Source organism: Diplotaxodon limnothrissa, linkage group LG23 (genome assembly GCF_057381915.1).
Source record: "Diplotaxodon limnothrissa isolate DT_005_m linkage group LG23, D_limnothrissa_male_GT1.1, whole genome shotgun sequence".
In the NCBI taxonomy this organism is placed as follows: domain Eukaryota; kingdom Metazoa; phylum Chordata; class Actinopteri; order Cichliformes; family Cichlidae; genus Diplotaxodon; species Diplotaxodon limnothrissa.
Genome location: NC_140617.1, coordinates 33,890,467 through 34,130,142, shown reverse-complemented (window position 1 = coordinate 34,130,142; position 239,676 = coordinate 33,890,467). Strand labels below are relative to the sequence as shown.

General features: G+C 42.0%; 7 protein-coding genes and 1 pseudogene across 10 annotated transcripts; 4 read left to right on the top strand and 4 right to left on the bottom strand.

Annotated features, from left to right (window-relative positions):
• Positions 1-43,371: 43,371 nt before the first annotated feature.
• LOC146608575 (uncharacterized) lies at positions 43,372-44,868 on the bottom strand. The gene is made up of 2 exons (XM_085347947.1): positions 44,532-44,868; positions 43,372-43,648 (listed from the first exon to the last, which is right to left on the bottom strand). The coding sequence occupies exons 1-2, from the start codon at positions 44,789-44,791 to the stop codon at positions 43,372-43,374; spliced, it is 537 nt and encodes a 178-aa protein (XP_085204073.1). The 5' UTR covers positions 44,792-44,868.
• Positions 44,869-77,114: 32,246 nt separating this feature from the next.
• LOC146608574 (zinc finger MYM-type protein 1-like) lies at positions 77,115-104,308 on the top strand (annotated as a pseudogene).
• Positions 104,309-127,697: 23,389 nt separating this feature from the next.
• On the bottom strand, positions 127,698-143,280 carry ptger2a (prostaglandin E receptor 2a (subtype EP2)). 2 transcript variants are annotated; one of them, XM_085347908.1, is made up of 3 exons: positions 143,106-143,280; positions 137,119-137,965; positions 127,698-128,418 (listed from the first exon to the last, which is right to left on the bottom strand). In XM_085347908.1, exons 2-3 carry the CDS (start codon positions 137,962-137,964, stop codon positions 128,143-128,145), a joined length of 1,122 nt encoding a protein of 373 aa, XP_085204034.1. In that variant the 5' UTR covers position 137,965; positions 143,106-143,280; the 3' UTR covers positions 127,698-128,142. The 2 variants fall into 2 exon arrangements, with proteins under 2 accessions (XP_085204034.1, XP_085204035.1); XM_085347909.1 differs by having other exon boundaries at positions 143,202-143,280.
• A 6,678-nt stretch (positions 143,281-149,958) lies between these two features.
• On the top strand, positions 149,959-207,486 carry nid2a (nidogen 2a (osteonidogen)). Of its 2 annotated transcripts, XM_085348740.1 has the most exons (34): positions 149,959-150,222; positions 151,729-151,914; positions 152,115-152,231; positions 164,910-165,011; positions 165,398-165,537; positions 165,978-166,110; positions 169,303-169,608; positions 169,955-170,066; positions 172,656-172,695; positions 173,030-173,139; positions 173,236-173,369; positions 174,272-174,383; positions 174,707-174,907; positions 174,988-175,218; positions 183,652-183,792; positions 185,203-185,331; positions 186,855-186,980; positions 187,379-187,512; positions 187,605-187,710; positions 188,078-188,211; positions 188,367-188,472; positions 188,565-188,698; positions 189,010-189,115; positions 197,322-197,455; positions 197,767-197,872; positions 198,840-198,969; positions 199,074-199,174; positions 199,280-199,452; positions 200,183-200,312; positions 200,428-200,599; positions 203,434-203,591; positions 203,828-203,951; positions 204,060-204,172; positions 205,965-207,486. In XM_085348740.1, the coding sequence occupies exons 1-34, from the start codon at positions 150,019-150,021 to the stop codon at positions 205,973-205,975; spliced, it is 4,596 nt and encodes a 1,531-aa protein (XP_085204866.1). In that variant the 5' UTR covers positions 149,959-150,018; the 3' UTR covers positions 205,976-207,486. The 2 variants fall into 2 exon arrangements, with proteins under 2 accessions (XP_085204866.1, XP_085204867.1); XM_085348741.1 differs by lacking the exon at positions 185,203-185,331.
• A 370-nt stretch (positions 207,487-207,856) lies between these two features.
• rtraf (RNA transcription, translation and transport factor) lies at positions 207,857-211,011 on the bottom strand. The gene is made up of 8 exons (XM_085347985.1): positions 210,870-211,011; positions 210,267-210,391; positions 210,037-210,136; positions 209,236-209,316; positions 208,982-209,070; positions 208,544-208,612; positions 208,360-208,408; positions 207,857-208,209 (listed from the first exon to the last, which is right to left on the bottom strand). The coding sequence occupies exons 1-8, from the start codon at positions 210,928-210,930 to the stop codon at positions 208,055-208,057; spliced, it is 729 nt and encodes a 242-aa protein (XP_085204111.1). The 5' UTR covers positions 210,931-211,011; the 3' UTR covers positions 207,857-208,054.
• A 2,246-nt stretch (positions 211,012-213,257) lies between these two features.
• sap18 (Sin3A associated protein 18) lies at positions 213,258-217,075 on the bottom strand. Its single transcript, XM_085348238.1, has 4 exons — positions 216,932-217,075; positions 214,233-214,342; positions 213,548-213,670; positions 213,258-213,440 (listed from the first exon to the last, which is right to left on the bottom strand). The coding sequence occupies exons 1-4, from the start codon at positions 217,001-217,003 to the stop codon at positions 213,284-213,286; spliced, it is 462 nt and encodes a 153-aa protein (XP_085204364.1). The 5' UTR covers positions 217,004-217,075; the 3' UTR covers positions 213,258-213,283.
• A 4,884-nt stretch (positions 217,076-221,959) lies between these two features.
• LOC146608569 (gap junction beta-2 protein-like) lies at positions 221,960-224,834 on the top strand. Its single transcript, XM_085348955.1, has 5 exons — positions 221,960-222,130; positions 223,779-223,931; positions 224,170-224,318; positions 224,395-224,601; positions 224,747-224,834. The coding sequence occupies exons 1-5, from the start codon at positions 221,960-221,962 to the stop codon at positions 224,832-224,834; spliced, it is 768 nt and encodes a 255-aa protein (XP_085205081.1).
• A 5,813-nt stretch (positions 224,835-230,647) lies between these two features.
• LOC146608568 (gap junction alpha-3 protein-like) lies at positions 230,648-236,461 on the top strand. 2 transcript variants are annotated; one of them, XM_085348178.1, is made up of 4 exons: positions 230,648-230,716; positions 230,968-231,518; positions 235,648-235,921; positions 236,000-236,461. In XM_085348178.1, exons 1-4 carry the CDS (start codon positions 230,648-230,650, stop codon positions 236,459-236,461), a joined length of 1,356 nt encoding a protein of 451 aa, XP_085204304.1. The 2 variants fall into 2 exon arrangements, with proteins under 2 accessions (XP_085204304.1, XP_085204303.1); XM_085348177.1 differs by having other exon boundaries at positions 235,648-236,461.
• Positions 236,462-239,676: the final 3,215 nt, after the last annotated feature.

Here is a 239,676-nt window from a genome sequence, read left to right as displayed (position 1 = left end):
AAGTTGAGATGAGTGTGGTTGACTGCGGCGAATGGATCGATCTCTGTGGCGTTCAACCGGGCAATGCCATCCCCTTCCAGCCAATCATTGCCTTTCCTAGTGTCTTGCTTCTCCACCCCCAGGATTCGACCCAGCACTTCAGAGGTGGTCTATCCTTCAAGCTCGGGTCCTCTACCAGAGGCCTGGGAGCTTGAGGGTCCTGCGTAGCATCTTAGCTGTTCCTAGGAGTGCGCTCTTCTGCACAAAGATCTCAGATGTTGTTCCTGGGATCTGCTGGAGCCCCTGGAGCTCTTCTCCAAGCCCTTGGTATTTCTCGAGCTTCTCGTGTTCCTTCTTCCTTCTTCATATATCCAATCAGGAATAATGACTGAATAATTAAGTCCAGCTTGATTTTAATCACTTGAAAATAAATCGCTATAAATTATTGGCTTTTTATACTGGCTTTTATAATAATAAAAGCCAGTATAGCATGTTTATAGTATGTCTCAGGTAATGGGCTTCACATGTGGTTTCGTTACTGCTTTTCCAATACAGAGGTCATGCCAGGTCGGAGCATTGCTCCGACCTGGCATGGAAACAATCAATACAGATATTGCTCCATAGGTCAAGTTCGACTCTCCCTTTGAGTGTTTGTGGAATGTTGAAATGTGGGCGCTTGTCTTTTTTAGTGGTACTGTGAGGGAAAATATGATGTATGATAAGTCAAAGGAGCTTGCAAAGAAAAGCGTCTGGACTTCTTTGAGTTGCTTGAAGACGTTTCACCTCTCATCCGAGAAGCTTCTTCAGTTCTAAGGTCAAATGGTGGGGACTCTCCACCATTTGACCTTGGGGAATATGGGGATGGAGGTGGACCCCTGCCTGGTGGCTTGGATCTCCGACTACCTCACCGACAGACCACAGTACGTCAGGCTGAAGGACATCACGTCTGACACTGTGGTCAGCAGCACAGGAGCACCACAAGGAACTGTGCTGTCCCCTCTTCTCTTCACCCTGTACACCTCTGACTTCTGCTACAACTCTGAATTATGCCATATTCAGAAGTTTGCAGATGACACGGCCATCATGGGGTGTATCTGGGATGATCAGGAAGAGGAGTACAGAAGTCTGGTGAGGAACTTTGTCGCATGGAGTCACACAAACCACCTGCAACTCAACACCTCAAAGACTAAGGAACTGGTTGTGGACTTCGGGAGGTCTAGAGCAGGTCCACTGCCGGTTCAGATAGAGGGGGAGGAGGTGGAGGTGGTCAACAAGTACAAGTACCTCGGGCTGTGGGTGGACAATAAACTGGACTGGTCATGCAACACAGAGCACCTGTATAAAAAAGCCCAAAGCCGACTGTACTTCCTCAGGAGGCTGAGGTCTTTTAACATCTGCAGGAAGCTCCTGAGGATGTTTTACCAGTCGGTGGTTGCTGGAGTACTTTTCTATGCTGTGGTGTGCTGGGGGAGCAGCACAGCAAAGAAGGACTCATCCAGGCTGGAGAAACTGATCAGGAGGGCTAGCTCTGTGGTCGGCATGAAGCTGGACACTCTGGTGACAGTGGCAGAGAAAAGGACATTAAAGAAACTGATGGACATTATGAACAATGCTGGGCATCCTCTGCACACGGCCATAAACAATCAGAAGAGTCTGTTCAGTGACAGGTTGCTTCTCCCCAAGACAAGAACTAACAGACTTAAAAACTCCTTTGTCCCACACGCCATCAGACTGTTTAACTCCTCTCTGGAGGGGAGAGGGAGGGGAAACAGGAGGACAAAGGAGGGGGGAACAACTAAGCTGTAGTGCCTCTTCACCTCACTGTACAATACCTTGTGCAATACTTTTGTAAATAGTCAACAGTGCAATAGACTCAATACTTGAAATGTGCAATTCACTTGTATTTTTATTTTTTATTCCTATTTATTCTATTTATCCCCTTTGTATATTTTATTTATATTTGTCTCTGTATTTATATATATGTGTGTGTGTGTGTGTATATATATATATATATATATATATATATATATATATATATAAATAACAATTCTGTAACTGTAACTTCGGTCGTTGCTGTGCTTTTTGGAAGTCGAATTTCCCAGAGGAACCCACCCGAGGGATTAATAAAGTTCTATCTTATCTTATCTTATCTTATCTTATCTTATATGCAATGCATATCGTGCAAATGATAGAGAAAACAAATTTGTGATGGTTTCCAGTGTTCTGTGGTTTTAGATTTTTTTCTATGTTTTTCCTATTGTCACAGAATGCAATCCAGGAAAATGCTTGTTCAAAAGTGAGTTAATTCTTTCATTTCCTTTGAGGTTTTTTTTCCATCCTTGCATATGGATCCAGTTCCACATATTTGTATGAGTGATCGTATGCTTGTTCAACTTTGGCATGATAAACAAATGAACACAGCCGAATTGTTAGTTGAAAAGATAATATTGGTATTGGCCAAGATATTTAAAATCAGTACAATTTGGATTTGTTGTTATTTTATTCAGCCTTCAGTTTCACAGTTCACAAATGTACTAGAAAGACATCAGACTGATTCTTAGCACTTTTCTACTCTCCCGGAGCGCTCAAAGTGCTTTGTACAACATGCCACATTCACCCATTGACACAAGCACTTTCTTCTATGCGCGGTGCTTCCTAGCTAACATTCACACTCCTTTGGGAAGGTTACTGAGTTAGTAAGACAGCTATGCTAAGGATACTTGGGATGCAGACTGGGGGAGCCAGGCATCTACTAACCTTCGGCTCAGTAGATGACCTACTCTACCTCCTGAGCTACAGCCGCCCATTCAACAAGTACAAAAAAGAAATTAAAGATCAATCAGTGAGAGAAAAAAGTTATTTAGATTTGACCTTCTTTGGCCTTCAGCATTGCCTTAATTCTTCATGGCATCGATTCAACAGATTCAACATCAGATTTTGGTCCATACTGACACAAAAGCATCACGTAGTTAATGATTTGTTGGCTACACATCTATGATGCAAATCTCTTGTTCCATCACATCCCAAAGACGCTCTATTTGATTATGATCTGGTGATTGTGGAGGTCATTTGAGCACATTAACCTGCTGGAGGCAGCCATCAGAATATGTGTACACTGCGGTGATAAAGGGATGGACATGGTTAGCAACAATATTTAGCTAGGCTGTGGTGTTTAAACGAGGCTCACCAAATATTTTCTCTTTTTTGGACAATTCCCTGTAAAAACCTTGAGATGTTTTTGCAGGAAAATCCCAGGAGATCTGTCGTTTCTGAAATACCGAGAGCAGCCCATTTGACACCAACAACTATGCCATGTTCACTTAAATCACTTTTCTTCCCCATGCGGATGTTGTATTTAAAGCATCAGCAGGTCATTTTATCTAAAGGTGCCTGTTCTTTTCTAAGAACACTAAAAAAATAAATGAACTGTTAATCATTCAAGATTATGATTTCTTGGAAAATGACCAAAAAGAAAGACTTTTAAAATAAAAACAAAACAACATCTCACAGTGAAAAACGTCGACCTACTAGATCTACTAGATCTCCTCCCCTTTTTTCCTTTTTAGCTCTTCCAAATCATTAGTTGTGCGCTTATACTTAAGATTCATACTTTGTGAATATGTAGAGGCCGCACACTGAAGAAACAAAGAAAGAAAGAAACAACAGACACACACATGCCTGAAAAATGTTAGTTTTAGAACATTTAAAATAAAATCCTCTGCCTCTTTCATATTTAATCAGGAGGGACATGTACGAGAGTTTTAAATGTTAGAGGACGGTTTCATTTTGTAGAGCACTCAGTGATGACCAGGTTTGAAACCAATCTGAAGTCTGTATCACTTCCCTGAATTACATTTGAGCTTTGCATGGCACAGTGACTCAGCATAATCACTCAAAAAGGAAATGGCCGTGCATATTTCAGGTATATAACTAGATTATGGTCTAATCACACAGCCCCGTGTCACACGCGAGTGATGACATTAGTGTCCCCAGACTGTGTGTATCATTACATTTGTGGAAATTAAAAACACACACACACACAGACCACATTTCTATGTTGCCTGCGTGTTTGTTTGTTCTCTTGGTAGTACTTAAAAGAAGTCATGTTTTTTTTATGCTCACATCACCATACAGTACTTTGAGTAAAAGCAGGCCATAGTTGTAAAGGAAAAAATGGCTAATTTCATGTGCTGTTGCTTCAAAGTATTTTTCTGGTTTGCATAACATCGACCACAGCCTGTGGTTCCAGCTATTTGCGCGAAAAGGAAGAATCTGGCTTGTTGTGCAGGACATGCTATGTGTAGTCTATGGCATAGTGACAGACAGATGTAAGCATGTAAAAAGCCAAGGAAAAAATCCAATGATAGAGACGGAGAAATACAGAAGAAGAGAGAGGAGGATGCTTTTTATAAGCTTAATCTTGTCTGTTGGAAATAGGATGTGTTATCTGTGATTGTATATTTTCCTGTGTGTGTGTGAGTAAAGTTTATCTGGCTGGGAATATATACTCCCAAGTTTGTGTGTATCTAAATCTCAACCATAATTGCACAAAAAAACTCCTATGGGAGGTCAGATAATCTGTGTTCTCACAGACACAGATCCCATTGCCAAAACCACACTGCATACAAGATGACGCGCATCACCCCTCCCCAAGCTCAGTCGTGATAATCAGTAAATCTTTATTACTGCAACGTTATCACTGGATGACATTAAAGCCTTTATCACAAATAAGGGACTGAACTGGAACCAAAGACAGCTTCTTTCTGTGGCATGCGGTTTTACAGAAAGGCAAACACAGACACAACTTGTACCACATTAAAACATACTGTTCTGTACTGCCTGTCTTTTATTCTTTTAAATACACGACAGCCTCCTGCAGCTTGCTGTACTCTTTCCTGTGTGAAAAACTGTAATATATTATTACTTATGCAGTTAAATAAATATCTACTGTATTACCAAAAATGATTATTTTTTAAATATTTTGATGAAATAGTAAAAAAGTAATTGTTTTCTGTCAGACTTAGGATACATGTATTTGTTTAAGAAATACAATTGTCCCCTTATTGCTGGCAGAGGCAGGAATTTCTCTGTTCTACATAATCTGCTATTCAATTAGGACACAGATTTCAGGTTGCATTAAAACACATTATTTCCATCATGTGTTCAGATATGAATGCTTATTTATTTTTACCACGCAAATCTATAATAAACTAAGAAAAATGAACAGCACGTGACACAATTATTGTGTGTCCTTGCCCCAGGGTTGTTGTTGCAGTCTCCACTGTGTGCAGTGCTGCATGGGAATGCTCCAGTCACTCAGAGCTAAACGCATGGCTGTACAGTCATCCAACTGACACCACAAAGTGAAAAATGGCTTAATTTAAAAAATTACTCTTAGATATGGATTAAAACTATAACAAATAAAAAATGTAAACATATCATATAATTTTTTCTTTCAAAAATCAGTCCATTGGGAAGTGTAGCATTTAGTTTATTGAAAATAAGTAGCAGGTAAAGCTTGGTAGGGTCAGGGAGCTGTCTCAGTGCAGAAAGTCCTCAGGCTGAGACAGAAAGGAGGAAAAAAAACGTAGTCTTGGGCAGGTAAATGCATTAGGAGATGAGGTGTGGTCATTTATTTAGTTTACTTTATTTGGTATAATTGGCTAGTTAGCCTTACACAATTACTTTTTTTCAACTGGTGGCTTATTTTAAATTTCTATTTTCAGTATTTTCAGTCTCATTTGAGTTTTCCACCTCGTCAGACAGTCACGGTCAAAAGGACAGCAAAGCCTAGAAAAACTATTTACAAGACTTCTTAAATGTGCTCTCTGCCTTATTTATAGCCATATTTCACAGATGTATTGGTTAAGCAAATAAACCTGTTTAAATAGACCACAAAACCACATGCCATAATGTTATATTTTATTTGAAATTTCACTCAGTCAACCAACCAAAATGTTGTTGGATGAAAAAGCACAAGATAAAATAATTTACAATTAATTATTTTTTCCTGGTTCTCATTATGTGTTTGCTAGCATCACCAGGCATCAGTTAGCCTATCAAAAATCTACTAATTTATTCATGAATATGCCAACATGTTTTACTAAAGAGGTGAGTTTGACTCATGTGTACTGATGACATACATTCTTGTTTTGTTTTTAAAGAAAAACAGCTTACCTTTTAAAAATGCACTTCAAATTTCTATGCTGCTATATATCTATGGCATGATTAGTGTGCATTGCTTACTTGTGGCCACAATTGCAAGTTTTATCTTTGCTATGAAGAAAACTGGTCCTGGGATCAAGGGAGATGACTCCAATCAAGGACTCAGAGGTCCAAGTACTCATACACATCCATTAAATGGAGTCAAACTACAGTTTTCAACTGGAACCAGGGCAAGCAGAGCTTTATATACGGTCTGGTTATTGTCCACAAAGACGCATCCAAGGGAGGTGAAAGACATTTTTATGTTGGCATACCATACCCCAAAGCTTTAAGAAAATGTGTCTCCTTCCTGGTTCATTGTTCATGTTGCAACCCCCTAAAGTCATCCTCATGACCCATTTAACACGTGCTAATCTCACGTATTATCATATTTAATACAGTGATGGTTTGTCTTACAGTCAGGTCAGACTGAAAGATGTTACAAGGCAACTTTTCTTTGGCATACACTTATTTTTCCTCTGTTCTGTTTTGGATTTGTTTCCAATAAATACAGGAATATCTTCCAGATCCTGGGTCCTCAGGGGCGAAGGAACGAGCCGGGGTGTATTTTTGTTACAGCTGCTTAGCAGAACTGTTTTCTTGGGTTTAAATTGTCCTATAATTCCCCTGCTTCAGGGTGCGGCTATTGAATGGCTGTGATTTAAATTTGTATTTTCATTCTGTAATCTATCTTTTTGTGCAGACCTATAAAATTGACTGTTGAGAACGATTTTATTACACACCATAAACTGAAATTCCAAATAATGTGACTTAGTATGTTTATCATGAGTTTTCCAAGGAAATTCTTTTTTCTCTCTTGGGGAATTACAAAGGTATGCATCAGTGTTGAATGTGTTTTTTTCTATTTTAAACTCCATTGAACATTACTAAGATTTGTTGCAATGTCACTGGTGACGCATGTTACCCTGGAAAACACCTACCACCATTTCCAATCTTTAAGCCAAGGCATAAAAAGACTGACACAATGGCGTGGTAACCCTGTTGAGTCAATTTTAGTAAATTCGGACTAATGACATAATGAGTTGAGTTATTTATTTTGCCTATTACACTGACGCAGTCATGACTGTTGAATAAAGGTGTGAGTTCTCTTTCTGTCTCTGCAGACTAACTCTGTAGACAACTCAGAGAAGCTTTGTTGAGAATATAATTTAATAGTGCATGTTAAGCACTATTTTTATTCTTTTGAAGTAAAATTCTATTTTTGTCCTATAAAAGAGCAGACTTTCCCACCACTAAGCTCCTTGGCTTAGCTCTCATAATAAAACAGATCATTCATCTTAACAAATAATTTAGATCTGAAAATATTTACACAGTCATTTTATATTTGAAATAAATTACTTGTACTTCCTGACCTTGGTTTCTGTGATTTGTCCAAAATGCCCAGAAACCTGACAACATCAACTATGCAACAATTTTCTAAAACTGGTTAGTCGGTTCAGCAGCATTTTAAATTATCTTTAGCAAGCAAAGAAAAAAGGTGGTGAAGAGAGCATAATTAGTATACTGCTAGGAATCTGGATTTGAGCAAGTGGTGTCTCATTGAGGACAAGCAAGGCAGACAGTGCTTGTTTGCAATTTTTACATTGCTGCCAACTCCAGTTGGCTGTTGTTGCTGAAAGCTACACTCATTTCATTCTCATAGGAAAGTGTAGTGGTGTCTGTAGTGGTTTTTTATGGATGTGTCTGTCTCCCATGAACAGTGACTTGAGCTGGGTAAGCTGAGAGGCCAGCAGCTTTCTTCGGGCGGTTAGTGCATGCACATTGTGGATTGACATCTAGTCACTGACTCTAAATTGATGTGAGACCAGCATGCAAGGCAAGCTGCTGCTGGCTTTGCTTTAACTGCTGTGAGATCAGTTACGATCTGCTCTTTCTGTGGAACCACCACATGCAAGCTTAGCAAGTAAACAGGCTTTAGGGATTTATCACAGTAACAGAGGAGTTTCCTCTTGCTAACCACCTTATAGAGTCAGTAGAAGAAGAAGTCAGAGGATAAAAAAAAAGTTGTTAACTCCTTTAATACATGATCAATGAAAGCACTGACAATGATAGAGAGGGGACAGCAACTCTGACTTTTTCTATAAAGGTTGACCAAATACAAGCTCAGAAGAACTTTCAGATTAGCATCTGAGATTAGCATGAGAGCTCACTAGAATACCTGAATGTATTAACTTTAACCATCTGCTCTGGCAACACTCCACTTTCATTTTTCAATAATATTTTGAATCTCCCCTGTAGATTTTGACAGTTAACCGTGCCACACACTACTCACGTCTTTTTATTCAACTGATTTTGTCACAGTCTGAGCTGGCAGACCGTGTAGAGTGTAGAATGGACCCAAAAGCAGACACTTGCAGAAAAAAGTAATATTAAACAAAAGGTGAACCATTTATTAAAGGCACAAAGCAAAATGCAAAATGAGAATTGACTAAATAAAATAAACTGAGCAGACTAAACCTCAAACTACCACACAGGAAAGATGGAAACGTGAGACCTGACGAGGAATCTAGAACATGGAGAGCTATAGGACACAAGGTAACTGACATAACATAAGCACACCAGAGTGATTACGGAGAGTGGAAACACATGGGGGAAAAGCTGGAACCAATAAATGTAGTCATATGGGGAAGTAAAACTGAAGACACTGGACACAGGACTGTCAAAGTAAAACAGGAAACATAAAAACGCAGACCAACTCACACAGCTTGACACGGGAGCTGGGAGAAGGGACACTCAGGGAAACTAGACGGACTAGGGAGACAATGGGAGAAGACACAAAGAAGGGAACACGGAAACAGTTACGGGAGACGAGACACACAGACATGAACAGGACACGAGAGACACAAACACAGATGACATGACAGACACATACCAGCAACACAGATGAGAGACCAAGACACAAGGAGAACCTTAAATTCAATTCAATTCATCCATCCATTCGCTTATCAGGGTTGGGGGGGGTGTCACTGGAGACTATCCCAGCTGTCATAGGGCGAGAGGCGGGGTACACCCTGGACAGGTCGCCAGTTTGTCGCAGGGCTAACACACAGAGACAGAAAGCCATTAGCAATTGTGTGAATGCCCCGAAAAGCGCTATATAAATGCAATTCATTATTTTTATTATTATTATTATTCACTCCCGCATTCACACTTACGGGCAGTTTGGATTAATCAGTTAACCTATCCCCACAAACGGCATGTCTTTGGACGGTGGGAGGAAGCCGGAGTACGTAGAGGGAACCCACATGGGGAGAACATGCAAACCCCACACAGAAAGACCCCAGCCTGATGGTGGAATTGAACTCAGGACCTTCTTGCTGTGTGGCAATAGAGCTAACCACCAGCTGCCCCAATCAATTCAATTCAATTTTATTTATATAGCGCCAAGTCACAACAATAGTCGCCTCAAGGAGCTTTATATTGTAAGGTAGATCCTACAATAATACATACAGAGAAAAACCCAACAATCATATGACCCCCTATGAGCAGCACTTTGGCAACAGTGGGAAGGAAAAACTCGCTTTTAACAGGAAGAAACCTCCGGCAGAACCAGGCTCAGGGAGGGGCGGCCATCTGCTGTGACCGGTTGGGGTGAGAGAAGGAAGACAGGATAAAGACATGAAACAGGATAAAGACATGGTGTTCATGTGTTTTTCAAATCAAAATCATAATCATATGGGTGGTCCTGCCCTGTAGCCACTCCATCCCAGTCTCATAACAGAATATGAAATAGTCGGAAAAAGGCTTTCTGTTTGTTTGGGAGGATCAATTTCTAACTTATCTATTTTGACAGAAAGTTTTTTTGATATCAGAGAAAGTTGGAAGGTGTTACCATGGTAGCCAAGAAAACAAAATGCATTTTAACCCAAACCACGATCTTCTATTATTATTCTTACCTAACCCAGGAACTTGCCTAAGCCTAGTTGTCAGTGCCTAATTGTTCACGAAGGGACATATTTTTTATTAATAAAGAAGAAATAAGAGCTGCAATAAAGAAGCTCACGTTCTCTGTCTCACCTGACACTGGTCGCACAGCCGTCCAGTGACTCCCGGCTTGCAGTGACACACTCCTGTCCTGTCATCGCATGAAGAGGTGCCACATTTGTCACACTCGCACTCTGGAAAGAAAAAAAGAAAAAAAAAAAAGGAAAAGAAAAACAGTGGGAAGGAAAAACAGGAAGAAACCTCCGGCAGAACCAGGCTCAGAGAGGGGCGGGGCCATCTGCTTTGATCGGTTGGGGTGAGAGAAGAAAGACAGGATAAAGACATGAAACAGCATAAAGACATGGTGTTCATGTCTTTATCAAATCATAATCATAATCATAATACATAACAATCATAAAAAACACAAGAAACTCAAGAAGCTTGGTCAAATACCCAGAACATGACAGATTTTTTTGTTTTTAATTTATTGTAATTGACCCCCCCCCCACTTTTTTTTCTTTTACATAGTTTCAAAACTCTACACCAATACCTCATAATGACAAAGTAAAAATGTTTAAATTAAATAAAAAACAACAACAACAAAAATATAATATATACATAAGTATCAACAGCCTTTGCTCAGTATTTTGCTGAAGCACTTTTCAGTGTGAGTATTTTGCAACAAGCTTGACACACTTATTTTTGGGCACTTTCCCAAGTAATGATATTTTATGGTTCTTTTACAATTCTTCAGCCAGGAATGAGTGTGGAAAGGTGAAAACCTCCATGTAGACTGCAGCAAGCTGGTAGCATATTTGAAGACGATGATGTAAGTTTGTAGCATTAGCTTAGATAAATGTGTCCATTAACCCTGCCGTCGATAGAAATCTAGAATGATGCTATTGATGTTATTAATTATTGTTATCTGCAATTACTTTTACGCTTGTATGTGTGTGTGCAATAGAGAGAATGTGAAGATAGATTTGGCTGCTACATTATGACCATGGATACGCTCATGCAAGAGTTTTTTCTAATGAAGATTATGTGCATGGAAATGGCCTAATTAGTGGTTTACTTTGTGGTTAATGCCATACCATCAAAAACAAGCTGGACAGAGACCACTAGAGCAGCTGATGCCTGGGACGTGCATGGAAAACAGAGTGTGTCGATCTATGTAAAATAGAGAAAGTAATGTGATTGGTGGTAATTAAGATGTTTGTTTAATTGAATTTTATATATGGTGGGGTGGTATTGTAACCAACTTTAAGGTATAAAGGTGAATTACAGCGCAATAATTACTTGGGCTCGTAATAAGACCCTGGCCAGAATCAGAAGACACCAAATTCGTATGGAGCCAAAGTATTGAGCAGCAATAATGACCTGGACACAATGTTAACTTTTGAGTAGCCACTCTTGTATTGTTACAAAGTATAACAGGTATTTGTCCAATTTGTACAGATAAAGTATAAAATAAAATAAATAGTGTGCACACTCAACAAAATAAAAGTACTCGTTGGGGCCCTTTAAGAATTTAGAGTTAAGCTGGCGATAGCCAACTTCAAAGGTCCTTGTGAATGTAACTGGAATGTATGAGTGTGTGGTGTGTATCTTCTTTGGGGTAGATCGTCCTCAAAGTGGTTGGCTCGCCATCTATCCCAACCAGAATATCGTCCTGGTCCTTGGACTTTTCCGTCCTCTCCAAAAAACCTGACCTATAATCCAGGTCATAAAATGTACATTCTAATCAGTCTGTTTCAGATGCATTGTTTAAGGTTAAAATACAAAATCAAAATATTGCATCACCTCATATTCATTGCATCAACATCTTAAATCTTATCAAATCTCACAGTTCTGTTGTACAACATTCAATTTTCAAGCATATCAAATATGAGAACTAAACATCTAAGTTGCTCAAATATTTCTCTATTCATGTAAACATTAATTAAACAATACTTATGGTAAGTAACCATTGACACTCAAAATACAATACACCATAACAAATTCAGAACTATGTGCAAATAAGCAACAAAATATACATATGAGTTCAGTTCAGAGGCATTAAAGCAGTGTGCTTAATTTCTCCACGCTATAGGCCTATTCGTGAGAGAGAAATGCACTAAAAATTACCCTCTAGATTACTTTAAACTCACAGTGAACTGACAAAATTTAGCTTTAGAGCAGCTAAGAACATGTTGCTCACCGTTGCTCTGTTTCACAAAAGCCCAACACACACTGGCGTTGGAATTGCAGCAGCTCTCCGGATGAAAGGTGAGTGGTTAGCCTGTGAGACACCGAGCTAGCATTAGCATGATCGCGACGGTAAGTCTCTACAAGTTTTTTCCATCAGAATAACACTCGTCTTACCGACGTTGCCTCTCTCCTTCATCCAGCCACTCGACTCCGGACTTCCAGCAGGTAAGTAGGCTGGTTTTCCTTCCTCTCAATCCTGAGTTTTCCTCTCTTTTGTCCGTGGATTTCTCGGTTTGAGTAGCAGATGCCTCCACTCCTCTTGCTGAGATAAGAAAAACCCGGGACACCATGCACCTCCACCTCACTTCCTGGCTGACAGGGTCAATGCGGCCTGGGTAGGCTCTGATTGGTTGCTGAGCTAGGTGCCCTCACGTGGGGTGAACTGAGAGGTGCATTCAATGGTCATAGGAAATACGACGCTTGTTGATGTGGACAGTTAATATAAAGAGAATAAGTATGATATTTTTCATCTGGGCTACACCCTCCCCTCCTGAACTCATGCACGTCCCTGTGCATGGTAGACAGTTAAATGATGATTATTTGACGGGTCAAGGAAGAGGGCGAAGCAGGCTCTTCACCATCACTGATGACATCGGCCCAAGCTGAAGACAGTCCTTGCAAGAATGATTTTGCTGCAGTGATCAGAGGATTGCCTAGCTCCGTATAGTCAAGCCGTCGTGGCGGACGACGGTTTCTCTCAGATCTCCTTACAGAATCATTTGTATCCATGTTTTCCCTTGTATCCACTGGGACTATCTCCTCCACTCTCTCCTCAGAATTCGCACCTCTGGTGCCAGCCTCCTGAAATGGAAGTTGCCTTTCTTGGACGTCTGGGTCATCAACAGGTGAGTCAGTTTCAGTTAAGGTTATTTCATCCACTTGTTCGGTCGGTGTGACTCCATTGGTAGATAAGTACTCAGTATCATCTGTAGTACTGTTAGGCATATCAGGTATGTTGCCAAAATCAGATTGGCTGTCAAAAACAGGTGGGTTGTCAATATCAGGAACATTTACAGGACTCTCACTCACTGTGTGGACAGGGGAACTCAACCAAACAGGAATGAGCAAATCATCTTCTTCGTCTGAGGAGTTCTCTTCCTCTAGCGCTGGATTTGCACGGGTTCTTGGCCTGCGTGACACTGGCTTCTGTACATGCTCACTGCTTTCCTCCACAGGTAGGTAGCCACATGGTAGCAACAGATCCCGGTGTAGTGTTCTTAGGGGACCATCTTTGTTTTCAGGCTTAACTGTATATACTGGGAGGTTGCCTGCCCTTCTCACCACTACATGCACAGTGTGTTCCCACTTGTCTGAAATCTTATGTTTGCCCCGGATACGGACATTCCTGACCAATACCCGATCTCCAGCTTCCAAGTCTGATGCAGTTACATGTCTGTCAAACCTCATTTTGTTCTTGTGAGCCATCTTTGCAGCCTTGTCCATAGCTAACTTGTAGCTTTCTTTGAGACGTGACTTGAGTTTTTGCACATATTCAGAGTGAGATGAGTGTTGTTCCTCTTGCACTGGCAGGTTGAATGCAAGGTCAACTGGCAACCGAGGTTGGCGTCCGAACATCAGTTCGTACGGGGAGAAACCAGTCACTTCATTCCTGGTGCAGTTATAAGCGTGGACCAGGGGTCTTACATGGTCACGCCAACAGGACTTATCTTGATCACGGAGAGTTCCCAACATATCAAGCAAGGTACGATTAAATCGTTCCACAGGATTGCCCCTAGGATGGTATGGGGTTGTCCTCACCTTGTGGATACCAGCCACCTGACAGAGCTCCTTGATTGTGCGGGACTCGAAATCTGGACCCTGGTCACTATGCAATTTTTCTGGGATGCCATAGTGTACCATAAAGTTCTCCCACAGACACCTTGCCACTGTGCGGGCCTTTTGATTAGGTGTTGGGATAGCAACTGCAAATTTAGTGAAGTGGTCCGTGATCACCAATATATCTTTGGTTCCACTCCTGTCAGCTTCCAGGGACAAGAAGTCCATGCACAAGAGTTCAAGAGGTCGTGTCGTATTAATGTTGACCAAGGGGGCCGCTCTTTCAGGCCGTGCCTTCCTCCGCACGCACCTGCCACACGTCTTCACTTTCCTTTCCACGTCCAAAGCCATCCTTGGCCAATAAAATCTTGACCTTACAAGGTCCAGTGTACGGTCGACTCCCATGTGACCCATATGGTCATGCAGGCTGGTGAGAACTGTGTTGCGAAGCTCAGCTGGAAGTACAAGCTGGTAGGTTTTCTGGGACCTCTCTTGGCGTCGCCGGTACAAGACATTGTTGCGGAGCTCAAGACGGTTAAGCTCTCGGAGGAGCAGTGGAAGCTCAGGGAACTGTGTGCGCACGGTTGGAGGTGGTGTGTCCCCATATTCGATCTGAGAAATAACATGCTTTATACACTGATCGGCTCTTTGCTCGTCTGCCAGCTCTGCCTCAGTTAGATGGGGAATGGTTGGCAGACCTCCAAACTGTTCCTCTTGCCCATAGCTATCAGGTACAGCACTAGGAGACACAGCAAGCACCTCCACCAAGGCAACACAATCTGCATCTGCCTCTCTTTCATTGTCAGGACTGACGCTGTAGGTGAACTGCCTCTCACAGATTGCTTTCACCACAGACTGATTTACAGCATTGATGTTGTCTGGATCACAAAGGTGATCTTGAGTGAACTGTTGTATGCGTTCAATCTCTTTTTGTGATTTCAGGTCGTCCGCTAGCCCTCCGTGTGGTCTGCGTGATAATCCATCCGCATCTCCATTCTGCTTCCCTGGACGATAGAGGAGTTTGAAAGAGAATGTGGACAGTGCTGCTAGCCACCTATAGCTAGTTGCGTCAAGTTTTGCTGAAGTCAGAATGTAAGTCAGCGGATTACTATCCGTTACAACAGTGAAGTGGTTGCCGTAGAGATAGTCGCTGAACTTTTCTGTAACTGACCACTTGAGCGCCAGAAACTCCAACTTGTGCGCTGGATAGCGATTTTCGCTCCGTGACAGCCCTCTACTTGCATAGCCTATGACTCTAAGTTGTCCCTCTTGCTCCTGATACAATACAGCACCAAGCCCGGTGGTACTGGCGTCGGTGTGCAGTATATAGGGTTTCTGGGGGTCAGCGAAGGCAAGTACAGGGGCAGTGGTGAGACTTTGGATGACTGACTCGAAGGCTTCCTGGCAAGCTGGCGTCCAGCGACCTCCGAAAGGGTCTTTTGGGTCATGGTACTGATGTGCACTTTGTCTTGCGTTTACTTTTGATTTCTTGTGGCTAGGTGGGTACCCCGAAGTTAAGTTGTGGAGAGGTTTCACAATGCTGGAATACCCCTTAACGAACCTTCTATAATACCCAGCAAAACCAAGGAACGACTTTAACTCTCGCAGGGTCTGTGGGACAGGCCATGTTTTAAGGGCCGAAATCTTCTCAGGGTCAGTCCGAACTCCATTTCTGGAGACCACATGTCCCAGATAACGGACTGAAGTCTGGAAGAAGACACATTTCTCTGGTGACAGCTTTAACCCAAACTCTTTTAGACGAGTGAGCACTTTCATGAGTCTTTCTTCGTGTTCCTCAAGGGTTCGGGAGAATACTATCACGTCATCAAGAAAGACCAATGCATCCTTCAAATGCATATCCCCCATGCACCGCTCCATTAACCGCTGGAACGTGCTGGGGGCGTTCGTTACACCCTGAGGCATTCTGTTGAACTCCCAGAAGCCGAGAGGGCACACAAAGGCCGTCTTCGGTTTGTCTGCTTCTTCGACCTCGATCTGGTAGTACCCTGATTTTAGATCAAGAACAGAGAACCACTGTGAACCATTGAGGGCTGAGAATGTGTCCTCTAGCTTCGGAAGGCTGTACGCATCTTTTATAGTCTGAAGGTTTAGACGCCTATAATCGATGCACAACCGGACTTGGCCGTTCTTTTTCCGGACTACCACTATGGGTGACGCAAATGGGGACTCTGACTCTCTAATAACTCCTGCATCAAGGAGTTCCTGAATGTGCTTCCGGACAGCCTCAATGTCCCGTGGGTGGATTGGCCGGGCACGTAGTTTGAAAGGCGTGCCATCCGAAAGTTTTATATGATGTCGCACCTGGTCCGTCCGGCCAAAATCCAGGTCGTGCTGTGCAAACACCTCAGGCATGCCGCTGAGCTGCTGAGTGATGCGCTGTTTCCATTCCAATGGAACTGGGGAGTCACCAAAATTGAAGGTTATGGTGGGCTCTTGGAAAGACGGAGTGTCTGGAGTTCTCTGGGATAGTTCTGACTGTTTGGTCTTGTTGTGTTCCTTTAATAGGATGGTCTGATAAGCACTAACCTCTGCAATAGTACACTTGGCAGGGATGACAATGTCGTGGTCAGACTCGTTGCTTATAACAACTGGCAACTTGTGGGGCCGCCGCTGGGGAAAGTCCACCAGACCGGCTTTAAGTAGCAGGCCACCGGGCAAGGGGGACGATGATGGGTACTCAATTACAACTGATTTTTCATCCTGAAGGCCCTCGCCAAGGGCGACTCCCTCCACCACTACAGTTGAACCAGCTGGAATGACTTGAGGCATCTTGCCAAGTAGCTTCACTACCCCCTGATGGGTGTCACTTGTCTGCTTCCGTCTCAACTCAATGATTTTGAAGACTACTTTGTAGCCATGTGGGAGGGGTTGACGATTGGCTAAGTCAGTCTCTGAGTAGATGTCGAACAGTACATCTAGGGTGTTTGTGCCTATGAGCATGAGGGATTGTGAAGTGTCAGGGACGATTAAAGCAAGTGTGTTTACATCTACTGGAACACCTATAAAGTCCTTTGGAAAAGTTATGGTCATTTCTATATAGCCAAAGTAAGGCACTAGCTGGCCATTAGCACCTTCCACTTCTAAGAGGTCATGTAGTGGCTTGATCTTTTGCTCTGAAAGGTGCTGCTGGTAAAATGACTCAGGAACAGTGGTAACTTGGGAGCCTGAGTCAAGAAGACAGTTGACTTCTTCACCTCTCACAGTCACTTGAGCTGTACTTCTGGTACCAATCAACTGTTTAGGGAGTTGGAAAGATTGGTTCTGCTCTGAATGGTTTAAGCCAGAACATGTTTGTGCTTTGACAGTCTTTGCTGGGGTACTTACTTTGTTAACCTCAGCTGTGATTTTGTCACCATTGTTTACGTCTGAGGGACATTGTTGACTCTCCTCAGCTCCTGTTTGTCCCACAACAGGAACTGTTAGATGTTTAAAGGTGAATCTGTACAATCTCGCGCTTCCCACTGGCATTGTTTCTCCTCCAACTGCTTCTTTTTTTCTGCTACTAGGTTGGGGTTAGCGGGGTCAACACAGCATGGAGCGATATGTCCATCTTCACCGCAGTTGAAACAATACCAGGGCTTGGGTCTGCCCCTTTGCCTCTTTGAAGTCTGTCTTTGCATACGTCCATCTACACCATGTGGCTTTGACATCTTACTCTGCGGCTTCCCTGCAGGGTCCTTGCTGTTTGCAAACTTTGTTTTTTTCTGTGACATGAATGTAGTTAGTTGACTTTGCAGACTCGCCACCTGCTTTCGCAGATCCTCAATAGCAGCAATGCTACTCCCATGTTTCTCCTCTGGTTCACAAACATGTGCACCCTGGAACTGTAACTGAGTTCTCTGCTTTGTGGTGCCAATGTGTTTTCTCATACGGTTAGTTTTTGCTTGCTGTCGATCTTCCTCAGAGCGAATCATTAACAACAGGTCTGAGAATTGGGGTGGGCTGCTCTTCTTTTGCTCAAGTTGCAGGGCGCTGAGTAGGTCGTTGTCCCAACATCCCCTGCAGAACTGTTTAAGTAGATGTTTGTCCACTTCTTCACATGCGACTCCCCCCCTCTTCGTGGCTCTGTTTAATGCTAGCTGTAGCCGGTGAAGGTAAGTGGATGACTTCTCACCTGGATCTTGAAGGGTGTTCAGGAATTGAGCGAAAAGTTCCTCACCATCTTCTACAGTGCCAAAGGCTGAATCTAGAAGCTGCAAATAAGTCACAGGTGGTGACTCAGGCCGCAAACTCTTAACTATATCAGCTGCTGGTGGGAGCAGGCTCTCATGGATCTTTCTGGATATTTGCAGGGGGGACATGCTGGGATCATTTTGGAGCAGTTCAATTTGTGTGCGCCATGTGTCATAATCAGTTTCATTGTTAGGTCTGGGAACCTTACCGGAGAAGGAACGGAGTCTCACCTGGGACTGGATGTGTGGGACAAGATCTTGCCTTCGTACGATATGCTCTACCACAACCTTCTGAATGTCAGGTGGGTTCAAGTCACTTACTGAGAGGGACGCTGCTCTCCTTCCATTAGTGAGGGGAACATCATCAGTGGCACCAGTATCACTTGGTGTAACATCTGAATGTGAGGTGTGACACTGTCGCTCTTTAGAAGCGGGTGGAGATACAACAGTGGTCTCGACATACGTGGGAGAAGGTTCTTCAGTGGTAGGTCGCATGGCTTCAACATCCTCCCCAATCTGACACATCATCTCCTTCAGCACCTCACCGTAGTCTTTGCCACTCAGCTTGGCTAGTTCCTTGAGTTCCGCCAAGTAGGTTTTTGTAACATTACTCCCAACCGTGGTAGTGTACATGCTACTGAGTGTTTTAATTTCATAGACAACGCTGGGATCAGCTTGTGCTGTGTATGTGTATGGTAAACGAGGTTCTAAACCTTCTAAGGCTGAACTGCTAGAGTATTCTACGATCAGGTTTTGGTAGAAGTTGGACAGTGAATCATCAACAAAAAGGACTCTTGTGATTTTACCATACTGTTTCAGAAAGTCAATGACCTGTTCATCTTTCTCAGATACCTGTGTTATCCCAGCGACAACAACCGCATTAGGTATTTTGACACCAGACTTTTGTATGAAATCCATGCTGGTCATTGCCTCAATATTGATGCTCAAATCAATTGGCTCCTGGCTGGCTCGCCACTTCTGTAACCAACTTTAAGGTATAAAGGTGAATTACAGCGCAATAATTACTTGGGCTCGTAATAAGACCCTGGCCAGAATCAGAAGACACCAAATTCGTATGGAGCCAAAGTATTGAGCAGCAATAATGACCTGGACACAATGTTAACTTTTGAGTAGCCACTCTTGTATTGTTACAAAGTATAACAGGTATTTGTCCAATTTGTACAGATAAAGTATAAAATAAAATAAATAGTGTGCACACTCAACAAAATAAAAGTACTCGTTGGGGCCCTTTAAGAATTTAGAGTTAAGCTGGCGATAGCCAACTTCAAAGGTCCTTGTGAATGTAACTGGAATGTATGAGTGTGTGGTGTGTATCTTCTTTGGGGTAGATCGTCCTCAAAGTGGTTGGCTCGCCATCTATCCCAACCAGAATATCGTCCTGGTCCTTGGACTTTTCCGTCCTCTCCAAAAAACCTGACCTATAATCCAGGTCATAAAATGTACATTCTAATCAGTCTGTTTCAGATGCATTGTTTAAGGTTAAAATACAAAATCAAAATATTGCATCACCTCATATTCATTGCATCAACATCTTAAATCTTATCAAATCTCACAGTTCTGTTGTACAACATTCAATTTTCAAGCATATCAAATATGAGAACTAAACATCTAAGTTGCTCAAATATTTCTCTATTCATGTAAACATTAATTAAACAATACTTATGGTAAGTAACCATTGACACTCAAAATACAATACACCATAACAAATTCAGAACTATGTGCAAATAAGCAACAAAATATACATATGAGTTCAGTTCAGAGGCATTAAAGCAGTGTGCTTAATTTCTCCACGCTATAGGCCTATTCGTGAGAGAGAAATGCACTAAAAATTACCCTCTAGATTACTTTAAACTCACAGTGAACTGACAAAATTTAGCTTTAGAGCAGCTAAGAACATGTTGCTCACCGTTGCTCTGTTTCACAAAAGCCCAACACACACTGGCGTTGGAATTGCAGCAGCTCTCCGGATGAAAGGTGAGTGGTTAGCCTGTGAGACACCGAGCTAGCATTAGCATGATCGCGACGGTAAGTCTCTACAAGTTTTTTCCATCAGAATAACACTCGTCTTACCGACGTTGCCTCTCTCCTTCATCCAGCCACTCGACTCCGGACTTCCAGCAGGTAAGTAGGCTGGTTTTCCTTCCTCTCAATCCTGAGTTTTCCTCTCTTTTGTCCGTGGATTTCTCGGTTTGAGTAGCAGATGCCTCCACTCCTCTTGCTGAGATAAGAAAAACCCGGGACACCATGCACCTCCACCTCACTTCCTGGCTGACAGGGTCAATGCGGCCTGGGTAGGCTCTGATTGGTTGCTGAGCTAGGTGCCCTCACGTGGGGTGAACTGAGAGGTGCATTCAATGGTCATAGGAAATACGACGCTTGTTGATGTGGACAGTTAATATAAAGAGAATAAGTATGATATTTTTCATCTGGGCTACAGTATGGTGGCGCAGTGGTCAGCACTATCACTTCACAGTTAGAAGGGTTCAAATTTAGCCTGATGCCTTTCTGTGTGGAATTGGCATGTTCTCCCTGTGTCTGTGTGGGTTCTATCTGAGTACTCCAGCTTTTGTCTAAAGAAAGGCTATGTGATTCTAAATTGGCCATAGGTGTACTTCACCATAACAGGCTCCAGCTTCCCCACAACCTTTAATTGAATGGATGATTCTTTTGAGAGGAACAAAGCTTGTGGATGAGCAGAACATGACACCAATTCTTTAAAAAAGCAGCCTCTCAATAAAATAACCATATTCACCTAAATAGCTCCCAATCACATAGAGATAACACATACAATTTTATGCCTACCAGTGTATCGAAACTTGTGACAACACTGTACAAAAACAGTGGTCTTCACAAAAAGCCACAGCTTCAGCTGAACAGTAAAAGCATGGTAAGTACGTATCGATTTTTTCATAAGCCCTGAGAGTAAATTACTGTCTTTAGATGGCATTAGAGAAAATGCTGACAGACCAGAAGACTGAATGACTTCAAGTAAGAATGATAGAGGCTCCTGTTGTGGTATTTCTCGTAAGTCACATTCTTGGAGTTTGCATATTAAATGTTCAGTATAATATCTGATAGTCAAAGCCAGCTGTATGTATTTATACTAGCTCTCACTGTAGTACTGTCATACCTGTCATATCTATTCCTGCTTAATTTGTGTAGCAATTAATGACTAACTTCTACAGTATTATTCATTCTGTTGGTGTAACCTATAAGTGCTTTATTAGAAGCACACTTTCTGCTGTTTATAGTATTCACTCACGGGGTCTAAAGTGACATGCTAGTTTAATGTGACTATTAGCCTAGCTTAGCTCCTAATTGCACCAGCAGCATGGCAGCAACAACTGTCTCACCAACGCTTTTCAGCTAAGTTGTCACCAGTGTTGGTCAAGTTACTTGAAAAAAGTAATTAGTAATTAATTACTTCTCCAAAAAAGTAATCCAGTTACTTTACTGATTACTTATTTTCAAAAGTAATTAGTTACCTAGTTACTTGGTTAGTTAGTTACTTTTAAAAAACATGATACACAACCTGAATGGGTAATAAAGGAATAGACATTTCAGCCCAGTTCTATTGCATAATCCATCATATAAAATTGAATCAAATGAAAAAGTCTCTTAATCTTTTAACTTTATGCACATTGCATCAAGCAAAAATTAAATTATATAGAACAGTCTTTGACTTGAAGAAATTCTTTAACATTTATACATATTTTCTGCATATTCCAGCATATAAAATAAAATAATGTTTTGTGTTTACATTCACTCTTTCAAATAGATGCAAGTAAAACAAAACAAATAAAATCAAAGATTCAGCGGCACTAAGTCCTGTCGCTCTTAAATCTATCTTCACCTGTGTAGCAGGAGTGGAGCAGGTGGATGTTTGCCTGGTGCCGCAGCGGTCATGTCAGTGTCTGGGTTTCTCTGTGAATTTCACATTCCCTGTGGCAGCCTGCTCGGTACTTGCTTTAATGGAGTCAGCCTTAAATAAATGGCTCATCCTTATTTAAATCAAAGTTTTGTTTTGAGTGTCTGCACTTGGGTCCTCCTGCTCACTCCACACAGTCATCTTCAGCCCGACTGTGACAGAAGTCTCAGCTCCACACCATTGAAAATAACCAGCTAGCCAGGCCCCTGCAGTCCGTGCGGGCATTGCTTAATGTCATTTAGATTAACAACAATAGCTTACACAGCAATGGGGAATATGTTTAACTACAGTAAGGTGCGCTTCTGAAATAGTTGTGAATTCACCATATATTTTATAATACATCATCTCAATGTTCAGTCCATGCTCTTATTTTGTAAGTTTTAAAAATTAACTATATAAAAATAAACTAAGTTGAAAGAAACATGATCTATAAATATGCTTTCTGTGATTTAAAAAAAAAAGCATTTCTACTGAAGTAAAAGTGTTCCTGTAGCACCACCAGGTTTAATTTAAGTTTTAGTGATTTTTTGTTGTTGTTAATAATGACAGTTTTTACCATGGCAGTCATTGACCAAGAAGGTTTGATGTGAGATATTTATCCTTTACTTCATACTCACATACTCATGCTTATTTTGACCACTAGTATTTGTTAAAAGATTAAAAACAAAGAGTACCAGACCTTACTAGATTAAATGTTTTAGTTTTTTTTTAAAATCCATCAATAATTACCAAGGAAGTGATTACCTGAGAAGGTATGAAATAAATTAAGAAAAACACAAATTCACAGATTCTAAATTTCAATATTAAATTGTTTTGATGACCTGTTGTGATTGACACCATTCATAATCTGATTGTGCCTGCCCCTCTAGTCTCATGAATATGATACTGTGTGTGTGTGTGTGTGTGTGTGTGTGTGTGTGTGAAAGAGAGAGAGAGAGATATCTAAGAGCTTTTATTGAGTGTGTCACACGATTCTGGGAAGAGAAACACAGTAACTGGCCTTAGAGGAGAAGAGGAGGAAATCTGGTGTTTTTGTGTGAGCGTCTGGTGAGAAATAGAGAGAAAAACAAAGAAATAGAGACAATACGACAGACGGTAACTCAACTTTGCATAAGTCCTCTCTCACCTTTCCAGAACTTGATGCATTTTTATTCCTGTAATGTTACAAATACAGTGTGGGTGGTCATTTTTCACATTTTGTAGTACATTAGTTTAACAGTTGTTATTTTGAGTTGTGATAGCATCTCTGTAACATGGTTAAAGAGTTCTGGGGCCGAAACAAAATTGTAATGTGCACTGCAGTTTTTCAAAGCAGACCTTTTCGGGAGGTTTCCTTTCAGGAATTCAGCTGCAGATAATCACTCATGTGGTGCTTCATGCTTCATGTTTTCAAAACGAAATACAGGTTTAAGACTTTAATTTCAAACAGCTGACAGAAAATGTCAATAGATACAATTGTGATTTATATCATAATGATATTTGTCTTAATGGTTAAATGGATAAAATAACCACTTATTGGCCAAAATGTCCATTTGTCACGGTTTGCGGGGCAAGCCGTGTGGATTTGTAGTAGGACCAAAAGGACGGCAGTTCTGGTGCAGGTGGGTGTTTATTTATGATAGTGGGTCAATACAAACAGCAAGGGTGGCAAAACATGAAACTAGAAACCTAAACTGGGTAAACTAATAAGACAAACCAGAAACGAAGATGCAGGGAGGTCCGGGGAAATACATACGGGGAGACCGAGGGGAAACAACACAGACGAACCAGCGATTACTGAGACAGAAAATACAACTTAAATACACTCAGAACACAGGGAGATTACACACAGGTGGGAGACACAGCTGGGAGTGATTAACATGACGAGACCAGGGAGGCAAACTGAAAACACTCACATAAGACGCAGACCTTCACAATAAAACAGGAACACACGGGGGGGAACAGGGTAACACCAATTAGAGAACAGAACCAAAATCGCAAAGAGAAAACACAAAACGCTGGGTCAAAAGGACCCAGGATCATGACACCATTTGTGGTGTTAATGATTCGCTTCTTTGACCAAATGATTTTAAATATTATAAATCTAATATTCCACCACACTTTTTGTATTGGCATTGATATATAATGATGAATGGGGAATTCAAAGATGAATATAATGTTGGTATTAATGATTCAATAAGGGTAAATACTTGTGGACGCAGATTTCCGTACAAAGTAGAGGAAGCTTCTTTTTCATACGGGATCACCTCAGCAGATGGAGCCCATGTTTGAGTTGGCAGACTTTTAGGCTTGATGCCCTTTCTTATGCAACCCTGTGTTGATGGCAAAGAGGGGATTACAAGTACAGAAACACAATCTCGAAACATCTATCAGCTGATGCAGTCATAAAAAATGACCTGCCCTCAGGAAAATAAGACTTGAAATGGTTCTGTTTCATCTGGTTTTCACATGTCTCGGTTATATCAGAGGGCTCAATAATGCTGGCTGCCATCCCTATTTATTACTGGATAGCCTGCTGACTGGGCAGCATGATTGTGCAGTCATCTCACAGCAAGAAGTTCCCTTAAATCCAGTCTGGTGCCCATCTGTGTGGAGTTTACGTTCTCCGGGTACTCGGAGTCAAACTCATCCAATGTTCAGTTTTAGACAAGGGGTAGATGATCTATGGCAGACCTTCCCAAAGTGTGGGGCCCGCCCCCTGGGGGGTGGGGGGGTGGGGTGGGTGGGGGGGGGGGGGGACGCAGAGCCATGGCAGGGGGGGCGCGGGATGAAAAGGGGGAAAAAAATCCCAAAACGCTTGGACACTGCTAGCACGGCCGCCTACAGAAACGCAAAGCAGGAGATGAAGCATGGCTGAATATGTTTCCAAACCAACTTCATTCTAAGCCAAAGACTAGAAAATATAGTGAAGCATGTCTTCCCTTTGGCTTCACCTGCACAAGTGCCGAGGTAGGTCTCCCCTGCAGGATTGGTTTTCCCTTCGTCAGAAGCAGCGCTGGGCTGTTTAAATCATGGACAAACACTATCCCACATTCTTGATTTTTAGTTCACAAACACTTCTTGTAATGACTAACTACTCCTGACATTTTGGAAATATACATACTATACTATACTTTATACAGTAAAGTTACAGTGGGATACAAATAATATCAGGCTGATCCTGCCACGATTTGTCCCCCCTGTTCAAATCCCGGACAAACAGTATCCCACAGCTGTTTATGTTTTTAAACCTATTTTGCACAGAGAGGCATTTTTTGAAAAATGTATTGATAGCAATGTTGACTATTATTACACAGGAAAAAAACAACTACATGTAAAATAATCACATCGTGATGCCTCTGTCTTTGTAAATGGAGGGACAGTAACTGCATGTGTATATGTAAGTGTGTAAAACCTGCAGATAGTCAGATTAACAGTAACAGTATTTCGTCTCTATCTGCCATTCTGCAATTCATCTCATGTAAACAATAACGTGGTGCACAGCGTGACGTGAAAAAAGGCACATAAATTTGACGTTGCGTGACGAACTCTGTATTCCTCGTCCACACGTAAAAGAGTTAGTAGTATTTTCTTACTACCTGTAATTTATTGCAGATTACTTGTATTTGCTTAATTGTTTACTAAATGTTTGAGGTGTGAAATAAACCGCAATGGAGCAAAATATGGGTGTGTGTGGTTGGAGGATGTGTTTGTGCGTGTGCGTGCATGTGCGTGCTTGTAAAACAAAGGGGGGCCCAGCAAAAAAAGTTTGGGAACCACTGATCTATGGTAACAATGTGCCAAATACTGTCAGGAAATACAAAATTGCATGAATTGGTTAAGAGGTAAAATATCATCCGTGCTCCAACACAAAGAAATGCTCTGCTTTCTCCAGCACTTGGCAGCCACACAATACACCTTTTAGCACCCACTGGATTAGCTGACAAAAGTTCTATTATGTGTGTGCGCGTGTGTGCGCGTGTGTGCGCGTGTGTGTGTGTTTGAGTTCAGAACAGGGAAGCAAAAGAAGTGTTTGTCAGTGGCACAGAGAAGAAAGTCTGGCTGGCAGCTACTCTCTAAAGCTTTTCACAAAGATTTTCAGAAGGAACACCCTAATACAGAATATTTGATACACCCCCCCCCCATTCTTTGTCTCGACCAGAGAAGAAAAACATCGCCATCCATGAGCAGTATTTTTTTGTTGTTGCCTGTCAGCAAGTACTCAGACATGCCTAGAATTGGTAACACATCCCAAGTTCAACTCCAGGGGAATCTGGGAGCTGTTTTATTTGATTAGGAGATCCAATCTGATGGAATTTTGAGACAATTAATAGTTGAGAGTTACATCAGGTTTAAATTTATCCATGCTTATCCAACCTTAGATTGCAGAGGCTTGGAACCAGTCCCAGCTGTCATAGGCTGTGAGTCAAGGTACACATTTGTTACCAGTCCATCACAGGGCCGACACATACAGACAAATTAAAGTGGGCCAGTATAACAGTGGGAAGAGGACAGTTCAATAAAATGTCTTAGTGTTTGTTAATTACTGAGTGCAGGTTTGAAATATTTGTTAATGGGAGAACAGATGTAGTCTAAGGAGCTTGGTAGGAAAAGCATCTGGACTTCTTTAAGTTGCTTGAAGACGTTTCACCGAGAAGCTTCTTCAGAACAAAGGTCAAATGGTGGAGTCCCAGATTTAAGCCCTATGGGAGTGTCCCCCAAGAGGGACATGGGCCCCCTATTGATCCTCTACCTAATCACACAAGCCAAGGTGTGAAAATGGGTGTAGGTCACAATCAGCCAAGGTAGAGGATCAATAGGGGGTCCACGTCACTCTTAACTTAAAGAGGTCCAGATGCTTTTCTTTCCAAGCTCCTTATTATACAAGGTGTGAAATATTGACTGTATCTGTCCTTGGGCAGTGGAGCTGAATATTAGAGAACATAGACGTAGAGGGTGGTCAGCATTATCTGTGATTGATAACAGTTTGTTTAGTGACCTTCACAACTGATAGAAAATCTCTGACATTTTGCTTTCCACATCGAAGGATCTCATTTTCCAAAGGAAATAGAGCACACTCATCCTTTCTGTATATAGTCTCTGTGCTGGTCTTCCACTTACGCCTGTTGATGATGTGGACAATCAGGTACTTCTCCTCCATCACATCAACATCCTGTTCCAGGATAAACATGGGTCACGCAGCTTTCCTCTTCCTTCTCAAGTTAAGCACTATCGCTCTGATATTATTCACATTCAGGAGTTGGTGAGTCCTTCCAGAACACCCCGCAACATCATCATTAGTGCTCTGTACTCTTCCTGTTGCCCATCATTAATACATCAAAGCACAGCAGAATCATTAGGGTATTAGTGTAGGTAATGACTGAAAGTAAGATTTACACGATGAACAGAAGTGGAGACAGCACAGTCACCTGCAAAGCTCCTCTACTGCACATGACCGTTTATAATCAGTAAAACTTGTGCATGCAACAGGTGATGCAGCTACTGTATTGAGTAGCTAGCTCAATCTACATAGTCTACATATCTCAGTCTATACGTTAACCAAGTGCTGTGTATCCTGTTTGCTAGGGTAGAAAAAGTAATTACAATGAATTGAAAGCCCCAAGATTCCAGCTGTTAGCTCCATGTTAGCCATAATTCTTGACATTTTTATGAGCTGCCTTAAATATTATAGACACCTGAAATAAAAGTAGTCATATAAATAGTATTTATATAAAAAACAAAACAATTATACTAATTATAATAATAATACAAGTAGTTACAAATTTGTTGTTTAAATTCATATGCACATGTATTAGCTTCTTGCTGTGGGAAGCTAACCTTGCGGGATATTGTTGCTGTGAGGCAACACTGCTAACCACCATGCAACTGTTCTGCGAGATAGGTGATATTCCCCAATAAAATACAGCTATCTGTCCTCACTTCGCTCTCAGTGTCACTACAAAGGCTCTGTAGTACTGGTGAGTATTCCAGCTATATTTTCTTTAGCTGTTTAAATCATGGGCAGCACGGTGGCACGGTGGTTAGCACTGTTGCCACACAGCAAGAAGGTCCTGAGTTCAATTCCACCATCAGGCCAGGGTCTTTCTGTGTGGAGTTTGCATGTTCTCCCCGTGTCTGCGTGGGTTCCCTCCGGGTACTCCGGCTTCCTCCCACCGTCCAAAGACATGCAGTTTGTGGGGATAGGTTAATTGGATAATCCAAATTGCCACTAGGTGTGAATCTGTGAGTGAATGTGAATGGTTGTCTGTCCTTGTGTGTTAGCCTTGCGACAGACTGGCGACCTGTCCAGGGTGTACCCCGCCTCTCGCCCTATGACAGCTGGGATTGGCTCCAGCACCCCCCATGACCCTGAAAAGGATAAGCGGTAGCGAATGGATGGATGTTTAAATCATATTTTGGGGTTTTAAATGATGATGATGATGTTTTCTCTCCCTTTCCATCAATGAAAATATAGCAAAAAAAACCCAAAAACTTCTTCCCAAAAATTATACAAATATAGCCAACAATATTTTTAAAGGCTGATTTTTTCAGTCCTTTAAACAAATCAAGATTTGAAGTGATGTCTGTAAAATGATCCTAGGAGACATCAGCAGTCAAAGGCTGACTCTACGCAGACTTCCTGGATCTTTTGCAGAACTTACAAACAAAGCCAATCAAAGACAGCGCGGCCTGAACGTCAAGCATCGATTAATGGCAATGCTTTTTGGAAATTACTCAACTTCTCTTCAGTGGGACAACAGTTCAACCCCAAAGTGTGCTGAGGTCACTTGCACTTCAGCTACTGAAGCAATGACTTGAGAGTTTCGCTGTTGATATACTGACTCTCCTACTCTCTGAGACATTCAGCTCATCCAGCCTAATTACATTTTGGCCCTGTATCTTACAGGTTTCTCAGTTTTGATTTGACGCAGAGCTGAGACACAGTTGTGACATTGCACTTATTTCACACCCAAGGATCCACTGGCGAGACCACCGTATCACACCTGTATTCAGAGTTTAAAGTTTTTCCCATGTCACTCAGTTAGCCAATTCCAAATCCTTTTAGGCCACTTACAAAGCCCTGGGACTGTCTACCTTTGACTAATTCTGGGATCTTTACTCCCTTCATAAACCAAGTTGTCATCACATTGGCATGTCAGTGCACTGAGGGAGACCCACAGCGTGAGTACATGCATGTTGTCTTTACTTATGCATGTCCATGTCATGTCCTTGTGTTACAGAAATCACTGTGGGGTCACCGTCCCAAACAGCATAGTGATTTAAGAATGTGTGGGAGAGGGATGCTGTCCAAGATCTGTTAAGTGAACTTTTACTGCTCCCACGTATACAGGGAGGCTGCTTTTTTTTTGCTTCCTTTGTGCCTTTATTTTGCAGCATAATTTCGGTCAGTCCTTAAACAGTGTCTTGTGGAGACCAACAAAAAATAATTTGCTTGCTCAAAAAATATGTATTAGATAACCAAAGCTAACATTGTGATGACTAAATGTAAGTTTATATTCAACCAGTATATTTATAGACTACTATCATCCTGTCCAGGGTTTAGCCTGCCTTTCACCCTGTGCAACCCCTGCAAGCTCCAATAAGTGATTAAGAGAACTTATGTATGTTTATATAGCCTGCTGTGAAAGAACACTGTTATTCTAAACCTGAACACTATTTTTGTTGAGCATGGAGCATAGAGTGAGATGTAGCACAGTGAAATTCATAAGCATTTTTGTTTTCAGCATTCTGGTGAATTTTTATGCACTATTTTTCTATTTTTTCTGTAGCGATTTATGGTGGTAATGTCTTTGTTTATGTGAAAGAATACACATTAATAAGCTATTGTGTCCTGCCGAAAATCTGCTCCTGTGTTTCTGTACTATGTCCTGCAGCTGAACCAAGATGTAAGGTGGTGTTAGCAATGTTGTTATACTGTTATTCCTAAATTTTAATGTCCTCTGATATTTCAGTACTATTCCAGATATTTATTATTACTTCTCAACTGCTAAGTGGATTATATTCAATTTAATTCAATTTTATTTATAAGCACCAAATCACAACAACAGTCGCCTCAAGGTGCTTTATTTTGCAAGAGTCATATGACCCCGTATGAGCAAGCACTTTGGCGACAGTGGGAAGGAAAAACTTCCTTTTAGCAGGAAGAAACCTCTGGCAGAACCAGGCTCAGGGAGGGGCGGGGCCATCTGCCAGCTGGGGATTCAATAACAGCTCTTTTTAATTAAAGCAACACTTTGATGGCCACTGTTTGGTTAGACTCAGTCAGCAGGAACATTGGAAGCCTAGTTAAGGTTATGGAAACTTTGTAGTTTTGCTTAAATGTTAAATAGAGTCTTAGTTTCTGTAGAGTATTATAGTATTATAGTGGTGAACAGTGTTTGCTGAAAACACTGTATGAGAAACATTTCAGCCTAAACCTTTACTGATGAGTGACTTACTTTTATGAGTCTCTCAGGCCCTTTGTTTTATCTGACATCTCCGTTATTGTTCCTAAGGGACCACTTCATTAAAGTGCTGGTTTACTCGAAATCAAATCAGCCCTTTAATGAAAGTTTATACATCAAGTTTGAAGAAGCAGGAAAGGTAAGAGGAGCCCTGTAAATCATTGTAATAAAGTCTAAAAATGGAGAAGTAACCTTTTTATCTTCTCCAAACATTTACATTCGTTTTGTTTCAGAGACGTCTAATTTGGCGTGGCTCCCTGTTAGACAGGAGGTCTGACCTGAGGCCTTGCTCTGATGGTCTGAATGTCCATATTGTAAGTCCTTTGATAGTGAGCTTCCACTGAAGAGAATGATAAATAGCACTGAAAACCCTCGTATTATCCCAAGAACTGAAGGTCAAAGACACTATCGCAATCATTTTGGTGTCTTTGTTCTCTTGGTTACATTGCTCCAGTTTATTTCTCCGTGGCTGATGTTACTCCCTCAGCTGCAATAACAGTATATGAACCATGACAGATTAAAATCTCTACTGCTTGAAGCTCTCCAAATTCAGCGAGGATTAAAAAGCCTGTGTTTTTATTGGAAACTCATTGGAAAGCAAGGGAGGAGGAAACCCAAATGAAGAAGAGCAGAGGTCAGCATTCCTGCTCATCCTCAGAGACTCTGGAAAGAATCCCATCATGAAACAGAAGAAAACAAGGGGCATGCTGTTCAAAAGAAGACTTTCAAACCACTTGGATGAGTAAAATGACTGCTCAGAGTCATCCAAGATGGATCCAAGATAAACATCCAAGATAAACATCCAAGATAAACCCCTAAACTTGTTAGCTGAACTGTTTTAGCACAACAGTTTTTTAGCATTTAGAGCAGTGAAGTTGTGATGCATTAGTTGTCTGTTGTTCTGTAGTTTAATCTCTAAACTGATTATATGCTGTCAGAGACACAGCCGTCACTCCTAAACTCAGTTTAGTTTCACTGACTGTAAATGGTGGTGTGGCTAAATTACAGTTTAGAATTGGCCTCTGTTCCAGATGACATAGTGTCCTGAATGTTGCACTCCCCGCACAATGAAATTGGTTATGACACAGGCATGAAAAACATAATATTACCATCCAGGCTTCTGGCCAGTGTATCCGTTTTATAATTACAAAGTGGCCAAATACATCCATTTTTCTTTGCTTGTTATCAGCTGACAGGTCATTTTATACCTTAATTTGTGTTGGTCCATAAGCACAAGCTTGTGATTAGCAATTAGTAATGAATGCGGATCCAAATGCGGACTTAAAACATGACTATCAAATTAACACAGGATGTAACACAGCAAAAGAACACTAAAACCAGAAGTGAAGGTTTAACAAGATACAAAGAACGTTACTGAAAGTAAGATAAAATGTAAATAATAACTGCAAGCAGCTATAGAGCCATTCTCATCAGATAAATACAAATAAAAACATAAAAAAGAAAAACTAAACTCAAGACTCAACCGAGTCCAACAACACCAAACGCTGCGTCAAGACCCATCAGGGATCAACTGTAAGTGCCATTGTTGCAGTCTCGAAGTGTTTAAGTGGGAGACCATATAAACTTACAGAGCTGAGAGCTGAGGCACATAGTGCCCATCACCTCCAAACAGTCGTGGGAGACGGCTGCCCCTCCCTTAGTCTGGTTCTGGTTAAAAGAGTTTTTCCTTCCCACTGTCACCAAAGTGCTGGCTATTAGAGGGTCGCATGGTTGTTGGGGTTTCTCTGTATTATTATATCTTTACCATACAATATGAAGCACCTTGAGATGAATGTTGTGATGATTTGAACCTAAAAATTGCAATTGAAATTGTAAAAAGTTGCCACGTTTTCTCCTGAAATTGCCTCCTACTTCACTCTGTAATAATTGCTTCTCGTGCCTCCAGCCTTTCTATGTACCACCTGTGTTCAGTAACCCAGTGTCCTGATTATATACACCGCCCATTCTTCACCTTCCAGTTACCACTTTATCTTTGGGCAGCTTTCCAGGCATTTCCTTTTGTTCACATTTAAAGTCTTTTGTCCTCATTCATGCCTTTTTCCCAACAGATTATCAGAATTGTTCACTGTGTTGATCGTTTACTTGATGTGCATCATCACGTGTCCTGAGTTTGGGTCCCCTCTTCCATCCTCTTTTATAGCTGCCATTGTTGCTAATAATAATGCTGCTTGATTTCCTTCTTCGTTTCTGATTGACAGGAGTCAAAATTGCTCCTAAGGCTACAGGCCTTTGTCGCTTTTACAAAATCTTCCATTGGCAGCTTTTGGCATGCGCAAAAATATCTGCAGAAAAAAACAAAAAGCTGAAATGAAGCCCTAGCCTCAGGGACACTGGGATTCAGTAATCTGTTTGCAATAAAATTGTGTTTCTTAAAAAAAAAAGTAAACCTCTGGTTTTCATGAACACAAAATCTGCAAGAAAGACCAAAAAACCCCAACATCCACAGTGTGTCTCTTTATTATGACTCTAACATGAAAATCCAGATGTGTCATGGTCCTGGGTCGGTGACCCAGCGCTTTTAGTTATCATTTTCTAGTTTATGATGATGATGATGATTATTATTGTTTGAGTTCTGTGTGTTATATTTTCGATCTGCCTCTGAGTCTGCATCTGAATCTGTCTGTTTAGTTCAATGTCTTGTCTGGTTCCATGTATCTGAGTTTCCTGTTTTATTGTGAAGGTCCGCGTCGTATGTGAGTGTGATCAGTTTACGTTTCCCCTGTCCCGTCAGCCCAGATTCCTCCCAGCTGTGTTGCCCTCCTGTCTCTCATCCCCTGATTACTGGTGTGTGTATTTAAGCCCTGTGTGTTCTCCTGCCTGTTGCTGGTTCGTCTGTGTAACTCTGTGTCAGTCTGTGTTCCTCCGTGTTCCTCCGTGTTCCTCCGTGTTCCTCCGTGTTCCTCCGTGTTCCTCCGTGTCAGTCTGTGTCAGTCTGTGTCAGTCTGTGTCAGTCTGTGTAACTCTGTGTAACTCTGTGTCAGTCTGTTACCCTGTGTTCCACGGAGTCCTGTTCCTCGTCTGCGTCTCTCTGCTATTCATCATCCGTTGTCATATGCTCCCAGGTCTGTTATTTTAGTTCTCCCAGTTTAGGTGTCTTTAGTTGTTTGTTATGCCCCACTGTTTGTTTGCCACTACACCTCTGTAAATAAAACCACCGGTATCTCATCCACTGCCTGCATCTTGGGTCCTCCTTCTAAATCCACACGGCTTGCCTCGGCAGCCGTGACAGTACGAACCGGCCAACATGGACCCAGCAGCATTCGCACCTACCCAGGAGTTTCGGGAGGAGGTAACCGACACGGTCGCAAGGTTGGTAAACCTGTGGCTCGAGCAGGAGGAAGAAGAGTTCCACCGCGCTGTAGAAGCCAGGCTACAGCAGCTACTCTCTGCGCACTCCTGGCTGCTAGACTCGCTTCACCCGCTGGCACGGGACTTCCTCCTTCATGAGCTGCACCTTCGCCCTCCAGCCGCTACCGCTTCCCAACCCAGCCTGGCGGTGAAGATTTTGCCCGGCCTGGCGGTGAAGATTTTGCCCGGCCTGGCGGTGAAGATTTTGCCCGGCCCGCCGGAGGTTTTGCCCGGCCCGCCGGAGGTTTTGCCCGGCCCGCCGGAGGTTTTGCCCGGCCCGCCGGAGGTTTCGCCCGGGAGGAAGCGACGATCGCGCCGTCGGCGCGTCGCCCCACAGCCGGAGAGTAGGACTTCGGAACTGCCGGCTGTGGTGAGTGGAAAAGACACTCCGTCTGTTTCGCCAGCTCGAATGACTGTTTATTCCGGGGCTGTGTTTGTTGAGCCAGCTGCCCAGCAGGTAGCTCAGTTAGCCGCCCGGCCGGAAGCTCGGTTAGCCGCCCGGCCGGAAGCCCAGTCGCCACCTCCGCCACATTCAGCCTCACAATCCATAGCTCAATTACAGTCACAGCCAGACTTATTACAAACCCTGTTACAATCCATGGCCCAGTCAGTAGCCCGGTTAGCAGAAGAATCATTAGCTTTATCCTCAGTTCAGCCTCCTGTTCAGCAGTCACCAGCCCTGCATCCTGTGTCAGTTGCTCCACCACCTGTTCAGCCATCACCTTCACCTACTCCTCCTGTACAGCAAGCCATGTCAGTCCAACCCATAACGGACAGTTCAACAACTCCGTACTCTAAGCAGAGAGACAAACCCAAGAACAATGTCAACATTCCTCAAAGGCTGGCCAGTTCTGAGACTGAGATGCACTCCAGGGCCTCCCCAGAGGCTGGGTTTCAGCCCCCATCAGACTCTGGACCCCTGGAGTTTAAGAAGCCAGCTGAGGACTGCACAGAGCTGTCGCTGTCTGAGCAGGGTCAATGCTCTGCGCAGCTGCAGGCCGCTATGTGTTTGCCAGAGGCCCGTGTGCCTGCTGGTCCTGTTCTGTCCCTGCCAGAGGCCCGTGTGCCTGCTGGTCCTGTTGCGTTCCTGCCAGAGGCCCGTGTGCCTGCTGGTCCTGTTGCGTTCCTGCCAGAGGTCTCCGCACCTGCTGGTTCTGTTGCGTTCCTGCCAGAAGTCTCCGCACCTGCTGGTTCTGTTCTGTGTGTGCCAGGGGCTCCAGTGCCCACTGGTTCTGAGACTGTTTTTGCTGGGGGGCCCGAGGAGCCCGTCCAGCCATCTGCCTCGTCAGCTGGGGGGCCCGAGGAGCCCGTCCAGCCTCCTTTCTCGTCAGCTGGGGGGCCCGAGGAGCCCATCCAGCCACCAGCTGCTCCACCAGCAGCCTCATCCACGCTTGCAGCAGCAGTTTCATCCATGCCGCCATCTGCTGCAGCGCCTCCGTCTGCATCCTCCACGCCGTTGCCTGGCCCGGCCTCTGCTGCATCCTCCACGCCGTCGCCTGGTCCAGCGCATGCTTCGGCTTCATCCGCTTCACCTGGTCCAGCCACTGCTTCATCCTCGCCTGGTCCAGCCTCCGTGTCTTCATCCTCGCCTGGTCCAGCCTCCGCATCACCTGCAGTGGCCTCCTCTTCAGCTTCCTCATCAGCTGCTTTGCCTGGTCCAGCTTCAGCTTCCTCATCAGCTGCTTTGCCTGGTCCAGCTTCAGCATCCTCATCAGCTGCTTTGCCTGGTCCAGCTTCAGCATCCTCATCAGCTGCTTTGTCTGGTCCAGCCTCTGTGTCTTCATCCTCGTCTGGTCCAGCCTCTGTGTCTTCATCCTCGTCTGGTCCAGCCTCCTCATCAGCAGCGTCGCCTGGCCCGGCTTCAGCCTCCGCATCAGCGTCCGCCTCGTCTGGTCCAGCCTCCGCATCAGCGTCCGCCTCGTCTGGTCCAGCCTCCGCATCAGCGTCCGCCTCGTCTGGTCCAGCCTCCGCTTCAGCTTCCGCCTCGTCTGGTCCAGCCTCCGCTTCACCTGGGGCTGCAGGGGCCACGCAGCCTTCAGGTCCCCTACTACCACCTCCACATCGTCGGTCATCTGCCTGGCCGCCTGTTGGGCATCTCCGCCACCGTGGACGCCCTCCTGAACGCCGCCTCCGGACTTGTTTCCACGTCGCTGTTGCCGTCCGCACGGTCGGCCCCCAGAACTGTTTCCACGCCGCTGTTGCCGTCCGCACGGTCGGCCCCCAGAACTGTTTCCACGCCACTGCCTACTGCGTGGCCGGCATCGGGACCGGCCCCGCTGCCGTTCGCATGGTCGGCCTCCTGAACTTGACCATCTGGGCCTTTTTGGACTCTGTCCCTCCGTCCTGGGCCCCCTCCGCCCACCCTGGTCGGGTGTGTTTTTCTTTTTTGGTTTTGGTCCGTTTTTGTGTTTCTGCTGGGCTGTCTGGAGCCAGCCCTTGAGGGGGGGGTACTGTCATGGTCCTGGGTCGGTGACCCAGCGCTTTTAGTTATCATTTTCTAGTTTATGATGATGATGATGATGATGATGATGATGATGATGATGATGATGATGATTATTATTGTTTGAGTTCTGTGTGTTATATTTTCGATCTGCCTCTGAGTCTGCATCTGAATCTGTCTGTTTAGTTCAATGTCTTGTCTGGTTCCATGTATCTGAGTTTCCTGTTTTATTGTGAAGGTCCGCGTCGTATGTGAGTGTGATCAGTGTGATCCATTTACGTTTCCCCTGTCCCGTCAGCCCAGATTCCTCCCAGCTGTGTTGCCCTCCTGTCTCTCATCCCCTGATTACTGGTGTGTGTATTTAAGCCCTGTGTGTTCTCCTGCCTGTTGCCGGTTCGTCTGTGTTCCTCCGTGTCAGTCTGTGTAACTCTGTGTCAGTCTGTTACCCTGTGTTCCACGGAGTCCTGTTCCTCGTCTGCGTCTCTCTGCTATTCATCATCCGTTGTCATATGCTCCCAGGTCTGTTATTTTAGTTCTCCCAGTTTAGGTGTCTTTAGTTGTTTGTTATGCCCCACTGTTTGTTTGCCACTACACCTCTGTAAATAAAACCACCGGTATCTCATCCACTGCCTGCATCTTGGGTCCTCCTTCTAAATCCACACGGCTCGCCTCGGCAGCCGTGACAAGATGTGTTAGAGCTTGGATGTTTTTGTTGGCGGATGAAATGCCAGCGATTTCACAGGAATACCAAAGCCAGCACAAAACAAAGCATCAACCTCAAAAAAGAGAAGCCCCCCCCCCCCCCCCTTCACCGTTACCCAATCATTAGAGATTTTAGCGAGGTTTCCGTAAAACTGGATCATCAACATGAAACCCAAGCAGGAAACCTTTTAAGTGGTTGAATTTGATTTATTGATGAATGTTGTTTATAGTACATGCCATTTTCTATAATCGAAATGCTGCATTAGTATAACACATCTGCTCCCATTAAGAGGTTTTTGCTGGATCAATATGGAGGCAAGTCCTACATATTCTGACAAAAACTGCACTTTCATATATTATTAGAATGCATTTAGGTGGAAAGGGGGGGGATTGATAGTGTCCTCTGTGTGTGCCCTAGACCCTGCAGCTTTTCTTAGTATATCCCAGCTATATATACATATAGCTGCAGTACAGAAAACATCCTCCTCTTTGTCCCTCTCTCTGTTTCCACATGCACAGCCTGGTAAACATCCTCCTCTTTTCTTGTTCTTCAGGAATGTCCTAAGGGGCTTATGTTCATGATTAGACAGTGTGTGTGTGTGTGTGTGTGTGTGTGTGTGTCTGTGCCTGTCATCCTTAATAAGCCCGGGCTACTCTCTCTTGTTAAATTCGTGTGTGTGGCAACTTTAATGATGTCAGAGCTCTCATCTCTCGTTTGTGTCTACATTCCAATTCAACCTCACACGCTTAGATGGTTTGATGGAAGTTTGTTGTGTTTCAGCATGTACTGCGTTGGCAATGGCAACCCGACAAAATCCTGTATTCCCACTGGATTAGTTAATCTATTGGTTGATTACATAAAAGTAACTGACAATATTTTTCCAATACATATAGCTCAGTGGATTATAGTCAAAGATGAATTCCTCCTGTTTTACAGCTGTAGGTCCACTAAGTTAAGTAAAATTAGAGAAGAATTTCAAAATGACCTGAAATCTTATGGTTACTGTGTTTTTATTTACCAATTTCTGTGCATGTTTTTCACATTTTTCCACATTTCATTTCCAAAAATGTTCAAAAAAGGTTTTAAAGTTTCTGAGATGGAGAACTGATTTATTTATTTAAGCAATAAAATTCAGTTTTGATGTACACTATTTGCTTCGCTGATGAGACTGCAAACGGGAGCCGGTGAAAATATTGCATGTGTGATGAGCAGTTGGAAAAATGTACTTTTCAAGCTCTTCACATTCATACAATACATGAAACAAACCTGAATATTAATTTTTTTTCTTAGATTTTCAATTTTTGAGGTTTTACTGCTGTGATTTGGTGCCAATTATTATTTTTTCTCTTTGACTTTGATGTAAAAAAGTTACGTACTAGAGTAGCCTATGTTCCAAACCAAATAGTTTGTACCACTTACCACCACCTTTAAAAGCACAAGTGTTGCATATTTACTTAATTAAGCACACTGAACGCGATGGACGTGAATAGAGCGTCAGGTTTACATGTAAAGTCAATGGAAAGGCGCGATGACACGCGATTGCAGGTCCGGCGAAAATTCGGAAGCAGATTTGCGTCGCGAAAACACCAAAACGTGTGAAACGTGCATCAGTGTAGCGCGTCTGGCGCGTCTGGCACGCGAATAAAACCACACGCGTCAGTTTTTGTGTTGCATTTTGTGCATACGCGCATTTCGCGTCTACTGTTCGAGTTAGAAAAATCTGAACTCCAACGTCAAATCGCGCCGCGACAACCCATCAGGAGCCTGGTGACGTGGCTGTGACCTAGGTCAAAGGGGCAGGTCCAGCCAAAGCCCTTCATACTTCAATGTAGGGGAAGGCTAATCAATGCCGTAGCAAACAACCCGGAGCTGTACGACACCAGCTGCTTTCTGTACCGAGACAGGAATAAAAAGGACCGAGCTAGGAGGAAGATATCTGAAGAGATCGGGCAACCTGGTAAGTTCATTCATTTCTCTTTTGAAAGTTTTTACTGACCCGGGGAAGCCGCACAAAAGCTAGCAAGCCACCGCTATTTTCCCACTGACGTACAAATACCGTTCTGCTTTTATCCATGTTGTCATTTAGTAATATATTTTATTGTTTATTAATAAACAGCACACAGTGGTCCTGCTCATCCGTCACTGCTTCACTTTTTCGCTGATTTTTTTATTGCACCGTACAGCATTGCATTCTGCAGCCTGATTGACAAATCTGCTCCGTGTCGTGTCTCCTGCGCTTGCCAAATTTATCATGTTTGGTTTTGATAACCATCATGTCCAATAGAAAAAAAAGCACAAAAATACCCATAACTATGACCCTCATTCGGAAATAGACACCTGCACCGTGAGGGAAAAAGGCGCACGAAAGTGGCGGGCAGATGAAGACAAAACGCGGCATAATAATACTTTTACGTTTTTGCAATCTACAAAGGTTTGCACTGTGAGAATCAATTGTGAGAACTGTGACCAATGTTCATGTGTGTGGGGAAAACAGTGTATAAAGTGCGTGACCAGGGGCTAGTTATTCTGAGAACCCCTGCTGCAATAAATGAGGGACCTCTGTCTACTCTATGATTATTATATTCAACCTGTTAACATTTAATACTGTATTGATAGAACCAACTGATTCTGCAGCAGAGCATCCCCTGTAGGGCTGGGCGATATATCGAGTTTTTTTTAAAAATATCGATATATTTTCATACGAGACATAAGATGTGACAATATCGTTTATATCGATATAGTCTATGTTACGTTATAATTATACTCGTGGAGCCGCAGGTTTGCCTCTCTTTCGTCCACTTTTGTCTCTACGCAACGTTACTCGGCCTCGCCTCTCCTTCACTGAACACAACTCCGCCTCCCCCATAGCTTCACCTGCAGGCAATGACAAGATGAAAGCGGAAAATCTCCGTTAGCGAGTTACCGTGTGTGGGGCTGGACGGCGTCAACGTGTTAGCGAGCTAACCGCGCTAACGACATGCAGCCCGGAGGGGCTGCACGGCCTAAAATCCTTTCATTTTCTCAAAACTCGACAGTGCGCCTTATGTATGAATTCTGGTTGTGCTTACTGACCGCGAACCGATTTTATGTGGTACACAGCGCTCAGCAATCTGTCAAAAAATGTTTTAATATGACTTTCATTTCATTCATTTCATGTATTTATTCATTTTCAGGCACAACAAATACCTATATTGAACATAAAATACACAAAACAAAAAACAAAAATTGCCTGAAAAAGGAGTGGGACGAAGAAAACTTATTAAATCCCACCCCTATACTCACTCATCAACAAAAAAAACAATAAACTTCCCGCAGCTACGCCCATCATTGCATACAGACCCATCAACAGCTCCGGGCACATACAAGCATCTAAGCGGCAGCTCGCAACCAACAATTAGAGCCTTCATAACTGAATACAGAATATATAAATTATAAATTGCATTACCACAGGTAACAGGTAGTAATAACTACAAGTAACAAACACACATACATATACATACATATATATCTACACACACAAGTACATATATGTACATACATACGCACACTTTATTTATTTATTTATTTTTTGGAATCCATACCAGCAATGGTAAGAGGACAGACATTACAGAGCACACTAAAACCCATCATTGAGTATACTGTGACCAGACCAACTGTTTGTAGAGAAATTTAAATCTATGAATATTTTTGCATTGTTTCAATTGTAAACTCAGACTGTTCCAGATTTTCACACCACATACAGACACACAAAAGCCTTTACGGGTTGTTCGAGTTCTGGGTAATTTGAATTCTCCAAAGCCTCTCACATTATAAACCTTTTCTCGAATTTCAAATCTAGTTTGTAAATTTGCCGGTAAAAGTTTAGTAAAAGCTTTATACAAAATTATGGATGTATTGTAATTAACCAGATCCTGGAATTTAAGTAACTTTGCCTGAAGAAAGAATTTGTGAGTATGATCTAGATAACCAGCCTTGTGAATAATACGCAGTGCTCGTTTCTGTACTGTGACTAATGGATTAGTTGTATTTTTATATGTATTTCCCCACACTTCCACACAATATGTAAGATATGGAAGAACCAGGGTACAGTACAGAGTACGAAGTGCATCTTTATCAAGGAATTGTTTCACTTTGTTCAAAACTGCGAGGCTTCTAGAAATTTTGGTTTTTATGTGTCTGACGTGGGGTTTCCATGAAATTTTGTTATCAATTATAACTCCCAAAAATTTGTTTTCACTCACATTATCAATTGGTACACCTTCAATGATAATTGGTAATTCTATATTATATTTTAAATTACCAAAAAACATTGCTTTAGTTTTATTTATATTTAATGATAATTTATTTATGTCCATCCATTTTTTTATTAATTTTAGCTCCCTGTTTACGGTCATTACAAGATCAGTATAATCATCGCTACTGAAAAATATGTTGGTGTCATCTGCGAACAGTATGAGTTTAAGTACTTGAGAAACATCAAAAATATCATTTATGTATACATTGAAAAGTTTTGGTCCCAACACTGACCCTTGGGGAACACCACATGTAATACCAAGTTTCTCTGAATGGTAATGCCCTATGCTAACATATTGTTCCCGACCCGTTAGGTAACTTTTTAACCAGTTACCAGCTTTCCCTCGAATACCATATCTTTCCAATTTATCCAGTAAAATTTGCTAAGCTACGGAGCTGCACCGCTTGATGGATTGTCTTGGAGGATTACGGCTACCGGGGAGGAGCCTCGCGGAGTGATACGTACTGTGCTTCAACGTAATATTACCGTACTGTGTGTGTATAAGGACCACAAATGGCTGTATGTCTACTATTTAGGCTGAACTGGAATGACTGGCTGTTCATTTTGCAATTTCAATAAAGTTTAAAAAAAAAAAAAAAAAGGACCACAAATGGCACCTGTTCAGAGACGTGGTGCAGCAGTGAAATCTGTCTCTTTGTTATTATGCTCAGCGTCTATTAGTTTACATTTTGACTGCACAATTGTGAGCTTTTTGTTATGCACAAAAACAACATTGTTTTCTTTTATTTATGGACCATGATTATTTAATAAATGCTGATAATTTATTTTTGAGTAATTTCTTCATGTACATCTACGCTGTATGTAAATAAAAGTGCCCGTGTGACATCTGGGACACAGTGTAACTAGAACTCTCTTTTTGTTCTTAACTTATGGCTTTAAAAAAAAAAAAAATCGAGATATATATCTTATATCGCCATCCAGCTAAAAAATATCGAGATATGAATTTTGGGTCATATCGCCCAGCCCTAATCCCCTGTTGCTTCTCCTGGCTCCCCAGTCCCTGAGCTCCTGCTGCTGCACTACAGGTATGTAATTGTAGCATCAGATGTACAGCAAGCACTGATAGCTTTTTACTCGGTGGGATTCCGTCGTGATCACCTTTACTAAATGTCTACAACCAATCTGATTATATCCTGTTTGGTTTTTTTCGATGTTGAAATTAAAATCTAGTAGCAGTCTTCTCATTTCTTTGTGTTTTGTGCTGTTTTACAGGCCCACAGAGGAGGACAGCTCCGAGGCAGATGAGGGACGGGTCCCAGGACGGTCCATCCGCGGTGGAGCTGGCCATCCTGGAGTCCCTGAAGAGGCCACACCAGTCTCCAATGGAGCATTTCCTCCTCAGCCTTGTTCCTGCTCTGGAGAGCAGCTGGGTCCTTTTTATTCCTGTCTCTCTGTAAATACTTATATTTTATATATTTATGTTTAATGTTTTTCTGTTTGAGAATTTTAATATTATTTCAAATAAATTTTTATAATGACTAATGTCTCTGTTCTACTACACAGCAAATGTTGGCACACGACTTGACACATGTAGAATTTATTTCATATTATACTAATGACAAATATACTAATACAGTGGGATGCAAAAGTTTGGGCAACATTGTTAATAGCCATCATTTTCCTGTATAAATCGTTGTTACAATAAAAAAAGTCAGTTAAATATATCATACAGGAGACATACACAGTGATATTTGAGAAGTGAAAAGAAGTTCACTGGATTTACAGAAAGTGTGCAATAATTGTTTAAACAAAATCAAGCAGGTGCATAAATTTGGGCACCACAAAGAAGAAATGAAATAAATATTTAGTGTATATCAATGTGTGTGTCTCCTATATGATATATGGGGTTCCTTTGGGCGTGCTTCCCATCCAGAGCTCCACAGCACAGAGGGAAGTTCCAGCGCTCCTGGAATCCCTCTGTGATGGACCGCCAGTCTCCAGGTGAAGGCACAGCCATGAAATCGTCCACTAGACAGTCCCAGATGACCGTCGCTACCTGGGGGATGATCTGGCTCACCATGGACTCACCAACTCGAAAACTGAACGCGATGGTCCTGAAGGAGTCCCCGGTGGCAAGGAACCTGGACAAAATTGTTCAAAATTAGTATTATGTGTACTGCAGTTACAAAATACATTATTCAAATTACAAAATACTTTTGTAATGCCTGATTTAAATCACAAAACTTAAATCTTCCATAAAACATTTTGTAATTATAAGGATAATTACAAAATGTATATTAGATAATATCTAAAACAGTTGTGTTTTGTTTTAACTTTAACATATCATAATTTGATTGGTAGCAACTTTTACCACTACAGTGTGCCAATCACTCATAATTCCTAAACATGTCAATCAGGTAGGAATGAAGTAAGACATTAATAGAAATAAAGGTTGTATGTTGACAAGTAGCCCTTTCCTTGCTTAAATCATTAATATTTTTGAAAAATTAATCTGTGATAAGACATAGCTTATCAAGATAGAACCATGTAACTAAAGATGATCCAAACTGTTCAGTTTTATCTGTTTTAAGAAAGGCTGGTGACCCCTGTTATAGAGTCTGACAGCTGCAGGGATTATATACAAATATTCAACTATCCCAGAATTAAACCAGGTCTAAATAAAAAGGAGTGAGTATCACTACAAAGGTTAACTCAGTGGTCCTAATGCTACAGTTTGATATCAGCAAACACCGAGCGCATACATTGATGTGACACCACAGCCATGCTATCAATGCAAACACTGATAACAGCATAAATCGAATTAAATCGGGACTTGATGAGAGCTTCTGAGTATCACTAGAAATATTATAAAGAGTCGTCTCCGTACCACAGTTTGCTATCAGTAAACACCGAGAGCATTCACTGTTAGCATAGCACATCCATGTTAGCAGTGTATAGATGGATGGTTTAGCATATTAGCACAGGTATCAATAAAGGACTACCATATTAAATACTTTTACTAACCTCAGGCAGACGGACAGGCGCTCTGCAGGTGGGATTGAGCCCCTGTAATTGGTGTCTAGGCGGGCGATGCTGGGACCGACGAGGGAAAGCAGGTCCTCAAACTGGCTGACGGTGATATTGCTGAAATCGACCGTCATCCAGGCGCAGCTCCTGGAGCAAATGGTGAAACTCACCAAACTGCTCACGCCTCTGGAGCACCTGATGGACCCAGGTACGGCGAGGACGTCTTTTACGCCGCTGCTCTGCTCTCCACAGTACATAGAGAAGGGAGACTCTCTCTTCAAGCGCTAGCTCGACAGCTGCCATCTTGCAAAGATACCGGTCTGGCACAACTTCCTCCCACATTCCTCCCACATTTCCGGTTCACGCGCGATGGATTTTTCTTGGACACACGTTGAATGTGCACGCGTCAAATTAGGGGCGTTTGGGGCGTTTTGTTCGCGTCCATCGCGTTCGGTGTGAACACACCGTTAGTATTGTTATGTAGCCACCGATTGTTCACAATAGATGTGATGGAGATAACTGCATATAGATCAAAAAAGTGAAACCTCCGTGAAAATAATTAGTTTGGCCTTTGTCAACCTTTTCTTATCCCTGAGGACAAAGTTTGACTTTTGCAGTGAGGTAAAACACATGTGTGGTCAAAGTTCAAATCTAGCCCATGTTGTGACCAGCATGCATCAGGAGCCTGATGCCTAAAATCTGTGAGGAACTATGACCAAACTGTGTGCATGCACAAAGGCAGATGTATATGTCGCGCTTATGCGTGGTCATGTTTTGCAATGTAAACCTCTTGGATATGCACAAGTCTAATTTCAACTCCCATCTCTATACATTTATTTTATGTGGACACTCCTTTATTTTATTATTGTCATACAACATTACAGTCTGAATCTGGTCAGTTAAGAAAGGAGAAAGTGGTACATTGACAGAGGCATCAGTATGTAGCTATTTACTGGCAGATCTACTGGCTCTTACCCTCACCTATGGCCATGAGCTTTGGGTCTTGACTCAACAAATTACGGAGCCCCGCAGGGGACATGGGAGAAAAAAAAATTAGGGAGAAAAAAAAAAAATTAAGACGGACTTTTGCGAGATCTCGCAAAACAAACTCGGGATCTCGCAAAACTTTTGCGAGATCTCGCAAAACAAACTCGGGATCTCGCAAAACAAACTTTCTCGCGAAAGTTGAATTCCAACAATGGCGGCAGCTACTTAGTTGTAATATTACTCTTTCTGGGTCACAAAATACACTTTTAAGATATTTTGAGGCGTGAATGTAGTTGTGTAAACGTCAGATATCTGCTCGGTTTACAAGACATCACATATTTGCAAAAGTGCTCCGACGTTTTTGGAGATCTGACACCCACTAGCTCGAAGCTAACGGGAGGCCTACTACAGCCGGGAGGAACACCGCTTTCCCGGCACATCGTGCCTCGACCTCCCGGTCGGCTTCGAGCTGGCGGCCACTAGCTCGAAGCTAACGGGAGGTCGAGACCTACTACAGCCGGGAGGAACACCGCTTTCCCGGCACATCGTGCCTCGACCTCCCGGTCGGCTTCGAGCTGGCGGCTTCCGAAGAATGCGGCTAAAACTTTTGCGAGATCTCGCAATACTTTTGCGAGATCCCGAGTTTGTTTTGCGAGATCTCGCAAAAGTTGGTCTTAATTTTTTTTTTCTCCCTAATTTTTTTTTTCTCCCATGTCCCCTGCGGGGCTCCGTAACAAATGAGACACATTCTTTTGGATGCAAGAGATGAAAATGAGCTTCCTCTGAAGGCTGTCTGGGCTCACCCTGACAGACAAGGTGAAAATCTTGACCTTTTAGGGGCTACTCCTCCACATTAAGAGGAGCCAACTGAGGTTTGAACATGCACCCACATGTCTGTGTTTTAACTTCTGGTGCAGACATATCCCCCTCCCCCGGTCAATAGTACACTGTAAAACCTAATAAGTTCACAGAACTCAAAAATTGTTGTGTAACAGATTCCACAACAATTTTTTAGTGATGTTTTTAAAAGTTTTAAGTTTAACTAAAATAAAAATTGCAGTTGCCTTAAATTACCTCAATGTTAACTCATAAATGTTGATATTCCTCAACTTATAATTAGGGAGTAATAAACTCAAAATGTTCAATATTTTTCAACTTAATTAAGGTGGGAAATACACTCAAAATATTTTACATATTGCAACTCATACGATGTGGGAAATAAACTCAAACTTTTTCATATGAGAAATAACACTTAAAATCTTCAATATTTATAAAATACTGTGGGAAATACACTTACAAATAATTCTAAACTGTTTGCCCAGTAAATTATAATCAGCTAAAAGTGTTAGAAAACATGAAAGTAACAACACTAACAATTTAACAACTTTTTATTAAACACAATGTGCTTTTAAAAAGGCACAAACAACAGAGCTCACTCATAAAAAAGTGCTTCATAAATAAAACAAGAGAAAAAGACTCCAAGGGTCTCCATCTCAATTCTAAAATTCAATAACATTTTCAGTATTAACAGCAATTGCAGCTATTAGAACATTGAGGCATTTAACACTTACTGTACCTTGACAGCTGCAGCTCACTTTCTTTTTTAAAAATACATAAAAAAACAGTACTGGTTTCCACTGCTGTACTTATAGGGAACAAACATCAAGGCAGTGCATTTATGTATTAGGCAACAGAACATTAAACATGAATAGTGAATGAACTGAACAGTCATTCATCTTAAATGTGAGGTAGAAGAGGCAAATGGTAAAAAATGGTTAAAAAAAACGGTATAAATAAAACTGTAACGGTGGACCCAAGAAATACCAGCCGGAGCGACTTTGACAATGCAGAACTTTTTATTAAACTCGGGGTTGTACGTGGACACATATGCTCCCGCGCTCTCTTTCTCTGCTGTCACCTCCGTCTCCGTCTGTCACTGCCAACATATAAAGAGACACAATCACTGTCAGATCCCAGCACACCTGTTCACCCCGCCCCTGCGCCGCCCCGGGAGCTCACTGCGTCACTCCTCCTCTGCAGCTGGCCAAGGACCACACCCACGCCACAAAAACAAAACAAAACAAGAAAAACCTTTAATACTTAGCTTAAAGAGTTGTCTATTCCAAGTGATTCACTTGAACAAATTCTTCTGCATCAGTAAGTGACCTAACAGTGGTTTGTTGTATTCAAGGCACATCACAACCTTCTGGATACATGTGAATAAAAGCTCGAGTCTGCGTATTGTAGGTCTAGTGCACAGAACTACCCAAAAAGCAGGAGAAATGAGGCATCCAGATTTGTACTGGTTTATACAACTGTACATAACTGGGAACAAACATCAGGTAGTGCATTAAGGTATTAGGCAACACAACGTTAAACATGAATAGTCCACAAAAGGAGCTGTCATTCACTTTAAATTTGAAGTAGAAAAGCCAAATGATTAGGAAAAAAACAAACAAAAAAAAGCTTCCTCAATACTCAGCTCAACAAGTAGTCCATTCTGAGTGATTCACTCATTGAACAAATCATTCTTCAGCGTCAGTAGACGCCCTTTCAGTGGTTTGTTGTCCTCAAGGCACATCACAACCTTCTGGATAAATGTGAATGTAAGCTCAAGTTTCTTTGGGTATTGTAGGTCTAGTGCATAGATGTACCCAAAGAGCAGGAGAAATGACTCAGCCAGATTTGTGGGACCATTCACAAGTATTTCATCCTCAACGACAATGCAGACGCTTTCAGGACTGAAGAGGGCCGAATCAGTAGTGTCATCCGTGACAACTGTCAGCAGAGCCACAGGAGTGTTAGTGAGGTCTGGACCATCTGCTGACTGCAAAACAAAAATAATACAAGAATGAGTTCAGCCCCACAAGGACACAAATCATGCTATTGATTAGAGGTGTGAATCTTCATAAGTCGCACGTTTCTTTTAAGATTATAATGTCAACGATTTAATTTGATATGGCGATACATCATGATGCATTACAATAATCTTAATTTGGGTTTGGTTTCAAAACATATGTTTAAATAAATGTTTTCAATAATAAATATATGCCAAGATATTTGTTTTTGTTATTTACCAAATATTTGTCTGACCACAACATGGCACCTCCAGAAAAATAGAACACTTGAATTTTAAAAGGGAGATAGTTTTTATCTGTGAATTTGTTTTTGTTTAATAATCTTTTAACTATTTCCATGTTTTCTCGTTTATGCGTAACAATCTTCTTGCAATCTTATTCAACAATAGTTGATATATGGGAGAAAACAAGTCAGATGAGGACTGTGTTGAACCTCCTTCCTGATATACACCCTGGTTCTCCTTGAGTTCTGAGCGATGTCATATGTTCGACTGAACAGCTAGGCAAAGGGGTTGATGCTGAGGCCAGTACACTTACATCACAAGTCCTGAATAACGTGGCGGCATCTTCACACAGGTACACAGGAAGTGCACGAAGGACGAGGGCCCGTCTTGTATTTACATCATGCTGTTCCTAGATGAACATACAATATCTATTAGAATAGTATTTACACAAATGCAGAGTAAAAACAAAGTGCTGGATAGCCATGTTCTGATTGTCATTGTTATAGATCAGGGGTGTCCAAACTTTTTGTAACGGGCTAAACTTGTCAATCTAGAAGGGTAACCTTACCCTACCCTAGCCATAGATGGTAAATTCAGTATTTTGGATTTTTTTTTTGGATATTTTGATAGGATAGATTTTGTCAAGATGTCCTTCTCCTAAAATGACAACCTTGTATCCATGGCATAATCACCAAGTTCGACCAGTGTGTAATGTTAGGCTGAATCAGGCGATGCATTTTTCCGCAAGCCTTGACTTGTAGAGCTCGCTGGAATACCCCTCTAAACTGTTAAAAGGATTTCGAGATTATCTCACAACCACACATTTGAGACTACGAAAAAATACAAACATGTGTCTAATTACCATCATGATAACACACTCATGTTGTTTATTATTGTTCGCTTCATGCTAGCACACACACACACATAGCTCAACAGCGTAAACTACTGACTGTGTAACACGGACACTTATTGAAATAAGTATACTCACAATACGCACGTGCATTACCGGCAAATACGTCAACCGGTAGAAACGGACAGTAGAAAGTTCAAACGCAAGGAGCTAGAACTGCCACTGCCAACTTCCCGGGCAAGAATACAATGCATTATGGGAAATGTTGTCCCCCACGGAAAACCGCCAAAACGTTACACCGTTCTAATTTGAAATAACATTACGTATTTGTCGCATTCAAAAACTTCTAAAATTACAATTACTTGGATTCGAATTTATTTATAACAAACATTCACTGTGCACAAAGTACGAATATATTTCCGGAAAAAAATAAAAAAGAATGTTTATCGAAATTAAATTTAAACAAAACAAAAACACGTTAGACTTACCAAATTTAGGGCAGTTGATGAAAAAAAAAAAGGTGGTGGTCGTGGTGGGTTGAAGTTGGGGACTCTTAATCCACATGGGCTGGCCAAATCTTCCCCGCATCAAGGTAAATTCAAGATGGCTGACTCAGCTTTCCTGAGGGAGCGACAAGACTCCACCCACCAGAACGTCACTAATATATGCTTCTTAAACTTTTTGAGCGTTCCAAACAAATTAGCTAAAAAATATTGAGCCCTATTCAATTAAAGTTGCATAAAAGCCAACAGAGCTCAATACTTTATAGTTTGCTCAACTACAAAATGACATTTGAGTGTTATGAGCTTATTAGTTATGAGCTAGAACAACTGTTAGGGATCTAGTGTATCTGTGAAATCAGCACATTTTTAACACACATTCTTCCAATAAAATATAAGTTAATATCTGGGGAATGACTGTGCATGTTTTTTTTGACCATTTCAGAAAAAAAAAAACCTCAGGAAAAAAAGCCACATGATACCACCCCACAGGCCCATAAACGCTCCTTGTTCTCTTGCATTCCAGAAGTATTTTTATCCTTCAAACTGAACGATTACAATGTACGCATATCCAGCAATCACAAACTCGGTAGGACTTTAAAACTCATAACTTGATGTGTGGCTTGGTTAGCTAACGTGCAAGAAACACGTGATATGATGCATTTATAAATAAGGAATGATGAACTGAAGTGGGAATAAAGCAATTTTGTCTTTCCCAAAAAACTGCAAAAAGACCTGTTGGCCGGTGAAATGGCGCATTTGTGTGCAATCGATTGAGGATGCTGGTGCCTGATTGGTAATGTAGGTGTGCCTTTGCATACCAGAGCTGATGAAGTGGTCAGAGTAAACTGGTGCACATAAATCACTCAAGTGTTGCTGCTGCATGCAGAGCTCAAAGACACACAGTGTGACCTGATGCCCTATAAGAAGGATGTTTTGTTCTTGGTGTTCTTTTGTTCAGTTATGTTCCCCCAGGTGTTTCCACCCTTCGGTGTATTTGACTCCTCTGTCTCCCTCTGTTCATTGTCAGGTCGTCTGTTTAGTTCATCTCATGTTCCTGGATTTCATGTCATCTCAAGTCTAGGTTTTCTCAGGTTCATGAACATGTTTTAGGTTTGTATGTAGAGTTTTCCCTGTCTAGCTTTAGCTTTCCCAGTTTAGATTATAATTTAGTTTTCACCATTGCCATGTTGTTTCTACGTTTTTCTAACAGCCAGAATAAAAGGCTCACTTTTTGTTCAACTTCAGTTTTGTCCCTTATTTTTCCTGCTTCTGGTCTGCTCCTCAAACACACCAGCCATCCCAGATGTGACAAGTTGTCCTTTTGAAAGACAGACCATGATTTCTGGAATTTCAGGAACAATTAAAAAGTAAAACAGTTTCAGTTGGTGTCAAAAAGTTCCGTGTTTTGGATTCAGTTTGGTTAATGTGAATTAGACTGATCTTCTCTTGCACCTCTGGATAAAGTCACAAGGAGTCAAATAATCTATCCAGTGGTCGCATTTCGCGATTTGTGTACACAATTTCACAAACCTCAGTTTAAGCTTTTTCTGAATTTTCTTCCCCAGAAGACTCAGGACTATACATCAGTGCTTAGCTCTGAAGGTCTCACCTGAGGGTTGAATTCATAGTGCCCATGCCAACAAAAAGCACACTGGTTTGAGCTTGGAATGTGGATTGTCTGTCATAGTCAGAGACCGAGCTCTCACCTGAAAGAATGCTTCACATGGAGTGTGAAAAAGATTACAACAGAAGTTTGTTTGCTCTCTACACCCATTTTGTCTTCTTAGCATGCGTGTGTCTGTAAACTTGGCCTTCAGTCATCACATGCCCTTCAGTCATTTTGCACACTTGACAGCCAGATTCAAGTTCTGCAGCTTTTCTGTCCTACAGTGGCTTGCAAAAGTATTCGGCCCCCTTGAACTTTTCCACATTTTGTCACATTACAGCCACAAACATAAATCAATGTTATTGGAACTCCATATGAAAGACCAATACAAAGTGATGTACACATGAGAAGTGGAACGAAAATCATGTTTTATTTCAGTCTGTTTTATAGAATAGAATAGAATAGAATTCAACTTTATTGTCATTGCACATGCACAGGTACAGGGCAACGAAATGCAGTTTGCATCCATCCAGAATACAGGACAACAAGAAAACAGAGGAAATGTGTTTGCTGCATCAATAACAAGAAAAAAACTGAAAATAAAAAAGTACATCATTTTTATGGCTGCAATCACCAGTTACTTGGTGGGTGGAAGCATCAAAGGATGACGTCTGTTTTTAAGAGTGGCAAATCGGTCAATCACTCTGTTGTGTCTCAGATGCTGAAGCGTGTCTTTTTCAGTAGACATGACTGCAAGACTGTGAAGTCTTTTCTGACCCATTGTTTGACGCAGCCAGGAGTGCAGCCAACACAGTGCAGCCAACACAGTGCACTAAAGGATCTTTCGCACGAGCAGCTGCTGACAGGCACTGTTAGGGCAACTTGGATGGTTGCCTTCAGAGAGGGAAACATGTCTGAATCAAGGAGGTTGTACACAGACAACATATTTTTGGGTGGACATCCAGCCTGTATTTTCTGGGTCAGAAAGTTTCTAGCCACCAGAACCTCCTCTTTTTTCAGGTCAAGTCTGTAGTGCTTTGCAAGTTCATTCAAGTGAGGTTCACTCAAGAAGTTCTCAGATTTAGGACTCCATGCCTGGATGCCTTTTAGCAGCCCTGCATCTACACTGCAAAATCTTTGATCAAGCTCGCCAACCATCCGATCCACACAAGGGAAAAGTAACTCTCTTTTCAATGTGTCTGAGTTGTTCAATTCAGTGCGTGAACCCACAGTTGCCTCCAGGACAAAATCCTCCATTTTCCTCTGTTTGTGCCTTGTCTTGGCACCTGGTTCAGAGATACTGTGGGTGTTGCACAGGGCCTTGGTTTTCTCATACAGCTCTGTAGCAAATGCATCTGAGTGTTTGCCCTTAAGTGTGTCACACACAGCTTGTTTGCAGATAAAAGCTTCTGCCAGGTCTAAAGTCTCTTTCTGCAGGAATTGGTGGAGTCCTTCGGTTACAGACAGAATCAACTGAAACATCAGTAGTGCATAGACTGCTGAGAACTTGTAGAGCTTTGCTCTGAGACCAACAGCTATGGGTGCAGATGGGCACTCCAAAATGGCAGGCAATGTCTCAAGAACTGCACTGATTGATCACAACTGACATGCCCAGCGAGTGTTTGAAAGTTGCACAAGCTCAGTTTTTGTCAATCCAAGCTTTGCCTGAGTCTCCATGAACTTATGATGATTGACTAGGGAGGTGCTGAAGAAAGAATACACACACTCCAACAAGCTGAAAAGTTCCACAGCCTCTGGGACAGCCTTGCAAGTATTGCACAAAAGCAGGTTGAGTTGATGAGCATAACAATGCACATAGCTAGCCTCAGGATGGAGCCTTCTAAAATGTGCTTGTACACCTCCAGTGGAGCCACTCATAACGGCTGCACCATCATATGTTTGTGCTACACACTTAAGCTCTGCAAGACCATTGTTTTGGATCTGCTGCTGAATCTCATTTGCAATGGACTGGGCATCAAATGATTTTATCTCTGCTAGTGCAAGGAAACGCTCCTTAACTGCCCCTCTGACACGTACCTGACACAAACAGCTAACTGTTCTGCCTTTTCATCCCTTGCCTCATCTGCCATGATGGCATAGACTTTAGACTTTGTCATTTCAGATACAATGACACTACTAACTTCCTGGGCACAACAGTCAATCATGTCATTCTGGGATGTTGGCAAGATATAGGCAAGGCAAGGCAAGGCAAGTTTATTTGTATAGCACAATTCAACAACAAGGTGATTCAAAGTGCTTTACAGAGACATTAGAAACAAGAACAAATAAAAAGCATGATTTAAAATTTATTAAAACAAGCAAATAAACTAACTAACTAATTAACAAACAAACAAACAAACAAACAACAGTATATAAAATCAAAACAGATAAAATCAGAACAGTAGATAAAATCAGTAGTTAAATGTAAGTTTTGAAATTTAAGCTTAAAGTGTGGATTTGGTGCTTTATTCAAATGCAGCTGAGAACAGGTGAGTCTTCAACCTGGATTTAAATAAACTGAGTGTTTCAGCTGATCTGAGGCTTTCTGGGAGTTTGTTCCAGATATAAGGAGCATAAAAGCTGAATGCAGCTTCTCCGTGTCTGGTTCTGACTCTGGGAACTGATAAAAGTCCGGATCCAGATGACCTGAGGGATCTGGATGGTTCATACTGGGTCAGGAGGTCATTGATGTATTTTGGTCCTAAACCATTCAGAGCTTACTGTGCATTTGATGGGGGGATTATGTTTTTGAAGAAAAGGATCAAACTGCTTCAAAAGCTCTATGCATGCAAGAAAATTCCCTCTGTTTGGGCTGTCTTCACCTTCATCATGGCCATGATAAGGGAGTCCCTGTCTCCCTAACATAGAGGTGACTGCAACAATTCGTCTGAGATACTCTCTTCTTTCGACTATCTCACTCACATTTGCAGTTGCTATCATCTGTGCAACGTTTCCCTGTTTGCTACTTCCCTGCTAGCCGATCCATGTAACAACACTGTCCTTATGTGCTTGAGCCATCTCATGCTTGCCAAAGATGACTAAAGCTTTCTTCCAGTTCCTGCAACCGCTACTGACCAAACTATCATGTTTGATGTTTTTGCCAAACACTCTACATGGGAAGCAGAAAGCTGCATTCTGGTTGACTGAATATTCTAACCAGTTGTGCTTTTCAAACCAGCTGTGGTTAAATGCTCACTTCTGTGTACCAAAAGTATCATGTGGACAGCTCTTCAGCTTTACCTGTCTGGGCCCTGTGTCTTTGTCACCTAAATCAAACCCTGTAGTAGAATGAGTTGCTGCAGCTGCTTCATCATTTTCCCTCTCTTGGCCTGTTTGCTCTCCTCTCTCTGTAATAACTTGATCTTCCTCTGCTTCTCAATCCATTTGCTGCATCTCCTCTGTCTCTCCTTGCTCTCTCTGACTTGAACTTGCCTGTTGACCTTTTTCTCCCTCAGCCTCTCATTCTGCCTCACCCTTCAAGATACATTAAAACATTAAATTTATATTACTGAAATGTAATGTAAATTGCTAATATCATGACTTCTGCTCACATGCCACAGTAATTTGTTGCTCCCAAAAATAGATCCCTCAAAAATATGTGTTGCACCGTGACTGAAATGTTTCATATTTCATATCCATATTGAGTTCCATAAAATTCTAATCAGACTATCTGCATCACAAATGACTCCATCCTGTGAAATCTTTGACTCACCTCTCCAGTAGAGGTCTCTCCCCTCTCACTCTCTGTGCTCCTCTGCCCTGACTCCTACAGGTTAATGGGGATGGAGGAGTGATTATTATTATTTCCACTGATGATAACCTGAATGAGCTCAGCTCGATTTTTCAGAACTAAAACGAGTGACAGAAATTAACATTATGCTAACAATTTAACTTAGTGCACTAGCCAGGTTTTTATTTATCAAAATGGGAAGCACCTGGTTCATTATTTACATGGGACTCTCTGCTGTTAGCTGGAGCTAACTAATTGTTACTACCAGCCAGTGATGAAGACTTACTTTCTTGAAAAACCTGCGTATATCCATGTTTTCTTGCTGTTTGCAGCATGTACGCTAGTGTGTCCGCAGCGGAGTGTAAAGTAGCAGTGAAAACGAGGACTGGATTTTCAGTAATGTGGATGTCCCCTGTGAACAACTGGAACGGATTGGATAACGAAGCACTGACGCTACCTTAACAGTGTAAAGTGAAAGGGACCAACCGAGTTATGATCATATTTATGTGAAAGCGACAGGTTTATATTATTATTTATTTAAACTCATATTCCTGCATCTTTATATTGAATTTGTCTGCAAGTTCTGTAAAAAAAAAAAAAAAAAAACAGAAAAAAAAACAAAACACCAAATTATTTAGGGGGGCTTAAGAATAGTTTAGGGAGGCTTCAGCACCCCTAAAATAGGCCTAACGACGCCACTGCTCTGATATAAGTCACAGTGGGGAAAACTGTCTGTTGTAATACAATTCACCCTAAATGTTTTTATGGGTGTTTATCTGTTCTACCAGGACTGGCCCAATTGCAGGCCTGAAGGGTTTTAGATGTGTCCTTGACAGTGTTGGGTAAGTTACTTTAAATTAGTAAGTTACATTACTAGTTACTTCTATCAAAAGTAACTCAGTTACTTCTCGTTACTTTCAAAGTAACTAGTTACTAGGGAAAGTAACTATGGTTTTACTCAGAATTCTCTTGTTAATGTGTGCTTCCATAACTTTGCCAGTCTTCTAGCTTGCTTACTTGCCACAAGTGCACTGTGCCACCTACCAATAGAAAGGAAAAAATAATGTGCATATTTCCATGAGAGAAATCCCACGCCTGGACTGTCGTTGACCGCTGCCATGATTCTAGCCTACGTCACAGCGTCATGTGCGCTTTTTACATCCAACACAAAAACTGCAGTCGTGGTGCTTTCGATTGTACTCAGAACTCGGAAATTCTGCCTTCCGAATAGGAAGATGTAGGTAACACCAGACTGCAGATGAGCTGCATACAGGGCTGGACTGGGACAAAAAAATTGTCATTTTGACTAGAGACCGCCCCAACATTATGGGAAAAATCATGAAGCCTTTGAATGAAAATAAACACTGTTGTGACAGTGATGTACACTGTTCTGATGGTATAAATGCATCAATCTATCAATCGTTTGTTGTAAGATTCAGATAATTATTTTTAAAAAGCTAGATATTTTAAATGAGAATAAGAAAGAAAAGTATTCCTTAATGCCCCCCTTTCCCTGTTAATGCCCTACCTGCCCCCCTGGCAACACTTTGCTAGACCCGCCCCTGCACAGTTACCAGCTGTCAGCTACACCGAAAAGGATCCTGGTGTTATTTGTCTCTCAGAAACAGTTTATAACTTCCCTTCAGCTCATTCATGTCACCTAAAAGGTGAACCTGTTTGTCCATCACCTGTTCAGCTCTGATGATTCAGTAAGGACATCTCCTGGTTTCATCTTCATATTTCCCTCTCACCACATATCCAAACCGACATCATGACCAGCAGCATTTACAGCTGTGGCTCCAGCAAACATCAGCTGATACTAGAAAGTAATATTAAATAAATTCTAACAACAGCTGACCAAGCTTAAACTTGCTGCTGTTGTTTACCGCGACCTCCGCTGGTTTCTTCTTTCTGGCGCAAAGTGGGCGATAAACAAGCAAGAGAGAAAAGCCGATCAGCTGATCATTGATCAGTTTCATGATTGAAGTAGAAACGGGAGAGGGAGGGGGAGAGAATGAGAGAAGAAGAGGCAGCTGTGCAGCAAAGACACAGAATAACTCCAGCTTTGTGTCTTTTTCATTGTAGCTGAAGTCCGGGACAAACTGTTCCTTTTCACCTCAATACGAAACGTGTAATATTTTCTCTGAATACCAGACGATTCCGTTTTTTAGGGGACGGTTGGCAACTCTAATAATTAACCTTTTGAATAAAATAAAGTTCAACATCAACATCATAGCATCCACCCAACTGTATAGAAACTCCGTCATGCTAGCTAGTACCCAGTACAAAAAATTCAGCATAAGGAAAATAAACTCCACCTAAACTTGGTTTATATCTGACCCAGATAGACTGCAGGTCATAACTTCTTACCTGAAGTTCAGTTCACCTGACACTCGGACCGGCGGCCGCTTCGGGTCTCTCCTCCTGCCTCCCCTTTCCCTCATCCATCTGCTGGCCTCCACCACTTGCTAATGTTACTGAATCTGTGGAAGCTCCGTGATAGCCACCACACGAAGTAACGAATAACGACCCTATCTAAACCCCAGTAACAATTAACACGTTCCTGATTTTGGCATAATAACTAGTTACCGTGCTCATTACCACAATAATAACGTAGTTACTGTAACGCGTTACTTAATAACGCGTTAGTCCCAACACTGGTCCTTGATCTAACACAGCTGATTTAAATGATCAACCCAGGTTGATCTCTAAAACCTGCAGGACCTGGCACTTGAGGCCTGGAGTTCCCCACACCTGTGCTAGACCAATGCAATGATTTACAATTAAAGCCTATAATTTGGTGAACAGTTTGGGGATGTTCACCGTACTGTTCCAACATTACTCCGCACCAGTGAGCAAAGCAAGGTCCAAAAACATGGATAGTGAGTTTGGTGTGGAAGAACTTGACTCATTCAACTTCAGTGTCTGACCTCACAAATGTGCTTCTGGAATGGTCAAAAGTTCTCACAAACACTTCTAAATCATGTGGAAAGTCTTCCCACATAGCTGAGGCCAACATCATATTAAACCCCTTGGATTAAGAATGGGATTGCCACTCAAGTGTGAAAGCAGATGAGTGAATACGTTTGGCAATATAGTTTAGATGTATCCTACTAACATTGTAGTCTACATCTACTTATTTCTATTTTATTTATCTCTCTTTATTTGCCTGTCTTTGTGAATAGATTCAACTGATAGATCAGTGTCCATTTAACCATTAAAATCTCCACATAACTCACGTGCACATATTTACATAACCTGACAAATTCTAATTTAATTGTCTAAGGTGACTGGACCCTTTCAGGGTTAATTAACTTTCTTGTCACGGAGTCGCAGGAAACCATGAATAGAGTGCGTTCAGTTCTATAGAAATGATCTCCCAGGAGCCGTATGACAAAGGGCACTTCAGTGTATGTCCAACAGCAAAATTAAACAAATTGCAGAATCAATAAAAATGTTTCATCTAAAATAAGATTTCCAAAGATTTCTACTCTGACTGAAGTGGATTTAGGTTGCATGAATCTTTTAAAGCACCTTACCATTGATATGTAAAATAAAAGGCGTGATCTGGGCATAAAGTGAACACTGCACATTAATGGTAAATGGCCTGTATTTGTATAGCGCTTTTACTAGTCCCTATGGACCCCAAAGCGCTTTACACATCCAGTCATTCACCCACTCACACACACATTCACACACTGGTGATGGCAAGCTACATTGTAGCCACAGCCACCCTGGGGCGCACTGACAGAGGCGAATGGTTCAGTAGGTTAGTTTTACAAAATATTCAACTATATGACGGTAAATCAAAGTCAAAATGCAATATTATTTAAATATTAAAATCATCATCTTATTTTATATGAATATCTCGACTTTTATTTGTGATTATTTATAAAGTTTTTAAGTCATGTTTAGCTTTTTTGTATTTAATATTGTTTAACAAGGGATGGACAACAATAAGATACTCCTCGTTGCAATTCCTTAATGATTATTTTCTTGATTTCTGATCAGTTTTCTGTGTGGACGTAGTGTAAAAACACAGTCATGCTTTCATTATTATTTGTGTAACTGAGGTCGTTGATGTTTGACATCATTGTTTTGCATCTGATAGAAAAATACGCTGGAACTGACAAGCTTGTAGATATATGATTCAGATGGATTGGACAACATGGCACTAAATACGTATCTTAGATTAAACCTCATTATATCACTTCCTGTCCATGCTGTGATACTGTGCCGGGAAATAGCTGCAGACGTATCTTTGCAAACTCCGACAGCAGCTGGTGGTTCAAAGGCTGCCACCAGTAAAATGTTTTTATAATTTGCTGACACAGAAACATGGAAGCAATAGCAGCTTGCAGTTCTGAGCTGATTGTAAAGTCTCATTACGTGATTGTTTTCTGGTGGTGTGAAACAGAGCGTGGGAATAACAAGCTGGGCTGTACGGATGTTCTGCTATCAGGGAGATCATCTGTGATGAAAATGCTCTTTGGTTGCTTTTGCACTGAAATAGTAACTAAATCTGTATCATTTATAAGTCCTCTGAAATCATCATAAGATAAGACAATTACAGAATTATTTTATTGTCTTTTTGATATTTACTAGGGTTGATCCCTGACTTCATGTTTATTACTATTGTATATATGTATACATATAAAAACACCCAGCACGCCCCTGCGGGCGGTTTATCCTTCAAGCTCGGGTCCTCCACCAGAGGCCTGGGAGCTTGAGGGTCCTGCGCAGTATCTTAGCTGTTCCCAGGACTGCGCTCTTCTGGACAGAGATCTCCGATGTTGTTCCCAGGATCTGCTGGAGCCACTCGCCTAGCTTGGGAGTCACCGCACCTAGTGCTCCGATTACCACGGGGACCACCGTTACCTTCACCCTCCACATCCTCTCGAGCTCTTCTCTGAGCCCTTGGTATTTCTCCAGCTTCTCGTGTTCCTTCTTCCTGATATTGCTGTCATTCGGAACCGCTACATCGATCACTACGGCCGTCTTCTTCTGTTTGTCTACCACCACTATGTCCGGTTGGTTAGCCACCACCATTTTGTCCGTCTGTATCTGGAAGTCCCACAGGATCTTAGCTCGGTCATTCTCCACCACCCTTGGGGGCATCTCCCATTTTGACCTCGTGACTTCCAGGTTATACTCGGCACAGATGTTCCTGTACACTATGCCGGCCACTTGGTTATGGCGTTCCATGTATGCCTTGCCTGCTAGCATCTTGCACCCTGCTGTTATGTGCTGGATTGTCTCTGGGGCATCTTTACACAGCCTGCACCGGGGGTCTTGCCTGGTGTGATAGACCCCAGCCTCTATGGATCTTGTACTCAGAGCTTGTTCTTGTGCTGCCATGATTAGTGCCTCTGTGCTGTCTTTCAGTCCAGCTTTGTCCAGCCACTGGTAGGATTTCTGGATATCAGCCACCTCCTCTATCTGCCGGTGGTACATACCGTGCAGGGGCCTGTCCTTCCATGATGGTTCCTCGTCTCCCTCCTCTTTCTTGGGTTTCTGCTGCCTGAGGTATTCACTGAGCACTCGGTCAGTTGGGGCCATCTTCCCAATGTATTCTTGGATGTTCGTTGTCTCATCCTGGACTGTGGTGCTGACACTCACCAGTCCCCGGCCCCCTTCCTTCCGCTTAGCGTACAGCCTCAGGGTGCTGGACTTGGGGTGAAACCCTCCATGCATGGTAAGGAGCTTTCTTGTCTTTATGTCAGTGGCTTCTATCTCCTCCTTTGGCCAGCCTATTACCCCAGCAGGGTACCTGATCGCGGGCAGGGCGTACGTGTTGATGGCCCGGATCTTGTTCTTACCATTCAGCTGACTCCTCAGGACTTGCCTGACCCTCTGCAGGTACTTGGTGGTTGCAGCTTTTCTAGCGGCCTCTTCATGGTTCCCATTCGCCTGTGGGATCCCCAAGTACTTGTAACTGTCCTCTATGTCTGCAATGTTGCCTTCTGGTAGTTCAATCCCCTCAGTTCTGACTACCTTCCCTCTCTTTGTTACCATCCGACTACACTTCTCCAGTCCGAACGACATTCCAATGTCATTGCTGTATAGCCTGGTAGTGTGGATCAGTGAATCGATGTCTCGTTCACTCTTGGCATACAGCTTGATGTCATCCATGTACAGGAGGTGGCTGACAACTGCTCCGTTCCGTAGTCGGTATCCGTAGCCAGTCTTGTTAATGATCTCACTGAGGGGGTTCAGGCCTATGCAGAACAGCAGTGGGGACAGAGCATCTCCTTGGTAGATCCCGCACTTGATGGTGATTTGTGCTATGGGCTTGGAGTTGGCCTCTAGTGTTGTACGCCACATCCCCATTGAGTTCCTGATGAAGGCTCTTAGGGTCCCATTGATCTTGTACAATTCTAGGCATTCCAGTATCCAGCTGTGGGGCATTGAGTCATAGGCCTTCTTGTAATCAATCCAGGCAGTGCACAGGTTGGTCAGTCTGGTCTTGCAGTCTCGGCTGATTGTTCTGTCTACCAGTAGCTGGTGTTTTGCGCCTCTGTTTTTCTTGCCAATTCCTTTCTGTGTCCCGCTCATGTATTGACCCATGTGCCTGTTCATCTTAGCCGATATGATGCCTGACAGGAGCTTCCATGTAGTACTGAGGCAGGTTATTGGTCGGTAGTTGGAGGGGACCGGTCCCTTCTTGGGGTCCTTGGGGATCAGGACCGTCCGGCCTTCAGTTAGCCATTCCGGGTGTCTCTCGTTAACTAGCAGCTGGTTCATTTGTGCTGCCAGACGCTCGTGGAGTGCAGTCAGCTTCTTCAGCCAGTAGGCGTGAACCATGTCGGGCTCTGGTGCTGTCCAACTCTTCATACTGGAGACCCTTTCTTGGATATCTGCCACTGTGATGGTTACTGGACCCTGTTCAGGGAGGTCGCTGTGGTCTGCCCTCAGATCCTCTAGCCACTGAGCATTGCCGTTATGGGTTGCGTCCTTCTCCCATATGCTCTTCCAGTATTGCTCCGTCTCCAGCCTTGGTGGTGCTGTTCTCTTATTGTTCCCTTGCCACTGAGAGTACACCTTTGCTGGTTCTGTGGAGAACAGCTGGTTTATTCTCCTGCCTTCTATCTCTCTGGTGTACCTCCTCAAGCGGCTGGCCAAGGCTGTGAGTCTTTGCTTGGCAGTTTCCAAGGCCTCAGGTATGGACAGCTTGCTGTATTTCTTAGGCACCTTATTTGTCGCACCTTTCTGCAACTCCGTTAGTTGGCTAACCTCCCTCCGTGCTACTTTGATCTTGCCCTCTAGCCTCCTTCTCCATGGAGGGTACTGCCCCTTGTCGCTGTTCAACTTGTAGCCAAGCATCTCACTGATCACTGCTGCCGTAGTGTAGATCAGCTTGTTAGTGTTGGTAATCGTGGTTGTAGGTATTGCCCGTAGTGCTGCATTAACATCATCTAGCAGACCTTCTGAGGGTACTTCACGTAATCTTGGTAACCGGCTACGGGGGATCCAGGTTTCAAGCTTGGCCATGATCCTATTTTTCAGGTCAGTTCCTCTCGCACTCAACGATCCTTCTCCTATCGTACTTGGGGCTATGTACCCAATCTCGGGTGGGGGTGATGATATCGCCCCCCTGACCTGGCGTCCTGACTCCTCCTTGCCGTAGCATTTGTGTTGTACCTCGTCAATCTCTAGCTGTGAGAGCAGTCCCTTCTTTCGAATGTTGGAACACTGAGCTACTAGTTGTTTCGCCGTCATTGTGGATGTTGGGTATCGAAGAATCCATAGGTCCCTCATCCTATTCATGTAGCCCCTTCCGCCAGGGTTACTTGCATAGTAGCATTCCAACAACGCCCTGTTTTCGTCTCTTGCCCACCGATGCCTTCTTGTTCCAGTAGCCCACTTTTCGTCAGGGTGCCCTGGTTCCTCAACACCTGACGCGGACCTTGTTGATCCGGGCGACGTCCGAGCCGGCATGCCTTCATATTTATCTGTCTCGCTCATGTCTGCGGTAGGCTTGCTTAGCATAGGGGGTCTAGCCTTAGGACCCTTACAGACGCCCCAGGCAGGAATCGAACTTGCGATCCTCTGTTCCAAATGCGTGTAGTCTAACCACTACGCTATCCAGCTGTATATATATATACATATTAGGGGTGCAACGATACACAAAATTCACAGTTCGGTTCGGTTCGATACTTTGGTGTCACGGTTCGATATTTTTTCAATACAAAAAAAATGTTCATGCCCTTTTAATTTGTCATTTATTAAAATTATAAATATATATTTTAACTCAAAAGTACAGTTTTTAAATTTAACCCTAACCCTTGTGCGTGTTTTTTATTTTGACAGCGAATGCGCACCTGCGGACCACTTATGTGCAGCCCTGGTTATTTAGCTCGTCATATTGCAGCCACAGAAATTATTTTGTCCATGAAACCATAAAGCTGCACTTTCTTTTTGCCTTATAGTCTGATTTGTCATAACTTCTCCGTTTTGTGGTAAGCTTTTCTTTGGCTGTCACTTCTTCACCATGACCTGTCTTATTTGGCTCAGCAGAACTAAAATATATATCTGTCTGTGAAGGTTCTCAGTCATCCAGGTCATCGTAGTCAAATATAAATCCTGCTGCTTTTACACACGCACTCACATAAGCTCAGCGATTCTCTGCGCGATCAACCTCTCACATGTTTAAGCTTGCTGCGGGAGATTTCACTTGTCATGTTTGCATAGTAAGCTAACAATTAATAAGACGATGTCAGAGGAATTGGTGCACAAATTATCATCACTCACAGATCAGTGCTGTCGCTCTCTATACACCGTTCGCACGATTGCAAAGTGAAAGCAAAAAAACAAGCGCAAATTCAAACGCGATTTCAATATGTCACATATTGACAGTGCCTCACCGATGCCAATGACATAATTACCCAGCTACATTTCTGAAAGAATGCAAAAGCATTGACATATATTTTTCCTTCCTACAATAGCCTGACGGGCAGGGCAGAGATAGATTTTGGTAGCCCGACTGAAAAAATCGCTAGCCCCGGGACGTCGGGCTAGCGATATTGCGAGCCCTGTATCTGATTGAGGAATCACTCATCTTTGGAAAAGAGAGTTTATTACAGAGAAATGTCTCTTTCCAAAATAAAAGCTATACTATCCGCTTCTTCTGGGCTATATTCTCAGCAGCATATTAAACATATAAGGAGAATCATGTGCTAACAGCTGTCTAAATGACTCGGCTAAAGTTAGTAGCATGCTTGCTTGTTTTTTGTCTGCTTCCACTTGTCTTTGCACTAGGATGATGTCGGCGTAAATGTGCAGTCATATTCATTGTGTTCCCACTAGTGCTTTCAGGTTAATCTCGTTGAAATGACCTTAAAGCCACAACACGGCAAATCTCCGTTAACGACCTACCCCTGATCGCCCCGTGCATGGGGCTAGACGGCCAACACGTTAACGAGCTAACTGCGCTAACACACTAGTTCCCACCCATGTAATTGAGCATTGCATGGCACATCCAACATACTGTTTTACTTTAGTCCATGACTCGCTTACCTTCAGGGTCATACGTCACATGAAAACCAAAATAATTCCAAACGCCAGATCTGAATGAGGGTGGGGGAGGTCCATGTTGCAAGGAGAGCTTAACTTCTGTCTCGCTAGCTTGCCCTGCGCTCTTCCTTCTGACGATGCTGTCTGTGTTGAGCGCTCAGTGAATCTGCATTCGACTACTCCGCCTAGGCTGCACTGTCGAGCCTAGGCGGAGTAGTCGAACGCAGATTCACTGAGCGCTCAACACAGACAGCATCGTCAGAAGGAAAGTTGATAAAATAAATTACAAATTTTGTATTGTTCGATACATATGCGTACCGAACCGAAAGCACTGTATCGAACGGTTCAATATCGATATGAATATCGTTGCACCCCTAATATATATATAGCGGTTCCGAATGACAGCAATATCAGGAAGAAGGAACACGAGAAGCTGGAGAAATACCAAGGGCTCAGAGAAGAGCTCGAGAGGATGTGGAGGGTGAAGGTAACGGTGGTCCCCGTGGTAATCGGAGCACTAGGTGCGGTGACTCCCAAGCTAGGCGAGTGGCTCCAGCAGATCCTGGGAACAACATCGGAGATCTCTGTCCAGAAGAGCGCAGTCCTGGGAACAGCTAAGATACTGCGCAGGACCCTCAAGCTCCCAGGCCTCTGGAAGAGGACCCGAGCTTGAAGGATAAACCGCCCGCAGGGGCGTGCTGGGTGTTATATATATATATATATATATATATATATATATATATATATATATATATATATATATATATATATATACACATACAGTGGGGCAAAAAAGTATTTAGTCAGCCACCGATTGTGCAAGTTCCCCCACCTAAAATGATGACAGAGGTCAGTAATTTGCACCAGAGGTACACTTCAACTGTGAGAGACAGAATGTGAAAAAAAAATCCATGAATCCACATGGTAGGATTTGTAAAGAATTTATTCGTAAATCAGGGTGGAAAATAAGTATTTGGTCAATAACAAAAATACAACTCAATACTTTGTAACATAACCTTTGTTGGCAATAACAGAGGTCAAACGTTTACTATAGGTCTTTACCAGGTTTGCACACACAGTAGCTGGTATTTTGGCCCATTCCTCCATGCAGATCTTCTCGAGAGCAGTGATGTTTTGGGGATGTCGCCGAGAAACACGGACTTTCAACTCCCGCCACAGATTTTCTATGGGGTTGAGGTCTGGAGACTGGCTAGGCCACTCCAGGACTTTCAAATGCTTCTTACAGAGCCACTCCTTTGTTGCCCGGGCGGTGTGTTTTGGATCATTGTCATGTTGGAAGACCCAGCCTCGTTTCATCTTCAAAGTTCTCACTGATGGAAGGAGGTTTTGGCTCAAAATCTCACGATACATGGCCCCATTCATTCTGTCCTTAACACGGATCAGTCGTCCTGTCCCCTTGGCAGAAAAACAGCCCCATAGCATGATGTTTCCACCCCCATGCTTCACAGTAGGTATGGTGTTCTTGGGATGCAACTCAGTATTCTTCTTCCTCCAAACACGACGAGTTGAGTTTATACCAAAAAGTTCTACTTTGGTTTCATCTGACCACATGACATTCTCCCAATCCTCTGCTGTATCATCCATGTGCTCTCTGGCAAACTTCAGACGGGCCTGGACATGCACTGGCTTCAGCAGCGGAACACGTCTGGCACTGCGGGATTTGATTCCCTGCCGTTGTAGTGTGTTACTGATGGTGACCTTTGTTACTTTGGTCCCAGCTCTCTGCAGGTCATTCACCAGGTCCCCCCGTGTGGTTCTGGGATCTTTGCTCACCGTTCTCATGATCATTTTGACCCCACGGGATGAGATCTTGCGTGGAGCCCCAGATCGAGGGAGATTATCAGTGGTCTTGTATGTCTTCCATTTTCTGATGATTGCTCCCACAGTTGATTTTTTCACACCAAGCTGCTTGCCTATTGTAGATTCACTCTTCCCAGTCTGGTGCAGGTCTACAATACTTTTCCTGGTGTCCTTCGAAAGCTCTTTGGTCTTGGCCATGGCGGAGTTTGGAGTCTGACTGTTTGAGGCTGTGGACAGGTGTCTTTTATACAGATGATGAGTTCAAACAGGTGCCATTCATACAGGTAACGAGTGGGGGACAGAAAAGCTTCTTACAGAAGACGTTACAGGTCTGTGAGAGCCAGAGATTTTCCTTGTTTGAGGTGACCAAATACTTATTTTCCACCCTAATTTACGAATAAATTCTTTACAAATCCTACCATGTGGATTCATGGATTTTTTTTTCACATTCTGTCTCTCACAGTTGAAGTGTACCTCTGGTGCAAATTACTGACCTCTGTCATCATTTTAAGTGGGGGAACTTGCACAATCGGTGGCTGACTAAATACTTTTTTGCCCCACTGTAAATTAGTTAATTTATGCAAATTGTCATGGTCCTGGGTCATTTAACCCAGAGTTTTCTTGTATTTTGATGTGATTTTGTGTTTATGGTTTAGATTGAAGTTCATTTGGTTAGTCTTGAGGTTATTGTATATTTCCCTGTTATAGCTCCTTGTTTATTAGATTCCCCTTGTGTCTTTGTCCCCTGTGACCCTCTTGGTGTGTGTCCTTGTGTCTTGTTTCCCTTTTCTTATCCCATGTTCCCCACCTAGTCTTTCATCCCATGTCTCCCCTGTCGGTCATGTTCGTCCATGTTTCCTCAGCCTGTCATGTCTCCCTCGCTCTCTCTATGTCTCGACCCCCTTAACTGTTTCCTCACCTTCCCCTTGTTATTGCGTTATCGCCTTCTGTTTTCTCTCTAGTCCATCTCGTTTCCCCAAGCGTTCCTTCCTTCCAGTTTCCGTGTCATATTGTGTGAATTGTGTGAGTCTGTGTCAACTTCAGCTGTGTTCCCTCATTTGCCCTCGTGTGTATTTATGTCTGCGTCTCCCTCTGTCCTGCGTCGCAGTCTCCCCCATGGCTGTGTGTTTCTCCGTTTGTTTAGTTTCCTGTAATTCCCCAGTTTTTCTTTGCAGTATTTTCCATTCAGCAATAAAAGCTGTGTTTTTTTAGTTAAAGTCTCGCCTATGAGTCTGCATTTGGATGCTATCCTGCATGCTTTACACAGACATTTCATGACACAAATAGGGCCTAACACTTATAAAGCTACTTACTGTACTATTGTACAATAGTATACAACGTGACTACACAATACAATGTAAAGAAACACAAGGATCAGGGATGAGTGTGTACAAGCAAACTTTTCTGACTCTTTTTTTTTGGCTTCAAACTGAAATTAAGAAAGCAAAATTTTTCTCTTTCTTTCTATGGAAACCTCAGTTTTATCCCAACAAAATCTCATATTCAAATCAAATAACTGAAGCAAATCTGACTTATTTTTAATTACTTTCCCCCAAGAAACTGGAAAAACACCACAAGCTGTACTTGTTACAATAAAATATTTTTTTGCCATGTAATGTGATTATTTATGTGATGGAATAACAAATCTGCAGTATTGCTCATATAATTACCCTTGAAGATGCTGATGTATTAACCAACCAACGTATCTGTAACTGAAAGATAATTCATTTCTGAGCTAAAATATCAGTTTGCTGTGGAAATCTTCTTCCCGTTGCTGTCGTGTCACTAGAGCCCTCATTCCTCAGTGATTTAGACTGGAAGGGAGACGTGACTTGCAATCAGTAAAATCCACTGAACCTCAGCGTGGCCACAAAAACACGAACAAAGAAATTGTAGCAGCATCCAGGCACCATCAGGATGGCAAGTATCACTGTCTGTGTGCATGATCCTAGTTGAGCTTGTTTACCAGGATCACTTAGACCGCAGTCTCTTATAACAGGTCCTGACAAGGCTCACTCTTGGCATGAGTGCTAACACAATTCCACACATAAGATTACACCCACACCCTAAGACTGTGTATCGAGTGTCCGACACTCTATGTGCCTCACAGAAAGTCATAAGGAAAGAGTGATAAAATAGCTTATTTCGCAGTTTCATCTTTTTCGTAGAAGGATGCTGGCTCGGCTCCAGATGTTAGCTCATCTGTTTCACACAGGCCAGGTGCAGAGACACTTACCAGAGGGAAGTTGGCATTTTGCAGCAAACTCATGAGTCAGGATCACCTGTAGCAGATAACTTGAGGTTGTAACAGTTCAGGTCATAGCGCTACCTTAACTCAACCTAGTTTTCATGCATACAGAGAAAATATTCCACCTCCCACATGAATGAAATCTTACAGATAAGAGGACTCATAAAATAAGTTGAGTTAAAACATTCAGTTGGGTTTTAGTGGCAGCTAATTTAAAATTGAGCGCCGTAAACAGTAAAGAAGTTGCTTCCGTACTTCAGCTTTTACTGGAGTATTTTTTGACACAGGTATCTTTACATCTACTTAAGTAAACAAAGTCTGTAGTTTGCCACCTCTGGGTGCTTTGAGGTTAGCCTGGGTTCTTCTGTGAGTGTCCTCAATGTTACACAATGGGTTTTGAAGTATTCAATTGGATATCCATCGGGGCCTGGGGCTTTATTGTTTTTTAACGATTTAACAGCAAGATATTTCTTTCTCTAGCATGATCAGAAGTGCTAATCTTTGGTGGAGTTAATTTACGTATTATGGTCACTGTCATGGTCAGTTGTATATAATGCTTGATAATAGTTTTGAAATTCTGAATTTCTTTCATTTGGGTTTTCTAAATATCTGCCATCATCTGTTTTAATACTGTAAATGTATCTTTCAGTATCTTCCTTTTTGATTTGCCACAATAGTAGTTTGGCAACCTTACAACCAAATTCATCATAATGATATCTAGTTCTGACATATCATCACATAAAATTAATTTTTGTTTTATGGTACTAAGTAATTCTGCTTGTTTTGTTCTCGAATGATCTATTTCCAAAGGCCTTATATCTTTTTCTAATTGAAAACGCTGCTCCCTTTTGTGTTTGTTTTTATATGAGACACATGAAATATGTGACCTCTCATATAAGCTTTAAGCGCTTCCCATATATTTGAATGTGAGGAGGTATTTAAGTTTGATACATGTCTATTTTAATATTCATAAAAGTAATACATTCGGGGCTTTTAACAAATATCCTTTAAATTTCCACCTAGTAGGAAAATTCAGATTGGTAGAGCTCCAAATCAATTTTTTATAGGATTAGGATCTGAAATTGTAGCAGCTTAATTACTAGCTAGTTTTAATTTGTGAGAGGAGTGTCTGTGAAGCCAAAAACATGCCTATTCTCGAGTAAGTAAGTAATGAACAGTTGAATAAAATTAAATTCCCCAACCCCCAGGCCACGAGAGTTGAGGCTTGGGTGTGAAATTTACGTTTTTCAGGGTTTTTATCGTTATTTTTTTAAAATCATTTTTAATGTTAACTCCGTTTCCCTATGTCTTTTCCTGTGTGTTATGAATAAATCTTCTTTTTTCTGTGGTACTGGTACTGGTTTGATTTTGTTGTATTTATCCGTGACACCTTAAAGGCCGGTCCGTGAAAATATTGTCAGACATAAACCGGTCTGTGGCACAAAAAAGGTTTTGGGGACAGAGGCCTAATTCTCTCATGCCTTGAGTTAGAGCTATTAGAGATTTGAATAGCGTACTAGTTTCTGAGAAAAACAATCCATTGATGGGTTTGAAACTAGGTTGTAATCGCTACCCAAAACACATTGAACTTTAACTGCTGACAGCTTTATAATTAAATTATTTAAAAAATGTGGGTTGTCTTAATTTGGGCCATAGATATCAATACTAATTGTTCATTGTTCAAGCAAATACACACCTCTAGCTTAGGATGAGAATGACGAATAGAAAACATGATCAACCCAGTCTCTGCGCAGTTTTAAATGTTCTATATCAGTGAGGTGGGTCTCTTGGATAAACGCAATATGTTAGCACTTTCTTCTTTTTAATGGGTGAGTTAAACCCTCTAACATTTACCAAAATGCAGTTTAACTGTCCTGTCCTTTTTATTTTATGTCTTATAAATCAATCTTTCCCTGGTTAGGAAAACAGATTAAAATCTAAATAAACCTCCAATCTGTTGCCAAATGTTTACAATTTCCAATACTTACAGAATCAAACATGGTATAGAGAGAGCATCCCAAAAGTCCCTCAAAATGAATAAAAGGGAAAAAAGAAAAAAAAAAACCTATAATCCCCTCAAAACAAAACCCAGGGTAGGTAAGACTCCGTGTCTAGACTTACTTGGCAGCCTCAGCGGACTAAAATTAAAAAGTACCATTATAGCTTCATAAAAGAACAACAAAACAATGTTTAGAAATTTATGGCAGTCTCAATAGTTACCTTTGGGATTTATTTTCATCTATAAGGCTAATATTAGTGATGTGAGGATCGATCCTGAAATATCGATTCCTCCGATACCAATCATTTATGTTCTAGAATCGATTCTCACATTAAAATATCGATATTTTAGTAATTTAGAGTAAATTTGTAGTTTATCATTAACAGGAACACAGTGGAAAGAAACTATAACATTCAGATTGTCTACATTCAAAGGAACTACTTCCTCTTCCGCCTTTCATAGTCATGTGCGAAATACGGCTGTATAAATGTCTCGCAGCCCCTTGGCGTGCGCACTCACAACAATGGCTGAGCGTAATTGTGCGGACTTATTTTATCTCCACAAACAGCTGAGACGTGGTTTGCGATACATGTGGCAAAAAAGTGCTCCAAGAGTGAGGTGTTGTGTGGCCATACTAAGAAGACATTCAAGAGTGCTGTTGGGGGGGGGGGGGGAATACATTTTACAGGGTTTATTTATCAGATAAAATACGTTAAATGTCACCGTTATTATTGGCTGGCCCGGAAACAGCGGGGGTGTCCAAATTCAGAGGCTGCTTCCACCTGAGGACCCGGCCTTCGCGGTCTAAAGAAAGCCGGGTAGTATGTCACAGGCTCCCTCGGTGGAGTGAAACTCTGTTGTCTGCTCCTTGCTATCTAAAATATAACCGGGTGCTGACGTAAACTCTTCTGTTTAATAGAGTTTTCTGTTTGACGTTTATTCAGCTGTGTGAAAACCCCGGAGGAACCCTCCCGAGGGATTAATAAAGTTAAATTTAATTGAATCTAATCTAATAACTTTAATCTCAGCCAAACCGAACAAATAAAACACTGAAAAATGGTAAATGGCCTGCATTTGTATAGCACTTTTCTAGTCCCTAAGGACCCCAAAGCGCTTCACACTACATTCAGTCATTCACCCAGTCACACACGCAGGCGATGGCAAGCTACATTGTAGCCACAGCTGCCCTGGGGCGCACTGACAGAGGCGAGGCTGCCGAACACTGGCGCCACCGGGCCCTCTGACCACCACCAGTAGGCAAACATGGGGTTAGTATCTTGCCCAAGGATATTTGGCATGCAGCCAGGATGCAGCCTGGGATCGAACCACCAACCTTCTGATTAGTGGCTGACCTGCTCTGTCACCTGAGCTACAGCCACCCCACAAAAAGCCAAACAATAACATTTTGAAGTTATCAAAGTGACTTATATATCATGTTTAACCCGAGTAGCAAAAGACCGCGGGGGTTTGAAAACGATGTGTCGATCGGCTCAGATATTTGAAGTTTACACAGCTACATTCTCTCCTGAAAATATGTTAAAAGTTTTTTGCGACCCAGAAAGAGAAATAAGAGTAATATTAAAACTAAGTATCTGCCGCCATTGTTGGAAACTGGAATTGGCTGGGCCCGCTATGAATTCTGCAATATGGTTTTTCAATTTTATTGTGCGGGTGGAAAATCGTGAGAAATTCGGGAGAATGGTGGCTCCGGGAGATTTTCGGGAGGGGCACTGAAATTTGGTATTCTCCCGGAAAAATCAGGAGGGTTGGCATGTATGGTTGTGGCAACATCACTAACCTTGTCAAACACCTCAGAGTAAATCATGTCACAGAATATGAGGCGCGTATGTTGAGACGAACTGAAGAGGAGGAGAGGGACAGGTGCTGTTAGGGCGAGACAGACGTCTCTCACGGAGTCCTTTAGTGCTGCAGGCAGGCAAGGTGTTCAAATAGCGCACAACTTCAGGTTTTTTATTTCTATATGATGAACTCTGCATTATTAAGTGATAAGAACAAGTAATTTGATGTCCTGTAATCATTATGATGCTATAATTTGAGATACAATAAATAAAATAATTTTTTGTACAAAGTATCGATATCGGATCAGTATCGTCGATACCACCCTGAATATTACTTGGTATCGGATCGGAAAGAAAATCAGTGGTATCGCACATCACTAGCTAATATCTCATGTGCAGTATAAGACAAAACACACATATTTGTGTTTTGTCTTATACTGCACACAGTGTATTGTAGAATAGTTTTGGAGTCACTCAGAGAACCATTCTTCTCTCTGCAATGTGGTCAAGGCCATGAATCAGGTGTTAGGAGATGGCATGCACTCTTCCCCCTTCTTTAATTCTACCCAGTCGTTAAGTGATGACGTAACGAATCCTACTTCCAGGCATAAAGTAGTCTGCATTTAATATGGCTTTTGTGTTGTTAACATGTTTAATGTTATGTATTTTCTTCTATTTAATCTCAAAAAGCTCCTAAAGCCCAGCCCATGCAGCAGTATATGAATGACTAACCTCGTATTGTGGATGGATTATCTCAGTTGTTCTCCTGGCTGAAGTTTGGTCCTTTTACAACATCCTGCCATGCGATTACATTTTTTCCTGACCACCAGAACACTAACGTTAACTTTTATTGAGTGGAAAAAAAGTTAGCTTGTTTATATTATGCTAACATAGCTGTGTCGCTAGCGGTCACGTAGCACATCATTATATACCAGCTAGCCAAACTTCAGTAACCCTACAAACGTCACTGCTGTTTAGTTTTCTGTCTTCATTTATGTTGGAAGTGATAACAGAGCTGTACGTTTTAATTTGTTTCCAAAACCCCGCAGTCAGGACATGCTATATTGTATTTAGATAGAAGCTAGCGAGCTAACCACCTGCTAACTTCTAACTCCATTAAATGTCATAAATTTTGTTTTCATGGATGCCTGGATGTTAAACTCAATTGTTACACCTGGTAGAGCAGAACGCTGATCATTTTATTAAAGATGAAAGACTTTAGACAGTTTTTCAACTCTCAGTAATGCCATAGTGATCGTTTGATATATGGACCTGCAGCGGAGTTTAGGCCCAGACACGGCTAGTGACGTCAGACTTAACGACCGGACAGGCCTGACCGGAGGGCAAGAGATGGTTGCCATTGTAATGGGAGTGTTGCTGGCAAAATGTTCGACTTCCTCTTCAACACTGGACAGGAGAGTTTCCACCTCAGATGGTGTAAGAGATATTTTAAATTCCCCTCTGTGCCGGATCTGCAGTTTGGCGGGGGGTAGCAGCTGATGTACTCGATGTTCTTCTCCCACAACTTTTTCTTCATCCTAACGATCATCCTACGCTGCACCTCCATGCTGTATTCTGGGTAAAAGGAGACTCGATTAGTGTCTGGGTATACAGTCCCTTTGTCTCTGGCCAAGCAGACTACTTTGTACTTCTCCCTGTAGTTCAGAAACTTCACGAGGATACGGCTGACCTGATCTGCTTCTATTCGCAAGCTGTGTGCGCTCTCTATGGTGACTAGAGATGGCACGATACCACTTTTTTATGTCCGATACCGATATCATAAATTTGGATATCTGCCGATACTGATATGAATCCGATATAGTGTGTTTTTTAATCAATAAAACGTTTTTTTAATATCTTGCTGCATTTTGTATAAGTTTATACTCAAGTTTAAATACATAACAACACTAAAGCTATTCTGTTATACCTGTATGTAAAAAATACACTGCGCCCAAAATATTTCATAGTTCAGCAACACTGATCAATCTAATAAACTTAAACCTACTCCATCCTCCCTATGCTGGTATTTTAAAGAGTACTTAGCAGAAATATTAAGCAACCTAACTAATAGGGTTGCAAACTCCCAGCAAAAAAAAAATAGGGAACCACCCCCCACCCTCCACCTCATGATGCTTAATCAATGTAATCACATTTAATTTGATGCAGGGGGGGAAATGCACAGAAATACATTATTTTTCAAGAATAATTAAATAGATTCAACGCGTTTCTTCAACAGAATTGCAGAATTCACAGATGGTACTTTCCCAAAGGAAAAAGTACTATAGCTTACTAGGGTATATTAGACTTAACAGTTACTATATACAGTAATGGACTTCTATATATTTTACATCAGATTAAAACTTTGGGTGTAAGAGTCAGATAATTTTTTATTAAAAGCTAAACATTTTAAATGAGAATAAGAAAGAAAAGTATGTCTTTGTGCCCCCTTTTCCCTGTTCATGCCCTATCGGCCCCCCTGGCTAAACTTTGCTAGATCCGCCCCTGCACAGTTACCAGCCGTCAGCTACATAGAAAAAGATCCTGGTCTAGAAAGTGATATTAAATAAATTCTAACAACAGCTTATCAAGCTTAAACGTGCTGCTGTTGTTCAGCCGCTGGTTTCCTCTTTCTGGCGAGAAGTGGGCCAAAAACAAAGAAGAGAGACGGACTCGCGATAGAAAAGCCGATCAGCTGATCATTGAGCAGTTTCACGATTGAAGAGAGAGAGAGGCAGAAACGAGTAGTTTCCTGCTAAAATTGGGCAGTCTTAGGTGCAAAGCAACGGTCCATGATTATCTAAAAGTAGATGAAGCGTATATGACAGAGATGTAGCCACTGTGACCTCACATATTGGTTTAAAACAAACCTGGGGAATGGAATTATCTTTATATCATAAGTTTGCGCATGAAAGAAAAACAACTGGAGCAAATAATTTCATTTCACGGCCGTAATTAAATTCCTTGCGTGTAAATTCAACAACCAGCACATGCAGAACACGCACATCACTTTCAACCCCCCGGTCTTTCGCTACTCAGGTTAAACAGGTCTCTTACATCAGCGGTCTCCAACCTTTTTTGCGCCACGGACCGGTTTATGCCTGACAATATTTTCACGGACCGGCCTTTAAGGTGTGGTGGATAAATACAACAAAATAAAACTAGTACCAGTACCGAAAAAAAGAAGATTTATTCATAACACACGTGAAAAGACCCAGGAAAACCGAGTTAACGATAAAAACGATAACAAAATAACGCTGAAAACCGATAAAAACCCTGAAAACCATACATTTCACACCTGAGCCTCAACTCTCGCGGCCTGATACCAAACGACTCACGGACCGGTACCGGTCCGAGGCCCGGGGGTTGGGGACCGCTGTCTTACATAACTTTGAAATGTTAATATTTGGTTGATTTCACTGTTTTATTTGTTCCTGAGTAAATCGGTTTGGCTGAGATATATTTCAATTCAGGAGGAAACATTTTCACCAGGAACAAAAACAGCATGTTAATACAGGAGATTCTGAAGGCTGCTTCAAAACGATCAAATTATATTTTAAATATTTGTTCAGTTCTCTTCCAAACCCCAGCACATGTCTATTGTAATTTTTGAGTGGCCACTAAAATGAAAATAGAAGTGTTCTAACATCTAACATATAGCAAGATGCTATACACGGGCCAAACTTCAGTCAGGAGAACAACTGATTATTACTCATCCACAATACGAGGTTAGTTATTAATATACTGCAACAACATGGGAATAAAGCAGCTGCGAAAGAATTCAACATTAATGAATCAATGTTACGGAAGTGGAGGAAGCGCAGTTTTTGGCTTTCCCCATACTTCAAAAGTGCTTCATCTCTTTGCTATGCCTGTCGCCCGCCATAATTTGCAGATGATAATGGTTTTAGGGGGTGGCTGTAGCTCAGGTGGCAGAGCAGGTCAGCCACTAATCAGAAGGTCGGTGGTTCGATCCCAGGCTGCCTCCTGGCTGCATGCCAAATATCCTTGGGCAAGATACTAATGTTTGCCTACTGGTGGTGGTCAGAGGGCCCGGTGGCGCCAGTGTTCGGCAGCCTCGCCTCTGTCAGTGCGCCCCAGGGCAGCTGTGGCTACAATGTAGCTTGCCATCACCAGTGTGTGAATGGGTGAATGACTGAATGTAGTGTAAAGCGCTTTGGGGTCCTTAAGGACTAGAAAAGTGCTATACAAATGCAGGCCATTTACCATTTAGCCGCCACTATGCTTTCGACCAAAACAGGCGCAGCTTGATGACATCATCAACATGTGCTATCGGATCGGATAAAGCGGTATAGTCAAAATCTCTATCGTTGGCCAAATTTCTATCGTATATCGTTTATATCGCCCACCCCTATTTGGAGTGAACATAAGAACAACATTTTGACATTTTGTGCGTGATGCTTTGACAAGGCATATAAAAAAAAGTAGAGGAAAATCGCATATATATCAAAACTGTTGCTGAAGTACTTCTCCTTACAGCTATGCAAAACCTCTCCCAAAGGGGGCATCTTGAGACAGATACATCACTGTTAGGGAGTTTTTATTGTTTTATTTGCTTATGCTTCAAAAGTTATGTTACACATATTTCACCAGACACAGTTTTCTGTAGAAACAGGAAGCTGACCCTGTGACACTGACAAGAGACCAGCACAGAAATACATATCTGCAGAAGTTGACTTGCATTATATTATTCTTAGAAATTGACCTGCAACACACATACTCTGTGACACACACACAGCTTGCATGCAGACAGACATCAGGCCATGCGTGACAGGAAATGTGATTATATTTGCATATTGACGATGTAACCTATAAAAATAAACGAATACTGCAGTTCGGTGTGATTTGCTCTGAGCTTTTCACCCGTGCAGCACGTTAACCTACACAAGTGTCTCATTGTTGTTTATTCACCTGACTGTTTGTTAACTGTAAATCTCTGACAATCACAAAACAAAAGAAACTTTTTAGAGATAATGGAACTTATTTCTAAGCATAATCCACTGATTGCATAAAAAAAACTAAAGCTGCAGAAAATGCAAAATATACCAGTAACACCATTCAGAATGAAGTAATGGAATGTCTGTCAGAGATGGTACGTGAAGACATTATCAGAGAAGTGAAGGAGAGTGAGTACTTCTCTGTGATTGTAGATGAAACAAAAGACCTAAAGGAAACAGATCAACTGTCATTAGTACTAAGGTATTACTACAATGGGGCTGTTCAAGAGAGTTTTTTAGAGTTCCAGAGACCAAGTCAGCTAGATGCGGCAGGGCTCACCCAAAACATCATACAGTGTCTGGAAAGGCATGGCCTTGAATATCGATCCAATCTTGTAGGCCAAGGATATGATGGGGCGTCAATAATGGCAGGGAAATGCAGGGGTGTTGCAGCCAGGATCAAAACAGAGGCAAAACATGCATTTTATGTACATTGCAATGCACATTGCCTTAACCTTGTTATCCCTGAAGCTGACTGCTTTTTTTTATTGTTGCAGAAATTGTATGTCTATATGTCAGGTTCATATGTTCACCAAAAATGGATCACAGTTCAAAAAGACATTTATCCAGATGCTCCAAGAGAGCTTCAGAGACTCAGTGATACCAGGTGGGCATGTCGTTATAGTGCATGCAAAACTGTAATGGACAGATTACCAGCTATATTAAGAGTACTGCATGAGATACATTTAGAGAACAGTGGTGACAGATCAGTGGAGGCACGGGGTCTGTTGGCACAAATTGACCTCACATTTATTGGCAATTTATCCACATTTAGAAAAATTCTAGGGGAAATTAAGTTGCTTTCTGATGTACTTCAGTCTCCATCTCTTGATCTAGCAAAGGCTGTAGACCTAATCCATGCACTTCAAGACACCTTGGACCAATATAGAAGTGAATCCTGTTTTGATGAGCTGTGGCAAGACGCAATGGATATTGCAGAACAGTGTACTGTTGCCTCTGAGACAGTTAGAGAAGGTGCAGAGAGAGAGCCTTAGGCTTAAGGGTTATTTTGTAGATTCTTCAATCGGGCAACACAGGTGTAAGTTTAAGAGGAAAGTATTTTACCCCATTCTTGACCATGTACATGCAGAGATGGAGAAGCGCTTCAACAGGACCAATTGTGATATTATGAGGGGTATACAGGCACTAAACCCCAAGAATAAGAGCTTTTTGTCAGAGGAAATAGTTTTAAGCTTGGCTGGTCTGTATGACTGTGTAATTGAAGACCTCAAACATGAGCTGTATCAAGCTAGAAAGGTTGTTCAAAGGAGAGCAGGGTGTGGGAATGAACTCTCCAGTGTTTTGGAGTTTACTACCTTCCTAGAGCCTTACAAAGAGGTGTTTCAACAGCTTTTTCGTTTATGTCGAATAGCTTTAGCCTTACCTGTCAGCAGTGCTACTTGTGAACGTAGCTTTTCAGTGCTAAAGCTTATAAAAAAATCATCTACGAACAACTATGACTGATGAGAGGCATAGCAATATTGGAGTTTTGAGTATTGAGAGGAAAAGGGCGAGATCATTAAGCCTGGATGACTTTGCCACCCGTCACCGTAACAGGCGGATCCACCTATTCTAAGTCATTGATAATATTCTCTTTTCAAAACATAAATATTTTGCAACTACAAGTGCTGCTGTTTACAAATGTTTTTGTATTTCTTGTCTTCTTAACATGTAACAGTCTTATTAAAAGTTCAAGAGGTTTATTCGTGTACAATTTATACTTAAAACATTATCAAAAGAAGGCATAGAAAGTATTTACTTGCTTTCAGGTTTAATTCAAATGTTAGTCTTTTCATTTGTTTTTCCTGTTTCACATTTAAACACCAGCTTGTGTGAAGATTATGTTCTTTTTTTGAGAAGTTTTGCATTGCATTGGCTAATTTGTATTTAGTATTAGTATTTATTTATTTATTGTCATTGTCAAGAACAATGAAATTGCGTTTGGGGCTTCCATACAACCCAAAAAAAAGAAGAAAATAATAAATACCCCTTAAAACCCAAGTGTACATATTTAACCCAGTGTGACTCCAATGCAATAAGACAATCCTTAGCAATAATGTTCGTAGAAATTCAGACAAAGACCTGAGAAACATGACAAAATACAACAATGCAACCCATTCAATATTATTGTACTGTGAGATATGATATCAGATATGATAGTTATCTATTTAAGAAAGGGGGGGGGGGGGGCAGGAGGGGGAAGAGAATAAAGATATGATGCACCAATGCAGACCAGTTCATTGCTATTAAGAAGTTGGATATGGTTATTGTCCGTGAGAGGGGGGCAGAGAGTTCAGGAGCCTCACAGCCTGTGGATACAGGCTGTTGGCCAGTCTGGATGTTCTGGCCTGTATAGACCTGTACCTTCTCCCTGAGGGCAGCAGATGGAAAAGGTGGCGCGCAGGGTGATGTTGGTCCCGCAGGATACTGTGCACCCTCCTCAGACAGCGAGTGGGGAAGATATTACTGATCTCTGGCAGACTTGTTCCAATAATTCTGCCAGCTTCTTTCACCACCCGCTGGAGTGCTTGCTGATCGGCCTTGGTGCAGCTGGGGAACCACACTAGAAATCCATACGTCAGAACGCTGCTGATGGCACAGTTGTAGAAGTTCAACATCAGAGATCTGGGAATGTGTGCGCTCCGCAGTCTCCTCAGGTAGTAGAGGCGCTGTTGGGCCTTCCGTACAACTGAGGTGATATGGTTGCCCCAGGACAGGTCCTCGGTCACAGTTACCCCCAAGAATTTAAAACTGCTCACCCTCTCCACCGCCTCACTGCCAATGAAGAGAGGCAGATGGTTGTTATGACCCCTCTTCCGGAAATCTACAATGATCTCCTTGGTCTTTTTGGTGTTTAAGACCAAGTTATTGTCGTGGCACCATGACTCTAGTTGTTGCACCTCTGTCCTATAGTTTGTCTCATCATTGTTGGATATAAGTCCGAGCACTGTAGTGTCATCTGCAAACTTAACAATGAGATTGGACGCGCAGGAGGAAATACAGTCATGGGTGAAGAGAGTGTATAGCAGAGGGCTCAGAACACACCCCTGAGGGGCACCGGTGTTGACCACAAGGGTGGAAGAGGTGTTCTTACCCACTCTGACACTCTGTCTACGGTTAGTGAGGAAGTCCACAATCCAGTTGCACAGAGAGGAGTTAAGTCCCAGTTGGTGGAGTTTGGGACGGAGTTTGTATGGCCGGATGGTATTAAAAGCCGAGCTGTAGTCTACAAAGAGGAGCCGTGCATAGGTGTTCCTGTGTTCCAAGTGCTTCAGTAATGTGTGCAGCACTGTGGCGATCGCATCCTCGGTTGACCGGTTCTCCCTGTATGCAAACTGGTGCGAGTCCAGGGATGGTGGAAAAGCAGCTCTGATGTGTTTAATGACCAGTCTCTCCAGGCATTTGGCGGGAATGGGGGTGAGTGCCACAGGTCTGAAATCGTTCAGACATGTGACATTTGACTGTTTTGGGATGGGAACGATGGTTGCTGCTTTGAAACAGGATGGTACCAGTGAACAGGACAACGAGGTGTTATATATAGAGGTGAAGACGTCCGCCAGGTCGGCAGCACAGTCTTTTAGCACCCGGCCCAGCACTCCATCCGGCCCGGCCGCCTTCCTGGTGTTAATGCTCCGGAACACACGCCTCAGCTCATGAGTGCTCAGGACCGGAGCAGGGTCGGTTGAGGGGAGAGGGGACAGGACAGGGTCGGTGTTCTCCCTGTCAAAACGGGCATAAAAGAGATTTAGATCCTCAGCCAGAGTAGAACTGTCGGCTGAGGGTGATGGTGTTCTTCTTTTGTAGTCCGTGATAGCCCTGATGCCCTCCCAGACCTGCCTTGGGTTTGTGTTGTTCTCAAACCTGGCCTCGATACGCCTCCTGTGCTGCTGCTTGGCAGTCTTGATGCCTCTTCTCAGGTTGGCCCTGGCAGCACTGTATGCCTCCTGGTCCCCGGATTTGAAAGCGTTGTTCCTTGTTCGAATAAGTTGTTGAACTCCGTGTGTCATCCAGGGTGGATTATTAGGGAACACACGGAATCGTTTCCAAGTTGTTACATTGTCCACACAGAAACAGATGTAGTCCAAGACAGTGGAGGTGTAACTGTCCAATGCGACACGATTGTCAGTGTCCTGCACCTTGAATACATCCCAGTCTGTGCAGTGGAAACAGTCCTGAAGCATCGGAATAGCATCCTGCGGCCATGTTCTCACGGTTTTGGTTGTAATCCCAGTGCTCTTGATCTTTTGTGTGTATATTGGGTGTAGCAGAAGGGAGAGATGGTCTGACAGACCCAGGTGGGGATAAGCCTGGGCTCTGTACGCATTCGCCATGTTGGTGTACACCTGGTCCAACGTTCTATCTCCTCTGGTAGCACACTTCACATTACGGTGGAAATTGTGAAGTACAGATTTCAGGTCCGCGTGGTTAAAATCCCCAGCCGCAATAAAGACACTGTCCGGGTGTGCTACCAGGCTGTTATTGATGCTGCTGCTCAATTGTGCTAACGCTAGCTTAGCATTAGCATCTGGTGGAATGTAAACAGCGCAGATGTAAACGGCAGAAAATTCCCGAGGGAGATAGAATGGACGGCACTTTAACACCAACAGTTCTACCTCTGTACTGCACAGTTTTTCCGTTACCGTGACGTTCGTGCACCAAAGGTTGTTAATATAGATGCACAGCCCCCCGCCAGTCTTCTTACCCGAGTCCGCAGACCTGTCGGCTCGATAGGCGGTGCGGCCTGCTAGATCGATAGCCGCATCGGGAATGGCGCTGTCCAGCCAGGTTTCAGTGAAAATCATGCACGAACAGTTATTAAAAGTCCGTCGAGTGGCGATCTGCAGTCGTATTTCATCCAGTTTGTAACGGATTGAACGGGCGTTGGAGAGGAATATGATCGGGAGTGGTGGTTTAAACGGACTAGTCTTTAGCCGTGCCCACAGGCCTCCCCGCTTGCCTCTCTTCTGCCTCCGCTCGCAACGTCTCCTCCTGCGGCTTGCTGTTGCGGGTAGCCCCGGGGGTTGCTTAACGATCTCCGGGGGGATGAGATACTCGGATGTTAGTTGAAGATCTCCACGGCTTAGTTGTAGTAGATCATCTCTGTTGTATTGAAGTAACCCCAGACTGTGTGAAATAATACACAGTACCACCAAAAGTGCAAAAGTGTAGGAGCTCCGGGCCGCTGCGTCTGTGCGCGCCGCCATCTTGCCAATTGTATGTTAAAAATGTTTGTATTTTAATGTTCAAAAATGTTGAGTGAAAATCTTATTCTAATAAAAGTTAAAAGCGCATTCAGTTATTAGGTATATAGAGTTATTGAATTATGGTTAACGGTTGGTAGAATTTTTTTTTAACGTTATCTGCCAATTACATCTGCCACCCTTCTCCAAATCTGTGCCCCTACCTGAACCCCCCCAACAAAAATTTTCTAGACACACCACTGCACACCAGCCTTGTGCTTTGCGCTGGAAGAGAGATATTAAAGATATTTAATTGTGTTGTGGTTTGCTGAAAATTTTAAATAGTTACAAGTTTAAATGTGAATAGTTGGTTTTTGTATTATATGATTTATTTATTACATTTTATGTGGAGTGAATAAATAAAAGTATATTTACGGTGGCCCCTAGAGACAAAGCACGTACAAACTTCAAAACACATACGAACTCTGAAGCATGTACAAACCCCGAAGCACGTACAAACTCCAAAGCACGTACAAACTCCGAAGCACGTACAAAACACAACAGAAGTGCTCCTGGATGCTAGGGGCAGTGTTGAGCTTTTGTTACCTAGTGGCTACACAAGCCAGGAAGTACCAACGACCGGATTTGTTGTGTCGTAGTAACAGGTAAATGAACTTTTTTTTAAATTATTTGAATATATATGAGTGCTTGTGTATAAATACACAAACAATACACATATGCTTTCAATTGTGTAATTTAAGTGATCCAGGTAGCTCTGTTTGGGAAGTTCAGTTAACGCTAGAAATGTGTTTTGGAGTTTGTACATGCTTTGGAGTTTGTATGTGTTTTGGAATTTATACGTGCTTTTTGGAGTTTGTACGTGCTTTGTCTCTAGGGGACACCTTATATATTTATATATAAACATATATAAATAAAACCACGTTTTTTTTGTGCATAATTTTATATTGTTGTTAATAATAAATCAATTAAAGCAACAAAACAACCTGAAGAGCCGGTTGGGAGCCAAAAGAGCCCGCTCTTTTTAGTGAGCCGAGCCGGTTCTCTAAAAAGAGCGGAAATTCCATCACTAATTGGAAGCTCCCAAATTGTGGAACGCATTGCCATTACAATTTAGGCCTCCTCAATCAATATTTTTAAAATGTTAATTTTATTTTCATTTTATTGTCTTTTTGATATTGTGTTCTTTATTGTTTACCCTTATTGTATTTTTATTTTTAGTATTTATGTTTTTTCTTATTTCATGCTCAGCACTTCGGTCAGCGTTATTTCCCCTGTGCCAGTTTTCATCTGAGGAGTTTCTCTGCCAAGGTGACCAAAGTAAAGACGTTGTCCTTGGAGCTCCTCTGTCAGTTGTAGTCTGAACCGCTTTCCCCTTTTTACTTCCTGAGAACTTCCAGTGTTGTCATCCAACATGCTATGTATTGCTTTATTCTAGTGTAGGCTCACATTTCCACTTTCTCTATAATCTTCCAATCCTCACACCTTGGCCTCTGTGCGGCTTTGTAATGGTGCACAGCAGCGAACAGGGTTCGTACGGGTGCTTGAAATCCTTGAAAATCCTTGAAAATGCTTGACTTATAATGTTGTCTTTTCAAGGTTTGAAAAGTGCTTGAATTTCAGATGTGGTGCTTAAAACTGCTTGAATGTGTAACTGTATTTCATTCACCACAAATAACTATCTGATTGAATAGTTTTCTTATCAGAAATAAAATGAGTCGCAAAATGTAAAAGCAAAATTTCCCCGCCTGTGCTGCCTTGCGCTGCTGTCTGTTTCAATGTGTGACCCTGCCCCTCCCTCGGACAGTCAGGGATGAGTGCGCTAACATCAGTGTTGCCAACTTAGCGACTTTGTCGCTATATTTAGCGAGTTTTTAGACCCCCTTAGCGACTTTTTTTCTATGATTTGTTAAACATGCTTGTGGTTTTTACAGTCAAAAATATCACTTTCTAGTCAGAATTTAAAATTTGTCTGAATTTAGATAAATTGTGCTTATACAGTATGTCAAAATGAGAAAATAACAGATTGGCAAGTGTTACATTCCCCTGAGGGGTCAAGGCGGGGGGGGGGGGGGGGGGGGAGTAACAAATGTGACCAGGTTAGAAAAAGGAGTCAAGGAGGCAAAAGGGTTAAATTAAAGAGTTGTATTAAAGTTTCAATTTATACTAACTAAAAGAGACGGACAAGCCGCTATCACCATTTAAGAAAACAAACAAAACTCAGGCGTTGGTCAATAAAGCACAAAGTAAGTCAAAAAGAGTGCAGCTCACAAGCTGCAAACACAGACTAGCTCACTAGCTGAAAACCACAAAAAACACAGCTCACTAGCTGTAACCACACTAATGGCACTCTGGCCCAGAGCTCACCTTTCCCTGGGCTTAAATCTCCTTAACTACTGACGAGAGTCAGCTGCACAAAAGGGAAAGGTGGCACCTCAGGCAGAAGAGGTAGTGGGACACGCCCACACAGACACCTTCAGGAGGAGGCCCTGCTAGGGCCGTAACAGCAAGATAAACAGTTTTTAAAGGTGAAATATAGAGGCCAAATCAAAAGTAGTCAAAAATTATACCCTGGACCCCAGAGGGTTAGAGGCTAAAAGCAAAGTTGTCCCCAAGTATTGTTTATATTTGTGTGTATTACTGCAGCTTTTTTGAGTATTAACTTGGTGCCTTTGGGTGAAATAATGGTAATATGAGGGACAGATCCATATGGTCACAAAAAATAGCCACTTGTTTCTGTGCTACCGAAGTTCCCCAGCTTTCATTCAAAATCTGTTTATCGTCAGCACCGACACATTAAACTACTTAAACATTATAAATGTCTTCAAGCTCACACTGAGGCCTGTGGGGCACTATCAGCCACTGAGAGAGTAGACACATTTATATGTGTATGTGTATATGAATATTTCATAGTTTAAGGCTGCCTGTTTATTTAAGGGAGATGAACAAAATACATTGGAATTGTACATAATAATATCACAAATGATAAATTCAATAGATTTTAAGTAGATGCTTGTGCATTCTTAATGTCTTATATGTTGAATTTAACTATGTGATCTGTTCAAAGCCTCTCCCAATCAGTGCTGTTCTCCTGTCTGAGTGTACATGATGTTATTAGCACAAACACTTTAAAGGTGATCATTTAGGACTTCAGCAATAATACAGACAGCAATGTAGCAATAAAACAGTTTTATTGGGAATTAATTTAAAAAACCAAAAAATGACAGACAAACATGTCTCCTATTTTTTTGTCACACGGGAAAGAAGCATCAATATCTATGGAAGCCCGTTTCCGCCACTAAAAAAAAAAAAAAAGCTAGTATCCATAACTCGAAATTTCGAGTTAGCTCTGCCAATCAAAAATATACGTGAATGAGGTCGCTTTCTTGTTACCCGGAAGCATATGGCGCAGGACCGCGCACTCAAAAACGGATCCCAACAAATTAAAGTATGTTTGCTGATAGTAACACCATGTGATTCAGCTAATAACACAGGGATTTCATCATTTGTGAAGCCAGGCTGAAAACACTCAGCAATCTGTGCATTCACGACTGGATGTAATACCAGTAGCTTAGCTGTAGCATTTGTAGCTGAGGGCTTCAGCTTCCGGGTAACATGGAAATGACGTCATTCACGTAGATTACTGATTGGCAGCGCTAACTCGAAATTTCGAGTTGCTTTTCTCAAAATTTTGAGTTAATATGTCGAAATTTCGAGATAATAACTCGAAATTTCGAGAAAATAACTCGAAATTTTGAGTTATGGATCCTTTTTTTTTTTTTTTAGTGGCGGAAACGGGCTTCCATAAATATCTGATGAGAAGACTTACTTATTTCTTTTTTGTTTTTTCCCAACAAGAGAAGAATATCTCTAACAAGTTGATCTGTTCACATTTTCACATCTTAATTTTTAAGTGAAATGTGCATTTTGAGTTTATACACGATGTATATAAGGCGACCGTTTCCTTTTGCAGTATTTTTGTGTGGTGCGTTTTTCTATGTCTTAACAAAAGGGGAACAAAGGTGTTTAAGTTCACCTAGGATGATTTATTTAAATTTTCACATGGTCATACTGAGGTGATGCGAATTGAAACATGCATTCTTTTTTTTTGGCGGGGGGGGGGGGTGCTGGAAAAGCTTGAAAAGGGACCTTGAAAGTGCTTGAATTTGACCCTGAGAAAGGCGTATGAACCCTGAGCTAAAAGATCTCTGTTATAAAAAAGTGAGAAAACAGAAAACAAGGAGCATGAGTCCAGAGTAGTTCATAAACACAAGAAAAACAGTGCAACACAAACACTGGACATCAGGGAAACAGGTCAAAAACCAAAAAACACTGGAGACCTAGAAACAGTCCAAGAAACCAAAAGTCCAAGAATACAGAAATGATCCAAACAAAACCAGAGCGGATCTCAACACGAGTCCACGAAAAAGTTCAGGAGGTCGACCATGTAGACGGCAATGGTCATGATGGGGAAACAGTTCTGGGGGCCGACTGTGCAATGGCGGCGCAGACAAAACAAATCAGGTGGCCGGCCATGCGGGTGGCAGTGGCGGCAACTGAGCAGGTCCGGAGGTCGGCCGCGATGCCAGTGGCGGCAACGAACTCTTTCCGGAGGCCGTCCCCGAAGGCCATGATGCCAACTTAGAGGCCCGGAAAACGGCCAGCAGAGGCGCGGCGAAACGGGTCGAGCTGGCTCTGACGGCGGTGTGGCAACCGCAGGACCAGACGAGGCAGGACCAGACGAAGGCAGAGCTGGGCCAGACGAAGGCGGAGCTGGGCCGCACGAAGGCGGCGTCACGGAGGCTGGGCCAGACGAAAGCGGCGTCACGGAGGCTGGGCCAGGCGTGGATGAAGGCGCAGAGGCTGGACCAGGCGTGGATGAAGGCACAGAGGCTGGACCTGATGGCAGCGGGACGGCTGCGGAACCTGACGGCGGCGATGCTGCAGGCGATGATGTGAATGCTGCAGGCGATGATGCTGCAGGCGATGATGCTGCAGGCGATGATGTAGAAGTCACAGGGGATGATTCAGCAGGTGACGGCTGAACAGACTTCCCCGGATCGTCAGCAGATGTGAGGATGTGCTGGCTGGGTCCTCCAGGACCCTCAGCTAACGAGGCGTGGTGCTGGGTGGGCTCCTCGGACCCTCCAGCAGACGTGGCATGAGGCTGGACGGGCTCCTCGGACCCTCCAGCAGACGTGGCATGAGGCTGGACGAGCTCCTCGGACCCTCCAGCTGACAAAACTTGAGGCTGGCTGGGTTCTCCCCTATGGGTGACTGAACTTGAGGTGAAAGTGGTGGTGGTGGAGTTGGTGACTGGGGTACAGGCGGCTGCTGAGCAGGAAACACTGGAAACTGTGCTACAGGTGGCTGCTGGGCAGGGGACACTGGAACCTGAGCTGGGAACTGCCATAAAGGTTGTAGTGATGGTGGTTGTGATGGTGACTGAGCTAATCCTCCTGAGCCTTCTGAACACGAGAAAAACTGCTGGAAGGGCTCACCTGAGCCTCCAGCTGACACAGGAACGGGTGCCGGCACCAGCTGAACACCAACCCCTCCCACCCGAGGAACTGAAACGGGTGGAGGGGAACGCTGGGCCCGAGCTACCCTAGGAGCAGAAACAGGAGGAGAGAGAAGCTCAGGAAGGGTCTCAAAATGCCCAATATTGCCAACTGGGTCTGGGCATACAGCCTTAGCAGAGTGGGCAACCTCAGAAACATTCAACTGGGACACAGAACAGTCCCTGGTAAGAGCCACAGTCTTAATAGATTTTAGAGAGGTGCAACTTGACTCCTTAAATGTCCTTGGGGAACAGACAGCCTCTTCCTTCAGAGAGCCTAAGTTACAGCCTGTAATTTCTGTCCCTACCAACTGCCTGTGCCCCTGCTGAAAAGTACATAGCTAAAGGCTGGCTTAGAAACATTAACCCCCTCCCTTTCAGCTGACTTGAAAACAGAACTTGTAGCCTCCGGAAATTTCACAGCGGTTCGAACATTTCTCCCCCTAGATTTGAGTAGAGTAGTCAAATCCACACAGTCTGCTTCGCTGTGACACTACTTAAAAGTATTTCATCTTACTCTCAAGCTAAAATTTTAAGGTAAATATGTGGTGATTCATTTGTGTTTGGATGAGAAGTCTTAACATCAGTGTTGTTTTTAAGGCAGTATTTGGATCATTTTCTCTAACTTATTATCTTTATGTTTGTCAGATGTGATTAACTGATGGAGGAATTTGTGGAGCAGGCTAACACCAGCAGCCAAATGCTGACAGTGGCAGAGGTACAGTGGGGCAAAAAAGTATTTAGTCAGCCACCGATTGTGCAAGTTCCCCCACCTAAAATGATGACAGAGGTCAGTAATTTGCACCAGAGGTACACTTCAACTGTGAAAGACAGAATGTGAAAAAAAAAATCCATGAATCCACATGGTAGGATTTGTAAAGAATTTATTCGTAAATCAGGGTGGAAAATAAGTATTTGGTCAATAACAAAAATACAACTCAATACTTTGTAACATAACCTTTGTTGGCAATAACAGAGGTCAAACGTTTACTATAGGTCTTTACCAGGTTTGCACACACAGTAGCTGGTATTTTGGCCCATTCTTCCATGCAGATCTTCTCGAGAGCAGTGATGTTTTGGGGCTGTCGCCGAGCAACACGGACTTTCAACTCCCGCCACAGATTTTCTATGGGGTTGAGGTCTGGAGACCGGCTAGGCCACTCCAGGACTTTCAAATGCTTCTTACGGAGCCACTCCTTTGTTGCCCGGGCGGTGTGTTTTGGATCATTGTCATGTTGGAAGACCCAGCCTCGTTTCATCTTCAAAGTTCTCACTGATGGAAGGAGGTTTTGGCTCAAAATCTCACGATACATGGCCCCATTCATTCTGTCCTTAACACGGATCAGTCGTCCTGTCCCCTTGGCAGAAAAACAGCCCCATAGCATGATGTTTCCACCCCCATGCTTCACAGTAGGTATGGTGTTCTTGGGATGCAACTCAGTATTCTTCTTCCTCCAAACACGACGAGTTGAGTTTATACCAAAAAGTTCTACTTTGGTTTCATCTGACCACATGACATTCTCCCAATCCTCTGCTGTATCATCCATGTGCTCTCTGGCAAACTTCAGACGGGCCTGGACATGCACTGGCTTCAGCAGCGGAACACGTCTGGCACTGCGGGATTTGATTCCCTGCCGTTGTAGTGTGTTACTGATGGTGACCTTTGTTACTTTGGTCCCAGCTCTCTGCAGGTCATTCACCAGGTCCCCCCGTGTGGTTCTGGGATCTTTGCTCACCGTTCTCATGATCATTTTGACCCCACGGGATGAGATCTTGCGTGGAGCCCCAGATCGAGGGAGATTATCAGTGGTCTTGTATGTCTTCCATTTTCTGATGATTGCTCCCACAGTTGATTTTTTCACACCAAGCTGCTTGCCTATTGTAGATTCACTCTTCCCAGTCTGGTGCAGGTCTACAATACTTTTCCTGGTGTCCTTCGAAAGCTCTTTGGTCTTGGCCATGGCGGAGTTTGGAGTCTGACTGTTTGAGGCTGTGGACAGGTGTCTTTTATACAGATGATGAGTTCAAACAGGTGCCATTCATACAGGTAACGAGTGGGGGACAGAAAAGCTTCTTACAGAAGACGTTACAGGTCTGTGAGAGCCAGAGATTTTCCTTGTTTGAGGTGACCAAATACTTATTTTCCACCCTGATTTACGAATAAATTCTTTAAAAATCCTACCATGTGAATTCATGGATTTTTTTTTCACATTCTGTCTCTCACAGTTGAAGTGTACCTCTGGTGCAAATTACTGACCTCTGTCACCATTTTAAGTGGGGGAACTTGCACAGTCGGTGGCTGACTAAATACTTTTTTGCCCCACTGTAAGTCACTTTAACCTGACACATGCTGAATAGAAACCTATAGGAGAATCCTGTAAAGATGCCCTAACCCTGAAGTGCCAATCAACAGGCCAGAACATGTGAGCCAAACTCTGCTGCACAGAAGCGATTTATCACAGAGCAAAAGGGCCAGGGGAACGGTTAATTTAGCATATTTGGCATTACAGGTACAACCAGGATATATTTTTACTTAACTTTCACTAAAATTGAGTTTCCCTGCTCACTCCAATTATAGAATGGGATGGGCAAAACGAAGCAATTAATATTAAAAATTATTGTTGTGTTAATGAGCATGCTGACAAGGGGGGAACATACTGCTGATAGATAAACTTGATGCCTAGTGTGACACCTAATTGATATTAAGGGAGGCTTTCTTTTTTCTGAACATCATCAAAACATCTTCTGACTACACACTTTTTTTCCTGACGCACCTGACAGGAGGAGTTCATGAAAGAAGCACACGACAACTCTTCTGACATTTCCCATTTCCACTTTCTTCATGACAACTCAAATATCAAATATCAATATCAAATCAAATATGGTTGTAGATTGTTGTTACTCTGTCCATCTCTTCTTTCTCTTTAGATACAGACCTGCAACTAGGGCTGGGCGATATGACCCAAAATTCATATCTCGATATTTTTTAGCTGGATGGCGATATAAGATATATATCTCGATTTTTTTTTTTAAAGCCATAAGTTAAGAACAAAAAGAGAGTTCTAAGTCACACTGTGTCCCAGATGTCACACGGGCACTTTTATTTACATACAGCATAGATGTACATGAAGAAATTACTCAAAAATAAATTATCAGCATTTATTAAATAATCATGGTCCATAAATAAAAGAAAATGTTGTTTTTGTGCATAACAAAAAGCTCACAATTGTGCAGTCAAAATGTAAACTAATAGACGCTGAGCATAATAACAAAGAGACAGATTTCACAGCTGCACCACGTCTCTGAACAGGTGCCATTTGTGGTCCTTATACACACACAGTACGTATCACTCCGCGAGGCTCCTCCCCGGTAGCCGTAATCCTCCGACATCACGCCGTGCAGCTCCGTAGCTTAGCAAAGTCATATTAAAACATTTTTTGACAGATTGCTGAGCGCTGTGTACCACATAAAATCGGTTCGCGGTCAGTAAGCACAACCAGAATTCATACATAAGGCGCACTGTCGAGTTTTGAGAAAATGAAAGGATTTTAGGCCGTGCAGCCCCTCCGGGCTGCATGTCGTTAGCGCGGTTAGCTCGTTAGCGTGGTTAGCTCGCTAACACGTTGACGCCGTCCAGCCCCACGCACGGGGCCATCCGCGGTAACTCGCTAACGGAGATTTTCCGCTTTCATCTTGTCATTGCCTGCAGGTGAAGCTATGGGGGAGGCGGAGTTGTGTTCAGTGAAGGAGAGGCGAGGCAGAGTAACGTTGCGTAGAGACAAAAGTGGACGAAAGAGAGGCAAACCTGCGGCTCCACAAGTATAATTATAACGTAACATAGACTATATCGATATAAACGATATTGCCACATCTTATATCTCGTATGAAAATATATCGATATTTTTAAAAAACTCGATATATCGCCCAGCCCTACCTGCAACCCCAAAAAGACCTCACAATCAGAACACGGTAGATGTTATGGAAGGGCAGCTGGACCTTCCCAGGCAAGATGACAGAAAACTATTCCTCTGTGAGCTGTGTGGGAAAATATTCAATCGATTATGACATTTGAAGCATCATCATCGTACCCACACTGGGGAAAAGCCCTACTCCTGTCATGAGTGTAACAAGCGTTTAAGTCACTCATCAGCTTTGAAGCATCATCATCGTACCCACACTGGAGAGAAATGTTAGATCTGCCACAAATGCAGGACGCGTTTCAGCAACTCCTCCACTTTAAGACATCAGAATTCCTGTCCTGCCCTCTAACCTTTGTTAAAATATTTCATTTAACTTAATCCAAGCATATTAAAATGTTGTTATTCAGATGTTATTTTTAAATATAAGCCAATGACAGAGAGATTTTGAAGCACTTACAGAGGTGGGAACTGTACTTAAGTAGAATTTTCAGGTATCTATACTTCACTCGAGCATTTCTTGACAACTTCTACTTTTACTCCCTACATTTTTAAACAAATATCTACTTTCTACTTTAATGTACTCCCAGACAGCTTTGCCAAAGTGGCTGAAGAAGGGCAGGAGACAGATGCTGTCCAGTGTAGCAGGTGATTTATTTACATCTGCCGCGACCGGTTGGGGTGAGAGAAGGAAAACAGGATAAAGACATGCTGTGGATGAGAGACAGAGATTAATAACAAGTATGATTCCATGCACTGAGGTGTATTAACACAGATTCAGACAGAAAAAGCAGGGTTAAGAAGACTTTATTCATAAACACAAGAAAAAACTACTCATGGGAATCGTATGTAGCGTGTGAAACTTGAATGAGGGTCTCTGAAACTGAGGGAGAGAGAGGTTAGACTGGAAGAGATGTATCAAATGGTTTCCTATGGCTTACGTGACTAGCAGGTGTAGAGTCCCTGGGGGGAGGCACTGTTGGCTGGGTGAGTGTCCAGACGGGAAGAGAGTGTTTCTTCATGAGTAAAATAACTGCGAAGGTGGAGTATGATGGATCTGTGAAGCTGCTAGAACACAAGGAGAAGAATATAAGTTTACAAGTATATGATAAATCCCAAGAAGCAAAGATGGCCTAACACTAGCGTAGGTTAGCAGACGAATTAGCCAAGAATAGTTTTGTGTGCTGGTCTTAAATATTACTGATTGAATATCCCAGATCACAATCATGTGAGTATGACAGGTGTGTTGATGGGTGTGCCCAGAGGTGGACTCAGCGAAACGGTGGAAAAATGTAGCCATTCACCAGGACCATGAGAGTTTTGTATTATTATTATTATTATAATCATACTATACCTTTGGAAAGAATCATGCTCGTCCACCATCACCTCAGGACTAGGATCGTACATGACGGGCATCCTCTTGGACATCTTGTCCCACACCTCTCTTATGGCAGCAAGTTTGTCTTCTCCAGCTCCAGCTTGTTGTGTTTGTCTTGTGGCGCGATCACCAAAGCATATTACGTTCGAGTACACGTAAAATATTTTGAGGGACACCGTGGCCCGGAAAATAGACCTGCTGCTCTCTGTGTCTCACAGACTGGTGGTAGCCTCTCTTCGAGACCTGTAAACGATGGCCAAGATCAGCAGGCCCAAGTGGGTGAGTAGGCTCACCCATGCCTCTCGTCCTTTGCTTAGACAATGCTTGGTCTATTTACTCTGGAGGACACTGTAAAAACTGACAGTCTGTTACAGGTTACTGAGTCAAATGTTCAGGATACGCTGAACTTTTCCGTTCATAAGAACTGCAGTTTTTGATGCCATTACTGTAGCTTTCTTGGACCTAACATCCAAGGAGAAAGTGATTAAACGTGTGCCAAGTCCAAAAAATTGCAAAGTAGGAACTTGTTATTGTTCCATTTAGTGATGTTATTCGTATAGGGTGGGAGCTGGAGGGTATCACAACCTCTGAAATCACTTCAGTCCTGTTGTTCAGTCCTAGAGGCCACGCGGAATACAAGAGTAATGCATTTTTATGGTATTTAAGCAACTCTTACATAACACATATTTGTGTATAATAAACCGACACAAATGCGTCTGTACTTTTGTCCTGGCTAAAGTCAGCGCTAGAGACATAAGGAGCATTTGACATTTTCATCCAGCTGGAATAAACTCTCAGACAGAACAGTGGAGAGCTGACTAAGTGTGGCTCTCAGTGAAGCAGAGCAGGTGAGAGGAGGTAGCATTGCAAAAACATTAGAGTGAATCTCAATATGTTCAGACCTGCAGCACAGGAAGAGCAGACGGGGGAGGAGCTTGTAGAACAGCTCTGGGACAGTGTTGTGTAATAGGTAATACGAGACAATAATGAAGTCGTCAGCTGTTTTTTTTTTTCCACCTCAAAAGGTGGAAACCAAAGGTTTGCTTTAGTGTTTTTATAAATCTCACATAAATCAGCAGTCTGGGTTTTTTTAAGCATTATTATTGTTTTTTGTGCATATATGTTCCCCATTTCTTATATTCAATATTCAGATATTCACTCTTTCATTATTTTCTTGAAGATTATGATAATAATAATAATGTCTGATCTAAAAGTATAAGGATTACAATGTTGGATAGACTGTTTACCTGTATTATTTAACTGACCGTGTAATATATGCAAAATAGAGCACAACTCCTTGATTAGCCACTTGTGTCACGGTTCTGGGTCGGTTCGACCCAGCATTCTGAGTTTATTTATTTTTGCATTATGGAGTATTTTGGGGTTCTCTGGTGTTTTGATTACTTACGATAGATTTTATTACTGTGGTTCTGGTTTGGGGTTTTGTTCGCAGGGTTTGTGTTCTCATATTTTGTGTGGGTTTAGTTCTGTGTCTGGTCTGCGTCTTTGTGTAGTGTTCTTATTTCCTGTTTTATTCTGAAGGTCTGCGTCTCATGTGAGTGTGTTCAGTTTTACCTCTTGTCTCGTCTTGTTGATTACTCCCAGCTGTGTCCCCCACCTGTGTGTCATCTCCCTGTGTTTCTCTGTGTGTATTTAAGTCTCGTCTTCTGTCTTTGTAGTTGCTGGTCCGTCTGTGTATCCACCCTGCTTCATCTGTGTGTTTCCCCTGCTGTCAACCGCCATCTGTTTCTGCTCACTCTCATTCATGTTCATGTTCATGTTCAGGTTTGTGTTCTGTAGTCAGTTTGTTCTCAGTATAGTTTAGTCTTTGTTCCGTTCGCCATTTGTCCATTTTTATTTTTGTGTTTAATAAACCACCCTCACACCTTTACAAGTGCCTGCGTTTGGATCCTCCTTTAATTCCCACAGGGCTCGTGTCACTTGCCGTGACAACTTCAGGCTGGCCCGAAAAGTGATTTGTTGCATCTGGACCGTTAGGACCATAATACCTAATGTATAATTTGCGCTACATAGAGTTATTTGTGAGTTTTTTAGACTCGTACATCATCAGTGTGAATTTGTTCCCCCGATGAAACCTAAATAACTTGCACAATATATTTTTAACCATTTAAAAAAACATTCCAGATGTCATTCCAGAAATCATAAATCAAAATAATAATTATTTTGATTATTTTAATTATTGTTTTCACGAATTTTTAATGGTTCATAAACTCTCCATTAAAAAAAAGGAATTTTATGGTAATTTTATATTCAAGGACTTAAGGGGTTAAAGTGACACACTATGATAAAAGATACACATAAATCTTGGGCTCTGTAGCTAATTTCGCCTTTCATAACATTCACGAGGGTGATTTTTTTTTTTTAAGTAAAGACATAAATTTGTGGGTTTAGCTGCTCTGACTAAAAGCTGTTGCTGAACACTGACTGCTAGGCTTAACCTTCATTGCTATTTTAGTAAAATGGGCCTTTTAACTGTGTCAGTGAATTTTGGACCATTTTAAATGGAATTATCTGTATCATAACTTCCAAGTTCAAGTGGTTTGTGCTTGACTTTGGTAATTACTCAGCACTAACCAGCATGCATGTGTGTAGTGCGATGCAAGTGTAAAATCTATGGTAGTGTCTCACTAACTCATCCCTCTCAAAAAACACTCTGGTTGCAGCGGGTTTCATTGTGGCCCTTTAAAAATCAACGTTTCCCTTAAAGGTAACTGCATTCCTCTTTTTGAGTCCGGTCTAAGTTACATGTTAGAATAGAATAGAATAGAATAGAATTCAACTTTATTGTCATTGCACATGCACAGGTACAGGGCAACGAAATGCAGTTTGCATCCATCCAGAAGTGCTTTAGTGATATAGATATATTACAATATATATTAGCAATAATATAGATATGTGAGTATATTACAGAAATGGGGCTATTATGGTGTGTTATAATGTACACGGTATGAAGTATGTTGTGAATATTCTATAACTATAAGTATGTACAAGCTGTAGTGAGTACAAGCTATGTACAGGCAATGAACAGGATATAAATATGAAAAACTATACAGAATATGAAATAAATAACTTTACAGAATCTGAGATATACAGTTATACAGAAATGGGAACTATGCAAGTTGTAAACAGTTGTAGGATTAAAAATTATCAAATGTACAGAATGATTATTTACACAGAGCTATAGTGCAGTTAAGATAAGTGAGATATAATTCCTACAGAGGCTATATAAAGTGCTAGTGGTTGTGAGTGGTGGTTCAGTCCATGTTATTATTGTGTGTTTGAGGGTACAGTTGTCCATTGTGGGTGTGTGTATGTTCAGTCCATGTGTTAACGTGGGTCAGATGTCAGGAGGCAGAGTTCAGGAGTCTGACGGCTGTGGGGAAGAAGCTGTTCCGGTACCTGGTGGTCTTAGTCCGGAGGCTCCTGTAGCGCCTCCCAGAGGGCAGGAGGGTGAAGAGTCCATGTGATGGGTGACTGGGGTCTTTGATGATTTTCCCAGCCCTTTTCAGACACCGCTTCCTGTAGATGTCTTTTATGGCAGGAAGTGGTGCTCCGGCGATGCGCTGGGCAGTTTTCACGACCCTCTGCAACGCCTTCCGGTCCGAGGCAGAGCAGTTCCCGCACCAGACTGTTATACAGTTGGTCAGGATGCTCTCGATGGTGCAACGATAGAAGTTCACCAGGATGTCTGAGGACAGGTGGTTCTTCCTCAGAGTCCTCAAGAAGAAGAGGCGCTGGTGAGCCTTCTTGACCAGCTTGGAGCAGTTGGTCGTCCAGGTGAGATCCTCGGAGATGTGGACTCCCAGGAACTTGAAGCTGCTCACACGCTCCACAGCCGTCCCCTTAATGTGGATGGGTGGATGTGGGTCAGCATTCCTCCTGTAGTCCACGATGAGCTCCTTGGTCTTCTCGGTGTTAAGCAGCAGGTTGTTTCTGTCGCACCACTCAGCCAGACGATCCACCTCCTCCCTGTAGGCGGCCTCATCGTTGTCACTGATGAGGCCAATCACCGTGGTGTCATCTGCAAACTTAATGATGGTGTTGGAACCATCAGTAGGTCTGCAGTCGTGGGTGAAGAGGGAGTAGAGGAAAGGCTCATCACACAGCCTTGTGGTACACCGGTGTTCATTGTGATGGTAGATGAGCAGTGGTTATCCAGCCGGACATGTTGGGGGCGGTTGGTCAGGAAGTCCAGTAACCATTTGCAGATGAGGGAACTGATGCCCAGGTCTGTCAGTTTCCTGATGAGTTGTGAGGGGTGGATTGTATTGAACGCTGAACTGAAGTCTATAAACAGCATTCTGGCGTAGGTGTTGTTGTTGTCCAGGTGTGAGAGGACAGAGTGCAGTGCGATGGAGACTGCATCCTCTGTGCTCCTGTTCTGGCGGTATGCGAATTGGTGGGGGTCCAGGGTGGGGGGAGACAGGATTTGAAGTGTGCTAGGACCAGCTGCTCTAAGCACTTAGTGATGATGGGGGTGAGTGCTACTGGGCGGTAGTCATTGAGGCAAGATGGGTTGGAGTATTTGGGTATCGGGACGATGGAGGTGGATTTGAAGCAGGCCGGTACCACAGCGTGGGCCAAGGACAGATTGAATATGTCTGTGAGCACTCCTGCAAGCTCCCCAGAACATGCTCTGAGAACACGCCCGGGGATGCCATCAGGACCTGCAGCCTTGTGGAAATTGATCCTGCTCAGCACCGCTCCTACATCGGTGGGGGAGAGAGTCAGAGGTTGGTGGTCTGGCGTCACGTCTGCTTCGGTTGTGGTTGTGGGGTTCCCTCGCTCAAAACGAGCATAAAAGTTGTTGAGCTCGTTGAGGAAGGAGACATCAGAGGATGCGGGGGAGGGTTTGGTGGTCCTGTAGTCTGTAATGGTCTGGAGTCCTTGCCACATGCGTCGGGGGTTGGAGTTGGAGAAGTGTTCTTCTACCTTCTTTTTGTAATGGTGTTTGGCTTTTTTGATGCCCTTCTTTAGATTAGCCCTGGCTGTGCTGTAGGCGTGTGCATCTCCTGACCTAAAGGCGGTGTTGCGGGCCTTCAGGAGGAGATGAACATCCCGGTTCATCCAAGGCTTCTGGTTGGGGTACATGGTGATCCATTTCTGGGTGGTGACACTGTCTGTGGTTTCGGAGATGTAATCCAGTACAGATGAGGCGTACTGGTCCAGGTCTGTGTGGGTGAACATATTCCAGTCTGTGTTTTTAAATCTGTCCTGGAGCACTGCGTCTGTCCCCTCTGGCCACACTTTAATTGTCCTCAAAGCAGGTTTCACACGTTGGATGAGTGGTGAATACCTAGGTGTGAGGAACAGGGAGAGATGGTCCGATTGTCCAATGTGGGGGAGGGATGTGGCTTTGTAGGCTCCAGCCAGGTTGGAATACACATGTCTAAAGTCTTGTCTCCTCTGGTGTGGCAGGAGACATGTTGGTGGAATCTGGGGAGGACTGTCTTTAAGTTGGTGTGGTTGAAGTCGCCAGCAACAATAAAAGCAGCCTCGGGGTGTTTATTCTGGTGTTTGTTAATGGCTGCAGAAAGTTCTTTCATGGCCAACCTAGCATTAGCGTCGGGGGGTATATACACGGCAGTGAGTATGATCGAAGTGAGTTCTCTGGGGAGGTAATAAGGTCTGCATTTGACCATTAAAAACTCCGCATTAGGGGAGCAGTGACTCTCAGTAGTAGTGGAGTTCATGCACCAAGCATTGTTAATATAAATGCACAAACCTCCACCTCTGGTCTTGCCGGAGTCATCTGCTAGCCTGTCGGCTCGGTGTGTGTGGCGTCCTGCTAACTCGATAGCATTGTCCGGGCAGCTGTTGTTCAACCATGTTTTGGTGAAAAACATGACATTTGAGTCCATAATCCGTCTGTTGTTAGTGATGGAGAGCCGTATCTCATCCATTTTGTTTGCCAGAGAACGGACATTGGTGAGGAATGTTGTGCTATTTACAGTTAAAACGAGTACTTAGAAACTTTGTTACTCATCTCCTTCTGTGCAGAACAACTACTTCTCCCCAGGACATAACTGGTCTAGACTGCTGACTTCTCACCCTCTCAACTTTTTAAACACAACACACAAACACACCTCTGACCTAGTCCACTGTGGACACTTGCTGTTGTCTTTGGCATCAACTCTAGACTCACAACACCATGTGTCTGTATCATTAAAGTGCAGAAACACTTTTTGTACTTTGTACTCTGTAACCAGATGTGCCCTGGATGTGCCCTCTCCGGATAAACACAAAATACGGCTACAAACTACAAATTCTTTTGTAGATACTATTAGTCGTTTTTTCCCATCTATGCCTGTAAATTATTAGCATAGTAAATGTATTTAGTGGAAAGTTTGTCCCCAGTTGTTATGAAGAGCAAAAATAGCCCCACTGACCAAAACGTATTTTGTTAATTTCTCCCTTAAAGTTGAACATTTTAACAGACTCAAGTGACCATTAGAGGAAATGCAGTTTTAATATTATTTACTTTTAGAGTTGGCTGTTAAGATTAAAAAATATATATATTATTGGTTGTTTAAAACATACTTTTTGCATGTGGTTCTCAAAAGACTAAGATCAGAATTACACGAGTATCAGCCCACCTCTCACTCAACCATAACTCAATGCTGATGCATGTTTCACTTTCTGTTGCCTGGAAAATGACATAATTAACCTTTTTTAGATTTCAAGAATACATGAATCCTGTTCCCCCTCTCAACAACCTGTTCAATTATGCACCTCATTGCTCAACTCTGCCCTTATTATGACGGGCAAATCCCCCTTGAGCGTGAAAGATCTCACTGAACTAAGATAACGCTTAAAATCTGAGCACAGCCACATTTAGGGCACCCAGTGAAATGTGTTTTAATTATCTGATCGCATATTTCAGGATCAGCATGGGCCTTTGGGGGTTGATGACACAGTTAAAGATGGTCAGTCTGAATGAAATAAAAGTTGTTATTTGAGAGAAATCACTGCCTTTTACTGTTTTTGTAATGATTCCTAGTGATTTTTTTTGAATAATTGAAAACCAGATTAAAGGAGAGCATTACTTCACATTGTTAGTTATTTACTCTTATTCTTCCGTGCAGCTGAACATAAACACGCTCATGCAGCATGAATAAAGTGTAACCCTAACCTATTTCTGTCTGTTTCACATGCACAATGATTGTGATTTTGTATTAGCCCCGAGGACAGTTATTTTTGTCTGAGTGACTTCAGCATTATTATTCAATGTTTCCTTTTCACCTTTATCCCTGTTTGTTGAAATATTCCTATCGCTCCAGCTTTTGGAACAGCCAGCCACACAACATCCAACACTCTGAGAATCTGACTAACACAGATGGTGAATCACTTTCTTTAGAAGGAAAGTTTTTTCCCACATATGTTTTGATGCACACTTGTGACTGTTTGGGAAAGCCTGTGTTTTGCTAAAATTACACTGCGTGTCTAGAGATTATTTTTCAGTGCTGTGTAATTTTGGATATTTCTGTGTTGTGAAATCCTTCCAATCTCCTGGATTTCTCCACGCTCTGTGACCAGAGGTGAAATCCCTCAGTATCTAACCAATTCTTTTTCACTGCCTCAAAATGACCACTAATCTTTCTTTGTTCACCAGTGTTTCTACAAGTGTGTCAGTGAGATTTGGACTGATGTGACAGTAAGCAAAGAGGAAAGCCTTAGTGGTTTGCAGAGGAAGTGGCTTCATGATTAAGATGGGTGAGAGGAAAAGAGGAAGAGATCTATCTTAGGAAAAAGTCTATGACTGTGATTATGATATAAATTCCAAGTAATGAGTTTGTCAGTGATTAAGCTGTATAGAACTTAAGTGGGTAGAGTGGAGGTTTCATGAATCACATGATGCACTGAGTGTTTCTTCACTTACCTTTTTTACTCGCCATTTGTTTACACACCACTCTACATTTAATCTTTAGTTGTTATTAATCTCTGGCTCCTTTCCACAGCTTGTCTTTGTCCTGTCTTCAATTTGTCCCGATTCATGATTGAGGTGTGAGACAAACGACTCCAAGTGTGTCAAAACAATGATTTTATTAAACACGTGTGGAAAGATGCACAGCTTTATATTGTCAACACTGATCTTTCGTCAAAACATACTTTCAGCATGGTTTTATTATGTCAGGGTTAACGCCCCTTCTCACGTCAGACAAAACATCACATATATAGGTTATAATTAACGACAGTTCAACAAGTTTCCGTGTTCAACAGCATTTTTCCCTATATGGTTGTCTGGCCCCTCCAGATGTTTCCTGTAGACCCCAGATCACTAGTTGCTAAGCAGAGACAAAGCAAGATGTCTTTCACCTTTACCCTAGAAATTATACTTAATGTCTATGTAAGCATGTTAGGCCTTCATTCACAGCATACAAGTCATTTCATCAATATATCAATTCAGACATAGCGCTGAACGATGCTTTTAACCTTCATTAGACTGTATGCTCAACTCTATCATAGGTACAAATGCAATGTGTGTAATAACATGATTGAAACTGTATGTTTAATAAATGGAATAAATGTTTAATCAAACGGCACTGCTCAAAGCTAAATAAAAAGATGTAAAAGAACTAACATGATATAAAATGATATAATCCCCACAAATTCAAATTTGAAATCAACATTTGGGAGACATGGATGACCCATCCTCCAAATCAAAGAGGAGATGGAGCATCTGTGCTTATCGAATTGACAGCTTACACGTCTTTAAAGTCAACATCAATTCTCAAATGTATATATAGGATTTCGAACAATGTATGCTCCCTTCAAGATCTCTTTTTCAGTTAAGGCATTTATGGAGTGTTACTGAAATGACCACATTAAGAGTCTATGATCTCAAATCTGAAATCATTCAGATCAAGACTGGACAAAGTGTATGAGCACCCCTAAGGATGAGTTATGGTTCATAAATGTCTGTGAAGGTTCTCAGTCATCCAGGTCATCGTAGTCAAAGGAGCTTGCAAAGAAAAGCGTCTGGACTTCTTTAAGTTGCTTGAAGACGTTTCACCTCTCATCCGAGAAGCTTCTTCAGTTCTAAGGTCAAATGGTGGAGAGTCCCAGATATAAACCTAGTGGGAGTTTCCCCCCACAGAGGGACAAAAGGACCCCCTGATGATCCTCTAATCGCCTGAGCCAAGGTGTGAAACTGGGTGTGGGTCCCAATCAGCCAGAGTTTCGGGTGAGTTCATTGTGTAATCTGGCCCCACCTTATCATGCGAATTCCTGAGGTCAGATGGCCCAGGATGTGAGTGGGCGTTAAGGCGTCTGGGGAGGGATCTCAAAACTGGATTATAGATGGCAGAGAGTTGGTGTCGTAAACCCCCGCCTCTGTTCAAGGATGGTCGCTCACAGTGGACATAGATGGCTTCTTTCACTCCTCTTTCAAACCATCTGTCCTCTCTGTCCAAAATGTGAACATTGGCATCCTCGAAAGAGTGTCCTTTATCCTTAAGATGCAGATGGACTGCTGAGTCTTGTCCTGTGGAGGTGGCTCTTCTGTGTTGTGCCATGCGCTTGTGAAGTGGCTGTTTGGTCTCTCCAATGAAGAGGTCTGAGCATTCCTCGCTGCACTGTACAGCATACACCACATTGTTAAGTTTGTGTTTTGGCGTTTTGTCTTTCGGGTTTTGTCTGAGCGTGTTGCTGGGTCTGAAATGCACCCACTAGGTTTATATCTGGGACTCTCCACCATTTGACCTTAGAACTGAAGAAGCTTCTCGGATAAGAGGTGAAACGTCTTCAAGCAACTTAAAGAAGTCCAGACGCTTTTCTTTGCATGCTCCTTTGACTATGGTTCATAAAAACTGTACATGTAACGGAGGGAAGGTGATTCTATTTCCACAGTGTTTTTTCTAAAGGAAGGAAACCTTCCTCCAAACGGACAGAGCAGTGGAGCCGCCAAGGGAAAGCACACGCTTAAAAAACTGTATAATTAAAATATAATTTATTATATTTAAATAGTTAAAAATGTAAAATGAATTAAAACAACCCTGGCCAAGGGGTAGCACAATAAAAATCAATAAAACACAACATTAAAAGTCCAGTGGCATCCGCCACGGTATAAAAGTCACAAAGAGCTAAGAAATCCAGCGAAGTGGTGTAAAAGGGAAACCCAGCGGAGTCCTCGCCTTCCTCCCCGCATTCCGCGTCCCGGTACGCTGAAGAAAGGGAGGGAGCGGCAGTCACTATTCTTTTCAGGCAGTTTTCATTCGTAAAAAGGGGATAAGTCGAAGACTTACCCCGGGTGGGCAGAGCTCTCAACTCCGCCCGCCGCTTCTTTAAAACTGCAAATCGGCACCAGCTGTCTCGACGCCTCTGCTCTCCCGCAGTGCACAAGCTGGGCTCTTGTTACTACTGCCGTCCGACTGTTCGCTCCGCGTCCCTAGTCGCTGGTGCTGTATCCTCTTCCCCTAGAACGCCAAGCTCCAGTCTTATGTGTCACTGAGCACTCTGTAAATTACCCTCTTTTTCCTCTCAGGTGTGTCCAATTAGTAAAAACGGGGGAAAGGGCGGAGTCTCTCCAGGACAATTTGACGGTATAACCAAAACATGCAATCTAAATAAAACACTGCACAAAATATGACCAATACATGCAATATAAAAAATAAATAAGTACACTTCACATTAAAATACAGCACAGCAAAACAACATCCGTCCTTCCCTGGATGACATACATACAGTGACCTCATTACAAACCACTATTATAATACAAGAGAAAATAAAGGAACTTCTAAAAGGTCCTCTTCAGAGTTAGTTGCAAATGTGAGTACTGAGCAGGAAAACTAAAAAGGATGCTGGAGTTTGGAAGACCGAGCCAAAGGACAAACATCCTAATGTCAAATAGTCTGAACTACTGTCTGTTTGGAAGTGTTCTTTTTCCTCCCAAACAGACGTGTGAATGAGATGAAAAGCAAGATTTCTAAATGGTTTGGGAAAGCCAGTCATAGATTCCATTGCATGTTGTAGCAAGACCATCAAAGTTACAGCAGTGAGCCAACAACCAGACCTGTCAGTATGTTTCATACAGTTAGTTTCTGTTCAGCCAATTTCCCCCCCCTCCCCCAAAAAAGTGGGAGGTGTGTCAAAATTAGTACATCTAAAAAGCCGGTTGTGTCTCTCTTACAAACCTGTTGCCTGAGCTCCCCCATGTTTACATTTGTTTTTTTTCTCCACTACATGATAGTGCAGATAATTTCCCCTTATCTCTTACATGTTAAATGTTATATAATCCTTAAAAACGTTTGTCTGGATCTGCACAGCAGATTAGATGCAACCAGCCATTGGGTATCTGGAATGAATATATTACAATTTTGAACAAAACTGTAATATATTCAATTAGTGGTGGTCTGTGTTACGGTGATCAGTGGACAAATGGAGCATACTATCTTCACTATATCAAGACCTGAAATCACAGATGATTACCAGAGGGCAAAACAGATGAAATCGTCTGATTTAGTGTAATTTCATCTTATCTTTTCATGTATGTGAATTAAACAGGAAGTTAAAATTTTTTTAACTAATACTAGGGGTCCAGTTAGATAAGATAAGATAAGATAAGATAAGATAAGATAGAACTTTATTAATCCCTCGGGTGGGTTCCTCTGGGAAATTCGACTTCCAAAAAAAGCACAGCAATGACCGAAGTTACAGTTACAGAATTGTTATATATATACACACACACACACACACACACACACACACACACACACACACACACACACACACACATATATATATATAAATACAGAGACAAATATAAATAAAATATACAAAGGGGATAAATAGAATAAATAGGAATAAAAAATAAAAATACAAGTGAATTGCACATTTCAAGTATTGAGTCTATTGCACTGTTGACTATTTACAAAAAGTATTGCACAAGGTATTGTACAGTGAGGTGAAGAGGCACTACAGCTTAGTTGTTCCCCCCTCCTTTGTCCTCCTGTTTCCCCTCCCTCTTCCCTCCAGAGAGGAGTTAAACAGTTTGATGGCGTGTGGGACAAAGGAGTTTTTAAGTCTGTTAGTTCTTGTCTTGGGGAGAAGCAACCTGTCACTGAACAGACTCTTCTGATTGTTTATGGCCGTGTGCAGAGGATGCCCAGCATTGTTCATAATGTCCAGCAGTTTCTTTAATGTCCTTTTCTCTGCCACTGTCACCAGAGTGTCCAGCTTCATGCCGACCACAGAGCTAGCCTTCCTGATCAGTTTCTCCAGCCTGGATGAGTCCCTCTTTGCTGTGCTGCTCCCCCAGCACACCACAGCATAGAAAAGTACTCCAGCAACCACTGACTGGTAAAACATCCTCAGGAGCTTCCTGCAGTTGGCCCCAGTTCCCTATACACTCCCAGTTCAATTCAGTTATTTTATATAGCGCCAAATCACAACAACAGTTGCCCCAAGGTACTTTTCGGTGTAAGGTAAAGACCCAACAATAACACAGAGAAAACAGAGAAAGCCTCAGAAATTAGATGTGAGCATAGCTGGACTGGCCATCGGCCCACCGGGCAACTGCGGAGCTTACACAGATTCAGTAACATTAGCAAGTGGTGGAGGCCAGCAGATGCAACACGCTGGCAGGTGGATGACGGAAAGGCAGGAAGAGCAGAGACCCGAGGCGGTGAACTGAACTTCAGGTAAGAAGTTATGGTAAATGGTAAATGGCCTGTATTTATATAGCGCTTTACTAGTCCCTAAGGACCCCAAAGCGCTTTACATATCCAGTCATCCACCCATTCACACACTGGTGATGGTAAGCTACATTGTAGCCACAGCCACCCTGGGGCGCACTGACAGAGGCGAAGCTGCCAGACACTGGCGCCACCGGGCCAGGCAATGGGTGAAGTGTCTTGCCCAAGGACACAACGACCGAGACTGTCCAAGCCGGGGCTCGAACCGGCAACCTTCCGATTACAAGGCGAACTCCCAACTCTTGAGCCACGATCACCTGGGTCACGTTATGACCTGCAGTCTATCTGGGTCAGATATAAACCAAGTTTAGGTGGAGTTTATTTTCGTTATGCTGACTTTTTACAGTCAGTTACAATAACTCGTACTGCGTACTAGCTAGCATGATGGAGTTTCTATACAGCTGGGCGGGTGCTATGATGTTACTGATGTTGAACTTGTTTTATCTTATTTTATTCATAAGGTTAGTTAGCAGAGTTTCCAACCGTCCCGTAAAAAACGGAATCGTCTGGTATTCAGAGAAAATATTGTGCGTTTCGTATTGAGCTGAAAAGGAACAGTTTGTCCCGTACTTCAGCTACAATGAAAAAGATACAAAGCTGGAGTTATTCTGTCTTTACGCTGTCAGCTGCCTCTTCTTCTCTCATTCTCTCCCCCTCCCTCTCCTGTTTCTACTTCAATCATGAACCTGATCAATGATCAGCTGATCGGCTTTTCTCTCTTGTTTGTTTATCGCCCACTTTGCGCCAGAAAGAAGAAACCAGCGGAGGTCGCGTTAAACAACAGCAGCACGTTCAAGCTCGATCAGCTGTTGTTAGAATTTATTTAATATTCATTTCTAGTATCAGCTGATGTTTGCTGGAGCCACAGCTGTAAAAGCTGCTGGTCATGATGTCGGTTTGGTTATCTGGTGAGAGGGAAACATGAAGATGAAACCAGGAGATGTCCTTACTGAATCATCAGAGCTGAACAGGTGATGGAGAAACAGGTTTACCTTTTAGGTGACATGAATGAGTTGAAGGGAAGTTATGAACTGTTTCTGAGAAATAACACCAGGATCCTTTTCTGACAGTAGCTGACAGCTGGTAACTGTGCAGGGGCGAGTCTAGCAAAGTTTTGCCAGGGGGCCAGGTCGCGCATTAACAGGGAGAGGGGGGCACAAAGAAATACTTTCTTATTCTCATTTAAAATGTCTCGCTTTTAAAAAATAATTATCTGAATCTTACAACAAACGTTTTCATCTGATGTAAAATGTATAGAAATCCATTATTGTACATAGTAATTTTTTTTAGGGTCCCATCATAATTTCTTCAGAAGTAGCTAAGTACTGTATATGATGCCAGTATTTTCCCACATTTTCTAGATACTGTACCAGTACTGTGTGTAAAATGCCATCAAAAAGTCAATTAAGATTTATTCTTTCTCACCTGTCTTTCTGTCTCCTTTCACTTTTTAAAGGTTGCCATGTTAGAAAAAATATTTTGCCCTGCCATGCTGTTTATTGATGTGGCAAACGAATAGTTTATGAAAATATATCTAAATCTGTCATCAGTAATCAGTAATGATCAGGTCTCACCTCTAGTCTTCTCTGTCTTAATTTCAGGGTTTCACCATGTGTTGTAGATAGTTCAGGAGGTTAACTCGACCAAGCAGTTTACTTTTGGGTACTGTTTAGAATACCAGAATAGGGAGGATGGTGTAGGTTTAAGTTTATTAGACTGATACATATATACCAACAAGACAGTGTACATCACTGTGACAACAGTGTTTGTTTTCATTCAAAGGCTTTATGCTTTTTCCTATAATACCTGGTGGGCCGGTCACCAGTCAAAATGCCCGGGCCGATTTTTTGTCCCAGTCCAGCCCTGGATGTGAGCCAGGTGGGAAGGAAACCCCTTTTAACAGGAAGACACCTCTGACAGAACCAGACTCAGGGAGTGGGAGCCTTATGAAGCGCCTTGAGGCGACTTTTGTTGTGATTTGGCGCTATATAAATAAAATCGAATTGACTTGAATCTGCTGCGACTCATGAGGTGAGGGGAGGAAGACAGGACAAAGACATCGTATAGATGAGAGCAAGATATAAATAACAACCATGATAAAATGTCCAGTTTTAATAGAGAAATAAACAAAATGTTATTTCTCATGTTACTAGTTCTTAGTCTCATGTCTTGGTTCCCTCTTGTGTTGTGGTAACCTTGGTTTGGTCTCTTTGTGTCCTTCAGTCTGTCATGTTTGTTGCTTGTTTACCTTTTGTGTATATCAGGGCCCTATTTCAGGAAGCCGGTTTAGAAAACTCAGAGTGAAAAACGATACTCAGGGTTGAGTAACCCCGAACTGTCCAACTCGGAATATTCGGTTTCAGAAAGGCTGATAACAATTAGTTCAATCAACGTGGAGTTGCTTTCACCCCAAGTTAAGCGCGCGCACGAGGATACATAAAGCCCTGATTAGTGGAGCACAGATTAAGGGAGTCACCATGGAGACGGAGGGAAAGAAGGCGCGGTCAATGTATTTTACAGCGCTTGAGGCCGAAATTCTGATGGCAGTATAGGGCTTTGGAGCGTGATGTCACGGGGGTGGGCGATAACATGCAAATTTTGCGGAAAAAAAGTAACACAGCCTCAGCTGCAAAAGAAAGGGAGCATGCATGGCAAAACATAGCCGACAGAGTCAATGCGTGAGTGTTAATTTAAACATTGATCTAGGGATTTCCACCCATTTAACACGTTATTTTATTATATTTTATTTTATTTTTTATTTCATACATTTTATTTTGTGATGTGATTTGAGCGCAGGTGCAACCCAACAGGCCCCAAATGTTCCTGGCAGCAAGTAAAAATGAAATATAAAAATATAGTCCAAACAGGTAAGGTGTAATTGTATTATGAGCCATAGTGCTTGGTCTGTTTGTCCGATGTAAATCGATTGCAGTTAGAGGCTACATTAATTTCCCCTCTGTAAGCACTTATTGAAATTATCTGAGCACATTACAAGTACATATTTGCTTACTCTGTATGCTCAAATGTGACCCGTTATAGCCAACAGAAAAAAAGCGGAGGCCTGAAAAACAGGTGGGGGTCCTCCACCACCACCACTCACAGAGGCTGAGCAGTTGGCTTCCACATTTGTGATAATGTTGGCAGCATCACATATGATCTTCACAGTGCAGAGAACACAAATTAGCATCCATTACTATAATGAAATAATTTGTTAGTTTGAAATGCTACAGGGAACTATGTACCTGTACATTAATGCTGTGGAAAGACTTCCTGTTCACATAGTCTCCTTCATTTACTGAAGGAGCAATAATTGGAATGTGAGTGCCATCTATACAGCCAATCACGCCTGGGAACCGTGAGAATAAATGTAAAATTTAAGTAGTAGTCCAAGTATCACCACATCATGAATTAAGTTTTGTTCATCCTGATACCTGCAATTTTGTGGCATCCCTCTTTGATAAATCTTGTGGGTCTATGACCGGGGAACACCACAAACGAGTACAGGAGACGTTTCAGTGCAACTGTAACATTCCTGACTGCTCGACAGACGGTAGCCTTGGAAACGTGCTCAGCGTCACCAATATTATACAGAAAGCTCCCGTTTGCAAAAAACCGAAGTGCAATACAAATAATATGTACAGAACTGAGAGGATGTCCGCGATGTGTCACATGAGCAATATTAGGCCTGAGGATGTTATTCAAATAAATTATAGATTGTGCTGAAAAACGGTAACGTTCACACAGGAAATCATCAGGAAATGATAAAATGTCCGAACGTGCTGTAATCACTCTCTCCCGGCGGAGAGCTCTGCGGAGAATTTGGGCTTCAACATCTACTGGCTCTTCAAGGAAGGGACACGCCATATCTGACACTTCCTACAGTCAGGTTTCCGACAAAGAGGCGGAGAAAGTTAGGGTTAGTTGAAGTAAACCTGCTAGGGGGCAGGTTAGCTTCACGGAGTGTGTTGTCATAGTAACTCGCTCAGAATTAATCTAAACTCGCTTTGTGAAACCGAAAACCCAGAGTTTTCGTTAACTCAGGGTATACTTACTCAGATTTTGCTCTAAACCGGCTTCCTGAAATAGGGCCCAGGTTTGTGTGTCTCTACCTCAGTGTACATGCTTCCTGTTTTAATTTTGTGGTCTCTCGCCTCATGTGTGTTATGTTATGTTCAGTTCTGCTTCCCTTGCCTCATTACTTAGATTCAGTTCTGCTATGTGTTTTTTCCCCAGGTGTTTCCACTTCTCCTAATCGCCGTCTATACAGTTTCTGTCTCCCCTTGCTGATTGTCAAAATGTCTCCCAGCTTCAGTAGTCCTGTCTCCTAGTGTTGGATCCCAGTTTAGGTTTCTGTTAGTGAGAATTTTCAGTTTGCGTCTGTATGTTGTCTTACCTTTATTTTTTACTATAACTGCCTAAATAAATGGCTCGCTTTTTGTTTACTTCAGTTTGTCTCCATGTGTCTGCATTTGGGTCCTATGTTGTGCATTTTCAGCCTCATAGCTTATTTTAGATTTCACTAAAACTGAATAACAGATTCATTTTATGTAAAACAGTTTAAATTGAGGTCTAAAGCTGTGCATTTTTAGGTGTGTGGCCAGTTTAAGTGACAGATGGGTGAGTTTATGCATTCATGGTCCCTGCTGCTTATGCTAAATGTCCAGTTCTACATTTGGTCATTGAAAATCTTAATGATCATTATAACCAAAGTCCTTTTAAAGATGTGCAGTGGTCCAATGGTACAATCTTATTTCCTCCACACCTTTTCCCCCCCTCTTTTACGCACACAAGACTTACAGAAGCAGTGTTGACAATTAAACACCGAAGCTTGGACAACATTTTAATTGCACTGCAAGAGGTAATGTCACTAAACAGCATGTAGATCTACTGAGAAAGAGCAAAATTCGGGAAAGGAGTACAATTTCAAAAGGTCTCAGTAAGAAATATTTGTTTTTCAACAGGTTTAGAAGTTGCTTTGTGGCAGCCTTTTAATATTGATGTTAGGTTTGCCTTTAAATTCAAATAAAAATAGACTTTATCTCATGCCAGCGTGTGAGAAGTAGCACAAGTGTGTGTGGATAATTCCAAATTCCTAAAAGGTCCCCTGGTATACCAGATTCCATGTGAATTGTTTTTATGATTTTGATCAGCTATAACATAAAATGGTCATTAAAATGTAATACACATACTATTTCAGTTGTGTGGCCTCTTATTCACACAGAAGGTGTAAATGGTGATATTTTTTTCATACGACCTAACTCACCGCCTGCTCACTCTTACAGCAGCCTTAATAAGAACATTTCACTTTGGAAGTGTGTTTTTTCAAACATCTGGGGTGCATGGTAAGTAAACAACATATTCATTTCTGTTTTTATCCTCCCTTTATCTGAATTCCTCTCATTCAGGACAATACAGATAAGGATATGCAACACAGATGTTGGAACACGGCATACTTGTACTTCAAGTTCTTTTTTTCGATTCAGGGCTGTTAGTTAGATACCTGAAAAAACTCTGTGGTTAACCCAAGCTTTACACATTTTACACATTTTTACACACGTAGGTAATGCCGTGGGTATGAGATTACAGAGGTTTCGGGTGCATGAAACATCAACACATGAGCTTGCTTTGGTGGTGGAGGTCAAATGATCTGAAAAATACAAATACGCAGAGAGTGAAAAAAGATGAGTGAGGTTAAGAAGAAACACTCAGAACATCCTGGGAATCCACTCAACAGACTATTATTGCAGCATAACTAAGGGATGGTTCACTGTCACGTTACCAGAATTCTAGTGTCTGGTGTCTTTACCTTACAATTTACAGCATCTAGACATTGTTGTTGTTGTAAATTAGCACAAAATAAGTAAAACTGAATTGAATTGAATCTGCAAACTGGCTTTTTTTTCTCATGACTTTTGCTTCAACAAGCCATTTAGCCATTTAGGGGCCTCAATTTGTCAGCTGCCTGAGGAAAAGCAGGCCTCTTAATTAGATACAGAAGAGGAGGAGAGCAACCTTTTAAATGAAGCTGTGCTTTCTGCAGCGTTTGTGTTTGCGGTTTCAAATATCACATACATTCACATTGTGACAGGATGCGATTTCCGCAATAAAAGCCTTGCAGACACTTTGAGCAGTTTTCAAAGCTATTAGCTGAAGAATGTCTCCAAATTATAGTGAGGACAAAGGAGATGAGTGCCAGTTTTCAAATAGAAGTCTATGTCAGACTGGAAAAGTACAACAAAAGATTCTCAACTTCTTCTGGCAGTTACCTGACTTTCTCATTGGTTATATTAGTATAACTGGGTTATGACTAACAATACTGCAGCAGTGAGAGCATCACGTATTGTAGACTTCCTTCTTAAATTACACAATCATAAGCTGTCAATGTGTTCCCGGACTTTTACAATATAAGGAAGCTTTTGTCACCAGTGTCACCAGTTATAGATGGACTTTGACACTAAAGAAACCCTACACGGTGGTAGAGTTTGTATGTTTCCCTGACCCTGGATCGATTTGTCCAGTTTCTGCCCCACAGTGCAAAGAATGAATGGTTATTTAGTTATTTGGTGATCCTAAAATTGATTGTAAATGTGAATGTGTGCATGGGTGTTCCACTTGCGAGAGTTAGTCCTCTGACTGATTTACAACCTAGGGTTTACTCTGCTTTATATATATAAAACACCCAGCACGCCCCTGCGGGCGGTTTATCCTTCAAGCTCGGGTCCTCTACCAGAGGCCTGGGAGCTTGAGGGTCCTGCGCAGTATCTTAGCTGTTCCCAGGACTGCGCTCTTCTGGACAGAGATCTCCGATGTTATTCCCGGGATCTGCTGGAGCCACTCGCCTAGCTTGGGAGTCACCGCACCTAGTGCTCCGATTACCACGGGGACCACCGTTACCTTCACCCTCCACATCCTCTCGAGCTCTTCTCTGAGCCCTTGGTATTTCTCCAGCTTCTCGTGTTCCTTCTTCCTGATATTGCTGTCATTCGGAACCGCTACATCGATCACTACGGCCGTCTTCTTCTGTTTGTCTACCACCACTATGTCCGGTTGGTTAGCCACCACCATTTTGTCCGTCTGTATCTGGAAGTCCCACAGGATCTTAGCTCGGTCATTCTCCACCACCCTTGGGGGCATCTCCCATTTTGACCTCGGGACTTCTAGGTTATACTCGGCACAGATGTTCCTGTACACTATGCCGGCCACTTGGTTATGGCGTTCCATGTATGCCTTGCCTGCTAGCATCTTGCACCCTGCTGTTATGTGCTGGATTGTCTCTGGGGCATCTTTACACAGCCTGCACCTGGGGTCTTGCCTGGTGTGATAGACCCCAGCCTCTATGGATCTTGTACTCAGAGCTTGTTCTTGTGCTGCCATGATTAGTGCCTCTGTGCTGTCTTTCAGTCCAGCTTTGTCCAGCCACTGGTAGGATTTCTGGATATCAGCCACCTCCTCTATCTGCCGGTGGTACATACCGTGCAGGGGCCTGTCCTTCCATGATGGTTCCTCGTCTCCCTCCTCTTTCTTGGGTTTCTGCTGCCTGAGGTATTCACTGAGCACTCGGTCAGTTGGGGCCATCTTCCCAATGTATTCTTGGATGTTCCTTGTCTCATCCTGGACTGTGGTGCTGACACTCACCAGTCCCCGGCCCCCTTCCTTCCGCTTAGCGTACAGCCTCAGGGTGCTGGACTTGGGGTGAAACCCTCCATGCATGGTCAGGAGCTTTCTTGTCTTTATGTCAGTGGCTTCTATCTCCTCCTTTGGCCAGCCTATTACCCCAGCAGGGTACCTGATCACGGGCAGGGCGTATGTGTTGATGGCCCGGATCTTGTTCTTACCATTCAGCTGACTCCTCAGGACTTGCCTGACCCTCTGCAGGTACTTGGTGGTTGCAGCCTTTCTAGCGGCCTCTTCATGGTTCCCATTTGCCTGCGGGATCCCCAGGTACTTGTAACTGTCCTCTATGTCTGCAATGTTGCCTTCTGGTAGTTCAATCCCCTCAGTTCTGACTACCTTCCCTCTCTTTGTTACCATCCGACTACACTTCTCCAGTCCGAACGACATTCCAATGTCATTGCTGTATAGCCTGGTAGTGTGGATCAGTGAATCGATGTCTCGTTCACTCTTGGCATACAGCTTGATGTCATCCATGTACAGGAGGTGGCTGACAACTGCTCCGTTCCGTAGTCGGTATCCGTAGCCAGTCTTGTTAATGATCTCACTGAGGGGGTTCAGGCCTATGCAGAACAGCAGTGGGGACAGAGCATCTCCTTGGTAGATCCCGCACTTGATGGTAACTTGTGCTATGGGCTTGGAGTTGGCCTCTAGTGTTGTACGCCACATCCCCATTGAGTTCCTGATGAAGGCTCTTAGGGTCCCATTGATCTTGTACAATTCTAGGCATTCCAGTATCCAGCTGTGGGGCATTGAGTCATAGGCCTTCTTGTAATCAATCCAGGCAGTGCACAGGTTGGTCAGTCTGGTCTTGCAGTCTCGGCTGATTGTTCTGTCTACCAGTAGCTGGTGTTTTGCACCTCTGGTATTCTTGCCAATTCCTTTCTGTGTCCCACTCATGTATTGACCCATGTGCCTGTTCATCTTAGCCGATATGATGCCTGACAGGAGCTTCCATGTAGTACTGAGGCAGGTTATTGGTCGGTAGTTGGAGGGGACCGGTCCCTTCTTGGGGTCCTTGGGGATCAGGACCGTCCGGCCTTCAGTTAGCCATTCCGGGTGTCTCTCGTTAACTAGCAGCTGGTTCATTTGTGCTGCCAGACGCTCGTGGAGTGCAGTCAGCTTCTTCAGCCAGTAGGCGTGAACCATGTCGGGCCCTGGTGCTGTCCAACTCTTCATACTGGAGACCCTTTCTTGGATATCTGCCACTGTGATGGTTACTGGACCCTGTTCAGGGAGGTCGCTGTGGTCAGCCCTCAGATCCTCTAGCCACTGAGCATTGCCGTTATGGGTTGCATCCTTCTCCCATATGCTCTTCCAGTATTGCTCCGTCTCCAGCCTTGGTGGTGCTGTTCTCTTATTGTTCCCTTGCCACTGAGAGTACACCTTTGCTGGTTCTGTGGAGAACAGCTGGTTTATTCTCCTGCCTTCTATCTCTCTGGTGTACCTCCTCAAGCGGCTGGCCAAGGCTGTGAGTCTTTGCTTGGCAGTTTCCAAGGCCTCAGGTATGGACAGCTTGCTGTATTTCTTAGGCACCTTATTTGTCGCACCTTTCTGCAACTCCGTTAGTTGGCTAACCTCCCTCCGTGCTACTTTGATCTTGCCCTCTAGCCTCCTTCTCCATGGAGGGTACTGCCCCTTGTGGCTGTTCAACTTGTAACCAAGCATCTCACTGATCACTGCTGCCGTATTGTAGATCAGCTTGTTAGTGTCGGTAATTGTGGTTGTAGGTATTGCCCGTAGTGCTGCATTAACATCATCTAGCAGACCTTCTGAGGGTACTTCACGTAATCTTGGTAACCGGCTACGGGGGATCCAGGTTTCAAGCTTGGCCATGATCCTATTTTTCAGGTCAGTTCCTCTCGCACTCAACGATCCTTCTCCTATCGCACTTGGGGCTATGTACCCAATCTCGGGTGGGGGTGATGATATCTCCCCCCTGACCTGGCGTCCTGACTCCTCCTTGCCGTAGCATTTGTGTTGTACCTCGTCAATCTCTAGCTGTGAGAGCAGTCCCTTCTTTCGAATGTTGGAACACTGAGCTACTAGTTGTTTCGCCGTCATTGTGGATGTTGGGTATCGAAGAATCCATAGGTCCCTCATCCTATTCATGTAGCCCCTTCCGCCGGTAGCATTCCAACAACGCCCTGTTTTCGTCCCTTGCCCACCGATGCCTTCTTGTTCCAGTAGCCCACTTTTCGTCAGGGTGCCCTGGTTCCTCAACACCTGACGCGGACCTTGTTGATCCGGGCGACGTCCGAGCCGGCATGCCTTCATATTTATCTGTCTCGCTCATGTCTGCGGTAGGCTTGCTTAGCATAGGGGGTCTAGCCTTAGGACCCTTACTGGATACAGACGCCCCAGGCAGGAATCGAACTTGCGATCCTCTGTTCCAAAGGCGTGTAGTTTAACCACTACGCTATCCAGCTGCTATATATATATATATATATCTATATATATATATATATATATATAGTAATGACCTGGCTGGGGTTGTTAGCCAGGTGCATTCTGGGTATTGTGTTGTCTCTGTGTTTTCTATCGTTCTGCTAGTTCATATGTGTTTGATTTGCATGTTGTGTTAGTGTTATGTTAATGTAAGCCACAGTGAAGTTGATGTGTGTTCTGTGGAGGGGGGTGAATTGGCATGGTTGGCTGACACCGCGACTCTATGTGGTGGGAGCGTGATAGGGGTTCGGTGTCAGCAGTGTTACGTTGTTGTTGAAAAAGATGGTGAATAAATGCCTGTGGTGAACCACTACTGCCTCCTGCTGGATTATTCGGGGATTATCAGTCTGCTGCTGAGACGCTCGGGGTCATGCGGTGTACGAGGCACGAGCGCTCTCCATTCATTGCGAAGTTTAGCGATAGCTGCTAGCGCCCTGCTAGCCGTTTAGCTAGTGAGCAGTTTAGCCAGTCAGCTCCCCAAACCCACAGTCGTTACAATTGGTGTCAGAAGTGGGATTCATGAGTGTCTAGCAGACACTATGGAGCCGACCATAGGCGAATTAGAGCGTGTAATCCGAGACAACAGCTCGCTTCTGGAAAGCATGGCTGCCGAGACCCAGCGGAGAAGACCCGAGCTGGGGCGGCCAGAGGGCCACAGCGCGCCCCGGAACAGCCACCCCCTGCTCTCCCTGCGACGGGAGGGGATTCCTGGGGCCGCACCACAGCTTCCTGGCAGGACGGCTGCTAAGCTACAGCACTACACTGGGGCGACGCAGCTGGAGCCGTATCTGGCCCAAGTCACGCTGGCTGCCACTCACAACGGGTGGGGTCAAGAAGAGACTGCCACCCACCTGGCGCTTGCACTGGAGGGCCCAGCGCTCCAGGTTCTGCTGGACCTGCCCCCAGAGGAGCAGCGCGACCTCCGGGCCTTGACCACGGCGCTCGGCAGACGGTTTGGACAGAGACCACCAACCGAACAGAGCAGGGAGGAGCTGGCTTGCCGACGCCGACGCGAGGGAGAGAGCCTGGGGTCCTTTGCTGCGGACGTCCGCCTCTATGCCCGACGGGGCTACCCGACATTCCCAGGAGCGGCACGAGAGGAGCTGGGTCTCCACGCCTTCCTGAGGGGCCTCACACCGGAGAGGCTGCGACAGCATGTCCGGCTGTCATCCCCCCGAGACCTGGAGGAGGCACTGAGGGAGGCTGAGCGGGCTGAGGAGGTGCTGCGGGGCGAGCCAGGGACCCGACGATCGGCCAGGATGGTCGAGCGAGAGATGAACGCGTCCCAGTCGGATGAGGAGGAGGAGGCCAGACGAGCCCAATCAGAGGCAGTTCCACGTCGGAGGCGCCGGACGGACTGCTGTTATCGGTGCGGGGAACCTGGTAACCTCGCCCGGAACTGTCCCGCACCTAGTCCTCGGAGCCGAGTGACATCACCGACGGGAAACGGCCACGGGGTGGGACAGTGAGGGAACCCCCACCCCAATCGTTAAACCCTCTCCATGACACTCATCCCGTGGTGGGCCGCTGTGGGTCCACCCGTGGACTGTACCTGGACTGTATAGTTGATGGACGGTCTTGCCGGGCCCTGGTAGACACGGGGTCCACCATCTGCTTGCTGCGAAGGGGGGTGCTCCCGGAGACGGGTGGCTCATTGCCAAAAGACTGGACCCCTACTCACACAGCGTTGTACACTGTCACAGGAGAAAAGACTGTGATGCCGGGGAAAAAGACTCTGCAGGTGGTGGTGGGAACGAACAGTGTGAACCATGAGTTCTGGCTTGCCGACATAACAGACGAGTGCATTGTTGGACTGGACTTGCTGGCCCACTGGGGGGCACGGGTCGATGTACCGGGAGTTGCCATCCACCTTGGTGCTGAGACCGTGCAGCTTCAAGTGGGCCGCGGTAGCCAGGGACAGACCCCCACCCCACCAGCACCCCCAAAGCCCTTACGCCCCGCAGCTCCATGCCACAGCCAGGGGCCAAGGGCGGCAAGGGTGCGGAAGAGGACCCAGGGGGTGGACGTAAGCAGGGCCAACATCCCGCAGCCAGAGTCGCCGCCTAGCTCGGCAGTCTCCCCGTCACCTGAGACTGTCGCGGCAGTAGAGGAGCTTGGGCGGCGAAGTGGGGTGCACCTCAGTGCGACACAGCAGCAGCAGTTGCAGAGCCTCTTGGCAGAGTTTATGGACACTTTTGCCGCCAGGGAAGAGGACTGCACAAGGACGGGCCTGGTGCAACACACTATAGACACTGGAGCAGCTGCTCCAATCCGGCTGCGGCCCCACCGCCTGCCCCTCGCCAAACGCCAAGCTGCCGAGGGACTGATAAAAGAGATGGCAGCTAATGGCGTCATTGAACCCTCGGATAGTCCATGGGCCGCACCTATGGTTATGGTGCGGAAGAAAACAGGGGGGTGGCGCCCTTGTGTGGACTACAGGCGTCTGAACGCGGTCACCCGCAAGGACTCTTACCCGTTACCTCGCATCGATGACGCACTGGATTACATCGCTGGGTCCAGTTGGTTCAGCTCGCTAGACCTCCGCAGTGGGTACTGGCAGGTGGAGCTCGCTGCCGAGGCGCGGCCCAAGACTGCATTCACCATAGGGCAAGGACTGTGGCAGTTTAAGGTGATGCCTTTTGGACTATGCAATGCACCAGCCACGTTCGAAAGGTTAATGGAAAGGGTCCTCAAAGACATTCCCCGTGCCCGCTGCGTGGTCTATTTGGATGACTTGCTGACTCATGCTAAGGACTTTGAACAGGCCGTGGCCAACCTACGAGAGGTTCTGACTGCCATCCGCGGGGCCGGACTAAAGCTGAACCCGGCCAAGTGCAACCTTCTTGCTCGCCAGGTGAAGTTCCTGGGACATGTGGTGAGCGAACAGGGGGTGGCTACTGACCCCGAGAAGGTGGTTGCTGTGGGGGACTGGCCTACCCCATCGAACGTCGCCGAGCTACGAAGCTTCCTGGGGCTGGCCTCCTATTACAGGAGGTTTGTAAAAGACTTTGCCACCGTCGCTAGCCCCTTGCATCAGTTGACAAACAAGGGTCAGCGGTTTGGTTGGACGGAGGGCTGTGCAACGGCTTTCGAGCAGCTGAAAACTGCCCTTGTGAGTGCCCTGGTCTTGGCGTATCCTGACCCCAGCCAGCCTTTCCTTTTGGACACCGACGCCGGCCCGGACATTTGCTGGACTACAGTGTGGACAGTTAAGGTTGTGGGGACACTAAACCTTTTTGGGAGGGGGCTGTGTAATGACCTGGCTGGGGTTGTTAGCCAGGTGCATTCTGGGTATTGTGTTGTCTCTGTGTTTTCTATCGTTCTGCTAGTTCATATGTGTTTGATTTGCATGTTGTGTTAGTGTTATGTTAATGTAAGCCACAGTGAAGTTGATGTGTGTTCTGTGGAGGGGGGTGAATTGGCATGGTTGGCTGACACCGCGACTCTATGTGGTGGGAGCGTGATAGGGGTTCGGTGTCAGCAGTGTTACGTTGTTGTTGAAAAAGATGGTGAATAAATGCCTGTGGTGAACCACTACTGCCTCCTGCTGGATTATTCGGGGATTACCAGTCTGCTGCTGAGACGCTCGGGGTCATGCGGTGTACGAGGCACGAGCGCTCTCCATTCATTGCGAAGTTTAGCAATAGCTGCTAGCGCCCCGCTAGCCGTTTAGCTAGTGAGCAGTTTAGCCAGTCAGCTCCCCAAACCCACAGTCGTTACAATATATATGTATGTATGTATGTACCGTATTTCCCGGACTACAAAGCGCACCTGAATATTAGCCGCACAAGCTAAAATCAGGGGAAAATCCTGTTTTGTACATACATTAGCTGCACCTGACTAAAAGCCGCAGGTGTTTCAATGTTGACTTATCATATGTAAGAGAATATGCACAAAGGGAATTGTTAGGAAAGAGATGGCTGTTTGGAGACACATCACTTTTATTAATATTTTGAAAAACAAGTTATGGGTACATATTTGCATAACTTTTTAGGTATATGTACAAGTACCGGTAATTACAAGTATGAAACATGTACTGTGCTTCATAAATGAGTAACAAATGTAGTACATAACAATAACCTACAGCACACTAGAAAAATAGATTCGGACTACCTTTTAGGCTCAGGTGCAGCGACACGGCTTTAACAAGAAGAAAAGTCAGTCATTCACCACCATCTTTCTCTTCTTCCTGCGCTCTAAAACCACCAAAGTCCTCTTCTCCAGTGTCGGAAACGAGCAGGCTCAGGGTGGCTACGTCATCCACTCTCAGCTTCTCTCCTTCGTTGTCACTTTCAAAACCAAAGAAATCCTCCTTGTCAGTGTCAGAGTCGAACACCCTCAGAAGGGCCGTGGCGGTGTCCTCCTCTCCATCATGCAGCAGTCCAGCCCTTCGAAATCCGTTGGTGATCATGGATGTTTTCACACTTTTCCACGCTGTCAGAATCCACTGGTGGAGTTGAGCATAACTTGCTTTTCGCAAGTTTATCGCCGCTCATCATCCACGCCTCCCGCTGAACGCGTAGCGCTACTTTGAAGTTTGTTTTTCGCGCTACTTCGTACGGCACTACGTTGCCTGGCGGATGGACATGTGACCAGCATACCACTCTTGAACCCCGATACTGTGTGTCTGATCACATGCCCTTCCGCCAGGCAACGTAGTGCCGTACAACAGTGGAACAAACAAAACAATCCTCTTACGATATCACAAAAATCACGGACAATCCATAGAAAAGCCGCACCTGACTAAAAGCCGCAGGGTTCAAAGCTTGTGCAAAAAGTAGCGGCTTATAGCCCGACAATTACGGTATATATATATGTATGTACATAAGCTCAGGCATGACTTTTTTTCATTAAGTTAACAACTTGTTTTTCCTCAGAACTAATGAGGTGTGAAATTTGCATATTAAAACAATATTGTTGATTATTCATCAGCAACTTGAAATTAAGTGGGTGATTACACATGATGGGAATGCTGGTTGACTAATACCAATATTACTCATGAGGAAGTGGTTTCAGGTTCGAGTTTTTCTCGAAATGCTACACAAAGTTAAAAAAAAAGGGGGCGGGATCTAAACCACAAGTTTACTGAAACCTAAAAGCAAATGTTCCTAAACATCATTCTTCCACAAAAGACACACTGTAAAAATGCAGAGTGGTGTATAACACAGTTCAGAATAATCCTTATTTATATTATATAGGCCTTGATGCAGCACCTCACCCACTTTTAGCTCTTCTCCCTCCAAGGCCACCCCTGCTTTAATCCAGTTTCCTTTTGATTCACTTTTTCTTGTAAAGCGAACAAAGGTGGGTGGGGGATTGGGGCTTCTGTGACTTATATTTCATGTTAAGCCTATGATCTCTGTTGACATTATGCAGATTCAAGAGTAGGAACAGTCTGAAACTAAGTGTGACGTAACGTGTGTCTTACAGGAATTACTTGTGGACACACTAACCGCATTACAGTGTTTGCAATTTTGGCCGTATTTAATATGAGCATAAACATGGGCTAGTAAAATAAAATCAAAGCTAATAAACACCACTTAAAGCTAATACGTTCCAAATAAACGGAGACAGGGCTGAAAATGCAAGATCAACTGCCAAGAATCTGCCCTGCATTTTGCTACGAGCTGCCAACCAGGAAATGCAAAATGATCTTACTTCACCTGTGACAAAATAAGAACCAGGAATCTTGACAGTTTATTTTTGTCTTCGTGTTCCCACCAGAACTGAAATGAAAGCACATGGCTATAGCCTGTTCGAAAATAAGTGGTTTTTCCCCAAAACTTTAAACGGAAATTCTGGGCCTCACAGTCTTTGAACCATAGGCCACACTGTTGTTGTTTTTGCCTGTACTTTCAACCAAACACAACTTTTCCCACACATTCAGATGTGAAAGAGGTTAGACCTCAAAAATGCTGAGTTGTTGTCATTTCCTGGTAATTACTCAGCTTGAGCTTCCTTTTAGCTTTTATCTGCTGCTGCAGATAAAAGCTATCATATCGAGGTTTCTGATTTGTGAGTCAAGCTGGCTGCCTCCTGTGCTTTAATTTCCCTCCAGCATGTGAGAAATCAGATCAGTCTTCTAGTCCTACTAGCTGTGGATCAGTATCGTTTGTAATTCTACCCACCATCCTTCGGGTAAGCCCACAGCACTACGATGCCACTATCTGGAATTAGCAATCTATAAAACACAAACACAAAGTAAACACACATGGGAGCTCCTTCCTTCCTTCCTCTGACCTAATCGAAACACAACAAGAAGAGATTATAAAATTAACCAGACAGGGTTAATTAATCAGTTTTCAATTTTGCAGAATAAACTTAGTTAAGGCTAATGTGTTCCTGATGTCTGGTCTGCTGACTAGACATTAGCCGTTTGTTGTTGGGACATTAACTAACAGAACACATGGTGGAATACAGGTAATTATAAAGGGAAATGGCATTCCTATCACGTGGAATCAACTGATGTGAGCTTTCAGTGATGACAGTGTGGGTCTGACTCATGAATTAATTTATTATTGGTTGACCTTTGTAGATCGAGGACTTGGTTGTGATGTGCCTGACTGCTAATTAGTGTGTTTCTAGTAATTAAACCATGTCTTATGTACTATCATTAAATCAAGTTGGTATACACACTGATTGCTGATGTTTTAATGGAACATTATTATATATTGTGGTTCCAAATGTCCTAAAAATGAAAGTACTGTGTTAATGGCTTGGTTCCACTGTGTTGTCTACATTGGCCACCATGGAAAAATGTATTCCCCCGGCAAACATGCTAGTGGTAGTGCGATGGCCTTCGGCTGCTTTACTGCTTTTGGATAGCTGTTTTTACTTAATAAATTAAAGCAACATTGAAAAATTGCAATTTGTCATTTATGTGGGTTAGCTCTGGCTAATATTAAAATTTGTTTAGCAATCTGAAACATTTAAGTTTGATAAATATGTCCCCCCCCCCCACCAGTGTTTCCTGTTCTGACTTGTTCAAATATTATTCACATTTTCTGGGCAGTAGCACCTCTCATTTAGGACAAAGCTGCAGCAAATCAAGTGCTCTTCTGCCAGTTTCACAATTACCCAGCTAAGAATAAATTAGCAACACAGTATGTTGGTTAGCACTGTTACATGATGGCAAAAAGGTTCTTATTTAAATAGTTGGGGCCTTGTGTAAAGTTATTAACCCATGCTTGCATAGGTTTTGGCCCAAAGCAGGAGCGATCTTTTTCCATTTGCATTCCACAATTCATTTGGGTGCACGCTGGAATATTACCTTCAAAAGCAAACAATATTAGTTAAATGGCCTTTGGAGTGTCTAAGAATAAATTTAAATGAATAATCTCACATTTCAATATAATACAGCGTTTTTTGTCTCAAATCTGAGTCAAAGGAGCTTGCAAAGAAAAGCGTCTGGACTTCTTTAAGTTGCTTGAAGACGTTTCACCTCTCATCCGAGAAGCTTCTTCAGTTCTAAGGTCAAATGGTGGAGAGTCCCAGATATAAACCTAGTGGGAGTGTCCCCCCACAGAGGGACAAAAGGACCCCCTGATGATCCTCTAATCGCCTGAGCCAAGGTGTGAAACTGGGTGTGGGTCCCAATCAGCCAGAGTTTCGGGTGTGTTCATTGTGAAACCTGGCCCCACCTTATCATGCGAATTCCTGAGATCAGATGGCCCAGGATGTGAGTGGGCGTTAAGGCGTCTGGGAAGGGAACTCAAAACTGGATTATAGATGGCAGAGAGTTGGTGTCGTAAACCCCCGCCTCTGTTCAAAGATGGTCGCTCACAGTGGACATAAATGGCTTCTTTCACTCCTCTTTCAAACCATCTGTCCTCTTTGTCCAAAATGTGAACATTGGCATCCTCGAAAGAGTGTCCTTTATCCTTAAGATGCAGATGGACTGCTGAGTCTTGTCCTGTGGAGGTGGCTCTTCTGTGTTGTGCCATGCGCTTGTGAAGTGGCTGTTTGGTCTCTCCAATGTAGAGGTCTGGGCATTCCTCGCTGCACTGTACAGCATACACCACATTGTTAAGTCTGTGTTTTGGCGTTTTGTCTTTCGGGTGAACCAGTTTTTGTCTGAGCGTGTTGCTGGGTCTGAAATGCACCGGGATGTCATGCTTGGAGAAAACTCTCCTGCCTCAAATCTGAGGCAAAGGCTCAATATATGACTTTCAGAATTTTCCAAAATATGTTAAAGATTTTTGCACTTGTTCTCAGGCTGTATTTAGTCTGCCTCAGTGGTTTCAACTTGGTTAAACAGATGTTTGAACAGGCCTCAGGGGTAGCCCAATAAAATCACTGTGGCCCCTCAATTGAATTCTATTGATACACTGTAACTATGAGTTAGATTAAACCATATAATTTGGTAATGAAAACTAGCAAACTCAATTTAGTAATTTACTTCACAGTTATTTAGTACTTCTGTAGTGATCATGGGCCTGTGCAGGTCAGACTTTTTCCCTCTCAAACAAGGCCATTCATCTCCCCGCTTTGTCCTGACCGTCTTCTGCTTTACCAGGACAGATATTTTAGCACCTTTATAACATAGCATATATGGTTGTACGTTGCATCCAAAAGTAAGAGAGCTGATCATAAACAAAGCAGAAGGTCTTGGTATGTAGTTTTAGCTGCCATATTCGACTCTGTTCTCTACATCTGGAACCCATCCACATACTGCATATAAAAAGTGTGTGTGTGTGTGTGTGTGTGTGTGTGTGTGTGTGTGTGTGTGTGTGTGTGTGTGTGTGTGTGTGTGTGAAAAGTTACAAATCTGGTTGCTCAGAATACTTGGTAGATGAGATGTTTATTTACACAAGCCATAAAACACACACACAAGCTTGTGCGCTCAGTGCATTCAATTTCATGTACAGTACTTAATTACAGAAAAATCCAGGTAGGTAGCATTCAGGTTTGACATTACATTTGCTGTCTGTCACACAAGCTGATACATATCACAGGCACACTGACGCAAAGACTCACATACACACGCTCATTATCAAAATCACAAGAGAACACATTGGCATTAGTGCACACAGAAAGAACACATTACCACTGACAGGAAGCAGTAAGTCTCTGTCGTAAACACTGAACATATTGAGCCTGAGCTAAGAATCAACAACATACCAGCAGAGGCAATAAACTGCAGATTTTAACAACACAACGGGCAATTCTCACAGTGATGCTCACTGAATCTTCTGGCCTTTACCACACATTTCTGTGAACATTTTTCCACTTTGTACTCATTTGAGCACCAAACTATTTCAATTCCTAAACCCAGTCACGTCAGTGGGAGAGTTTTCCCTTTTTTTGAGAGATAATGGCAGGAGAGCAGGCAGAAGTTTGCAGTAGCTTTATTTTATTCCCCGGGGTTCCTTTAAAAGAAAGATATTGTGTAATTCAACCACATATAACTTTTTATCCCATTGAAAGTCTGCAAAAAAACAAAGTGGAGAATACTACCCACATTTTCCAAGAAAATCAGTAGTCATCTGATTTCAGCTGATTTGCTAAAAGTGATACACTGTTACACTGTTGTGTAATGGTGGGTGGCTGATCAGTAAAGCGCGTGAGCTGTGTAGGCTAACTGCAAAATGATTAATGCGGGGTACAATTCTTAAGGACCTGAAAGGAAACTTACATTGGAAACCTTTGCTTTATCAGCTGAATTTCTAAGAGGATCTTAGCTGTGAGCCCTAATTTAGAAAGATGTCTTGTTTCAACACCAGATTGTTACTGTAGGAGACCCCCCCCTACAATGTCTTAATTTTGTATGAGCAAGTCAAGTTGCCATATTAGGCTACTTCAGTTACAGTAAAGTTTTATTCAACCGTATTTCAGTCAGAACCACTACAGTCAAAAGTTATGGAAGGGGATTAGGGCTACAGGAAAAAAACAAAAAAATGGGGACGTCTTTTTTTTTTTTTAATCTCTCAGAATTCCAACTTTTTTCTCAGAACTCTGGGGGGGGGGGGGACCTCCCCGCTTTTTTACCCCCAATGCACTTATCCTCTTCTGTAAAAAGTTTTATGCATAAATTAGAAAATGTGTGTCAACGTTAGATAGAAAGAACTTTGAGAAGCACAGAAAAACTGCTTGTGTGAATGAGGCAAGTTTATAACATTTAAATGGACTGTTTTTTCTCTACCTGAACACTCAAAGCACCTTTCCATTTAAAGTTACAGTCTTTCCACACTATAAAAATAGAGATAAATTCAAAGAAATCATTAAACGCCCCAAACTATGAAATTCATGTCCATGAAACTTCTGAACACAACTGTTTATGGAAAGCTAGAAGATGACCCCAAATAGGACATAGCAAACACAAATAAAACAAAAATCACATCATCGGCTTAGAAGGTGGAGTTGGGTAGAGATGAGTTGGATACATAGCAACTTTAGCCAGACTAAGACCCAATAAATGGCGTGGCGTGGTTCATATTCGCCAAACAGGTGTGTAAAAGGGTATCATCTCAAACCAGCTGATGTAGATGTAGGGCTAAAGCTCAAGACTTCAGATATTTGTCGTGTAAATATTTATAATGAAAACTTTGAGACAGGATTTATAAATGGCCACTGCATATTCTTTGTATTGTGCATAAAGATGCATTTGCACGTGTATTTAGTGAACTGCTGCCAATAACTGTTTGCCATTACAGTGATAAATACTGAATGTAATCAGCCATTTCTTTACAAATCACGCAGCTGACATAATTTAATCTACAGTATCACTTAAGGCAGAAAAGGTATGTTTATGCTATAATAGTTAACATATAAACCTACCTGGTCTGGAAAATTAACTTGATCACATTATTTTTAATTGTTTTGTCATTAATAAGACCCACTTTAAAAAGTACCCTAAGTTCATAAAGTGCATCAAAAGCATTACAATAACAGCCACGTGTCATGAGATTATTGATCCGCTTTTCCTTAACAGTTTAAGAAGCTTAAATCAAAATACATTTGCACATGAAACCTTGTTGTTAATAACATGGTAGTGTATCCTGTATACTACACACTATACATAAAAAATAAATACTGTAGCTCTCTACCTTTTTTGGTTAAAAGATAGCTTAATCTAAGACTCTGTAGGCATCCTGCCCTTTGACTTTTCTAACATCAATCTGGCAGCCTAGATTAAAGTACGAGGTTTAGACTCTCAGGGTTGATAAGAGAAGTATCAAAATACCAGTGATCAATATTTGTAACGCACTTGCACATTGTCTATGACATCACTGCCAAACTTTAGATATTTCCTTTCCCATCAGCAGCCATTTTTCTTTCATTCATAAAGAATGCAAGTCATGAGGGAGACAAAATCTCCGGAGAAGTCAGTGTGCATTTAGCTGAAATGCTAGAAGTGTATGGAAATGCCCACTAATTGGCAAGAGACGGCCCGAAACTGATAAGGCTGCTTAGAAGTTCTTATCAGCTTGATGGCATGGACCATTACCCAAAAGAAACACTGCTGTGACCCAGCAAACTTCTGCAGCTTCGGTGCTCAGGTAGGACAGCGCACAGTCTACTTTCATGTCCAGTAAACATAAATATCAAGTGATGGCAAAGCACTGCTGCAGTCACATATTTTTTACTGAATCAATTTGCTCCGTGTACAGCGTTGGCCGAGACAGTTCTAGTTTGGCATTTTCTTTAGCCAGCGATGATTTAAACACAGATCCTCTCTGGTCTATCAGGGTGGACTGGCAGACAGAGGTCCAGCAAAAGTGCTGAACACCAGGGGAGAGTAGGATGAAGACCCAGGGGTCGACGATGGAGTTGACGGAGATGAAGCGGAGAGCAATCAGGTCTGAGGGATGATCATTCTCGCCATTGTAGTTGATGTACACTCGAATCTGAGGGAGGAAAGAGGAAGCAAGGAGTGAGGATAGAGAGATTATGAAGATTCCAAGGTACAATCTCAAAGCGAACATCATGAGAGAAAGACACACCACAGCTAGCATCCTGGTTCCAAATCAAACATTAAGCCTTTAATAGTAAACCATCACATAAAGACAGTTTGATATAGGGGGCTGAATTTGACTTAATTTTAATTTAATGCTGCCTGCATGTGGAAGGAGTTTGGAATCATCTTGACAGTGAACAGTGCAAAAGCTAGCCAACATCCAAAGAAGAAATTACAAGAAAGCCAATGTTGTAGAATAAAAGTGGTAAAAAAATACTACGAATGTTCATGTTTCATGTTTTTGCATTATTGCTCTAGCTAGCAAAATCACATCCGCTTATACTAGCCCATTTATTTATTTATCTATGCAGAATCTGTGGCTCTACTATATATTGATTATTTTGATTATTGAGGAAATACTGTTGGGACATCTAAGAAACTGGAGACTTTTTCTTTGTTTCTTCCAGCGAGATTAGCATGATAGCAATCAATCCAACGGCGAAAATGTTGCTGGCGAGTGGACTAGTGCGAGTGCTGTAAATTTTTAAAAAGGTGGAGAAATGGTCTCCACTTACACAAGAGGCTGAGGATAGAAGCCCAGATCTAAACTAGATTACATAATAACCAATGATAATTTGGGCTCAGTTTATCTTACAACCTGATCTCATTATGCATAGTTTTAATTGTTTCGGTTTTAGTCTGCATAACTGATTTCTCAAAAATAAATAGCACTACAATTTATCCCTAGTAATGCGCACACAAGATATTTTTACTAACTAATGTTCTACATCAGGAAGAATATTTAAATTTCTTGCAACTCCCAAATATGGGCTCTCATGCTTATTCACTCAGTTTACAGACAAAAATAACAATAAAATGAAAGTATTCTTACATATTTCAGTTTTTTAGCTCATCCTACCAATAATTCAAGAAATCTCCACCATTTTCAAAGCACATAGATACTTCGGGCCGTTTGGATAAACAGACCAAATATTAAAAATGAAACTCCGTACTTTCTAACGTAAAAACCAAACTAAAATCACACTCTAACTACTCTTGTGGTAGTTCATGATGTACTTGTTTCCTCCCGTGTTTTAGGACAAATTTTCCTTTTTTTTTTTACGTTCCAGGATATAAAGTTCCCTCCTTTAACTTTGTTTGCATGAAAAATATTTCTCAGGCCAATCACATATCTACTGATATAGTTAACTACTTGGTTAAGGTTAGGTAATAATAAGCAGTTTGGTTAGCTGTACATGGTCTGGATAAAAATCCTCTCTAAAGAGTCTCAAACATATGATCTGCAGGTAGGAAACATGCTTCCAACTGAAGCACCTTTTAAACTCGACTGAGTTCAAATTCAGATCTTTTCCGTTTTTGTAAGCTCACCATATGATTTTCATCTGCCTCGGTCTACAACCTCCAACCTTGTTCAAAAGACAAAATCAAAGAAAGGTAGTAGAAAAATTGATGTATTATAAAGTACTTGAGCTTTTAAATACAGCTGCTTTCATTAGCACCCCTTAGGCCAAGAATGAGCATCAAATTACACTAATTAGTTCCTCCTTTGCAGCTGGAATGTCAGTGAAATCAGCCACTGCATTTATTGGCAGGAAGAAGCAGTAAATTCCCTCAGCACATAACCACAAGGTTGAGAACCAGCATGTTAATACAATCCATGCAAGCTGTGACTAGTCTGCAGGTTTAGAAATGACTGCTACTCTCTCTCGGGGATCGAGGGGAACAATATACAGTTAAAACGATCAAATAACAACGGACAATAACCTCCTAATATTTTACATGCTCGCTGTATTCCCTAACAGTGCTTCTCTTATTCACTTCCTGTCCTCCACCCACCCTTTTCTCTTTCTCTGAAATTCTTTTTTTTATTGCTATCTGCAAGTTTTTATTTAGCGCTTTCTCTTTTGCTTTCCACTCTACATTTGTGTTAGCACCTATGAGAGCACTCAGATTATCACCTGGAAATAAGGAGTAATTTGCATGAAAAATTTGCAAGAAAAATCAGCATGTATTTCAAAAATACAAATGATGAAGGAACAATGTGAACAACCTTGGAATAAAACACAAAATGTGCCTTTTGCGTGTTCTGTTCTTTAAGTGCAAACCCCAGTGCCATTTTAAACAAAGCCAGATGGGATCATTACTCTGATCAGTGACAGCCTTCACCATGTGTGAGAAACGAGAATGCGAGGAGACAGAAGTCAGACTTTCACCGTGAGCCCACGTTTCTCTCACAGCACCAACAGGAAGCGTTGTTGTGAGTCTTTGAGGGTATTGATCAGAGAACTAATGTCATCTGTTTTAGTTTCATTTCGAAGAGCAAAATGTTACACAGCCACAGTGTATGCTGAGCAGATACTGAGTCAGAGGTGATGACATTATTAATTTTGCCCTCATGATATCGTGTTACTTATTAATGTTGGCTAGCGTTTTCACATTTTAATGCGATCACAGATAACCACATCATCTGTCCACGATTTCATATCCGCAGAAAAATGTAATATGATCTTGCCATGTGGCTGTGTGTATTTGATATCCTGACTGTGGTCTCACATTACAATCTGGACACCCAAGAGTATATACAGTATATCATTGTGTCCTTGGGAATCTCACAATCATTTTGCAAACATGAAAAACCTTAAATATTTATTCAAGCCCCACCTTCTTGAGCTACAGTCATTATTAGAGAACTGCTCAGTGATGACAGTCACAACATCAGATCTTATCAGTGAAAAGGGTAGCAGTTTTATCACTTTAAAATACACTTGGCTTGAATGCTAACGTATGACTCTACTTTGAAGGCAAACCTCCATCTTCAATGTGTGCTGCACTTGATAATTTGCACTAACATTCGGCTAGTATTTGCAGGCCAACATGAAAAACTACAGGCAGCTATGGCAATCTGCTAGGAACCAAAGCAATGACTAGGAAGTTTTTGGTGCAACTACTTCTTTGCATCCAACTTCACCCAAGCGACCGCCAAAAACCAGCGAGCGGTGGTAAAAAGTCTGATGACTCAGCCACTCAAAATTGTTGCTGCATAATAGCTGAACATGACTGACATGAAGATGCAGTCTGTCCAACAGAATCACAAACTTTTTTTCTATTAAAAAAATACAGAATAAGTTTGCATCTAAATGATGCCATCAAGTCACCATAATCATACACCCTAACTAACAGCTTTGCATGGTAAAATTAGCAGTTTTGTCAATGTCGTCTGGTGGAGTTCAAGAGTTTGACTTGTTAAGAAGCACCACCTGAAACCAGGAAAAGCACTGAAAATGTTCAACATATAACATACATTTAAACTGATATCAACACATGTAAGTTTACTTTCTTGCTAGAAGGCAATACTGCATCGTTGATGGTGTTAAAAAAGACTACTATGGGTAACATGTAATTAAAGCGGATTATCCCCAACTAAGTGAAAACAATTTACTCAGAGAATATGATAAAAATCTTTAAATGGTTCTATGGACTGAAAAAAGGCAACCCAGTTCTGGAGATATACATCATCGAATACATATTTTATTTTATGTCTCTCCAGTAAAAATAAAACCACCAAAATTTGACTCTTCATGTATTTGGAATTTAGCAAACTTACAAATTTAGTAGGGGAACAAATAATTATTTCCCCCACTGCGTTCTACTGTAGCCCAAGTAGATTTCCTTCCTCCCTCATGTCCCTGTTTACCCTCGCTGTACCAAAAGTCATGCATTTCACTGAGTTGCCTGTTGAGGCAGTGAAGAAACCTGATCTCAGTGTCTTGTACCTGCCTACAGAATTCTACATCTGGCTGCAGTTGTCTGATAGTTGATTCTCATTAACACAATTAGAAGCTGTCAAAATGTTCAGTTTTACGGCATCCTGTGATGATTACGCTCCTCATTACTGTTAAAGACATTTTTTTAAAAGTCCTGTGTATGAATAGCTTATGTTACAAAAGCACTAGAAATTTTAAGTGAGTGGATGTGTGACAATTTGAGGGATTTACATAACGATCAAACAATAACTGTTAAATTAATAATACTCCTTGAGGAACACTCTCTGAAGGGCTCTGCTTGTAAGAACACGGTTCATAAAGTGGCTTCCGCCTTGGCGTCGTCTGATTTTTATATTGTGGCTGATATTAAGTTAAGTATAATGCACAACTTGGCAGACACTGCAGAGCTGAAGGTTATGACTCCGTATTTCAGGTCAGAGCTGAGAAGCAACAGCACACGGGATGGCACTTTAGCACATAACCGATGTCTGCAACTAAGTGCATGGCATCATATTTTGCTGGGAAAGCTACTCATTTAGCATTTGAAGAACAAAGTGACGCTTAGGAAATCAAATGTTTCTCATATGTCTACTTTGTAAACATGCTATGCTAGTCAGAAATATCATATAACAAAGTCTAACAACATAGAGGTTTTGTTTTTGGTGTTTTACTACCATCCCCTGAGCAATCATCTGTGATATTGTTACAAGTGACATTTCTAATTGCACTTGGAAAGACAGATACTCATGATCTTCTCATTACAGCCTGAATCCATATTGCTTTCTGATGACATTACTGATAAAATCTTAAAGGTTGCTTCCAGTTACCAAGCATACTGCAAGTGAAGCTTGCTGTTTGGAATGATAACTTGACCTTAAAACATAACTTCTATTTGATGGGGGGGGGGGGGGGGGGGGGGGGGGGGGGGTTGGATTGTAGTCCTGGACATTTCATTATCTACTCACTATTTAAATAAAACTTAAGTATAATAATAATGACAATGTTTATGTGTTAGTCCCCGTAGGGGAATTATTCTTCTGCATTTAACCCATTCACCCAGTGAAGCAGTGGGCAGCCACCAGTGTAGGGACGGTACCTTGCTCAGGGGTACCTCAGGGTAGCTGTTCAGTGGATTTGAACCCCCAACCTTCCAATCATGGGGCAACCACTTCACCTACTGAGCTATCCCTAAATATGTGAATCAATATGTGATGGAAGAAATCATTAGGAAAAATATAGCTTGGGATCATAAATAGCTTTATAAATATCTTGGATTGATTTATTTTTAATTTAATAATTTCGTAATTCAGAGTTGTGGCAGTGCAGAAGCCTGGCCAAGCTGTAATAAACCCTTTCACATAGGAAGTGGCATGTGCTGTGCTGCGCTCTGAAACCCAGTCTTTTCTATGGCTTGTGCCATGCAGTTTCCTGCTGTTTTGAGCAAAGCATAGCATAAGTTTGCCGGGCAGGGAGCACTTGTGGAGGCGTGGCTCAACACAAATTTCTGGCTGATCATTCAACATAGCCGTTAGTGCAGCGCATGCTGGAAAACACCCTGAAAAACTCACCAGTCTATTTTATTCATGCATCCATCCATGCATCTATCCATTCATTCTCTTCCGCTTATCCTTATCGGGGATAACTTTTCAGACACAATTTCTCTGCTGTAGCTGCTTAGTGGCAAAGTGCCTAAAGATACCATTTAAGTTTTCTGATATGTAGACAAAACACTGGTTTATCCCTTGAGTTACAGTGGGGCAAAAAAGTATTTAGTCAGCCACCGATTGTGCAAGTTCCCCCACTTAAAATGATGACAGAGGTCAGTAATTTGCACCAGAGGTACACTTCAACTGTGAGAGACAGAATGTGAAAAAAAAATCCATGAATTCACATGGTAGGATTTGTAAAGAATTTATTCGTAAATTAGGGTGGAAAATAAGTATTTGGTCACCTCAAACAAGGAAAATCTCTGGCTCTCACAGACCTGTAACGTCTTCTGTAAGAAGCTTTTCTGTCCCCCACTCGTTACCTGTATGAATGGCACCTGTTTGAACTCATCGTCTGTATAAAATGGGGCAGGGATAGCTCAGTAGGTAGAGTGGTTGCCCCATGATCGGAAGGTCGGGGGTTCGATTCCCCTTAACAGCTACCCTGAGGTACCCCTGAGCAAGGTACCGTCCCTACACACTGCTCCCCGGGCGCCCAATGGCTGCCCACTGCTTCACTGAGTGAATGAGTTAAATGCAGAGAGCAATTTCCCCACGGGGCTCAATAAAGTACAATAATGTACACACTTTCTTCTTAAAAGACACCTGTCCACAGCCTCAAACAGTCAGACTCCAAACTCCGCCATGGCCAAGACCAAAGAGCTTTCGAAGGACACCAGGTAAAGTATTGTAGACCTGCACCAGACTGGGAAGAGTGAATCTACAATAGGCAAGCAGCTTGGTGTGAAAAAATCAACTGTGGGAGCAATCATCAGAAAATGGAAGACATACAAGACCACTGATAATCTCCCTCGATCTGGGGCTTCATGCAAGATCTCATCCCGTGGGGTCAAAATGATCATGAGAACGGTGAGCAAAGATCCCAGAACCACACGGGGGGGACCTGGTGAATGACCTGCAGAGAGCTGGGACCAAAGTAACAAAGGTCACCATCAGTAACACACGACAACGGCAGGGAATCAAATCCCGCAGTGCCAGACGTGTTCCGCTGCTGAAGCCAGTGCATGTCCAGGCCCGTCTGAAGTTTGCCAGAGAGCACATGGATGATACAGCAGAGGATTGGGAGAATGTCATGTGGTCAGATGAAACCAAAGTAGAACTTTTTGGTATAAACTCAACTCGTCGTGTTTGGAGGAAGAAGAATACTGAGTTGCATCCCAAGAACACCATACCTACTGTGACGCATGGGGGTGGAAACATCATGCTATGGGGCTGTTTTTCTGCCAAGGGGACAGGACGACTGATCCGTGTTAAGGACAGAATGAATGGGGCCATGTATCGTGAGATTTTGAGCCAAAACCTCCTTCCATCAGTGAGAACTTTGAAGATGAAACGAGGCTGGGTCTTCCAACATGACAATGATCCAAAACACACCGCCTGGGCAACAAAGGAGTGGCTCCGTAAGAAGCATTTGAAAGTCCTGGAGTGGCCTAGCCAGTCTCCAGACCTCAACCCCATAGAAAATCTGTGGCGGGAGTTGAAAGTCCGTGTTGCTCGGCGACAGCCCCAAAACATCACTGCTCTCGAGAAGATCTGCATGGAGGAATGGGCCAAAATACCAGCTACTGTGTGTGCAAACCTGGTAAAGACCTATAGTAAACGTTTGACCTCTGTTATTGCCAACAAAGGTTATGTTACAAAGTATTGAGTTGTATTTTTGTTATTGACCAAATACTTATTTTCCACCCTGATTTACGAATAAATTCTTTACAAATCCTACCATGTGGATTCATGGATTTTTTTTTCACATTCTGTCTCTCACAGTTGAAGTGTACCTCTGGTGCAAATTACTGACCTCTGTCATCATTTTAGGTGGGGGAACCTGCACAATCGGTGGCTGACTAAATACTTTTTTGCCCCACTGTAGGTAGTTTTGTATGCTTGAATGATTCATAGGCCAGTGTTACGTGGCTTAACAAAAAAAAAAAAATCAAAAACAAGACAAGACAAAAAAAAAAGTTAAAAAAGGAAAGATGTGAATATTTTAGCAAGCCCCTGTACACAAACTGAAGTGCATCATCTTTGGCTTTAAAATAGGCAGCAGCTTCACAAAGGCACTACAGAAATTCCTGTCTACACATTGGCATCAAAGCAACCGATAATCTACTGCAATGTTTATGAGTATTGCATTTCCACCACGTGTCCACAGAGAAACAGTTACATTTGCATATGTATCAGACTTCACACAATAAACAGTATCGGCTGTGGGTGACATTTTGATACACATCTGATAAGACAGCAGTTTTTCAGCAACCAGGCTAAAAAAAACAAAACAAAAAACAGTTTTATCTTTCAATCAGTACTCGAGATCAGATAAGCTGAAAAGAGATGCATATACATGAGTTGCATATCAGTCAAACCGCTAAGCCAGTACTTCGCTTTCCTTTTGTAAATAGCTAAACATTGTCTCTAATTTTGTATAAGTGGAACGTGGTTTGTGTTCTAGGGGGTCTGAAATAGTGGTAGTGTAGTATTAAGGTAATGTGACACAGTGTGAACCTAATAACAAGTACTCTAACCAAAATATCACTATTACCAAAGTGTATAAAGGATATAAAGTGTCAAAAAAGACTAGCCTGTAAGCCTGCATGACCAACAATGTAGCACAAAAACTGCAGTGACCTAATCAGGCCGGTCACAAATAGTAGACAAGGGATGTTAAACATGTGGTCTGGCGGGCAGAACCAGACAGCTAAGAGTCAGTTCAGTGAAGGGTCTTGCAATTGTGAAAATTGTAGGCATTGAAGTAAAAAAAATGTATTTATTTATTTATTTTGTCTACGGAAGGAGGCGTTGACCATTCCTATTGGTCCCCACTCCCTGCTGTAATTAAGTGGGAGAAGGGACATATTTAGGGATGGGGAGAAAAGGACCCCAGTGCCCATCTGACCCCACCACAGAGAAAAAAACTACACCCGCCCTAACATTCAGTCAACTCCCAGACTACATAAGACAATAAACAACAAGGTTAAGTCCATCCTCCACCTCTGGTAGATTCATCCACCTGTAGAGTGGTCTCCTCAAAAGAAGAGACAAAAAAAACTGAATTGGCCATGAATGGCTCCTACGGATTCAGTTCAGCCCAAACAAACTGATGAACAAAGGTCATTTGCAGAACAACACTCCATTGTCACTTACCACTAGTGGTAGTGTACAGATGATAAAGGTAACGGTCATGACGACCATCATGGTCAGATGCTCCACCTCCTCTGACATGGACAGAAGCTTGCGCTCACTGTTGGATCTCATTGTGGACATCACTGTGCCATTTCTCCTCCGGCGCTGGTACATCCTATACAGCTGGTACACCACAAAGGCGTTACACACTACAATGGCCACCACGAGCACCAGCATAAAAGTGGCATACAGAATGGCATAGGCTTTGTTCTGTGGTTTCACTGCATTCATGTCAATGAAGCACCATGTGCCCGGGCAGTATTGTACATATCTCCCAAATCCAGCAAAAGGGAGGAGACAGAATATTATGCACAACAAAAACACCAGCAATATTGTGATGTATGCACACTTCTTGGTGACATGCCGGCTGTACAGGTAGGGGTACCCAATGGCAAAGCATCTTTCTAGTGCTGTAGAGAAGAGGAGCAACATGGTAGCCAGGCTGAAGAAGGTCATACTGGCACCAAAGTACGAACACAAGCCGCAAGTTTTAGGCCTCATACCAATCAGGGTTAAGTTGCGCGAGTATGAAAGCAGCACTAATGGGCTGACCAAACAGGTTCCAGTCAAGTCCGTAACCACCAATGATGTGATGAGGATGTGGAACAAGCTGCGCTGCCATGTGCCTCCACTCCTTACGTTCCTGCGTCGCCGTATTTCCAAGATCACCAGGGCAGCTACGTTTCCAAAGATGCCTATAGCAAACATGGAGGCGCTGACCAGGGGGTTCGCAGGAGGGTTAATGTGGTGCTTGAAGTGGCATGTATCGTTGTCTACATCTATCCTTGAGCAGTTGCTTTCACCCATCCTGTTAAACCAAAAATAGGAAAAGAGATCTGTGAGACGTAGTCTTGACAACAAATTTTTTTTTCACTATTATTAGCTTGATCAAAATGATTGGTGAAAAATGTCTTAACAAAATACAACTCAATTGATATAAGTACTTTTAACAGAGTTCCAAATAACACTAGCAAAATTGTATATGGGAATTATTATCACACTATCAGTATGTATTATTTACTTTTAAGAAAACAGAAAGAACTAGACTCCGCAATGCCTTTCTTTCACTGTACCACCGTGGCCCTCATCAGCATACAAAAGTACAAAGAACCAACCATGTTTAGTATGAGCCAATGCCACGGTGACAGTATATACAGTCTGGTACAACAACTTTGCAACAAATTATTAAGACCTAGAAAGATTCAATTCAATTCAATTCAATTTATTTATATAGCGCCAAATCACAACAAAAGTCGCCTCAAGGCGCTTCATAGATACAGAGAAAAACCCAACAATCATATGACCCCCTATGAGCAAGCACTTTGGCGACAGTGGGAAGGAAAAACTCCCTTTTAACAGGAAGAAACCTCCGGCAGAACCAGGCTCAGGGAGGGGCGGCCATCTGCTGCGACCGGTTGGGGTGAGAGAAGGAAGACAGGATAAAGACATGCTGTGGAAGAGAGACAGAGGTTAACAACAGATATGATTCAATGCAGAGAGGTCTATTAATACATAGTGAGTGAGAAAGGTGACTGGAAAGGAAAAACTCAATGCATCATGGGAATCCCCCGGCAGCCTACATCTATTGCAGCATAACAAAGGGAGGATTCAGGGTCACCTGGTCCAGCCCTAACTATATGCTTTAGAAAAAAGGAAAGTTTTAAGCCTAATCTTAAAAGTAGAGATAGTGTCTGTCTCCCGAATCCAAACTGGAAGCTGGTTCCACAGAAGAGGGGCCTGAAAACTGAAGGCTCTCCCTCCCATTCTACTTTTAAATACTCTAGGAACAACAAGTAGGCCTGCAGAGCGAGAGCGGAGCGCTCTAATAGGGTGATATGGTACTACAAGGTCATTAAGATAAGATGGGGCCTGATTATTTAAGACCTTGTATGTGAGGAGCAGGATTTTGAATTCAATTCTGGATTTAACAGGAAGCCAATGAAGGGAAGCCAAAACAGGAGAAATATGCTCTCTCTTTCTGGTCCCTGTCAGGACTCTTGCTGCAGCATTTTGGATTAGCTGAAGGCTTTTCAGTGAGTTTTTTGGACATCCTGATAATAATGAATTACAGTAGTCCAGCCTGGAAGTAATAAATGCATGAACTAGTTTTTCAGCGTCACTCTGAGACAGGATATTTCTAATTTTAGAGATGTTGCGCAAATGGAAGAAAGCAGTCTTACATATTTGTTTAATATGTGCGTTGAAGGACATGTCCTGGTCAAAAATGACTCCAAGGTTCCTCACCGCGTTACTGGAGGCCAAGGTAATGCCATCCAGAGTAAGAATCTGATTAGATACCATATTTCTAAGATTTTCAGGGCCGAGTACAATAACCTCAGTTTTATCTGAATTAAGAAGCAGAAAGTTAGCGGCCATCCAGGTCTTTATGTCTTTAAGACATTCCTGCAGTTTAACTAATTGGTGTGTGTTATCTGGCTTCATGGACAGATAGAGCTGGGTGTCATCTGCATAGCAGTGAAAATGTATGCTATGTCTTCTAATGATACTGCCTAAGGGAAGCATGTATAATGTAAACAGAATTGGTCCTAGCACTGAACCCTGTGGAACTCCATAATTAACCTCAGTGTGTGAAGAGGACTCTCCATTTACATGCACGAATTGGAGTCTATTAGATAGATATGATACAAACCACTGCAGCGCAGTACCTGTAATACCTACAGCATGTTCTAATCGCTCTAATAGGATATTATGATCAACAGTATCGAACGCTGCACTGAGGTCTAGCAGGACAAGCACAGAGATGAGTCCACTGTCAGAGGCCATAAGAAGATCATTTGTAACCTTCACTAAAGCTGTTTCTGTGCTGTGCTGAGCTCTGAAACCTGACTGAAACTCTTCAAATAAACCATTCCTCTGCAGATGATCTGTTAGCTGTTTGACAACTACTCTTTCAAGGATTTTTGATATGAAAGGAAGGTTGGAGATTGGCCTATAATTAGCTAAGACTGCTGGGTCTAGAGATGGCTTTTTGAGTAAAGGTTTAACTACAGCCAGCTTGAAGGCCTGTGGTACATAGCCGATTATTAGAGATAGGTTGATCATATTTAAGATCGAAGAATTAATTAATGGCAGGACTTCTTTGAGCAGTTTTGTAGGAATGGGGTCTAAAAGACACGTTGATGGTTTGGAGGAAGTAATTATTGAAGTTAACTCAGAAAGATCAATTGGAGAAAAAGAGTCTAACTTAATATCAATGGTACTAAGAGTAACTGTAGATAATATTACATCTGTGGGATGATTATTGGTAATTTTTTCTCTAATGATAAAAATTTTATTTGTGAAGAAGTTCATGAAGTCATTACTAGTTAACGTTAAAGGGATGGTTGGCTCAAAAGAGCTCTGACTTTTTGTCAGCCTGGCTACAGTGCTGAAGAGACAGGATACCAAGATGGTGCTCAACAAATTCAGTTAGATTAAAATAACTAAATAAAGATACACTTTTGTATGTAACATGTTACAAAGTTACAAAGTAACGTGATTACAAAGTAACGTGATTACAAAGTAACGTGATTACAAAGTAACGTGATTACAAAGTAACGCTTGACTGTAATCATATTAGAGTTTTCTATAATGCAGTAAAGTAAATTACTGTACCAACTGCATTATAAGGCTAACACAACTTCAGCTCTTTGCAAGCACCTGCACAGACAGCATGCAAACACAAATCTAGCCAAGAACCCAGAGTGATGATAAAGCCGAGTCCATGATGACTCCAGCACAGTAACCAGGCCCCGAATTTCCACAGTGATGGGCCATCAGCCTGCAGCCTCCATTTCTACCTGTTTTTGTTTCTAAAATAGAATTACTGGCGATTCTACTTTAATGTTTAGGCTGGTTTTCATCTTTGTTTGGCTTTGTGTTTATAAGTAAAATGTAATTATGTTTTACAGAGTAACGAGAAAGTAATATGCCAAGCAGTCAAATTACTTTCTCCGGCATCTAATTTCATTCCATAGTGCATTCTTTTAAGTCGAGTAAAGAGGAATGTGTAATGCAAGTGTAATACATTGCAAGAAAGGCACTTTCATACACATATTATGTAAAGAACTCAAGAGATTGGGTCTCCAGAGCTATGTAGCCCTAAAAAGACCACTTATCAGTGAAGCTAACCAGAAGAAAGGCTTCAATTTGATAGAGAGTGAAAATATTGGTCTCTACACCAGTAGAAAAAAAGTCACATAGTCTAATGAGCCCAGTTTTACCCTGTTCCAACTTTTCCATGAATTCATTTCTTTCTTCCCTGATTCTGTGGCTATATCCCGAAAGCTACATACTATCCTTTTAAATTGTGAAAGAGTTGTTCGGGGGGCTCAAGACATCATTTTCACATACTGTGGCCACCACTGACTCCGGACCTTCACATCATTCAGAATCTTTAGGAAGTCCATGTGTGTCCATGTGACATCATAAAAGCTAAAGTCAGGTCAACGATATAATAGAGTGTATGATGACAAATAAAATGAAAGGGCATGATAGATTCCCCTCCAGAGAAAAACAAACATGCTACATAACTCAACTACGCCCAGTCATAGTCATCTTTCATGTTTGCAGTTGCTCATGTGTTTTGTGGGTGAAACCAAACTGCTGGCAGTTGAAGACAAACTCAAGTCTGTGCAAAGGAAAAACTAGAGGCCTACAAATCTCTTATCCAGGACTTTTAATACAAAGATTTGTTGATTTATGGGTGTAATGTAAATGATAAAATACTGTCTTTAACAACGGAGCAATATCATAAAATATACTGAACTAACAGAAGTAATGCATGCAGCTCCAGCAGGTGCCTCAAACTCTGTGTCACAGTTGTGGCTTAATAAGACAAGAAAAAAGAAATCATGTTTTCGTGTACTAAACAACTCGACAACTGCATTAAAACTGTTGGTTTTAATGTTCATTTTAACATAATGAGGGAACATGAACCTCAACACATGATCTTCACTGCAAAGCAAATTGAATTCTGACTCAGCTTTAGGGAATGCTCTAAGCGCTAAGTTCCAGCAGTTTCAAAATGACTTTCATTTGTTTAACTTCCGCTCACTGGTCCAAGAAAATCCAGTGTTGGCTGCCAAGAATGTTTACTGGTGTCATTTAAATTCACACCATTTTGACTGAAGCCAATAACGCTGATAACACATGGCGCACACTTGATGTTTGTAGGACTTTGTCTGACCTTACTGACCGCACGCATGCTGTGCGCAAAGGAAGATCCCCCCCCCCCCTCCCATTTCTCCTTTTTTACATTTGCAAAAATTCCACTAGTATATCTTTTGGAATTGTGAAACCCAAAGTTGTTCCTCTTTTTCCTCAGCAGTTAAGAGATATCAGCTGACAGGCAGAAAATCAGAAAGTGTATCTCAAGGTTTCACACAGTTACTTTTACAACGGCTGTGCTGATTTTTCAAAGTCTACGTCTGCATACTAATATTGCACATTTGCGCCGTTTGCATGACTTTCTGTGGGTGTGATTGCCTTCACTTCCACTGGATGTGTAACAGGCTCACTTGCTGTGACTGATTACGCCCGCTGTTACTTTGGGCTTCAGATGCTCCTGAACTGATTAAACAGCTACAAAAACAACGTCGGGAGTCTGAAAGATGTGACGAGGTTTTGGTTCTTGGATGAAGTTCTTTGCAGATTTTTCATGACGTCAGTTTTTGACAGCTATTTAAAAAATTCTGGAAAAATGTGACTTTATTAATTAACACGCTTTAATGAAAACAAACAAGCCGGCTTCCGTTTAATTTAATATCGATGACTTCTTGTAAACAAGACACGGCGGTTTGCTGTCTGGTTTCAAAGTATTTATTTAATTGGTAAAAAGATGTTTGAAGCATGTGACGAAGGCTTTCAGTTACATCATTCACACTCAAGAAAACAACGCGACTGTCCCTCACAGAAGCAACACACATCCAAAAAAATTAAGTTCTCACCTGCTTTTTGACTTTCCTTCACTAGTGTAGAAGTTTGTCCTTTATCAATGTCCCAGTCGAGTCGCAATGCAGGTAAAAACACAAGAAAATACCCACCGTATATTCCCTCTTCTTTCACTTACGGAGCCGCTCTGGATTCAAGGTAAGTTGGTGCGAGAGCGAGGCGCGCGCTGCTGTGAGAGTCAGGCATGAGTGGACCCGGGTAAAGGGAATCGTGCGGTGACGTCACACCCAAAAGGTCCACCCACGCAGTGAATGCGTGCCCGTGCAAGCCTTACCTTAAAAATACTGTTAAATAGCGCTCACTGTGAGTTCAGCTGCAGAACAGTCTTTGTTCAGTTTGTCTGTCAGACTGCAGTCACGTGACGGGGATGATACTTCCCTGTTTAAACAAGTCATGTAGCTTCACTTTGGTAAGAATGACAACCGATCACTCCTAAGTTAAAGAAAGTACCACAGAAGCGAATTATCTACATTGTTTGTAACATTATATGTCTTTATTTTTGGAAATGCTGCATTATACTAACAAATAGGTTATTTAATGAAGAAGGGGTTTCACACTAGCCTTCAACTGGCTTACAATGTTTTTAGAAACAAGGCCACTCTCCAGATTGTACACAAGACTTTTAAATGCGACAAGCAGCTATTTTGGGGGAACTATTGTAAAAAAAAATTTTAAACAAACAGCTGTAGCACTAATGTGAAGTAATTATATAAAAATGTAATCTGCTCCCTTTCTTTCTGAAGTCCCTAAAGCAATATTACATGGCATTATTATTCATGGTGAGTTTCCAACACTAAAAACAAAAAGAAAAGTTATAGCATGGACTGTTTCCTGTCTGATAAAATGACGTGTGTGTGTGTGTGTGTGTGTGTGTGTGTGTGTGTGTGTGTGTGTGTGTGTGTGTGTGTGTGTGTGTGTGTGTGTGTGTGTCTGTCTCCTGCTTTTATCTCGAATGTACAATTAGGAGATTCAAAGAAAGATGTCTGTTTTCTCATATGTAGGGTTTGTGTATTCTTTTGGGGTTTGTTTTTTTCTTCAAATTAATGTACATTTGAGGTGAGTTTCCCAAGAAGATGAATAAAAGTGTTTGTCCCGTATGAATCAGCATAAAAAAAACCAAACAAACCAAACAAAAAAACTGTAGAAAAATTCCATGCCAATATCAATACATCACTTGATAAAACAGATAGAAGAAGAAAACAGAATAAATGCCAAACAAGATCCAATAATGTGCCTTTATTGGAACATGTTGCCATCGTTGGACATTGTAAGATTAAGCTCAATGGGGATTTCAGGTCAGTGAGTGACTTCTTTACCATTTACCTTTTTTCTTTTTCTTTCTTTTCTTTTTTCTTTTACAATTCGTCTCCTCTGGTTTGAAAAGCCTTGTAATCAGCTAATGTCTAAAGCACACGTGCAACCACAGAATTGTATCACATATAATCTCCTGCCCAACACCTCAAATTCTAAATGTTATTTACAGTTTTCACAGCTCACACACAGAAATTTCACACACCCTTCCTTCCTGCCTGGTCGTTCTTCCTTTTTTAAAAACTCTTTCTATCTCTCGCTCTCTTTCATATTGCAGATCTTGTAGCTTCCACTTTTATTTCCTGTAATACCTTTCGCTTCCCTTACAGCTTGTCTGCTCCCATTTTGTTTCCTTTCCTTTCTTTTTCCTACCTTTCCTCTGTCAGCACCTTTTCCATTATGTCCTTTTTCTTGTCATTTCCCCGTCCTTCTACTTTTTGCCCTTTTACAGTTGATTTCATGCTTTCTTTGATCACCTAACCATTACAAATTAAAAGACTCAATCACAATTTTCAGCTTATAGATACAAAACCTACAAATCCAGATTTTTCAAGTAACAGCCCCACCCGTGAGTCGATATTGATCCAAGCAAAGGATTTATAAATAGCGATCATTGTTGTCTGTCTTTGCTCTTTATTTAGAACCATTTCAATTATTGATCAAGGTCTTGATCCACAAAGTCTATGTCCTGCTGCTCTGGTAAACAGCCTTTGTTGGGAGTTTGGCATCAGTCAAAGTGCTGACAGCTGCTGTACAAATTGTTAGTGTCTCGTGATTTCTTTTCTGCACAAACACACACAAGCCCCACTGCTGTCAACAGGATACAACTGTATGTGTGTGCTTTGCTGTAGCCTGCTAATGGTCTGTGTTTGAATCATTGATGAGTTCATCGATTTGTTTTTCTTTTTTTAGTGAATATTGACTTTCACAGCTGAAGCATAAAGAACTGACATCCTGTAATTACACACTGAAACAGTGAAAAGCAAAACGGAAGATGAACACATCAAACCTTCTAATCACACTATGGGAAATGCACTTTGTTATATATGTGTATTTATTTTATGGCACACGGTCGTCCAATTATAAATATGGGATATGATTGCATGTGGGTCTTCCTTTATTACATGATAGACAGACGGTTTAAAATATCTGTGTGTGTGTGTGTGTGTGTGTGTGTGTGTGTGTGCAAAGTAAACCACAAATCAGACAGCAAAATCACACAGAATAGACGACCCACACTGTGTGGAATTTAATCTCTCTGCTTTGTCTTTGTCTCCATCTACTGGTTTCTGTGTGTAAGTGCAAGCTCGGATTTCCTGTCTGAAGAAAAGCTCGCTGATACAGGTATGTACAGTAGGAAATACTCCTCACTTGTGTCCCATCACTTCACAACACGTTTGCGGTTGTTTTTAGGTCTCGTTTAACTTAAAGGAGAAAGTGTTCATTTTTTGGCAATCAGTTCTGCACACAGTAACCTCAATGTCAAGAATCTACCTGTATGAACTTCCCTTAGCTGTTGGACAGGGGCATTTTCAGGGTTTTTGAAATGAAAAGTGGACAAGTGGAGACAAAACAAGAAGTAGCAGACCTAAAAAGGACAAACAGTGTGAAAGTCATGTTGTTAATAAACAGGAAATTATTCAGCAAAAACCTGACCCGGGACCTGATCCTTATGTTGGTCTCAGTGGAAGGCTGGCTGTCACAAGGCCATTCTTTAAGAAGGGAAAAGTCTGAGGTATGCTAAATTACACAAACCTGACTAATATCATACAAAGTAACAGGTTATATGTTATTACTGATTTGTAAATATTATCATCTGGTTGTTACACTGTTTTATTGTTAACAATAACTCTAAAGCGTGTAAATGATGGTCTTTAAAGTGGAGTGGTTTGTGTCCACATGAGGAGTTCCAGAGAGAGAGAGAGAGAGCTGAGAGGCTATAGCTGGGACACCAAGACAATTCTAAGAAAGGGGAGAAGAGAAACTGGTAAGTACAAAGAGTAATTTAGCATGACACTACAAGTCTGTATGCTAGCTGTTGATGAGGTAACGCAGAGCAGATATGCCAGTTATGTCAGCTCATGCTCCAGCAGTGCAGCTTGGAGGCCGTGTCTCACAGGAACAGTAAGCCTGTCACTCACACACATCAGCACAGAACAGGGTGATGGGGGAGAGTGAGAAAAGGGATGGTAAATCACACTGGTGGGATCGCAAAAAAAATCTTATTATTAAGTTGTTTTTTCTCTTGAATCTTTGATTGATTGGTGCCTAAGATACATTTCCCAAAACAATTCATATATGCAGCAAAATACTACAGATAATTGGATACTACGGATACCTTTAACAGTGTCTAAACCAGAGTGGTCAAAATGTTCGGTACCGTCAGAATCACAAAGTGAATATTTCTCCATGGGAGACGTAACCTCTGCTTTTGTCAAATGCTGATTTCAGGGTTTTGCATTCTACTACTGGCATGAATTATCTGCAGAGGACCCAAGGGCAGAACAAAAAAACCAGATTCAAACAAAAAAAATGACCATTTATTTGGGTAAACAAAGTAGTACACTTTACAAAAAAGCAAAAAAATCAAAAATGAAAATCTTCCCATCACTGAACAGAACAAAGCATATGGACCATCTGTACTACAACTATGGAAATAAAGCATAGGCTGTGTACAATAATACACCGCTCACAAAAATGAAAGGAACACTTTTTAATCAGAGTATAGCATCAAGTCAGTTAAACTCCTGGGATCTTGGTTAGTTAGGTAGCAGATGGGGTTGTTAGTCAGTTTCAGCTGATTTGGTGAAATTAACAACAGGGTCAGTAGAGGAGCTAGGCTAGAGAATCTTTTCCCCTCGTAGTCTTTTATCTGACTGTTTTTCACTTGTTTTGCATTTGGCCAGGTTCTGTGTCACTACTGGTAACATGAAGCCATACCTGGACCCTACAGAGGTTGCACTGGCAATCCAATTCCAGATGGCTTGGTGTGTCTCCTAGTCCGGTGTCAATGCATGGAGGAGATTCCAGGAGACAGAAAGTTACCCCAGATGCTACCCAGTTACTAATCAGCAGGACCAGTATCTGCTCCTTTGTGGAACTGCCAGCGCTGCAAAATGACCTCCAGCAGGCCACTGGCATGAATGTCTTTCTCTAAACAATTAGAGACAGGTTTCATGGTGGTGGCCTGAGGGTCTGATATCCTGTAGTGGGACCCGTGTTCACTGCCTGGCACCATGGAGCTCAGTTGTCATTTGCCATAGAATAGCAGAGCTGACTGGCGCCTGGTGCTCTGTGCTTTTTGCAGATGAGAACACATTCCAACCATGAATACATGTGACCGATATGAAAGAGTCTGCAGAACTTGTGGAAAACATTTTGCTGCTGTTACATTCAGCTTGACAAGTTTGGTGGTGAAGGGATGTGCAGACCTTTTCCGGCTAGGCAATGGCACCCTGACTGTCATGAGGTGAAGGGTTTAAAATCCTTGGACCCACTGTCAGACCTGGTGCAGTGGGTCTTGGGTTCCTTCTGGTGCACGGCATTGCCCAGAGTATGCAGGCAGTTCTTGAAGGATCTGGAACTGATCTAGGAACTGATACTACTTACTGGTTCCCAAGCTTGTCTGAACTAAATCCATTAGAACACCTCTGGGATATTATGTCTCGGTCCATCTGATGCTGCCAGGTTGCCCCTCAGATTGTCCAGATCTGGAAGGAGTTCCCCAAGTACACCATACACCACAAACTAAACACACTCTCACTCACTGAAGCACAATTTGCACAATAATTAGATGCAGAACATTGACCACAGATGCCAAAAGTTGAAGCGATAGAAGCCAGAACCCACAAAAACAGAGAGAGACTTAAATTCAACACTAATATGTAGAAACAATATGTGAGACATGTCTGCTTTATATTTTGGTAATCATTGTAATATTGTGAAACAACCACTTGAGATTAAAGGTCCAAGTTCCAGTTCCTGCACCAGTTGTTTTCAATTTTTTTGATGTGGTGTGCTCTGAATGCCCAGTATTTTCTTCATTTGATTGCATGCATGATCAGATAAAACGATGTGGTTTGAAGCACATCAAAACACAGCTGTTTTGATGTGTTTGTGAGATTTTGCAAGAGTGTTTTTGTAAATGTAGGGTGGAAACTTTCAAGAGAAGCAATGGGCTGTGACCTGCCCAGCCTGTCCAGTCCTAAATGGATGGATTCAAAAAACGTTTCTTAGCAATTGCTGAAAATTGTAAATGACTGTTTTCAAACTCAATTTAGCTGGGGCATGGTGCATATTCTGCAGTATGCCTTTGCAGACACCAGGTGGCAAACAAGACAACACAATGAGTTTTTAGGGCTTCTTGCATGGTTCTGGGTTTTCAGTAAGTAGTCTCTGAAATGCTCATACATTGGACGTGGTGTAAATTGTCTGTAAGTGTGTGTCTGAATTTGTACACCCTATAAAAAGCACAAAAGAATTGTTTATGTTATAACCGTACTACTTTTTCTTACTTAGTCGGCTAAGAAAAGTTCGTAATAATTTTATTTTTTGATTTTAAGTGACACCCTCTAAGGCAGAGGTGTCAAACATAAGGTCTGGGAGTCCAAAGTTGGCCCGCAAAGACTCTAGTCTAGCCCACTGGATGGCTTTTCCAAAAATGTGATAAAGTGCATAAAATTTCAGACTTATTGCTGTATTTCCACAAGTTTTACAGCTGGTTCTACTGATAAAGATTACCATCACTACCATTGCCATTCATGTTGTCTGTACCTCAGACAACTGGACGTAGCACTATAAGCTTTATTTATTTCCTTGTTTTTAGCATTTTGCCTAATCGTACAGCCCATCCAAGAAGCAGATGTGGATTGTCAGGTGATCATACAGGTATATACTTAGAAACAAAGGGTGCAAAACCAAGAGTGCTAACTCCTTATTGTTCCATCTAATATCTCATCTCATTCAAATGTGGCTTCCAAAAAAACTGACAAAGAAAAAAACGAAGAAAAAAAAACACGATCTATATACAATATATAGAAGTGTGAACCTAACATACTGAATCATTACCTGATGTGTCGGAATTTTATGTTTTCCTTTACATAACGATATTTCCATTACGAATAAATGCAGAAAAGTCACATATTTGTTAAGAAAACTTTACAAGAATTCAGGAAGTAAGTTAAAAGTTTCCCAGGGAAGTCCTCCAGATCCCCTCACTTAATGTGTCCTCCTCGAAAACCTCAAATTAAACCTACAAACTATTTAAGAAAACATGTTTCTCACTTTGTTTGTTTTTTTAAATGACACCACATGTCTTTTCAGTGTTGTGAAACAGATAGAGTTACATCCGGATTAAAAATGCTCTATTTGTCTTTTCTTTAATACGAGCCAGATGTTACCTCCAGCCCCGGCCTGCTGTCACTCACCCCGCCTTTGACCAATCACAGTGGGCATAAACTCCTCCTTCCCTCCCCGTGGAGTTTGCGGGGGCTCGGTGGAGAGGAGGAGTGAGTAAAGATCTCTTTCTGAGTCCAGCTGTGCTTCTCTCCTGCTGCTCCCTCTCATAGCGCAGCGCTGCTCGATCACTCAGGCTGTGCAATGGAGAGATGGGCGATGCTGGCCGCGTGCGTGTTGCTGTGCTGCAGCTGCACTATGGTTACTGCCATCCAGAGGGCTGACATGTTTCCTTACGGCACTTTAAATGGAGATTCGGTGTTGAGAGAGGGCGACGATGAGACGTCCAAAGTGCTGTCCCTTCCCAGACCCTTGTACTTCTTCAACTCCCCTTTCTCCCAGCTATATGTAAGTACGACTTCATTACTATTCATTTGCACTCAGTCGAGGTTGTCTATTTTGTGAGCACCTAAAAAGATTCGCTGAAGTTCCCGCTTCACGTGTCTCAGGTGATATTTGCAGCTGTTGAATAATCTGCGCAGGAGAGTTGTGCTGCTGTTTCCCCTCTGCTAAATGGAGCGATTCATTCACGGCTGAATAAAAAAAAGAGATGGACAGCAGAGGAGATTGGGTTTATTATCATGTGTACTCTTTTTTTCATGAAGGACCAATGTTTGAATAGGATTTCAACAAACTGCGCTCCTAATATTTAAATCCAAATCTCTCAGCAACTTCACTTTTATATTCAGCAGATGTCAACAGATGCAAATAAATTAACTCTTTTTCTTTTACCATAACTGCTGTAGGAGCATCCGGTATAAGTAGAAGTGTTGCTCAGTCAAATGTACTTAATGCTTTAAAAGTAAAAGTAATTATTGCCCAGAGTGCCTCCTGTCAGAGCCTGCAAAGTAGCCATGCTGCAAAGTAGGAGTGAACCAATGGGTTCAAAGGAAAAAAGCCACTTAAAGCTTCTACTTAACTATTTTCTAACTGACTATTATTTGATAGCTTGCAGATCTGGGAAAATAACTCAAAATATAACCAAGAAATAAATGATGTTGTATTGTTCTTGTTTGAGATCAACAACGTTTCTTAGATCCAAAGAAAGTGGTAAACTGTTATTATCCTCACTTAAAACTTGAACTAAGTCTCAGCAATGCACTTCTACAACACCATGGGCTGGTATGTGATAAATAGAGATTATGTTGAACTGTGACTCATGCAAGCTATCCAAGGAGAATCAAAGATTTCAGGATAGATAGATAGATAGATAGATAGATAGATAGATAGATAGATAGATAGATAGATAGATAGATAGATAGATAGATAGATAGATAGATAGATAGGTTTAAGTGGTAGCAACATTGCACTGATTAATACTGTCACATGTGAGAATGCTCATTATGCAACATGGCCACTTTAATAATCAGGAATACCAATATTAATGCTTTGATGTGTACATCACTTTAACACACAGCTGGGTGGGGCTTCTGTGCTCACAGTCAAAGGTTTGGGCTCTCAATGACCATATTAGGGATAGTCCCTCTGACTGATGTCATACAGAGCCAAGAGTAGAAAAAACTGATCTTTTGACTCACGGGGATCTATCTACAGCCTTGTAAAAATCTCCTTCTAAAATGTTGTGAAGTAGCATCAAATGGAAATATTGAATTGCTTGAGTACAGCTGTGGCTGCATGTGGTCAGAACTTTTCTAAATCTTGATCAGAAAAATTTGGGAGGGCACCCCGAGGTTGTTCCAGTGGTTTTTGGGGAAAATAGGGGTTCATTATGTGGTTCCTGGAGTCCATGAAGGGGTTCTAGTGGTTTACAAGGGCGAATGGGTTCATTAGGAGGTTTGTTGGGTTCGTGATAGTATTCCAAATATTCCAAACTAAAGCTTTCCCTCCCTTTAGGTGGCCACCAATGGCATCATATCAGCCCAGGACTTGCCAATGGAGAAGCAATACGTTGATGACGGATTCCCCACAGACTTCCCTGTGGTGGCTCCATTCCTGGCTGACATTGACACAAGCGGAGGGCGAGGACAGATTTACTACAGGGTGACTGAAATACCCAGTGTGCTCAACAGAGTCGCACAGGTGTGTAATGATTACAGTTTTAGTGTTGAAAACTCATAAGATGCTATAAAACACTAGAGAAAAAAATACCTGTTGAACTTTAATTAACTACAGATTTGGTTTGTCTCAATCCATCAGCTCAGTGTTTGTCTTTCATTCCCTTATTTCATGTGTCGTCCTTTCCCTTCCTCCCTCATTCGTTCATTCATCTCCTCGCCTAGGAAGTACACCGGGGGTTCCCAGATGCAAATTTCACACCCACACACGCTGTAGTGGCAACGTGGGAAAATGTCCCGGCATACGAAGAACAAACTCGACCCCCTAGCCCTCCAAACAAGGTAAGATGTTTTAAAGGAAGAGACACCAGTAGCTCCAGGGCCTCCCTGTATGGAGGAGTTCTGTTTTATCATCATGTAAACAGCCCACATACCCCACACTAGTATGTTTTGGTTCTTGTGTGACACTTAATCCCAAATTCCTGGCTGTTGTGCATGACTTGCCTCTTAACCTTTTTAAAGGGTCAAAGATCATCTTTAAGAGTCATCAAAGTGTCCCCCGCCCTCTTTATCCTCTCCAGTTCACACACCAGTAGACACAAACATGTATTGACCATTGTTGCCCTCCGCCACTAATGGTTTTCCTCGTGTTTCACTCTTTAAATCCTTTTTTGTCTTTCCGTTTTGTGTAATCTAGGATAATTGTGCCATTTTTTAAATGCTGTATTTGCCATTTAAAGTATTGGTCGCTGATAGTTCCTGTTTGCTGTGTAACCACGACCGTAATGACAGCTATCACTAAAGCATGATGATTCTCAGGAATGGTCAATATCAAATCAGTGGAGTCTAAGAATTCCTGCCTCTCGTGTGGGTGCAGAAGCAGTGCAGTCATAATGCAGCTCAGCAGTGACCCTTGCATGAGACCTTTCCTGCCACCTACATGCTCATGTCTTTTAAAGTGTAACAAAGTGTAGTGACACTAGCAGGGTTTAAATTATGGTGTATCCGTCAGACATTTGTATCGGTTTTCTTTCATATTAATGTCAATATTAATACTTTCTAAAATCTTGTCCAAGCAAATGATTCAGAACTTAAAGAGCTGTATTAAGAAGAGTTAACAGGAGAAGCATTGGTTGCTTTGTTACAGTCCAACTTTGGGAGAGACTCCAAGTAAAGCCAGACCTACTATTGATCAAACAAACAGCTCCTTGATGTTCTTGGTGTGCAGAATTTGGGGTGAAGAGGAATAAAGGGAGTGGTAGGTTTAAGGAAAAACACCAGGGGATCTTTCTTTCTGTCAGCCCTCCTCGTCTCTGTTTGTTCTTTTTGTTGCTCTCACGGTCTGCTTTCTTTTAGGCTTGTTTCTTCCTCCTTGAATGTTTAAAAAATTATCATAGAGTAGTCTAATGGCTACTGCAACATTAACCCTCTTAACTGCTTTCTCTGGAACTGATCGGGATTTACAAGCCCCCAAGTGGACAAGGGCTTTTTCTCCGAGCCCCAAAATTGGAATTTTGTCTTAGCTCAGTTCTTGACAACATGCTAATTAGAGGATGGAGCGTACCTCCTAAAGTACAAGAAGTGACGTGTTTTGCTATTTAAGCGTTCCGTGCTGCTCATCAGATTGGAGCGCTCTCTTAGTTGCTTGAGTGGGTCTCTCTTTAGACTGATAGCATCTTCCTTTGAAGTGATTAGCCAGAGGTGCTGGGTGGTGTGTGTTGAGGGCAGATTGGTTTGTGTGTGACCTGAAGTGTGTGATTGTTGGGGTGGGTACTGGGGGGTGTTGGGATGCTGTTTCAGGGGGAGGGGGCAGAATGTGTGGCGTCTGGAGATGAAATAACAGGAAAACAGAAGACAGAGAATTAAAGCGAAAGAGTGAAGGCTCACACTTCTAATAAGCTGAGCTGTGTTTTCGATGAAATTAGCCTTAGAGATGCTATTATCAAAATTGGACAGAAATTGCTTGACTTAAAATACACACCCATACATCAACTAGCAGGGTGCTCTGTTAGCTAATTACCGCAGTCATTTCGCTAAAGACTGCTTTCAGTGTTTAGATCTTTTAAGAAGTGTTGACTTTACTTTGAGCGATTATCAGTAACACTAAGCAGCCCGAAGTTGGAAAAATATCTCATCCAAAGAAGCACTAGAGTTATCTTGATGTTAAAAGAGCAGGTTGACATTTCACACATACTCACTGTCTTGTCACGAATTAGATAAAAAAGATGACTATCTTAGCTTAACGCAGAGGCCAGATGAAAGGTAAACAGCTAGCCAGGCTCTGCAAGTTACAACAGCTACAGATTCACAAGCTAACTAATTGCATGTTATAACTTGCTTGTTCATCAAAGCAAAACTTGATAACTTCAGTGTCATGGTCCTGGGTCGTGCGACCCAGTGTTTTGTGTTTTAGCCTATTTTGATGTTTATTCTTTGTTTAGGGTCACTAAGGCAGTCCAGCCATTTGTACATATTACCCGTGTATTAAGTCTCCCTTGCCCTTCGTGTGTTTATGTCTGCGTGTCTTATATTGTCAAGTCCATGCTGTCAGTTATGTCATCTCCCCTGTACTACGTCTCCCCGGTTCATGTGTCTTGTTTAATCTCCATGTTTCCTGTTTTACTTTGAAAGTCTGTATTCACGGTCAGTGTATTCAGTTTCACTCCTTCTGTCCTGTCGTTAAGTTCAGCTGTGTTCCCATGTGTGTCTCCACTTCCCCTGATCACCTCATGTGTGTATTTAAGCCTTCTGTTTTTTGCATGTCATTGTCAGGTCGTCTGTTTGCATCCCCATAGTGTTTCGTCATAGTTTACTCAGTGTTCATAGTTTGTCATCGCATTTTCACTGAGTTTCTTAGTCCTTTAGTTTTCTGAGTGTTCACAGTTTTCTTAGTTTTCATAGCTTCATGCTTTTTCGTGTGCCAACATCCAAATAAAGGATCGTCTTCTGTTCAGCCAGCAACTCCGCCTTTCAGCATCTGCTTTTGGGTCCTGTTTCCATTCACATCGGCGCACCCCGCCGTAACATTCAGTTCCTTGTGTCCTACTGTCATGTTTCATAGCATAAAGGCAAACAATCAGAAACGCCTGTGTGTCCCTTGAAGTGAGCATTCTCTCTGAGGTGATAAGTGGAGGCAAACCGCAGGTTTATCAGTTCATCTGTCAGATGTCTCTATTTATATTTAATATTAATATATTGTAGGGGTGGGGAAAATGTTGTAATACCGTATAGTATTGCAGTACTTTGCTTGGGGGTATTATATCAATATAGGAACACCAAATATCAATATTTTATCAAATACATTTAAAAAACTCTGGGAATACTACAAGCAAAGTGGCTCATCTCATGCACCACCATCCTGAGATAACGTTAGCCAAGCAAACTTACATTAAATCATCTATATTAAAAAAAAACAAAAAAACAACAAACATTCGACACTGGACACACTCTAATTCAGAGCAAGCTAAGTGCCCGGTCATGCGATTGAAAATAGGACAACAGTCTTTGGACAGACTGCAATTACTCTCAGAGAGAGTCAAAGTTTTGCACATAACTTCTGTCTAATGTATAAATGCAGCAAAAATTTTCTGGCACAACTTCACCTGCTTCCAAGGTGCATGGAGAGGATCAATGAGTTTTTATGAACTACACCTCCTTTTTTTTATCAGTTAAATTACTCTCACATGAGTAATGTTTATTCAATTAATCTTATTATTTTAGCCAAAGAAGAAGTAACGTTTTAGACATCTCATCTTAAGTCTACAATTTAAGTCTAAATTTTAGAGATTTTACATTTTAGAGACATAATTTTTTTTTTTAAACCTGTGTGTATATAGCATCCACCTTTTGCATTTCATGCATGTGTTATTTTCAGACATATGGGGGTTATGTCACCCCCCCCCCCCCCTCCTCCTCATCAGTAATGATCTAGTCCGGTATTTACTTTTTTTCTGTTTCCTGTCTTGTATTTAAGCAATTTTTTACAATGTTTTACTATGACCCTGATGAAGGCCACAAGCCGAAAGGCGTTGGTCAATTATTAAAGTTGTTCATCTTCCCTCAAGTGTTGCTGGAGTTCCTGCTTAATGTATAAATGCAGACAGATTACCAACATGTTGTCATCACGCTTAGGTCTTTGTCACGCGACTCAAGTCGATTGTGGTGATGGACATGGGGGGGGGGGAATATACAGGGAGTGCAGAATTATTAGGCAAGTTGTATTTTTGAGGAATAATTTTATTATTGAACAACAACCATGTTCTCAATGAACCCAAAAAACTCATTAATATCAAAGCTGAATGTTTTTGGAAGTAGTTTTTAGTTTGTTTTTAGTTTTAACTATTTTAGGGGGATATCTGTGTGTGCAGGTGACTATTACTGTGCATAATTATTAGGCAACTTAACAAAAAACAAATATATACCCATTTCAATTATTTATTTTTACCAGTGAAACCAATATAACATCTCCACATTCACAAATATACATTTCTGACATTCAAAAACAAAACAAAAACAAATCAGCGACCAATATAGCCACCTTTCTTTGCAAGGACACTCAAAAGCCTGCCATCCATGGATTCTGTCAGTGTTTTGATCTGTTCACCATCAACATTGCGTGCAGCAGCAACCACAGCCTCCCAGACACTGTTCAGAGAGGTGTACTGTTTTCCTTCCTGTAAATCTCACATTTGATGATGGACCACAGGTTCTCAATGGGGTTCAGATCAGGTGAACAAGGTGGCCATGTCATTAGTTTTTCTTCTTTTATACCCTTTCTTGCCAGCCACGCTGTGGAGTACTTGGACGCGTGTGATGGAGCATTGTCCTGCATGAAAATCATGTTTTTCTTGAAGGATGCAGACTTCTTCCTGTACCACTGCTTGAAGAAGGTGTCTTCCAGAAACTGGCAGTAGGACTGGGAGTTGAGCTTGACTCCATCCTCAACCCGAAAAGGTCCCACAAGCTCATCTTTGACGATACCAGCCCAAACCAGTACTCCACCTCCACCTTGCTGGCGTCTGAGTCGGACTGGAGCTCTCTTCCCTTTACCAATCCAGCCACGGGCCCATCCATCTGGCCCATCAAGACTCACTCTCATTTCATCAGTCCATAAAACCTTAGAAAAACCAGTCTTGAGATATTTCTTGGCCCAGTCTTGACGTTTCAGCTTGTGTGTCTTGTTCAGTGGTGGTCGTCTTTCAGCCTTTCTTACCTTGGCCATGTCTCTGAGTATTGCACACCTTGTGCTTTTGGGCACTCCAGTGATGTTGCAGCTCTGAAATATGGCCAAACTGGTGGCAAGTGGCATCTTGGCAGCTGCACGCTTGACTTTTCTCAGTTCATGGGCAGTTATTTTGCGCCTTGGTTTTTCCACACGCTTCTTGCGACCCTGTTGACTATTTTGAATAAAACGCTTGATTGTTCGATGATCACGCTTCAGAAGCTTTGCAATTTTGAGACTGCTGCATCCCTCTGCAAGTTATCTCACTATTTTTGACTTTTCTGTGCCTGTCAAGTCCTTCTTTTGACCCATTTTGCCAAAGGAAAGGAAGTTGCCTAATAATTATGCACACCTGATATAGGGTGTTGATGTCATTAGACCACACCCCTTCTCATTACAGCGATGCACATCCCCTAATATGCTTAATTGGTAGTAGGCTTTCGAGCCTATACAGCTTGGAGTAAGACAACATGCATGAAGAGGATGATGTGGACAAAATACTCATTTGCCCAATAATTCTGCACTCCCTGTAGATGATGATCTCATTTTCATATTCCTACAGAACAGGTGGTTTGCTGACAGAAAATGTAATAGTTAAATGTGAATTTCTGTCTACGTAAACAGCTACAGATATGTCATTTTCAATGATTTATCCCTGTTAATTGCTGGATTATCAGAAACAGATTGCACATAATTGAGAACCTGACCCCATTTAATTGCAGACTGTCTGCAGACTGACTCCATCCTATGGCAACATTTGGCCAAGTTTATTGACAGCGTTGGTATGCTTGTCAATCTGAATTTGCAGCAAAAAATAAGTGAGGTAACTTTATCTTGTTATATAAGATAGATACTGACAAAGTTTAACTTTGAAGACATAATTTATGGTTAACAAAAGGTGATAAATCTTAATTTATATATTATTACAGTACTTAATATATTGCAAAATATTAAAAAATTGATTCTGTTTTTCACAGGTTTTGGAGTGCCTTAAACCTGTGCTCTTGCTAATGATTGGCATGAGGGGAATCATTTGGTCATAAAAACAAAATCTAGGTGTATAATAGAAGTCAGTAGCAAAATGATTCTCGGCTCCCCTGACCTATTATCTCATTACCTGATGAATTTATGATGATGTGATTGTCCAGTGTCCCTCTGTTTCTAAGCTAGATCCGTCTCTCACCCATACGGAGGATGGCAATAATGCTCAACAGCTGGACTTACAAACCAATAAGTGCCATCCATCATTTTGTATAGTTATATATGGTTTTACTCAGCTTCAGTTCAAGATGTAGTTCACAAGCATTATGTAGATCAACTCAGATAGTGCGTGATGCCATATGTAACATGACTGTCTTTCAAAGTGACAACACAGTCATTTCTTAGCAATCGTCCTGGCCTTTTAAGAGGAAACATGAAGAAGATTTGATCTTAGAATATATCTTTGCATGTTTTCTGGTTTTATAAATCTGTCCTCTGCATTTGCTATATGTGGAAAAAGAAAGGTATTGCCAGCTGAACTGTCTTGTTACTGTACCACAATAGGAGGTGCTGTTGCCATCGGTGTTATTTGTTATTTCTGGTGGCTCCTTGCAGTGACACAGGAGGCATCCCCCTGAAATATGTTCATCCCGGTCCAAAGCAGACTGACTGAACTTCAAGTTTTAGAAGATGTTACTCTGCTTTTACGCCCTGAGAAAGATTCTGCTTATTAGTGGACAAAAAGTAAGGGGAAAAATGAGTTTGCCTTAGTGTACTGCTCTGTGATGTCCAAAAAATGACTCATGATGACTTGGGACATCACTTTAGTAATTATAAGTACACATTCATAGCTGTCTGGTTTGTAGTTACGTAATAGATTCATGTTCGCAAACCTTTGAGGATCTAAGAAAAGCAGCTATGGTTAACCACCATTTGCTCTTGATTTTAAAAAAAAGCTTTTGAAAAGCTTTCAAAAGCCCCAAAGCTGGACAGATTTTTTTCAGCTATAAACAGCTGAAGGTAAAAAAAAAAAAAAAAAGTCACAAAAAAATAAAATTAGTGTAGAGATTTTCATATGACAACAGTAAGATACTGACAGGAGTGTTGGGCTGTAGTCAGTATGTGTGTATGTGTGTGTGCCAGTTCCCACGCTGCAGGCAGTTCCGTTTGTAGCACTCTGGTGAGGCTGGCAACTGGGCTGCAGCTGCTGTCTGCCTCACTTTGCCTGCTTGGAGCTGTGCGGCCGACGAGATAAAACACCAGCAACTAACAAACAAGTGAAGTCCATTTATCCCGAACTCGTTTCCCTGGGATGTTCCAGGCAAAGCAGACTGGGTTCCAGCTTTAAATATCTGTGACATGATTCAGAACATCCGCTACAGTGTGTTGAGTCATTTATTTAAAAGCCAGATGAGACGGAAAATCAACGAAACTGTCTTCAGTTTAATTTATGTGAGGTAAAGTAGACTCAACTATCTCAAGGCAGTAAACCACACTACTAATAAATAAGTAAATAGTAAACAATCCCAAAGTAAGATAAACTATGTTGAGTAAACTGAGAGAGTCCTAAAATTAATTCTACACAACAGTTTGATATATGTTTGCGGCTGCTGTCGTTTATTCAAAGCCTTGTTAACGTAGTGTCAAGAAAAGAGTGTATATAAAAGATGGATACAGCCAGTGTGTTTACACAGCCCTGTGGATTCATGAATTCTAAGTTTGTAGTTTGGTAATCAGTCTTGACCATGCATGACCATATTTGTATGAGATGTTGTCATACACGTAGTTTAGTGTAATGTTGTATGGCATGCTAATTTTGGCAAGAAATATCCTAGAAAGCAAAGTTAACTTAGTGGAAAAACTGAGGAAGCAACTCACTAAAGTGATTTTTAGTACAACTGAATGCTGAAAGCGATGACATTTTAAAGTGGCCGTTTAACAACATTAAACATGAATAGATTTTGATAGGGTGAGTGATATGAATATTATCATATCAGATAGTTTTTAGAAATAGGGAAACAGTTTTTGTACCAGGCTGTAAGAAAATAAGTTAGGCGTTTGGATTGACTCCTTTTAGCTTCTTTTTCATTGCTACTTGGCATCAGCTAAGCAAACTTTTGCAAAAATAACTTCTTGGCTGTAAATAATTGGATCTATATTGCAGTATATGTAAAATGTTGTTTAGATTAGGGCTGATGAGGAATATTTCTTGCTTACATGATCTGTGTATACAGAATAAAGCTTATTAAATAGTATTATAGTATCAAGTCTGTATGCTAAGCAAAGCTAATCATAGCTAACTATCTAAGCTAGTTCTAGCTTCATATTTAGAGTGCAAACTTAAAAGTGATATCAATATTTTAATTTTAATTCTATTCCTTTAAAAGTAAAACACCAAAAGAAGGGAGATTGTTATGAATCATCATCATATGCAATCACATAAATCATTGGGCCACTCAAAATGCAACAAATGACACTTCATAGGCTGCCATTGAGAGACAAAAATGATGAAGAAAACAAAACTTGACACAGGTTTCAGTCTTCTTTCTCTTCTGTTTTGTCCTGTTTGTTGTACCTGGTCTCATTCCCTCTTCTTTTTACCTTCTCTGTCTCCTCAGTCCCGATTTGTCATAGCGAACAGCCGCCTCTCTCTGAGCCTGGTTCTGCAGGTGGTTGCTTAATGTTAAAGGGGAGTTCTTCCTTCCCACCATCGTGATCACCTGATATGTTGGGCGTATCTCTTGAATATTGTAGGCTTGTTTCCTTACAGTGCAGTAAAAATCACTTTGTGACAGCGGTTGTAGAGAACTGGTCCCATGATAATAAAACATAATTGACTTTAATGTGATTTATACACAGGTCTAAAAGGCAAGTTCATGTAAGTGCTTATCACCTTTCTAAATAAACTTCCGGTATTTTTCTTTAGAGGTGTTTTCAGACTCTCTCACCCCCTGCTGTGAAGCAGACAGGCCTAGCAGATGGATGATGTTACCACCTAAACCTTAAAACAGTCAGCATGGCCCCCAAAAGAAACATTTGTTGGTCCCAGAGACAATTAAACGTCTGTGCCTGCGTCTGCTTGCAGCAAAGAGTGTGAGGAAACGCTTTAAAAAGGTGTGACACAACGCCTGTAGGGAGTCTGAGTGTTGTATATGTGTGTGTGTGTGTGTGTGTGTGTGTGTGTGGGTGTGGAGCGGGGGACCTCTCACATGCATACTGAGCTACAGAGTCTAAACGTCTTTGATGTGTGTTGGCTGCAATTTGTTGTTCTCCAGCTGTGAGACTTCTTTACACACTTGGGGAGACAGACAAACACATGAGTACAAAGACAGAGACGGGATGGGGACCAGCACAGAGAACCTTACAGGACTGAGGCTACGTCCACACTAGCCTGGATAGATTTGAAAACGGTGTTTTCACAGAGTTGTGCATCCACATTGAAACGCCCGAAAACGCTTACATTCCAGTACTGCGCATGCGTGAAACGCAAGGAGATTCAACCTGCCTCATTTCTGTCTGCCGTTTATTTACTTTCCGGTTCTTTGAAACATCGCGGCAAAATGTTGAGGAAAAGTTTTTTAAATGGACTAACAATGACGTGGAGTTGCTGCTGTGAGTAACACAAAAGTACAAAGTTGCAAAAGCGAGTGAGAGTTAAAGAATTTGAAGAAAAGCTATCTGAAGCATGTACAAACTGATATTAATCTTTAATATCGCTGTCAAAATTGAGAGTAAACAAAACAACTGCTGTACAATGCCCTCCGCTATCTTAGTTTAATTGGTCACATGACTGCATCATATGACTAATATGCATCATCGTTTTCTAAAGTCTCCGTTTTCGCTGTCCACACTGCATTTGAAGCACCGTCTTCAAATGTATGCGTTTTCGAGAGCGTTTTCAAAACGCTGTGTTTTCCTCCGTCTCAGTGTGGACGGGAGGCCAAAACTGAGAGAAAACGATGCGTTTTCAAACGAAAACGCATTAGTTCAGCATTTTATGAATGGATTTATTTGTTGTGAAAATGAGATCATCATCTATACCCCCCCCCCCATGTCCATCACCACACTCTATCTCTACAGGCTGGAACAGGCTGGTGTTTGCTCGAACACTTGGGAAAGATTAAATATTCTCAGCTACTTTCAGTTGCTCCCCAAAGTCGTGTTTTAACTTCTTTTATCTGTGTTTTTAGCAACACTTATAGTTCAGGAGTAAATCACATCGACTTGAGGGGTTATTAGGTTTCATACGGTTGTAGTTTACAACAATATTTCAGTGGATAGTACCTATCAAAGTAACATCCACATGGATGTCAGGCCCAAGCTTTCCTAGCACTCACCTTATCGTAAAGACATGATCAGCGTTACTCACCTTACCTGTCACTGTTTTTAATGTTGTGGCTGACTGGTGTATGTTACATGTAGACAGAGAAAAAACAAACAAACTTCCTTTTGCTTTTCTCAACTTAACCTTACATTTTGGTTGATCTGATATCCTCGTGTTGGTGTTGTTCCCAGATCATCATACTAAATGTTGTTCCAGGATCAACATTGCAAGTGACCAATCAGAATGTTGTGACGTCATACTTTTGCAACTTCGGGAAAAACCGGCGTAAAACAAAAAACTGTACTAAAGCTGCGTGAAACCGCCTCTGTCCGCCGATCAACGGACCCTGACCCTAACCGTAACCCTTTAATAAACGGTAAGCAGAATTGATATTGTCCTTGCAACATTGGAATTTCATAAATGCACGAATGGCTTGGCGCGCAAAAGAATAACGTCACAACAATGCGATTGGTCACTTGCAATGTTGAACCTGGAACAACATTTTCATGATGGTCTGGGAACAACACCAACACGAGGATATCAGATCATCCTTACAATTTTAGTGCTCCTTTTGCTTCTCGCTGTGTCCTTCATTTCTCCTCCTCCTGCTCCCAAGAAAGCAGCAACAAAAACAGGAGAGACATCTAGTTGGAGTATCAGAATCCCCCCCCCCCCCCTTCCCCCCCCAAAAAAGGTACACATCACGTCATGTTGCTCCAGCGTCTTCTCCTCCTTCCCTGAAAACACAAGCCCCCCTCCTCACTAACTGCGCAGAGCCCAGAGGCTCCGAAATCCCTCCCGCCCACAAACAGCAAGAGCATTTAAAGATGTTGATGTAAACAAGGTGGGGGACACACACATGCATTCACATGAGATTAATATAGGTGGAGGAACATCTGTAGGTGTGTGTGTGTGTGTGTGTGTGTGTGTGTGTGTGTGTGTGTGTGTGTGTGTGTGTGTGCCCTCCATGGCCCCTGGCTAACACATTGTAGCTGGTCTCTGGTTTGCATGTTGTAAAGTCATCCTGAAAGATGTTGAGACACACAGGAAGACAGCTGTGGAGATCAACATCTGGGCTGGGGGCTGAGAGTATGAGGTGTGTGTATATCTGTTGCTTTCTTTTTATGTGTGAGTCTACGGATAATTGGATTTTGTTCCAAAGGAAAACAACATGGGATCACTCACAGTGTCTCCTTCATTCACTAAATCTGTGTTTGTTCAACTGTGGTTGAGCAGTGGGCTTGGCCTCCCCCATACGTGTAGGAGATAAGTTCTTCAAGTCACAGTCTCCCGTGTAAATGGAATTCCCTCATTCGTCAGTCCATGCAGACTTCATTCAATTCAGCTTAGTTTGTGTAAAGTGAGATGAGATGAGATGAGATTAAGTAGTCGTTTTGGTGACCGCAAGGCGTGGGGGGTGTGAAAGGTGAGAAGCCTAAACATGGGACCCAGCAGATGAGAGAAGAAGGGCAGGCTACACAGGGAGGAGGAGAGGGTAGGTGCAGGAGAGGTGTGAAGTTTAAACATGAGGAGTAAGTGTAAAAATAATGAATAATCGGAGGGAGGTTAAGCTGAGCAGGACACACTGGAGGTGATTTTATAGATGTGTAAAAACTGGATTCAACACTATGTTAATCAGAAAAACATAAATATGTAGTGTAGTTTGCTTCCAGTGAGCCAGACTTTCTCATTTTATTTTTAATTTTTGGGTTAAGTAACTTAACCTGCAAATAGTTCAAGCATAAAAAAGGGAAAGGGGAAAACAAGGCTCAAGCGATGAACTGATTTAAACTGTACTTTAGATACTTTCTTATCAGTAGCCTTTCACAAAAACTTTTGTTTCCATTTATTTAGTTCAATCGATGAAAGATTGCAAATACAGAACAGTCTCACAGGCATACAATACAATAGAATACAACAGTGAAGTTTATAACCATCTGTAAACACGTTGGAGGTTTTGTCATGGTTAGGAGCTGCATGTCAGCCAATGGCGTTGGGGACCTTGTCATATCTGTTTAGATGTTCCAGATTTGATCCACCTGGAAAGTGTTTGATTGACGCCACACAAGCCCCTTTTCCATTAGTAGCTACTCAGATCGGTTTGACATGGATCGACTGGTTTTCCATTACAATTTAGTACCTCTTGATGGACGTGGTTGTCGTCATAGCAACGCGTCTGAGTGTCCCACAATGTAATCAATATGCAACACAAAACCAACAATAAAAGTGGACTTCGAGGCAAGATTATACCTGCTGCTCGGGGTAACACGGCGTTGTTCAGCCTTGTTGCTAGGTTTCAAAAATGTGGTTTTGATTTTCCTGAACGACACGCTCTCATGACTCATGGAATGACACCACAGACTAGCCAATCGGTGGCATGCAGTGTGATGATGTCACATTTTAGTACCTGCTCAGATCACTTGGAACCCTGGCTGAGCAGGTTAGGGTTATTTTTTCTTGCTGCCCATGTTGTAATCCGCTTTTGCCTCCACAGGTCAATACGTTCCAGGCTGTTATTGGTTATGATGAGACAGACTCATATGTCCTCTTCCTCTACCCTGAAGGCGGTCTGAACTTCTTTGGCACACTGCCTAAGGTAAGCAAACAAGAGTTAAGTCATCACTGTTACAGCTGTAGGGCAAAATGTACACGAGCAAAATGAACCATTGTATTTATATCACTATTTTTATCACTTCACATAGCCACTGCTGCTTTAGGTGCATAAAGGGGTCAACATAACACCTGACCAGGGTTATGTTAGTATCTGTGTGCACGTTTTGGTTGCTCAGATTTTACATATATTATTTTGTTCCTTAATGACTATTGAATTATTCTATATAGTTCCTAATTTTTGTTATTGTTAGTATTTGTTGCTAAATATTTGACAAATTATTTTATTTTATTTTATTTTATTTTATTTGAGAACATGGTTATTATGTTGTTCTGTTTTTTGTTTGTTTGTTTTTTGTTTTTTTTTTCTAGGAGTCGTATAATGTTGAGATAGAGCTTCCAGCAAGAGTTGGCTTCAGCAGAGGAGAAATTCCAAATATATTAACTTCCCGAAATGAAGGCCCTTACTACAGTGTCACCAGTAATGAGCAGAGTGTTAAAAACCTCTACCAGTAAGTAAAAAAGGTTAAACCATAAATTTCTTTGCAGCCAACAGTTTAACCTTAGAATTAGATGTACGCAAATAATGACTTGTTCTATGATCAGAATCGAAACAAGTAACAAGATGCATACACACACAGTAATCGCTAAAACAAATACTGGTAAATAAATGTGTATGTAGTAAGAGCTTGCTAATGACAGTGCATGTATAGCACAATAAGGGGCAGATAGCTAATAATTACAGGTTGTAAATGTCAAGCTAAAATTAGTGACTCAAAAAAAGATGTTCACATTCATTGTTATGTGCCTTGCCTTATGTCCTTTGTTGAACCTTTTCTTCAAATGCTGTTGCAGGAGAAGCTTAGGACATTTATAACAACAGAAAATGTTTTTTTGTGGTGCACATAATTATTTACATCCTTCTGTGAATGTCTGATTTCTTCTGCTCTAGGTTTGGTAACAGTGGAATTCCAGGCCTTTGGCTTTTCCACACTGGAAACCGTTATTCCTTTGACAACATTGTACCTGCATCCATTAAAGGTCCTGTTTCTACTCCACCAACTGTAGGATATGACTCCCATATGGTAATTTTGTTATTTGCTTGATTTAGCTTTTGGAAGATAACAATATATCTTCTTGAAATATACTGTAGTGCATCAAAAATCTACATTTTCTGCCTTATTTGCTTGCTTATTATGCACCAGTCTACTGCTTTGTACAGTGTTGTCGGCCACAATTTTTTCTCCCCAAATGACCTCTAACAAGAAAGCCTAATTTCTGCTATTGAGTACATCAGAAATTTCAACTTTCATAAATCATTCCAGATTATGCTAAATTGCAAAAGGCTTAGCCATGTCTTTAGTAAAACCTCTGTAACTTTGTGAAAAACAGAAAAGTTTGCTTTTCAATTTCTACTATAGAAATTTAATTTTTTTATGACTACAGTTAAAAACAAAACAATTAAAAAACAATTAAAAAAAAACAAATAACACAAAACTGGAAGTCAGAGCAATGAGCTACCAGAACTTTTACTTTAATTTTATTTCTTACAATTTAAGTCCAAAGAGCCGTGCTGACAGATTTCTGTTATTGGCACATGTAGAAAAACAGTTAAATATGTAACTTCTTTACAGAATGGGGAGTTTCAGTCGTCCGGACCGCTTAAGATCAAAGTGGGTTGCACGTAGCCCGCCATGTAAAATGAGTTTGACACACCTGCTGTAGAGCATCTCTGCCATCATGGGCTTCCCAACACACACAGTCAGACACAACGTTCTTGCTATGCTGCTTTCTTTATTCATTCAGTGTTATCTCTAACGCTTTTTTAACAGTGACATGTCCACTCAATTTTATCAGCTCTAGTAGCTCTTCTGGCTGCTAGTCCAAGTGATTGCTATACACACCTTGGTCCCAGCGAGCTACTGCATAAATAGAAGAGACATAATGAGACAATTGCTGACAGCTGTGCCAGCCAGCCCAAAGAGCCCTCTGCTCCAGCTCTCCCGGCGCTGAGCCAAAACCACACCCCGCCACCAAATACCCCAATCGCCCAACCTGGGATGCGGAGCCATCCGGCCTAAACTTCCTTTGCCCACAGAAGAGGAAATCAGCCACAACCATCTATACCTCAAAAGCCTTTGGATCATCGTGAATTTGAAAGGCTGTCAAGCTAGATATCGTTGGATGATCTGGGTGTTGGCATCCTTCGTGCAATGGAGCCATCATTCTGCAAAACATTGCCCGAACATAGGGTGAATCAGCATATCAGGAGATAACAGTGGAGGGCTTCAACTGCCTACAGAATTGCCAGACATTCTTTATCTGCTGTGCTGTATTTAGTCTTGCGCTCTGACAGCTTACAACCGATGTATACCTCAGTCGAATCCCCTCACCTGCAAACACAAAACGGCCACCTGTCCTCAGGGAGAAGTTAGGACTATGGAGCATGGTTATCCCCAGAGAGTTTATTTTACCCAGTCAAATGGAATTTAAAGCTTCCTTGGCACTGCTCTGTCAATGGACCAGGTCTGACTCACACTTTCGGGTGAGGTTGGTCAGGGGACTAGTTAGCTCTGCAAAGTTCATGATGAACCCATTCAGCTCCAAGAACCACCTAACAGCATCTGCTCTCTGGGCTTGTGTGAGATGGTCGTCACGAAGGAATGGCGGGAATGGGCCCCAACCCATCTTTGTCTTTCATCAAGCTCACCAGAGAAACAGGATCTGCCTGCCTCTGCACTTTCAGGCAGTATATTTTTGTGGCTCTACCCCTGGCAGAATGTGCTAACTCATAATTGACATCACCCACCCATCATGTGTGACCACAAAAGACCCTTACTACTTGACAAGTACTTTTCAGCTGGAGGATGGGAGAAACACAAGTAGTTTACCTCCTGGTGTAAACTACTTGAGTCTAGCCTCTCTGTTGTCATCCTCTGACATCCTCTCTTCTTTTATTTTTGCTTGGACTTTTCTCACAGTTTTCTGTAAGTAGGTCCAACACCACACGTGGTTTTCTGCCAAACAGCATTTCAAAGGAAAAGAAAAAATCAGTGGAGGCCTGGGGCACCTCCTACAGTGGAAACAACAGTGGGTCTAACCACCAGTCCCAAGTTCATTCATCCTTGTGAATGAACTTCTCCTCAAACATCATGGAATTTAATGCTTTATTCACACACTCCACCAGCCCATGTGTGAGATTTGAAAAAATTGCCCTGGTCAGTAAATATTTCTTTTGGGATTCAGAATATGACCAGAAACAGCTCATGGACCACACTCTCAGCAGAAATTGAAATGCTTCACAAAGCCACCTCTTCATGATATTGTGTTGCATAATTCACCAAGACTAAAAACAAAAGGATATCCTTGTGCACTCCAGTGAAATGACCTGACTGGCATTCCAAGTAGGACTCATCCAGAAGAATTGGGTCACGATTTTATTATGGTTTTATCATATTATATCAGCACCACCAGCAACAGGATGTACATTTCCCACTACAACATCCCTAGTTACAGCCAGCTGGGTGTGGCCAATAGCTGATCTCCCACTCCCAGTCTGGAGTTGTGGAATTGGCAGCACTGGTCTTTATGGGAGTAGCCCAAGCAGTCCAGCACAGTCTTCCAGACATCTTTAAAGTTCCCCTGAAAAACCGCTGGTAGGCTGAGCGCTGCTGCCTGCCCTTCCCCAGACAATAGGGGAAGCAGCCACACAGCCTTTTCCTCCACCAGCTGCTTACCAGCCTCCAACACTGTATCCTCAAACATATCCAAGACCAGCTGCGGTCATACGTCTCCACTGTCTTGTGTGGCATGATCAAAGAGCCATGGTAAGTAGAGGCAGTTGAGTTGCGGCCCCAGACCAGACCACAAGGTTTTCCAGCACCGGGTTGTGCCGCTCGGCCTGGGCCTGCAGTTCTTCCATCTGCCCTCAGTTAACCACCGCCTGCTCCTATTGCACAGGGGAAGTTTTGCCACCATCTGATCCAGGGCTTAGACTTGTTTAACAGTACAATCTGTTGGTGTGACCCTTCTTTGGGTGTTGGGTGGAGTTGGCACCAGTGTAGGACATTTCTACCATCTTGGGCTTCCCAACAGATAAGACAGTCAGACACAACCCTCTTGTTATGATTGTTTTCACTGTTCTTTATCTTACACACTGTTTCTGATGTTCTTTTTAGATAATCCCCAGTCCAATCAGTTTTATTAGCTGCCACCACAACCTCAGACACCCATGCTGCTCTTTACTCCTCTGACTTTTCCATTGTTTTTCCTTCCAGGGCACCACCACCCCAGACTATGATGAGTTTGAAGAATATGTGGAGAATACGTTTGACCCTAATACCCAAGAAAGAGAAGATGATTATCCTTTAACAGAGAGGAACCCTGAATTCCAGCCTGCACCTGCTGATGGTGACCGATCAAGATTCCTTCTACCGCAAAACCATTATGGGAGCGACAATATACCATTGACCTTTGAACCTGTGTATGGTTTCGAGCCACCAGAGAGGCAGTACGCTTCCCCTAATCCTCCACAGACAGTCGCAGAGGGAGGTGCTCAGCAGCCCCAGGAACAGCAACCACAGGTAACAGTGGTTCAAATGTGCAAAGAACTGTAGTATAACCCACTAACCATTTATCATGCACAACTTGGTATTATGCACACCTTTTGCCATCACAACTGCCTTAGTTAGATATGAAAAAAGGGAATTGAAACAGCAGGGTTGTCAGGTGTTAAAAGGATTTTAAATTCAAAGGACAATTTAAGAAAATATCATGGTCATAGTGGAATGGTGTTGTCAACAAAATAATGAGAACATAGCGCAGATCATAACTTTCTGGATTATGATATTTGTAGAGAATTACAGCTACAGGCTTGGATTTTATTGCTTTCAATGCCAGAACATATTTCTCCTGTGTCTTCCTCTGCAGCTGCCTCTGAAAGTGGTGAATGTGCACACCCCACATAGAAATGCTCCGCCTCTTTCCCCTGGAGCACATGTGGTCAGTGTGGATGAAGAACAGGTTAATTTTGACACAGGAGGTAAGAAAAAAACAATGAGTATTTTTCTTTTTTTAAAACTTATCAGCAAACTTTATCCTAAAGAAGTGCACAGAGCAGTCAAATCAATATGTGGTACCTCACTGAATCGTCTAGATACACTTTCCAACAGTTTTCCAAGTTACTTCATAGTGTGCTCGTTTCACGCTTAGGCCAAAATAGGCCATTTAAAGGACGTCAGAAACAAAAGGACAGCTGGTCAAAAGTTCAGTCTTTTTCACAGTCAAGTTGTCATAGTGATAACTGGGCAAGTATACACTTTGTTTTGTTTTTCATGCAATTTTATTTATTTATTTGTCTTTGGATTCCTGTGACAATGAAGTGAGTCACATGAGACTATGTTTTGAGGAGCCATTCTAAAGAAAGCCACAGCCAAAAATGTGCCTATTTCACACAGCCACGTTTTGAACAGGCACAGTCAAACCCATACACATATACAGAGAGTGAATTCTCATAGCTGTCCTCTTTTCATATCAGTAACTTTGTCACTGCCTGCATGTGATGCATTTGGGGACATCTGTACATTGTAGCTATAACAAAATAACCTTGGTTGCACTTTCTCTACTCTTTGAAATTAGTTTCATGGAAAACGCTACCTCGCTGTCTTGGCCAGCTGCCGAGCGGTACCTAATACAATACTGCCGTTGTGCTGTGTAGCTACCAGGTGTGTGTGCTCACGCTCCCTCCCCTTCAAACTACTCCCACAGGATTTTGCCATAAATAAGAATGTGTTCTCAGTGAACCTCTTATATAAGGTCAAGCAAACTGTCTGTGTAAGTGAGTTCATCTTATTAGGTCAGTTTGGGAAAAAGAAACAGTTTTTTCTGAGAAGCCTTCGAGATCTGTCGCCAAGTGTTTAATGTTCTATCTGACATTTTTATGCATGTTTTTAGGAAAACAAGATATGTCTTTAAGCTCACTATTTTGTTGTAGAGCTATAGTAAAAGTGGAAACAGGCAGGATGGGATATGGAGCATCTTGCTGCAAATCAAATCAAATCAAATTTATTCATAAGCACATTTAAAAACAACACAGGTTGAACCAAAGTGCTGTAGATAATGGAAATAGTAAACATTCATAGTAAAAAAACAATGAAAGACTAGTCACAATTAAAAGCTAAAGAATACAAGTGTGTTTTCAAGCGGGTTTTAAAAAAGGTCAAATGTCAAGTGCTATATTTATGTGTTTTGAAGTTTTTAGAAAGCACATTTATATTTTTCGGCATTTTTATGGATTTGATGTTTATGAAACTTGGAGTACAATTGTTACGTCTTTGTCTCCCTAGAAAATTCCAACGTCCCAAAAAGAGAGAAAGAAAATGAGAAAGTCAAAGAGAACAATGCACTCGCTCAGGAGTTATGCAAGCTCCATGTGATGTTTTTTGTTAAGAGAAGTTACTTAAGCATGTGAGGTTGTGGTCAGATTTGAGCAGTTCTAATAAGAATAGGCATTTAAGGTTTCAATCTAAATATCTTAAGTCAGCAGTTTTCTTGCTGACTCAGTTATTTATTTATTTTTTTGTCGATTCAAAGAAAAAAATTGTGCAGCATTCAAGTCAGAGACACTTTCAACAAATAAACAGTCTTTTAGTTTAGAGTCTATTTAGAGCCGTAGTCAGAACATGTATATGCTGTGAAGACATTGGGTCTCATCTTGGCCACATCCAAGGACTGTTTATTACTTGGTATTGAGGTTTAGGTTAATATTTGGCTTAGTTTAGGGTTGTGGTTAGCCAGTGAGTGGTGAGGGTTACAAGACTACACAATGTATTATGTCAATGAAGGTTCTCATTAAAGAGGAAAGATGTGCATGTGTGGATGTTTGAAGCAGGACTGCAGCAGCTGGTTTTCTTTTCATATAGCATCTTGGAGTGTATGCATATATGTCTGCATGTGTGTGTGCAAATTTCATGTTGTTCCACTCACCCCCAACCAGCTGCAGAGTCTCTTCCTGTTAAAAGAGTTTTTCCTTCCCACTGTCAGTAAGTTCTTGGTCATAGAGGGTCATCTGATTTCTTTGTGTTATTGTAGGGTCTTTACTTTGCAGTATAACGCGCCTTGAGTTGACTGTTGGTGTGATCTGGTGCTATACAAATACATTTGAATTGAAGTTTTTGTACAATGTGTAGATTGGAGACAAAATATAAATTGTTCAAGTGAATCATCTTACCATCACTCATTTTCAGGTAAAAGTCATAAAAATAATATAGAATGTTGATCATTATAAAAGATTTTTCATAAATTTTGCAGAAGACATTCACAGATGATACAGAGGGAGATGTTGCAACAGTTTGAAAAGATAAGACTTAGTCGGAAAAACTCTTCTCCCCCTAAACCATCAGCAATATGAAGGTTTTGTCTGAGTAGCAACACTTACTGTTCAGGAGAATACTGCAAGTACCTGCGTCATAACAGAGAGCTTAAATGAATATGGCTGAGTGATGATGTCACCAGTGGAGCGCAAACTAACCAATGTAGTGGGTATAACTGAAGCATTAGAGTGGAAACATTAGGCTAATGAGTTTAAATGTCGTATCATGTATCCTCTAATCTTACTTTTTTTCTCTCATAGTGATTCAATATACTACAGAGAATAAGGAAACATGTGCCAGGTATGTAAAGAGTAGACATGCAATTTAATTTGCTTACCTACACAGCCAATCAGACATTGTTGGTAAGACATTGAAAAGACATCAAAGACAACTTTGTTAGGTGTCTTAACAACACTGAGATTTGTTCAAAACAGTGTAAAGAGTAAAAGTTGCTTTCTCAGAATCTGAAGATCTTTCTTAAAAAAGAAAAGCTCTTTCCTGCAGAAATAATATTTTAAGTTAGTGTCTGCTTGATCTGACACTTGTCCATTCTCATGCCTTGTCTGATGCCATGAATACATATCAAAAAAGCACCGATCGTACTTAAAACTACAACTTTCTCCTTCTCATTTAGATTCCTGCAGCAGTGCTCCCAGAATGCATTTTGCACTGACTATGCCACAGGCTTCTGCTGTCACTGCCAACCAGGCTTCTATGGAAATGGACGCCAGTGTCTGCCTGATGGTTAGATCTTGGCCATTTTTTCTAAGTGCTGTGCCCATTGGTTGTCTTTACATATTAAAGCTGCTTTGTTGTGTGCGTTCTGTGCTGCTCATCCAGGTGCCCCCCAGCGTGTTAGCGGTAAGGTGAGCGGTACTGTGTATGTGGGATCGACTCCAGTATCGCTGAACAACATTGATCTCCATGCCTACATCGTGGTGGGAGACGGGAGGGCGTATACTGCGATCAGCGAGGTACAACCTGAAAAACAGCCCCATTAATCGTGTACAAGCTTCTTCTATATTGTAATTAAGATTAAGGCAGCCAGTACTTTTTCCATAACAAATTTAAGGAACCAATCTGGTAAGCTTTCAGAGTGGGGCTAACTTATCAGATCAGGAGATCAGGAGCAAGGTTTAACTTACAGTCATGAAAAAGAAAGTTTTCAGAGGACTGCACGTAGTCATGAGACAAACTAAGCATACCCGTACTGCTTCCACAGGAATTAAGAGGGTAACCCTAATACTTGGCTAATCGAATGTTTTTGATTAATTGACATCAGCAGGTTTGAGCACCTCTATAAAAGTTTTGTCAGTTTGCTGGTCTGGAGCATTGAGGTGTGTTAACATAATGGAAATCCCAGTGAATTCATTCCAATGTCAGACCAAGAACTACATGGGCATGCTGAGGCCTGTAGAGTCTGAGTCCATCAATGTTTAATGTCATGATACCATCGTTATTTAATAAAAAAGTGCATGTATGGTTTGCTTTGAAGTGTTATCAGGAGGAAGCCTCTAAGAACATGACAGCACAGCTTAGGTTTTCCACTTTGCATCTGAACAAATCACAAGACTTCTGAAACAATGTTCTTTGGATGGATGAAACTAAAGTTTGGCTATAATGCACAACACCAAATAAGGAGGAAAACAAACACAGCATATCAGCACAAACACCTGATATAGTGTCCATTGGGGGAATTCAATTCGAATTTTTTTCAACCACAATTTTTTCAAATCCACCTTGGATTTAATCATTTTTAAGTAAAGGAAATTGAAATATGTTGGTTAAAAAGCCTCTGAAAAAAATGAACATCTTAATGTCTTGCGTCATTTATGTAAACTTAGTCAACTTAGCAAACATTATCCCTCTTGGTCAGGTACCAGAACCAGTGGGCTGGGCACTGATGCCAGTTGCACCCATTGGAGAGCTATTTGGATGGCTGTTTGCTTTGGAGCTGCAGAATAGCCAAGCGGGATTCAAACTGACAGGTAAACATGTTTGCACAGTTTTTTGCCTTGTACGTCCTGACTCTTGACATTCTGGAGAGACATGAGGGAACTCCTTAATAGCAAGGACATCGTGTGTCTGTTTTTTTGCATGTGTGTGTTTCTGGTCTCCCAGCCAGATGTAGTGTCTCCAGGGATGTGATGTGATATCAGTCTTCCCCCTCCCCTCACTAATGGGAAACAGCTGTGTGGTTGTGTTAGTGTGTAACTATTGTAGACACTGCACTTTTTCTGAAATGTAGCTTCTGCATGTTTGTTATATATAAACCAGTAAATAAAAGATTGATGATTATTTGTGTTACAAGGTGCTGAGTTCAGTCGTCACGCAGAGGTTGTATTTTACCCTGGGAACCAGCACTTGTCAATTATTCAGACGGCCCGTGGCCTCGATGACCACAACCACCTAACCGTGGGTACTGTAATCAGCGGCAGTGTGCCCTTCCTTCCTCCTGGTGCTGAAGTTACCATGGAGCCCTTCAAAGAGACTTACCAGTACTACCCCTCAGGTAAAGTCAAGGATTGAACAGCATACATCATTCGATTGCCCTTTTTGTTGCTTAAAGTGACTCCATCTCTCTTTCTACAGTTGCAACCTCCACCTCTATTAGAGAGTATTCAGTGGTTACAGCAGACCGAGGGTCCGAGTCCTTCTCTTTCCAGCTTAAACAGAATATCACCTACCGTGACTGCCCACACAACAACCAAGCTGCCACCCCGGAGACTTTGCAGATCCTTATGGAGAGGGTGTTTGTCATGTTCGTGAAGGAGGAGCGGATCCTGAGATACGCCATCACCAACAAAATCAGCCCAGTTAGAGGTGAGACAAACTATGTTTACAGAGATCACACTTTAATAGCAATTCACAGGTGGTCCAGTTACTGTATATACTACATATTTACTCATATAATGTGTGAGTTTTAACATGGTAGTGTTTTCTTAAATCGACCATAGCAAGTAGTGCCTTGACCTGAAGTAAAGTGAACATTTGCGACTTGTCAAGCCTCTGACCACACGTAATGCAAAGTTCTTATAAAATCAAGTCAACAAATTTAGACACATAAACAGCAAACAACAACACAACACAACAGTAGTTTAAAAGCCTGAAGTGCTGTATTTATTTAAGTATTTATTGTCCAGCAATAAATAATAATAAGAATAACATAAAATTTTAGCTAACATTAGCAGGAAGAATTTGTCTACTGAAGCCTGTCTAGACAGAAATGTGCTCGCCAAGCGATTGCTATGGCCCACATCAAAAGGGCGTTTGATTCATGAAGGGACTGTTTGGTTTCGGAATAATATTTGTCTTTCCCTGCCGACAGAGACAGATTGCAAGCTCACATAAGAAAATACTGTCTTGAGTAGTTGCCCCTTGTTATAAAATTATAAAAGTATTCGGTAAATCAACTACATTTTCTTTACGCTGTAATTGCCAGCATGGGTGTGGTTAGCAGGCCAGCTGGCATTTTTTGTGCCAAAAGTGAAAAAGTTATCATTTTCATGATACTTGGTATATAGATATAGGTATTTAGTGCACATGCCATTCCCCTACTTGTAATATAAGATAAATAACGCATGGTACAATGGACAGTGTTTACAAGGTTGCACACATTTTATGAACCTAAACTCATGAAAAGATAACTGACACTGCAGTTCACTTAATGACTGGAGTTGTCGATAACTGTGACAGTTTTTGAGCTGAGATTTTTCTTTAAATGGTAAATGGACTGATTGTTATATAGCGCTTTTTTACTCTCCTAGAGTACTCAAAACCCTCTATGCAATATGCCACGTTCACACAAGCACTGTCTTCTATGCTTTTAACTCCTTAGTAACTACCATTCACACACATTCATAGTCCAATGGACGCATTGGAGAGCAACCTGGGGTTAATATCTTGCCCAAGGATATTTGGCATGCAGACTGGGAAAGCCAGGGATCGAACCTTCCAATCAGTAGATGACCTGCTCTACCTCCTGAGCTACAGCAGTAAATGCTGCCATTATGTAAACTGTTTCCCAGCAAGCTGTCATAAAAACATCTACTAGATACTCTGATACATGATACAGTCATACATGATGACCAAAAAAACAGGCTGTTCTCCAAACTGAAACAATTTAAAGTTTAAATCAACAAATCTTATGGTTCTAATGGCTAAATGGATTTCAGACCATCCCTGTCATGTGTATTTTATGATCTACCAGTTGTGTCTGTTTGCGTATGGCATTCCATATGGACAGTTTCTGGTGAGGGGTTTTCACCCACCGCAAACATCTTCCTGTGCAGTCTTCCAAAACCCCAACTGCACGTTGCTGGATGCAGATCAAGCTGTCTGTTGTCGAATGCTAACTGGTTGACAAGTGGGCCGTAACAGCAAAGGGAGCCGCAACAGAGTTCGCCAGAGGAAAGAGAGAAGCACACAAAACTCCATCAAAGATAATAATAAAAAATACAAAATGAAAACCACAGATAGTGACTGCAGTGGACACGTCCCATCATTTTTAACACTTGCTTTCACTTCAGCTCTTTGTATGTTATAACTTGGATGGACCAACAACACAAGCCAGACTAGTCCCGAGAATGGTTGTACCACATATTTTGTAACTTCAGTCTTTCAGCTTCAGTCAACGCCTACAGTGTTGGAAACATGACTTCTCTTCCAGAGCCTTTAACCATTCAGCTATTAATTATTGCAGGGTTGCCACAGAAACCTCAGCCAAACCAATGGCACAGAGTTGGATAGAGCACAGGTTTAAGAACACATGCTGTGGATTTACAGATTGAAACCATAGAAAATGTTGTCATAATGTCTCCATTTTCACTTCAGTGTCTACCATGGTGCAGACACACCAGACCCTTTTAAGGATAATTTGAACCACAGTTTACGTCACAGCTGTCACAGCTGTCTTTAAGGATTTTAACGAATTCAGCTGCAGATGAATCCAGACATGTGTTAACACAGTTAACGAAAAGAGCTGGTCAAGGAGTGAAAACTGTAGATAGGCCAACAGAATTTAATGAGAACTTAGCATGAGTGGGGAAAAAAATCTCAGAGTGTTGAAAAAAAAGATTTGCCTTACTGTTTAAAAGCACCTTCTGTTTCCAGAGCACAAGCCAAAACCACCAAACCAGAACTGGTTCTGTGGAATTTGCCCCCAAGTTTGTGTTCTGCCTTATCGTCTGCAACCTAGGAATAAAAAAGTAATGTGCTTGGAATACTACTTAGTAATTATTATAATTATTAAAGTATTATTGGTACAACTGACTATGTTTACAACTTTTATGGACAGAATTTTTTAGGAGCCATGAAGAGGCAGAGGATGTGAGTTTTAGTAAACTCACTTTCACACTGGATCCACTTGTGTGAAGTGGCTGACAATTAGCAGCTCAGAGTCTGAGTCTCTGGTTCTCAGCTGAGAAACTGTGGATGGCCTCTCCAGGATGGGAAGGAGGGTATTTAAAAGTACCTCTCTTCTGTGGAACCAGCTCCCACTTTGGAATTGGGAGATAGACGACCTTTATTCTAGATTTAAGATTAGGCTCAAAACTTTCCCTTTTGATGAAGCTTATAGTAAGGATTGGATGACAGGTGACACTGAACCCTCCCTTGGTACGTCCCAATAGACTTAGGCTGCTGGGGGTTTCCCATGGTGCACTGAGCATTTCTTCTTCTTCTTCACCTTAATCTAATGATCAAGGAACTGACCTCACAGCCCATTGTTCCTTCAGTGGGCTGGTTTCAGTCATTATGCAAATGTGCTGTTTATAAGATTGGGGAAACCTGCAGTCAGCTGAGACTGAAGAAGTCACTTGGATGGGTGACGAAACGTTTCTCCCACTGAAAACGCTACCTCCAGATGAACAGAATCAACCTTTTGGAACACAGCATCGTATTTCATCATTAGTTACTGTTAATCTCTGGCTGACTTCCACATTGTCTCTTTGGTTCAGTCTTCCTTTCTTACCCCTCCCCAACCAGTCACAACAGATGGCTGTACCTCCATGAGCCTGGCTGTGCTGGAGTTTTCTTCAATTCATTTTAATTAGATTTTATTCGTAATGTCAAATCACAACAACAGTTGCCTTAAGGGGCTTTATATTGTAAGATAAAGACCCTAAAAATTTAGAGAGGAAACCTCCAACAATAAGATAACCCCCTATTAGCTAAGGCTTTGGAGAAAGTGGGAAGAAAAACTTCCTTTTAACAGGAAGAAACCTCTGGCAGAACCAGAAATTTAGGGAGGGGCAGACGTTGCTACCACCGGTTGGGGGTGAGGGGAGGAAGACAAATCAAAGACATCTGCTTTCTGTTAAAAGAGAGTGGGGTTATCTGATTGTTGGGGTTTTCTCTGTAGTATTTTAGGGTCTTTACCTTAGAATACAAAGCCTCTTGAGGCAACTGTTTTTGTGATTTGGTTCTATATAAATTGAATTGAATTGAATTGAATTGAATTGAATTGAATTGAATTGAATTGAATTGAATTGAAATGAATTGAATGATCTCCCTGTGTTTGCGTGGGTTCCCTCCCACCGTCCAAAGACATGCAGCTTGTGGGGATAGGTTAATTGGATAATCCAAATTGCCACTAGGTGTGAATGTGAGTGTGAATGGTTGTCTGTCCCTATGTGTTAGCCCTGCGACAGACTGGCGACCTGTCCAGGGTGTACCCCGCCTTTTGCCCTATGACAGCTGGGATAGGCTCCAGCGCCCCCCGCGACCCTGAAAAGGATAAGCGGAAGCGAATGGATGGATGGAATGGACATTAATATAGTTTTACTAATAGAAGGTGTAGCATTCTCATGTGATGCGACAAGCCAATGATCACTCTGGATGTTAGTCCGCTGTAAAACTTTAATGCGTACCCCAGCGTTAAAACACAATGCCAGTACCGGAAAAACAAAACTCCTGCCACCATGCTATTGGACCACAGTTACGGCAGGTCTCATAAACAAATATTGCTTGGCAATCATTTAATGATTCAATAATCAATGATCTACAGAAGGTAAACCTGAAATTAGCTGCTAGCTACTTTTCGCTGCGTTGGTCACAGAATAGTAACTGTAGGCAGTTAGATCCAGTGATATCCAAGGTATGGGTTGGATTTGAATGTGTTTGGGGAGTGTGTGTGGTTGACAGGCATATTTGATGTTATCTTTTCTATTTACAGTTTTATCGTTGTTAAAGCTTTACTGCACCCAAGTGAATGGTAAATCAAGCACTTTGAGAATCACAGAGGTCTTTGTGGCTTGCTAAGCCAAAGAAAAGATCCTTTTAGATGAATTATGTTACATTAGATGAAAAGTTTTTCAACAATTTTTCCCGCGTTGTTTTTAATTTTTATGTCCATTACCTTCATCTGCTCTCCTTAAAATAATGGAAGAAAAAATGTTCATAGATATATAAATACAGGACAGAACATGTGTTGTGTTCTTTTTCTGTCAACATGCAGCAGTTGTGCTGTCTTTACCCACTTTGTCTGCTGAAAAGCAGATAGTGACAGTTGGATACGTGACCTTGTAAGATGACGGGAAAAAGAAGTCTGAAAAAGAATTTGAGACAGACACCACCACCTTGTTTTTGGATTCAGACCAGGAATCTGTCATTGAGACGTCAGCACGCTGATTAAAAACGTTATGATGACATATCTCACACATGCACATGCTCACACACAATGATCCACCCAGACCACAGCTGGAAGAGCTTTTGGGGATAAGGGATTTTGTAAACATGGGTTAAGTATGAGCCTGTCACACAGAGGGCATACATATGTGCTGTGGAGTGGGGGGTGTCTTGAATGGGGGTTGCCAGGTAGAATAGCTGACTAGTGATGTCATGAGAATTGTGGAAGAAAAGACGCTGAACTGACAGGTAAACCTGTCATACGCTTTATTAAACTGCAAATTAACTAGTTGTGGTATAGTTTATTGAGGGCCCCCTATTTTCAATGATTTAATTGAATCTAATGTAGCCACCTGTTATTTAAAGTATTGGAGTAAATAGTTTTGAAGTAAATATTTGAAATTATTCATCCATCTGGAGCCTATCCCAGCTGTCTTAGGGTGAGAGGCAGGGTACATCCTGGACAGGTCACCAGTCTGTCTCAGGGCTAACAGATAGACAAAGACAACCATTCGCACTCACATTCACACCCATAGGCAATTTAGTGTTTTCCTATCCCCACTAACTTCATGTCTTTGGACTGTGGAAGGAAGCCGGAGCAACCGGGGAGAACCCACGCAACATGGGGAGAACATGTAAACTCCGCACAGAAAGACCCCACCGTGCCACGGTGCCGCTAAAATGATTCATCCATCCATTCGCTTCCGCTTATCCTTTTCAGGGTCGCGCGGGGCGCTGAAACCTATCTCAGCTGTCATGGGGCGAGAGGCGGGGTACACCCTGGACAGGTCGCCAGTCTGTCGCAGGGCTAACATACAGAGACAGACAATCATTTGCACTCACACTCACTCCCGCATTCACACCTGTGGCCAATTTAGCATTTTAGACCTAAAGTGATTCATATTTATCTTACTTATCTGGATTTTGCTTTGAACAAACATCTCGTCATTTTAAAGAGTCTGAGTCTGTTAATGAGACTCGGGCCCCTGTTGTACATTCCCCGTAGTGCAAAAGCCAAAGCTGCATATTTTAAAAGAACTACATGTTAATTGCCCCCATGTTTTAAGCACCATGCCTGCAGTTAGTTTTTTATTTGCAGCCTCACTTTAGCTAACTGTTGACACCACTATGGATTCATTTGGGTAGTTTTCTCCTTAGCTGTGCCGGGTTTTTTTTTTTTTTTAGCCCGATAAACCACTTAAATCCAGCTTTCAGTGCGTTCAGATGATTTAGTGTTGCTGGACTTTAAGTGTCCAGTGCATAAACCCAGTTTGTTTGTGTCTACGTGTTTATGCGTGTGTGGAGGAGATTTTTGAAAAGCAACAGGTGGGAAACTGCACTCACCACTTTGATGATGATGATGATGATGATGATGATGTGTGTGTGTGTGTGTGTGCGTGCGTGCTTCTCCCATTCTCTCTCTCTTTAATTATCCCTCAGCCTTTTCTACAGTCCATGTGTATCTCACGCTCTCATCTCCCCTTTTTTACCGCCACATTCAGACTTTGCAGGGTCTCTCTCTCTCTCTCTCTCTCTCTCTCTCTCTCTCTCTCTCTCTCTCTCTCTCTCTCTCTCTCTGATAATGAGCCAAAATTGCTCTCTGGCCTCAGGAGATGAAAACAAGCTGCGTGTGTGTATGTTTGTTTTTGTTTATGTGCAAGTGTGTTGTTGTTTATGGCATATGATGAAGCTGACAGTAAAGCAAAAGTCCAGCATGAAACACTCTAAGATTATTAAAAACAGATATTATAACAGATGTGTTCATGTGCATAACTGAGAATATTTTACATCCCAGCCAACTGGAGCCGACTAACTATAGATGTCCTTGAAATAAAAGCGAAACCATGCAGACACTGAAGGTTTGTGTTTGAGCCGAATCTAAATTCCATATTTGGGCCAATATTTAAATTGTGTGGGTAGAAGGAATGCCTGAGCAGTGTGGGGTATTTTACATTAGATAATATTTTTACATGACACGAGACCAAAGTTATCGATCAAAGATGCTGAGACTTGTTTTAACGACACTATAATATTGCTTAATGTTAAAGTTATAATAATACAAAAAAATAAGAGTTGGAGCATTCTTATAACAGGATCATTGCTGTATCCTGCTGTACAGAGCAAATTTGAACTTTAAGCATATTTATTCATCTTTAACATTTCTATTTTTTCCCCCATGGTTTTCTTTGCTCTTTTGTTTATATTTCTGATTTTCTCAAAATTCGTCTGAGGTTTGTTTTTGAAATTGTGTGTCTGAGCCACGCAGCAGTATGAAGAAACCCTGAACTCACATCCGCTCACTCATCCCTCTGTCCATGTGTCTACCCCCCCATATGCGTCTAAGCTTGTCCATATGTTGAACATAGAGAACATGAAGGGAGTTGCTTCCTAAGAGGAGTCTGTCCTGTGGGAGTTTGTCTGGAGTGATTTTACATGTGTGTTTGGTTAACTTGCCCTGTAATCATTGCCCTAATCACTGAAGTTTCACTAAATAATCCAGACCTCAGTTGATCTGAGCTCAGGATATTTGGTGTGTAGCAGATTTTGTGTGGTTGTCTGGTTGAATTTTCTCACACCAGCTTTAACAATGTTGCTCTTTTATGTCTAATGCAGTTTATTTTCAGATTCTAATGTCTGTTAATGTTATTGTCTGCTTCTTTAAATTCTTTCTTTTTTAACATTTGTTGAAGGTGCCACTTTTAATGTGCTTTGAAAGACTAGAAAATGAAAATGAAATCAAATGGACATTACTGACAGTACACAAGCAATTTTTTCTAATAGAGTAGCTTTGCATGAGTTCCATCAGGTTACCTGAAACAAGCCATTTTACCTGCTTTTGGCTCTTTAGGCCATCTTTCATCTGATTGGCTGCTACTCCTAAACAGAAGGTTTTACCAGCAAGTGGGTGGGGCTTCTGTAACCATAGCCAAAACAATTTGACTGAGATGACTATAACAGGGATATGGTCTCTCTTTGTCATCATACAGAGCCAGTGTAAGACAAAATAATGTCTGAAATAGAAGAAATATTGAATTATTTTTAAGGCTGACCTCAAATGAAACTTTGAACATGAAAAATCCACCATGGCAGAAGTATATATATTATATTAAATAAGGAAATTATATTAGACACTGGTTACAGGGAGTTATATGAAAGTTAGCATATAAAAAGTACTTAAGCTTACTTATTTGTGTAAATGGGAAGTCCTCTTCACACACTAAGGTTAATTATTCCACAGGATTCCTTGCAAGAGCCAATTCTATTTACATTATACATGCTATCCTTAGCCAGTATTATTAGAAGGAATAGCATACATTTTCTCTGCTATGCAGATGATACCCAGCTTATCTATCCATGAAACCAGATGACAAATACCAACTAGTTAGACTGTAGGTATGAATAAAAGACATAAAGATCTGGATGACCTGTTTCTAAATTCAGACAAAACTGAGTTATTGTACTTGACCCTAAAAATCATAGACACCTGGTGTCCAAACGGATCCTCTCTCTCCAGCAGCACTGTTAGGAATCTTAGAGTAATTTTTCACTGTCACTCTCGGTCACTGTTAAGTTGCATCCACTGTGATTAAAAACACAATCCTTTCTTTTTCTTCCCTCATGAAATGGAAGCTCCAGGCCCTGAGCTGCACAACCCTTGCTATGCCGGGACCCACGACTGTGACACCACAGCCCAGTGCATCCCGTTAGAGGACCTGGCTTTCCAGTGCCAGTGTGCTACTGGTTATACAGGAGATGGGCACAACTGTTACGGTATCTATCTGTGTCTGTGTCGGTCCTTCTGTGAACAAGCACGTAGAGTGGATTCTTCTGTGGATATACTGTGCAGCAATGAGATGGTTTATGTACATTTCAGAGTGCTTCCTCTGCCTTTGTTTAGTCTAGCGTTTTCTGTCGCATACAAAATGTCGAAGTCCAAGACAGTGTTTCTGTGTTTTATCAACATCTGTCCAGCCAGTGTAGAGGGGTCAAGTACAGGTTGGTTGAGCAGAATCGTCTGTAATCACTCTTTTCTTTTCTTTTCTTTTCTTTTCTTTTCTTTTCTTCATCCTTCCTCTCCATTCGTCTCTTCAAGGTTAATTTTCAAGTTAAAAGGGCCTTCAGGACTTCAAGCTGGTGTGTGGTCTGTCATTAGCCCAGCAGCAGGTCTTTTTCGCTGCTGACAGCAAAGAAAGCCCCAGGCTCATCCTAAATTCTCATGGATGGGCCTCAGTGCGCCTTTCTGCTCAGATGATCTCCATGTTGTATTACACAATGCATTTTACATTCATGTGAGGAAAAAAAATGTGCACAAGACTCGCCACCATTTCTCAGTTTAGCAGCAATAACTTGAAGTAATTGTTTTCTTTACGACTTATCATTATTTCACGTTGTTGTGGAGGAGTTTTGGCTCATTATTCTTTGCAGTGTCACTTCAGGTCATTGAAGTTTGCAGGCATTCGTTCATGCACAGTTCTCTTAATGTCCCTCCACACATATTAATCGGGTAAAGATCTGGACTTCGAATGGTTTGATGCAACACCTTGATTCTTTTCTTTTTCAGCATTTCTGTTTTAGATTTGTTGGCACGCTTGAGATCCTTATCCTTTTGCATAGCCAATGTATGTCCAAGCTTCAGCTGTAAGACAGATGGCCTGACATTTGTCTAGAATACTTTGGTATGCAGAGAAGATCCTGGTCGACTTAATGGCTACAAAGTCCCCAGGTCCTGCAAATTAACCCTGAATCATCACTCCTCCACCAACCTTTAATATTTAACATGCTAACTGAGGTCTGTAGAGTCTGAGTTGTAGCTCGTCAGTTGTACTGACCTTAGACATTTGCTTCTTGGAAGATTGTGGCATCGTGTTAGCACACACCTGGATGTGTCAGAACAGCAAACTGCCAAAACCCCTGCTTTTCTAGAGGTGCTCAAACTTGGTGATGATCGCTTAATCAAGGGAAGCACCTGCCTGTTATTTACCCTCTTAATTCTTTAGAAGCTGTTAAGGGTGTACTACTAGACTGCACAGAGTCCTATGAAACCTTGCTTTTTCTTTTTATACAGTAAAAGCACCAGTAATGAGCCCTAATTACAGCTTTTACATGTGTTGACAAGGAATTCCTGATTTACAGACTTGTAAATTTAAAGAAAAGCTAATTTCTTTGTCTCCCTCTCTGCAGACATAGATGAGTGCGCTGAGGGTTTGGGCACATGTGGGGATAATTCTGAGTGTGTGAACCTGCCTGGGAGTCACCGCTGTCACTGCCAGAGGGGCTACGAATTTGGCTACGATGGGCGTACCTGTGTTGGTGAGTTTGGAAATTCCTTCAAGAAATGCACAAAACATCTGTATAAAATGTGAGAGGAAATTTTTTTGCAAAGTCAGTAGATCTCATCAGTTATTACGGGTCGCTCTGAGGGAAACATGAATGACTTGACATCAATCAATGGAACTGTATCCAATAATTTCATTAGAAGCCAAAAATGTTGTGCTTCTTTTCTATGTTCTTTTACTTCTCGTCCACCTCTTTTGCTATCTCTTGCATGAATTCTTCGTCTTTTGTCTCCCAGATTGTTTACGTTAAGGGCTGATATCAACTTCCTTGCGACACTTGCAGCCTGCACATTCTGAACTGCCTCCTATCAGTTTAATCACATCATCAGCAACAAGTGTGAACATTTTCAGTTGTTCTGCATAAGAACTGACATGTGTTGCATCATCTATCATCAGTTTATTGTTGGAAAACCCTTTCTTATGAGCTCTTATTTTGAAAATTTTCACTATTTGTCAGCTGGCTAGCCAGGTGACTGGTGTTGTGGCGCTCGGTGTTATTCAGTTGCTTCTCTAGAGAGGATCCAGTCCCTCGGTTGATGATGATGATGACGGTGGTGGAGGGCTGATGATTAGCTTCAGCAAACAGACAGTTAATTTCAACTAAACCGAATGTTTAGCATTTCAGAAATCCCACTTAAGAATATCCCCTGTGTGCAAAGAAATCAACTGAAAGCCATAACACCGTGTCAGTTCGATCAATCTCTGCTTAGAAATGTGCTGGTTTCTGCTGACTTTTTAAGCTGTGGCATCCTGTCTGCTTTCACATACCGTACCTTTGATGCAAATGCAAATTTTAACCAAATATGTGCACACATATTTTTTGTGGCAAACACATCATTCTTCCATTCTGCCTTTGTTGCATTTTATCCATTGTCAGCTGGACTAACTGTCCCCCTGAGAAGTATTCTCGGAGCATTTTGTCCTCCAAGTTCCAAAATGAGTTGAATATTTGGAAAAGGTTCACTTGTTTGTCCAAGCAGAGCTACAACATTTCTTCATCCACAGCTGCAAAAAGCTAGAAAACACAGGCAGAGGGGAGGATAGATGAGAAATGTGAGAACAGAACTAATGTGAGAACGACAGGGTGAGATTAAACAGGGCGGGTGGGGGTTAAGGGAAAGACAAATGGAGCAATGGCACAATGTGTTTGTTGCTTTGGAATGTGTGGAGGAGCAAGGTCCTGGCTGTGTGTGTGTTTGTGTGTCTGTCTGTGAATGTGTGCGCGCATACATGTCCTCCTTTCACGTAAAAGTGTGAACTTTTGATGAACTTTCTTTGAGCCCCCCCAAAAAAATAAAAAATAAAACTAAGTATACCGGTAATACTTTACATTTAGATAATCACACTACTGATAAATCACCACTGAAATAAATAACATCTATTAAGCAGCCAGGTAGTATTTTTTGTGTGAGTGTTTAGTTGTATTGGTAGTGCAGTTTCCAGTCCAGTTGTGGTTTTTGACTCCTTTCTCTCCTTCTGTTTTTTTCTTTTTTTCAGATATAGATGAGTGCAGCTCTTCTCCATGTCACATCAATGCCAGATGTATTAATGGACTGGGATCTTTCCAGTGTCAGTGTCAGCTGGGGTTTTTTGGGAATGGTTTCTACTGCTCTCAGCAGGAAGGTCAGTAGCACTCCATGGATATTGTATTCTGGGCTAAATCTAGTCAACCAGTGCCTTTGCAAAAGATGCCTTTGGTTTAAAGGCAAAGACTCCAATTCAGTCTGATTTTAACCATGAAGGGGTTGTGTCGAGGGCTAATATATGTCCCTGCTGACAAGGGGTTTTGATATGGTTCATAGCTTTACACTAGAAGCTCTTTGTGCCTTAACCCCAGAGGGGCTTTGTGATTTCAGGTGGAATTGAACTGTTCACCCTTGACTTTCCAAACAGGTGTCTTTGCCAGTCAGAAACTTCTGATGTTGACAGACTGTCTCTTGCAACTCATGAATTTATGCTTTTTTCTGGTTTGTGTGTTGTTTTTCCTAAATTTTCTGTCTTTGTGTTTTTTTCTCATTCAGATCGACCGGAGCGTCTTAAAACTCGCTGTGAGCACCACAGAGACAGCGTAAAGACCACCAGTGCTGATGGATATCCTATAACTGGAGTCTACAAACCACAGTGTGATGCAGAAGGACAGTATCTACCTCAGCAGGTGAAACTCCAATTAGTACAGTTTGGCTTTGGGCTTTCATCTAAAACTTAATTTTGTTCTTCTAAATAATGTGTTTCTCATCTTTATTTCAGTGCCATGGCTCCACTGGTTATTGTTGGTGTGTGGACAGTAGAGGAGAGGAGAGAGCAGGAACCAGGACTCCACCTGGTGCAGCACCTGTAGACTGTGACAGACCAGGTGAGACTCTTATTCTAGTGTCCTGTACTTCATTCAGATTAGTTTTATTACCCCTCAGCCCTAAAAAGTTGTGGGGTATTGCTGTCACCCTGCAATAACTCGAGAATAAGGCGACATGGGATTTTCAGATTGGTACCACAGGTGTATCTAATAAAAATCTCAGATGAGTTCAAATCTCAGTGACCTTGACCTAAAGGTCAGAGGTCAAGTTTTCTAAAACTCTTATTTGTGAACAAGGATTTTGACATTGATGCATGCAGGTGCAGCTACTATGAAGCTGAGGGGTAGTACTGGCGGCCACCAGTATTTTACAGGTTTATTTGGAGTTGACACAGGAAGGTTTAGATGTGCTTTGTTTCTCTTTCAGATCAACCAGAGCATGTTAAAACTCACTGTGAGCACCACAGAGACAGCGTAAAGACCACCAGTGCTGATGGATATCCTATAGTTGGAGCCTATGTACCACAGTGTGATGCAGAAGGACAGTATCTATCTCAGCAGGTGAAACTGTGACTTTTTATTTATTTATTTAGTGAATAACTACAGTTTCTTCTGCCACTGTTCCTCCCTTCTTTCATGTCTGAAAACTCTTCACTGTTTATCAAATAAAGTTCAAAATGCCCCAAAATGGAATGTATTTCTCATCTTTATTTCAGTGCCATGGCTCCACTGGTTATTGTTGGTGTGTGGACAGTAGAGGAGAGGAGAGAGCAGGAACCAGGACTCCACCTGGTGCAGCACCTGTAGACTGTGACAGACCAGGTGAGACTTCTTCATTCAGATTGTTTTACGCAGGTTGATTTCATGTTGACACAGCACAGCTTATATGTGATTATTTTTATTTTTGCCTTCAGGTCTACCGGAGCGTGCTAAAACTCACTGTGAGCACCACAGAGACAGCGTAAAGACCACCAGTGCTGATGGATATCCTATAACTGGAGTCTACAAACCACAGTGTGATGCAGAAGGACAGTATCTACCTCAGCAGGTGAAACTCTGACTTTTTATTTATTTATTTAGTGAATAACTACAGTTTCTTCTTTGGCTTTTATCAGTGATTTCTTTTTGTTCTTCTTAAGACCCTTTTTATTGGTGTTAGTTTAGCTCACGTGGTTGAGCAGGCAACTTTATGCTGAAAAGCTCAACACAGCAGTCTATGTTCGACTCTCACTCAGGGAGCTTTGCTGCGTGGTTTCCACCACTGTTCCTCCCTTCTTTCATGTCTGAAAACTCTTCACTGTTTATCAAATAAAGGTCAGAATTCCCCAAAATGGAATGTATTTCTCATCTTTATTTCAGTGCCATGGCTCCACTGGTTATTGTTGGTGTGTGGACAGTAGAGGAGAGGAGAGAGCAGGAACCAGGACTCCACCTGGTGCAGCACCTGTAGACTGTGACAGACCAGGTGAGACTGTTCCCCCCCAAAGATTTATGTAATCAGTTCCATTTGTTTGGTTTTATTACCCCTCAGCCCTAAAAAGTTGTGGGGTATTGTTGTCACCCTGCAATAACTCGAGAATAAGGCGACATGGGATTTTCAGATTGGTACCACAGGTGTATCTAATAAAAATCTCAGATGAGTTCAAATCCGAACCAGAGACATCATTATCCTTATGGGAGATTTTAATGTGAACCCAAGATTGGGTTTGACAACACAGGATATGAACAAATCATAGGGATACATGGGCTGGGAGTGATGAATGATAATGGGCAGAGATTAGTTGATTTGTGTGCATTCAACAACCTGGTCATCGGAGGTAGCATTTTTCCGCACAAGTGGATCCACAAAAGAACCTGGGTATCACTGGACAGTGTGACAGAGAACCAGACTGACCACATCAGCATTAGCAAGAAGTTTAGAAGTTTTCTCCAGGGTGTTAGGGTGAGAAGAGGAGCAGATGTGGCATCTGACCACCATCTTGTAGTAGCCAACATGCAGCTGAAGTTAAAGAAGAACTGGACAAAAACAACACGGCGTAGAGCGAAGAATGATGTCAGTCGAGTAAAGATAAAGGGAGGAGTTCGGTTCAAGAGCAAGATCAAGGTGCTTAATTAGCTGCACCAGGGAGAGGAGAAAAGCAGCATACAGGCCAATTGGCAGACCATAAAGAAGACACTGAGAACAATCAGTGAAGAAGTGGTCGGAATAAAGAAATAGCATCATAAAGAATGGATCACAGCTGAGACCTTGGGCAAGATAGAAGAGAGAAAACACAAGAAGGTGGCAGTAAACTGTGTGATTCTTACTCTGAATCTGAATAAGTACGCGGGACCACTGTGTGCGGTAAGACCATCTCTTTTACTTCCTGTATTACCATCTACCGGCATGCATTGCCAGTGCGTAACACGTAATTACACAATCAAACAGTGAACACATACTGCCCATACAACAAATGTACCAGAGACAATTATGAATACACCACATCTCCCCTTTTAAACAAAAACAGAATATTCCTTTTCTCAGGACAGAACTTCTCTTTTTCAAAGCCATACAAGAACATCTGGCAAACAATCTGCATTACATTTTTAACCTTTTGTTTTTGTTTTCTTGTCCTTTTCTTTTCTTAACAACTCTTTTTAGCTTTATTTTACTGTGCTCTACAAAACCCTTATAACACAGTTACATAACAACAACCTTTTTTTTTTTCTTACAGATCTAACTTTTTAGGTTTAACTATTGGCCTCCCTGACTTGGTTCTGACCACATCAGTGTTAACAGGTGTAGCAGGGATCACACTGGGTGTTTGGGGCTTCTGCAACACAGGCACATTAGCAGGTTCATGCACAGGTGAACTTAAAGGAATCAAATGCACACGATTACGCCTCACAGTCCCTTGTGGTAACTCCACTGTGTATGATCGGGGTGTAGAGTGATTTTGGATAACAGTGCCTGTAGTTTTGACATCAGTCACCCAAACTTGCTCTCCTGGGGACAGGCTGCATAAAGGTTTTGCGCGGTGGCGCCTGTTGAAGTTTGCCATGTCCATCATCCTCTTCTCCCTTTCCTTTCGAGCGAGCAGTGCGTTGTCCGGCAGTGTGGGCTCCAGCTGCGATGGAAGCATCGGCAGTGTGGTTCGCAGACGTCTGCCCATTAAAAGCTCTGCAGGGCTGTATCCGGACTGCAGTGGTGTAGCTCTATAGGCAAGAAGAGCTAGATAAGGATCAGCTGCTTTTTTCAGAAGATTTTTTTACAGTCTGCACAGCACGTTCTGCTTCTCCATTACTTTGCGGAAACTTGGGACTGCTTGTGATGTGTTTGAAGCCGTATGCTGCTGCAAAGTCTGTAAAGATTTGACCTGAATACTGTGGTCCATTATCAGACATGAGGACCTCTGGGATGCCGTGACGGGCAAAGAAAGATTTCAGGTGAGTAATGACATCGTTTGATTTTGTCCTGTTTAACAAAGCAATCTCAACAAATCTAGAGTGATAGTCAACAGCGAGAAGGTAAGTTTTCCCTCCCAGCTCGAAAAGATCTGTGCCCACTCTCTGCCATGGGCGGGCAGGGTATTCTGTTGGCATGAGTGGCTCACTGTTATTGTGTCTTTCTTGAATACACGTTTTGCACTTGAGCACCATCTCAGAGATTTGTTGACTCAGCCCGGGCCACCACACTGTTTGGCGTGCACGAGCTTTACATTTTACAACACCTTGATGTCCTTCGTGTAGTTTTTCCAGCACCTCGTTTCTCATTGCTGAAGGAATGACAAGCCGTGTGTCTTTTAACAAAAGGCCGTCTTCAACAGTGAGCGTGGCTCGGTCAGGCCAGTAATTTCGCAGTAAAGGCTCTTGTTTTGCATGTTCTGGCCAGCCTTCGGTGCACATGTCCATGACGCGAGCACACACACTGTCGCTTTTCAGTTGTTCCTTCAGTGTTTGCATATATGATGAACTGACAGGCATGTTTGCTACAATACTGTCGACATATATGTCTGTGCTTTCCATTAGCTCTTTGTCTGACAGGTTCATTGGTTTTTTCAGAGGTGAGCGGGACAAAGTATCTGCTGTCCAGAGCGATTTCCCTGGGGCGTACTGCACAGTGTACGAGTAACGCATGAGTCTCATTCTGAATCGCTGGATCCTGGGTGGCAAGAGATCCAGAGCTTGTCCTCCCAGTAAGGAAACGAGAGGTTTGTGGTCCGTTTCAAGACAAAAATGTTTACCAATCAGGAAATCACGAAAACGCTCACACGCCCATGTAGATGCCAGTGCCTCTTTTTCCACTTGTGCGTATCGTTGTTCTGTAGGAGAAAGGGACCTCGATGCATACGCCACTGGTCGCCATCCTTCTTCCCACAGCTGCAAAAGAACACCTCCGAGACCATAGGATGAAGCATCTGCTGATACTTTAATGTCTCTGTTGGGGTCATACATTGCGAGCACTGGGGGTGAGGTCAGGGCATCTCGTAATGTTTTGAAAGCTCTCACTTGGTCAGTTCCCCAATACCATGCGTTCTTTTTGGAAAGAAGATCTCGCAGGGCTTTGTCTTTTTCAGCTAAATGGGGGATGAACTTGCCCACTTGATTCACCATGCCCAGAAAACTGCGCAACTCTGACACATTAGTTGGCTCTGTCATTTCTGTAATTGCCTCCGTTTTCTTCGGGTCAGGACTGATTCCTGTATCCGCTATGATGTGACCCAAGAAAGCAACCTTGCTCTGGGAGAGCTCGCATTTTTCAACATTCAGCGTTATGCCTGCTTTTTCCAGTCTTTGCAGTGTAGCATGGAGACGGGAATCGTGCTCCTGATGGTTACGTCCCCACACCAACACATCGTCAATGTGACACACCACTCCTTCGAGACCCTCGATGACCTCCGCCATCATGCGCTGAAAGTGTTCGGGCGCTGAGTTGATCCCAAACGGTAGGCGGTTAAAGTGGAACCGCCCAAAGGGTGTGATGAAGGTGGTGAGTTTGGCAGACTCATCGGACAGGGGAATCTGCCAGAAGCCCATGTTGGCATCCAGTTTGCTAAACACTTTGGCTCCTGCGAGCATTCCGAGACTTTGTTCAACCGATGGCAGCACATATTTTTCCCTGCACACATACTCATTTAGTCCGGTAAAGTCTATGCAAAGTCTTAGCCTAGGGCTGTTTTTCTTTGGAACAACAACCATGCCGGCACACCAATCCGTTGGTTCCTCAACTCGGGTAATGACACCAAGCTCTTCCATTCGTTGGAGTTCCTCTTTTACCCTTCCCATCAGAGGCAGAGGAAGCCTTCGCGGAGTTTTGAGTGAGTACGGCACAGCATTCGGTTTGAGTTTAATGTGATAGGCCCGCTGCACTTTCCCTAGACCATTGCAAAGTTTAGGGTAAGTAGTCTTCAGAGTGTCCATTGAAACCGCGTCAACTCGCACCAGCAGGCCAAGAGCTGTAATGGCGGGCAGGCCTAGCAGTGGAGTGCTCAGGTTTCTTACAACATAGACCTTCTCTGTTGTCTGTTTCGCTCCGTAGTTGAGCTGTAGCTTTGTAAAACCTGCAACGTCCAGTGGTGTTTTTCCAGGGCCTAACAAAGGTTTTTCTGGCTGCTGGAGAACTGGTCTGTGTTCGTTAGCAAAAATCTTTGATAAGTCCGAGTCAGCTATTACAGTCACATCTGCTCCAGTATCCAGTTTGAAAGTGATTTTTGCATCTTTCACTTGTATGTTGGCTGTCCACGCCTGGCCGTCACTGGAAACTGAGCCTAGGAAGAAACCTTGCTCCTCTTCCTCCTCAATACTTTGCACTGTCTTGCTTTGTCTGCAGACTCGCTGGTAGTGACCTTTTTTTCCACATAAATGACATTTTGCATCATTTGCTGGGCACTCAGGTTTCTGATGTGGAGAGCCTCCACACTTGTAGCATTTGTTACTTTGTCTCTTGCTATATTGCTGTTGTGTTTTGTCGTGCTTTTGTATCACTCTGTCAACTGTTTTCGCATTTACATGCATTACATTTGTTTCACTTCTCAAAGCTGACTGTTGCTTTTTGATTTCTTCTGACTGCCTGGCCATATTTATAGCTTTATCCAAGTCCAAGTCTTTTTCCATCTGCATGCGCTCAGACAGCCTCGTGTCGGCCAAGCCCACTACTATTCTGTCTCTTATCAGCTCATCGTGGAGCGGTCCGTAGTTACAGTGCTCTGCTAATGCATGCAAGGCAGTCACGAATGCATCAACAGTCTCATTCGGCTCTTGTTTGCGCATATTAAAACGTGCGCGCTCATAAACAACATTTTTCCTGACAATGAAAAAGTTGTGGAAGCTATCTCTCACTTTAGCATAGTCCCGTTGGTCTACATCACTTAACTTTAGTCCTCTCAGGACGTCATCCGCTTCGTCTCCCATACAATATATGAGAGTGTTCACTTGATTTTCCTCCGAGCTCGCAGACAGATTACTTGCCTGACGGAATCTCTCGAAGCGACGGACCCATCTTGTCCATTCGTGTGGTTTGGAAAAATCAAAGGGCTCCGGTGGTTGGATGCTAAACGTAGCGCTGGGAGTGCTAGCCGCGGTGCTAACTCCTGCCCTCGGACGATCGTCTACGTCGTCATTCGGCATTTTGTTTCCACCTTCCCCTTCTCCTCACACTCGGCAGATGTATGGAGTCTTACGAGTCACACAGCACTTCTGACACCATGTGTGATTCTTACTCTGAATCTGAATAAGTACGCGGGACCACTGTGTGCGGTAAGACCATCTCTTTTACTTCCTGTATTACCATCTACCGGCATGCATTGCCAGTGCGTAACACGTAATTACACAATCAAACAGTGAACACATACTGCCCATACAACAAATGTACCAGAGACAATTATGAATACACCACATAAACAACAGCAGGACTAGGGCAGACAAAGCCAAGGCCCAAGCAGAATAGGCAGAAGCCCACAGAGCAGTGACAAAGAGCATTAGGAAAGACAAGAATGTCTATATAGATGGAATGGGAGCTGAAGCAGAACAGGCAGCATACAATGGTAACATGAAACACCTTTACGCAATAATCAAGAAATTGTCTGGGAAGTACAGCAAGCCAGAACGACCCATCAAGGACAAAGAGGGAAAGGCCATCACAGAACTAGTGCAACAGATGAAAAGATGGTCTGAACACTTTGAGGAGCTCCAAGAAAAGACCAGCATATTGGCAGCCACATCAGCACAGGTTGGACTCATCAATCAACAAGGAGAAGACCAAAATCCTTAGGATCAACTCCAATAGTAACAACCCAGTCATCCTTAGTGGAAGTCCCCTGAGGAAATACACTCTTTTACTTAACTAGGTGGAACCGATGCAGATGTCAAGACAAGGATTGGAAAAGCAAGAGCCGCCTTCATCCAGCTCAAAAACATTTGGGCATCCAGAGAGATGACCCTGACTACCAAGATCCGACTGTTCAACTCCAACGTGAAGTCAGTACTGCTGTAAGGGGCTGAAACCTGGAAGACAAATAAAACCTCAAATAGAAAAATCCAGACATTCCTCAACAGCTGTCTCAGAAGGATTCTCCACATTCGCTGGCCAGACACAATCAGTAACATCAAACTACGGGAAATAACCTGTCAACTCGCTGCTAAGGAAGAAATCAGGCAGAGAAGATGGTGCCGAGTAGAGCAGGGCGATATGGCCAAAAATATTTATCACGATATATACTTGAAAATTTGCGATAATGATATAACTGACGATATAATTGATGCGAGACAAAAATACAAAATACAATTCCACAACTTTACTAGCGCAAAAAACCCATCCATTTATTTTCACTTAAACAAGCAGCTGTTTTTTATGTGAATTAAAGCTATATAAAAGTTTAACAGTGCAAATGCAAATTCCTTGCTGAAAGTTTAACCAAAGGGCATTTCGAGTAGAAATGGGCGGACATATCCTGAGCATAACCATGTATAATGTCCACTAAAGGTAATGTGGTGTCCTCGGATCACAAATGGTCCCTAGGTGAATGGCAAACAAGCATATGGGAATCCCGAGGACACCACAAAGGTTTAAAAAGAGGTGCTTTGCAACATTAAACTGCAGTGTGCCAAATAAAAAAGTCAAATACGTATTCTTCGGACCATAAGGTGCACGGGTTTATAAGGCACATTAAGCAAAACAAAGCGGTCAAATAAATCAAACTTTATTCAACTCATTCTGCTTGCTTCCTCCACTTCTGTACCATTGATTCGTTAATGCTGTATTCTATCACAGCTGCTCTATTCCCATGTTGTTGCAGTATATTAATGACTAACCTCGTATTGTGGATGGATTATCTCAGTTGTTCTCCTGACTGAAGTTTGGTCCGTTTACAGCATCCTGCCATGGGATTGCATTCGTCTCTAACCATCGGGAACCCTCACGTTAACTTTTATCGAGTGGAAAAGTGTTAGCATTCATCCTCCAGCTTCACGGTTTATGTTATGCTAACATAGCTGTGTTGCTAACGTAGCGTATCATTATATACCAGCTAGCCCAACTTCAGTAACCCTACAAACATCGCTGCTGTTTAGTTTCCTGTCTTCATTTATGTTGGAAGTTATAGCAGAGCTGTACGTTTAAATTTTTTCAGAAATCTCTCAGTCAGAACATGCTATATCATGCTTAGCTCGCTAGTTTCGCTAGCTACCTAACTTCCTCAAACTTCCTGCTAACTTCTAACTCCGTTAAATGTAATAAATTCTGTTTTCATGGATGCCTGGATGTTAAACTTAATTGTTACACCTGGTAAAGCAGCAATGCTGATCATTTTATTAAAGGTGAAATAATTTCGACAGTTTTTAACTCTCAATGTGCCACAGTGTTCGTTTGACTTTGGGACCTGAAGCAGACGGAGTTTTGGACCCAGATTGCTCCCAGATTTACGAGCACCTTAGTCCGACAAATACGGCAATAACGACGGCCCGCTTTGCATGTTCTACAAAAAATAGTGCTTTGGTGGGTATCTTACGGACAAACACCAAACCAGTTCCACACCACTGAAGGTGCACCATTTTTACAAACCAATTCTGGTTCATCCGTTTCAGTCAACGATCCGCTTTCCCCCTTCTCATTCTCCGTTGCCGCCATGCTTTTTCGGCCATGTGCGTATGAAAACAAAGGCACTGCGCATGCGTGTTTTACCCATATTCTATCGCGATATTTTATATTCTTATCGTTGCCTAACATTATACCAGTATTACCGTGAAACGGTATAATATGGCCCAGCCCTAGTGCTTGGCAGGGCACGCTTTATGCAAAATACCAACCAACATCACCAGGCAGGCTCTCAGGTGGAATCCCCAAGGCAAGTGAAAGAGAGGCCGCCCAAGAAACACCTGACGACAGGACCTTGAGGCAGAAGCAAAAAAGATTGGCTACACCTGGACCCAACTAGAAATAATGGCCCAGGACAGAAATCTCTGGAGATCTACAGTACCTTTGGAGGCCCATACCCTGGGAGGGGTGACACGCAGTAATAATAGCGTCCACAAATATTAAAGTTTTAGTGGAGTCCTTTTCTTTCAGGAGCAGTTGTTCTCTCTGGGTGCTGTTGGTATTCCAGTGGCCCGTACTTCATTCAGATTGTTTTTATTCAGATTTATTTCCTGTTGGCACAACAAAGCATCAATTTCCTTTTTTCTTTTTTCTCATTCAGTTCAACCAGAGCATCTTAAAACTCACTGTGAGCACCACAGAGACAGCGTAAAGACCACCAGTGCTGATGGATATCCCATAACTGGAGTCTACAAACCACAGTGTGATGCAGAAGGACAGTATCTACCTCAGCAGGTGAAACTCTGACTTTTTATTTATTTATTTAGTGAATAACTACAGTTTCTTCTTTGGCTTTTATCAGTGATTTCTTTTTGTTCTTCTTAAGACCCTTTTTATTGGTGTTAGTTTAGCTCACGTGGTTGAGCAGGCAACTTTATGCTGAAAAGCTCAACACAGCAGTCTATGTTCGACTCTCACTCAGGGAGCTTTGCTGCGTGGTTTCCACCACTGTTCCTCCCTTCTTTCATGTCTGAAAACTCTTCACTGTTTATCAAATAAAGGTCAGAATTCCCCAAAATGGAATGTATTTCTCATCTTTATTTCAGTGCCATGGCTCCACTGGTTATTGTTGGTGTGTGGACAGTAGAGGAGAGGAGAGAGCAGGAACCAGGACTCCACCTGGTGCAGCACCTGTAGACTGTGACAGACCAGGTGAGACTTCTTCACCCCCAGCCCCCTCACCTCTCACAACCAGTTTTAAATCACCAAGAATGCAACAGACAAAATGCCTAAGTTGTAGCTGCAAAACAAGTACATCTTTAATATATAGTCTATGAACTGCAAACGAGGTTTATTATTTCATAATGACAACATTTCTCACTCACATTTGGTTCAGGATCTGAAGATATCTGACCCACACAGGCAATTTGTCTGATTTAGTCATACTGACAAATTTCTTTTGTTCAAATTCAATTGTAGACTTTTTTTTCTATCTGCTTTTATCTGCTCCCACATAACTCATAATAATTGCCATCCTACTGTAGTTTGCCAGTCTGCAGATGGAACTGATGGATCATCCAGTTGTTGCTCTTTTCCAAACCACCATATTTAGTGGGTAGTCTGAACATTAAATAGAAGCAAAACCAAGTGATCCAGAAGACTAAATTGCAACATGCTAACTGCCACTATAATAAACACTTCTGGAAAAGCTAACTGCATTAATATTTTGGTTTGTCTTTATCTCGCAATAGAGAACTGTTCCCTTTCAAATTGTGTCCTCCTCTCCTTCTCAGTCTACAAACAGCAAAGTCTCACATTCAAAATTGACACTGAGAGAGCGAGGCTAGCGTAAACACAAGTAGAAGCCAGAAATGCTCTGAGGTTTAGTTTTAATGCTCTCCAATAAAGCGAGTCATTAAAGGGATTTGAACGCGGTAAACATTTCTGACAAAAGTACGATGTGTGTATATGTGTGCCTCTTTAAACACGAAGCATCCCCTCACCATTAGCTTCCAACTAACACTGTAGTATAAACTCAGCAAAGTAGGGAACATCCTGAGAATACAATTGAATAAATAATGATGAACTACAGAAGAATATCATCTGACTTGTAATTTATCTTTAGCTTTATGAATGGAAGTACTGATGGGTTGTTTTGGGGTTTTTGGCTTCCCCTTAGTTGCAGTGACTCCAACAGAACGCCCTGAGAGCATGTGTGAGCGATGGAGAGCCAGTTTGATTGAGCACTATGGTGGGAAACCTGGCCCACAGCAGTATGTACCTCAGTGTGAGCCAGATGGAGAGTTCAGGTAAGCAGCAGATATGCAGTCATCAAAGGAAGTTCTCAAGGAAAAAATAATTGCATTGCTGTTTAAAAGTCTTCTGATTTTTCCGTTTGCCTGCACCATCCCAGTCCAGTCCAGTGTTACGGGGAGACCAACTACTGTTGGTGTGTGGACCAGAATGGACGCATGGTTCCCGGAACCAAATCAGATGATGCTGTCAAACCTGCATGTAAGCAATAATCGTCAAAGATATATGTCATTGTACTGTATTATATAAGTTTTGTCTTTCACTAATTGTGACTCAAACATTTTTATCCATCCAATTACATCCCAGGCATCTCGTCAGTGCCACCGCCTACGGTGCGTCCAACATCCCGTCCAGATGTCACCCCTCCCATAAACACTGGCATCACACTGCTGTACGCTCAGGGCCAGAAAATAGGAGCGCTGCCTCTCAACGGGACCAGACTAGACGAAAGCCGATCCAAAACACTATTGGCTCTACATGTAAGAAATTAATGGGTAGATCACATACTCTATAAAATTATTTTTTTAATCTTTGTTAATTTTTGTAATAAATTTGTTTGCTACTTAAAAGAAAGAAAGAAAAAAAACTGTCAGCATTATGTCTTAAGCAGAATTATGTCTTAGAATTATAAGTAAAAACTGACTTCACATCGTGTATTTCAAATTGTATGTCATTGTAAATACCCGGCACCTTGATTATAGAAAATATCTGACTAGTATAATAAATATTATGTATATAAATATAAAGTATTACATATTTGGGTAGAAAGTTTTAAATTTGTCAGATATATAAATATGGTGTTTTAGTTATTTTGTTTAGTTATTTCTAGTCCTCTCAGGGCACTTTATACTTTAGGAAAAACTACCTAAAATATTAGAGAAAGAACCCCAGGGAATAGGCAGTCCCCAATAAGCAAGCACTTGGTGACAGCGGGGAGGAAGAACTTCCTTTTATAACAGGAAGAGACCTCTTGCAGGATCAGGCTTAGGGAGAGGCAGCTATCTGTCTCGACCAATTTGGTGATGGGAAAGAGAGACCACAATAGAAGAAAAGCATATAGTTCATAGTATCTATAACTAACTTTGAGTTTTGTTGTTGGTTCACACCATGACCAAAATGTTGGAGGTGAGTTCTCATCTTTGAGGTACACTTGTGTGAACTGATGTATGTCAACACTTGTGAAGCTTGTATTTATGTGTGCGTCTCCAGGGTTCCATAGTTGTTGGTATAGCCTATGACTGCAAGGAAAACCAAGTCTATTGGACAGATTTGTCTGCGAGATCAATCAACAGAGCTTCAATGGTGTCTGGTGCTGAGCCTGAGGTTCTCATTAACACAAGTAAGCTTTCACAGTTGTGTGGTGCTTGTTCCTGTAATGATTGTTGTGGAATGCCTTAAATGATTTCAATATCTCCTCTATGATGTCTGGATCTCTGTTCTTCTCGCTTCTGCAGATCTCGTCAGTCCAGAAGGTTTGGCAGTGGATGTCAAACGCCGGCTGATGTTCTGGGTTGACTCTACTCCTGATGTGATTGAAAGAGCCAACTTGGACGGCAGTGGGAGGAGGACCCTGTTTGACACAGACTTGGTGAACCCCCGTGCAATCATAGTGGTTTCTTCCACCGGGTAAAACCATTTGTTCATCTTTCTTTGCTTTCACTAATTTCAAAATGCCAATTTCCAGATCCGTAGTGTTATTTGAAAAAAACTGTCCTTCTTGCTGTTGACGTCAATGTGATGCACTGTCTGAAGCAACCCGTCTCTTCCTCTAACTCCTGCTCTCCTTCCCTTAAGCCCACTGCCTCTCACAAAGAGCAGATTTGAACAGATGGAGTCACAGTGACGTCTTCCGCGGGGTTCTGGATTCCCCATACGAAAGCTTCAACATTAGCAATTTGGCTGTGCTTATGTTGTTTTTTTTAAGACCCTGACATAATCACATTTGGATGAGATGACTGAATGTTGAGTTGTCAGCTAATGCTGACAGAGTTCTTGATAGTCTGTGCCACATAGCAAGTTGTTAGATAATTCCAATAGTAGGGACCTAGCAAACAGCTACTAGCTACATCTGCTGTCAGCACACCTGCTAATAAAAGCAGCCAATTGTTCTTAAGATATATATTTAAAAAAAAAAAACATCCACCATATGTTCATGGATACAGATTGCTAGCCATAGCTTGGGTAAGAGATATGCGTATGCAATCTAATCTGTCGGGTTGAAACTGGCTGCAGAATTATGACAAAAAAGGTTAGGGCTTTTCGATGTCACTATCAAGAATATTTTGCTTAAATTATTTTGTCATAGTTTGAAGAATTAGAAGAATTGTAAGAAGGGATAATATGAAGTCTGCCTTGAACACAGAATACCATTGTTGAGCAGTCAAACAGAGGCATGCAGGTGATGTTCAAGAAGTACAGCGAGTTGATGGCAAACTTACATCTCAGTGTCTGCACAGCTTTCATTTTGAAAGTATTTTTCAGACTAGATAGGATAAAATGTACTGAACATTGAAATGTTTGCAGGGTTACCACTCAGTTCTCCCATACAAATAAGGATAGCCTTGGCTGAGTGTTTAGAGCAGTCTGAAGCCTCAACAACATCACAACATATGTATATGGAAAAAAATACAGAAAGGCATAAAAGCTCTACTTAGAAATGAAGAAAAGTATGTTAACATAATCTGGATTTGCAGACATGGAACAAGAAACAAACAAGAGCCCACACACTGTCTTGCAACAACCTGGAGGTGCTCTGCTGAGATAGCCTTCACTGTATCCACAGAGATTTTATGGAAGAAGAGGGCACAGATGGTTTTCAGTCTGTTACTACGAGAATGAAAATTAAACACTAGTTCTTTAACAAGCTATGACTCAATGAGGCCTGTACCTAATTCATTAGTACAGTGCAAACTCTGTTTTAAGGCTATTTGGCAGTAAGGGGGGTTGTTGAGTCTGGATTCTAAGATTTAGACTGTGACCAAAACATGACTTCATCATTATGAGACTGGCACTCATAGAAAAAAAATGGCAATGGGGATTTTTAGGTGGAGTCTGTCTTTAGTAACACATGTTTGCTAATTCTATCACAAGTGACTTTTAGTGCTGTGTGTGTCGCAGCAAACTGAGCCAAGAAGACTGTCCTGAATTTACTGATGCCATTAATCCTGGACACACACGCTCATAGGATGAAAGCAAGAGGCCTTGATTGGCCAACTCGCCAGGAATAACATCTGCTCTTCATCACAGCAACTAATCACATAATCAACAGTTATGCGCGTGCATGTTTGTGTGTGTGTGTGTGTTAGTTAATGTGGTTGTTACAAATGATTAAACACAGCAGCAATAACCCTGGTCATAAAACCTGAAACGTTTGCTTGACATTATTGATTTTACAGCTTAGTTTCTGACTTAGGGGTAAATATATGGGGTGTGTGTGTTCTGACAAAAACTCAGGTTTGAAAAGTAATTACTGTTCCATACGGGCACACTTATGCACTTATGATTAAGCATGTCCTCTGTGGTTTCTTAGGCTGTAAAGTGAACACATGCAGTTAACCCTAACCAATAACAGGCGAATAGACCGAATTGGGGAGGGTCGCTGAATATTCTCATCTCTAACCACGACACTCAGCGAAGCAGACACACCAAAATGACACGCAAAGGCTTTATAAAAGCATATACACGTGTGAATGTGTCAGACATCTGCTGCCCTGCACCTTCACCAAATTCATAAGTGTGTGTGTGTGTATAAGCTGAACGTTCATGTGGTGTGTATTACCTGTAGTTCCCAGAGGACTGCCAGCACGTAAGCAGCCCACACACAGTGCACTGTTTAAAATAGTATTTAAATCTTCATTAAACAGGAAATATGAAAACACTGATAAATATGCCTGCATGTGTGAGGCAGTGTGGTCCACGTTCTCTATGTACACAGATAAAGCATGACCAGAAACTAAAAAGATAAGCCTGACCTTGACCTCAAATCAATGCAAAATGACTGTAGTCAACAATCCAGATGGAAGGGTGTGGAAAGGGGTTCATTCTGCTCATGTCCAGCTCCATATTTTTAATGTTGGACTCTAGAGTAGTTTTGCTTGACTCCCACAAGTAGGTCCCTTTTAACTCTTTTAGTCCCTGAAAGCTCACTAGAAGAAATGCTTGAATTTCTTTTCTCAACAGAGTAGTTTCTGTCATATTCCAGGCCTGCTTAAGAAGGAAATGACTGGGTTTGCATCAGATATTAATGAGGATGGTTTCTGCATATGCAGCTACCTGTTGGAAAAACCTGGACACTATTCTAACGGTCGTCAAATCACATCTTTATTAATATATTCTGAGGTGTAAAAAAATCACCATCATGGTTTCGGGGGAGGTTATCAAATGTTGTCTTTATGGAGAAAAGAGTAAAGGAACAATCAGAGTAAGAGTAATAAGTTTTCCCCTCCTGTGTCTCCCTGCAGTACTCTGTATTGGACAGACTGGAACAGAGAGGCCCCTAAGATCGAGAGCTCATCAGTGGATGGTCAAAACCGCCAGGTGATAGTGTCTGATGGGATTGGTTTGCCAAATGCTCTAACATATGACTCTGCTACTGAACAGATCTGCTGGGCTGACGCAGGTAAACATGGCCTCTATGCTGATGCTGCATTCATGTGAATTGGTCCCTTATTTATTGTCCCAGGGTTTTAAGACATCTGTAAACAGTGTACAGCTGCCTCTCAGACTATATACTGTCATATCTTGCTTATTGAGATAGTTGAAAACTCTTCAGTTAAAAGTTAATACTCTAGAATTTACCTAACCTATATTTTCTTGATGTTGTAATGAGCCATGCTGTCTTCCTGTGTCTGTCAGGTACAAAGCGTCTAGAGTGTATATCCTCAGATGGTTCAGGTCGAAGAGTAATCCACGCCAACCTCAACTACCCATTCAGCATGGTCTACTACAGGAACCACTTCTATTACACTGACTGGCGGAGGTAGTCTTCATTCATCTCCTTCTACTCAGATCACAGTGGTGGTTACAGTTCAATAAGTTGATATGTGTATATCGCTGATATCATTCCTCTCTAACCTGTTACTCACAGGGATGGTGTAATTGCAGTGAACAAACACAGAAGTCTGTTCACTGATGAGTACTTGCCTGAGCAGCGCTCTCATTTGTATGGCATCACCGTAGCAACGACCCACTGCCTACCAGGTGAGATATATTGTGTAATCAGAGTCCGTCTTTCAAGTTTGAAGGAACATCCACCCATCCATCCATTTTCTTAACCACTTGTCCAGTTAAGAGTTATGGCAGGGGGCAGAGCTGGAGCCTATCCCAGCTGTCATTGGGTGAAACGCCGGATATACCCTGGATAGGCTGCCAGTCTGTCACAGGGCTAAACTGAAGGAAAACTAACTGTATTATGCACACACTCTAACTTAAAGGAGTTGCAGACAGTGAACTCATTAGTTTGTGTACCAACTTTGCTTTTCCTGCACTGCACTTTCCTATAATCTCACAGATCCTTTGAAAAACATGACATTTGACAGTATGAATGAAATGAAACTAGATGCCTTCAGCAACATGTTGTGTGAGATTTACATTTCTCTCAGTTCATCAGAAACATTTCTGAGTAGGGTATCTTTCTGCCATCTGTTGCTATCCTTAAGAATCGTTATCACCCATTATTGTTCTCTCTAACCAGGACATGCAGCTACTGTGCTCAGTTTTTAAAACCTTACGATGTAACTACAGCCCAGCCCATGCAGCAGTATATTAATAACTAACCTCGTATTGTGGATGGATTATCTCAGTTGTTCTCCTGACTGAAGTTTGGTCCATTTACAGGATCCTGCCATGGGATTGCATTTGTCCCTAACCATCAGGAACCCTCATGTTAACTTTTCTCAAGTGGAAAAAAGTTAGCGTTCATCCTCCAGCTTCACTGTGTTTGCTATGTTATGCTAACCATAGCTGTGTAGCTAGCCACCACGCAGCACTTCATTATATACCAGCTAGTCCAACTTCTGTGACCCTACAAACGTCACTACTGTTTAGTTTCCTGCCATCATTTATGTTGGAAGTGATAGCAGAGCTGTACGTTTTAATTTTTTCAGAAATCCATGTTACTGATAAAGGTTAATCAAACTGGTTTCTTTGGGCAGTCTTTGTTGTTGGAAGTAATCACAGCTCGTGTTTGATCATCACACAGCTGGCTAACACCTACCACTCTGCAGATATATGTGTCTGAGGGGTGACTTCACATACACCCATGAAATAGACAGGAACAAAGATTGCACAGCTGTCTGTGACCCTCTATTTGTGACCTGCGTGTGTGAGAGACCAAAGAACAAAGATTACACAGCTGTGTGCGACCCTCTACCTGTTTTTTTGCACGCATCATGTTTGATGTGTTGTCTGCAGATGGCTTCGAGTCCTTTCAAAGCCTCACGTTAAAGTACAAAGTACACAGGATAATCCCTAAAGTAGCACTTTGGCAAATGTCACCATTAAAGCTACACACATCTGCAGAGTACATAATCTCGTCACAATGCATCTGCCTTTGAAAACAGTCGGAAGGAACACTATCACTGGTGTGTGTTGCTGTAAAAGTCACATCCTTCAACAGTCAGACTAGATTATAGTCGCTAGCTTTAAAGATGACGATGTGTGGTGTAATTGTTGCCATGATGACAGGTCTAAAACACAGATCCTGAAGTTTTGGGAGGAGCTTGCGAGAGGCTTAAAAGCTCTTATTGTGCAATACATAAATATACACACATTCTTTACAGAGATAATTCTCAGTCGCTTCCAGTTACAAAGTGCACGACTGTTTGTTCTGTCATTAGAGCACTGCAGCGCCCAAGTTTTCATCCTGTCACATTTGGATTCACACAGAAAATGAAACCTTTAACCTCTCATTTTAACTTATCCTTAAAGTACTTCCACTATGGGATGATGATTCAAAGTGATGAGCTTTTATCTTTGTGTGTGTGTGTCACAGGGAGCCACTAACGACAGCCTGCACCCGCAGTGTGCTTTGGTGCTAAAGTTCTGAGGCGATTCATGGACATAAGGCAGGTCCAGGCCCTCTGGTGTCCCTCTGGAAGAAGGACACTCAGCAGGGAGCAAAGATGGCTTACGACAGCCAGATCAGCAATCAGAGCAAATTTACACCCACTTCAACCCCAGTATCTCACCTTAATGTAACCCAAAGTAAATGATTTGTAAATTTGTTTTATACCTCATTTTTAGTTTTTTTCTACTGTATTTTTGTATTGCTTGAGATTTTTGTTTTTCTGTTGAATAAAGGTGCAGAACAATGAAATCCAATGTTAAAATGCATGGTTGTAGTTTTTGGGGGTTTAATTGTACTTTAAAGCCAAAGAAGAATAATTTGAAGCTTTTCCTTTTGGGAAAACTAACATCAAGCTGTTGGTTTTTTTTTAAATATATCAACAAATAACATTGGCCATTAAGTTGAGAAGTTACAGATGCACTCATAGTGGTCTCTGGTTAACAACAAGAACAACTGCACATTAAAGGTGCAGTCTGGCTTTTTGGGGAATACTTTTTGGGAATAATACTGCACTCACATCTGTGAGCTAAATACACAGACTAAGAAAAAACTGGATATATGGACAAAAGTCCTTGCCACACATTACACTTAAAGGAGTTGCTCAACCATGGAAACCCATGCCATGAAGTTCCTAGCACACAGCTTTTTGTGCTGATGTTAATGACAGAGCAGGTTCGAAACTCAGCGGTAACTGAGTTAGCAGATTTTGGCGACTTTTGCGCACTTCGTGTCGCAGCACTTTATGTGGTTTGATAATGTGTCCAAATTGTAATAAAGCTAGTTCTGCCCATAAAATGCTAGCATTATGCTAATGTCTGTTAAAGATTTACATCAGAAAATGCTTGATTGATGTTAGACTTTAGGTACACTTTAGAAGTTGGTTGTTGGTGACTGTTATTAGGAGACATTGTCTGGCTACTGCTCCACCGAGCCCCTTTCATTCTGGACTGTCTTGTAAACCGTCTGTAAGAAATAACAGTTAAGAGAATAAGAGCTCTGAGACATACGCATAGAAAAATCTGCGTTTTCAAAAATACCCAGGTACATGGGGACATAGCCTCAGTGGGTAAAGTCACAGTGGCTACTTTCTTCTTTTATATACAGTATATGCTTAAACATAAAGCCACAGTCAGAAGAAGACTGGTTTACCATCACTGAACAAGTGGAAGCAAGGATAAAATACAGCACCTAACACTAAAGATTAAAGATGACTTGATTCTTTTATTTCAGCAAAGTAAAATGTAAGAACATCTTTTTCCCCAAATGTATCGATACCTGCCAAGGAATCATGATAGTTGTAACCCTTGTCACTGATACTGTTGTATGCTTACCAGTTTTTGTAATCCGATTACTATAATCGGAGTATGTTTCTCCAGCCTCCCCCATCCAATTAGCCCTACTATATATAGCTGCACTACTAATTGTATTTTACACAAATGACATTTTTTTTAGCAAATACTTTTTCTTCTTCTACTTTTACATTTTTTCATAAGGTGTGATATTTATAAAATAAAATGTGACTTGTTACAGGAGATGCTTTTTGAACATTTGTCTGATTCACCACAGAAGTGCAGGAGTCAAACTGTGTGCAGCTGGATTTATATATTTTCCCCTCCCACCTGAAAATAACAATTTCTGTCCATCTGCAAAGAATATTTCATCAGAAACACCAGAAACAAATATAACAGTCAGTTTGAATATTGCAGAAGAAAAGATGCAGTTTCAGAACCTTTAAACTTTGTTACTGGATAATTAATGGAAACCATTTTTTTTATTATTATTATTTATACATTATTAAGTTTTAAGAACTTATCCAGGCTGTCCACACATGAACACTTGGGTCTTTTATTTATGAGATTCCCAATTTAAACAGTCCGATCTCATGCAACAACGGAAAAAAAAAAAATCAACAAAAATTCTTTGATGTCCTTTAACCAAACAAAAGGTTTTTCCTCTCAAAAATCAAATCAGGTTCAGTCCCTCACTCCCTTTGCGGTCCGTCACCGTCCTCGCTCTCATCTGCCAACCTTGCCCAGCCGGTGGTCTGTCTTGGGGTCGGCTATGATGGCCTGAACAGCTACGATGGCCTCGTTGATCTTGGTTTGCAGCTCCCTCAGCTCCTCAATGTGCAGCAGGCGCAGGATCTGAGCCGCTTCGTTTAGAGTTGCATCTGAGGAGAAAAGACAGAAGTTTTACCAAAAGCTGACCAATACTTTAAGAGAAGCAATTCTTATGAACTGTGGGCAGACCGATCGTCATAGCATTTGCTCATCGGCTTTCAGCCTTTCTGCTGAAAAAATTCTTTAAATAAATAACTCACCTCCAGTGTCAAAACCCAAGATGTGCTTGTCTAAAGCTACTGGAACACCCTGTAGGAAAAAAGAAAATATAGCTGGTTGAGTTTTGTCAGTAACGCCGCTGAAATCATGGCTCTAGACTTGCAGCAGTCTATACACAGACATATGATTTTTGATGCATATTATGCACATGTGTCTTTAGTTTACCTCTCTATTGTTGCTGGCTTTAGCAATGGCTTCTGGAGAAAGTCTCTCTTGGATCAAAATACGAATGGCCTGGCAGTTGCAAAGAAAAACAAGAAAAACTCTTCTTAATGATTTGAGATCATTCTAATACATAAGACTTACATTAAAAAACAAAAAAAACCATTCCCTTAATATGGTTAACAGGATTACTTTCTATTGCGAGTGGCAAGTGAGAGTGCAAAATTTCTATTCTGCATTTTTTGAGTGCCAACTATTATCTCCGTGTTATCAGTCTGACCATTACCCTGCATTAAAAGAACGACTCAGGGCTGCCGGCTCACATGGAAAGCATTAAATCATTTTAAGGGCTTTTATTGTGAAGCAAACGCAAACTTCGCCTTCCTCTGTGCCCAGGTAAGCTTTGCTACAGTATTAAAGAGCCCTTTAGTGCGCTCTCACCTTAAGCATAACCAGGTAGTCGTCATGCCGCTGTATCTTGAGGATGTTGGACAAAGCTGTTACTCCTGCTTTGAAATCTGGAGAATTACCTGAAACAAACAAACAAACAAACAAACAAACAAACAAACAAACAAACAAACAAACAAACAAACAAACACACACACACACTTTAACTTTTATCCTGCAAAGATTTAAAGGAGGGAAAGAAGAAAGAATGCCAGGACAGAGGAAGCTCAAATCCAAGTTTTACTTACTGTCGAGGTTAACCAGAGGGTCCATGGCTTTATTGCTGTTACTGGAAGCTGCCAGGGGCTGACAGTTTTTGTACTTCTCCACTGTGAAGAGACACACAAAACACGTCACCGATGAACAGACTGACTTGCACTACATTAACAGGGGAGTAGAAGAGTAACAATTTGTTCTTCTTATTCTGCAGTAAAAGTAGACATATGATCTGGCACTTAGCAAAAAGTATTCCTTTTGTAATGTCTCCATCTCCTGGTCATCGGTGGCATTTCAACTAGTGACACAGGCTAACATAACCCTAACCCTAGGGAACTGACTGGCCAGTAGGTGGCAATTTTGTGCACATTATCCCTTATCCTAACCATAACCTACTAAAAGTCCGATTAGGAGTGTGGCACACAACCGTGTTGATGTGAACCCCCTCTGCAAACCTGTAAATCCAAGTTAACCCTCAGGTTTCCCCAATAAACCTCTGCTCTGTAGCACAGCTCTCTACGTACTGCATTCAATTCAGTTTTATTGATATAGCACCAAATCACAACAACAGACACCTCAAGGCACTTTATATTATAAGGCAAAGACTCTACAATAATACAGAGAGAAAACCCCGACAATCACATGACCAACTTTAAGAGAACACTTGGAAAACAGCAGGAAGGAAAAACTCCCTTACTGTAGCTACTTGCACTTTTGCACTTGATGGTGGTCCCCTCCAGTCTGGTTCTGCCAGGAGTCTTTTTTTTTTTTTTTTTTTTTTTAAGGGATTCTTGCGCTATACAAGTAAATGTGACCCAAATGAAACCCCTTACCATTGTCTCCATATTCATACCGCACAGCAAGGCCCAGTAACCAATCTACAGCCTCCTTCCTCTCATCGACTTCAAATGGACAGTTCACATCCTGTAGGTACTGCACACAGGTAAAGAAAACTCAAACACAACTCACCGTGCTCCTCATATTATATCAGAAATGCAGTGTTATGTTAGTAATACCCATTAATAACAGCAGTGATTACTTTCAGATGATCCAGCAGTCTTACCTTTTGGTAGGCTTTGGGCCACTCTGAGCTGGGGATGTTTCTCAGGTTGCCTCGGTCTTCGATTTTATAATGTCGAATCTTCTGGTCCTCCAGCCACACAATGCAGTTCCTAAACTGTGTCTCATCTGAGAAGAAATTAGACAATACCGATAACAACACATCAGCAGCTACACATGGCAAGTAAGTGAAGGAGTGAATAAATAAAACTGAGGTTCCAAGACCATATCTGCTGAATCACTCACTACAGGACGCAAACAATTTACTTTGGCACCAGGGAGTAGCCAGCGTTTGAACTTACTGGTATGACTGTGCTAAACTGGTATCTACAGCCTACCTACTAATGAAGCCCGAGTGTGTGTTTATTGCGTGTAAAATGCAAACAACCTATAGTCAAAACTAGTTAAAATTATTAAAAGTGTCGAGCATAAGCACCTTGTACATTGCTTTTTTTCATAAATATACACGTTTGTCTCATACTGAACATACATGTTCTACGTTATTAATCTGGCAGCTCTCTGTCTCCATACAGACAAGACACGTTAGCCGGCTCCACGTTCAACTCAACTGACCAACCGAACTGCTCTTTCATAAGTTTATTCTTACCTGTGCAGTCAAAGCCGTCGGGGTTGTGATAATCCAGAGCGCCCAGTTTTCTCCGAAACATTTCACCCCGTGTTTAATACGGAAACCAAATAGTTTCTTTAGCTAACAGTCGCTTGGATTTTCTGCTAGCCTTCAGTATGTAGCTTCGCGCATGCGCTGACGGAGAGCGTACAACTTCCTCTTATAGGTATCAAAATAAAACTTTTCCCACACTGACTACCGCCGTTAGACATTAACAAGAGTAAAATTGCAGGTGCAAGTGTTGCATTTTGAGGAGAAATTTATTTTGAGCGAAGAAAAGCTAAATTTGAGTGAACAAAATTCATTGCTGTGTGCAAAAAAATGTATTTCAGTGTTTACTATTATCCACACACACACACACAGCCCCCTCTCACTCAGTTTTTGCATTTGCGCTGGCTTGCAATGTGTTGCTTGTGCTCTCAACATTTCTGCCCGTGCACATTCAACTCTTTCTGTACACCATTATAGTTGTGCCACAAAACCAGCCAATCACAGACTTGGATGCAAAAAAATCTGATTGGCTGTTTTGGTCTATAAGGCTGAACTGACAAAAAAATCTGCCGACTACACCACCAGGTATTATAGGAAAAACCATAAAGCCTTTGAATTAAAACAAACGCTGTTGTGAAAGTGATGTACACTGTCTTGTTGGTATATATGTATGATTTGTATCACCTTCATGTTTCCCTCTCACCACATATCCAAACCGATATCATGACCAGCAGTTTTTACAGCTGTGGCTCCAGCAAACATCAGCTGATACTAGAAAGTAATATTAAATAAATTCTAACAACAGCTTATAAAGCTTGCTGCTGTTGTTTAAAAAAAAAATCAATAAGGCTCTGACTTGTATTATGAGTCTGTGGTCTGGGAGAGAGTCCTGTAACTCTCTGTCTGCAAAATACAGTAAATAATGACCACTGTTGGGCAATTAATTATATAGTTACTTCTTCAAAAAAGTAACTGAGCTATGCAAACAACAAAGTTTTTGCAGCTGTTTACCTAAAAATGCAGCCAAGGCATTTTTTTAAATAAGCATTTCAAACTATTTACAGAACAATCAGGTGTTCTGCATCAAATTTGATGCCACAGAAATTATTTGTGCCACTCCAAAAAATAATTTCTGTCCACTATGAGATAAAGGAGAACAACAGCCTGATACCTGCAGGCCTGACAGCAGGAGATGTATCACTGCCGTAACATTAAGTAGTCGCCTCATTGTTCTGACACACACAACAAAACTATTGACTACACTACACACTAACTACACAAAACTTGCGCTAAACGTCGCAAATCTCTCACATCTCAAAACACCGCCGTCACTCCTAAAACTTCCCCCTTCCTAAACAACTAAATGCCATATCATTTTTTGATTGGTCGACATGGTACTTTTTTCGTTTTTGGTTTTGCTCACAGGCAGAGAGTGCTTTCGAGCGTTTCTTCCCGCAGTAAATATAAACAACGATAGTATTCAGGAAGAAAACCAAACATTGCATATATTTTTATCATAACTCTGGTTTTACGTGGCCTATCAACACAATTTAAAAACTGGTATAAAGTCCACACTTTTTCCGTCAATTGTTCCGTCTGTCCTGCTCACATCTCCAATGGTTGTGTCGGCACATAAGGACGCTGTTATAACCTGTCAACGACGTTGATTAGCTGCGTATATACGAATGTGAATCGCATTATTGGCTGGACTATGGGATAAGGTAGCATCGTTCTAATCCCATACGGGAGCAGACAGTCACTTACTAACACTGCAAAACAGAATTGTTAAAGTTTTAATTTCAATTTCAATTCAGGTTAGATTTTTTTTCTGTGCCAGCAGTGCGCAATTGTGCACGCGCGCAGTTTAGAGGGAACATTGATGGCAACCATGTTTTTCTCATTGATCTTTAACTATAGATTTGCATTCAAAAGAAAAGAACATTTTGATCAAGCTGTTCTTGCCTTACATGTAGCTTGGACTCATTTGACATTGGTGATTTGTGGGTACTGTGAATATTGAATATTAACTTTTTTTTTTCACTTAATTTGTAATATTTATTCATGTTTTTAATTAAAATGCAATTCAGTTAATTTTAATATTATAGCTTACAAATACAAAGGTAGCGAAATAATGTGCACTCAGTAAATGGCTACATTTCCAATCCTGGAAATTAATACAGCATTCAAGGAAGAGGCGAGCTCCCTGCTTCACTTCTGTTTCTTTGCTAGTTTAACAAGTTCAATAATCACCTCACAGTGACACAGAAAAAACTATTCAGACTTTGGAAAAAAAGGGACAATTTTATTACAGATCACATTCTAAAAAAAACTGAGTCAAAATCATCCCAAGATGATGAAAATAAGACAAAATACAGAAGGTGTAGGTTTGTGCATGTGTATTTTCAGAATGGCCTCATGCGTGTGCCAAGGGGCGGTGCTCTGTTGGGTGGTGTGATGGCTATATCCAGATAGTCTCCAATCTGGAAGCGCTGAGACTGCAGTGTCATTGAGTCATCTGCACCTTTTCTGCCAGACACAGTACTGCCAATCTCTTTCAACCTGAAGGAGGTGGGAGAAGAGAGGTTATTAAAGATGCAATATACATAGATCACCACATTCTTTAGCTGCGTGAATCCAAAGAGCGCAGTCTTTGGTGTGATACTCACTTGTACATCTTCCCTCTGGGATCAGGGTAGACAATGGCAAAGCTAAAGTAGGTGCCCTTTTTCCTGGCCTCTGGATATACCTCCTTCACCAAGCTGGTCAACTCTTTTAGTGTAGCATCCATCCTGAAACACATAAACACAATCAGAGACCAGCTCCAGTGTCCTTATTCAAAAAGAAAACAAACCGAAAAACGACACCCTTAGCTCCTTAACTTTTTCACAATATTGTTTTTGTCTGTGGGAAAAATCCACCGTATATGAAAAGAGAGCCAGAGACAGGTGGGATATGACACAGAGAAAACAAACTGGACGACTCATGCGAACTATAGCTCTAACTTAAAAAATTAAAGGGCCTGCAAATGTTTTTATTTAGTCCTCTTTAAACTATTTAGCCGATGTGCTCCCAATTATGTTAACCATGACTGCCAAATCAATCAACGTCCTCTGTCACCACAGCAACAATGCTATCACTGATCAGCGATGCTACAGGGAGATGGCCAGGAGCACTGATTTGAGAAAATTATCCAACCCCGAGAGCATTATAACACTATGTTTCTGTTGTTTTACAAACTCAGCTTAAAACACTGGCAAATCCTTGACTCCGGCCAAAACACCCACACTCACAAAAAAACCAACCAACCACCCAAACAAAAAACAAAAACCAGTGACACATCTGTGATCTTACCAAGTGTATATCTGCAGTTCGCTGGAAGGAACATTTCCTCGAGCAAATTCATCGACTCTGTGGTGTCTCCCACTGTTGGTGGTGAAGACTCGCAGCAGAAGGGGGCAGGTCTGCAGCAAAGAAACATAATAATAATATTACTGAACAAATTCAGTTTACAATGGAAGAAACACAATGAAAACATTTGATTCATAAGAGATATAAAAAAATATTGATTTCAAATAATTCAGGTGTGTATTCTCTGTTATTTTTTAAATGACTACTAAGAAACCCTGCACAAAATAACAGAACCTGATACTAGAGCAGGGCGATATGACCAAAAATATTTATCACGATATATATTTGAAAATTTGCGATAACGATATAACTGACGATATAATTGACATTAGACAAAATACTTTATGACTCCACAACTTCATTAGTGCACCCTCCCCCAAAAAAAACATCAATATATTTTCACTTAAACAAGCAGCTGTTTTTATGTGCATTAAAAGTTATATAAAAATGTAACAGTGCAAATTCCTTGCTGACAGTTTAACCAAAAGGCATTTCCAGTGGAAATTGGCCGACAGATCCTCAGCATAACCATGTATAATATCTACAAAACTTAAAAAGAGGTTATACACACACAATACGGTAATATTATGTTGAAGCACAGTACGTATCACTCCTCGAGGCGCCTGCCTACGATAACCGTAATGCTCCGACAATCCATCAAGCGGTGCGGGTTCGTAGCTTAGCAAAGTCGTACTAAAACATTTGACAGATTTTCGAGCGCCGTGTACCACAGAAAATCGTTTCGAGGTCAGTAAACACAACCAGAATTCATACATAAGGCACACGGGATTATAAGGGGCACGGTCGATTTTTCAGAAAATCAAAGGACTGATTTTAAGTGTGCCGCAAAAACACGGTTCATCCGTTTCATTCAACGATCCGCTTTCGCCCTACTCATTCTTATTTTTTACTTTGTCAGAGCACTAAACACTCCAGAGACTGCAGCTGAAAGAACAAGGTACAAATTGTTTTACAGTTGTAATGCACTAGCATGGCCAAGGCAGCTCCTTTCATGTGAGCATAATGTAGTCTGACTGGAAAAATCTGGGTTTACTTTCCAGTTGACAGAAAGACTGTATAAACTCTCACTACCAATGTCACAGTAAGTGAAGCCAGTTAATGGAAATGTGGTCAAAATTATTTTACGGCAAGATTAAATTAAGTGAAAGTTTTGTTTGCTTTGACTTCCATCTCATTATTCTGCATTGAAAGATGTAAGATCTACTTCCCAATCTCAATCAAGAAAGCAAGCAAAGGGAATCTATGGTGATCGCCTCGATCACCATAGATTCCCTTTGCTTGCCTCACAGGCTTATTTACAATTCAATCACAGTAGTAAGATCAATGCGTTTTCATTTTGTCTGGTGCAAACAAACTGTTCTAAAGATATGTAAGAGACGCATTAGAGTAGGGCTGGGCCATATCATACCGTTCACGGTAATACGGGTATAATGTTGGGCAACGATAAGAAAATGAAATATGGTGATAGAATTTGGGTCGTACGCAGGAGCCTCGCGGAGTAATATGTACTGTGCTTCAACATAATATTACCATATTGTGTGTGTATAAGCTCTTTTTAAGTTATGTAGATATTACACATGGTTATGCTGAGGATCTGTCGGCCAATTTCCACTGGAAATACCTTTTGGTTAAACTGCCAGCAAGGAATTTGCACTGTTACATTTTTATATAACTTTTAATGCACATTAATAAAAAATAAAAATAAAACAAACCCAGCTGCTTATTTAAGTGAAAATACATTGATTTTTTTTGTTTTGCACTAATAAAGTTGTAAAGTATTTTGTCTCGTGTCAATTATATCATCAGTTATATTGTTATCGCAAATTTTCAAATGTATATCGCGATAAATACTTTTGGTCATATCGCCCTGCTCTACATTAGAGCCTTCACATTTTACTGACCGATTTATTTTACGCACTTCACAATGTTTCCCTTATTGCTAATTTCTGAACTTTTGCGTACAAATCTAACTTTAAACTGCAGCGCTATTTTATTTGTTTACTCAAAATGCCACAAAAGTAAACTCATAGTAAGACATCACTGAAGTTCTTTAACGCTAAATCTAACAGGACAACTGAGCTAAATTAAGTGATAAATGCTTTTTCTTGCAATTGCCTACAGGCACATTTCAAAACGCCAGGATTTCGATAAAGACCTTAAAGGTATTCTAGCTTTAAAAAAGGAAAGAAATGCCTCGTGCTTTTGCCAGCTGTGAATTACGATTCAATAACAGCTTTGCTTTTTTAATTTAATTTAATTTTTTTTCTTACTATTTTACGACGTAAACACTAAGCAAACAGTTACTAATCAGCTGCAAAATTATATTAGGTTATATGCAACGAAAAAAACTGCATAAATCATATGCAACAGTGCCGCTGGATGCTATCGAACTGATTATTAGCTAACTAGCACACTTTGTATCCAAACTGGCGACTCTCTGAGCATTAACGCTGCATATCCTGAAAACAAAGCGCAAATGCAGCTTTATCTATTCTTACCCCTAAAACTGCGACAGTTCTGAGCAAACATCAGGCAGTCTGCATCAAACTGACCAGTTAGCTTTCAGGGCTAACTCAGAGCTAATAACAAAAACAGCACGCGAATCAAAATCCGCTGGTTACCTTTTCCCTGTCAATTGGCTTCTCTGGTTCTTTCTTTATTTCCTCCTGTGTGATCCTCGATTCAAGTGCCATTGCTACTTTTTAAATAATTTACTGCTTCAGTTAGGTGACTTGTGCCTCCGTGTTGGATATTTCAGCCAGGCTGCAGCCAAAAATGAGGCGGATAGCATGTAGTTTCCGTTTCCCGTGTGCTTTCGTCCACCGCAGAATAAGTTACTGCCACCTTCTGGTCAGGGACGGCTCCAGATTTTCTTTCACAGGGGCGGCTGTATGGAGGGCCATTAAAAATATTGGGGTGGCACACCAAAAAGAGAATTAGCGGTTTTATTATGTTGTTGTCAAATATAAGTTATATAAGAGAGAAAGAAAAGAATTATATGCCTTGTTAATTTCCTGCTATTAAAGTTAATATCACTGAAAATAGGTACATATGAAAGCAAATAAGATTTTGAAATCTGAATTCGCTCTCTCAGTATGGAGTGGGGGTGGCCAGTGCACCCCTGTCTGAAACACCTGTAGTAGCCTTTCAGATGATGTTACTGAAGGGGGGTAAATGCTCATCCTGCAGCACTTGTACAGACTTCCACAGAGTGGCTGATCTGAGATCAGGCAGCCAAGTCCACCTACAGATGTGAAACCTGCTATTCAGTCACATGCTGCTCTCCCCCTCACTCATTACATGGTGTGAGGGTGAGCGTGTGTAGATTTCTGGGTAACATATATGTGAGCGTTGTACAGTGCGTCTTTGTACAGTATGTATGTGTGTGTGTTTGTGCAGTGTGTGTATCCTAACAGTGCCTCTCTCTGTTCTCCTGCAGTTGTGGCTGATCAGGAGCTACTCTAACAATCAGCTCTATTTTACCTCTCTCTTTTTCTTTCCACCCATTCACTGTGTGTGTGTGCGTGTCTTTGAGCCCCCCCACCATCACCACTGCATCACCACCTCCTCTCATCAGAATGGGCAGCCAATCTGCCAGCTTTCACCCCTCTGTTTTCACCCTGTGCTGACTGAGAGATCAAACAGTGGCTCTTTGAGTCGGGCCCTGACACTGATACTCATTCATTGATATGCATCAAGAATAAGTGGCGCTGTTATTCCCCTAATGACTCCATTACAATCACTAACGCCCTCTCTGTCTCAGCTCGTGTCTCCTCATCATGCTGGGTCATGTTACGTGTAGTTATGCACATGAGATTCCAGCCAGGACGTCTGCAATTCTGCACGGGGACGCTTCTGCTTCATTCGTCAACTTTTAACAAGCTGGCAGCTTTTTGTTTGCAAAATATTTGTTTCACAGTTTATATCCGCACCACTCAAACTGCAGCACAGAATGCAGAACTAGTTAGAGCTTCCTCAATAGTCTTCATTTCTGAGCATCCTTATTGTAAACTGAGGAAGTTGTGCTTTATCCTCCCACACGTTGACAAACAGTGGGAAAGGCTCATCGGTCACAGCCATCAGCAACACACAGAGCTGCTCTGTCCTGCAGGGTGACTGTTGCCAAGTCCTGGTTTGGACCTGAAAAATCATCTGACTCTACCTGTTTCAGCTTACAGCCACAAACAGATCGCGCGCACACATTAAACCCCAGCGCAGCTTTGCTTCTTTCTGCTCTCTGACTTCCACACTGCAGAGGAGGTGCAGTGGATGGTCATCCAAACCAAGTTTATTTAGTTGGGAAAATCCAGTATGTCAAAGAAAAGGCAACATGACTAGTCCCACTCATCTTGCACATGAAACTGAGCTCTTCTCTAAAGAGCACTAACCAGCCTGTGAAACATTAAAAAGTGGAAAATTTCTATGAAACTTTACTGGAAGCAAACCTTTCTTGCATTCCCTTTGTTCTTTTACTTCCTGCCAAGGTTATCTTTTTTTCCCTCTTTAGCAATTGCCTGCTCTGTGTTAGGGTACCTGGGTCGTTGACCCAGTGGTTTCAGTTTTGTACCTTTTATTTGTGTTCTCATCTTAGTTTATTATTGTGAAGGTCTTGGTTTCTGTTTTGCATTTCTATTTTCCCAAGTTCTTCTTGGTGTGTGATTATGTAGTTCTTAAGTTTTGGTTTCCATACTCCCTCTATTCTGTGTCCAGTCAGTCCATGTCTCTGTTCCCTCTGTTGCAGTGCCTGCTTGTGAGTCTGTGTCTGTAAGTTCAGTCTGTAGTTCCTGTTTTACTTTGAAAGTCTGTCTCATGTTATCTGGTTTTGCTTCCTTTGTCTTGTCAGCCCAGATTTGCCTCAGCTGTGTTTCCCTACTGTCTCTCATTCCCTGATGCTTAAAAATCTTTGTCTTTGTCATGTACAGGGTGGGCCATTTATATGGATACACCGTAATAACATGGGAATGGTTGGTGATATCAAAGTCCTGTTTGTGGCACATTAGCATATGTGAGGGGGTAAACTCCTCAAGATGGGTGGTGACCATGGTGGCCATTTAGAAGTCGGCCATCTTGGATAGAACTTTTGTTTTTTCAATAGGAAGAGGGCCATGTGACACATCAAACTTATTGGGTAATGTCACAAGAAAAACAATAGTGTGCTTGGTTTCAATGTAACTTTATTCTTTCATGAGTTATTTACAAGTTTCTGACCACTTATAAAACGTGTTAAATGTGCTGCCCATTGTGTTGGATTGTCAATGCAACCCTCTTCTCCCACTCTTCACACACTGATAGCAACACCGCAGGAGAAATGCCAGCACAGGCATCCAGTATCCGTAGTTTCAGGTGCTGCACATCTCGTATCTTCACACCATAGACAATTGCCTTCAGATAAAAGTCTAAGGGGATCAGATCGGGAGACCTTGGGGGCCGTTCAACTGGCCCACGACGACCAATCCACTTTCCAGGAAACTGTTCATCTAGGAATGCTCGGACCTGGCACCCATAATGTGGTGGTGCACCATCTTGCTGGAAAAACTCAGGGAACGTGCCAGCTTCAGTGCATAAAGAGGGAAACACATCATCATGTAGCAATTTCAAATATCCAGTGGCCTTGAGGTTTCCACTGATGAAGAATGGACTATCGTTGTACCCCATATACCACACCAAACCATCACTTTTGTTGTTCCAACAGTCTTGGAGGGATCCATCCAATGTGGGTCAGTGTCAGACCAATAGCGGTGGTTTTGTTTGTTAACTTCACCATTCACAATAAAGTTTGCCTCATCACTGAACAAAATCTTCAGCATGAACTGAGGGTCTTGCTGAATGAAGCTAGGACAGCCACTGATGTTTCTTCATTAGTGACAGTTTTCTTGCGTCCATATTTTGGCAAATCCAACACTGAACCAGTTTCACGAAAGCATGGGAGATGGGTGGTCTCGTAGGGTGTCTTGCAGTCTACTGCAATGACCCGGTTACTGCGTTCACCAGATATCAACACAATTTAGATCCGCTCCACACGTGTTAACCTCTTCGACATGTCAATGGCTGTGAACAAAGAGAAACTTGTAAATAACTCATGAAAGAATAAAGTTACGTTGAAACCAAGCACACCATTGTTTTTCTTGTGACATTACCCATAAGTTTGATGTGTCCCATGGCCCTCTTCCTATTGAAAAAAACAAAAGTTGTATCCAAGATGGCCGACTTCTAAATGGCCACCATGGTCACCACCCATCTTGAGGAGTTTGCCCCCCTCACATATACTAATGTGCCACAAACAGGACTTTAATATCACCAACCATTCCCATGTTATTACGGTGTATCCATATAAATGACCCACCCTGTAAATTACAATAACAGGCTATGATCAGTTAAATATGTAACAATATGAATATCCTTGCACAATGTTCCTAAATAAGGTTTTTGTTGAAAACAATATAAGGTTGTGATCAAAAACATTTTAAATTTGACATTGATTCCTAAACAAAAAAAATGATTTTACTAAGTAATGAAATTAATGCGTTATATCCACATAAAAATATTTCAAAATTATGTCAAGCCTTTTAAAATGGGTTTTAACAGAGCAAATAACAAAACTCTCAGAGTGCTTCTTGTCACAATCCAGAGTTTTTCTTGTTGCTACATTTCTGCTAAAAATATTATCTGTATTTCTCCTCTCTGTTATCTCTTCCTCCTAAAATGCACAATCTGCGCTGTGTTGTTTTATTTTGAAAGTCATCACAGGAAGCTATCAGACATCATCCTGTCTCACTTCACACTGAGAGGCACATCTTTGATTTCATGCAAAGAAAGCAGGAGCTGCAGGTTTGTGTTTTAGTTTCTTAGACTGAGATTTTCTTTTAAATGTGACTGATGCAACAACAGGCTGTGTGTGTGTGTGTGTGTGTGTGTGTGTGTGTGTGTGTGTGTGTGTGTGTGCGCGCTTTCATACTGAAAAGGATCATGTGGAATACTTTCATGGAGACATCCTGACACTGAAGACACAAGGTAAGAAAACAACAAAGACAAAACAAAAGTTAATCTTAATTCATTTTGGTAAAAGTTGCTTCCAGTTTTTATCAGAATTTCTGTTTTTACTTTACGACAAAACATCTCCAGCTAGAAACAAACCTCTAAATAAGCATGACATGTGAAGTATATCCCAGGTTCTTTCAGTGCAAGTACACATCATCTAAAAAATATGAATGAACCAATCAGTGACCGAGTGTGAACAGTGAAGCTCAGTGAGAACCGCAGCAGTGTGCTTGTACAGTGTGTTTCAGTGTGCTTTTAGATGAGTGGGCTCGGTTCAGTACAGTCCACAGTGGGCAGAGAGGTTCATCAGTTCACATGAATGCTGGCAGTGGACCTTCTCCCCTCCTCCTCTCACTTTCATTCCTTTTCATCCCGTCCTCTTTCAAACTCGTCTTTTGTTCAGCGACGGTCTCTGCTTTCATCGTTTGCCACTGACTTCCTTGTAAATCTGAAATCTGAAATCGGTGTCCATGTGTCAGACGTGTAGAGGCTGTAAAAGTAGCAGATAAACACGACCGTGTAATGACAAGAAATGCAAACGAGTATGCTGATGAATCCCTGTTCTGTAGTGCAAGCATTCCCATTCCCTTGTCACTGTCCTTTCCCCCAGGATGTCTTGGCCCGCTCTGTACACTCAGTTGGTCGGGGCGAACCGTCATGCCACCAGCCTGGGTAAAATCTGGCTCTCTGTGCTTTTTATTTTCCGGGTCATGGTGCTGGTTGTTGCCGCGGAGAGCGTCTGGGGGGACGAGCAGTCTGACTTCACCTGTAACACATTGCAGGTAGGACGTGTCCATTTTTACATCCGATCCACACATGGGATGTAAGTTATAATGACACTTATTTGTTAAAATAAGATTTGGGTTTTATTGTCTGAGCTTGAATTCTGCAGCTCAAAGAATCATTCTCTCACCCCTAGTTCTCGAAGAATACAGAATCTACTCTTCTCACTGGTTTTAATAGATGGCTTCTCTCCACTGGTTTCCTGTCTAAGAACTGACTTCAAAGTTATACTGTAAAGTTTTATACTACATAAAGTATTAATAATCTAAAAAGTAGTCACTATCTATCACCACTTAATATTTTTATTGTGCTTTTATTGTGTCGGGCGCCACTCCTGTCAGCCAGGAAACGGAGACTCTGTGACAAGTTTAAACGACAGCTGAGTGATGGCATGGACCGCAGTATCAGAGGAGTGTTTCGAGCTCTTTGTTGAATTGGTGCCACGAAGAATTAAGACAGTTCTGAAGGCAAAAACAGGTTCATCCCTAACCCTAACCCTAACCCTGTTTCCGGTGTCCTATTCGCGCCTTGTTTACGGTCCAAAACAAGTTAAGCAAGTGAATGAATCAAGCGGCGATTTACATTTCTCTAGATGTCTTGGGCATTTACCCAATATATCTGTAAATGATGTTCATCGACTTGTTGATATTTTTCCCCCGCGCCTCAGAGCAAAAGAGAAAAGGGATTCAAATGTTATATTTCTCAGCTGTCCCTCGTTTATCGTGGGTGTTATGTTCTAAAAAATAACCGGCGATAGGTGAAATCAAGTAGCCAATTTTATGTTTTGAAGGTGCAAAACGTTTTGTGGACATTGTTGACATACAGTTCTGCACTTCAGAGTCACACTGCTAGCGATCGATGCAGCGATTCTGTACTGTACAGGAGAGACGTCACGGAGGAGATTGTCTGCAGCGATCAGGACGCAGGACACAATGTGATGTAAAAATAAGCATGCAAACTTGCACTAAAAAATCCGCGAAACAGCGAGGTGAAAGGTGAACGGGGTTATTAGCGAGGGACCACTGTAATTGTGAAGGTAAGTCACAACATACCCATCGTAAATACTAATGTATAGAAACCCTTACCAGCAATCGTTCATTTTTTGTGTGGCTTTTTTTCACGGTTTGTTGACATGCTGTGTAGGTGTGTACTTGACTAGCTGATATCGACATAACAGGGAAACATCTGGTTTGACTATTCTTCACCTGTAGTTTGAATGCTGAACATTTGCCTGTCTAAATCATAATAACTGTCACTATACAGAGATGTGCTTCTGAATGTGGACGATGTGTCTTCTGCTGCAGTAATGCAGTTCTGCTTGTGTTGAGTGATGTAAACAACTGATCAATCTAAACTCTTTAAACGTCAAAATTGATCATTAGATTTTTTATGACACAACAGTGGTGAGTGTTCCCACCTTCTGCTCTTTGTAACTTAACGCGATCTTTCCGTTTTTGAGTTTTGGACATGATTTTGGAGTATATCTTCGCAGTAGCGATTGACCGCAAAGTAAAGCTACCGGAAATGTACAACCCCACATCCGGTCTCAAACCAGGAAGTTAGCATTTTCTCGTACACAGGGTCTAGTAACTATACACTGATGTTGTCATAATTGTGACGATCATGGTTGGTTTGTTTTTCCCTCAGCCTGGCTGTGAAAACGTCTGCTATGATCAGTTCTTTCCTGTGTCCCACATCCGTCTCTGGTGTCTTCAGCTTGTCTTTGTCTCCACGCCAACACTCCTGGTTGCCATGTATGTGGCCTATCGTAACCACAGAGATAAGAGGAAGCTCCTTCAGGTGTGTGCATTGTTTTATTATGATTACGGCAAAGTCATCGTGATGACAGACAAAATGATGATGTCATTTGGGGCAGCTGTGACAGAGACCTAATTTGCCCCCAATGCATCAATCAGTGTGTGTAAGTTAATATTAGATAAAAAGGCACTTAGGCATGTATGAATGTGTGTGTTTGGGTGAATGAGACTTGTAGTAGAAAGCTCTTTGAGTGCTCAAATGATCTCATCCTGTGCGACAGAGTCCTGGTAGAGCTGGGTTTCTCAGTGCAAAGGGCCAAGATGAGGAGTTAGAGACTCTGAAAAAGCGGAGGCTCCCAATAGCTGGTGCCCTCTGGTGGACATATGCCTGCAGCCTGGTGTTCAGGCTGCTGTTTGAAGCAGGATTCATGTAAGATCAGTGCTTCCTTTTTCCGTCAGTCTCACATGGCTGTTTTGGTTTGATGGTACGATATCTGTGTCTCCAGGTATGCTCTGTATGTGGTGTACGATGGTTTCCAGATGCCACGGCTGGTGCAATGTGATCAATGGCCATGTCCTAACCTGGTGGACTGCTTCATCTCACGTCCAACTGAGAAAACCATCTTCACTGTTTTCATGGCCACTACCTCATCTATCTGCATGGTCCTTAACATGGCTGAACTTGTATATCTTGTCATCAAGGCTGTCTCTAGGTAATAGTATTAATCAGACAGTCAGGTGATTAATCAGCTGATTGACGCAATTCTTTTGTGCATTATTTTTGTTTTTAAGTTTTAAGCTGTGCATTCCATATGCACTTCTTTATATTATATATAATTTATTTATTTTTTCTTGTAGGGGTCTCTGTGATCAGAAGGAGAGGAAATTAGGCAGCAGAGAGAAGATGCGGATCAGGACTAACCAGAAGTCACTTGTTTCAACCTGATTTTGAAATGTAGCTAGAAGACGGAGGGTGGAGAAGAAACTGATAAAAACATTGTCATTTTAGAGATATAATGCATGTGTGAGAATCATAAATGTAAATACAACTCACAAATTGGACATTTTCAATGATAATCTATAGAAAATCAAGGGGTGGAGAGGATGTTAGCATCTTAAAACTATACTTTCATGTTAAATGAGGTTGTATGTAGATAAGCTGTTTAACAAATAAAAATATAAATACATCATGTGCATTTAACTACATGTGTTTAATGTTGAAGTCATTTTAAATACTTTTTATTTTGTTCAATGTCCAGAATCATGTTCTATAAATTGTTTGTAGAAAGAAAAAAATGGGGACAGCTACAATTTCCTATGAGTACAAAGCAAGCAGACCACAAGAAGGCAGTAATGTAAAGCAGCAGTCCCCAACCCCTGGGCCTTGTCCTGATTGAAAGGTCCTGATGAAAAGCCACTGATGTACAAATATTTACAAAAAGTTGTATTTTTCATAATAATTAATTGAATGCAAAAAGTCTCCAGATAACATTTAATCTTCTTTTCATTTGACTGGTTATGTAGTTTATTCTTATGATATTTATGATGTTTGTTTTTAAAGGAATGAAAAAGACAAACCCATGAATTCTTTTGTTCTGTAATGAGATACTGTACTCTGCTGACCCCTGCTGGTGAGCAAACAGGTCTGCAACAATTCCTTCCCCTACCCAGAGGGACTTTTTTTGGGTGACACAAAACTAAGTGATAACATAGGTGAATAGATGGTGTCACCCCATTCTTTGTAGTTGTTAAGAAGCAACAACAAAAAACTTGTTTTCTTTTACAGAAAAAGAAAAAACTTTGCAACATTTTGGAGTGAAAAAAGGTTTTTAAAAAAGATACAGTGACATTTATAATTTATTTGTCTCTGCCTGCATTCCTAAGACTGTGGATGTTATTTATCACTCTACTTTTCACATTTATTGCAGTCAACATTTATACTATGAATCACTTAATCTCACATGAATACTGAGGTAGTCTTTTCTGTTTAAAAGATGTGAAAATGGGCTATATGTCAGTGTTTAATTATAAGGCTGTCATTGGGTGGATAGAATTCATTTTATTGTACACTGGCGCTCTGGGCCATATTAAGCTTGGCCACACGGCTGACTATTGCTGCAAGATTTTCATGTCTGTACTAAGCTTGGGATAACTGATTTTAGTTTCTGTGTTTTCTGCTTCTGTTTATATTTTGTCTTTACATTTGTATTTTGTTGTGTTTAATTTCTGTTATCCTGTATCTTTTATTATTAAAACTTGATGGTGTTTAATGTGTCTATTCTTTTAAATTTCATTTAAAATATCATCTTTGTAACTGAATGTAATTTACTTGTAACTAAATGTCATGTATGTAATGTAACACTTTAACATGTAAATTCCTTTTGGGGGCTAAAAACTGTTGCAATATGAAGAACTTGTAGAAAGATGAGCTTACTTTTACACTTCAATTTTTGTCTGTTTTTTTCTGATTTCTCCATTTTTGACATCAGTAATCTTCCATATTGATGTTTATTTGTAATGACAGTAAAAAAGCTAGTAAGTTATTAGCTAATACCCAGAGGGTGTTTTACCTCATACTGCAACAAGGAACAATCCAAATATTTATTTTTCCCTTAACAGAAGTTGTTAAAGAAAATTTTTGTCTGGTCAGGAATGTGATAGTTGCGTTACACCACATATACACGCGCGCGCACTCAAACGCGCGCCTTCCCCTTACCACCCCCCTCCTGCGCCCCTTGCACGGGGACACCAATGTTTGACAGTGGCGGATGGCCTTGGCCACGCGGGACGCAGCCGCTGTGCTTCGCCTTCGCGGGACAGGTTCCACACGCGCCCTTTTTTTTAGACTAGACTAGCCTCGCGTATTCTTCTTTTCTTTTTCCCTCCTTTTTTGTTGTTAACTTTCTCTCTCTGTTACTCTGTGTATTGCTCTCTCTGTGTCTCTCTCCCTCCCTTCTCCCTTCTATCAATCTGCCCAATCTTCTCTTGGTTGCCCCGAGAACCTCCGTGGGACTAAAAGAAAAAAGAAGAGAAGAAACGCGGTAAGCAGGGTCACCGTAGAGTGATGCTGGAGGTTGAAGTGGGAGGGAAGAGGCATTATCATCTTTCCACCTGCTGGATTATCAGCACCTCTCATGATGCGTTCACATCCATGTGGGAAAGACGGCAGACAGGAAGCCACAAATCCAAACCAATATCGTCCAGGCTTAAATAATCTTTGGGAAAAAAGAATGCATTTTGTGGGGTCTTAGGCTAGATTTTGATACTTTAGTTAAAAAATAAGTTTTTTTTTTAAAAGAGCCATGGACAAGAAACTAATGGAAAACAGGCGGTAGGACTGTTTTTTTGTTTTTAAATAAATTTGAGGTCAACTGTAGGGAAGCTTACATTTTAGTTTTGATGGATATTTAAATGCAACCATTGCTAGTTGTTTATCTTTTGTATAGGAGACACACTGTCTAATGTTACCACGAAAGGAAGAACCTTCCTGTAGTTTTTCTGCTTGTTGGAATTGTACTGTGTGACTTGCTGTAGTAAATGGAGGAAATAAGTTGCTGCTCCTAACCAGCCAACCAGCTGCTGAATTGATTATTTCCATACTCTCTTTAGATGCTGTGTGCCATTCTATAAATCTTTGCACACTTTTAAAAAAAAAATTGTTTTGTACTTTTAGTATCTTAGGCAACTTTGGGCCCATTTATTCACTTGTGTGTACAGTTAGAAACTCTTTCCACATTTTTGGAATGGCACTTTTAGACATACATTTACATTTTTAATATATGTATCAAAAATATCTTTTCTTAAAAGCAAACTGCATTTAATCATCTTCAGTACTATTCCACACCATGTGAAACTAATTGCTTAAACACTGAGCACGGTCTTCTCAAGTTTCTGGATATACACTAAGGTAGTTGATTAACTGAGTAATGAACAGAATTGTCTTTTATTGTGACTGTGCATATTTTCGGATTTCGTTGTGCAAATGGCAGGCCAGGAGTTAACTGTTTGGGCTGTTTTAGCACAAAGACCTCTGATCCATCAAAAGCACACAGCAGCCAGAACAATATCCATCTGGCAGCTTCCCTATTGTCTGCCATGGCCGATGGTATTTCATCACGTCAACACATCATGTACATGTACACATACCACCGTTAGACTGGTGAATTAGTAGCCATTTGTCATTTGAGAATATGTTTCACGTGTAAGACATCTGAAAAGTCTTTGTTATTTATTTATTTGTGTTTCTAAGCAGTTTTTTAAGAACACAGTTAAATCAAGACCACGATATTTCCTTTCTGTCTATGGAGCTTCCGTTCTCTCTCTTTCTCTTTTTCTTTTACTCAGTTGACCTACCTCTCATCAGACACAAATTCCTGGATTTACATTTTATTTTGGAAGTAAGTTACACAGTATGCAGGAGTACAGAACACTGCTGAAACTTTAGAATGCGTGTATATGTTTGTGTGCGTTCATATCAGGGAATCCCAGGCAAACATTTGCCCCCATCAGCATTCCTGGGATGTGATGAGTCCGGCATTCAACAGCGACAACCTGTTATTCACTCACTTCACTTCTCACAGATGGCCAGCCATTGTCCACTAACCAGCCAGTCTCGCATCACACACACATACCAATGCAAGTACACACAAATTTGGCACATCCAAAAGCAAATGTATACCATGGAATAACTATCAAACAATCAGACACATGCAGTGCTACTGTGAGCATTGGATTGCACCAAAATGTCAGATGAAGAAAAAAGAGTGAAATTAAATCAAAGTAGTGATAAATGAGCGCTTTTAAACTGCAGCTACCAATTCTTAGTAGTACACTTTGTTCAGAGTACTTGACTGTTCCGGGTCCTCTGTGGAACCTCTTTCTCCTTTTTCATGTAATTCCACATGGAATCTATGAAGCTAAAACCTGGACTCTGTGAAGATCCAACACATTCTCATCCCAAAACGTAACATACCGACACTATGAGATAAGTTGTCGGTATGTTAAGCTTTCGGAGGCACGAGAACTGTTTGGAATGAATCTACACATCTGATCATGCATCGCTTTGGAAAACACTATCTGATATGGTTAAGGTTAGGGTTAAGGTTAGGGTTAGGGCTGGAATACACAGCTGGAATGTGTGTTACCTCCGCGAGCATCATTCTTTTGGATTCCATCCACAATCCGGAGCGTATCATAGGGATGCGGAAGGTTACCTTTGAGATGCCATGGGACGTGACAAATCGTAGTTATGCTACATGTTGGGAATGAGAATGCTCTGAAAGGTCATACCATTCGCTGCCGGACTCAATTTAGCTAGTTCTTTATGTCTTATGCTATGTTTCTGGGGTTTTCATCATGCTGCAGAATTAATTTTGAAGTTATCACTCTATAGACCTGTGTGATTGATAATTTAAAATATCTGAACTGTTTAAAAAATTTGGACAGTTCTTAGCACTGGTACTAATCCTAGCATCAGGTGAGGAGTAACAAGACCCTTTCCGATGCCATACTATAAGTATATGGCATCATTTGTACCTACTGTGCACTAAAATGTTTCTGGTTAAAAAAAAGATTCATATTGGCATCAGCATCAAAAAGCTCTGTATCCTTTTTTGTGTGATGTCTGTATGATGATGAGCCCAAAAAGCTAATACAAAGCATTTTGTGTCTTCCTTCCAGATATAGTTTTTGTTCTGATTTCTGGTCGATGGATTTATCACTGACAACACAACAATATTTTAGTAAGTCAGCTTAATTTGTCTTTTTTTTTTTCAAAACAATCCAACTTATTTGAAATTTTATTTTGAAGTCTTTTCTCTTCTTGATTTTAGCATTGAAGTTCGAAAGTAGTTATGCTTTCTGTGCTCAGTTGAAAAGAGCTTTTTGGGCAGCAGCCAAGTTTTTGTAAAATTTCACAGTGAAACACCAAGGTTTAAATGGTAAAAGAAGATATTTCTAGGTATTGTAAGGCAAGATACTGCTTGAGATGTTCATGCAGTTATTTTGTTGGTAAGTATTAACAGCACTCGTTTATATGAAGCAATATTTCAGAATATCAAAGAATTTTGTTTTTGATGATGATAGCCTTTATATTGTAAGGTCTTTACCTTATAATATAAAGCCCCTTGAGACAATTACTGTTGAGATATAAATAAAATTTAATTGTATTGAACTAAATATATGAATAACTGTGGCTTAGATGAATACTTTCAAAAGTTTCTAGGCTAAAGAGTTTATAGATGAACTGGCCGTTAGATCTCATTAGGACTCTCTAGTCTGTGTTTGACACAGACTAAAAATGGAACAATGCTAGTTTTTTATGTTTCATGGAAAAGAAGTGTCAAACTGATTACAGGAAGAGGAAGCGAATGTTTGGCATAAGAAAAAAGGGAAACAGACTGACAGAGATCGAATGATTCCTCATAAACGTCCTGGAAAATACACTCACCGAACACTTGATTAGGACACTTGCTAGTACTGATTTTCAGAACTGGCTTAATTCTTTGTGAATTCAACAAGATGCTGTATACATTCCTCAGAGATTTTGATACATACTGACATGATTTGCTGTGATGAGAGACACAGACACACACAGACACCTACAATCAGACATAGAGACACAAGGTAAAACAGTATCAGCCATAAAAGTTCAGATAAAATCCTAAATACTGACTTTCTGTGGTATTGTTCTTTAATTGACTTTTTGTTGTTCACCATAGACTCTCATGTCTCTCTGCAGGCTAGAAAACTGAGAGAAGCATGGGTGACTGGAGTTTTCTAGGGCGACTGCTGGAGAATGCTCAAGAACACTCCACTGTGATTGGAAAGGTGACCGACTATTGATAACAAAAACATGATCTGTTAAACATATTAAGCTTACCTTTTGATGATTTTCACTGTATTTCCTTTTCATAGAACTTTTGATACGCCAACATTGTTGATGACATTTTCTGGTTTTCAGTTTGGTAAAGGGTAGACCATACTGACACTGTGGAGAAACCACAAGCTTTAGTTACCCTCTGCATTATCCAGGAAGTACTAACTACTGTGCTTCTAACTGTCGTGTTTGTCCGACCCAGGTTTGGCTCACAGTCCTCTTCATCTTTCGAATTTTGGTGCTGGGTGCAGCAGCTGAAGAAGTTTGGGGTGACGAGCAATCAGACTTTACCTGTAACACACAGCAGCCCGGTTGTGAAAACGTTTGCTATGACGAGGCATTTCCCATCTCCCACATCCGTTTCTGGGTGCTGCAGATCATCTTTGTCTCCACACCAACCCTCATCTACCTGGGCCATGTACTACACATTGTTCGCATGGAGGAGAAGAGGAGGGAGAGGGAAGAGGAGCTCAGAAAGGCCGGACGACACCAGGATGACCATGACCCTCTCTATCACAATGGAGTTGGTGATGGTGGAGGGAAAAAGGAGAAACCCCCAATTCGTGACGAACATGGAAAAATCAGGATACGCGGGGCATTATTGAGGACCTACATCTTCAACATAATATTCAAGACTCTGTTTGAAGTGGGTTTCATTCTGGGGCAGTACTTCCTGTATGGATTCCAGCTGAGGCCTCTCTATAAATGTGGCCGCTGGCCCTGCCCCAATACTGTGGACTGCTTCATCTCCAGGTAAGAAAGTTCAGTTTTATTGTTTTGCATCACAATCAAAGATTTTTTTCTTTGTGTCTGTTTAATAATTCTTCATTATACTCTACACATACATCCTGTCACTCAGTTATATTTACTAAGTCTATCACTCTCTATGTTCTTGTACAACACTAATAGTCTAAACAACACCCCACATAGCAAAATTGGTATGGCCCAGATCTGGCCCACACAATGTGCTTAGACATGGCCCACATACCGCAAAGAATGACGGCCCTTTGGTGGCCCAGATCTGGTTTGCAAGAGGTGGCCCACACATGGGCCAGCACAAGGCCAGTTGCAGACACACTGGTGGTCCTGTGCTGGCCTGTGTGGATTACCTCTGGCAAACCAGATCTGGGATACCAAAGGGCCGTCATTCTTTGTGGTATGTGGGCCATGTGTAAGTTGTGTGCAGCCATGGGCCAGTTGTAGACACACTGCTGGCCCTGTGCTGGCCCAGAACAGTTTCAGCTCTGGCCCCAGATGTCAGCCTAATGTGTACCTTAATCAAGCCATGTAATAACAACATGTGCCAGAACATAATAGTGCAAAAGTAACATGACGAAACTCTGTTCAGACAGTGAATGGACTAATTCTTAGATAATGCTTTACTACTCTCCCAGATTACTCAAAGTGCTCCACATTCACCCAATCACACACTCTCTCTAAACTGGGTGCTTCCTAACTACATTCATACACATTCACACTCTTGACATGCAGACTAGAGGAGCCAGGGATTGAACCAATAACCTTCCAATCAGTAGTGATAAACATGAGTAAACCCTCACTAGGTTTTGGATAAAGTGTACACTCACAAACCTGTCAAACCTGCATTTGAAACGCTGGCTACAATAGCAGTATAGTATTGCAACATGGCATTTGGGTCTTCTAACTAAAATAGGAAAATAGGAACATAAATAGTGCCATCATTGCCAGACCTGGCCCACATCTGGTAGACATACATCCTGCCATGACACCAGTCAGTCAGAAGTGCTAGCTTGATGCCAGATCCGGGCCAGACCTGTCTGCGATGTGGGACCTTTTGTTTCTAAATGAAAAAGAGCAATTCTGGCTGGCATTGCAGTTTGATCAGTTGTAGTGTTGTGGCTAATAGACTGCTTCAAAGAGTTGAAAGAAAACAACAATTAATATTCCTGTCTCCAACAGGGTTGCCACTAGGGATGGGTATCGTTTAGGTTTTATCCGATACCGGTGCCAAACCGGTACTTTTGAAACGGTGCCGGTGCTTAAACGGTGCTTAAACCGGTGCTTAAGATAAGATAAGATAAGATAACCTTTATTAGTCCCACACGTGGGAAATTTGTTTTGTCACAGCAGGAAGTGGACAGTGCAAAAGTTATGAGGCAAAAATTAGAATACAATAAGAATAAATACAGTACACAACTGTACAGAATAGAATAAAATAAAATACTATATACAGTAGAATAAAATAAAATAAATATACAATAAGATAAAAATAGAATACAAATACAAATACTATATACAACTGAGTAAAAATACAATGATGACAGAAAGGATTATTGCACTTAGTATTATTGCATATGTATGGATGTGTGTGCTTGATCAGTTAAAGTCTTTATTATGGAGTCTGACAGCAGTGGGGAGGAAAGACCTGCGAAATCTCTCCGTCCCACACCGTGGGTGCCGCAGTCTCCCACTGAAGGAGCTGCTCAGTGCTGTCACAGTCTGCTGCATGGGGTGGGAGATGTTGTCCATCAGGGATGACAGCTTAGCCGCCATTCTCCTGTCACTCACCACCTCCACTGGGTCCAGAGGGCATCCTAGAACAGAGCTGGCCCTTCGGATCACCCTGTTCAGTCTCTTCCTGTCCCCAGCAGAGATGCTGCCGCCCCAGCAGACCACGCCATAAAAGATAGCAGAAGCCACAACAGAGTCATAGAAGGTCTTCAGGAGTGGGCCCTCCACTCCAAACGACCTGAGTCTCCGCAGCAGGTACAGCCTGCTCTGCCCTTTCCTGTAGAGGGCGTCTGAGTTATGAGTCCAGTCCAGTCTATTGTTCAGATGAACACCAAGGTACCTGTAGCTGTCCACAGCCTCAATGTCCATACCTTGGATGTTCAGTGGTTGCAGTGGAGAATGCTTGTGCCTGCGGAAGTCTACCACCAGTTCCTTGGTTTTACTGGCGTTGATCTGGAGGTAGTTCTGCTGGCACCAGTCCACAAAGTCTTGGGTCAGACCTCTGTACTCCTTGTCGTCCCCATCAGTGATGAGGCCGACTATTGCAGAGTCATCAGAGAACTTCTGCAGGAAGCACTGGGTGGAATTGTGGGAGAAGTCTGCAGTGTAGAGAATGTAAAGAATGGAAAACACAAAACTGGTCCAAAAACCTCTCATGTTCAGCTGTTTTTTTGTAAAAAGATAACAATGTTAGCCTTTTCTGCAGCTATAGGGGATTTATGGCATCACTCTTGGCTGGAAGCAGTGCTTAAACAATGGAAAAAACACAAACTTTGTCCAAAAACCTCTCATGTTTAACTGTTTTCCACTTTTTCTTTGGTCATTTTAGCCTTTTTGGCCAGGGTTAAGGGAGTATCTGCCATCAAACAAGAAGACAGCCGCATGTAGCTATGATGATGTTTGCTAGTTCACCTTACATGCATTAATTTAATAACGTGGTTAGCCTACTCAACGTAAATTACACACGGACAACATTAAGCTACTCACGCAGAGAAGAACGGCGGCTGCTGCCATCATCATCCGTCATCATTTCTGCTACACTGGCAGGGCTAGGGGCCAGGACTCTCCTCTTCGTGTTTTTGGGGGATGTTGCTAACTCCGGGTCCGATAACAGGTAACCCACCCGCAGGGTGCTCGGTGTGAGGTCTCACAGCAAGCTATCAAATACGGCGCATTTCTCGGCTTTTAAAAAAAACGCTATGCGTCGCCAGGTGTTTCATCGGATTTGAGGTGTTACCTCCTTTGACAGTATCACAGTATCAGCTTAAAGCACTTGTTGCAGGCTGCTGAGTTTGCATCTTTTGCTGTGAAGTACAGCCAGACTTTTGACCGCTTTGCCTTGGTCATTTTTAATCTGTAGCTCTGCTCTAAAAGAACGTACGTACCTGGCCCCGCCTACTATCCTGGGAAATGTAAAATGATTGGCTAGAATCTAAAGCGTATCACAGCTCAGGAAAAAAAAGCACCGAAATAAAGCACCGAAATGTGCGCTGCTTTTCGGTCTGGTTACTACCGTTTATGTCAGAACCGGTGCCATCATGGCACCGGATACCGGTACCCATCCCTAGTTGCCACATTACTAGAATTTTGATACCCAATAGTATTTAAATACCACAGGGGCAAAAAAACAAAACAAATTACGAATCATCTTTCCTTTCCTGGAAGAGGTAGAAATAATGAGCTAAATGAGGGTGGTTTAAGTGTCTGATTAGGTCTGTTTTTAAGAAGCTTTTCAGTGTCAGAAGTCAGTTTATTTATAAATAAACAAAATGCTCTTAACACTCATTATCAGACAGTTTGTATCACATTAGTATGTTGTATGATGTCAATAATAGTGATAACCTTAGCATGGTCAAATCAAATCTTTTGTTTGTAAGTGGCAGTCAGTATGAATCAAGGCAAAGGGCTTAAAGAGAAGCCTTATTTCAATATCTGGATGAATCTAGGGCCTGCAAAAAGGCTCAAGGATTATTTTGAATTATTTTGAACTGACAATCATGCAAAGCTACTCTAGGAGAGAGACCCAGTTGGAAGTACAGTGTACAAGCGAGTACAGTAAGGTTCATTTCAGTTAACACAAGAGGATTTTGTGTTTACAGAGGGAGTCTAAAGTAAAAGGACATAGTATGAATAAATAGTATATTGAATAGTAAGGAGCTAGTTACTTTAGTCTATGAAGATATTGTTCAAATACTAACATTTTTGCCCTTGTGGGTTATTTAAAATTGATTATCACCAAGTGTTCCCACTGCAGCCTTTATCGCTTTAACAATGAGAAATCCAACAATAACATTGGATTTTCTTCCTTCTTTTTCTTTTAATGTTACATTTCCTATTATACACTGGTGTGATTTGTTAATCACAACCTCTTTTTGTTCCTCTGTTGCCATAGGCCCACTGAAAAGACAATCTTCATCATCTTTATGCTGGTCGTTGCCTGTGTCTCTTTGGTCCTCAACCTGCTGGAGATCTATCACCTAGGCTGGAAGAAAGTAAAGCGAGGGGTCACCAATGAGTTTGCACCTGACAGCGAGTCACTGATTCTGGCTGAAGATGAGCCCACAGACGCAGAGACAATCCCTGAGCAGACCTCTCCTTTGGTGCTCGACTGTCTGCCGACATTTGGCAGCGTGAGTGTGACGGGAGACGGGGCAGCTGAGGGAGGGGCCTACAGCCCACCAGAGTCTTCCCCTGCTGTGACCTCCTTAAACGCTGCGACCACCCCTGTGCCTGCTGGGATGAAGATGGACAACACGGCGTTCCACCCAGACGACTTCTTGTTGGATGCTGCTTCTTTTTATAGCAGCAGTGAGAAAGTGGGTGTTGGAAGTCAAGGACAGCTGGTGGTGATGGAGCAGAACTGGAACAACATGGTGCTGGAAGTCCACGATCTGAATGGAAAAAATTCAGCCTCAGCCTCCTCCTCTCCTGAAGTGGAAAAGACCCCAACACCAGAGGAGCAGCAATCTGCATTTCCCACACTTCCGCGCAACACCCCTCTTTCTTCTCTCATGCCAAAGGAGACGGCAATGAAAGAGGAAACTGCTGTCATCACAGCACCTAAGGTCCTGCACAGTGACTTCACTGTGGTAACCAGGGCGGAGATGCATCAGCCTCCTGCTGCTGCGGGGACAGACAACCGCAAGCCAAGTCGGGCCAGCAAGAGTGGCGGTGGACGAGCTCGCCCCGATGACCTGGCCGTGTAGCTAAAACACACACTCACTCACACTTTTACCCAACTATGCATGCATGCTCTATACTCAGAGAGAGCCTACACATGCTTTTTTTTTTTCTTTTAATATGCACTGCAGCATAAAACCACACCTAAGCATGCACTTCAGCATGAGCCTGATGCCTACTGGAGTTGGCTGCTTAGTTTATAGTCAGCATTGCGAATCTGAAATGATGCCCTACATAGATATTGACAACATCAGGGTATGTCCACATTAGTTTCTTAACGTGTAAGTTTTCAGTTCAAAGGAGGTTCAAATTGTTTAGAGTAATGGCTGTGCACATGGGGGTCCATTTTTTTCTTTTACAAACATATAAAAACATCCAGATTATTTTTATTTTATTTTTTTATTATTAGGTTTAGAGGCTAAATTAAATAGACCAAGAAACTATATCTTTTGTATGTAGATTTTTTCAAGACCAAAAATCCTGTCAGGCCATGGTTGTCATTCCAGCTTAGAGTTTTCAGGAATTTTCTTGTAGCCATGATATTGCCCACTGAAAAAGTATCACTAAAACAACCCCCAGCCAATTTAAGCTAATCATATCAAATCCATTGTTTTAGTAGTTTACTGACACAAAGACAGAAATGCAGAAGTCAATTTTGCTGCTACTTAATTTTGCTTCTCTGGCCATTCTCTCACTCCTCTTTGACAAAAGAATAACACAGGATAAGAAATCTAGATGATATTTAATGTAACTGCACACTTAAAATATCCACACAGCCAGCAAAAATACATATAAGGAAAGGTTATTGTGATGATGATGATGACTGGACCTACTAATAAGTTTTTGTGCAGTTTTTTTTAATTTTCATCTTTCTTTTATTTCTTTCCTGTGAGACATCAGAGGAAAGGTTTGCACTTTTGTTTCTTGAGCTTTAATTTTTCTTGTGATGTGATGGTGGAGCTGAAGTGTCGTAAGTGTGTAGAACTCGTCCATCTCTGTGTACGCTCTCTACACAGCCTGTAGTTTTAATAAATAGAGGGATTCACCAGCATTAGAAAATAGCAGGTGACCATAAAGCAGGCCCACCCAGAGATGTAGTTCTAAGGCTTTACAGGCTGTGTGTGTGTCTGCATTTAGGTATATTTATAATGTTTCGTGTTTACAAAATAATATCTCTGCGGTTACATCAGGGTAAACTATATATAAATATGTAAATACATAATAATTAACAGCATTGATATGCACGACAAGACTTTATACAGAACTACCTATGTTTTTAAAAAGTTTGTCTCTGATCAAACTGCAGTTTTACATAAGAAACCAAAAACCATAAATGCTTTAACATTTTACTGACTTTGAGCCAAAGTTTGTCACTATGCAAAACCCCTTAGCATAAGAGTTGAGTCGACTAATAAGACAGTATTTCAAAGTTCCTTACTGAACAGGTTTAAGTTTTGCAGCTTGAACTGAGTATAAAAACTGCCTTCTTTCTGCTGGTTGTGTTTGCAGTGTGGCACGGAAGTGTTGAGTTCCCTGGAGCTGTTTTATTTAGGAGGACTCTTAAGTTAATTTTCTAGATGAGCTGTAGATTATGCTGTAGCTCTTAGATTTTTTTGAGAGAAAAGAAAGCAATATGATCTAAGAAGTGTTCATTTTTACTTTGCTGTTAGTAATTAACACATCCCACATAGGAATGTTCATTTATGTCCTGTTTTTCTATTAATTCCTGCCAGATTAAAAACACAAGAAAACACATGGATAATGGTTTATGCATTCTAGGTTGTTATGTTGCTTATTAGTAACTTCCCTAAAGCTTTAATTTACCCAATTTTATCCATTGGGGGGGAAAAAAGTCAGCCTTGCATCAGGACAGCAAGAGAGAGTGGTTTGGAGCAAACTGTGTTTTGTATTTTTGCAACTTTGTGTTCCTCTATGAACAGATTTGAGTTGCTTATAAATGACACGCTTGAAAAAAAAATGCAACCTACCAAAGAACAGTCAGTGATTAACATTTGAATTTAAACACTTTTTTCCTCACATACTTCACAGCTCAGCTGTCAAATATCAAAGTGCTTTAAGTAATGCTCATATACTGAAACCAAATGCATAAACATAGATCTAGTGATTGTTCGATAATGTGCATTCATTTCAATTTGAAAAGGTTCATATTTTACACTTTTTGGATGGCATAGACATGGTGTAGTGGATAAAGTCAACTTAATATTCTTAATAAAGCTAAGTTCTAAATTTCCAGAATAAACTGAATGTTGCTGATGTTGTGCCTGGAATCTGCTGGAGCCACTCTTCCAGTTTTAGGGTTAGAGCTCCTTCCATTCCCTTCCTATTGCAGTTGTTCCTTCAGTACTTCTCTGTTTTCATAAGCGCTTTCTTCCTGATGTTTCTATCTGCTGGAATTGCCATATTTATCACGATTGCAGTCTTCTGCTCCTTTTCAACCACCGCTATGCCTGGTTGGTTGGCCAACATCTGCTTGCCTGGAACTCAAAGTCCCACATGACCTTCGACCTGTTTTTCTCAGTCACCTTTGGCGCTGTTCTCCCATCAGGACTTGGGGACTTCTAGTCCATATGCAGCACAGATGCTCCTGGACGCCATCCAAGCAACTTGGTTGTGCCTCTCAGTGTAAATGGCCCCAGCTTGCATCTTACGTCCTGCTAATATGTGGTGGATAGTCTCCTGGGCACCTTTGAACAAGCTGCAACTTGGGACCTGTTGGCGGTGGTAGGCTCCTTCCTCTCTGGATCTGGTGCTTAGGGCCTGTTCTTGTGTTGCCATGATCAGTGCCTCTGTGCTGTCCCTTAGGCCGGCCTTTTCTAGCCACTAGTAGGAAATCTTGATGCCATCTAGTTCCTCTATCTGTCGATGGTACATCCTATGCTTGGTCGTCCATCGCCCTCTGTCTTCAGCTGCCAGAGGCATTCTTGCAGCTGCTTATTTCTGGGGTCCATCCTCCCGATGTATTCGTGGATGCTCTATGTTTCATCCTGGACTGTGGATTTGACACTCACTAATGCTCCCCTTCCCTTTTCCGTTGCTCAGAGAGCCTTAGGGGCTTTGCCTCAGGAATTTGGAACAATAGGGTCTGACCTATTGTTCCAAAGATGCTAATGCCGCTACTAGACTAGACTTCTAGCTTATATATTATATATAGCTACCCTTGCTCCCAGGCATATTGATTAGCACAACCACCTATCTTTTGGATTTACAGATTCACAGATAA

Coding starts and splice junctions, on each gene's coding strand:
- LOC146608575 (XM_085347947.1), bottom strand. CDS start 44,791: ATGTACTGTGGAGAGCAGAGCAGCGGCGTAAAAGACGTCCTCGCCGTA. Junction 43,649..44,531: donor CGCCTGTCCGTCTGCCTGAG/GTTAGTAAAAGT, acceptor AATTTTGTCCAG/GTTCCTTGCCACCGGGGACT.
- ptger2a (XM_085347908.1), bottom strand. CDS start 137,964: ATGGGTGAAAGCAACTGCTCAAGGATAGATGTAGACAACGATACATGC. Junction 128,419..137,118: donor TCTGTACACTACCACTAGTG/GTAAGTGACAAT, acceptor TTCCTCCCTCAG/ATTCGAGTGTACATCAACTA.
- sap18 (XM_085348238.1), bottom strand. CDS start 217,003: ATGGCACTTGAATCGAGGATCACACAGGAGGAAATAAAGAAAGAACCA. Junction 214,343..216,931: donor AGCCAATTGACAGGGAAAAG/GTAACCAGCGGA, acceptor TCTTTGCTGCAG/ACCTGCCCCCTTCTGCTGCG. Junction 213,671..214,232: donor GAACTGCAGATATACACTTG/GTAAGATCACAG, acceptor TATGTGTTTCAG/GATGGATGCTACACTAAAAG.
- LOC146608568 (XM_085348177.1), top strand. CDS start 230,648: ATGGGTGACTGGAGTTTTCTAGGGCGACTGCTGGAGAATGCTCAAGAA. Junction 230,717..230,967: donor ACTCCACTGTGATTGGAAAG/GTGACCGACTAT, acceptor TGTCCGACCCAG/GTTTGGCTCACAGTCCTCTT. Junction 231,519..235,647: donor GTGGACTGCTTCATCTCCAG/GTAAGAAAGTTC, acceptor CTGTTGCCATAG/GCCCACTGAAAAGACAATCT.
- nid2a (XM_085348740.1), top strand. CDS start 150,019: ATGGAGAGATGGGCGATGCTGGCCGCGTGCGTGTTGCTGTGCTGCAGC. Junction 199,175..199,279: donor TGATGCTGTCAAACCTGCAT/GTAAGCAATAAT, acceptor ATTACATCCCAG/GCATCTCGTCAGTGCCACCG. Junction 200,313..200,427: donor TGAGGTTCTCATTAACACAA/GTAAGCTTTCAC, acceptor TCGCTTCTGCAG/ATCTCGTCAGTCCAGAAGGT.
- rtraf (XM_085347985.1), bottom strand. CDS start 210,930: ATGTTTCGGAGAAAACTGGGCGCTCTGGATTATCACAACCCCGACGGC. Junction 209,317..210,036: donor GTATGAATATGGAGACAATG/GTAAGGGGTTTC, acceptor GTCTCTTCACAG/TGGAGAAGTACAAAAACTGT. Junction 208,613..208,981: donor ACTACCTGGTTATGCTTAAG/GTGAGAGCGCAC, acceptor TGCAACTGCCAG/GCCATTCGTATTTTGATCCA.
- LOC146608569 (XM_085348955.1), top strand. CDS start 221,960: ATGTCTTGGCCCGCTCTGTACACTCAGTTGGTCGGGGCGAACCGTCAT. Junction 223,932..224,169: donor ATAAGAGGAAGCTCCTTCAG/GTGTGTGCATTG, acceptor CCTGTGCGACAG/AGTCCTGGTAGAGCTGGGTT. Junction 224,319..224,394: donor CTGTTTGAAGCAGGATTCAT/GTAAGATCAGTG, acceptor CTGTGTCTCCAG/GTATGCTCTGTATGTGGTGT.